The 264,708-nt window shown below is 40.7% G+C and overlaps 2 protein-coding genes, 1 long non-coding RNA gene, 1 other non-coding gene and 1 pseudogene across 7 annotated transcripts; 3 read left to right on the top strand and 2 right to left on the bottom strand.

Annotated features, from left to right (window-relative positions):
* Positions 1-23,717: 23,717 nt before the first annotated feature.
* STON2 (stonin 2) lies at positions 23,718-178,801 on the top strand. 4 transcript variants are annotated; one of them, XM_043556777.1, is made up of 9 exons: positions 23,744-23,891; positions 34,151-34,404; positions 59,631-59,903; positions 61,740-62,024; positions 84,125-84,322; positions 117,023-117,193; positions 162,475-164,313; positions 169,879-170,081; positions 171,641-178,801. In XM_043556777.1, exons 3-9 carry the CDS (start codon positions 59,816-59,818, stop codon positions 171,722-171,724), a joined length of 2,868 nt encoding a protein of 955 aa, XP_043412712.1. In that variant the 5' UTR covers positions 23,744-23,891; positions 34,151-34,404; positions 59,631-59,815; the 3' UTR covers positions 171,725-178,801. The 4 variants fall into 4 exon arrangements, with proteins under 4 accessions (XP_043412711.1, XP_043412713.1, XP_043412712.1 ...); XM_043556776.1 differs by lacking the exon at positions 34,151-34,404 and having other exon boundaries at positions 23,718-23,891; XM_043556779.1 differs by lacking the exon at positions 117,023-117,193.
* LOC122469410 lies at positions 136,043-138,430 on the bottom strand (annotated as a pseudogene).
* Positions 178,802-189,126: 10,325 nt separating the features above from the next.
* On the bottom strand, positions 189,127-200,150 carry LOC122469407. The gene is made up of 2 exons (XR_006293459.1): positions 198,912-200,150; positions 189,127-189,219 (listed from the first exon to the last, which is right to left on the bottom strand). It is a non-coding gene; the product is annotated as an uncharacterized LOC122469407 (long non-coding RNA).
* A 60-nt stretch (positions 200,151-200,210) lies between these two features.
* Positions 200,211-244,223, top strand: GTF2A1 (general transcription factor IIA subunit 1). Its single transcript, XM_043556775.1, has 9 exons — positions 200,211-200,732; positions 204,655-204,756; positions 215,303-215,507; positions 217,280-217,344; positions 221,236-221,311; positions 222,473-222,606; positions 225,487-225,807; positions 231,577-231,666; positions 239,970-244,223. Exons 1-9 carry the CDS (start codon positions 200,703-200,705, stop codon positions 240,075-240,077), a joined length of 1,131 nt encoding a protein of 376 aa, XP_043412710.1. The 5' UTR covers positions 200,211-200,702; the 3' UTR covers positions 240,078-244,223.
* LOC122469887 lies at positions 216,574-216,716 on the top strand. Its single transcript, XR_006293766.1, has one exon. It is a non-coding gene; the product is annotated as a small nucleolar RNA SNORA79 (small nucleolar RNA).
* Positions 244,224-264,708: the final 20,485 nt, after the last annotated feature.

Below are 264,708 nucleotides of genomic sequence, written 5' to 3'. Positions count from 1 at the left end.
TGCTGAGAGCACAAAGACTGCTTGGGATTCTCTCTCTCTCCCTCTCTCTCTGCCCCCCGACCCGCGCTGCCTCCCAAAATAAATTTAAAACCAATATTTTAATGGCTTCCAAGAGCTTCTCACAACCAAAGCTTCTTTCCCCAATTCCAATTTTTAAGAGCTTCTAATGTAATTGTAGATGCTCCCACCTGATTTGTCTACAAGTTTAGCACAAGACCTCCCACATCTACTTTCCTGAAACAGCTGAACTGGTGAAAACAATTAACAGAGCCAGTGTGGATGAGTGTGTTCCTGTGTAGCGTTCAGACCAGGCTTGGTTCAATTCCTTGCCTATCCCCCCGTTAATTTGGGTATGCCTGTTATGCATCCCCCCGTATTTTCCCTTTACAGCACTTCTTATCATTAATTATTCGCAGAGGTTGTCCATTCTAGGTCTCCCTGCTGGTAAATCCAAGGAAGACAGACACCATTTCCCTCGTATTCACCAATGTGTGCCCAGAGCTTGGCATGATGCCAGACACACAAATCAATTCAGTTAATGTTGGAATTCGTGGATGGACTTAAAAATAACATTGTAAAAGATGATGAAGATCCAGAGTCAGCTCTTGAGAACACTTGCTTAAATGCTGATGTACTTGAAAGGGTTTATTAGTGTGTGATTTACTCACTTGGAGTAAGATTCCCCTGTTCCCCCTGCTCTGTTCTCCCAATTGCCACCCAAGGAGGAGAAATCCCTACTAGAAAGCCGCCCTTAGGGGAGGGAAAGCAGTGGGTGCTTTCACGGGCTGTGGAGGCCCCACAGAGGGGTGGCTGTGCTCCAGACAGAGGGCTGGAGGACGCTGCACTGAAGGCAGCCCTTTGAAGTGATGGAGCCCTTTGCGAATTGAAAAGCAGAAAACAGTACAAAAGCCACAGCGCAGCCCGTGTCCTCTGCCTGGGACCGCTGCTCCGAGGGTGTACAGTAAGTTGTGTTGGGTTATAATGTAACAGCTCCAAGTCCCTTCCGCTGTGGTTTATTTGGTATTCTAAGGCTCTCACAGCTAATCATTTAAAATCGGATTCTTTTCCTTGGAAAATTAAGACTTCGTTGTTACCACAAGATCCACTAGAGGGCGCCCAAGGGCCACACCAGAGGAAAGGGGGCAGAAGTCTTTTCTGGGGAAAGTCTGAGGAGTCTATCCTCCTGGCTTCCCCCAATAAAATCAGAACTTTAATAATCGCACCAGACCAGCACTGTGAGTTGTGAAGTGTCCACAAAGCTTTCTTGCTTCTGCCACCTAAAATATTTTACTGTAGCAGGTTCAGTGGTGCTTCCCAAAAAGACATTTTCATATCTTCACCCTGGCACCTGTCAATATGGCCTTTTCTGGAAAAAGTTAAGAATCTCGAGATGAGATTATGGATTATCAGGGTGGGCCCTGAGTCCAGTGACAGGTGTCCTTCTGAGAGAAAGACAGGAAATTTGACGCAGATAGAAGAGGGGAAGACAGAGGAGTGAGTCCATGGGAACTCAAGGCAGAGATTGGAGTAATGCAAATACAAGCCAGCAAGCGCCTGGAGCCACCAGAAGCTAGAAGAAGCCACAGAAGAATTCTCCCCTAGAGCCTTGGCGGGAGCACAGCCCTGCTGACACCTTGATTTTGGACCCCTGGGCTCCAGAACAGTCAGACAATAGATTTCTGCTGTCTTAAGCCGCCATGTTTGTGGCAATTTGTTACAACAATCCAAAGAAACCATTACAATCACCCTATACCATGTATTCTCAGTGAGGATGACATGGCCCCCAAAGGGGAGACAATTTTTTTAAGTTTATTTATTTATTTTTGAAAGCACATGAGAGGTGGAGAGAGAGAATCCGAGGTGGGCTCTCCACTGACAGTTGGAGCCCAATGCAGAGCTCGAACTCGCAAACCATGAGGTCATGACCTGAGCAGAAATCTAGAGTCGAGAGCTTAACTGACTGAGCAACTCAAGTGCCCCCCATTTTTTTTTAATTGGGGGAGGGAGTATGTGAAAAAAATCTTAGATATTACAATGGGTTGTCACCTCCATAGGACCACAGTGCATACACAGAGTGTGTGTGTGGCATTAAGATTGTATTCATGGGGAGCTGGGAGGAAGACGACTAGGAGAAAAATAACCTAAAAAAAGTTCCATTGGGGAATGATAGTTTTTGAAAAGTTGAGAATCCTACCCTAACCCCTATGCCGCATATACATCAGTACTGCTTTTACTTACTAAGATGACGTCTAGAAAAATTAAGATATAACAAAACAAAAAGAAAGAAAATTTAAAAAAAAAACTAGAACCTATGAAGTTTCTCCCCCCTCAGAAAAAAGGATTTTATTGTATTTTTTTAAATGTTTATTTATTTATTTCGAGGAGAGAAGGGCACTGAGAGAGGGAGAGAGAGAGTCCCAAGAAGGCTCCACACTCAGCATGGAGCCCCATGTGGGGCTTGGTCCACGACTGTGAGATCATGACCTGAGCTGATATCAAGAGTCGGACACTTAACTGACTGAGTCACCCAGGCACCCCTATTTTATTTTTTTAAAGTAGGCTCCACACCCAATGTGGGGCTTGAACTCATGACTCTGAGATAAGAGGTGTGTGTTCTTAGAATCTCCTGCTAAGTAGAGTAATGTCTCCCGTCTTCTCCAATGGATGATATTTCTTTTGTATGTGCCAGGCAGCCATCCCATAAAAAGTGTTTTAGACTCTTCCCTCTTTTCTAGCTCCATAAGTACACATAATCTGCAGGTTAGGCACCCAACATAACACTGAAAAATCAAGCTCACTGTCCTTGAGAGAGACACACAGTCCAGAGAGGGGACAGACCAGGCCATACTTCCAACTCAGTGAGTAAGGGGGGTGATGGAGGTGTGGCCCCGCCGCTCCTGGTTGGCGGAGGGAGGTGGTAGTTAGGGGGCTTTCTGAAAGAAGAGCTGGCGTGTAGAGGACAGTTTGGAGTCAGCCAGGAAAGGGGGAGCTAGGGGCTGCAGGCGGAGGAGACACCCCTGTCTGAAAACAGATGCTTCCTCCGCCACCCTCTTCATTCCTGCTGTTACCGTGTTGGTTAAGACCTTCCAATCTACCATTTAGCATCTCCATGCCATCTCTGCTCCTCTCCCCTTCCATCTCCGCTGTATACCAGACTAATTCCTCAAACAATTTACAACACACATTTTATCTGCTCAAGAACCCTCCATGGCTCCCCATTACAGGCTAAAGCCCTCCCCGCACTTGCTGCCAGAATCCCAACAATTTGGCCCTTCTTACCTCACCTGTCTCCCATCTAACCAATCCTGTGTATTCACAGACACAGGCACGCTAGAGGTAAAAATATTTTCATATTGACACTGTTTCTTTGGCTCCAGCTCCCCCCTTGCTGTGAGAACCCTGGACCCATTGCAAATTCCTTCCATTTAGTCTTAAGAGTCTCCAGGCAGGTTCAGACATGGTCTTGGAATCTCCTGCTAACTAGAGTGATGACTCCTGTCTTCTCCAGTGGGTGCTACTTCTTTTGTATGATGTGGGCCCCTGCCCCCAGGTGCTCTGAGTTAGTCCCCGGGGAGAATGTGTCCCTCAGCCGCATCCATTCACTGGCTCCAAAGCAGCTTCACAGTGTGCTCCCACCGTGAAGAGAGATGTTCAAGAAGCAGTTCGGGCAGTTTTATAGTCACCCTTCAGACTCTCGCAGGAAGCTGGGACACAGAGACACAGACTAAGGTCCAGACCCTAGGCTGTACTTAGATTTGTCTTCTCCTCCATCTCTAGTCCGTTGTCCTTGGTACATATGTTTATTTTTCCGATGTTTATTTATTTTAGAAAGAGAGAGAGAGAGAGTGGGGAAGGGGCAGACAGAGAAGGAGACATAGAATCTGAAGCAGGCTCCAGGCTCCAAAATGTCAGCACAGACTCCGATGCAGGGCTCGAACTCACGAACCGGGAGATCATGACCTGAGCCAAAGTCGGATGCTTAACCGACTGAGCCACCAGACACCCCTCCCTGGTACATATCTTCATGCTTCAACGGCTCTCAGTGAGTTCTTTCCCATGAAGATCCTGACACAAGGCAGGATCCTCAGCAAACACAGCTTAGATTGTTAATCTATGGCCCCCCTGCCTCTGCACTTCTGGCTCTCAAGGCACGCAGGTTGAAGACTTCCTTTACCTCCACCCACAGGTATGTTTCCGTCCTCCAAATTCCTTGCATTTATCATCTGGGCCTCTCTTTGTCATTAGTGCTGTCTCCTTGCCCCTCTTGTGTCGTTTTCTTTTGTTTTTTAAATGAATTTTTTTTAGCGTTTATTCATTTTTGAGAGAGAGAGACAGACAGAGGACGAGCAGGGGAGGGGCAGAGAGAGAGAGGGAGACACAGAATCTGAAGCAGGCTCCAGGCTCGGAGCTGTCGGCACAGAGCCCGACCCCGACGCAGAGCTTGAACTCACAAGCCATGAGATCATGACCTGAGCTGAAGTCGGACGTCTAATCGACCAAGCCACCCAGGCGCTCCTGTTGTGTTTTGTTTTAAAAAACACTGAGGTAGCAGAGGACAGAGGCTGTCTGACAGCAACTGGACAAGTCGTCCTGTCTACCTGGCTTTGAATACAAGGACACAGGACACAAAGACCAGCTCCCAGGGGCCCAAACATTACGCCACTTCCTGAGACCTCCTTGTCCTCTGTCTTTCGTTCAGTCTTGTTCCTTCCACGCCCTCGAGAAGCTGAGAAGCAGATAGAAGCAGGCACTTGTGGGTGTAAAAGAATTTCAATCTAAAATAGAACCAGAAGAAACAAAATGGAAAAGGGTCCCACGTGTGCCCTCAGGAAGACAAAACTTGAGGACTAAGAGACAGATTTCCCAGAGGTGCCTGATTTACAGAAAAGTGATAGTGTTGGAATTTTCTTGGATGATAAGTTGATCAGGGGTTGTCTCCCATCAACCCTGGCAAGCTTTGCCAGACGTGTGAGCAGGAGCTGACCACGTCGGGTTGCTCCCACAAAGCATGCTGACTTGAGCCTTGTTTGTGTGACTGGACTAGTTTTGTCTGCTCAGGAAGCTTTCAAAGCTGGTTTCCATTTTTTTTTTTTTTTTTTTTTTTTGTTACTTGAACTGAGCTCTCCTTTCTTTCCATACCCTTTCCACAAACACGGCTAGCCCAAACCCTCAGCAGACTCGCCCACAGTTCACTTGTCCCAAATTGCAATTCCTCTGCTCTTCCTGAATAAACTCATCTTTCTAAGGTTGCCTCAGTTTACCTCTTTATGCACAAGAAGTGAGTCTCGCTACAGGTAACTCACAATGGGCGGGGAGAATGTCTGCCATTTAAGATGTTCTCATTTTCCCAGTAAGAATCTCCAGAGCCTCCCAGAGCCTCTCGGTGTTGTTTTAGCTTGCATTCCTGTTATTTTTTTTTTTAATGTTTATTCATTTTTGAAAGAGAGAGAGAGGGAGGGAGGGGAGGGGCAGAGAGAGGGGAGACACAGAATCTGAAGCAGGCTCCAGGCTCCAAGCTGTCAGCACAGAGCCCGATGCAAGGCTCGAACCTACGAACCTTGAGATCATGACCTGAGCTGAAGTCGGACGCTTAACCGACTGAGTCACCCAGGGGCCCCAGCTTGCATTTCTTTTATGAGTGAGACTGACCATCTCCATGTATCGGAGGTCACATGCAACTCTCTGTGAACCATTACTCATTTCATTTGCTTGCTTTTTCTAGTGGGATTGTTGATCCTCATTGATTTCTATGAGCTTTCTATATATTAAGCAAGTTAACCTCTTGCTGTAAAATGAATTCATTTAGAGAATAGGCTGGATGGTGGAGAGAGCGAAGGTGGGAGGCAGCTCAGCCTCCCCATACTGTCCTGAGCAGTTCTCGCCCTGAATGTGCATACCTCACTCAGGAAACATGCTCATGTCAATGAGACCCTCCTCCCTGGAAGGCAGCTGGCGGCCACCAGGTCTCCTGGAGCAGGTGTCATGGGCAAGGTAGGGGTCCTCCCCCTCCCTCCAGATGTACCCTCCCTGAGAGGAATTCTTCATCTGGTTGCATTTCATGGGTGTTTTTAGCATTTTGGTGACATTTACTTGCCCCTTGTGACCTGAGGGACTCCCCCCCCCCCCCCCGCCCGCCACCCTCTGGCCAACCCTCCAACCTGGCTCTGCTCCTGATGAACAAAAAGAATAGACACAGGTCAGAAGCAGGAAGCTGGTTCAGCTCCAGGAAGGCTGGGCAAGGGTTGGCAATCATTTGTGAGGAGAAAAACAAGTGTGATGGACTGAGAAAGGAAACAGCTGGGTGTGGTGAGGGAAATGCCCCCTTCCCCCCATATGTGCCACAGAAAGGGAATCCAAAACAAACAAGGAGGCTCACATATGTGTGAGCCCCGTATGTCTTCAGGGGATAAATGCTGTGTTAACCAGCCCTGAAGTGGAAAAGGACTCACAAGATATTTTTTTTTCAATTTGAGCTTTGTTGAGGTAAATTGCCATATAAAATTCTAAGATATTTAGGGGCTCCTGGGTGGCTCAGTGGGTCGAGCATCCGACTCTTGATTTTGGCTCAGGTCATGATCCCAGGGTCGTGGGATGGATCCCCACATTGAGGTCTGTGCTGAGTGTGGGACCTGCTTAAGATTTTCTCTCTCCCTCTACCCCTCCCCTGCTCATGCTTTCTCTCTCTCTCTCTCTCTCTCTCTCTCTAAAATAAATAAAATGGAAAAAAAAGTTAAAAATCTGAATGCAACAGCATTTATACTTTTTGGTGGATCTTCTTTAAACATTAGTGCTTGCAAAATTAGTAGGGTTCCACTTTTGCATCAACAAATGAAGGATTCTCTCAGTAGCTAGATTTAAGGACCCAGCAGAACAGCAAGTGGCTTTTGTCTCCATTTTCTATTCCTACAATGTAGGAGTAAGATTTTATCATCGCAGGGTTTTCCATCACACGTCCACACCACAGAGAAAACTGTGTGGAGCCGCAAATGGAGCTCCCCAGACTTCCATTTTCATCTCTTTGCCCAAGCACACAGGTAACTCCCAATGGCCAGATGTGGCTTGTCCCCATTGTTGACACAATGACTTTTCACACTTGCCACAGTAAACTCTGGGTAAAGAGTCCCTGCATGATTTGGTGAATATTCTGCAGTCAAAATTCCCCCCAAACACTCCTGCCTTCAATGACTCGCTTTCTAGGCATGGAAAATCGTAAGCCAATGAGGAGTTCCTTACACGTTCAGTTTGCTGGATCCTTCCCCTTTCTGTCATTAAGGTTGTCACCCATCTGGATGAAGCTTCACTAAGCTCTTCTCTAAATTTAGTCACCAGGTTGCCATCAACAGGTATTAAGTATGGATTCATGAACTGAGTACTGGTTCCACTGTTAATAGAACCCATGGCTTAGTCAAAAAGCCACTACTAGAGCATTTTGTTGACAATTATATAAAATCATGAGCAAAATCCAAAAATCCCATGGAGATCGCTGACATTCTTTTCAGAGGGCATGGAAGCACTATGAATACGGCAGCTTATCTACAGCTATTAGCAGTCAGCAGTGGTGACATCATTGTGTTGGTATTATTGTCATACCACCTTGAATTTGTCAATGTTCAATTTTTTTTTAATACTTAAGAATATGGTCTTCAACAATATCTCAGAGCTGCCACCTTAGCTTTGGTGGAAGGACCCAGATCTTTTTCTGGTCAATGGAGCCTGGCCAAAAGTGGAGACAGAATCTGAGGATCTGTGGGTGGAGGTCAGGATGTGGTCCTTCCTGCTGAGGTGTTAAGGTTAGTGGAGGTTGTGGTGGGTCAGAAGCATGGGTCCAGTAGGGAGGGAGAGGTCATAAGGGGTGGGTGGGACCCATAGGGTTAGCAGAGAAGCTGACCTCGATGGATCTCTTTTGAATGATGGAGGACCTAGTTCCCCAAGTCAGCCTGCTGCAATCATGGTTAATGAAAAAAGGGGGTGCAATGTGGCTCTGTCACCAGGAGCCTAAACTTCTAGTCTTCCAACTTCAATAGGTACCAGTCTGAAGCCATACCACTTTCTTCACAAGGGGTCTCTCATTTTCATCATCTAATAGGTCTGGCTGGTGCCCCAAACCCTTAGAGACTATCAAACTGTAGTCTAACATTTTTATTTTTTTTTATTTTTTAATGTTTTTATTCATTTTTGAGAGAGAGAGAGCACAAGCAGGGATGTGGCAGAGAGAGAAGGAGACACAGAATACGAAGCAGGCTCCAGACTCTGAGCTGTCAGCACAGAGACCGACATGGGGCTCAAACCCACGAACCATGAGATCATGCCCTGAGCCGAAGTCATACACTCAACCGACTGAGCCACCCAGGCACCCCTAACATTTTTTTTTTAAGTAGGCTTCATACCCAGTGCAGAACCCAACACAGGTCTTGAAGCCACAACCCTGAGATCAGGACCTGAGCTGGATGCTCAACCAACTGAGCCACTCCGGTGCCCCTAAAAGACAATTCTTATCAAATTAGTTGTCAGTTGTCATTTCGATCTCCAGGGAAAAATAGCTAGCTGTATACTTGACAACTGGAAATCTTCCATTCCTTTGCCGCTTATGAGAACTTGTTCAAATCTCCAAATGGAAGCAGAATTAGATTGAAATGTAATATATTATATTTTAGATTTATTCTGGAAATAATGAAAAATAAATTTATCATTAGGCTGTGGAGTAGGTCTCAGAATCCTACTACAAAAAGCTGACCCATCAGACAGCTCTAAAAGTCTAGCTAATTGAAATAGCCCAGCTGTTGAATATGAAGTATTACCCCTGTCACTCTGTAAAGATCAAAGCTCTAGGCCCACCTGTCAACTAGGAGAAGCAGGGTATTGATTGACAGCCTCACTAGGGGCTGTGCAGTTGTGGGGGGGTTGGGGGGGAGGTAAGGAAAGGATTTTCAGCGGGAGAAATCAATAGATTCCATTACAAATGCCATATTTATTTTGTGCTCTTAAACCATCTTTTCCCCAGGCAATCTACAATATTTTTTCAAGGGCCCAGAATGTCCAGAGCCATAAACTAAGACTTCAAGTCTTTCCCCTAAGGAGTTGACAGCTTAGCTGGAGTATAGGCACATTAACACACCCATTAGTGAACTTAAAAACTGATAAATGACCAAGTACAATCATACACACTTTAAAAATTAAAAAAGAAGACATATCTGAGGCAACTATTCACTGTGACCGTCCCTCTGATAGTCTGAGACAAAAAGAATCTATTTCAATGATTCCCAACTTCTCCCAGTATGAGGAATAATTTTTTTAAATTTCCATGACCTTTATGTAATAGTCATATTTTTGTATTTTCGGTTCATGAACTAGGAAGGCCCTCAAAGGCATTTCTAGCGGCTTGCAATAACTCTGACTTCCACCAGGAGGCATCAGCACACATGTTTTTAAACACCAGTCTACCGAATGGCTTACTGTTCAGATTCCATTGAGGATGCGACTTCTAATAATTCACTTGTTACCAGGTCTCTCTTCACCATTAATGTAAGAATGGACTTTGAATAACTGTCATCGAGAGATCTGTGGGATTAAAAAAAACATAGGCCCTGAAGTCTGAAGATGCGATTCTCGTTCCACCCCTGTGTTGGTGGCTCTGTGATCTACACAAGTTATCGACCTCAAGATGAAACACTGGGCATCATAGTAACCATGCCCTGCCTTCTTCATAGGGTTGTTATGAAGAGACAATGTCTTTAAATTGTTCTTTTAAATGTTTATTCATTTCCTGGAAAGGAGAGAAAAATAGAGCAGGGGAGGGGTAGAGACAGGGAGACACAGAATCCAAAGCAGGATCCAGGCACTGAGCTGTCAGCACAGAGCCTGATGCCGGGCTCGAACTCACGAGCTCAGAGATCATGACCTGAGCCAAAGTCGGATGCTTAACCAACTGAGCCACCCAGGCACCCCTGAAGAGACAATGTCTCTAACTTGAAATATTATTCAGCTTACTCTTCTGCAGAAACCTCACCTCTCAGTTAACAATAATGAATGTTAAGTGCCCCTTCATGGATAAGTAGATTGTGGCTGCTATATAATTGTTTGTTTCTTGTCCCCTGTAATTATCTCCCCAGTAATATAAAAGATCTAGATCTGCACTTTCCAATACAATAGCCATTTGCCCCATGTGACTGCTGAACACTTGAAATGTGACTAGTTTGAGGTAAGGTGTGTTGTCAAGTGTAAAATTCAGACTGATTTTCAAAGATTTAACGTGAAAAAGATGTAAAATATTTTATTAATAATTTTTATTTGATTATATGTTGAGATAATATTTTTGATGTATTAGCTTAAATAAAAGATATTATTAAAATGAGCATGGGTACTGAAAATTTTATTTTATTTATTTAATATAATTTATTGTCAAATTGGCTTCCCTACAATACCCAGTGCTCATCCCAACAAGTGCCCTCCTCCATGCCCATCACTCACTTTCCCCTCTCTCCCAACTCCCCACGTACTGAAAATTTTAAATGATATATGTAACTCACATTATATTTTCATTAGACAGTGCCGGTCTTGACTATGCAGGTTTTCAGTTTCTCTCCTGCTATGAGGTTCCATGTTTCAAACATAAACACTCTGAGATGGGAAGAGAAGTTCCAGGGAAGCTTGGTACTTAGGTATTCTGCTCCTGGGAAACTATCCTTCAGAAACACATGCGTAGGTGCCTGTACAATATGCAGATGTTTGTAGTATTGTGTATAGCTTGAAGAAAATACTGGAAACAACCTAAATGTTCAATGATTGAGGATTGGCAAATAAACAATGGTACATCCTTATGTCAGACATGTGCAACTATTAGAAAGACAAGACATTTTGAACCATAAGAACCACCTGAAATGTTGCACCTAAAACCAATACAATGTTATGTATCAATTATATCTCAACATAAAAAATTTAAAAATGAAGTAATCTCTATACCCAACAGGGGGCTCAAACTCATTACCCTGAGATCAAGAGTCGCATGGTCTTCCAACTGAGCCAGCCAGGCACCTCTAAAATTTTAAAAATTAAAAAAAAAAAAAAAAAAAGGTCCACCTTGGTGGCTCAGTCAGTTAAGCATCTGACTCTTGGTTTTCGGCTCAGGTCATGATGTCACAGCTCTTGATTCCGAGCCCTGCATCAGGCTCCATGCTGTCAGTGCAGAGCCTGCTTGGGATTCTCTTGCTCGCTCGCTCTCTGGCCTTCCCCTGCTCGTGCTCTCTCTCTCTCTCTCTCTTTCAAAATAAAAAAATAAACTTAAAAAAAATTTTTTTTAAAGAACCACCTGAGACACTTATTAAAACTACAAATCTGTGAGAACTTCTCAGGCCTCTCTCTGAGAAATTCTGGGTCAGCAAGTCTAGGGTGAGACTCTGTGTTTAAAAAGTGTCCCCAAGATATTCTGATTTCCAGACAAGTTGGAGACGCACTAAAATAATTTGTGTGTGTATTTGTGTATGTATGGAAAATATAACCCAAGATAGTGTTGGAAAAATATCACACGATGATTTCTGTTTATAAAACAATATTACGTGTGTGTGTAAATATACATATTTTATGCACAGCAAAAGGTCTGGATGGATATGAGCCCAATGGCTACCTGTGGTCGCCTTTGGGAAGCATAAAGGGGAGAGGAGAGTACTTTCCATTTTCATTTGTGTGCTCCAACTTTGGTTTGTTTATACATCATTTAAAGGGAGGAGGAGAACTTGTGATTTCATCAATTCCCAAGTGATGAGGAGGGAGGCAAGGGCGAGGCTGCCAGCTGTGCTCACAGACCGGCCAGCTGGGGTCCCGGGGCAGCAGAATCCTTCCCAGGAGCCGCAAACCCCCGCTCCGCCCGCCCCAGCCCTACGGCTCCCGCCTCGTGGGGGCTCTTCTCCCTCCGCTGCCCGGCCGCAAGGGGGAGTCCGAAGCCGACTAGAAGGAACGACTGGGGGAGGAGGGCTTCCCAGATCGCAGCTCCGCCAGAAGCAGAGCCAGGGTGGTGAGGTCACCAGCACAGCTGCGAACTATTTCAAGGAAACAGGTGGCGGCTCAGGGCTGGTTCTAGGATGGGAGTATTGCTGAGAGAGGCCTCTGGAAGGGCGACCTCAAAGCCCAACCATAGAGCCTCTGTTGCTGGGAAAGGGGAGCGCCGGGTGACCCGGGAGCCTCAGGACCCTGCAGCTATCCCCCACCCCAGGGAAGGGCTGTCTCAGCCCTGGTGGCACACGCAGTCACTAGGGAGTTTTGGCAGTCCTGTGCGGAGTTGTACCCCATCAAATTGGAATCTCTAGGACCGGGCCTTGGCATCAGCATTTCAAGAGCTCCCAGGCGATCCCAATGTGCAGCCGAGGTGAGAGACCAGTGGCCTTACCCTTGCAGTTAAAGTCCCTGGATATGCGGCATCCCCAGGAAGTCTGCTAGAGATGCAAAGTCTCGGACCCTATTCTGGACCTAGTGATTCAGAACTTTGCACTTCCCCAAGATCCCAGGAGATCTGTGCGCTCTTTAGGGTTTGGTGAGGCTAGGAGATCGAACACACAGGCTCTGGGGGGCTTGCAGAAAGGTGTGGAATGCTACCAAAGCCCTTGACTCCCGTGTGCCCCTTTTCTGAGCCTCATTCTCCTCACAGATACAATGACAATAAACACTCTTAGATCCTTGTAATGATTAAGCTTGACAATGCCTGTAAAGTGCCTGGTCCTCAGCACTGGGTAAATACGAGCTCCTAGTTAGGATCGTACAGTTTTTCATCCTGAAACAGAACCCGTTCAGTTGGCCAGCCGGGGGTGAGCATGTTCTGGCCATGCTTCTTGTCCAGTTCATCCTCCCTCCCACCCCAGCATCAGATGTCTTTTCTCTCTAGGGACTCAGACTCGGAGACCAGAAAGTCTGTGGCTCAATCCAGACGGTTGGTCTCTGATTCCAGAGTTGTTTTTCCTGTTGAAACCATGTGATTGCTCCATCATCAGAAAAAGAAAAACAATAAAAGGGAGTAGGTTCTTGTAATTGCCATGGAAGCTGCAAATGTGAAGCTTTTCTGGGCCATCCGGAGAGGGGAAGGGTTTGGGGAAGGTGTTTGCCAAATGTCCGCCTGCCTGGGCTTCTTGATTGCAGATTAACCCCAGACTGAGAGGCTGAGAAGCTGTGTGAAGGCCTCCCTGATGGTTTGGGGAATGACATGCTGATAAGGACAAGTCGTGGACAATATCAAACAATGCTGTGCTTTTGGGAGTAACACAGTTTCATCCAACGATGGTACTGATGTTTTGGGTTTGTTTTTTGGTTTTTTTTTTAAGAACTGTTTGTTCACTTAACAAACATTAATTAAGCACTTTCTGTTTGCCAGGCATTGCACTATCTCATTTTATCATTGAAATTACCCCCTCGAGGCTGGTATTACTCTAATTTCATAGGTAAGAAAATAGGCTCAGATGTTTTGCTTGAAGGCCAACCAGCCGCTGAATGACAGATCGTGGATTTAGACGAAAGCTCTCCTGGGTCCACAGCCCACTCAGGTTCACTTTAGGTGACGGTTGTGGCTCTGGGAGCTGGAGCTCCTTCCAGTTCAAGGTGGGATTGTTTGTTATTCTTAGCATGTTTCCCTCCGGGTGTTTAGAGGCACCGTCTCCTGCAGTCCTCTGCCAGTCCCTTCATCCGCTGAGAGGAAGGGGGTCCATTCCACTCTGAACCACAATTCTGTATTTGTCTGCAAAATACAAGAGTTTCTAAAGCATTCCCCTTAGTCTCTTTCACCTTTCCATTGAAGAAACACTTACCGAGAGCGTCAGGAAATACACAGATGACTGAAAAGAAGACGTGAGTCCTGTTTGAGAGACTGGAGCAGGAGGGAATGAGCTCTGGCCTGGGGGCAGTGGAGACTGAGCAGCAGTTTCATGGGGCCAGAGGAGACACTTCAAGGGGGACGGCACAGTAATGGCACAAAGACAGGGCGTGTTTCTCTGTGCTTTTTTTTTTTTTTCCTCAGTCGCCAAAATGCAGGCCTCTTGAAGTAAAAGCCAGTTGGGATTTTTAAGAACATACTTTATTTTGAATTTTAGATGGATTCAAAATTACAATGTCATTAGCATTGAATAACTTCTAACAGATGTGCCAGCCACGATCCTAAACACTTGATGTACCTTAACTCATTCACTCCTCACGAGGACTCATTTTACAGATGAAGAAATGGAGGCACAGTGAGAGGCTAAGCAACTTGCCAAGCATGACAACTTGTATCTGTGACACGAGTGAGCCAGGATTCCAACCCAAGCCTCCTGGCTCCCAGCTCTGTGCTCCTACCCACCTGCTGCTATCTTGTCTCTCAAATGCCAGATACCCTAACATCTCGGTGCAGTCCCTGTCAGTCTCCTTTTGAAAATGCCTTCTTGTAACTTATTCCTCGTGCAGAGCAGGGCCGTCATCCAGGAAATCTGTAGCTCTGCGACAAATATCTGTGTAGTAAAATAGGAATAATAGTTACTATTTATCAGGTACCCACTATGCGTCAGGAACAATGTTAAGTATCTCCTCATTTAATGCTTACCCAAATCCTCTGATGTAGGTATATTATCACCCCACTTTATAAATGTGGAATTGAGGCCCAGAAACCAAACTAGCATCCCACAGCTGGGAGAAGGCAGAGCTGAATGTCAATACCAGGTCATCTGAGATCAGAATACTCCCTCTCAAAAATACTCCCGTGGTGCCTCTTCATCTTGGTGGAGGTGGTGGGGGGTGGGGGGAGTGTCACTTAGCTTTCTTCCTTTTTAGTTTTCTTATATTTCAAGTGAAAGTATTAAAAATAACTAATATCTGTGTGCACTTATATAGGCCATAAAGGAGTCTCAGGGGCTCAATTTCATTTGACCCTCCAAGCAACCATATCAAGGTAGGTTCTTCCAGCCAGGTCTTCCCTTGAACCCCATAGAATTCCTAGAATGTGATCGCTTTCAGTGTGCACCACACTCCTACCTGCACACACTGCCCCCCAATGGGGAGGAGGGGATGGATGAGAAGAGCCCAAGGAATATCCATCGCCTGCTACATGGCTGAAGACTGACCAGGGAGGGCATGAGGTCACCACATTGGTCAGAGGCAAGACAGGACCCCACCCAGAAGGGTGTGCTGGCGTCGTGGAGCAATGGGCTGGAAATCTCCAGGAGGACATAGGTATGAGCACTCCTGGAAACCTGGCGGGAAGCCCATGGAGAGGCTGGGGTAACTGCCCTGGGTGCCAGCACAGAGTGAAGAACGCCTGCCCCCGCCCCAGCTGCCCTCGGGTAGAGCAGAGGCAGCACTGCAGTTGGAATATGGCCAGTCAAGACCAGCACGTGGGCCCACCTACACAGCTCAAGCCAACATGTGCAGCCCAGAGCCCTGAATTCATCTTGTGTATGATGTGAGAGTCACCCCAAATCGGCAGGCCAGCACCATTCTGGCAGCCCAGTCTTGTGCGATCCTGCAAATTAAGTGACACACAGGCCAGTGAGGCAGTCTGTGCTACAGGTCACCCTCCAGCCACATGCAACTAAAAAGATCCCATGGGTGTGAATCTAAGTAGCTCTTCAGGGTCTCTGGTCAAGTCCATGTGCAGAATAGAGGGTCCAGGAGTGCCCAAACCAAGAAGTGGTAATGAGGGGAAGAGGCACATCCAGGTCCCAGCCTCCGCTCAGAAAACCCCACCTAGATAGCACTGTTAGCCCCAGCCAGTCTGGGGGACAGAGAAGAAAATTGTGGGGATGGCCAGGGCCCTGGTTGCCTGCCTAAGGGTGTCACTGCCAGTAGTGGTACATGGCAATGTCCTCTTCACAGTTATGGCTGGCAGAGTCCCAGACTGTGCTAATTCCTCCAGCCTCTCTTGCAGCCAGGGATGGTCACGAGCTCATTTCCAGCCAATGGGATATAAAGAGAACTTCACCAGATGGGGGGGGAAGGGCTGTTTGAGAAAGGTTTTCCTCCCCGATAAAGGAAAATTTCTTTCCCAGCTCAGTCCACTTCCTTTTTTCCTTGTGCATGCTTTCCTAAAGATGAGAAACCTGGAGTTGTGGCAACCATGTTGCATTTACAAGACAGCCAGCCTAAGATAAAGCCAAAAAGCCAAGGATGGAGGAGCAGAAAGAGCCTAGGTCCTTTAGATGTCATGGAACACTCTACCTTGGGGCTGCCAGCATCCAGAATGTTTGTGTCCAATAATTACGTGTCTTTACAGCTTGAACCATTATAACTGGTTATTCTAATACTTGCAGCTGGGAAGCATTCCTAACTTAAATACAGACTATAAGCATCAAAGTTCACCTCGAGACTGGGCTAGATGCTGATGCCCAGCATGCCAAGATTGAAAGAATCTCTTTTGAAAAGGAGCTTCCAGTCCAGAAATGAGATAAATATACAGATATGACCCCAGGCTGCCTCTTAACACTTGAAAGAGTGCTTAGGCCCAATCAACTACCTACAAGAAGTTAATCTTATTTAGCCAAATATGATCACAGATGGAAGTTCATGGATGGTGGAAACCATTTCTTTATGGGGCTGCCTTTTCATTCACAGAGATTCAGTGACAAATGGGACTCCTAAGGTTCCTTCTTTCCCAGACCTCCCTTTTTAATCTGACCCTCCCCTCCATGTGTTCCTCAGTCCTTCCTGCTGCATATCCAGATGCCATCTCCCCCTCGGTAGTTGTTATTTATGGAGTGTATTTCTAGTTCCATCCTGGTGGGGCAGCAGAGGAGCGGAGCGTTCTTGTAGGTGGCACATTTTTAAAGTTCTTCTTAGGATTAAATTTGGTTAAAAAAAAATCTTCATAGTGGAGCAGCTAAAACTTAAGAGATTTTCCCCCTCAATATTGACTTTACTTCTGGCACAATGTCAATAGGTTGCTATGTTCTAAGTTTCCCTTCCCATCAGGTGGTAAATGGAATAATCAAAACTGGCAAAGAGGACAGAACACACTATTTCTCACACCAAAATGTCAAGATTACAAAGATACTTGCTGGTCATGGGTCCAGTGTTACAAGATGCAGGAAGGTATAAGAGAAGAGGCACCTTTGTAGGCCTGGAAGAGTCAGGGAGGGCTTCACAAAGGAATATATTTGTGCTAGGGCTTCAAGGGTGATTAGGACTCTATTAGGAAGCTTGGTTGTAAGTAATAAGCTCAACTCAGAGTAGTTTAGGAAAAAGGGACTTAACTGGGTCTCTTTCACAAAATAAAAGGAAAAGGTGAATGACCTTAAAGAAGGAGGGACAAGGAAATGGCTGGTCTGCTGCACAAATGGAGTGGAGACTCTGACTCATACTTTGCTTGCCTCTGTTTCTCTCTGCATCTTAAAACAGAGAAAGAGTGACTCCAACTTTTTTGCTCCTGGTAGGAAATTATCAGCTGGGACTTCACCTTCGTTCTATTGCTCACCTATAGGTCAATCGGTTGTAATAAGGGGTACAGAGTGGTTTGAGAACTTGTCGGTGCCTTGTAGAGACACATGGGTGAGGCAGTGGAGGAAGATCCCCCAGAAGAAAGAGGCAGGTGGTTTTGGAAGGAATCCTGTTATAGTTTGTGTGTGTGTGTGTGTGTGTGTGTGTGTGTGTGTGCAGGGCACTAAGCAGATAAGTAGAAATGAGCAGAGAAGGGAAATGGAAGATAAGGTGCATGTAGCAGGGGAACAGCATACCTGGCAGAGGGAACAGCACAGAGGCATGAGAATATATGGTACATTCTGAGAACTACAAAGAATTCAGCGTTGGTGGCATAGAGTTAAAGAGTAAGATGACAAAAGTTGAAGGTGGGGAGGTAGGCTAAGCCTGATCCAGGAGGACCTTGTATCCCATGGTAAGGAACTCAGATTTCTTCCCTTAGGTAATGAAGAGCTATTGAAGGATTTTGAATAGGAGGGAGAAAGTTAGATAATTCTGATAGGGATGGATCAGAGCAGTGTTTACAAGTGTGTGGTACCCAGGATGAGCACAGACTTTTTTTGGTGCTGAAGCTGGTTTTAAGAGGAATGCAAGAGGGATATTAAATTTCATTGACTCATGTGAACAGAGAGTTATTCTTTTTTATTTTTTTAAAAATTTTTAAAAGTTGATTTACTTTGAGAGAGAGGTAGAGAGAGTGAATGGGGGAGGGGAAGAAAGAGAGGGAGAGACAGAATCCCAAGCAGGCTCCACATGGTCAGCGTGGAGCCCGATGCAGGGCTCGAACCCACACACTGTGAAATCATGACCTGAGCCCAAACCAGAATCAGACACTTAACTGAATGAGACACTCAAACGCCCTGGGAGTTATTCTTTTTTCAATTCTCTTTCAGTCAATTTGATTGGACCAAGGAGAAATGTTTGGTGCTGATATGTCTTTAATACTCTTTAAGTCTTGATAATCTTTTTCTTTATGAAAGAAATTGCAGGGCCTCAAACTCAGAACTTTTGGCAGCCAACAGTATCCAGCTAAGATGAGATAATGTGGTTTTACTTTCATTGTATTATTTTTGTGGTTAACATTCTATTTATGGCAAGTGATACTAGTTTTTCACTGATGATAACGAGATACAAATTCCTTTTCAATGAAGTTGAGCAAGATGAGAGCCAATGTAAAGAAACAAGTACATGATGGTGCAGATGATACATGGATATGGAAAGGCTGGTGACAGTAGGGCACAAACGCCTGATATTTGGGATAACTGGAAAAGAAGAAAATAAGATTAAACACAAGAGACTACTAAGAAGGATATTGCAATAGTAGAGGTGAGATATTTTAAATTCCTTGAGATCAGAGAGCCATATATATATATATATATATATATATATATATATATATTCACTCAGGAATAAGCCTTGAGAGCAGTGAGAATAACTGTCCAGTTAGTACCCTTGCTAGCAATGCAAAACGTTGTCACAGATATTGAGCTGGATCTTGTTGCTAATTTATTCTTTCAAACACTGTTCTCTAAAACTTCTAACATACTACCTCAAATCCAATTTTGGAAAGTGAACAGTATAAATGAATTAAATTTTAAAAAATGTTTTAAAAACTCTTACTCATCCTTCAAGTTCCTTTAGCTTAAATGTCACCTCCACTGAGAAGCCTTCCCTGATTTCTCTGTGTACACCCACCTGCTGCTTGTCCTGTGCTTTCAGTGAACTTCCTACACATTTAGGCCAAACTTCACAGAACAATTTCTTTGTGTGCCTCTGCATAAGGCTCTAAACTTCCCAGAGACCCTGTCTTTGTTTTTATCCACAGCTCCTAGGACTGTTCTGGTACAAAAATAAGCAGGAGCTCAATAAACATTTGTGCAACAAATGAATCTTGCTGTGGGGACACCACATTAAGGAAAAACACTTAGAAAGTCATTACATTCTATCGATTTCAAATTCAGTGAAAGTTCAAAGAAGGGAAAGATCAACATAAAGTGAAAGAGGTATTGAAGGAGTTAAGGATGTTACAAGGCTTAAATTGGAAACAGGAAATCTAAATAAAGATTCTTCAACATCACTTCAGCATCTTAATAGCAAGATTTCCCACTTGAAAGAGTATGTGTATGTGCTGTTAATGGGGGATGTTGGAGGGAAGGAAGTAAGGAGCCAGGTCCCTATAATGGATTTATCTTGTCCCTTCTCCATGTCTGCCTTCTCAAGACCAACCCTTTGGAATTTGGCTGACCTTGTCTACAATCCTTCCTCTTCTCAGACTTCCACATAGTGCTTGTTCCATAAATATTTTTGGAATGGAAGTTTTGCCATAAAGACAAAACTAAATGCTGGATTATTGACTGAAGTTCATTAAAAGTTCATAGAAGGGAGAAGGGTGGGAGCAGTGAGATCCTATTGAAGGATTTCTAGTGGATACAGGCTTGAGTCAGGCTATGGAACATATAGACATTGACTCTCCCACTCTCCAGTATTATCCCAAACTGCCAGTTAAGATGGCTCCAGTCCTCTAACCAGCAAAAGCTACACTGCCAGCAGAGTAGCCTCTAGCCACATGTGGCAATTTAAATTTAAACACAATTAAAATTCAGTTCTTCAGTTGCACTAACCATATTAGTGGCTTCCATATTGAATAGCTCAGATAAAGATTTCCATTATCATAGAATATTCAATTGGACAATGCAGATCTAAGGAGTAAATCGCCTCTAAGTTACTGAAGGTGGGAGCATGAGGGAGAGACAAGCCAACTTTTTAACTATGTTTTACTGGCTTTTCTGTTCCTCTACACTTTTACACTGTTAGCTACTAAACACTTTATTATTTAACTAACATTTCCTTCATTGATGGTTTCTAAACTTTCTGAATGCCTGCTGTGTGTATTTTGTTTTGTTTTTAATAACTCAACGGTTTTTAGTATATTCACCAAGTTGTGTGCCCATAACCACCATTCAATTCCAGAACATTTTCATCAACCCAAAAGGAAACCCAATATCCACTAAGCAATCACTCTCCATTCCTCCTTCCCCTGACCCCTTGGCAACCACTAATCTACTTTCAGTCTATATATATTTGCCTACTCTGGATATTTCATCTAAATGGAATCATACAATATGTGGCTTTTTGTGTCTGGCTTCCTCCATTTAGCATTATGTTTCCCAGGTCCCCCCATGTTGTAGCATGTATCAGTATTCATTCCTTCTTATGGCTGAATAATAATATTCCACTGTATGGATGTACCACATTTTGTTTATCTATTCACCAGTTAATGGATATTTGGGTTGTTTACATTTTTCAGCTATTATCAATAATGTTTCTATGAATATTCATGAATTTTTTTTTCTGTATGGGTATATGTTTTAAATTCTCTTGAGTATGTACCTAGGAATAGAATTACTGGGTCTTATGGTAACTCTGTGTTTAACTCTTTGAGGAATTGCCAAACTATTTTCTAAACCAGCTGCATCATTTCATCCTGTGTACACTTAAGAGAGACCTTATTCTTCTTTTTACCTGACAGTGCCTCACATACAGAAACTACCTATTCCCTATTCGAGTGGATAGATGATCACTTTGACTCACATCAAACACCCATCCAGCCTGGAACTGGAGGATGCCCTGTTGAATAGCAGAGTGGTGTGGCCCCAGTCTCCTTAATGCCACCCTATTAGCCTGTAAGGGATTTTAGTCAATCAGTTCAAGTTTATTGAGTACTTACTACTGAGTTCTATGAACTAGGCCAGGTGTTGGTAATAATTAGTTGGAGGGATGGCCATGTAAATGGATCACTAGAATACTGTTGCTTTGTGCCGTACTGAGAATATAACATGGGCACAGGGATCACTATTGTTGCCTGGAAGAGTTAGCGAAAGCCTCACAGAGGAAAGGACATTTTAGTTGAGTTTTGAGTGATAAATAGGATTTGCCACAGAAGACATGCAACACAGGAGGCACAACTAAGCAAAGCATTTTTGGGGGGATGAAATGGGGATAGGAGCACCTGGGGGGGCTTGGTTAAGAGTCCAACTCATGGTTTGTGAGTTCAGGCCCCACACCCCGCTCTCTGCTGTCAACACAGAGCTCACTTGGGACCCTCTGTCTCCCTCTTTCTCTGCCCCTCTCCTGCTCTTTCTCTTTCAAAAATAAATATACATTAAAAAGGTTTAAAAAGAAATAAATTAGGCATAGACAGATACATAACTAGTTCCTGCCCACAAGACCATTCCAGAGGGACATGGTGGAATCCAGATTCTTCTTTCACTTCTCATCCCTCAGAAGGCTGAGTTTAGTGTGATCCAACCAGGGCTATGAATTTAAGAAATCATCTTGGGTCAACCTAGTTCTCCAGCTAAAATAACCTTTCTTCTTTGGAGAGATAGGGTGACCAATCCAAATGGAACTTCTGCTTTGGCAAAAGCCACCACAATGGAAAGTGAGCAACTGGAAAGATAGGCTGATGTCTTCATGTGTTTCTGAAGCTTGGAGATGGATGCTGGTATAGGAACCATTCTCACAGTCTATTTTGCTGTGGTGTTCCTACCAGGTAAGGCTCTACTCATGCCAGGCCATCTTTTCAATACAGAATCAACTACTTGCTTGTCCGTTGATATAAATTGGGAATAGTGAGCTAATTTCCTCCAAGGGTCTTGGGATCCTCAAAATAAGTGACTTTAAGCTTACGCGAAGGTAAAAATCAGGCTGCTCAGAGTAGGTCAAGCTGGTTTTCACTCAGGTGTTTATTTCTCTACCAACCCAAATTTCTCCCTCTAGGTTCTGTCAACATAGGAGAATACTACGAGGGGAGATACTTGTGGAAAATGGCTCCATACTTACTTCCAAGGTATGAATACACCTGGAGTCATAAGTGCTAGAATATAACCTATGCTGATTATTTCTACTCACTGTTACCTGAATGCTTAGAGAGGGCTCCTTTTATGAGTGGCAAAACAAAGTTCTGGTGGCACCCTGATTTATAGTGATTGTTTTTATTCTTTAGAAAGGCCCAGTGCAGTTGAGAAAAAATGTTCGGAGGGCTACAGAACTGTGGGAGAAGAAATCGAAGATGGAACAATTTTATTTATTTTATTTTATTTTATTTTAAATATGAAATTTATTGTCAAATTAGTTTCCATACAACACACAGTACTCATCCCAACAGGTGCCCTCCTCAATACGCATCACCCACCCTCCCCTCCCTCCCACACCGCATCAACCCTCAGTTTGTTCTCAGTTTTTAAGAGTCTCTTGTGTTTTAGCTTCCTCCCTCTCTGACCTCTTTTTTTTCTTCCCCTCCCCCATGGTCTTCTGTTAAGTTTCTCAGGATCCACATAAGAGTGAAAACATATGGTATCTGTCTTTCTCTGTATGACTTATTTCACCTAGCATAACACTCTCCAGCTCCGAAGATGGAACAATTTTAAATCCCAATGCTCTCTTTCCGTTCTAACTTGTGCCTTTGCACTGCAGTGTGGAATGACGGCTGGGGTGTCTTCCAGGTAAAAACCTCTCACACTCAGAACTTATATCACTTGTCCACACGTTTCACAGGACGTGTGGACATCCTTATGTCAGCTGTTTCCTGTATTTCTGTATTAATATATGTAAAGCACTTAGAAAAGTGCCCGGCAAATAATAAGAGCCATGAAAACGTTAGGGTCATCATTATTATTAGAATTACTATTACCATTATTATTCAGCCCCATCTCCTTAGTTAGGTATTAAGTTCCTTGTAAGTGAAGATCTATGTCACCATTTTTCTCGCTCTTACTAATTTGCTGACAAGACGAGGACCTCGCACAAGTTGCTTCCCTTTCGCGAACTCTAGTTGGACCACATAAAGATTATGCATGAAGCCCAACCTAAGACCACAAACACATTTTGGCGCCCACTGTTTACAAGCCACTGTCTTGCGTCCTATGGCCTTTTTATAGTAAAAACTGTAAGAGTAAACACGCGGTCAAAACCGCATGTAGGAGTCCAGCCTTGGCAGGGGGTGTAGGAGAGACTCCAAGGCGATACCCGCTCCCCGCCACCCCCCTGCTACTCGTGCCACTTTCCGCTCCGCCCGGTGCCTGGACAACCGACACCACTCGGCGCAGAGGGCAGGATCCCGGGTTCGGCGTCTGGATCGCGGCCGCGAGGTGCTGCGGGGACGCGAAGCAGTGGCGCCGGGGGCACCCCGAGCAGGTCCAGGCGGCGCCGGGTCCGTCCCCCCGCCCCGGCTCCCGGCTGCCCAATCAGGGCGCGGCTCGGGCGCGCGCCGCGGCCAATCAGGAGCTGCGGGAGAAGGGCCAGGAGCCGGCGGGCGCGGAGCGAGCCTAGAGAGTCGGGAGCCGGCGGCGGCGCTGCGGCCGCGAGGGAGGGCAGCGGGAGCAGTGGGGCTGGGCGAGGATCCCCGGGCCAGCCCAGCGGGCTCTGCCGTGGCGACGTTCCGGCCGACACTTGGGACCCTGCGGGCGGCGTCGCAGGTAACCGCGCCCGCGCCCCGCGGTGGAGGGCCAGCGTGCCCTGCCGGAGGGGCTCCGCAGGTGGAGCCGGCGAGGGGTGGGGGTGGGGGTGGGGGCGGGCCGGTCGCGAGGTCCTAGCGCCGCGGGGGTTGCCCCTCGCCCCGCGTGTCCCCACGCCTCCGCGCGTGCCTCGGCCGGAGCCCCGCGGAGGCGCGACATTTCCACTGGCTGCCGGCGTCCAGGGGTGGGAGGGGGTGAGGTGAGCCCCCCCTAAGGCGGAGAAGGGGCGGTGGGGGTGGGGGAAGACACTTGCGACCCCCGCTCGCGTACGCGGACACTGCAGACGGGTGTCCTCCCTGAGATGTGAGTCCCCGCGACGTCTTCGTTGGCCCAAGGCGACAACAGGTGTCCCTGGGGACGGTGCCTTTCCCACCCCTCCCCCCCACCGCTCGAAATCCCGGCCTTGGCGTTCCGCCCCACCTTCGGGGTGTCGGAGACAGGACCCCAGCCTGGTCACTCAGGCGCGCTGCCCGCTGGACAGCGCCCAGAGGCGGCCTGGACCCAGCAGACCCGGGCTTTGGATGGAGTTTCCTCTGTGTATTGCCAAGCAATTTGCTGGCCACCCGCCTCTCTCTGGGTGAGGAAGAGTTGAAGATGAGAGACAGAGATAGAGACAGAGACAGAGACACCGAGAGAATGTGCCTGTGTTGCCCTTACTGAAAGGAGCTCCCCGAGGGCTGTGGGTGAATCATTAACTGTCGTCTTGTGCAGCTACTGACCTCTGAAAGGGAGAGACACCCTTTCTCTCAGGCAGGTCCTTCATGCTCTTATGTGCCTCACTCTCTTAATCTGTAAAGTGGCCATAAATGGTTGCACCTGCTTGATAGCCTTGTTTTGAGGATTAAATAAACCAGTGCCCCAAAAACACTGAGCACAACACTAAGTACCCAGTAAATGCTGGCTCTTATTATTTGTTATACGGAGTGGATGGTTTTTTAAAGAGTAAGTCAGACGTGTTCTCACTGGCCCAGTGACCATTTGGAGCTCTGAACAGCTTTCTAAACTCGAAGGGGAAAAATGCTATTATTAATGTTACCGATGGTATCATTTAAATGTAATAATGTCCTTTGAGGGAATTAAAAAAAAACACAAAACTCCATTGAAATGGTGAGAGAGATAAATGGATTCCAACAAGTAACTGAGAAAAGCTTTGCAAACCCTGAAAAAGTTGTTATGAATGTTGTGTGAGAAGAATATCTTGGTGTTTGTTGAATGCTTATCTTTCACTAATATGGCTGATGGGGGAGGACTTGAAGGTTCTTATACTTTCCAAACTCCTCCCTGAAACAACTTTAAAGAGAGGGGGAAGATGAGAAAAACAAATAAAAAGCTCAACCACACAACAAAACGCCAGCAGCTCACAGAAACCTAAAATTGCAGTTCCTACTTTAGGCAGTTATTTTGGTGTCTGACTTGGGTGGTCTGGTTCAATTCTTTGCCACTGTGTCACTTTATTATCCTCGTTTTCTTTTCCTTGTTCATTTACTTAAAATATCTATATGTAGCCAACTTGCTTGGAATTCTGAACCCTCTGCTACTTAACCTCCTACCTTGTGGCAAACCCAAAAGGACCTTCCCACAGGTTCCCAAGGGCAACGTCAGTGGGAATCTACCTGTCTTAACACACCACACTACCTGGGAAAGGTACAGACAGAATGCCCCAGTTCTCCAAAGGCTCCAGTGCATTTACTTGCCAGGAGCCTTCGAATAAATCCATCCACGTAGAGAAAGTGATTATCTTCTCAGGGGGTAAGAAGCCCACTTCCAGATGCAAGTCTTTCAAGTGTCAAATTAATTCCACAACCTTTTAGTTGTGGATAAGGAGACTTTTACTCTCACCACCACAGTGGGAGGATATGAAAGCTTGCTGATAGAGGAGGGAGGGAGGTGAGTGGGGCACAGGAAAGATTGCTGCGATCAGAGCCATACCCACACTTGGTGAAAACTCTGTCTCTGTGGCTGATGGCTGGGAAACCTGGACAAGTCGCTTTGCTTTTCTGTGCCAGAGTCTCCCACTCTGTAAAATGAGGGCTTATTTATTTATTTATTTATTTATTTAGAGAGGAGTTGTTGTAAGGATAGTGCTAATAAATGGAAAGTCCCCAGCAAAGTTCCAAGGACATAGTTACTGGTCTGTAGCATTCAAAAGGGATCCTACAGGTGAGAGTCGATCGGTTATATCTGGGAATAAAAAAGACTTGATTGAGGAGATGACACCTGAGCTGAGTGAAGAATGATGAGCAGGTCTCTTATGCAGATAGGATTGAGGTGGGATTGGAAGGAAAGGTAGAGCAGAGGAGAGAGACATTCCAGGCAGATGGGATATGGGAGATCCAATGTGCTATAATGGTCAGCTTAGGCAAAATAACAAATAATTCCCAAATCTCAGTGGCTTACAACAACTGAGGTGTATTTGTCACGATTGCTGCATGTCCAGTGCAGGTTAGTTGTGGTTCTGCTCCTTATCTGGTTCCTTCTGAGATCCCCAGAGGCTTAAGAAACAGCCTCTTCCTGGGGCAATACTGATCTCATTTATGGGAAGGGGGAAAAAGAGAATGTGATAAAACAAAAATATGGCACTTAATACCTGCTCAGAGATAGCAGACATCACTTCAACTCTCATGCTATTGGCCAAGGTAAGTCACACAGGCAGACCCAATGTCAGTGGTAAGGGGGAGTCTAAGCCTCCTGCAGACAGTGAAGAATGGCTGAGTAGGAGGGAAAGTGCAGAAGGAAACAGGGCAAGGGAGGTGGCCCAGAGGCAGGTGATGAAGGGCCCTGGATCATGTCCTGGGACTTTATCCTATGGGCAGGGAGCAGCCATTGAGGGTTTTAAATTGGGGTTTGACATGGTCAGATTTTTCAGGCCAAACACATGTCTCTAGTGGCAATGTGGGGAGAAGACCAAAATAGGCGGGATTAAAAGGTAAAGATGGTGAGTGCCCCAACAAATTCAGCAGCCTCAAATCTCCTTCACTATCTTTCACATGACTCGAGATTCAACTGTTAGAAAATTATTCCCTGGGCACTTGAATGATTCTCCTTTGTCCTCTCTTAAAATGTATATGCTCCTTCATCCTAAAGTATTTTATGGTATCATCTAAAGCAGCAGTTTTCAAACTTTAGTGTGCCTCAGAATCACCTAGAGCCCTTGAGAAAACACAGATTTGTGGGTCACACCGCCAGAGTTTCTTAATAGATCTGGGGTGGCACCTGGGAGTTAGCATTTCTGACAAGTGCTCAGGTGATGCTGATGCTGCCAGTCCAAAAACCACTGAACTAAAGGGATGGGTGAGCTCACCCACTTCAGGGGAGCACGAGCCCCACTACTCTCTCTCTTTCTCTCTCTGCCCCTTGTGGGATTCTCTCTCTGCTCCTTGCTCACTTGAGCACCCCCCACCCCCAAATGTGGTTGAGGGAAAGGCCTGAATAGAAGGGCCTAATGGAAAAGGGAAGAAGTCTGGAAGGTCTCAGCATTCTCCATTTGGCAGATTTGCTGAAGGCTGGCAGTGGCATTGGGGTCTGTAAGAGTGACTGAGTCTCTAGGTTTATATTAAATTGCAGATATAATTCTCACAGTAAGGACATGAAAGGAGCTTGGATTCATAGAAGAAACATACAAGTGCTGCTACTTTATCCCGTCCTTTTGTAATTCTGCCCCACCCCCCACCATCCGGCATGTCCTTGAGCACACACCCTTTTGTCTGGCTCCAGCCCTCTCACTTAAGTTTGTCAGCTCAGCGTATTCCAGTCTCTGATCCATCACACTTCTTGTCCTCCCAGTTTTAATTTCTTTTGGAACTGGGGTTTGCCCACTGGGTGGATGTTTGGCTGAATTGTAAAATACACCGAGAAATTTCTTGCTTCACTTGAGGTCATCTTCATGAATACACATCTGTACCATATGATCATGCAAATTGTGATCAACCCTCCCAAGATAACTAACCCCCTGAGAACTCAAGATGTCCATAGTTTAGCTTATGCTAATGGGTGGAGCGAGTCCCATCAATTCCTTTCACTGTGACTCACCACTCCTGTAATGAGAGAACATTCCAAGAATGGACGTTAAGGAGAAAATATGTTGGCGTGTACAACATGACACAAGAAATAGAACATAGTGAGCGTTTGTTTTCTTTTTACTATTTTTTTCTCAATTCTAGATGTGGAAAAAGTTTTGACTCTACCGGGTCCAGATAATCAGTGATATGCCTGCCCACACTGTATGAATACATGAAATACTTTCAGAGTCAACATTTTGAGTGCTGGCCAGCAGGTTACAGTATTTGTTTCAAGGTGGTGTGAGTCTAAAATGATCCATTGAGACGTGGATACACTATCTTAGAAATATGCATAGGAAATTTGTATAAAACAAGAAATGTCATGGTAGGCCCAAGCTATAAAATGAAATGAGTAATATTTGAAAAGACCCTTTTTCCTAATTGAGATTTGACAATTCACACCTAAAAGGTGTGCTTTTTGAAACAAGAAAATTCCCTAGGGTTCTGCATACCTCCAGAGGTGGATGAGAAAATTTGGAACCATGACCTCTGGCCAGGAGGCCTGAGGCCATCTCTGTTGGTCTGATTCCCTCTCCAGGTAATTTTGGAAAATCAACTGTTTCACTTCCTCCTGCAGATGTGGCCTTCCCTTGGTCAGCTCTGTAGTGGAACCCTGTAGGTCCCTCGGTCTCAGGTCTCCAGGAAACTTGATCTAAAGTTGTGGGGCACCTGGATAGCTGTCAGTTAGGTGTCTGACTTCGACTCAGGTTATGATCTCATGGTTCCTGAGCCCTACATCAGGCTCGCTGCTGTCAGCGATCTCCGTTGGATCCTTTGTCACCCCCTCTCTCTGCCCCTCCCCTGCTCTCTCTCTCTCTCAAAAATAAATAAAACATTAAAAAAAATAAACTTGCAAAAGATGTAGCAGACAAAACCCTAGGCCTGAGTGAGAGCCAGTGAGGGAAGGGACTTAAACTAGCCAGGAGGGATCTAAAATGCTGAATATATTCACTAGAAAGTGTTACTCTTCCCCATTGGATAGCATTTATCCAGGAATTTGATATTTAAAAAAAAATACACATTAAACCACTACATAAATAGTATATTCTCTATATGTTTGTATTTAATAAATGTTAAATGTAATATATATATGTATATTTTCACATCTCTAGCAGTTTCAAGAGGTAGGTTTCTTGCGCTGTCATTTTTCTGAATCGTGATTACTGAGAAACAGTTGGCCAAAATTCTATAGACAGATGGTGGAAGGGCAGGATTGAAAACTTAAAGTCCTTTGAATTTTCTGTTCATTGTGTCCACTCCCATCATCCCAGCTGGCCTCAAACTAACCCAGACTTATGCTCTGAGGTAGCCTCACTAACAGGTAACAGCTAAGAGAAGCTTATTGTTCTTTGTGCAATGTGATCATGAGTGTGAAGCTACTTTGCAGATTGCTAATGGCCCAGTAAAATCTTTGGAAGGTGGTTTCACAGGAATGGCATTGGGTATCTTCTGGGTGCAAGGTTCTGAGGACGATGTGAGGAATTCAGAGAAGTGTAATGCGTATTCTTTGGACACAGCCTCTAATCTGGGAGTGAAAGGGCATAATATTTATACAGAATTAATAGTAGTCAAATAATAGTGGGGCCAGCCATATAATTAAAGGGGGCACTGCAAGCTGTGAATTCAGAGACAGAATCTTTCTGAGGTGTTGCTAGGCTGGGAAGGTTCACAGAGGAGCAGTTACGTTGGATTGGAAGTAGAAATGGAGTTTAGGTGGGTACATCAGGTTTTAGGGAATGGACCTCAGCGAACCATGGCTCTGACGGTCCACACAAGCTTGTTCCAGGTCTGTGGCTAGACTTCTAGAGCAAAGGAGTCAAGTAGAAGAGGACAGAGAAGTTTGAGGTAGACAGCTTCTTAAAGTCTTCCTTTCTTGACTGCCATCTGATTGTCTAATTCCAATATTCTGATGGCTTGTGTCACCTCCTGAAAAATGAAGCCATCTGGTGATTTGTTAGCAAATGAGTACTCTGGACTCTAATTTGTCCTCTTAACATGTTCACTTTATTAATAGGAGAGCACTTTGAAGCTAAGAATGTCAAACCTCTTTATAAATAAAATTTAATCCTATCATAAACTCTGTCAAACTGGCAGGCAGTTGGCTCACTCTGCTTGCAAGGTGACCAGGGAAGGTCAAGCAGCTTGTTTAAAGTCGTGCAGGTATCCCCTGGCACTTCTGTGCTCATTGGTCCCACCTCCCCTGGTGTCCAGCTTAAGATGCTTTACAGATATTCACTAAGCACTTGGGGACCCTTCCATCCAATTAGGACTTTCTCCATCACTCTTTTATCCCATAGAGGCCCTCAGCCTTAATCCCAATGACCCTCATTAATTTTAATTTGGAGGTGGGATGATTACACCCTTCTCTTTCAGGCTTAACAGGGGCTCTCGTTGAAAGAGGTACCGTTTTAGTGCTGTGGGTCTGTGCGCACACACCATCTGAATGAATTGGTATTCTCAGCACTTTTCATGCCAGATGCCAGCCAGTATAGCAGGTCTATCAGTGGCTTTCAATCTGCCTAAACTTTGAAGTGAGACACCAGACCCTTGCCAGCTTGATAGAATCACTGCATTGGTTGCCCTTTGAAGTTAGCTAATTGCTTAAAAAAAAAAAAAAAAAGTGAGATGCTTTAAATGAAAACAGATTTTATTCCTCTGTTTGCTTTAGAAACAATATATTTGTCTGTCTTTTTCGACTTAAGTTTTTAAAGAAGAAAGAATATGATACCATAGTGAAGTGGGTAAGGTTAGGGTGATCCATAGTCAGTGAGCTTACTCAGTTAAATGTTACTTAAATGTGTGAACTGTCACACATTAAAAAAAAAAAAAAACCAAGACATAGCTGTCACAAATACAGTTTTCCTATTGTATTTTCCCACCCTTGCCAAACATAAAGTATTAATTTTTCTCTGCGTCATTCCTTGTCCCTACATTTCCCTTCACTTAACCCTCTAAACACTTGAAGGGTGTAAACAACTTTTATTATTGAGATTATCAAAATTACCATCAGTAGCCATCATTCATGGAGTTTTACTGTGTCCCAGGTCTTCTGCTAGCATTTTACTCCACATTAGCTGAATTTCCGCCTCAACTCTGTGAGGCGGGGCATTAGTAGTATCTGCAAGGGTAAGTAATCTGTCGGAGGTTGTGGTGGAGATAGGGCTTTGACCCCACCTCTTAATCTCTCAGTTCTAGAAGCTGTGCCCTTAGTCACTATTCTATCTGGAAACAGAAGGAAAAGTCCTCTAAAGAGTTAAGGGGTGGGGGGCGGTCTGTGCACTCCGGGCACACCCACAGAGATCCTGCCAGAAGAACTGTCCTTGTTTTTGCTCCGTGGCTTCACTGTCAACAGGGCTGTTGAAGCACACTTGCTTCTCTTCTTTTATCTATTTTTTTCTCCTTAATATTTTTGGTATTAAAGTAACATCTAAAAGGGGGGTCTTTTGGGGGCATCTGTTTGAGTACATTCAGCACATCCCAGTCACTCACCAACAGCCTAATTGGCCCAGGTGGGCAGTATCCTCTGAAGCAGCCCCTCCAGCCGCACCGTCCATCACATTCAGAGGCCCTGGAGCTCTCATGCTCTGCTGTTGGTTGGTGTTCAGTTCCTGATCCCCGAGCAGGCCTTGGGGAGGCAGTTCCAAGGAGGCAGGGTCATGTGCTGTCATATCTCAGATTCAGCTAGATGACTTGGCTGGTCACAGCCCAGTGCTCATGGGACAAGGGGCTTTGGTCTCTTGTCATTTAGTTGCCACTTTCCTGTGAAGAGGACAGAGAAGGTGCAGTCAGTCCTGGCCAGGAACTTGGCAGAGGTGGGCCCCGGCCATAAGAAAGCAAGATAAGAGTATAGGTTCCTTTATGTACTTAGAGGGAAAAGTATGTTTCATGGATGGAGCATGGTGAAGTGGTTAAGAGCATGCACACCAGAGCTAGACTGTCCAGGTTTGAATCGTGTGGTGTTGGGCAAGCTGGTTAATCTCCCTGTATCTTAGTTTCCTTATCTACTGAAAGAGAATAGTGGTGTCTACTTCAGAGAGTTCCTATGAAGATTACATGAATTCTCTAGTGCTAATTAGCTGTAAAGCACTTTGAGACCACTGTCTGGGAGACAGGAAGTGTTACATAATAGCACGTAAAAAAAAAAAAAAGCGGTAGGTGGACATCGCTATACGTGGGTAGGCAGTGCTATGGTGGATGAAGCTCACCTAACTGCTTTGGGAAAGGTGCTCCTGCTGAGTTGTGTGCAAATGAATTCTTACTATGTGCACTAGGGGAGCTTGCTGTTTTAAAGAAGCATAGGAGAAATCTATTTGTCCGCTGCCTGAAATGAACATGAGAGAAACCATGTAGGAAGAAGAGGGGAGTCTAGGATGACTTGATGTTGTGACCAACGCCACTGCCAAGATAAACTGCCATCACGTTGGATGCAGAAGGCTTCTGGTAGAGCAGCTTTGGAGGGAGCGTTGCTATCCAGTCATGGATATGTGACCTTTGAGAGGCCTATTAAACGCTGTCATGAAGGCAGTCAGTGGGCATCAGGTGAGAGGTCAGGGCTGGACACATCGATGTAGGGGTCCTTGGCTGTAGATGAGAGTTAAATTCGTGAAGGGATTAAATTAGACCAAGAAGAGAAGGGGCTCTGGAGCTGAACCTGGGGGCATTCCAGCTCTAGTGGAAAAGTCAAGCCGGCTCTACTTTTCCAGTTTGCTTTCTTGGCTTGCTAGAGGGAAATGAAGTGTGGACCCATTTGATGCTGGCATTTGCTTTGGATAGTTTATCATTTGAGCTCTATAATGCTTGGACTTCTGAGTCAATAAACTAGGGTTAGATACCACTTGACCTCTTCCTACCTTTGTGCCCTTGGGCAAGCTACTTACCATCAGAGTCTCAGTTTCCTTATCTGGAGATGGGAACTGGTAGTAAAAACTCCCATCTCGGGGGTTTGAGGGGTTCAGTGAGTGCAGCTGTATCAGTGCTATGAAGCTGTTAATCGTTTGATCATTGTAAAATTCTCACTGTTCGTGCCAGAGTGGTTGGAAGTAAGGAGCGGTAACAGCTCACACATTTTTAAAGCTCTTTGAATTTCCCCTGAATTGCAAGCCGCATTTTAATTTAACCCATACTGCTACTATTTTTTTTTGTTCTTATTAAAAGTAAAAGAGGTCAAGAAGATACTACAATAAATTCCACACACATATGTCAGCCATTTATGCTTTCCCTGAAAGCATAACTGAAACACTGCATCCAGAAATCAAGTCTGGCCCGTGTATATGGCAGTTGGTACATGAATCCCAGATACACAAGCATTCAGAGGAAAGCGAAACACAGAAGAAAATGGATATCCTAGCAATGACAGTATTTCAACATCACATATGCTAACCTCATATGTGCTCTTTACCACTGTGAGGCAGGTGAGAAGGTTCTCACTTCTCTAGTAAACTAACTGATCCTCCCTTACGTTTTTTTTTTTAATTTTTAATGTTTTTTTATTTTTGAGAGGAAGAGACAGAGCACAAGCTGGGGAGGGGCAGAGAGAAAGGGAGACACAGAATCCGAAGCAGGCTCCAGGCTCTGAGCTGTCAGCACAGAGCCCAGCGGAGGGCTCAAGCCCACGAACCACAAGATCATGACCTGAGCCAAAGTCAGATGCTTAACCAACAGAGCCACCCAGGTTCCCCTCTCCCTTACTGTTTTAAATTCCAGTTTTACACTTGGTTGGAGAAAGTATTCGAGACACTTGATTTCTCTCAGCAAATAATATGATTCTGAATCTATTTTTTAAAAAGTCTCCCTCTCAAAGCTACATAAGAATCCAGAGGCAGGGGAAATCAAATTCTGAAGTCTTTTCTCTGGATTCTTTAATTAGCATGTCTGCTGTGTTTGCATTTGTGGTTTATATGCTTTGAACTTGTGGCTTTTCTGTTTTGCAAGAGTTACTGTCAGTGAGACATTCACCAAAAGAAATACAGCTATTAGTGGTGGCAGGACCAAATACATGTAACGGTGTGGTTGGTTTCTAAATCCCTGCTAGAATTTTTGAGAAAACCTCTCCAGATGGCGGTGGGTGGTGTGAGGGCTGAAAGAAAACATTCGAAATACCGAAGCAGAAAAAATAATAGGAAAGAGCTTCCAGTGATTAAATTTTTCTTTCTGGTCTTTCAGGTTGAGGAAGTGAAGAGAATAGGCATAAATGGTGGGAAATTTCCATCAACTTGGAAAACACAATAGAATAAATAATTCTTGGCCACGAGGTGAGAGCCCAGAGAGTCACAAGGTCAAAGGATCCTGTCCCATTTGTCTGTGGTGACAGCCCCCCTCCCCCCAAAAAGGAACGCCTCACCCTTGAACAATGCAAGTGTCCCTGGGAAGCTGAAAAGGTACATGCAAATGATGAAATAAATCACATCATTTCAGAAGTAAGTGGTGGTTATACTTTTCTATATTTCCCAAATTTTCTTTAGTGAGAGTGTGTTCCTTTTATAATAAAATATATATAAATAATACAAAAAATAGATGCAAAAGAGGGAAATTTACTGAGTGTGGAGATGGGTGAGTTGTCTCCATTTAAAGGTGCCGAGTTCCTTGCATTTTATAACAGGATTATTTTGCCCTAGAAGTCGTAACACTTCCTAACTTACCTGCTGTCTAAATTTACAATCTTCAAGAATGTACTGGGTGTCAGCCATACCTGTCACCCATCAAAACCCAAGACCCTGTTCTAGGAGAGCAGAGCCAGCGCTCAGGCAACAGATATTTATTTGACTCTCACACTGTGCCAAGCCCACCCAGTGTGGCTATATTCCTGGCCACTATCCCCAGCGGTTGGAGACCCCCTCTTGCCCCTGTCTCAGCAGACATGAACTAGGGATGTTTCTTGTTTACAGGGGGATGGCTGCATGAGGATAATGTCACAGTCAGCCTGGGGCCCTTGGAGCTGCTCCTCACGAGGCCCACTGTGGAGGCCTGAGTTTTTGCGTTCAGCTGCGTTGTTTTGGTTTCTGTGCCTGAGGTCTATTTTGTTGGGGGAAGGACAGGGATTCTTAGAAAAGGGAAGGAGATATCCTCTGCCTTACTGAAAACGGAAATAAGGAATTATCAGTTCAGGGTCAGTGGAAGCCACAGTGCCTGGCTTCCTTTTGCTGTGCTCTTCTGGAATGAGTTGGTTTTGTTTTGAACTTTCTGAAAGTGACATGAGCTAGATAAATTGTTCTAGGGTGGAGCTTTCAACAGGGAGTCCAGAGACCCCTAGGGGATTCATGGAGGGACTTTGGCAAAGGTGTCTGTGAAGCACCTGAAATTTTAAATATGTTGCATGTATGTGTATTTACTCGGAGATGAGGGTCTCTGGCTTAAATTGTACCTCAGATCCAGAGGGCCATACTAAAAAAAAAAAAAAAAAAAAAAAAAGGCTAAGACCCAGTTCTAGGGGGAGATGTTCAAGTTTGAGTTACACATCTTGGCCTTGACTCTAACTAGAGAACTCTTCCTAATGGATGATGTGTTTGTAGTTGAAGTATTAGTGTAAATAGGCACATCTCAGGTGCACCCACAGAAGCCTGTGCTGCAAGAAAGGTGAGGAAGATTTCACTACTTCAAGTGCTGGAAAGCTGGAAATCCAGAAATGCACAATCCCTGCAGTTCTAATGCTTCCTATCCTCCTCTTTCTGTTGTCCTTGAGCCCACACAGAGTTCCCTTAACTCTGTATTACCTGAAGAGTTAGCTTGTTGAAATGAACACTAATACCTCTTTTACCTGTTTTTCTCTGGGCTCTAAGCAAACCAGGTTGATTTTTCCTGCAATGGAAGGCTGGATTCGGTGCAGGCCTTCATGATGATGATGAGAGCAGACATGTACAGTGAGTGAACTGCCACGTGGCTGTTTATCCAGTGCCCCACTCATGAGTGTTGACCTTCCCACCCTTGCTTCTTGTTTCTCCTCACATTGCACATTTTCTCTAGGTGACCTCCAAACCCTTGGCTGCCAATACCTTTTAATCTGTATAATCAATACCTCTCTTCTTCTGACTTCTTGACCTGTTTAATAGTCCCTAAGACGTCTCTGTGGTTGTCCGACAGGTGCATCAAACTCACTGGGTTTAAAACTGAACTCATCATATCCCTCCCTACCACCCCTCAATCATTCTTCCCTATGAAGTCCTTCTGAAGGCCGGTGAATGGCCAGAAACCTATCCAGTCTTCCAAAGATCTTTTTCATCCGCCGACCACATCACTGCCTCCCTCAATCTAAATGAGCTTCAAATAGACTTTATCCCCATGTCTTGATGATCTTTCATTTTAAATGGCTCATAAAAAACATCCCTCCTGTTTATCCCTCATCTTGCAATGCCTGATCACTATAATTACTAGGTGATCTTCCCACCCTCCAGTCCATCTTCCTCATTGCTTCCAGAATGATTTTCCTAAAATATGATTGAATCGTATTATTTCTTCATTTAAAATTGTTTAATTGATCTCCATTGCCCTCCAAAACCCAACCTTGGCATGGCTAACAAGACCCTTCTGACTCCTCATCTTTCCAGCCTCTTCTCTTCTCTTCTCTTCTCTTCTCTTCTCTTCTCTTCTCTTCTCTTCTCTTCTCTCTTCTCTCTTCTCTCTTCTCTCTTCTCTCTTCTCTGAGCTGCTTGTAGTTCAGAAAGCACAACATGCTTTCATTCATCTCCTACACTTTGTATGAATGTATCACATTTTATTATAGCTGTTTTTAAGTGGGGGAACTTATAAAAAAACTGTCACACTTCAAGGTTCTAAGTCATGTACAGAACAGTCTAGCTCTGCATCACCCCCATTTGCCTCCTGCCCATTCCTAATACCACCCCTAAATCTCAGGTCATCCTTGAACTTGAACCTCTTTTCTTAGCCTCATCTTCACCTCACGCCATGCCTTACATGTATCTCCAGATCCTACCCCATCACTGATTCATACGTACTCCAGGGGTTGAGGTCAGTGATGAGTGATGTTCAAGAATGGGTTAGGTAGGCAGGAGGTCTGGGGATGATGTGAGAGACAGGGATGTCTATTGCACATACTTTTTGGTACCAAACTGGTTTTGCATGTTAACACAACTGTTTAAACATGGCTAAGTAAAATGATACCCTCTAATTAAGTTGCATTGTCCTGTTTTATTCTTATAGATGCTATGCTGCCAGCTTGGAATCTCCCTTTTCCCTGCTCCCAACTAATTTCTGTTCATCTTTCAAGCCCCTTCCCAGATATCACCTTCCCTCAGTTATTCTTTACTGACCCCAAGATTGGACTGGGTGCCACTCCTCTGTGTGCTAATGGCACTGTTGGGTTCACTGTATTGTGATTGTCTGTTTATTTGCCTGTCTCCTTCTCTCTCTCTTAGTCTTCTCTCTATCTCTAGAATTTCACTAGGACATGCCTAGCAATAGGAGATGCTGAAGAAATGCTTACTGAATGACTGTAGAATGGATGATGTCCTGTGACAGAATTCTAAGAACCTGCAGAAGATCAAGGAGCACAAATAACCCACAGTCCAAGGAGATTTATTAGATCATCTCTTCCACTTTCTGTGAATGTGAAATTGCACACCAGTACTGGTTCGTCTCTAGGTTTAACCTTCCTCTGTTGGCTGCCCCTTACACACCATCTGAAATCCTCTTAGCCCCACTTCCTTCTCAGTTGCCTTGGTGACCAGCTCTGCTGGACTGTACCATTCTACCATCCAACACCATGTTGGGCTTACTCCCACCACTTCTGGACTCAGATGAAGCACCACCCTGTAGGTATGGGATCTAGCTTCCTCATTTGCTGCTGAAGGAGCAAGACAATACACCCCAAAAGTATGGGGGATGTTGGGTCACCATGGAATGAACTTTGGCCCAGCGGGGAATAAGAGAGAGTCAGGTGATGGCAGACATTTTCCCTCTCAGAGTATCGCTCCATTTGATGGAAACTTTTGGGAGGCTGTAATCTCTACCAGCCTCTTTGGGGGTGTCCCATATGACCGAGTGAGAAGTTTTTTTTTTTTTAATTTTTTTTTCAACGTTTATTTATTTTTGGGACAGAGAGAGACAGAGCATGAATGGGGGAGGGGCGGAGAGAGAGGGAGACACAGAATCGGAAACAGGCTCCAGGCTCTGAGCCATCAGCCCAGAGCCTGACGCGGGGCTCGAACTCCCGGACCGCGAGATCGTGACCTGGCTGAAGTCGGACGCTTAACCGACTGCGCCACCCAGGCGCCCCGAGAAGTTGTGTTTATTGTGAAGCTATGATTGGTCCTGCCCCATTTGTTATTTGATTTTGCTGTTTCACTTCTTTTTCTAAACTCAAGCTTCCTGGGATTGCTAAAATGGCCTAGAAGTTTGGTCTTAGGCTCTCATTTCTAAGCAACACAGCCTAAGACACATTCACACTTACCACTCTTTCCCTAGAGAAACGGGGGCCAGTGAAGGTAGAAGAAGAGGGAGGAACACTACAGATCAGGTGGTCTCTAGGGTATGGATCTGACAGGGCATGACTGGGAGTCTGAGCCTTCAATCCTCCATCCCCTGTTCTCTCTTTTTCTGTAACACTGGCTGCCCTCATTTGGAGGAACTGGGAAGATGGGTCTATCAGTAGTAAAAGATCCATCATTTGTAACCTGTGGATCTGGTCCCTGTGTAGCCTGTGTAGGCTAGCCATCTGTTCCATGGTTTCCTATTTTTAAAAATATTTCTAATTAAAAAAAACCACATCAGACATCTGTCTTTGAATGTCAGCAATACAGCTGTGAAAATTGATCCCGTGAGGATGTGTGATACATTCTGGGTTTAAAGCTTACCTTCACCACTTCCAATGTGTGTAGCTTTGAGAAAGTTAGCTGATCCAAGCTTTAGTTTCCTCATCTGGAAATAGGCATTAACAATAACATTCCCCTAGAGTGGTTGTAGAGATCAGGTAAGACGATGCCTGTAAGACCCTTAGCACAGTGCCTTACAGAGTAAGCTGTCAGAAGGTAGTTGCTATAGTTGTTATTCTGTCTTCACAGTACAATTTGAGAATGAGAGAGGGTTAATCTCTGGATAGGAAACAAATGTAAGGTGATATATATAAATTTTTTTTAGCCCTTAAACGTTTTATTGGGTTTTCGGGAGGGGCTTTTTCGGTAAACCTCAGGCCAGTTTTATACTTGTTGAAACAGGTGGGAAGGCATGCTAAAACCCTTGCATGGAAGCAGCGGTTACCTGCTAGGTATTTTATTTTGTGCAACGTGTGAGAATCACATACGGTTTGAGACTAGTTAAATATGTTTCCCGTCTTTTAAGTATTTTCAAGGTTGCAAATAAGTTTATACTAATCCCAAATTAATACATTTGTGGAAACAAAAGCGGAAAGGTTTTGCAACTTTGCTGTGGTCATTCAAAGAATTTGTGGCAGGGAAGATCCCAGGAAATCTCTTGCTCCTTATCTGAGGTGAGTTTCAATTCATGCCAGGTAAAAAAGAAAAGTACTTCCTCCATAGAAGTTTGTAATGGGGATTAACAGAGTGTACACTGTTAAAAAAAAAAAAAGTAATTTTTTGCCTTCCTTTACAAAGTTGTATTAAGAGTCATTAAACTTTAAACTGTAATTATGGTATATTATTAACTCCTTACAATAGGCCTTCTAGTCCAGCTGCTTTACTCTGTTCCGCAAACACTTGCTGCTTTCCTTCTGTGTAGCTGGCCCTGAGCATTGGGAATACAGTGAGAAAGGGCACAGATCATCCTTCAAGGAGCTGTCACTGCAGTGAACCTTCTGAAGGGTCAGACAGTGACCGTCCAAGCGCCTGTAATGTCTCTCTACAACATTTGACACTAGAGAAACCCACCTTCTTGAGACTTTTCTTTCTCTCATGACCCCAGTGGCCTGTGGTTCTTCTCTTCTCTCACATTTGGCTCTGTCACTTTGGGCGCCCACTTTTTTCCTTCTCACCTCCCCATTTTCCTATATATAAAGACATGCTGCAGGACTCAGCCATCTTCTTTTGTCTTCTTCTTCCTCGGTTGGTAACCTGTTCCTTTCCTTGGCTTCATGTATCCTCTTTTTTGGGTTGTGTGTATGTGTGTCTCTTATCTAACTTTCTACCCCTTACTTCTCTAGGCCCCAGACCTCCATTTTCTATATCTACCCTTTTGTTTCACAATCCTCGAATCTCAGCATACCCCCAATTAAAATTCTCTGCCCACCTCCACTGCCAATTAATCCCACCCTCCTCCTTTCCTTAGAATACTTAGCAGGCCCTTCTCTGCCCTCTGTTCAGCTGTCATCCTCCTGATCACCCAGGTGGGATTGTATTTCCTATCACTGTGGTTTCTTTTGTTCTGTTGAACGAAGAATAATCACAGGGATCCCTATGGCTGTAGACATTTACTTCCATCTTCTTTCCCAGTCAGGGTTTTCTCCCAAACATTTATCATCTCCCTGCTGTTTCTTAAGCGTGGGTGAGTGGTGAATGAGTACGGGCTGCTGGATTGCACAGCTCTGGGAAGGCACTGGGGCAGCATTCCCCAGGCACCGTTCCCCTTAGGGAACACCGTTCCCCTTAGGGAAGGCATTGGGGCAGCATCCCCTTAGGCACCGTTCCCTTCACATCGTGTGTACATGAATGGTGCCTCCCAGAGTTGTGCAGCACAGTGTTGTGGGGGTGTTAGGGTGCCAGGGGATGGAGTGCTGGTGAGGGCTTCTGGGGGAAGGGATGCTGAAGACTACAGTGGCCGGGACAGAGTTAAGGGGGACTGGCAGTGCAGCCCAGGAGGAAAGTCCTATTTCTGTGAAAGAGGGAAATATGGGGAAATAGTTTTTCTCTTTGCCCTTTAGCTCTGTGAGAATAAAGCTCTGTGTTTTTCTAGACAAATCTGCACTGAGCTAACCTCATTTAGAGCCACCCACAAAGCTTGAGATCTGTGGCCGGGAGCTTGATTTTCCTCTAATTTTTGTCATTCTTGATACAGGGAGCATTGGCAGGAGTTTCTAAAATGAAGGTCCCACGTTGCTGCCACTGTACTGATAGATTGGGATAATCCCAGATACTCTTGTCACAACTGGACCCTTTTAGATATGGTTTCCATGTGGCCCAAAGGGGTTGGTGGCAGTGCTGGTTGTGCTACTGCCCTGTTTACCAAAGCAGCCCAGATGATTTGGACACACCAACAGTGGGAGGAGCTATGTGGCAGCGGTGGCCAAGGTGCAGGACCCTTGGAGCACCTGCCCAGGCCAGTTGCTGTCTTCAGCCACACGGGTTGTGCCACGCACCCTCCATGGACATTGTTCACGTAGAAGATCTGCAAATGGAGTCCCAGAGTTGTCCTGTGTAATGTCCCTGCGAGGCATTTCCAGGCCAACTAATAATACCTCCCATCCTGCTGGCCGGGCCATTTCCTGCATCATGCTGAAGCTCACACCACTACTTCCTTTTTTCCCCAAATTTCTAAGGTCTCTCCTTTCCTTCCACTTTCACTTCCTGAATGCCATGACCACAGGAATGAAATCAGCAAGTTGTTGCCTGGTCTCCTTGCCAGGCTAACTCCTACTCATCCTTAGAAATAGTAATATAGTAAACTACTCTTTATTCAGTGTGCTGAAAATCTTACATGCAGCATCTCTTTCTATCCCTATAGGACTCTCTGAAACTGTTAGGTAAAATTCAGGTTTGGAGAGTTTGAGATATTCCCATGATTACAGTTAACAGTGACGGGCTTGGCCTGCATGACTGCACACAGAGCTTGTGCTCTGAATCCGTGTGTAATTCAGCTTCCTAAGACCCAAGATAGGCCTCTTCTAGGAAGCCTGCCTGAGCTTCTCCACCCCTGTGACCTTTGGTCATCCTCCATAGTTACCCATGCTGTCATTCAAGTTCAGTGCCTCTTAGAGGTAGTAGAGACAGACCTATGTTCCTTCCTTTTTCTGAGGTTCCCAATACATTAAAGATTGAAAGAGTTCCAAGACAGGGTTAGAAAAATATTATGACCTTTCTTGTGTATTTGCATTTAACCAAATTAAAACCTTTAATGCATATTCTTACACAGAAAAACACAGAAACCCATACAGAAACACAGAAAATATAATTTTGCTACACGCAAGATAACTATAGGAGTTATAAATGATATTCGTTGAACTCTCTAGGCAGAGTGGTTTGGTAATGGGGCATGAACTGAAGGTTGTAGGAGGCACCTCTTTCAATCCTTTCGGTGTATTCCTGTGACTAAATGTGTGCTTCCATTTTTTTTAATGTTTATTTATTTTTGAGAGAGAGAGACAAGTGGAGGAGGGGCTGGGGGGGTGGTGTGGACAGACAGAAGATCCAAAGTAGGCTGTGCGCTGACAGCAGTGAGAATGATGTGGAGCTCGGTCTCATGAGCCATGAGATCGTGACCAGAGCCCAAGTTGGATGCCCAACCAACTGAGCCACCCAGGTGCCCCTGTATCCATTTTTAATAATATTAAAGTCCTTCATGAGTATGAGGCGGTTGGCTAATTATAGCCTTTCTGGATTCTGTCATCTATTTCTCTATCCCTAAAACTAGCACAGTCAGGGCTTGGCACATCATAGGCTCTCAGTGCTTGTTGGTTGGCAGAATGAATGAGTCAATGATTGTTAGAGAACAGTCTCAGAATGATTTTGGTTAGAATCCCAGCACTACCATTTACTAGTGTTCTGACATGAAGAAGTTACTTAATCTCTCTTCTCAGCTTTTGTCATCTCTAAAATGGTGATATCACTAATAGTACCTACCTTAGAATGTTGGTTGGAGGAACAAAGGGGATAATGTGCCTCATCTATGGGATGACAGAAGTGAGCTTGTACATGAAGGGTGCTTGGGTATAGACTGGGAGAGGTAGGAGATAGGTCTGTGGGCATTATTGTTGATAAAGGGAGAGCCACTCCAGATGCTGCCCTTCCCTGAGCCTGTGCCTCCCCAACCAGCCGTGCGGAAGAATGATTGGTGGCTCCAGGAGAGTTGCCAAAGCACCTGACTTTGTTTTCAGGGTGCTGTTTCCTCATTCTGCTGCTTGATTGATAACGATGTGCAGACCTTACTTTTGGAATAACGCTGCAATCTACTGACTACTCTCACCCACTTTGTTTCACTTAATAATTATTCAGAATTGTAAAATTGCCTGTGGTTTCAGGAAATTCCTGCCTTTGTTATAACATGCCTGGTACCTGCCCCTCTCCTGCTGGCAGAGTTAGCACTGAAGATATTTGGATTTACTGAGTTCTTTAGAAGCATTTTCAAGTTTTTTTTCTCCAAGACTGGGATTCAAAGCATTTCATGGAGAAAGCCCCACTTCAAACTCTTTTTCTATTTCCACATGGTCGGGTATAGAATGGCCTGGTTGGTTTAGGACCTCTGTCTCCCACATGCCCATGTATTGAAGAGCATAGTATGGCAGCACCCCCTAACTTGGGCTCCCTCCTCTTTTCTTTCCAGTTGGAGTCACTGGGCCCTGGGACTTGAGTCTTGTGGTGTACCTCCACACTGGCCATGCATATAAGAACTTTAGCCACCCTTCCTACAGTCTCTCTCTAGTAGACTTGATCCATTCTGTGTAGTGATAACTTTTCAATGTATATCTCCAGCACTGAGCTACAGACTCACATGTTCAAGTTCACAGTTGACATGTCTCTTGGATGTCTAATAAGCATCCCAAATGCATCATGTTTAAAAAGAAATATTTACTTTACCCCGAAATTCTGACTCTTTCCCTCAACTCAGTCAATGGCAGTGCCATCCACTCAGTCCTCGACCATAATCCAGGAGTTAACTGTTCCACCCTTCCTCTCCCTATGTATGGCATCCATCAGAAAGTTTTATAGATCCTACCTCCACCATCTATATCAGATATGCTTCATTCTGTCCATCTTCATTGCTCCCATCCTGATTCTGGCCACTATATATTTTTTTTCTTGATAAAAGAAATCACTTTAATTTTTCAATGACAGTGTACTAAGTGATGTTAGTTTTGTGATTGTCTTTATTACCCTATACATTTATAATCAGTAAGAGAGTTCTTAATGTTTTGACAAAAGGTTTTAAAGACCACAAAACAGTCAAATTTTTCTCTTTGATTATGAAAATTGCTTTGCATAGTTTCAGCTTACATGGTCATTTTTTATGAAAAATTTTATTTTAAATATTGTGTCGAAATACATATGAAATTTGCCATCTTAATGATGGTTCAGTGGGGTTACGTACATTCACATTGTTGGGCAACCATCCCTACCATCTGTTTCCATAACTGTTTTCATCTTTGAGAACTGAAATTCTGTACTTATTAAATACTAACTCCCCAGCCATTTCAGCCACTGGTTACCATCGTTCTACTTTCTGTTTCTGTGAATGTGACCACTTCAGGGACATTCTGTGGAATCAAATGGTATTTGTCCTTTTGTGACAGGCTTATTTCCCTTAGTGTGTGTCCTCAATGTTCATCCATGTTGTATGTAGCAGAATTTCCTTCCCCCCACTTTTTTTGATGTTTATTTATTTTTAAGAGAGAGTGTGAGCAGGGGAGGGGCAGAGAGAGGCGGGAGACAGAGGATCCAAAGTGGGCTCTGTGCTGACAGCAGTAAGCCTGATGTGAAGCTTGAACTCATGAACTGTGAGATCATGACCTGAGCCAAAGTTGGACACTCAACCGACTGAGCCACCCAGGCACCCCAGAATTTCCTTCCTTTTGAAGGCTAAATAATATTCTGTCCTGTGTAGATACCACATTTTGTTTATCCATTCTTCCATGGAAGGACACTTGAGTTGTTTCAGGCCGCCATCATCTTTCATCTCAGCTATGTGACAGCCTCTTAATTGTTCTCTCCACTTCCACTCTTAACCCTCCCAATCTGTTCTCCACTCAGCTTCTGAAAAGGCAAATTAAATTTTATCGTTCTTTAAATCCTTCGTTGACTTCTCATTGTACTTAGAATAAAATCTAAATATCTAAATTTGGCTGATAAGACCCATATTCCTAAAAAGGAAACACCTTTATAACCATATCTTAGGCTTCTGTCCTCCTGGCTCATTCTACTGTCAGTTTTTTCTTTTTTGTTTCTATCTCAGACTCTGCCTTTGGTTCCCTCCACCTTGAATGCTTTGTACTTCTTGCTGGTCATAGTTGTCTTCTTCTTACCCTTGAAGTAGTAATTAAATGTCAGCTTTTCAGAGAGATCTATCACCCTAATAATTAAGATCCCTTGTTATTCCTGGTCTTAACCTTGTATTGGTTTGCAGATATGGTACATGTTTACAGTTGATTTGTTTCATCCTTGTTTTCCCCTCTTGGATGTAAGCCCCTTGAAGGCAGGGTCTATATTTATCTTGGTCTATATTTATCTTGATTACTTTTGTATCCTGAACATCTAGCAGATGTTTGCTAACAATTTGGTGGATGAATTAGTAAATATCCTATTTTTTTAAAAAAAGTTTGAGAGGAGATTCCACAATCTGTTCTACTTCTCTTTTCCTTCCTTTTTCCTCACTCTCCCCTTGGCTGACTTTTAATACATTCCAAAATGTTGACATCCCTATTGTTAGGAAGAGGCAATGGTATGATATCATCATTACTGCACCAGTAAACTGGTTGAATGTTCATTAGCCTCGTGATGTTCAAAGGAAAGATAAAATTGTAATTTAACTTTTTGTTTTAAAAACAATCACCCTTCCAGCCTTGCCCCATGTCTCTGGGAAGGCAGGCTAATTTTGCAGTAGTCTAAGTAAGCAAGGCAGAAAAAGACAAACTTTTTGGAGAGAGATCCTATGTAATATGTTCCAAAATGCTACATGTATAATTTTGTGTTCTTTTGCTATTTTGTATTATTTTTTTAATTTGTTTCCTACTACTCCTAGTAGTTGATATCAGTTGAGGTCCAGTCCCTTATCCACACTGGGAGGTTATGTTAGAAAGTCTTTGTTCCTCAAGATTTTGAACTCTCAAATAAATTTTCCTCCCATTTCTAAACTATGATGCTAGCACAGGATGGTTGGGTTCTCTATCCAGAGTAATTTCAACAGGGTTGAAATTAAGGATTGGCCCACTGTGTGCTCACTTGGAACTCAGAGACTTCTCCAAACTTATGCTTGTTGTTGGCAGGATTCAGTTCCTTGTGGTTTTAGGATTGTAGTCCCCCTGTGGTCATCTCCATCTGAGCAATGGAGAACCTTCCTCTCCTGCTTTGAACTTCTCTGAACTACCTCTTTTGCTATCAGCCAGAGAAAACTCTCTGATTTTAGTCACCCTATCTTAATGGCAACTGGCTATTATCTGAAAATCTCTTTTACCATTCAATATGACATAATTATGGAAGTTGCACCAGGACATGAAGATCATAGGGATCATCTTAGAATTCTGATTGTCACAGTTAACCTAGAATTGCATTCATCTGCCTGTATCAGAAAAACTGATCATAATAGTTTAAACAAAAACATTTTTTTTCATCTAACAATAAATAGAGTTAAGTGATTATTGATACAGGATCAGTGGCTCAGTGACATCAGGGCCAATGACTGTGATTCGCTTGCCTTTTCATTTGTGGTTACAGTGTGATTATCACAATGCAGCCATCATGACCATATTCAAGACAGGAAAAAAGAGAAAAAGAAAGGATCAGGCCTGCATGAGCATTATCCGTGTCCTTCATTGAGACATGCAATACAAAGCAAGACAAAGCAAAGACAGAAACCACTTCTCAGAGCTTTAGATCTCACCATACCTTCATCTATGTCTCATTTGCCAGAACTTGGTCAGATGGCCACCCCTAGGTGCAAGGGAGGCTGGGAGCAGGAATAGAAATTTTTGTGATTGGCTTATTAACCAGTAACAGTCCATCCCCTGGTGCTGGTTGAGGAGAAGAAATGAATGTTGGGGATTCAGCCAACATACCTGTTATACCTATTTTCTGAAAAGCACAGTGTGGTGGAGGAGAGAGTATAGAAGTTAGAGTCAGAAGACTTGTGATCCTGACCCAACTCTGTCGTGGTTCTCTGCGTGACCTTAGCCCAGTCAAGCAACCTCCCTGAGCCAGTTCACATATCTATCAAATGAGAGAAATATTTGCTTTACTTATCTCAGGGTTATTGTAAAAATGAATTGAAATAATTAATGAAGTTATTTGCATCCTGGAAATACATACTAATTACAATTTTTGGTCAGTATTAAGAGTACATTTCATTGATGCAAAGAAATGTGTGTATATATATGTATGTGTCTATATATATACACGTATAAGTATTCATATTTAAAAATATTTTATAATCTCTAAAATGAGATGCATTTTATAATCCATGGGGCCTTAGTTTCAATGAAACATGATAATAATGATAATCATAATATTTATGATAATAAATTTTGATAATAATATGATAATAATATTTTGCTTAGCTTCTTGGAAAGTCTTAGGGTTACGCCTAGGAAATATGGCCACCATTGGGATCCATGGACTCCTATAGACACCTAGGCAACGGACATCAACGCCTTATGATGGAACATATAAAGTGATAGATTCATGGCTCTATAATGTAGATGGAAAGAAATTGTCCACACCAACGTCCTACTTTCATACAGGCAAAATAGTAGTATTCCTATTCCAAATACGAAACTAAAGTGAGCAAGATGAGTTTACCAAGATGGAGGAAACCAGATCCTTCTAAGAGTTGGAGGTACTAGAAAGTGTTCTGCAAACTTTAAGGGGTGACCTGTCACGGTTATTCATTACACTCTGTATGTAACACACTGTTCAAGCACCTGGGGATGTCCTTCAGGGTCACTGCCTCAGGAATGCACCAAAGATCAGAGATAACCTGTTTTTCAGGCCAAGTGTGACTTAGATCCTTGACTCTGAATGTGGAGTCATAGAGTTCTTTAATAACACAGCTATCAGAATTGTTTATTTTGAATAAAAATCACACAATAGAATATTTGTAATTATAACATTGGGATATACATATATGCATGCATGTAAATATATACGTATATGTGTTTGTGTACGTGTATGTGTATACACACACATATAATGTGACTTTCGAGAGGACAAAAACAGATACCTAGAGATAGGGAATTATGATGTATGTGATTGAAAGAAAAATAGTGGAGAATCATCGATACATACTGACATTAGTTGAAATATGACATATATTCCTTTTGGAGTTCTTATGTATGTTTGACTTGAGGCTGGGGTATTCATTTTATTCACCAATTTCCAGTGGAAGAGGAGTGATCACTCTTTTTTAAAAATTTTATTTATTTATTTTTATTTTTAAAAATGTATTTATTTTGAGAGAGCAAGTGAGGGAGGGGCAGAGAGAGAGAAAGAGAGACAGAGAGACAGAGAGAGAGAGAGAGAGAGAGAGAGAGGGAATCCCAAGCAGACTCCTTGCTGACAATGTGGAGCCTGATGCGGTGCTTGAACTCACAAACTGTGAGATCATGACCTGAGCCAAAACCAAGAGATGGACAACTAACCATCTTAGCCACCCAGATGCCCCATTTAAAAAAAATTTTTAAAGAATATTATATTTAAATGAAAGAACGAAAGAAAAAAATGGTGAAAAGATAAGAGCATATAACCAAAGCCCCTTACCTTTTCCCTTGGGGAACATCAAAGCACCTGTTAATTAAAGGGCGTGTGTGTGGGGCGCCTGGGTGGTGCAGTCGGTTAAGCGTCCGACTTCAGCCAGGTCACGATCTCGCGGTCCGGGAGTTCGAGCCCCGCGTCAGGCTCTGGGCTGATGGCTCAGAGCCTGGAGCCTGTTTCCCATTCTGTATCTCCCTCTCTGTCTGCCCCTCCCCCGTTCATGCTCTGTCTCTCTCTGTCCCAAAAATAAATAAACGTTGAAAAAAATAAATAAATAAAGGGCGTGTGTGTATGTGTGTGTTGTCCAGTGTTCAGATTCTGTTAAAATGAACTCTGTTCTCTCCTAAAGGAAAAGACTTTAGAAGAAGGAAGAAAAGCAGTGTTCCAAGTCCTGAATCTGATATAGGTCTTTGCCATAGGGTAATTGTGCCTTCTGGGCTTCTGTTTATTTTAAGAAGTTATGAAACAAGTGGCAGGGTTGCTTTAACTTTGTGATTAAATCGTTGTGGTTTCTTTAGCCCACTGTGACAGAGGTCTTGGAGTATAAAACCATGCTTGGTATTATTTTGTATTCTACATTGCAAATGCTGAGTTCATAGTAGACGTTCAGTACGTTGGTTGAATGTCTTGCTTTGGAAGAAAGCTTTACAGAAATACATATAATCTATGAAGACTTAGTTTTTTTTTCATCCTTTCTTTCTTCCCAGTTTTCTTTTTGACCTTTAGATGCTTGTCTTTGATCAGAAAAAAGCTGAGGCCTGCTTTGGGGTTTGGAATGGGCACTAGGATCTAGTTTGAGATGTTTCTGCATAAGCCCCAGACAGATGGCTGGATAGCATTGCCAGTAGCCTCAAAACCCAACAAGTGGGTGCAAAGATTTCCAAAGTAGCCATCTTGTTGAATATATATGGCAGAGAGATACAAGAGGGAGATGGTTAAATTCTCAGATTTAAATTACCTTTTTGGATCACTAACCGAATAAGAATTATGTTACAGTAGTATAAACCATGGCTCCTCTAACAAAATAAAAACATTTTCTCAGCTCTGAAGGGATGGAATTAATCCATATAGCTACATGAAACTCTCCTTTCCTTTTCATATGATATATGAAAGTTTTCTAAAACTTCTAATTAACATTTCCAAGACATCACTATAAAATCACCCTAATGTAGATTATCTGAACTGGACTTCTTTTTTCTTATTAAAAATGATTACAAGTCAGAAGGGAGTGTTTCAGGGGAGGACTTTCAATTTTGGCTATAACTGGTAACATACTAGTCCTTGTGCAGTGAACAACCGTGAAACTACTGGACAACTGTATGAGGCAACTGTTTTTAAGTATTGGTCAACAGAAAGCACAGTATTTCAATCGTGAGAGAAAGAAAGCTCGTGAGGTGAACCTGATGATCACCTTGGCTCTCTTCCAGGGGAAAGTTTTCTGACTGCAGCATCGTATGCTGGAGTCTGCACTGAGCACAGCAGTCCTGCTGAGCTAAGGAAACAGAGATCAGAGTCTGGGACAGCGAAGCAGCTGGAATCTGCTGGGCAGGGCATTAGAGAAGAGAGAATTGCATGGGGAATGGGGGAACAGAAGTGTGTCTGGGTGTACCCAGGGAATCCTTGGCCTGGCTGGAGTGCAAATATACAGACTGAAACTATACGAGATTTCTCAGAAGTGGTGGCTCCAGGGTTGAGAATGGGACAGAAATACTAGAGGTCAAGCAATATTGGGAGATAGTGGCAGTCCAGCCTAGCCACATTGAAAAGACCTCCTTAACACATTCTAAGCATCTAGGAAAGATAGAAAGTCTGTGTCTTAGGGGTAAGAAACATGCTTTCAACCAAGGTTGGTAATTTTTTAAATAGATTTAGGTAGTAATTATTCTAGATCTTATGAGCTATACAGCATCTGTTATAACTACTCAATTTTGCTATTAATAGGACAAAAGCAGCCATAGACAGTATGTAAATGAATGGGCATGGTTTTGTCTCAATATAATTTTATTCATAAAGAAAGGCAGAGGGCCAGACTTGGGTCATGGCTGTAGTTTGCCAGCTGCTGCTCTACAGTAAGACCTACTCTAAACCCACCCTAACAAAGCCAGAGCTGTCAAAATCTGCCTTGGAGATTGACTTTGAAAGTTGAGATCTGCAGTCAGAGGAGCTTAGGAGACATCTTCGGCTTTTCACAAATTCATCCAACAAAGTGGAAGGCCAAGCCCAGACAAGATGAATGTGAGCAAGCAGTTTGACTTCTGGCAAAAATCAACTCTGCAGAGTCGATTGTCTTCAAATTCAGAAATCTTCTGTGTATCATCAACAATTAGTAGGCATGCAAAAAAATAGGTAAATATTACTCCTAGTCAAAAACAAAACAAAACAAACAGTCAATAGAAACTAATCTCCAAATGGCCCAGATGTTGGGTTTGGCAGACAAAATCTGTAAAGGAGGTATTATAAATATGTTCAAAGAACTAAAGGAAAATATTGTTGTAATGAGAGAATATATAGGGCATCTTAGCAGAGAAATAGAAACTATAAAAGTATCTAATGAATCTATTCTAAAATAGAAAAGTTGAGTAACTGAGATGAAAAATTCACAGGATAAGCTTAACAGGAAATGAAGATGATAGAAGAACCGATAAACTTGAAAACAGATCAGTAGGAGAGGAGATAGAGAAAGGGGGCAGAAAAACGTATTAGAGGAAATAGTGACTGAATTTTTCCAAATATAACAAGAAAAATGACATACAGATTCAAAATAGTACACAAACTTTAAATAGGGTAAGTTCTAAGAAAACCACATCTACACATATCATAGATAATTGCTGACAACCAAAGAGAAAGGGAAAAAATTAACAACAACATAAGAATCAAAGTCAGCTCCTCATCAGAAACAATAGAGACCAGGGGCTCCTGGGTGACTTAGTTAAATGTCCAACTTCAGCTCAGGTCATGATCTCGCAGCTCCTGAGTTCGAGTCCAATGTCACGCTCTGTGCTGACAGCTCAGAGCCTGGAGCCTGCCTTGGATTCTGTGTTTCTCTCTTTCTCTGCCCCTCCTCTACTTGCACTCTGTCTCTCTGTCTCTCAAAAATAAATACACATTTAAAAAAAAAATTGAGAGCAAAAGATAAAATACTAAAGAAAAGTCAACCTCAAATTCTCAAATTCTCAAATTCTTCTGTCTACTGAAAAATATTCTTGAAAAAAAAAGATAAAGAATGGATTATTTTAGAGCCATGCTGTTCCATAGAAATATAGTCCAAACTTTTCCAGTTGCCTCCATTTAAAAAATGTTAAAAGAAACAGGTGAAATTAATTTTAACAATATGTTCTTTTGGACCTGGTATATCTAATATATTTTTAACATGTAGTCAATATAAACATTATTAAATAGGTATTTTACACATTTTTGTATGCTTTGAAATCTGATATATATTTTATACATAAAGAACAAAATTTATTATTTTATTTTATTTTTTTATTTTTAAAAATTTAAATCCAAGTTAACATATAGTGTAATAATGATTTCAGGAATATAATTTAGCGATTCATCACTTACATATAACACCCAGTGCTCATCCCACGAAGTGCCCTCCTTAATGCCCATCACCCATTTAGCCCATCCACCCACCCAACACCCCACCAGCAACCCTCAATTCTCTGTATTTAAGAGTCTCTTCTGGTTTGTCTTCCTCTCATTTTTGCTTCCCTTCACTTATGTTCATCTGTTTTGTTTCTTAAATTCTACATATAAGTGAAATCATATTTGTCTTCCTCTGACATTTCACTTAGCATTGTACACTCTAGTTCTATCCATGTTGTTGCAGATGGCAAGATTTCATTCTTTTTGATCACCGAGTAATATCCCATTGTATATATATATACCACATCTTCTTTATCCATTCATCAGTTAATGGACATCTGGGCTCTTTCCATACTTTGGCTATTGTTGATAGTGCTGTTGTAAACATTGGGGTGCATGTATCCCTTTGAATCAGCACTCCTGTATCCTTTGAATAAATACCTAGTAGTGAAATTGCTGGATTGTAGAGTAGTTCTATTTTTAATTTTTTGAGGAACCTCCATACTGTTTTCCAGAGTGGCTGCACTAGTTTCCATTCCCATCAGCAATGCAAAAGGGTTCCTCTTTCTCTGCATCCTCGCCAACATATGTTGTTGCCTGAGTTGTTAATTTTAGCCATTCTGACAGGTGTGAGGTGGTATCTCATTGTGGTTTTCATTTGTATTTCCCTGATGATGAGTGATTTTGAGCATTTTTTCATGTGTGGGTTGGCCATCTGGATGTCTTCTTTGGAGAAGTGTCTATTCATCTCTTTTACCCATTTCTTCACTGGATTATTTGGTTTTTTGGGTGTTGAGTTTGATAAGTTCTTTGGATACTAACCCTTTATCTGATAAGTCATTTGCAAATATCTTCTCCCATTCCATCGGTTGCCTTTTAGTTTTGCTGATTGTTTTCTTCATTGTGCAGAAGCTTTTTATCTTGATGAGGTCCCAACCGTTCATTTTTGCTTTTGTTTCCCTTGCCTCCAGAGACGTGTTGAGTTAAGAAGTTGCTGTGGCCAAGATCAAAGAGGTTTTTGCTTGCTTTCTCCTGGAGAATTTTGATGGCTTCCTGTCTTACATTTGGGTCTTTCATCCATTTTGAGTTTCTTTTTGCATATGGTGTAAGAAAGTGGTCCAGGTTCATTTTTCTGCATGTTGCTGTCCAGTTTTCCCAGCACCACTTGCTGAAGAGACTGTCTTCATTCCATTGGATATTCTTTCCTGCTTTGTCAAAAATTAGTTTGACCATACATTTGTGTGTCCATTTCTGGGTTCTCTGCTCTGTTCCATTGATCTGAGTGTCTGTTTTTTGTGCTAGCACCATATTGTCTTGATGATTACAGCTTTATAGTACAGCTTGAAGTCTGGAATTGTGATGCCTCCAGCTTTGGTTTTCTTTTTCAGGATTGTTTTGGCTATTCAGGGTCTTTTCTGGTTCCATACAAATTTTAAGATTGTTTGTTCTGGCTCTGTGAAGAATGCTGGTGTTATTTTGATAGGGATTGCATTGAATATGTAGATTGCTTTGGGTAGCATTGACATTTTAACAGTATTTGTTCTTCCAGTCCATGAACATGGAATGTTTTTCCATTTTTTTTGTGTGTGTCTTCTTCAGTTTCTTTCATAAGCTTTCTATAGTTTTCAGTGTATAGATTTTTCACCTCCTTGGTTAGGTTTATTCCTAGGTATTTTATGCTTTTGGTGCAATTGTAAATGGGATCAATTCCTTGATTTCTCTTTCTGCTGCTTCATTATTGTGTATGGAAATACAGCTGATTTCTGTACATTGATTTTATTTCCTGCAACTTTGCTGAATTCATGAATCAGTTCTAGCAATTTTTTGGTGGAGTCTTTTGGGTTTTCCACATAGAGTATCATGTCATCTGCGAAGAGTGAAAGTTTGACTTCCTCCTTGCCAATTTGGATGCCTTTCATTTCTTTGTGTTGTCTGATTGCTGAGGCTAGGACTTCCAATGCTATGTTGAATAATGATGCTGAAAGTGGACCTCCTTGTCAAAGAACAACTCAATTTAGACTGGCCACATGTCAGTACTTACTTTGTGTCAAGTGGCTACTGTATTGAAATTGGATAGCACAGTTTTATCTATCTATCTATCTATCTATCTACCTATCTATTTATTTATTTAATGTTTATTCTTTTGAGAGAGTGTGTGAGCAGGTGACGAGAAGATAGAGAACCCCAAGCAGGCTCTGCACTGCCAGTGCAGACCCTGATTTGGGGCCCAAACTCACAAACTATGAGATCATGACTTGATCTGAAATCAAGAATTGGATACTCAACTGACTGAGCCACCCAGGCACCCCCTAAATTGGATAGCACAGTTTTAGATCAAAGAGAAAAGGGGATGTATGTGTTGCCTTATATGTAGAATGTTCCTGAAGCTATCTTATGTAAAGAGGTTAAATTAACCTTACTAAAACATTTACCTGCTCAAAGCCCTAAAGAGTGACAAAATAAGTTAATTTGTTCATTCACTAATTTCACCATCTACTCAACATTTAATAAATGCAAGACCCTATTCTAAGAGTTGAAGACATCAACAACAAAATAGTCCCCTTTTCCAGGGAGCATACAGGCTAATTGGCATGAGACCCACATTAGCAAGTAATTTCATTATAATTTGGTAAATTAGTGTAAGTAAGATACCATCAGCACGTAGAAGATAGGGACAAGTGGAATTAGTGGAAGTCAGGGAAAGGTAGCATATATCAGAGTTCTTGATTATAAGCAACCGAAACCAACTCTGGCTAACATAAGGAGAGAAGGAGTCTGTGGCTATGAGGGCCATTGAGGAGTTTGTAAGCAGAGCCATGGCATGGACGTTTCAGGCTTTAAGAAGAGTACTCTGGCATAATACATTGGGTAATAGGTTGGAGGGGTGTGACCATGAAGGCAGGGAGACAGGTAAGACACTGGTGATTATCTGGATGAGAGACAATAAGGGGATGGATCAAGGCATTGGCAGTGGGAATGGAAAGGGTAGTTTCATGTGTTCAAACTCATTCTAAGATTGAGAACTGTCACTATTCCAGCTCCTCCTTTTCCAGTGCACTCAACACCACTCCTACCATCTCCTGTAAACAGAACATAACTCACTGTCAACTAGACATACCAGTCCGGTTCCCCCTTCCTAAAATGCCTTTGACCCTCTGCTGTCTTGCTAAGAGCCCTCCCCTCCAGTTTAAGGTGTAGCTCATGACCACCTACTGCTCAGTAGTCTCTTAATACCTTTATGCTCTGCTGTCATTGTTTTGAGGGATCACCTGTCATAATAGGTTAGAGAGCCTACTGTATTAGTGTTTTATGTTGCCGCCATACACCCCTGCCATCTGCTTTGAACTACTTGAGGCCAGTTCTTGTTTTTCCTTGTACGTTCAGGCCCTAAAATGGGCCCAACACAGAGAACTCAGTACATGTTTCTGATGATGCTGCCCCCTTACTTTGCCAGGCACACTGAGGTCCTGTTGTGACCAATAGCTTTCATCTCCAAGCTCCTTGTCAGTGTGGTCCAAGGAGCATTCATCTCCTGTAGGTACATTTCTTCGGTCACTCTCCACCCAAACCTTTGGCAGCTTAACATTTCCCACTGAACTCTTCTCCTCAGCTGTTAAGGCTACCAATTCTCTCTCCCCACATTTCCCCAGTAAACACCTCAGCTCTCAGACTGACCTCTTCACCCACCTAGAAACAAGCCCACAAAGGTCTGACTCTTAATCTTCACTTAATGGTGATCCTTTGCCCTGGGGATGCCCTCAAATATCCTTACTCCTCCCTTCCGGTGGCCCAGAACCAAGGATGTCCTTCAGATCCAAGAAATCTGCTCAATTCTTTATGGCTCCAGCCCTTAGAGATCTCTAAGTGGCTGAGCAGCATTTTTGGTGTGTCCTCCAGCAGGATTATTCCTGGATTTGTTGTGTTTGCTCTTCTGTGTCTCCAGCTAGATTGCAAGCTGCTTGTGGGTCACTCTTTCAAAGGGTGTTTAGTACATTTCCAAACACATAGGACTCATGAATGTGTATCAGAGGATTGGCACAAGATAGATCTATTTCTGTGACTCCCATCTTTTCAGCCAACTGTTCTCCACCCCCAGATTTTAGTGTGTAAGGCCGCCAAGAAAGAAGCTGTTCTCTGAAGTGGCAAGCCAGAGACTGCAATGAAATTTGCAGTGTCTCTTGGTCAGTCCTGCTGCTGATACTGAGTCACTACCATTTGTGGTGATTTTCAGCCTAACTTTATGATTCACATTCTAAAAATGGGGTGAGGTTTTTATAGAGAAACCAATTCTAGTGTGAACTTAGCCTCACAATTATTGGGTTCCTCTGTGGTTTCTAGCTGCTAGCACAGCACCCGCAAGGCCTAGCATCTCATGATTTATTAGATGTGGCTGTTTCGTGGCAGATAGCTAGAATCCATTTCACTGGGTTATGATAAAGGGTTCCCTGTAACAAATTTGTTCCACCAGGCTTTCTTGGGACTGCTTATTATCAACAACCAGCTTGTATCTAGATCTGAGATGGACAAGCTAAGGAAGGGTAGATAAATCCTTGGGACTCTTCTTTCATTCATACTTTCTGAGTAGTGGTCTTGATTCCTCAGCCCAAGTGTGCTTGTGTCTCTAAAGAGGAGGTTGAGTGCTTGACTCTGCTTAACATCTGGGGGAACTTCTCTAAAAATGATTGAAAAGAGAAATGACTAAAGCCAGAATGTGTAAGTGACAGAAAAGGGTGGTTTCATGAATTTGTATTCTAGTCCCAAGACTTCTACTAACGAGCTGTGTAACTTCTGGCAAGTAATTTAATAACAGCAGTGATTATAGCTGACATTTATAAGGTGTGTGGAATGGGGCCTGGCAGGCATATAGTAAGCCCTCTGTAAGGTCACCTGCTATTATCATTGTCATTGTTACAGAGTGTTTATTACTCCCAGTACTAAGCACTCAGTATGTATTATCTCTCTTAATCCTTAAAATTATGAAGTGAATTTTGTTATTCCTTCTGTACAGAGGTAAAATGAGTCTTAAAAGCTGCAGAGGATTCAAATCCCAGGCCCATGCTTTTATTCTCTGTTGCTACATTTGATTTCCTTGGACCTCAGTTTACTCATCTGTGAACTTGAGAGCTGGACTGTTGGTCTTTAAAACCTTTGAGCTCTACAATTTCTAGGTATTTTTTCCCATTACCCTCGCCCTTTTCCTTTTCCTCTTCCCTTGTCCCATCCCCCACCCACACTCATCTGTGAATTTCGCTGGATTCATCATCACGGGGTCAGGAGGATGTTTTCCCCATTGAGCTATGATGCTGCATGTGTCAGCACATGAATTTGTACTGTGGCTTTTTTGTTGCTGTTGGATCTGGTTTACATACTGCTGTTATTGGGAGAGGAGGAGTCTGACTCTTCAATTTTGCTGTCTTATCGTGGCCTGCAGCCATTACCACACTGAGTGATGCTGATGTCTGATGGCACTTGAGAAAGGCTTTATGGGAGAAGCCTGCTGGTGTCAGCTCTTAGGGTCTTTGGGCTTCTGCGTGGTTTTCTGGTGAGATCCGGGTTTGGAGCATTGCACTCTCTGGGCTGTTTGCACATGTCTGGTCTTGTGGTTGGTAAGAATCTTAGGAGAGGGACTTGGAAGAGAGATTTCCAGGCTTTCCATTTTCTGTACAGCTGGAATGCCCTGGCAGATTTCCACATGGGGAGTTCCACTGATCATTTCATTACGGTTCCATTGCCATTGATGTTTGTAAAGTGCTTTAGTTGGACGATAGTCTACATATATTCTAGTACTGCTTTTGTGGCTTTGACCCAAAGATCAGAGTGTTTTGGCACCAGAAGACCCAGGTTTAAGGGTGTCATTGATAGCTTGGTGCATTGAACACACCTGCTTAATATGGCCTCTAATTGATCATTCTGTGGATGGGATCTTATAGAGGAAAAAAAAAGAGTCCATTTGTCACTGTCCTGGGATGTATGAATTCTTCTACTTGGAATCCTGGAGGAAACATCTTAGGGCACCAAACAAAGGCCTGGAAACAACAAAAATGTTGGATAAGTCACTCCTCTCACCCCAAATTTCTTCATCTGTAAAGGAATATATAGTTAAATGTCTTACTCAACTAAAATGGCTATCAAATCAAATGAGGTATGATATGAAAATATGTTTCTGAAAATTATAAATGTCTGCAAGCAATTATTTTTAGGGAGTATTGTACAGCAAAACTGTTTTAGTTACCAAAAAAGGCAAAAACTATTACATATTTCTATTCAGATTAAGCCCAGCATAGATGATTTATAGCAGATAATAATCTACACTAAAATTTCCTCAACATGTTCTTTGTGTTATACACCAGTCAGAAGACTGTGAGTTAAATTGTCCTAGACTAAAATGAATATTGTGAATATTCCATTAATAAGAACTGGTAGTGTTCAGGGCAGATGGTAACTCTTTTGTGGAAACATTAATTTTGCATTAATTCAGATTTCATTAATTTATTATGAGAGCAAGAGCTAGGTTCAAGTTGTAAATGGACATTAATAGTACAAACAGAATTATAAGTCTATTAAGTTCTATATACATAGAACATAATTGCAATGTGAGTAAAGGCTAGACTTTTATGTACTATTTCATAGTAGATTGAAAATGGGCTAGATTGAAAATATGTTTCTTTAACTCACATGTTTCACTAAAGCAAATATTCCCTCCCCCTTTACTCCAAATGAAAAAGATGACTCCATTTCTGTTTTTCTTGATTGGTAAACCATGCTTGGAGGTACCATCTGGAGATGGCTGGGTTTCTGCCAAGAATTTAAATCAGGGCTGCAAAAAAGCTACCTGCCTAAGGCAAGAAACTGCATTGATTTAATAGGAAAAAACAGGCTTTTATTTTACTGTCCTGTAAAAGAAAGTGAAAGTACTTTGAAAAGTTTTAACTTTTGTTTTACCATAATGGCATTATATTACAAATAAAAGTATGTCTAAAATATGATAATTGGGGAAATTTGGGAATCTAATTGCTAAAATTTGCATGATTATTTGCAAATCTGATATGAAGTCACGTACAGAGATCTTGATGCTAAAGGCAGATACAGTAAAACCTTGGATCGCGAGTAACTTGTTCTGTGAGTGTTCCGCAAGATAAGCAAACATTTCTAATAAATTTTAACTCGATGAACAATCGATGTCTTGTAATACAAGTAGTATGTGACACCAAACGTCACATGATCACAACTGAGCCAACGGATCTTGAAATTTGTTTTGATAGACAAGTTCTTTGGATTACAAGCATGTTTCCAGAACAAATTCTGCTCACAAACCAAGGTTTTACTTGTACGAGAACTGGGGACAAGACAGGGCAGAGAGAAGGAATACAAGTTGGAAACTCTCCAGACCCCCCTGTGGGCAATGTTGAAAACCCTGGACCTGTGTGTATTGGATATAAGGTGACAGTTGTCATTTTAACTTTTGTTATTTTTTTACACAGATTTCTGCTTGGCAGATTAGCCAGACAAGAAGGGCCAATCTATCTACGTTCTGAGTGCCGCTGTCTACAAGACCCTCATAACAGAGCTGAGGCCCAAGTCCAGCGTGCCACCATACCCCACCCCAGACATTACTCTGGGGTCTGCCCGAGGCCATCCATGTGAAGATGACCAGTGCTTTCCTAGCATGACTTCCTTGGACCATGTGATTGCTACCCACCAGTCAGAGTGGGTCTCCTTCAATGAGGAGCCACTCTTTCCTGTTCCTTCTGAGGGTAAGGAACACTGTCATTTCTTAGGTGAAAAGATTAGCAAAGAACCATAACTGTTTACAATGACTTCTACTTGATCATTCTTTGGGTGGGATCTTAATATGTACAAAAGAGCCAGTGTGTCACCTTCCTGAGGTGCAGATTCTTCCACTTAGAAGCCTTCTTAGAAGCCTTAGGAACCTTAGAATCCCAAACAAAAGGGTCTGGAAACAGCAAAAGTATTGGCTGCTTTCTTCCAAGGAGCATAAACTTCGTATTTACAAACCACTCTACACTTGGTCTTTTAGGGTGTTCCTCCCACCAGCAATTTGGATTTCCTCAGTTTCTAAAGCGTAGTTGCGGAGAGTGACAGGCGTTAGAGCCAGACTGCTTGGGCCCAAATCCTGGCTCTGTCACAAATAAGTGATGTGCCCTTGGGTAGATTGTTTCTTCAACTTCTTTGAGCGGTAGTTTATCTGAGCAGTAGGGGCAATCACAGTCGCTTCCTCGGGGTGGCTGTGAGGGTTAAATGAATTAATATATGTAAAGGACTTAGACCAGTTCCTGGCACACGGAAAGAGCTCAGTTAATTGTCATCCATGATCATGATAAAGATGGCTAAATGACTTCCAGGGAACTGGTGCTCAGGGATGAAGGTCAAGGTAGGGGTCAGGAGATATTTGCAGAGCCTTGTCAGCTGGTTCTGTTCCACTGCAGCTGCTGCAGTCAACTGGTATCCGCCCGGCTTCACTTACAGCACCTGGAAAGTGTGAGTGTACAGGTGAGCTCTCCAGGATGGAGCCACGTGGCTCTTGAGTCCTTGAAATGTGGCGAGTCCAAATTGAAATGTGTTTGAAGTATAAAATACCCACATTGAATTTCAAAGACCTAGCGAAAGTAAATATTTCATTAATAACGTTTATATTAATGACCTGTTAGAATCATACATTTTCAACACACTGAGTTGAAATTTATATTAGTAAATGTAGTTAACCTCTTTCTTTTTACTTTTTTTAATGGGGCTACTAAAAAACTTTAAATTACATATGTGGTTCACCTTTTATTTCTCTTGGGCAGCACTAGTCTAAAGGGTTTGGTCACATGCAGATGGACTCGTTTGGCGAAGGATGAGAGAAAAAAGTTTTATATTCTTTGATTTTTAAAAAGTTTTCATGTAATAGAGCTTGACTACTTTTAGTACACATTTGATAAACTTTAACACTTGTATAGATTTGTGTAACCACCGCCACAATTAGGACATAGTTCTTTAAGAAAAAAATTTTTTTTTGAAGACTGTGAAGTGTTCCCGCACCAATAAAGTGCTAGAAAGCTAGGGGAGAAGCTTCTGGGCCTCATTCAGCTTATCATTGGTACGGAGTTTGCACCTGGTGGTCTGCAGACATGTGTAGTTTCAACTGCACAGAGGTTAAAGTTTGAATTTCAAGGTGTTCAGTCCAGACGGATGCTTTCTTGTTCAGTGTGAGTGTCTACCAGTCCTTGTTGCCTTTTGCTTTCCTCATTCGACTCAGTTATATTCCTGTTTGGCCTCTATAAACATTTTTGTTTGTGACTGCCAAGCACTGGAATAGGCACTGGGGTCAGAATAGTGAGTAAGACTGGAAGTCTCAGCCTGCCTGGATACTGACTGTGGACATGCAGAGGTTATCCTTTGTACCCATTATTAGGGAAACGCTCCTTGGGCATAGAGACAGATGGGCATGGCTGTTTCTTCACCCTCACCCACCAGAATGGTGAGTCTTGTGATCACCCCTTACCTATCCTTGGTTTTTCCTCCACGAGACAGTTTTGAAGAGTAGCCTCCCTCACATGATTGATGGCAGTGTCTGGTGTCTGTTTCAGGGGGCACTGAAGAGCACCTCCCAGGACTGTCTTCTTACTCAGACCGGTCTGAGAGCTCCTCCGGGGAGAACCATGTGGCACATGGAGGCTCCCAGGAACTTTCCCACTCAGAGCAGGATGACTCCTCTGAAAAGTTGGGCCTCATCTCTGAAGCGGCGTCCCCTCCTGGGAGCCCCGAGCAGCCCCCACCTGACCTGGCCTCGGCCTTCAGCAACTGGGTTCAGTTTGAAGATGACACACCCTGGGCCAGCACGTCACCACCTCATAAGGAAACAAGGGAGACAGGTGGGAGGCTGCGAAGGGTTCTGACTTACGTCTATGCTCACCTGGGAGAAGTGGGTGGGGGCTGCCAGGGTGCTGGTTTACCAGAGCCCTCTGGCACTGGCCATACAAAAGAGCTGGCAGAGATCTCATCTGACTTAATTCTACAACTAGTTTTTGTTAACAAAGCATATGGAAGGATTAATGTGTTCTGGGCCATTTCTTGCTTTTTATACTTGTCCCTGGCTGTTAACTTGTCTTTGGAAGAATGAATATTTACTTATCTCTCTATTAGGTATTGCAATTATATTTACCCAGCACCTAAATTATAAGCTCCTTACAAGCAGAAGTGAATGCCTTTCAGAGCATGGACCACCATCAATTTCTAATAGAGTCACTAGTTACATATGGATATTCTTGTGTCCCAGACCTGTTGAATCTAAATCTTCAGGGGTAGGGACTGCTGTTAATGATCATTCTCTTATTTTTGTGGCATTTAAACAGCGAGAAGCTGCACTGGGGAGCTTAGTGAAGCCAGAGGAGTTGTTAGTCCCCATCCTGGTGACCTGGCTGCTTATTTGATTGTGTACCAAAGCATACCAGCACTGATTGGATAACCTTTGTGACTATCTTAGTTTTCTGTTTGCTGCATAGCAAACTACCATAAACCTAGTGGTTTAAACAACATAAACTTTATTATCTTATGTTTCTGTAATTCAGAAGTCCAAATGGGCATCACTGGGTTAATTCAAGGTGTTGGCAAGGCTGCATTCCTTCCAGGAGGTTCTGGGGAAACCAGGAAATCTGTTTCCTTGCTCTTTCTAGCTTTTGGATGCTGCCCACATTCCTTGGCACATGGTACCTTCCTCTGTCTCCAAAGCCAGCGATGTTGCAGCTCTCTGTGCCTTTCTTCTGTAGTCACATCTCTAACTGATTGACTTCTGCCCATCTCTTCCGCTTTTAAGGACCCTATGACTACATTGGGCCCACCAGGATAATTCAGGATAATCTCCCCATCCCAGGGCCCTTAATTTAATCATATCTGCGAAGTCCCTTTTGCCATGTAAGGTGACATATTCACAGTTCTGGGGAAGGATGTGGATATCTTTGCGGGGGTGGGGGGCATTATGTTGCCTACCATAGAGCCCTACTAGAAAAAAGCATGGTTGATATTGTTTTGTTGGTGGCTTAAATGTTTTGCTAGTTTTAATTTTTAAAAATAATCCTTTTTGTTTTCAAACATGTTTTCAGCACCAATAAAACAATTTTAAGAAAATATAAGACATAATTTTATATAATAAATACTTCAATTTTTACATACCAATTCGCATGTTATATATACCTTTTCACATTTAAACATCAGATTTCTCAGTGAATCATTGGTGAGAGAGCCATGACACTCAGAGCAGCAAGGATGAAAAGACAGGTCCAGACAGGCTTCCCAGTCTTGCTGGTGGGAGGAAGTAACCTCTACTGAACACCTAATGCTGGCAAAACAGTGGGCTGATTAAGCATTTATGCATGTGGGGAAGAGTTACCCGACATTGGTGAGTGAATCAGTACAGAAATATGTTCCTTATTTTAATAAGATATATTTACCAAATACTTTCTTGGGCACCGTGCTCAGTGTCTTAACTACATCATCTTAATGCACCTCTTAACAGCAATCATATGAGGAAAGCATTAACATTATATTGGACATGAAGAGACTGAGACAGACAGTGGTTTAGGAATTTGCCCAAGGTTATATGCTGGCAAGTGGCAGGGGAGAGCTTCAAAGCCAGGCAGACTGGCCCCAGGATCTTGGAACAGTCCAGGGATGCGCCATGACTTAATTTGCTCCCATGTCCTGCTGTTCCTGGTATGGTTTTCTCTGCTCCCTCATTCTGGGAGGCTGGGGAGTTGAGGATAGGTGCAATGGTGTTTCTCTACTCACTTGCCCCAAAATGGCCCTGCTTTCAGGTCACTGCTGTATTCATGGCATTCAGATTTGCTCACATCTTGTTCATACCTTACCGTTAGCCTCAAAGATTTCTTGGTGGTTCAGAATTATGTAAATGATGGTTGTATAGATGGTCAGTTTGCTTCAACTCTTCACCACTTATTTTGCAAAACTAACTCTGGGGTTAGTCCTAATTACGTTGCCTCCATCTGACTGAGGATCTTAGCTTGCCATTGATAGTGCTTTTGACATATTTTTAAAACCTTATCCTTTAATGCAGCAGTTCTCAAAGTGTGGTTTATAGATCACTGGGATTGCCCAAAAGTCTCTCAAAGGGTCCTTGGGGTCAAATTATTTTCATAATAATTCTAAGATTGCCTTTTTCACTGCATTTGAATTTGTATGGTACAAAAGTAATGGCGAGTAAAGATTCTGGCCACCATGTACCCATACTAAAAAAAGAAGTCAATTTCAACATAATATCCTTGATAAAGTAGTAAAAATTATTAATTTTATTGAATTTTATTAAATCTTGATTCTTAAATACATCTTTTTAATATTCTCTGTGACAAAATGGCATAAAGCACTTCTGTGCCATACTCAAGTGTAACAGTTATCTTGAATAAAAATGGTTGTCTTGGAAAAAAAATTGGGTTAAAAATTTTTTTAAATGTCTATTTATTTTTGAGAGAAAGAGAAAGCATGGGGAAGGGGCAGAGAGAGAAAAGGGACAGGGAATCTGAAGCGGGCTCTGTGCTGACAGGAGACAGCCCAATGCAGGGCTAGAATTCACAAAATGAGATGTCATGATCTAAGCCAAAGTCGGACGCATAATTGACTGAGCCATCAAAGTGCCCCTAAAATTTGTTTAATAAAAAAATTCATTTAGAAAATCACAATTATTTTAAAGTTATTCAAATTTTCATTCAAAAATGAAAATAATGCAAAAAAAAAATCCTTGATGAACAAAGTATCAGTATTTTAGAAAATAAGATTCAACCTATACTTGCATGACTGTCTCACTGGTACCCTAATCCTGGCCCTAGTTCCAATAAAATTTTATTTACAAAAATAGGTGGCTAAGTCTGTGGGCCATAATTTTCTCATTTGATATTTTTAAAATACCGCATTTAAAATGTTACTTGATTCCTGAGATTTTTGTTACCCCCTAAATTTTGCACCCAAAGGGAGTTCCTCACTTGCCTTACCCTAGTCCCAGGTCTGCATTGTAATAAGGATATGGGATGTATGGATATTACTATAGAACAAATCAAGAAATGATAGTTTTCAAATGTGTTGAAAGCATTATGTTGCCTTGAAAATTGTTCAGACAACAATTCCATATGTTTCCACATATGAAGATTTAACTCAGCCTTATAGAGGTAGAGCTCTCTGCCTTAGGGGGAGCCTGTAGACTGGTTTCACAGCAGACTTGAGGCTCAATGTGTGGGCAACAAGCAGGAATAAACCATGTTTAGGGCCAGCCCTAAATATTACCTCAGGTAGTATTCTAGGGACCCAAGAACCATGTGTTAAGCATCAGAGTGGTAAAGAAAATGGTAATAAATCCAAGACTCCAATCCCAACTCTTCTGCCAATACCCAGCCTTGACACATCAATATCTCTATTACCCAAACCAACATCACCCATGTATGCTAATTCCCTCGTGGATTTCCTTACACAGATTGGATTTGACAACAAGGCAGAGTGGTTGGTAGAGCTAAGGTCACATGATAAGGAGAAAGGAGGCTTCCACCCTCTCAACACAGATAATGCAGATCTCTCCCAAGATAGACAGTTCCATTCTGACAGCTGTCGGGCAGCTCAGATTTTGATTTAAATTCAACAGATTTGAGAACTTGTGCAATGTCAATAATATCTCATACGTAACTGCAGGCATTACACCAAAATAACACAGATCTGTGCAGCAAGTATCCTCATAGTGATAGAGACAGTCTGAGGTTTCTTACAATCACTGCTGCCTGCTCTATTCTTTTGGTAATACTCAGTTTGGTAATACTCAGCTAAATAATGGCCTCCAAAGATATCAGGACCCACTCCCTGGAACCTGTAAATGTTATCTTATTTGAAGAAAGGGTCTTTGCAGATGGGATGAAGTTAAGGATTTTGGGGGGCACCTGGGTGTCTTAGTCAGTGAAGCATCTGAGTTGGGCTCAGATCATGATCTCATGCTTCATGAGTTTGAGCTCCGCATTGGTCTCTGTGCTGACAGTGTGGAGCCTGCTTGGGATTCTCTCTCTCTCCCTCTCTCTCTGCCCCTCCCCTATTCTCTCTCTCTCTCTCTCTGTCAAAATAAATAAATAAAGAAAAAGTTAAGGATTTTGATAGAGAGATAATCCTGGATTATCTAGGTGGGCCCTAAATGTAATCACATGTATCCCTTATAAAAGGGAGGCAGAGGGAGATTGTGCCCACACAAAGAAGACAATGCAAAGACAGAACAGAAGGGTATTTGAAGATGGCAACCTTGTAAAGTGGAATGTTGAGGCCACAGTCAAGGGATGCTGGCAGCCCCCGGAAGCCTGAGGCCTACGCAAGGAATGTGTTCTTCCCCAGAGCCTATGGACGGAGTGCTTGCCAGGCAGGTATCTTGATTTCTACCTAGTGATTCTGACTTCAAACTTCTCACTTCCAGAACTGGGAGGAAACAAAGTTCTCTTGTTTTAACCCACCAAGTTTGTTACAGCAGCCACAGTTAACTAATGGACCAAGTGTCCAAAATCCTAAAGCAGAGCCATTTGCATAAGGCTGAAAATGAGTCAGTCTGGGCTAGAGGAGCATCTGTAATAGTGCAGGCCATTTATTAAGTAGATGTGTTAGCCGGTATGTTTTACTTTCAAACTTGACAGCCTTTTATAGTTTATTCATTGAATCACCAAATATTTATTAAGCACCTCCTCTGTGTAGTTGTCATAGATGCAGACATTCATATACAAAGCTGAGTAACATAAGTGCTCAGAATTTAACAGAAGCCCGTTGAGTTTCTTCCTGGGTCCTCTAGTATGAAACCAGAGCCAGCCTATGCTTCCATGATTTCTCCATCTGCCTCCAGTTGACCATCTTTCAACCACTGCATGTCTTAAAAAAAAAAAAAAAAAAAAAAAAAAGCTTTCCACTTCATGGTAGCTAAAAATCTGAGACTTAGCTAAAAATCTGAGGCTTCTTTGAGAAAACAAAGGAAGAAGTGGATGTTGGGAGAATTGCTTGCCTAAAAGGTTCATTTTATAGCCAGGCCTGTCTATCATCTCTTCTTGGGAAGGATGAAAATTAGAACTTAAAGCATTTCCCCTTGTTATATATCCATTGATTGTGGGTCTTCTCCAGGGCTCTTGTTCAGTTTTGCCCTAGATCAATGGTGCCCACTTGGAGAAAGCTATGTGTTGGCTGGGTGGCCACCTTCTACAAAATAAGTGTCCATCTGGTTCTTTTCAGTTTAATCTGACAGTATAGAAATGGTTTGTCCATCAATTTCTCATTTATCCACTTTAAAAAATGCTTCTCTTAGTTTATTAGTTTCCAGCTAGCAGACGCTGGGCCTGTTTTCGGCCGTAGCTGTGTGTATCAAGTGAACTTTTTTTAGTATGGGCAGCATGTGCGTGAAATGGAGAGATGTTTGCTGTGCTGTACTGAATGTGCAGAAATTGGGAATCTGTTGGTGAACTATGGAATATGTCAGTGTGTCTCAATGCATGTAGGTGGTGAAGTGCAGCCACAAATAAGGAAAGTCTGAGTAAACTGTTTATGGCTTCAGCCATTTTCTCATTCATAAGAGTATCACATCAGTATCAGCAGAGCAACACTCATTCCTAGAATGTAGTTGCAGCTTTTCTGTTTTTTTCCCATTTTATTTCCACGTCCTGTTTGCTTCTGTTACATGCTTAGCACTTTCTGATTGGACAGCTCTGTGACAGGAGAAAGGGGAAAGTGTTTCCTCTACCCCTCAAAATTTCTTTGGGCTAGTCTAAATTGACATGAGACAGGGGCGCCTGGGTGGCTCAGTCAGTTGTGTCTGACTCTTGATTGTGGCCCAGGTTGTGATCTCAGGGACCTGTGATCGAGCTCTGCACCGGGGTCTGTGCTAAGTGTGGAGCCTGCTTGGGATTCTTTCTCTCTCTCCCACTGCCCCTCCCCTACCTCTCTATCCTAAAAAAAATTGACATAAGAAATTAATGGGAAAAAGTGTAACTTTGTGCTACATATACAAGAGGCTCATAGACTGGTAAAATGAGGTGTATATGCCATCCTGAGCTAAGGAATGGGATAGGGCCTGATGCTTCAAAGGGGAGGAGGGCGATTCACAGGATGGTAAGAAGAAGAGTAGATGTTTAATAATTAGGTGCCTGCCCTGCCATGCAGACAGGTCACTCAGATAAAACTTATCTCTGGTAATAACTCTTATTCTGGGAAAGATACTCCATTTATTTATTTTCTTTTTCTTTTTTTTAATGTTTATTTTTGAGAGAGAGAGCGTGTGCTTGTGTGTGAGATGGGAGAGGGGCAGAGGGAGAGAGAGAGGGAGACAGAGGATCTGAAGTGGGCCCTCGCTGACAGCAGAGAGCCTGACATGGGACTTGAACCCATGAACCACCCATGAACCATGAGATCATGACCTGAGCCAAAGTCAGACACTTAACCGACTGAGCCACTCAGGCACCCTCCATTTAGATTCTTCTAGGTGGTTAAGGGAGGAGCAGACGTTTCTCTTGAGCCTTCAGGGTCTCAATTGACTTTAGCTCAGAATAGTCCACATGCCAAAGTGACACATTTTGAGGAGACTTGTTCTGAACGCCCTCAGCCCCATCCCATGCAGCCTCTTTGTAAATATGTTTTCATGAGACAACCATGATGTAGACCTAAAAGAAATAGGATGAGAAAGGAGGATATGTGGAACTGATTAACACCGTTGCCAGTCTGGATTTCTGGAAGCAAACAGTGCAGCCTTACTTAGCCAGCTGTTTCCTGCCTTCACGTCCGGGCTGGCAAGGAATAGTTGGGAAAGACAGTGCACGTGTGCACACATGGAGGAGTTAGGTGGAGAGATGTTATCTGGGATACTCCTTTTCCATTCCCCCAGCTCCTGTTCCTCTACTGTCCATAGTTTTTCTGGCAAATGAAGAGCAGAAAACAAAAGACTTACCTTTTAAGTTATGCCACCTACGAACAAACCAAGGGAGCATTGCATTTCAGCCTGGAATGGGATTGTACTATTAGCCCAAATAAAAATGCCAGGAGGCTGTAGGCACCGTGGATTAAAAACAAAGAGACCATCATTAGTGGTAAATCTCTTATTTTTGTGGCATATAATTGTCAGAAGCTGCACTAGGGAACTTCAAAAAGCCAGGGAGCTGTTACTCCCCACCTTGGTGACCTACTTATTTTATTGTGCCCTGAAGCATACCAAGGTTGATTGGTAACGGAGGAGCGACAGCTGATGGGGAGGACAACTCCAGGAATGTTTTAAATCCATCAGGGGGACAACTTTGTTTTGGACTTCAACTGGTGCAGGATTTGAAATGATCAAGTGCCATCCTGGTTGGTCTGGGAAAAGGGAGACACACATGATCTCTCTCGTAAAAATATGAGTAAAATCACTTAATTCAGTGACAAAGCCTTTTTGTAACCAAACGTATAAGAAAGATTGCTGGCATCAATTCTTTGGACCTGAGGATCCTGGAGTGAGGGTCATATAAAATCAGGCCCCTTTGGTAAATGTCGTTTCCTCCATTAAAAGCCCTAAAATTTGGTGGAGGCCCAATATGGAATTTGTACCCCTTTATTTAACAAGACCACTTAGGCTCAGGCCATGTTGTTGATAAATATTCTCTTTAAATGATTTTTATTAGAAACTTAACTGCCAGATACTTAAACTTAAGACAAAGTAGCCACCAGAATACTGTTCACATCTTGAGTGTGAAAATGCTGTATGATCCATCTGGGTTACCTGGTAAAAAATGTCAAGAAGTTTAAATGAAAACTTGTTTGCTGAACCCTGAACCTTAATGCATAGATATCCTGCTAAACCTTTAAAACAGCAACAGAGCACAGCCGATCCAAAGTGTTAAATAAGAAATAAACAAAAGCAAAAAAAACACAACAAACTTCTGATGAATCTGTTCAAATCAAAATTGAATCTCTATATAGTTCTCTAAAGAAATATTTTTGAAAATGAACCTAACCCCAGGGGGTATTTTATTCACATCGAGTCCCTTAGCAGTAGTGTTTCTGAGTTTCCCTGGTGGTAAGAAGTTTTCCTACTTTAGTATTTTGTCTCCTCTGTTCTAAAATTCCACTCTGTACCAGGAAGAATGTAGCAGTCAGCTCATATAACACCTAAATTCTTTATAAACATCCTCTCAGAGCAAGGCTGATTTCATGTGCATTTTACAAGTGTATGTGTGTGCTTTGAATATGTTTGTAAATGCATGCAGATAAATTGAAAGAGCAAAGTTCATTCCCAAAATTAAAAGAAAAAAAATTATGGCACTATTTTCAGCGTGAAGCTTCCTGTTCAGTCATCATGTTATGTGCTGACCTTCCTCCACAGACATGGCAATTTTGCGGCAAGGCCAAGACTGAATTGGACCCATTATGCAGATGATGCAGGATATGCATAATTACAAACACAAAAATTTTTTCATTTCCAGAGCATTTGTTCCACAGCCCAAGAAAAACACTAATATTCCCTTGTGCTTCAAATGTCTTCCCCAAAAGCTTGGGCTAAGGCCTTCCCATTGTGTCTGGGGAAGCTAATTATCTGGGGCCAGAGAAAGAGCCACTTGTTTGGGGGGAAGACCAGAGATGATGTCAGCCACTTAAGAGGGAGGCAGGGGTGACAGCTGAGAGACTTAATCCTGAAGAAGACTAGCCCAGTGGTTAATTTCTATTATACTTTTTATTCTAGCTACTGAGGGTGAGTTGGTGGGTGGGGGTGGAATAAGATCCCAACCATTTGGTGACTGTGTAGCTGAGGCCCATTGCTTTTGGTATGCATATGTATTTCCCTCTTCAACAGAAGAGGTTTTATTTTCTTTTAATACCTTAAATGTTCTCTGCTTTTAAGAATAATTAATGACCTTTCCGGAATCCATCTCAGACAGTGATATACTGAGGAATGGATTCTAACAAAGCCCTTCTTCCTTGGGGCCTGATGCCCTCTGCCCCTGCCCACTGGGCACCACTCTGCTATAATCACTACCTCTTCTGCTGTTCCTGACAAGCTCATTACTGCTCTTGCTGTTCCCTTGGCCCCCAGAACTCTTCTATGTTTTCAACTCAGAGCTCTGCTCAAGCATCATTTCCTCCTGCTCCCACCCCCCCCAACTTTTTCCTGCATTAAATGTCTTTACAGCCCATGTTTTTACCTGAAATTAGGTTATAAGTTTGTTTATTGTCTCTTCCTCACTAGGGGAAAGAGACTATCTCATTTACTCTCAATAGTATAATATGGAGCATGGAATTTAGCAGGTACTCACTTAGTATTTGTTGGATTAATGAATGAAAGATGTATATGAAACATACTGCAGAATGACTGACTCCCATTTATGGAGTGAATGAGCTATTAGGTGGAAGTTGAGGCATGGCTTCCTCTGTGAAGTATGTGTATTTTTTAACAAACTAGGCAAAGAAAATAGGCCAACCTCTTCCCTATCATGTCACCAGCTGACTATCATCAGTTTTGATTTCCCATCATTATACACAGTGCACACACGCAGATTCATATACCTGGCACACAGATACACATGCAAATATACATATACACACATAGTGTATGTGTGTAACATATGCACTTACATATACATGCATATATAATATAGGCATAACATATGTACATATGATACATATATTTATACAAACACACACATATTTTTCCCCCTGGGAGCTACCTTAAAAAGTGCAATTAAACCTGTCCATTATATTTTTGTCATATTTGAAACTACTACCATCATGCCATGTGGGCAGGGGAGAGGATCTCTTGAAAATTACTTCCAGTTATGTAAAATGGGCCTTAAAATATTTTATTAAAGCTACAATATTCTCCTCATCCAAAGAATGTGCTAACTCACCCAGGGGGTCCTTGTGGCCTATCTCACCCTCAGCGTGGGACATAAAACACAATAAACTGCCCAAACATGCATTAATTAACTAGTTTATTCATGCAAAAAATATTTAGGTGCTGGGAATGCAATTATGAGAAAGTTGGCCATACCCCCTGCTCTCCCCACGCTGAGGTTACCTAATGGTTGGGCAGTCTGTTACTAGTAAAGCCTTCTGGGGTAAGCAAGGGCCCTCTGAACCAGTCCTGGGACCAGCTGTTTGTATTGCCAACAATGAACTAGCAGGGGAGCCACAAATGAAGAATGGAATTAGATCTATTTTGTATTCATGGATGGGCATGTTTATAGCATTGGAAAAATCACACAGCCCTAGTGAGTAGACACCAAAGTATAAAATAAAGGATATGATATCAAACTATACATAAGTATTTCAATTTTAATCTATTTAGGATCCCAAAGGATAAAAACAAAAATTTTGTCTTTGCTGTATTAATTGTTTTAACTGACAACTTACCAGTTTATTGTTTATTCAACCAATGGTGTTTTGAATTCCCACTCTGGCAGTCACTGTTCAGGGCACTGGGGATACAGTGGAATATTCCTGCCCCATGGAACATACTTTGTGCTGGAGAAGACGTACCAGAAACACAATAAAGGTGTAGATACAGTGTCAGTGTGTGAGACAGTGGTTAGCAGGAAGGAGAGACACATGAGGGAAAGAAAGAATAGAGTAGGGAGGATGTGAAATTTTACATAAGATCAGGGGTGACTCTGAGCAGCAACTTTTGGGTAAAGACATGTGGGAGGCAAGGAGTGAGCCTTGCAGAAATTGGGGAAGGAGCTGTCCAGGTGAAAGTAACCACACATGACAAGCCTCTGATGGGTGTCTGTCTGTGTTGGTGGTATGTGACTGGAGTGGAGGGACATGGGGAGAAGGGAAGGGGATGAGGCGGACAGGTCATGAGGAATCAGACCATGTATGTGCTTGGAGGACATGGGGAGGACCTTGACTTTTGCTGTGGGTAAGATGGGAAGCCATCAGAGGGTTTTGAGCAGAGGTGTGGTAAGGTCTGACTTCGATTTGAACAGGTAATTCTATTAAAGCTATGTGGCTGCTCTGTTGAGAAGACCAAGAAGAGGAAGACACTTGGGGAAGCGGGGTGACCAAGTGGGAGGCCCCTGTAACTATCCAGAAAGCGATGGCTGTTCCCTGAAAGAGACATGTGGGAAAACAACTTCCAAAGGCCAAAGGAGCCCTAAGGCCAGAGACAAAGGCTGATAGGTCCAGTTTGACAACAAATGGTTTATTAAAGGGACTTAGGGACAGAGGCAGGTCTTGGGCAGCTACAAGCTGAGTAGATCTCTGTGACCCCACCTCCTATAAGACCTTCTTTCATAGCCCTACAGGCTGGGGAGTCATGCTGGTGGGCCACCCCGGAGGGACCGTTGGGGAGCAGTTGTGTGTCACAGTCCTATCTCCTGAGCTGATTGAGGACTTCATGCCCCAAAGGTGCACTTAAGTGAGGTTAGATGAGAAAGAATGTTGGGAGAAGGGGGCTGCACTCAGGAAGGCTTCAGGTCATCACCCTCGAGTCTGGGTCACACAGCAGTGTGTTCGGCCAGTGGTAGCTTGGAGATGGTGGGAAGTGATTGGATTTCAGATGTATTTTGAAGGGAGGACTAGCAGAAGCTGTGGTGGACGAGTTGTGAGACGAATCAAGGGTGGCTCAAGATTTCATTCTGAGCACCTAGGAGGATGAAGGAGCCCATGTGGAGAGGGTAACAGGAACTTGGTTTCCAATAGGTAAGGTTAGAGACCTAAGTGGAGATTTCAAGTAGATTTGGACGTAAGTTTATATCTGGATGTAATAACTACCACTTGACTCTCTTTCAGCACTTCCTTTGTGCCAAGCACTTTTCCAAGCGCTTCATCAATATTAACCTAATCCCCCTGTGAAGTGGGTACAACTTTAAGCTCCATTTGCACAGATGAAAACCCAGCAGAACAGGTAGATTAAGTAACTTGCCTCCGGCTGCAGGGCTGGATACCGAACAAGACAGGCAGTCTGGATCCAGGGGCCTTGTACCTAATCTCGTAGGAAAGGAGGAGACAGTTTCTATCCTTTTTTCATCTTATTCCTTGCTGGATGGCTGTGGCTGTGAAGAGCCCTGCTGACAGCACTGTCTGGCCCAGGTATCAAAGGCCTGGCGCCTGGGAGAAAAATCAGCCCCAGGCTCCACACTTCAACATTTCAACTAATCTTGTGGCCTGAGGACACTCGCTTCAGAGCCCAAGCAAAGTGATTCATCCAAGATTTCTAAGTTGATAGATGAATAGTATTAGAGCAAATGAGAACAGTGTGTGAGGTGTAGGGATTTTGCCTCTCCCAGCTGTGTTATTCCTAGCTTCTCTTTCAGGGGAAGTACTGCAAGTTTTATCCAACAAATGTAAAACGCCAGTGTGAAAATACGAATAATTAAAATAGCTTTCTTTCACAGCATTAGAGTCTTTTGATATGTGGTTTTAATAAGCTTTATGATTGAATAAATATAAAGGAACATTTAAAATGTATATTAAATTATAAAGAACAGCAGTACAACCCCATCACCCAATTTAATAAATAGAATATTGTCATCACCCACAAGCCCTCAGGTTTTCCTACTGATCATATCTTCTTTCTTCCAGACATCCCATCCCTCCCTCCTATATCACCACCTTCCTGGGGTTTGTGATATTAACTACATTATTTTTCTTAACAGTTCTCCTGCCTACACGTGCATCAAGAATGATATAATTTAATTTCACTTCTTTTTGAACCTTGTGTAAATGGAATAATACTGTATGTATTATTTCATAGCTTGCTCCTTCAACACATTATTTGTGACATTTTCCCATACCATTACCTGCAGCAATAGTTCCTTTGGTTTTTATTGCTGTGTATTCCATTATGCTGATATACCACAATTCACTTATCCATTGTATTACAGTTTGTTATTTGCCTTGTTTCTAGTTTTTTGCACTTAAGAATGTCCTTCTATGAGCATCCTTTTTGTTTTTGTTTTTCTATGAGCATTCTTTTTTTTTTTTTCTAATTTTTATTTTTTCAGGGAGAGAGAGAGAGAGAGAGAGAGAGCGAGCAGGGGAAGGGCAGTGAGAGAGGGAGACACAGAATCCAAAGCCAATTCCAAACTCTGAGCTGAACTCACGAACCTTGAGGTCATGACCTGAGCCAAAGTTGAAAGCTCAACCAACTAAGCCACCCAGGCGCCCCTCTGTGAGCATTCTAAACATACAACCTGTGAACATGTGTAAGCGTTTCTCTTGAATTAAAAAGTCAGAGAATTGCTGTGCTGTAGGCTGAGTTTATCCTCAACTTTCTCACTTAGCACCAAGGCGTTTTCTAAGGTGGTTCCAGTTTACTCTTATCAGCCATATATAAGATACTGTGTCTGCACTTCCTTGTCTGCACTTGGGATTGTCATATTTCTCTATTTTAGTCAGGGAGATAGGGAAGGGGGAAGAGTAATGGACTCTCATGTGGTTTTAATTTGCATTTTCTAGATTATTAATGAGACTGAACTTTATTTTTTGCCACCTGAATTTTTTTTTTCTTTCATAAAAGTCCAGGTATATTCTTGTTGAGGTCTCTCCCCTTTTGTTGCTGATGTCTAGGACTTCCTTGCAGATATGATGCATGGCAGATCTCTCTTACACATGGATGTAGAATAAATTGGATGGTCTTTTCATCTCTTTATGGTGCCTTTTGTAAAAAGTTCTTAATTTTAATGATATGAAATTTGTTTTTCTTTTATGGTTGGTGTTTTCTGTGTCTTGGTAGAGGAAATCTTTCCTTACCCTGAAGTTGTGAGCATATTTGGGTATATTTCTTCTAAAATATTTCTTGTGGAACCTTTTATACTTTGATATTAAATCCACCTAGGATTGATTTTTCCATTTGGTGTGAAGTAGGAGTCTAATTTCAATATTTTCTATATAGTATTTTACCATTATTTCTATTATCATTTTATTCATTTTAAATGTATATTATTAACATTCTATTTTGTTCACATCTAAATAGTGTGATTCTGCTTATTAATACAAGGAAAAAATACGTAAGGTTTTTGATTGAGAATTAACATCTTTACACACTAACTTTTTTTTTTTTTTAATTTTTTTTTTCAACGTTTATTTATTTTTGGGACAGAGAGAGACAGAGCATGAATGGGGGAGGGGCAGAGAGAGAGGGAGACACAGAATTGGAAACAGGCTCCAGGCTCCGAGCCATCAGCCCAGAGCCCGACGCGGGGCTCGAACTCACGGGCCGCGAGATCGTGACCTGGCTGAAGTCGGACGCTTAACCGACTGCGCCACCCAGGCGCCCCACACACTAACTTTTTAAACCCTAGTATAATATCTCTTTCCAGTTATTTAGATCTTCTGTACAATCTGTTAATAAACCTTAAAAGTATCTTCTCTGAGACCTTGTGCATATTTTGTTAAATTTATTACTATATAGATATTTTTTGTTGCTATTATACATTTTTTTTAACATTTATTTTATTTTTGAAAGACAGAACACAAGCAGGGGAGGGGTAGAGAGAGAGGGAGACACAGAATCCAAAGCAGGCTCCAGGCTCCGAGCTGTCAGCACACAGCCTGATGCGGGTCTCAAACCCATGAACTGTGAGATCATGACCTGAGCTGAAGTTGGACTCTTAACCAACTGAGCCACTCAGGTGCCCCTGTTGCTATTATAAATGTTATCTTGTTTTAAGATTAATTTTCTATATATTCTTTGTTACTTTTCAGAAATGCAATCACTTGTATATATATTTAAAAACAAATACTGTGCTAAATTTATTAATTTGATAATTTATTAGGGTTTTTTTGCATTTTATGTACACAAAAATATCATCTGCAAAGAACGAGTTTTGTTGTTTTCACTCTCTTTTACTTCCTGCCTTACTGTGCAGGTTCTGACCACAAATAGGATGTTGAGCAGAAGTGGGAGTAATGGCTGCCTGTCATCTTGATGAGGATCTCCGAGGGAAAGTTCTCCCTTGCATGGTGTTTGCCGTAGGGGTTTGGGGTTAGCTCTATTAGGTTTAGGGAGCTTCTTCTGTTTCTAGTTTGCCAAAAATTACTACCATGAAAAGATACTAAAATTTATTCAGTGCTTTCTCTGTATGCATTATGATGATAATATGTTTTTTATTCCTTTAATGTATTATTATGGTGAATTATATTAACTGATCCAGTAATGTTAACCCACACATTATCAGCAGAGTGATATTACCTCCAATGGGGCTAAAAATAGTTCTTTGGGGGGGGGGGGAGAAATCTTATTCTTTTTATATGTACAGCATAGCTATATATACAGTACATGATAGACATACAACATATCTTCCGTGTTAAAATTTAAGAGGGAATTGATACATTGGACTTCATCAAAATTAAAACTTTTGCTTTATGAAAGTCCCTGTTAAGAGGATAAAGAGAGAAGCTATAGACTGTGACAAGATATTTGCAAACTACATATCCAACAAAGGACTGGTATCTAGAATATATAAAGAAAACTTAAAACTCAGTAGTGAAAAAACCAAGCAATCTAATTAGAAAATGAGCAACAGACATTAAACATATTTTTCACTTAGCTGGCAGATAAGTATCTGAAAAGGCATTCAGTATCGTTACCAATAGTGAAATGCAAATAAAATGAGTTATTGCTATACACATATCAGATGACTTAAAATAAAAATAGTGGTAATATTAAATGCTAGTGAGTATTCAGAGAAATTAATTGCATGTTTAGTTTAATAAGGAACTGTCAAACTGTTTTCCAAAGTCATAGTTACAGTTTACATTCTCACCAGCAATGCATGAGTGATCTACTGTATGACCCAGCAGTTGTACTCTGGGACATTTATCCTAGAGAAATGGAAACTTACGTTCATACAAAAACCTCTCCATGAATATTCAAAGCACTGTTATTCATAATAACTAAGAACCAGAAACAGCCCAGATGTTCTTTGACAGGTGTAAACTAACTGTGCTTAGTCCATTCCATGAAACACTACTCAGCAATCAAAAGGAATGAAGTATCAATACATTCAACACCTTGAATGAATCTCAGAGGCATTATGATGAATGATAAAAGCCCATCATAAAAGGTTACATACTGCATGATTCCATTTATATAGCATTCTTGAAATGACAAAATTATAGAAATGAAAAACAAATTAGTGGTTGCCTGGGGTTAGGAACAGGGCATGACAGGAAGAAATAGAAATGAATATAAAAGGCAACATTCCTTGTGGTGATGGCACTGTTCTGCATCCTGACTGTGGCTGTGTATACACAACCTATTATACACTGATAACATTACATAGAACTAAATACACACATAAGTACATGTAAAACTGGGCACATCTGAGTAAGATCAGTAGATTGTATTAATATCAAGTTCCTGGTCATGTTATTCTACTGGAGAGGAGGGGATTCAAGGGAGAGGATAATTGGGGAAGAAACCTGCTAGTGGGGCAGTAATGAAAAAAAGTTGAGAAATACCATGTTAAATAAACTAAACTCGTATTAACTGGATAAATCCAATTTAGTCATGATGTAATTCTCCTTTTCATTGATCTCTAGATTCTCTTTGATGATAATTTATTTGAGATTCTTATATCTATGTCCATGATTGAGGTTGACCTATAATTCTCATTTTGGAGAATAGAAGTATAAATGCAATGTACTTTGTCAGGTTTTGATGTCAGGAAGTTCTGACCTCATAAAATGACTTGATGGGTGGTCTCTTTTTTTTTCTGAAAAAATTTTTTTCCTTTAAAGTTTGATAGAACTGTTCAGTAAAACTACCTGGTCTTACATTTTCCTTATGGGAAGATTTTAAGAATTCCCTTTATTTGATGATTATTGGACAAGTCAGGTTTTTAACTCTCTTCTTGGATCAGTTTTGAAGTTATACTTTTTTAAAATTTCTGTAGTTCTTTTTTCAAATATGTTGGCATAAAGACATTCATTATTTCCCTCTCATTGCCTTCTAGATATATACAGCATGTATAATTATGTACCCTTTTTCATTCTTAAGGTTATTTGTGCTTTCTTTTTTCTTGATTTTTCTAACAATTTTCCAATTCTATTACATAATCTTCTTAAAGAATTTTTACCTATGTGCTTTTTAATTTCGATAACTTCTGCTTCTATGATTATTATTTCCTTTCTAGTATTCTCTGATTTATTTTGCAGCCCTTTCTGTAACTTGATAAGTTAGAAGCTTATTGTATTAAATTTCAGTTCTTCTTTTCTAATATAAGCAATGCACCTGTCCCTGATAATACTGCTTACCTCCATTCTTTCTCTTTTAAATTTTTTAATGGTTATTTAGTTTTGAAAGAGAGAGAGAGACAGAATGTGAGTGGGGGAGGGGCTGAGAGAGAGGGAGACACAGAATCAGAAGCAGGCTTCAGGCTCTGAGCTGTCAGCACAGAGCCAGACACGGGGCTCAAACTCACAAATGGTGAGATCATAACCTAAGCCAAAGTCAGACACTTAACCAAATGAGCCACCTAGGCACCCCTGCTTACCTGTATTCTTAAAGTTTTTACATATACTATTTTCATTTTTGTTTGGTTCTGGATATTTTCTAATATTCATTAATATTTCTTCTTTGACCAACAATTCATTTAAAAGTATGTTTCTTAGTTTCTAAATTTTTCAAATTGTCTTCTATCTAGTTTTGGTAAGTAGATGCTAGTTATATCTAGATAACTGGTTTGGATAACTAGAGACATCATTGTATTGTGATCAGTGTTCATGGTCTATTTGATACCAGTTTTTTGGTATTTGTTAAAACCTGCTTCATGTCCTAGCATCTGGTCACTTGCCATAAGAGTTTTAGGTGTGGATTATGAAGAATATGCATTCTTCACGTGTTGGTCTATGTATGACCATTAGATCAGCTTGTTCATTTTGTTGTTTATATCTTCTGTTTCCTTGGTAATTCTTCTCCCTCTTTGATCTATCGCTTACTGAGAGAGGTGTAATTAAAAATCTCCCATTATGATGATGGACATTTCTTGCTTTCTGCACTTCTGTCAGTTTTTGTATTAATAATTTTGAGGCAAAGTTATTAAATATATACCAACTTAGAATTATTATTATCATATATTTCTGATGAATTAAAACATATAATAATTTTGTTGTAACCCTTTCTAATAATGCTTTTACTTTAAAGTCTATTTATAGGCAACAATATATCAGGGTTTTTTTTCATTAATATTTTGTCTTATATGGATTTTTTTATCCCTTTACTTTTATTATTGTTGAATCTTCGTATTTTTTTTAAGTTTATTTATTGTTGAGAGAGAGTGAGCATGAGTGGGGGAGGGGCTGAAAGAGAGGAGACAGAGAATCCTAAGTATGCTCCACACTGTCAGCAGAGTCTTATGTGGGGCCTGAACTCATGAACTGCGAGATCATGACTAAGCCGAAATCAAGAGTCGGACACGTAACTGGCTGAGCCACCCAGGTGCTCCAAATCTTTGTATTTTAGATGTGTCTTTTGTGAACAGCATGTTGGATTTCATTTGATTTTTCAGTTTGATAGTCTTTTTCTTTTAACTGGAAATTTTAGTCCATTTATGTTTATTATCAAGTACTGATATAGTTTATTTCTATAATCATATGTTTATTTTTCTTGTCTTTCCTTTTACATTAATTGTAGTTTCTAGTTTTTGTTTGTTTAAATTGTCTTTATTTTTGCCTTGCTCTCTGAACATCTCCTCACTGAATAAACAGTCCTATTTGGTCATTTTCTGTCAGCTTATTGAAGCATTGGCTTCTCTTGTTGAGAAGATGGTAGTCAGTCTAATCATCATTCCTTTGAAAGTAGTCTTATTTAAGATCTTGTCTTTGTTGTTGGTCTTGTGTAGTTTCGATGTCTATTTGCACAGTTATTTTTGGTTACCCTGCTTGAGATACCATGAGATTTCTAATCTGATGAAAAAATCTTTCATAAATTCTGGAAATTCTCAGCCAGTGTTTTTTTTGTTTTTGTTTTTGTTTTTGTTTTTGTTTTTTTTTTAATATTGTCTCTCATTCTCTCCCTCTTCTCCTTAGGAATTCCGGTTAGATAGTTACCTATGAGCTTTTACCACTCTGTCCAACATGGGACTCAAACTCACAACCTGAAGATCAAGAGTTGCACATTCTACCAACTAAGCCAGGCGCCCCTCCCATGTGTTTTAATCTCTCATGTTTTCATCTCTGTCTCTCTATGCTATCTAGATTAATTTTGTATTTACAGTAGTAGTTTTCTTCTCCAGAAGCTCATTTATTTCTTTTTCAATTCTGTGTCTTCTTTTCTAATATTTTCATTTTCTTTCGTATTTTCTTGTTTCCTTAAACATATTAAACATACTTATATTTCCTGCTAAATAATTCTAGTGTCTGAATTCTTTGCAGGTCTGATTCTGGCTTCCCCCCATCCCTGGCCCCCTTGCTGGCTCTGGTTTGTGTTTATGGTAACTTGATTTCTTATGTATTTCATGGTTTATTTATTTTTATTTTTTATTTTATTACCATGTGTAACTAAGGAACATTCTGTCTGGGAAGGGTGGCTTTGAGGTATCTTCCTCCAGAAAGGATGAGTATTTGCTTTTCCCAGGTGCCCGAGGCCACTACCAACCTGGAAATACTTCAGCTATGTTCTCAGACTGGAAGGTTTTCAGACCACACAAGTAGTTTCAGCCGTAAGCCCCTATGTGGGACAGCTTATAGTTATAAATTCTTAGGAGATTTCTTTTCTCTACCCTGCACCCAGGCTTAAGGCAGACAATTTTCCTTGCTGTCCTTAGTTTGGGGGTGGGGCTTATTGCTAATTTACCCTTTAATTGAGCCCTTTAGGAATTCAAGCTTCAGGCATCACATCTTTTGTCAGATTTCCCATCTTGGGTTAGCCCTAGGTTGTTTTCCTTCTTTGCCTTCTTCACAAGACCTTTAAAAAACTCAAACTCAGAAGTCTCCTTGGTTTGTTCAAAAGCCTCGGGGTCTGAAAATCAGGATGAGTGCTCTGTTTACCATTCTGGATTCCAGCTTGAACTTGGCCTCTGATAATTCTTTCTTGCTCACCCTCTAATATATTTTAAATAATGTTATTACGTTTTATTTAATTTTTTTCCACAGTAAGGTGTCTAATCCATTATATTGTAGGAAATGGCAGTCCTATAATAAGCCTTTAAAGTTCAGTTTTGCTTTGGGCTGTTTGATTGTTTATTTTGTTCTTCTTTATCAGTTTGATTTTTTTCTATGTTTGTGTAGGAGTTTTATAGGTACAAGTTTAGTTTTAACAGTCTGTACTTAGCATAGACTGTTATGAGTGCTTCTCATAGACTGTTATGCGTGTTTCTGGTGCTTCTGTTGATAAAACCAACAAATATTGAGTACCTATTCACACCAGACAGTATTCTAGGAATGGGGATGCAGAAGTGAGTAAAATGGACCAAAATCCCTGCCGCCCCAACCCTGTCCCCAAGAAGCTTGGATTCTAGTGGGGAAGACCCTGCATTATGTAGTACATTAGATGGTGATAATACTAAGGAGAAATAAAGGAGAGAAGGGACTTTGCATTTTTGGAGAGAATAGCTCAGGAATACCTTACTGGGAGGGTAATATTCTTAAAGAATAGGGGGTGTGAGCCATGAGCACTCCAGACAGAGAAAAGACCTTCATGTCTTATAAATGTCTAAGAGAATATGGAATGAAAATTCTCCGTGGTTTCATATTTGTTCTATGTCACATATATTGCTATTTATTATTTTTTCCCTCCTAAATCTCAATTTTCTCTTTACCCAAATTTCTCTGAACCCAACTCTCAGTAATTTTGATTCTCTAGCTAGGAGAACTGACTGTTTTTAAAATTTTTATTGTAGTTTATTAATTTTGAGAGAAAGAGCACATGCATGTGCACAGGGCAAGGGCAGAGGGAGAGAGAGAGAAAGAGGGAGAGAGAATCCCAACAGGCTTCGAGCTGCCAGCGCAGAACTCCACGCATGGGCTGAACCCACAAACCATGAGGTCATGGCCTGAGCAGAGAGCAAGAGTTAGACGCTCAACCAACTGAGCCACCCAGACACCCGTAGGAGAACTGACCCTTCTTGAACAAGCTCTTTAACCTCTTTTGAGGTGGTTTCCCCTTGTGTCAGATGAGACCAGTGCCTGTCTCTCAGGATTGATAGTGAAGTGAAGTAACATTTGTATAAGTGTCTGACATTTCATGAGTACTCAAGAAATGCTAGTTGTTTTTCTTTTATTTTTCCTTCCCTGTCCACACTGCTTTCAGCACTTGTTTTTAGTACTTATCAATTAATTTGCAGTAAGATTCTCATGCAATTCCATGGAGAAACCGTGTGGTAGGCAATTAACTGAAGACAAATAAACGTTAGAAAACTTCATTTTAAAAAAAGAAACTTTCCAAAGTGGTTTTGAAAGGCTGAGTTTGCTGCTCAGCGTTCAGGAGATAAAGTCAAGCCCTGTGCATTCCTCCCTTGAAGTTTGTTCATTGTATTGCAGATCAGCAGCCCCAGGAAATCTCAATTTGTATATGAAACTGTCTGCAGAGTCTCCAGTTACAGTGAGACTCCAGAGGCATATCACCTTCCTATGCGAGTACATATATATTCACCTATCTTCTCTTAGCCATTAACCTAACCTAGCTGTAATTTTGCAGTATATTTTGGGAAGTTGGCATACCACTAAAAATGGATTCATGAAGTTTTCGTTTGAATGAAACAAATCTAAGTTTAGAAATACAAGTAGAGCTGAAAATCACTACTTTTCTTTAGTGAGATTTTCTTTGATTTGAGAGTCATGAGAGCCCTTATTTGTGGTACTGGTTTTGATACAGACTTACAATGTGGGGGCTCAGTCAGTTATTTTGCCCTGTCATAAGTGATATTTCCATCATTTCCTTCCCTTGTATGGCTGTTGAGATTTCGTAGGACCTGAGCACCATCAAGGTAAGACAAGCACTAAAGATCAACGAGCACAACCAATTTATATTGTCTGCTTTTGGTTCTTGGTCTGTCCCCAGCCATACCATTGACCATGCCCTGCTGGACGTGCCCTTCCTTCGACTCCTTGAGGAGATGCCCTCTGACCTCTGAGAGCAGCTGGACCACACATTCTGAAGACACCAGTAGTCCTAGTTTTGATCCCTCATACACCGACCTGCAGCTTATCAATGCGGAGGAACAGATGAGTAGCAGGGCTTCTCAGGCTGACTCGACTGGTAAGATGGAGCCCAAAGGGCTTTGAAGATCACTTTTGGTGACCTGTTGCCACTCCTAAAATCTGTGCAGCTTTGTTTGCAGAATGAGTTCAGATGTAGTAGTCCTACAGTCAAAAAGCTAGGATAGAGTGGTTCAAAATTGCATTGGGAAAAAACACGTACACAGATTGGCTGATTAGTTGGCAGGATGTTAATATTGGGAAACCATTTGACAATATATCTTAATGTGTTATTTTCTACTATTCGGTACAAGTACTGTTCCTTGTCAATTTATTTTCTCCTTGGATGACTGAACTATACATAGTATGCACAAGGCTGAATCTTTCACCCAGCCACCCATGCATCTTTCGTTTTCAGCAAGAGGGAGGTAGATTTGAGCAGAGAAAAAGCAAATGTTATGTCAAGTGGAATGAGTCAGGACTCAGCCACTGTGTCCAGACCACAAATCATTTTGCAGTTATATTTTTTCTTTTGTGCTTGAATTGAGCTATATACATCAGTCTGTAACATCCTGTGCTCTCATTTATTACATTTCTAAGAGGTGTAGGAAGGATGCTGCCTGGCTTAGCAGGTGAAATAAGGGCCTATTAATAAGCACTGTATCTGGGTTAGGTTTAGAATGGCATTGGATAGATGTAGTGCATTCTTGGTGTTTTGTTTATTTGGCCCAAGGGATTATTTTCCTTTGAAAGTAATAAAGTTACTAATAATTTCTCTGTGGATAAATTTGCCAGGTGTATCCAATAATTTTGTTTTTCTCAAAAACATTGTTTAGGAATTTGTCTCTGGATCATTTTTCAAATTTGGCTAACATTCGTCCTTATGCTATATGTTATTGGAGGATTCTACACATGGAGAGAGAGATTTCTTGCGGACTAAAGGGTTCAGACAGGATTTGGTTTGGTATTTGATAGTATTGCAAAGAATCCTAGTTTATCATAGTCTGTCTTCACGAGCCCCAGTTCTTTATAGCATTTTGTTTTTACACCCTCTCCGTTCTGTTTAATCTCTATGGCTGAGGATCACGGTCAGTGGCTGAACTGTGACAAGCCCATCTCCACTGTGGGGAAAGTTTCACGTTGGGAAGGCACCATCAGAAGCCAAGGCAATTAGGAAAAGAGGCTGTACTCACCCCTTCCTTCGCCTCCTCGCCCTCAACCACCAGCCTTCCCATAGAGGACACATAGAACAAACACATTGGTCAGGAGTACTCAGACTCTGGGGTTAGACTGCTCAGATCCTCATTCTTCCATGTACCAGCTGTGTGACTTTGGGCAAGATCCTTAATGTCTTTTTGATTCAGTTCCCTCACCTGGAAAATGGAGATAATAGTAGTACTTACCTTACCAAGTTGTTAATAGCTCCAAGTGAGACAGTTTATATACAGCAACTTATATGATGCTGGCCACAGAATAAGTGATCAGCAAGGATCTGGTTGTTTTCCCCTCTCTCGCCCCAGGGTTCTTACTGTTTCAGAGAGGTGGAAGAGGGCCCATCACAGTGGGAAAGTCAGGACCTCTAGGCTCAGGTTGGTTTTTTTCAGTGGCCTCTCTGCTTAGATGAAAATTGCTTTAATTCCTACAGGTTCTAGTGATGAAAATCAGAGTTCTAGTCGGAACTGGACATTATTAATCTGTCTCCAAAGCGTATAATTGTTTTCAGTATCTCCCTTTTCTGAAGCCATGCTAACAGTATTACAGTTCCCACTGAGAAAACCTCTTCTCTCATTGTTTCGATCTGTGTCCTGGCAGGTGGCAGATGGTATCCTCAAAAAGGTTTTATTTGAAGAGGGTTTAATGAAACGACTCTTACAGAGGCAGCAAGAGCTAGAATCATGGGAAGAGGGGCTGGCCAACAGGTGCTGTGGCTGTATGAAGGACAGAGCCACTTCCAGAGATTTGGTGAAGTGGGGAGTAGGGGGGAATAAATGCCCAGATCTTGTGCTCATGCTTCCCACTGGCAGATCCCAGCTGGAAGTCAAAGGGCACAGGGCCCTGGTGAGGCAACCCACAGAGATCAGCCACCAGGGCATAGAGCTGTGGAGAAGGGTGGGAGAATGGATTTGGGGTGATGGTGCGGGTGAAGCATGTGGAGAATAGCCAACACACTTTCATCTCCACCAGGAATTCAGTGGCCTGGAGTCCAGGGTCACTCTGGAGAAGCAAAGGCAAAACTAGGGCTGTGGAATGATGAGCGATGCTCCTACATCTCTCCTTCAGCACGAGATAGTTTCTGTAGTTACAGGAGGCTAGAGGTGTGGCCTTTTGGCAACCATCCTTTTTTACAGAAGCAATCATAATCATAGCCAGCACACAGCATGTGCTGTGTGCCAGTACATGATGTGTATCATCTCTGGCCTTTACAACAGTCCTGCGAGGGAGGAATCTTTCTCCCCATTTCCTGGTTGACCCTGAGTCTGGGAGGTTAAGATGCTTGTCTGAGACAGTACTACTAAGAAATGGATGTGCCTGGATTTCAACCAAAGTTCCAAAGCCTTTCCCCATGGTTCTCAAACCTAGTGGTGCCCCAGAGTCATCATGTTTATCATTTTGCTAAGTTACCCTCCAGACCTTCTATACAGATAGGGTAGAGGATGCGTATGAATATATAACATATTTTACCGTGGGTTTATGTTTAACGTAAATAGAATCAAAAGGTTTTTAAATAAGGTGTATAGTAGGTGGAGTCTGAGGAAACAGTTCATGTTCCCTTAACAGATATGAGTGCTGATAGATAACTGCTATGTGCCCACAGTATAGTGTTATGTAAACACGTTTCCGGACACTCCACTTTGAAAAGAAATCTCCTCATTCTTTAGTAATCAGCCAAGGGTCCAGGTTGGCCCAGAGGAATGCCTCCATCTGTGTAGGGTAGAGCCACCTCCCTTCCCTCTTCACCCACCTATTCTTCTAGGCCCAAAAGTGGCAAGCAGTGTCCCTTTGGGCCCTGGAAAAATGAAAGGCAGGGTGGTGAGCGGCCTAGGCTGTGTGGACCGCCTCTGGATACAGCCCCAGATATAAGACCTCCATGAGCCTCTTTCTGAACATCCTGACTTGTGTAGTCATGTTAGAGTTCTGGCTTTGAAAAGCCTTTAACTCTTCCTGGATAAGTAAATACAAGGTTTAGGAGAGTGACCAAATATTTCTAACCCTGTGACATTTATCTTTCTACTTCAGTCATAGAGAAGTTATAAATGCTTTCATTTGAGCTATTGAGAGCTTCCAAGAGATCTGTGCTGATTATTATTCTGTACTGACTACCTGCCCACCGCCTGGCACCAGGGCTGTGTCAGTGGCCAACTCTTGGAAGGCTCTACTTGGAGGCTGGATCGTTCGGTCAGGATAAACGAAATCATCGTGAGGCCATGGAGCAGATCCTCATCTGTCCATATTTCTGGGCACAGCCCTCTCCCCGGAGCTGTCGTTCCTCATCTGGGAAGTGGGGCAGAGGATCCGTGTCCAGGCTGGGCAACAGGGTTTGTGTGAAGGTGCTTCGTACGGTGCAAAGTGTAGTAGGAATTCACAAAATAAAATCCTGATTCCATAGCTCTGTGCCTCATTTCCCTCTGATATGGGAAATAAGGATAATTTCTGCCTACTCCTTTACTGCCCTAAAGAGGACGGTAAACTGTGTACGTGGTGGGATGAGACCTGAGGAGGGTTTTGCAGTCCTCCGAAGTGAGCCATGGGTGCATGCAGACAGGTGCTGTGGGAAGTTCAGTGTGGTTAGTTTCTGTACCGAGGCCTTGAGGGTCCTTGGGAGGAACTGCCTTGGGGAGACTTGAGGTATTTATCTGCCTCCCCTGCCCCATGCCTTTTAGCACTGCAGAGGGGGGTAGAGGGTGAAGAATTGCAGCCTCCATCAGGAGACCCCTCAGCCTAGCTGGCCCGGGCTTTCCCTGGCAGCATGCTGTGTGAGTGTGAAACTCTGTGATTCATCTTATGTGTGCAGGGGGTTATGGGGGCCCGGGTCCAGCCTGTGTCCCTTGGCCCCACTGCTCCATGCTGGGCTGCAGCAAGCCTCAGACTCCTCCCTGTCTTCTGTGGCAGGACTTCTTTCTGCAGGGATCCGGCAGCCCTGCAGGGCAATCCTGATTCCCAGCACAATTGTGGAGGGAGAGACTCTGTGATCAGCCTACACTTTCTTCTCATTTTCTCACCAAGGGGGTATTTAGGAGGGGGAAGGCAAACAAATCCCCTCACCTTGGTTACATCACAGGGTATGCTGATATTTGTTCGGGGATGCAGCTCTCCAGAGCAAATGATGGGAGAGCTGAGAACAGGCAAGAGCTTTATTAACACTTGTTTCCTCTCTCACCCCCTACTTCCCGAGGGGGCCCCCTTTCCCTAGATAACAGGCACGCCCTGTCATCTTCACCAGTCAGCAGAGCTCTGTAATGCCACTAATTTTACATGGGATGATAAACAGGAAGAGTGTCGAGGGAATAAAAATAAGCCTTCTGCCTTGGAAGTCCATTGCAACCAGGAAAGAGAAAACACAGAAATGTTTGCAGTAGCACAAGCTATTGTTTAGGTGGTGGGCTTCCATTCTGATTTTCTTTTACCTATCAGGTAAGTGCAGAGTTTAAGTATAGGATTAGAATGCTCAGGCATATGTGCCAACTGAGGAATGTCAAGACTGGATAGAGCACACATCGGGTGTTTAATGATGGTCAGTTGAGTGGGTCCTTGAATGAACGGAGATTGCAGGTGGGGAGGGTCATCTGCCTCCCAGACATCCATGTCCCATTTGGGTTTAGGAGTCCAGCATTTCCCTCAAGTGTGGTCCATGCAGCAGTTCAAGAAAAGCCAAGATGCCGGGGGCCAGTATGTTAGATCATGCTGTGCCCTCTTTGTTGGAGAGTCCTAGCAAGTATTAGGTTATGAAAGACTTTGAGAAGTTCTGAGTGTATGTATGTGTGTATGTAGGTGTACTTTATATATATATTTTTGTATACATACATACACACATATATTTATGTACATATAAAAATACATTTAGCCTTCCATCAGCCCATACTGACTACCTGGTCAGTAAAACCCGTACATAACATAAATTGGCAAATTTGACTTGGAAGTTCATGCCATTGCTAAAGTGTTGGGAAACCAGAGAAACCAGAAAAAAATATTTTGATGAATTTCCCTGGATCTACAAAGTTAGCCCTGCTGTGTCTCATGCTCTGCTACACCTCTTGGCCATTTTTTTTTTTTTTGTTTCAATTCTAGATTCAACAGACCCAGGACTACATTTTGCCAGACTTTGTGTTAAACCCTCATGGGTTTTAAAACAAATGTAGACCATATGTTCTTGATTCATTGCATTTAACTGATCGCAGTGGAATTCTGCCAGAGCAGTAGAATATCTCCAGGGATTCTTGACTCTTTGTCTCAGAAATAAGTGTTTATGCTGGGTAGAAAGCTATGGACTTAAGATCTCAATTTTTGTGACAAGAACTTTTTAGATGCTCAGAATGTTTCTCTGGTTGTTGTTAGTTAAGGATGGTGGGAGAGAATCATCAGGGGTGCGTGACTCCTTGCAAGATGTGACATGTTTCTCTGTTGTCGGTTTTGTCCTACTCCTGCTGCAGCTGGTAGAGCAGTAGACTGGAATTGGGGGTCCAGATTCCCGGGAAACGGTAATTATCATCATGCATGGTGGGGTAACAGGGGGATTCTTATTGTTCTCAAGACACGTTCATATTTCATGATTTTTTTTTTGCCTTGAATATATTTTCCTCGAAGACAAAAATGAATTAATTTGTTTTTTAAATTATTTTGCCTAGCTACAAATTTCATCAATATTCATATTCTTCCTGAACAATAGTCTCTTCCTCAAAATTAAAGAACAGTAGAACAGTTTTTAAGAAACAAATTACATCATTTTTCTCTTTCATTAATGTATCTAAATTTGGCCACATTTCTGTTTTTAGGGTGCCCCAGGATCCTTGATACTCTTGTCCCTATTAAGTTGTGCATTTTGGATTTCAGTCAGTGCTTAAAACAAACAAACAAACAAACAAACAAACAAACAAACAGGCAAAAACACCTCTAATGACTGGTTTCTTTGAAAGTTTCTCCAGAGAGGTTCCAAAGTTTTCTCAGAAACACAAATGTTTATTGAGTAAAACTGGTATTTGCCAGTTGTTATGACTACAGAAATAGGTAAGTTATATGTAATAATCTGCAAACAGATTCTTTGCCATTAAAAGGATTTTCATACATAATTTTAAAAATAGTTTCTATTTATGGAATATGGATTATGTGCCAGGAATGTGCTACACACACACACACACACACACACACACACACTCTCTAATTTTCACAATCTTAAAAATAGATATTGATCCCTCATTTTATGGATGCAGAAACAATTGCTAAAGAGATTAAATGGTTTGGCTGAACTAATACAACTCAAAAAGGTAGTGCTGGAATTCAACCCAAGTCTGTCTTGTGGGCTCACCTGCCTGGTGCCATGAGAGGCCAGTGTTTATGAACGCAGTGGGTTGTGGGAAGTGGTTATAGAGACCCTTTTGCACAGCTGTTGCTGCCTCCTATGCGTTCCCCAGGAGGTAAGTGCAAATGTGCCTTATGAGCTCATCTTATTGGACAGCAATGACTTGTTTGGGGGTCCCACTCAACTGAGGCCCTCTTGGAAGCAGGAACCACGCCACGTTCTTCATTTTACATTTTCAGCATGCTGCCTGGCACATTGAAATTATACGGCGGATCTTTGTGGAAGAAATCAACTATTCTCATGTGGGTCTGTGAGACCCTTCTCCCCAGACCTGTTCTCCATTTACCTATGCCTAAATGTGTTCGCCAATTGAACTGTAGCTTCATGATGGGAAGGAATTAAGAGGACACGTAGGAGCAGTTCGTGTGGAAGAACGCCTCTTTCCCCTGTCTTCAAAAAATGTTGGGCAGCTCTCTGGCGGTCTCCATTCATTTTGTTTTTCCTGTTCTGTTTTGGGGGATTGCTGTAACCTTTTAAATGTTTTTTAAAAATTAATGTACATGGTTGTGTGTGGGTATGGTGGGGGGTACTCTCTAAGTTGGATGTCTCAGAATCTCACCTGTCTTATACTTTGTGCAGTCTCTTCCCTATTTAGTCACCACAGTGCAAAGATGGCGAGTTGGGGAAGGCTTTTCTGTGCTAGTGAAATAGGTTATTGTGGCTATTAAACCAAATGTGTGGAGCAAAATCTGAGAAAGAGTGGCAGAGTTTAAGATGCTGTGTTCCAAACAGAGAATCTAAACTAGATATTGTGGGACCACTTAACTTAAAAACTGTGGCCTCCTGAGGCACCTGGGTGGCTCAGTCAGTTGGGGGTCCACCTTGGGCTCAGATCATGATCTTGTGGTCTGTGAGTTTCCAGCCCTGCGTTGGGCTCTATACTGACAGCTCAGAGCTTGGAGCCTGCTTCAGATTCTGTGTCTCCCTCTCTCTCTGTTCCTCCACTGCTTGCACTCTGTGTCTCTCTGTCTTTCAAAAATAAATAGACATTTAAAAAAATTAAAAAAACAAACGTGGTCTCCAATCAAATTCTACAAGTCATTTGTAGAATTGCTAATGCGTCAATCCTAAAGAGGAAGTGACAGCTGAAATGCCTTTTATTGATTATCTTCTGTGGTGTTCTTTTCAGTCTTATGATTTTCCTTTTATAGATGAGGACACCAATGCCCAGAGCCACACATTAGTTAAGTGACAAAATTGAGATTGACACCGAGGCTTGTCAACACTCTGCAGCTGTATCCCTCTTGTGGCTAAGCTCACTGGAAGGACCACTTCTCTGTACCCAGTCCCAGAAGGCAGAGTTTAAGATGTTCTGTTCTTTCAGTTCTAAATAGGTGATCAATACTGGGTATTTGTGACCACTTAGAATCCAGAGGGGCCATGAATTTGGAGGATAGGTATTTATTGTCTCTCACCTATAGGGAAGTTAGTACAATGAGCATTTCCCTCAATTATGGATGCAGGCAACAAACCCCAGTGGTACTAGAAGTACCTCCCACTTAATTGTCAACAGAAATCACAGGTGTTTCCATATCACATTATCATTGTGACAGATATCTCAAAGGATCACTCATCTCATTGCTCCTTGGGAATCATGGTAGTTATTGGTTATATTACTGGTAGTGCTAACATACTACAGTAATCTGGGTGGCGTATATGGTGGTCTGGTCTAGGGGACTGGATTAGATTAGAGGAAACTGAACAGATTCAAAAGACATTTAGTATTTAGAATGGATAGAACCCCAATCATACTGTTTCTCTCATTATGCTTCAAAATGTTCCATTTCTTTTTTTTAATGTTTATTTATATTTATTTATTAATTTATTTTGAGAGAGAGGACAGAGAAAGAGGGAGACACAGAATCTGAAGCAGGCTCCACCCTTTGAGCTGTCAGCACAGAGCCTGACATGGGGCTCGAACCCACGAACCATGAGATCATGACCTGAGTCATGATTAATCAGACAATTAACCAACTGAGCCACCCAGGTGCCCCAAAATGTTCCATTTCTATTCCTCTACTTACTCCTGCTTTTTACCCTGAGTAACTCCTTTTTTTCCCCCCATATGACAAAGTCTTACTGATTGTTTAAGACAAAATTCAAAAGAAGTTTTCTCATGCAGAATCCTTACTTTGTGCCGTGTATGTTCCTAAAGATGGGGCATTCCTGAGTGAGCTACCCTGAGAAAGTTCTCTCCCCAGCTTTACTCTAGGTCATAGTACCTGTTCCAGCTCTTCTATTTTTGGCAGAAGAGGTCTTCGAGTGGTTCATTCATTTCCCGACGATACTCAGGTCCTTGAGGGCACCAACACCGATATTTTCCTACTTGGATTGTTCCAACAGTCTGGTCTCCAGTACAGTGTCTGGAACTAATGAGGTGTCCAGTGGATGTTTTTAGTCACATCTCTTGTTGCCAGATTGCATCAATGTTATATCCTTGCCTCCCACCTCAGAAAAAAAGAAAAATTTGCTTCCAGGTACCTTGGTCGCAAGTATACTCATCTAGAAAGAGAATTTGGAAAAATAGAAATGAGTTTATCTGGTCATAATTTTTAATTATTTTATGGAATATTTTAAGTGTATGTCATCAGATTCACCCATTTAAGATGTTATATTCCACTTTAAGTAGCTCCCCGGGTGAGTGGTATAATATCACTGGTGTAAATGAGATTAGGGCTTGCTCACTGAGGCTCTTGTGCAAAGCACTCAGTACCCAGCAAAGTCAGGCTCCAAAAAGAATCATGAGCTGTGCTTTTTTCAGGTAATAAAATGTTAACTCAAACTCAACAAAATATCAGTGGATGTAAAAAGCTCAAACCACAGTGCTAGTATGCCATGCCCTCTCAAGTGTTGTCATTAGCCCAGAAGCTTCTGGAAATAGACGGCTTCGTATTTTGGCTGGGATCATAATGATTGGTTTGGATCCTTTAACTATCATAGACCTTTAAAGTTAGAGGAAATTTAAGAGATCACTTAGTAGAATTTCTTCATTTTATGGGGGGGAAAAGCCAAGGACTAAGTATTAGCAGCAGAGTCAGGCCTTATAATTCCTTGTCCCTTACCCACCCTTTGAATCATTTAAAACCCTAAGAGATTTTTGGCCAGGCACAACTGGCTATTCTTCATTTCAGTCCTCTCTAAACGTTTTATCTTCTTTTTTCCCCCCTGAAATAGGCAATGGATCCTCTTTCTTGAGGGTTCAGTTCACTCATGAACAAGTTAAAAGCCCCTCAGATCCAAAGAATCGTGTTGGGTTTTTTTGTTTTTTTTCTTAATAATTTTGGCACCTTGATGAGACATGGCCATGGAAAGTCTCTTGACCCCCAAGCTAATGTATTTTAGATCACACATTTCTTTTCCTGATGCTGAAGTCTAGGTGGGACAAGGTCTGGGTCTTTGTAATTCTCTTTGGGGGCTCTTTTGCAGTGAGTGGCAGGCCATCTTATTGAAGATGTGCTAAAGTGCTTTTTTCCTAACAGATCTGTTCTCACCTTACCTCACTTTACCACAGTGGCATCTCTTCCTTCCATTTGCAAAGTCCTCAGAGCTTAGAAAGGCTCTTTATTAATGTTTTATTAACATAGGCTTTCTTCAGAAATGGGAGTTAACTTTTCATGCTTCTTTCAAGGGAGAGAATGAATTCTCAGTTTAAGTGAGGAAATAGATTATGGATCAAATGAGGAAATGGATTATGCTATTTCCTCTAAAAGGGCAGCTGTCTTTGGCAGGAGTCACATCTGCCATGAGCCTCAAGAACAAATTCATGTCACCATCTTACAGTTCATCTAGAAACAGAGAGAAGTGCTAGACACAGGGTTATAAATGTCAACAAGATGTTAGTCCTTCAAAGTGGAAGCACTAAGGGTGTTCGTCAGCTCTTTTACTGTGAAATGGACAACTTATGTGGAGTGCGAATTGTATTTGTTTACTAGGGCGGCCATAGGCTGAATGGCTTAAACCACAGAAATTCATTTCCTCATAATTCTGAAGGCCATAAGTCTGAGATCAAGACATTAGTAGAGTTGGTTTCTTCTGAAGTCTCTGCCCTATGTCTTCAAATGGTATTGTCTCTAGGTGTGTCTGTGTCCTGATCTCTTCTTCTTACAAGGATGGTCATACTGGATTAGGGCCCACCCTTGAGACCTCACTTTAATTTAACAATCTCTTTAAAGACCCTATCTCCAAATACACCACATGCTGAGGTACTAGGGGGTTAACATTTCAACGTATGAATTTGGGGGACACACAGTTCAGCCCATAACATGATGCAAACACAACTTAAAAGTCTTCTCCCTTCCCTGCCCAAGATATGCAGATTGACACTATACACTCATCATCTATAGTCTTTCTGGAACCATCATTAGCAGTGTGACTTGCTATAGAAACTGGAATCTGCATCTGATGCTCCACTTAGAGACTACTTCCCACAGCTATACTAAGGGGAAAGGAATTGCTTATGCTTAATAAATCCCTCGCTCAGCCTTTTCACCTGCTTATCTACAGAATGGCTTGGTGGGTCCTGCTAGACTTGTTGGCTTACATGCTAGTTCAAAAGTAAATATGTTCGTTCATAAAAGAAGAAATGCAAGAAGTGATATAAAGAGCTGATTAATCCCTATTCGGTTGTACAGATTAAACAAGAATATCTGTTAGCTTGGTAAAGTGTAAATGATTGAAAGCATTCTTGTGTTGGGAGTGGAGAATTGTGACTTTGTATGCCTGGAGTGTGGAAAGACCTTTCTAACCCTTAGTATTAATTTAAATGTCACACTCTGTAACTGTTATTTTGTCCCTAGAAAATAACTAGACATGTACCTGAGTATGCCATGCAGCACTGTTTATATTAATAAAAGCAAACAAAACCCAAATATCCAACCAAGTAATCAAGTAAAATGGAATGCTATGCAGTCAGGGAAAGTGATCCAATTATATTGTTAATTGAAAAAGAGAGGTTAAAGGGGTGCCTGGGTGGTGCGACTCTTGGTTTTGGCTCAGGTCGTGATCTCATGGTTTGTGAGTTCAAGCCCTACATTGGACTCTGTGCTGACAACTTGGAGCCTGCTTGGGATTCTCTGTCTCCCTTTCTCTCTGCCCCTCCCCACTTCTCTCTCTCAAAATAAATAAACATTAAAAAAAAAAAAACGTTAGAGGATAGAATGTATAATCATTTTGCTATATTGGCCTATATATACTTTTGCTGTATTCGTCTGTGTGTGCGTGTGCGTGTGCGTGTGCGTGTGCGTGTGTGTGTGTGTGTGTGTGTATATATATATATATATATATATATATATATATATATATGTATATAGAAAAAAGTTTGGCAAGATATCCCAAACTGATAATATTGATTATCTCAGGGACTTTCCTTACTATATTTCTGCAAATCTGAATTATGTATAATATTCCTAGATCACTCTAAAAATCAGAAAAAATAAAAAATGAATTTAGAAAATTAAATATGTTACAGAAGCTATTTTGAAAATTTTTATATGATAGATGTGTCTGTTTGGGGCAGGCTTATTTGTTGGGGGAGAGTATTGAGTGCTGGCCTCTTTGCTTTAGAGGGGGGTGGCTAGTATTTCAGATACTGCAGTCATGTACTTGTGTTTAAGTTTTCACTGATGTAATGCTAGTTGTTTATTCTTGGCAGGAGGTAGCTACAGTGTAATGGAAAGCTGTCGTTCTCTGAGTTTGATAGACCAAACACCATCTCCGCTACTCTCCTGCTCTGTGATATTCAGCAAATTATTTTCTTTTTAAATTTTTTTTATTGTTTATTATTTTTGAGAGAGAGAGACACAGACAGACAGACACTGAGAGCAAGCAGGGAAGGGGCAGAGAGAGAGGGAGACATAGAATTGGAAGCAGGCTCCAGGTTCTGAGCACTCAGGACAGAGCCCGATGCGGGGCTTGAACTCACAGACCGCGAGATTATGATCTGAGCTATAGGCGGCCACCCAACCAACTGAGCCACCCAGGTGCCCCATCAGCAAATTATTTAATCACACTGACTTTTAGTGTCTCAGCTGCGGAATGGAAATAATAATGGTAATACTGACCTTGCAAGCTTGTTCTGAGGGTTAAATGAGACCAGGTCCATAAAGTTCCTGGAATATGGTAAGGAGTTGCCATTATGATGATGGCAATATAATGTAGTTTTTAGAATTCCTCCTATTTAAGAGCCAGCATCCAGTCGGTGGTAAGAAAATTTCTTAAAGTTGTGGAAAAACAGCTAAATCAAGCCCCAAATATGTTCTATTTTATGTCTGGCTAGTTTTTATAAACCACCTTTACAGAAAGGCAGTTTCTTTTATTCTCTCAGATCTCATTGGCTGAAGGGTAGGCTCACTCAACATGCCTGTGAAACTATTCGTGTCTGTCTGTTTTCTGCAGAAGTGAGATCTGGAGGAAAAGCTTTCCTGAGAAGAGGTGGGAGGGAGGACGGGGGGGGGGGGGGGGGTTGGGTTTCAGGAGCAGCTGCCAGGTTTACTTGCATGCCCCGCCTGCTCACCCTCCCCCCCTCTGCCCCACCACCCCCGACTTCAGGATTGGCTTGTTTTGTACAAATTGGTTGCCTCAAGCAACACGTTATTAGTTTGAGCCAGAATGTATCCCGGGAGACTTACTGTTTTCCCTTTGCCAAGTAATTGTCCTTTTCCTGCAGAGAATGCTGGGATTGTGGGGGCATTTTCCACTTTGGCATATTTCAGTCCAGTTCCCCCCTTTTCACTGAGTGTTTGCTATTTGCAAGGCACTTTGCCATTTCACTGCGTTTAGAAATCAACCAGTTGTGAGCTGTTAATATTTATTTTCAAACTCCTGAATATTTTCCCCCTCCTTCCTTAAACATCCCAGTACTGGTGTCTAAGGAAAGAAGATGCTATTCCTGGTGAAAATATTCACCATCCCTTTCTCTGATGTAGCACCCCCCCCCCCCCCCCGCCCCGCATATACACTCCTGCAGAATGATATTCTATTCCTGCCCCATTGACATCAGGCTTGGCTGGTGAAATGCAGGTGGACGTGATACTTCAGGCACAGAGTTCCGTGTGCTTCCAACACCACCCCTTTTCCCTTTGTCAGAGCCCCCACATGTCACCCTCAGGCAGACCCTGGCTTGGACCCTGTTTTGGTGTTCCTCTGGCTTCACTGGTCCTCACTTCCCATCTTCCAGAGCACAGTCCCTGTACCCAGGACTCCAGGACCCTCTTCCTACACAGCCACGGGCCTGCTCCCTGGCTTCGTCGTGGACTTGTGCACCCAGGCACAGCCCACACTGCTGGTGTGTGCAGTCCCAGGCAGACGGGCTGAGAATGGAGCTTGAGTGTGGGGCCAGGGGGAGCCTCCCCAGTGCAGGCTGGGGTGGGCTGGGCTGGAGGAGAAGGAAGGGGGCAAGCCTCAGGCAGGGCCACTTCCTCCTACACAGTGATGTTTCTGTGTGGAGCCCCAAGGGGTCCAACAAGCTGCCATTCCATCTTGGCCTTCTGGTTTGTTATGAACACATACTCATCGAGGAGGATAGGATACACTTCATTTAACAGGTTTTAGCTTGGTCTGTACTTTTAAATACTGAGACCTATGTTAGCCAGCATCTAAATCCTTAGGGCAGTGCCCACCAATGCTTGGGGGTGAGTCTGATGGTCTAGACAGGGGCCGCTCTTCCGGCCTGGGCCTTGGAATGATGTGCGACAGAGCCATGGCGGATTCTTGACAGATGTGAGATGTAAATCGTGTAATAAGCCTTTGAGATTCTGGGCTTATCTGTTAACTGTGGCATCGTTTAGATTAAGGTCACTAATTCCAAAATGAAGAGGTAACATTCGTTGAAGTTGTCCTACTTTACCCACTTCAAATATGACATTGGCACAACTTTTTGTTATGTGCATGGTAGCACTACCCAGGAGAGTCTGAAACAAATCCCAGGAGTTGACTGGAGTTCTTGAGTGGGCGCGTACAGGCCCCATACTGCTGTGATCCCTCTGTTGCTGCTGGTGAATTGTTAGCATTCAGTGACATTTCAGGTCCTTTCTCCAGTTAGTGATGGTTTCAATTATCGATACATCTGTCTTTTGTCACTTCCCTTGTGACCTTCCAGAAATCAAATTCAGGTTCAGATTTTGGGGGGAAACTCATAAAATGAGAAAATACAAATGAAGCCCCTAATATGAAGAATAGTGGGTAGTAGGAGTGCCTGGGCAGCTCAGTCGATTAAGCATCTGCCTCTTGGTTTCAGCGCAGGTCATGATCTCGCAGTTTCATGGGTTCAAGCTCCATGTCAGGCTCTGTGCTGACAATAGGGCCTGCTTGGAATGCTCTCTCTTCCTCTCTCTTCCCCCCTCCCCCGAACTGGCGCTGTCTCTGTCTCTCTCAAAATAAACAAACACTTGAAAAAAATTTTTTAACAACAACAAAAAAAAGAATAGTGGATAGTATTTTTATTTTTTTTTTAATGTATCCATTATCTATGAGTTTACATTTGAATATATCTACCCATGTGTCTCCCGTCTTGTACCAAAAAGAATGGTCCCCATGAATGGTCTTCAGATTCTATCTTCTCATATCATATCAAGTATGAGGCACTTACTAGAGCTAAGGGTGAGGTCTTTCTGGCTTGGAACAAAGTCACCTGGACCTCACTGGAAGTAAAACCATAAACTAGGCCTCAGGAAATCAAATAGAGATATTCATAATAGCAGTTATGGTAATTATATTGTAGGTGAAAGGTATGCTTATTTTCAAAAAGCTTTCACATACATAATTTTATTTATTCTTTATTATAGCCTGTGAGATAAGCAGAAAAATCTTCCCTTTTCACAGAGGAGGAAACTAAGACCTATTAAGTTTCAATGGTTTGCTCTCTGTTCTGCTACCAATATTAATGTTGGTATTAGGAATATTAATACACTGATTAATTTATTAATATGTACTATATAACACATTATACTAATGATACACTTTACATTATACTTTATAGGTTTAATAGACTGTATATTATATTGCTAAGTATTAATTATTATTATTTATATAATGTCCTTGTCTAGGAGACTAACCACTCTAACAAGTCCAAGATTTCAGTGTTTCTATATGGTTCCAAGTTTATTTCTCATTCATACCACTGTGAATGCAGGGTGGGGACAGGGTTCCATGCTCCAGAGTTCAGGGACCCAAGCTACGATGTGTCCTCAGAGTCTCCTCCAGTCAGGTAGTGGGTGGGAGGGGAAGGAGAACATCGTATTGGCAGAACTCAGGGCCTGGCCACGCCTTACAGCCAGAGAGGCTGGAAAATGTGGCCTAAGTATGTGGCCAGAAAGCAGAGAACACCAATATTTACGAACATGAGAAGTCTATGCCACAAAAGTTATAGAAATTCATACGATTACAGGGCCCCTGTTTAAGCTCTACACCATTATATTTTTCCCCAGCTTTACTGAAGGGTAATAGACATAGACTATATTATGAATATTTATAATGTACAGCGTGATGTGCTTTGACACACATATACATCTGTGAAGTCATCACCATAATGAGGATAATGAGCATATCTGAGGAACACCCAATAGTTCCTCGTGTCCATTTGTAACCCTCCCTTTCTCACTGTCCCCCCACCTCCCACCCCAGGTACCCACTCTCTGCTTATGCAGATTTGTTTGCACTTTCTTTTTTTTTTTTTTTTTAATTTTTTTTTTTCAACATTTATTTATTTTTGGGACAGAGAGAGACAGAGCATGAATGGGGGAGGGGCAGAGAGAGAGGGAAACACAGAATCGGAAACAGGCTCCAGGCTCTGAGCCATCAGCCCAGAGCCCGACGCGGGGCTTGAACTCACGGACCGCGAGATCGTGACCTGGCTGAAGTCGGACGCTTAACCGACTGCGCCACCCAGGCGCCCCTGTTTGCACTTTCAAGAATTTATAGAAATGGAATTACACAGTAGCCTCTCTAATTTGGGTTCTTTCACTCAGCATAATTATTTGGAGACTCATCCATGTTGCATGTATCAGTAATTCATTGTTTTCTATTGATGAGTAGTGTTCCATTGTATTGGTGTGTTACAATCTGTTTTATTTAAAACAAACAAATGCAACTTTTCAGTGTCAAAGGACCTGTAAGTCATTCCTTTTTGACTTGTCAGAAAGAACAGCCCCAGTGTCTCACACATAACCCCACTCACAAGACAAGGAGGAGTACATTGAACAGGTGCTGTGCTTTTCTTGTTTTTGAACTTCAGGTCAGGTAGATTATTAATCAAGATCTGACAACCTAATGTAGACCTAGCGTTGTGCCCTGTGGCCTTGGGAATACAAGAGAAATAAGACCACTAATCCCAGAATTTGATAGTCTGAGATCTGAACTGTCATTTGCTTGTCCCCTGGTCCTGGAGTCACAGCCTGTTTCATCCCAGGGTGGCATGGTGCTGCCCATGTCCCTCCTGTGTTTACAAACCTTCCGTGATTTCCCCTTCCCAAACTTTGACCTCCTTACCTCAACATCCACGAGTCACACTCAGGTGTAACCTTCCATAGCCTGTTTCTCACCTATAACATGAGGCTGACAATGTGTATCAGGAAGTATTTACTAAGAAATATATTGAAATAAATAAAAATTAAGTGAAATATTACAAAGTACCTATCCCCATGCCTAGTGGATAGTACATGTTCAAAAATTACATGTTTCCTTACCTTCTGCTATTTCTTGCCCACTCCCTCTTCCCTCAATTCTGGCCTTGTCTTACCTTTCCAGTATGGTTTTTAACCATTTCCCTCTATCAAATGTGCTCTCCATCCAAATCAAACTTTTTTGTTCTCCACACATACACCTTTTGCTTTCCTCCCTTTGGACTTTGCTTTGCAGTGTTCCTTTGCCACGAGTACAAATGGTGTTTCTCTATTAAGGTCCAGCCCAAGTGCCTACTCCTCTGGGAAGCCACCTTGGATTCCTTGTCATGCGCCCCAGAGATGCACCAACACCCCAAGGTAGGAGTCACTTCTCAGTAGCTCCACTGTGTCCCTACCAACTTCTTGTTTATCATATTCTTCCCAGACTGAACACTTGGTGTTCTGTGCCTCTAGGCTCTTTCCCTTGCTGTTCCCTCTGTCTGCAAGGCTGTTCTTCAATAATTTCACATATCTTGCTCTCTTATTCCATTCAGGTCTCTGCTCGTTTACCACCTCCTTGGATCACCCCATCTAACACAGAGTCACCTGCACCCAATTTACTGTCTCCTTACCTGCTTGTGTTTCTCCATTGCACTTAACCCCATCTGAGGATATTTGCCTGTTTCTGATTGTCGTGCCCACATAAACCCTGTGTGTGCAGAGACTTTGTGATGTTGCTGATGTATCACCAGTGCCTGGCACATAGTGGATGCTTGATAATTATTTGCTGACCAAGTGAATATTCGCAACCCGATTATATTGTAGTCTCTATCAGATGTGCCCTGGGGGTAAGAGCAATGTCAATGTCTGATTCCTTATTAGATCACCTCAAACACATTGCCTAGAATAGTATCAGTAAACATTTCACCGAGAGACAAGTCAACAGTGAGGAGAAAACTCCCCAAGGTCCACATGACTCAGTTGCAGCTTTGTCCAAAGTTTATTGAGTACCTACCATTTGCCAGGCACCATCAGCTACTTTGACGTATGCTGTCTCAGTTGAAGCTCACAGAAGTTCTCACATCCTCACACTAATATTCTAGTTAGAATCTTGGGAAGGTTCCATGACCTCTTCTACCTCCTTTCCTGTCACTGATGGAACCCTACCACCTCTTGGCCTGAAATCTTGCTCAGCCGTGCTGTTGCTGATCATGTATTGGAGGTCAGAACCCTCTGCCCTGCTCCTTTGGCTTCCGTTCATTTATTCACTCACTAATGCATACACTCACTCTACCCCAAGCCGTCTTGTAGCTGTTGAACCCTAGCTGCTGGTGAGGAAATATTCCGGCCTTCTCTGCCTGTATAGTGTGTTCCTCATAATTCCTTGTCCTGAATGAGTCTGGCTTCCCCTGCTCTCTCAGTGGCCTTAATTTCTCAAACCTTAGGAGGACTAGTGTAATGCCCACTCCCCTAAATTACTTTCGGTGCCACTGTTGACCTGCCATCATTCCACACTTTTAGGTGAACCTCCAGTGCCCCACTTCTACCACTGTCTGCCCAGTTCATGCACATCACACTGCTGATGTTGGCCCTTGACTTATGTCCTCTTAAGTCTATCTTTCCTTTAATGATATTTCCAGTACTCTGAGGTCGTGGTGTAGTGAAATGAGCATTTGGAGGGCTTGCTCTCCAGCTTAGCAGCGATAAGACTTTGGCAAATCACCTCACCTCTCCAAGTCTCCATGTCTTCATCGGGAACACAGCGATAGTGATACCCACTCTACCTGACTACCTCACAGGATTTGTTGAGAAATAAGGTGAAGTAGGCAATGTCAAGTTACCTTATAAACCAGGAACATTATATAGATGTCAGCTATTACTGGAACTTGTCCTCTCAGCTGTTCTATGACATGCCAAGCTTCGGATCTCATTTTCAGCTGGAACTTCTTGGGTGATTTCCTGGTTTCACTTGCTTTCCAACCCTGGCTGGACCCCAAGGGCAGTTTTTTTCTTCAATACTCTATGAGTAGCCTTAGAATTCTCAGTCAGAGAACCCTGACCTGCCACCATACCCTTGGACAGTTGTCAGTCCTGGGTGACTCCTACCAGATATTCACAGTCTCTATGCTGCTAAGCTCTGCTAAAAACCAAAGTTTTGATTTGATCCTTTTGCCTCATCAAGAACCTAGCTCCTTCAAGCACCACCCCATTGCATATTGTGTATTTGTCTCTCTCCCACATCACTAAATTCTCTCTCCCCTAAATATGCTTCATTAATTCTTACTCTTAACAAAACAGTTTTTTCAATGTTGCCTTTTCTCATGTTGGCATTAAAAAAAATTTTTTTTTAACGTTTATTTATTTTTGAGACAGAGAGAGGCAGAGCATGAACAGGGGAGGGGCAGAGAGAGAGGGAGACACAGAATCTGAAACAGGCTCCAGGCTCTGAGCTGTCAGCACAGAGCCCGACGCGGGGCTCGAACTCACGGACCGTGAGATCATGACCTGAGCTGAAGTCAGACGCTCAACCGACCAAGCCACCCAGGCGCCCCTCATGTTGACATTTTTTTGAAAGACCTTCCTCAATTAGGTTTCAAGTTGTAGTGTAAATTTTGGCAGGACTGACTCCATAGTAAATCCAAGAATATTATTTATGAAGCTTGTGGAATGCACAGCTGTGGTTTGAAATCCTGGTCTCCCTCTAATTTAGATCTTTTTCCCCTCCCTCCATTCTGTCCTGTATCTCCCTTGTAGATGCAGGATTTTTCATGTAGCCACAGGACTGACAGTCCAGCTGTGTCCATGGAACCAAAAGAAAGAACAGCTGTTGAGAGGTGAAACAGTGGCTTTTCTTCAACCAGCACCTTCTTCTGTTTCATCTGTCTTTCCAGACCGTCCCTGAACATCTTGTTAGATGGAAACAGCAGGAATGTTAGGGTGGGGAAGACATACTTGGTCAGTTTTGAGAGCATCATGACTAGGGTTTGTACTAAGATCTTTTGTTCCCTACTTTCTTCTTTTCTTTCTCTCAGTTCTTTATTCCTATTTCCTTTCCTTTCCATTACCACAGAGAGCTGGTTCTTGGAGAGTATCTCTTGTCAGTCTTCATACAGGGAAAGGGTCACATTTTTAGTGCTGACTCTTGTAGTTAAAATTGGCAGCCAGTCTTTTGGGAAGGAAGGAATTCTTTCTTACCAGTTTTATTGAAAAAAGTAGCTGACTTACATCACTGTATAAGTTTAAGGTGTACCATGGAATGATTTGATATACATATGTTGTGAAATACCTACTACAATAAGTTCAGCAAATATCCATCTTCTCGTATAAAAGAAGAAAATTAAAAAATTTTCTCTTTGTGATGAGAATTCTTAGGATCTACTCTCTTAGTAACTTTTCTGTATATCCTACAGTGGTGTTAACTATGCTCATCATGTTATACATTACATCCCTAGTACTTATTTTAATTTTTTTTTTTTATTTTAGAGATAGAGTGTGTGTGTGCACGTGAGTGGAAGAGAGGGGCAGAGGGAGAGAAAGAGCGAACGTTAAGCAGGCTCCATGCTCATCACAGAGGCAGATGCAGGGCTAGATCCCACGATCCTGGGATCATGACCTAAGCTGAAATCAAGACTCGGACGTTTAACCAACTGAGCCATGCAGGCGCCCCAGTACTTATTAATTTTATAAGTGAGATGGCTTGAAGGGGCAGTACATCTTTATTCAGGAAAGCAGCCTGGCTCCCCGTGGTGGCACACCAGTTGCTGTCAGGTGTTTCCAAACCTCCTGGCATGTTTATTCTTCATCGCTCTTCCCCTGCTCTATCTCTGCCTTCCACTTGCCAGGGCTTCCTTGCACCAGCCTCACTTGTGGAAGTAACAACAGCCCACGTGCTTCAGATCCCTAAAGGAAGATCCCTTTTCTTCCAGATGCCCAGGAAAGGCATTTTGGAGACATTGGCAAAGAACTGGAAGCAGAAAGGGAGACAGATATGAAGAGCTTGCTTAAGGGCTAGAATTCTAGTTGTGGGCCCTCAGAAAAATAAAAGGTGGTTGTTTTCACTATTTTAAAGGTTCTAGAAACTTGGTCATGATTCTTACCTTAATTCATGGCTGGATGATGAACTCAGCACGTTATCAAACTCCTTTGTTTTGAAAGCTGTATAATGGGTGGTGAGACTTGAATGGTGTCCTAATATTTAAGTAAATGAAGAGAAGGAAAAAAACAGGGAGGAAAAATGAGCCATCTTTCAACAAATATATTATTTCACTTTTCTTTTATAGGTACTTGTTAGATTCAGCACTTCCAACAGAGAGGACATGGGCATTGGTTTGGCCAGTTACTAATGCTCTGGAGGCACCACGGTGACTTATGTAAGGCTGGTTTAATGGAGTCTTACCTGGCCTCTTATTATCAGGATTATCTTTAGCCTCATGGCCATGCTTGAACCTTGACATCCATTCTGACTGGAGCTTGCTTGAGAGTAATGTGCACTGCAGGTGCCGTGTAGCATCTTTCCCACTGCAGAGACTGGCTTTAGAACAGAAACTTTGACAAGCTCAGATTGCCGTCCGCTTCCAAGACGAAGGCAGAGAGGCAGTTTCAGAACAGGTGTGCAAACCAAGACCTTTTCTTTAGATAGGAATCGGGATATCACCTGGGATCCCAAACTGATCCTCTGCTCTTTGAATGACATACTTTCTGACAAAGATGAAAAAATCTATCTATAGGATCCGTCCAAACCTAGAAAATAAAAGCGTGTTGATACTAAGTAGTGCAATGCAGTGGAATTGGAAGAGCTGAGTATCACCAGGGACCTGAATCCCAAGTGCAGCTGAAGTTCTCACTCTGGTAGTCATTGCCTGAACACCTCTTGTTTTGAAGGAAGCACTTCCTAGAGAGGCAACCCGTGCTGTGTTCATATACTGTTGCAGTGGATGAGGTATCACTTTACCATCTACCCACTAGTCCTTTGGAGGCTAGCTGCCTAATTTGAACACTGGCTTCCCTACTTACTAGCAGTTTGACTTTGTATAATGCACTTAACTTTTCTGAGCTTCAGTGTCTTTGTTTTTATTTATTTTATTTTATTTTATTTTATTTTGAGGAGGGGAGGGGCAGAGAGTGAGAGAGAATCTTAAGCAGGCTCCACAGCCAGCACAGAGCCTGACCTGGCTCATCTCATCACCCTGGGATCATGACCTGAGCCAAAATCAAGAATCAGACCGCTTAACCGACTGAGCCACCCAGGGGCCCCAAGCGTCAGTGTCTTCATATGCAAAATTAGACCCATCTAGTAACAGTTTTAGAGAGTTCTTATGAAGGTGAATAAAACACTATAATACACAAAGAAAAACACTTGATATAGTAGATGTATTTAATAGATGTCATATCGTCCAATAAAATCATAATAATTTTTAGAGTCACTAATAATAATTAGAGTTATCATGATCACCATGTCTTAGACCCATAAAGGAAAAATCTATCTGTTTTCATGTGATAACTTCTTCCCTTTGTGAAAACAGCTAGACATGCTCAGTCCCAGAAATAGCCAACTTGTCGGCTTAGTTCTTCGAAGACGACAAAGAAGTTCAAGGCCCTTGGAGATATTAATAGTAAAATATTCTAATATCTGAATCATGACAGCTTCTTCCCGGGAAATTTCTCTCCCTGAAAGAGGGATTTAAAGAAGATTAAAAAATAACTTTAAGAAGAAAATGATTGGGTTTTCTTTGCTGGATTCAAAGATAGTATTTGCTTATGGTACTTATTTATTCATTCAGTTGGTCAGTCCATCAGTCTGCCATTTGTATGCTAGAATCGTGGACATTTTAGAGTGTGAATGTGGCTTTTTTTCAGAATCATGCCTAACTTGCAAAGAAAGCTGGATATTCTCATTTGCTGGTACATGGCATCAGGCAGCTAAGCCTGTAGCTTCAAGACCAAGGAGGTCCTGGCCTAAAAAGTGCCATCTGTATTAGTGGCACAGTGAAAGCCATGACCTCCACCAACTTTCCCTCCCTCCCCAGTGGTGACATTGAGGGACTTCCTAAGGAGTTTCATTTTAGGGCTGGGAGAAATCCAGTCACCTCTCAGGTCTTATAACCTCATATACATGTTTATGACCCATTTTATTGCTGACTCTGGTTTCAAAGGCGGATCTGCTATGTTGTTTGAAAATAAAAATCAGTCCCTTTCAGATAGCCACAGAATTTGTTCCTGGGAAGATGACAGGCCAAATCTTCATTAAGCTGTTGAGGAATGAAGGAGGGAGGGGCTCCCTTTTTCTCTTCCCACAGTGGCTGGCAGCAGTTAGGCTAGGCAGTGTGGGCTCCTGGGAGCCTTTTGTTTGGTTTCTATGGCTCTAACCTCAATTAGCTGCTGAGCATGCAGAGGAGGGAGGATGCAGCTTTTCCACTTACTTTGGTAGTTAACAGTGGGGTTCTCTTTTTCTCCTCTGTCCAAGGCTGGAGGTATGTGTAGAGGCCAGCCTTGTGGAATCATTTGATTCTCCAAAGTTCAGTGCTTCTACTGGTGAGCAATGGCTTTGGGTATGGAAGAAAAAAAAGGCTGGGGACTAACAGTTTTGCTTGATCCTGGTTCTGTCAGCACATATGGCCATAGTGTTGAACTGTGGTCATGCAGGAAGTCTTTGCTAGACTCACCAAGGCACGAGATCCAATCCTGGCTCTGCCCCTTCTGGCCAGTTTCCCAACCACTGAAACAGGGTCAGGACGACCTGGTAGTGCCTCTGAATGGAATAAATAAAAGAGTAGATGTGAAGAACTTAGCACAGTGTCTCACTTAATATGCCTGCCCCCACATTTCCGAGACGTGTGGGGCCAATTCTCCTTGTTGCTTCCAGCAAGTATCCCAAGCATCTGTGGCAGCCACAGTGGACAATAAAATTCTAAAGTCACTGAGAAGGCCTTTATTGGCTTTAGGCTGCAGGTGTTGTACGCATGCTAGTGCACATGCACGCATGTGTACATGCATGCTCACATCTGTCTCCTGGGCACTGGTGCCTCATAGGTGGATCCCTTAGACCCACTCGCATGTTTTGCCCTATGCTCTCAGTGGTGCCATTTCAGGGCAAACCAATAGGAAATGATTAAACAGATCCTAAAAGTGAGCGGGATTCTTAGTCACAGTCTCTTCTGCCTCCTCCCTTGCCCTAACATAACCACTGGGGCAGCTTGTCATGGCTCGTTTTCTGGAAAGGTAGAAGTCAGTCACAGAGTTCCATCTGCAAGGCCAGCTAATCCTGGGGCATGGTGGGCTTTTGAGTAGGTGCTAACAGATGGTGTGAAAGGAGAGAATTTCTGCTGTGGGGGAGCTAATCCGGGAAAATAAAACTAGCACATCTGAAATAATTAGCTACCAATTAAGTGTGAAATCATGTGTTACTGACCCCATGTTAGCGTGCAGTGTGGGTGGGGGTAAATTGGAGGGCAGCACTATCTCCCTAGGTGCCTGGAGCATTGCCTTGCTGAAGGATTGAGCAGTGTTGTAAATATATACACATATATATTTGTGAAATAAATAAATAACAAAACAGCTGCCTGTGACCGCTTTTCCCACATCTTTAAAAAAAAAATTAGGGGGCGCCTGGGTGGCGCAGTCGGTTAAGCATCCGACTTCAGCCAGGTCACGATCTCGCGGTCCGGGAGTTCGAGCCCCGCGTCAGGCTCTGGACTGATGGCTCAGAGCCTGGAGCCTGTTTCCGATTCTGTATCTCCCTCTCTCTCTGCCCCTCCCCCGTTCGTGCTCTGTCTCTCTCTGTCCCAAAAGTAAATAAACGTTAAAAAAAAAAAAAATTTTTTTTTTAAAAATTAGATCTGAGTTTCAATTTTAATCATTTTATTGTAAAACATTATTATAACATGAAAAGACATTTTAAGGAAAAAAGCCATCTCCGATTCCATGTCCCATCCAATCACTTTATCGAAGACTGTAGCTCATTCTTCATTTTTCCAGTGTCCAGCCCAGTGCCTGGCACACAAAGGGGGCCCAGTGAGTGCTTGTGAATGGCCCCCATCACAATTTTCTGTTTACAGATATCCAGACAATGGTTTTGCAAAGGGTACCAAGCCAGTACCATCTGCGTGCCAGGTCCCCTACCACACCGTTGCATTGACTTCTTACTGTTGAGGGGTGGTCTGCTGGGGCTCAGCGTGATTAGGTGACTACCGGAGTGTTTGGGAGCATCACCTTTAGACCATAGAGACTTCCTGAGATATACTAAGGATAGAAAGGTGGATGCCTAGGCTAGAGTGCTGTCCCCACCACGCCTGCCTGGACAGCACTGTTGCCCCTTTCCGCCTGCCAGATTCCACAGAGAGCATGCTCATTCCCAAAGTGTCAGTGCCAGCAAGTTCCATGACTTCTGCCTACTTGCTTTTCAGGTAAAGCAGGCTTGCCTGCTGGTACTTGCATAGCTTTGAAGAGTCAGTCATAGGCCCAGTTGATACAAGATGAATTAAAATGGAACAGGTTCTCTTGTCTGGGATTCCCCCCTCTCCTTTCCTCTTTCTCACTAGACAGTTACAGGCACAGGTGGGCTGATTGGTCTATACCTTTGGTCTTGGTTCACTGGATGTATTCGTTTCCTAGTGCTGCCATAACAACTTACCACAAACTGGGTGACCTAAAACAAGAGAAATTTTTTCTCTCACAGTTCTGTGGGCTAGAAATCCCAAACAGCATGTCAGTGGGGACATGTTCCCTCAGATAGCTGTAGGGAAAAGTCAGTCCTTCCTGCCTCTTGTAGTTTCTGGTAGTTACTGGCAATCCTTGCCATTTCTTGGTTTATGCAGCATAACTAATTTCTGACTCCATCTTCATCCCGTCTTTTTTCCTGTGTACCTTGATACCTCTGGTGCCTCTTATAAGGACACCGGTCATCAGATTTAGAGCCCCCCGCTAATGCTGTAAAATCTCATATTAACTTGGCTACATTCTCAAAGACTATTTTCAGATAAAGTCACATTCTCAAATCTGAAGCTTAGGACTTTAGCCTCCATTTCTGTGGGACACAGTTAAACCCAGCACACTGAGTGAGGCCTTAATGCACCTCAGGTCAAATATGATGACAATGCTGGTATATTTTCCTTTTGGTGAAAGTTGATGTCTTCTCATGTCTTCTCATGTAGTTGAGTTCGTCGTGCTGCCCTCTCATGTCCTGACCCCATGGGTTACTAATAGGACTTATTTTCAAAAGAGCCAACTAGAATAATTCCCCTGGGAGCAAAGAATTCCCTCTTCCATTCCTGCATAAATTCATGAATGGGACTTTTTGTTCACATCTGTATCCCCAATGTCTTGAAATATTAAAGTACCATCAGCTTGGGACAGAGTAAAAAGAATCAACACTTTTTCCACCCAGCATTTATTGAGCTACTGTTATTTGCCAGGCACTGTGCTAGTTACAGGGGAGACAATGGTCAACTAGTAGTAACTATAATTTATTGAGCATCTACTATTTTTCAGCCACTGGAACAGGCTCTTTGCATACTTTACCATAAATCCTCACAGGAGTCATAAGATAGGCATTATTATGCCTATTTTATAGATGAGAAAAGAGAATAAGGATGCCAAATGAAGGTAAGAATGCCAAAAACCTTGAGCAAAGTCCTAAAGCTCACAATTGTGGGGTGCCTGGGTGGCTCAGTCGGTTAAGTGTCCAACTCTTGCTTTTGGCTCAGGTCATGATCTCACGGCTTATGGGCTCAAGCCCCACGTCGGGCTCTGTGCTGACAGCTCAGAGCCTGGAGCCTGCAGCAGATTCTGTGTCTCTGACTCTCTCTACCTCTCTCTCTCTGCTCACACTCTTTCTCTCTCTCAAAAATAAATAAACATTTTTAAAAATTTTAAAAAAAGCTCACAATTGAAGGAATCACATTTGAATCTGAATGATGTACCATGGACCAGTCCTTCTCTACCTTTTGATTGAAGGTTTCCTCATAAGTCGAGTAGTTTTTTTTTTAATTAAACTTTAAAATAATCTTTTCATTATTAATGAGATATGTAGATAGGAAGGAACTGATATATTGTTTAAAATATATCAGACAGGGGCGCCTGGGTGGCTCAGTCGGTTAAGCATCCGACTTCAGCTCAGGTCACGATCTCACGGTCCATGAGTTCGAGCCCCGCGTCGGGCTCTGGGCTGATGGCTCAGAGCCTGGAGCCTGTTTCCGATTCTGTGTCTCCCTCTCTCTCTGCCCCTCCCCCGTTCATGCTCTGTCTCCCTCTGTCTCAAAAATAAACATTAAAAAAAAATTTTAAATATATCAGACAAAAATGGTTTTCTTTTTTTGTCTTTCATTTCATGCTTTAATTTCAGTCAAATATCAACTTTTAATAATAATAGCATCCCATTTAATAAATGAAGAAGTAATGGGAGAAAAAATCACCATTTTCCAGTCCCCATGAAGTAATGCCCTCGACGCTGATTCTCAATGCTGCCAAGTGCACACAACCAGAGGTAATCAAATATGAGTTGCTTCCCGATGGAAGTACACAAGAACACCTATCAAGTAACTATTCTGTCCAAAAACCAAACATGAATTGGGTCAAGCCTCTAGATTTAACTGTGAATTCACAGGAAATACAGGGGCAGACGAACATGTTAAATCACACCATTGTCAAGATGTGGTCGTGGGATAGTCTATATGACGAACCAGCTTCTTTAACAAATAAACCGCAAGGAAAAAAAAATAAAGATGGATGAAGAAGCTTTGGATTAGAAAAGACAACATGTATCTACCAGTTGCCTAATTGATTTGACTAAAGTACAAAAAAAAAAAATCTTTCAAAGATTTGTAGAAATTTAAACACTAACCGGATATTGGATTACAGTAATATAGTAATTATAGTTTAGTTTTGATGTAATATTTTGGTTATGTTTACACACAGAATCCTTATCTTTTAGAGATACCTGCAAAAATGTATATGGATAAAATGATATGATACTGAAAATTTGCTTCCAAATAATCCAGAATGGGGAGGGAAATGGGTGAAACAAGATGTGAATGAGTTGGTAATTGTTGAAGCTGGTGATGTATACATGGAGGTTTGTTACACCTTTGTCTCCACTTTTATATATGCTTGAAATTTTTTATGACAAAAAGATTTTTTTTAAGTTTATTTATTTTGAGAGAGAGACAAAGCATGTGTGTAAGCTGGGGAGGGGCAGAGAAAGAGGGAGAGAGAGAATCCCAAGCAAGCTCAGTGCTGTCAGCACAAAGCCCGAAGTGGGCCTCAAACCCAGGAACCATGAGATCATGACCTGAGCCAAAATCAAGAGTCAGACACTTAACCAACTGAGCCACCCAGGTGCCCCTATAACAAAAAGTTTAAAGGCTGAAAGCAAAAAGGTTTATAATTATGCTAAAAGGAAGTAGTTCGGAAAATCTGATAAAGCAAGAATGGAGGAAAACGTCTGTGTCCACATGAAATTAAGCTGGTCTGTTTTCTACTGGATCTATGCTCACCTGCCAGTTAATATCGTGATGGACCTCCCTTGGGAACAGCAGCTGAGTAGGCCATGTGGTGGGAGATGATGAACAGAAACAACTTGGTTCTTCTTTTAAAGCGATTATCGTGCTCCACCGCCAACACATTTAGAGAGCCGGAAGCCGTGATGGTCACTATCTGATATTTGTGTGGTGCTGTGCCATTTACAAAATGTTTTACATACTTCTTTCAGTTAATCTTCAATCACAGCCTTATGAGGTAGATGATTCTCACTTTAGAGACCAGGAAACTGGAACTCTGACCTCTGACTTCATCAGAACATAACTAAACTGGGACCCAAGCCCTGTCTTGGATGCAATCGAGCACTGTTGTTCCTTCCCAACCTTTTTTTTTTTTAATGTTTATTTATTTTTGAGAGAGAGACAGACTGTGAGTGGGGGAGGGGCAGAGAGAGAGAGAGGGAGAACCAGAATCCCAAGCAGGCTCCAGGCTCCCAGCTGTCAGCACAGAGCCACAAACTGTGAGATCATGACCTGAGCTGAAGTCAGACACTTAATCACTGAGCCCCCCAGGTGCCCCCTTCCCAACTGCTGACTGCAGAGCAGCTGAAGCAAGCATTTTGTGTCTTTTAAGTGTGTGCATATGTCAGAGCAGTGCTGCACCATCCATTCCTGGCGTAGACTTCTTTCTTTGTGGATGGTCATGGCTGAATGTAATTGGGAATAAGAAATAATGCATTGGACGTGAAGATTGTGCTAAATTAAGAGGGCAGGATGGGGGACAAATACCCCCCCCCCCAAACGAATAAGCTCCTATCACATTCTCAATACTGTGCTGTTGACCAGAGTCTAATATGGGTGTGAGAGTCACAGCTGGAGGAGGGAAGGAGTCAAGGCTTTCTTTGCTTGAGAAGGTAGATGGAGAGGAAAAAAAGAAAAGAATGAGAAAGAGATGGACAGGAGGATCAGGTCAAAGCATGGGCACCCCAAACTAAAGTTAAGGCCCAGGGTGATGCCTCAAACTGTAGAAGTGCTGCCACCACCACGCGTAGGGGAAAAGTACCCAGTGGACTAATTTTGAAGGCCTATGGCTTCTATAGGAAAATATATTGAGAGAATAAGATGGTATTCACATTATTCCTAGTCTTTCTAGGAGAACTGAGTCAGTCACACCATTCCTGAAATGACCTTTAAAATTCTAAGGAGGCAGGGAAAGCTACTTCTAATTAAATGTTTGATGCTTGTTCTAATGTATGTATTAATGTTGTGTCAGATTTGTGATACGGTATATTTTGTATATACATATAGAATTATGTTGGAGTCCCTTAATCACGTGGGTTTGAAATGTATGCACAATTAAAAATTGTTTCATGCTGAGATAGTGTAACAAGGTCTTAGAGAAGACCCACATATTTTCTGGATATGATTTCATTGATCAATAAAGAGGAGGGGTTGTAGCAGCCAATCTCTCAAATGCTCTGAGCCATGGAACCTCATTTCACTGTTTTGAATGATTATGAGATTTTTTGTAGCTGTGTTTCTACAAGACTTTATTATGTCTAGAATTTATAGTAAGCCAAGGTGAGGTTTGGGAACAGAACCCTTAATTATAACATTATTAAGGGAAAAATGGGATCCGCTTTACAGTGCCACTGTGAGGAGTATATTGTGTCAAAGATCAAGGTTGCTGACATCATGTTTACTTAATTGATACAACTTCAAGCATTTATTGTGCACTTGTGTGCTGGGTATGCAGTGGGAGATGGCTCTTTCAATGTGTAAAATAGGTCTAATAGTAATACCTACTTCACAGGGTTGTTGAGAGCAAGGCTTAAATTAATACATAGAAGGCATTAAGAAAAATGCCTGGCACAGAGTAGCTGCTCAATAAATGGTGGCTGGGATGTCATTGTCATCATTGTTACTGATCCTCACGACAACCTGTGATATGAGGTAGGGTTTAGGTTCTTTCCATCTTATACATGAGTGTCAAGTGTGGAGGTTACACAGAACCGGAAGGCGAGGCTGGGCATTGTGACTTCTAGTCTTGAGGTATACTGTGACCCAGGTAGGGGACCCTTTTATAAAGCAGTAATCCCATATTATAGATGTTCCTTTTGCTTTTCTCTGATTTATCAGCAGCAATTCTGTAGGCTGATATGAAAAATCTCAACTCTATCATTAACATTTTTTTAAGTGCCAAATAACGCATTGTGGGTATGCTTTAATCCCAATTGTGATATCTTAAAAAGGGTGTTCATATGTGCTTCATATGCATAAAAATTTCTAAAGCAGATTCCTAAGAAATTTCTAAGAATGCTTACCTCTGGGGAGTCGGACTGGTGGTTACAAAGAATAGGTAGATCCTCACTTTTTCCTTTATACCCTTGTATGCTGTTTGAACTTTTTTGTCGTGAATTTTTTTATAAATTAAAAAAAAAAAGATTTCCTGGTCTACTTGGGCTGCTGTAACAAGATACCACAGACTGGGTAGCTTGTAAACAACAGAAATTCATTTCTCACAGTTCTGGAGGCTGGAAATCTGAGATTGGGGTGGGAACGTGGTCAGGCAGGGGTCCTCTTGTAGGTGGAAGATTCCTTGTGTCCTCACATGGTGGAAGGGGCTAGGCAAGTGTGTGGAAACCCCTTTGGAATCCCTTTCATGAGGGCTCCACCCTTATTATGTAATCACCTCCCAGAGGCCCCACCTCCTGACACCACTTTGGGCATTAGGATGCCACATGTTAATTTTGGAAGGAAGCTAACATTCAGATTGTAGCAGAGGGGGAGAAAAGTACAACAGTGACCCATCTCTAGAACAGTGTTTCCCCAACCCAAAATATCCTCTTTTCCCACTCACAAAGGCTTCAGGAAAGGACGTGTGGCACACTAAGTCTCGAGCTTGGACGTGTACCATATATGGTAGTATACTAAAGATTGTGAAAAGCTACCATACAGAAAACTATACAGTACATTGTTTTTAACCTTTGTTACACCTGTTAATATCCTGCAGAATTGTATTTCATGGCACATCAGTTTTGGAACTGATGTAAAAATTTAAGAAAAGGTAACTTAAGCTTAGGTGGACTGCAAAAGGAGAAAAGGTGACTATTTCTTCAGGAATTGTGGGGGACATACCTGGTGGAATACCAGGAAATGTGGGTGACATAACTGTGGGTGACATACCTGGTGGATGAGTCTGGGTCTCAGATTCAAGCAAACCTGGGTCCAGATCCTGGGTCTTCCATTCCCTAGCTGGCTGAGCCCTAGCCAGGCTACCTAACCTCAGAGTCTCAGGGTGCTCACATGTGAAAGAGGAAGAATACTTCCCTCAGAAATGCATTTTCAGGATTAGGTAAGAGAAGTACCTCGTCCACAGTCGGTACTAATAAGGTTAGTTCCGTCCTCCTCACCCTTGGCTCTATCTCCCCATCTCCTTCTACTGATAAAAGGACAAATTACTGAAGGGTCCCTCCATTTATGAAAGGCTTCATTTCAGGATTTATCAGAAGTCAGGCTATCAGGTAACAAGGTCTTGCATTTTCAGTGGGAATCCATTTCTAAAATCTTGATTTCTGGATACCTATTTATTTCAAGCCTGTGTCTCTTATACAAGGCAAGGTTCACAGACTTTAGGAGACTGTTGAGAATCCTGTTTCTCTAAAATTTAGTGCCTAAAAGATAGAGAAATTCACTGTCTTAATCACACCCAGGTTTGCCTGCTCCAGGCATTTCCAGGCCCCTGCACCAAGGTTGCCCCCTTACTCTCATTTCCTGTTCTAGTGTTAATGCTCAAACACAGCGGAAACAAATTTCAGGATTAAATTTAAAAGTACGTGCACTAAAGCACTGCCTTTTCAAAGTAACCTTTGCATGAAGCTCTTGGAATCTAATTACCCAAGTGTTATTGGCCTCCCCCAAAATACCCATGTTGGTGCAGATTGGGTTTAAAGTTCAGGAAGTATTAACAAAAGGAATCAGAATCAAGATCTCAGGCATGGCCTCTGAAGAATCTCCCTGTCTGTGCTTGGCCTCTCCCTCCTCCTGGGTGTGCCCGCCTGGGAAGGCCAGTGAGTAACCTGCACATTTTTTTTTTTTTCATCTTGGCCCTTCCCACCCAGACGAGAGGACGGAGTGGCAGACAGGCAGGCAGACGGCGGTGAGTCCTGTTCAAGCATGCACGGAGCATACCTCTACCTGCACCCAAGTCCTGGACCCCTCACCACCCTTACCCCACCCCAGGAGGAGCCAGAGCCCCTGCGGGGGTCCGGAGGGGGCCTCTGCTCCCAATGGTAAGGGCTGCCAGCAGCGGGACCACTTAGTTCATTTGCTTTGGTGTTGGCTTTTCTTTTCAGTTATGTTTAGATGGGAGAGTTTCTGATGGAATTAAAGGTGTTTTGTTTGTTTGCTCTCAGTGGTCCCAAGACAAAGAAATGTCTTCCCCCAGCAGGGTTTATTAGAACTTGTAACCTGTTAGTCTGGCCTTGAAACAAAACTTAACATACTAATTATTTCTGGTTAGTACAGTTTACCCTTTTGGCCCTCCTAAAAAAAAAGAAAAGAAAAGAAAAGAAAAGAAAAGAAAAGAAAAGAAAAGAGAAAAGAAACAGAAAAGAAAGAAAGAAAGAAAGAAAGAAAGAAAGAAAGAAAGAAAGAAACCCAAAGAATATCATTTACCAGATAGCTTTTGAAGGAAGGAAAGTGCTAAGGATTGTGGCCATTTTAATACATGGGCACCTCTGACTAAATTGAAAAGTAGCTTGTTACTATAGCTTTAGAACAGACCAAGATGACATTTTGTCTTAAAATGAGCAAACAGAAAACCCTTTTTAAAAGATTTCAGTGTTGAATGACGGATGCTGGCAGAGGGGTGTGAATAAGAGTTACAAGATAAGTTGGTCTAATTAAATATATATGAACATGAAAGTATTGAAGTAAATCTGTGCTGCTGTGGGAAGAAGAAAGTCAGATGTTCAATGTGGGATTCATGTGGTATTTAAGGGAGAAAACTGAGATCTTTGTGTAGTGTGTTGAGACTTCTTTGAGGGGAGGGTTGGAAGGCAAACGGAGGAGGCTGGGAAGCAGGTTTTTTTTTTTTTTTTTTTTTTTGCATGGGGCTGGTGCCAACGACTTCTCCCTCAATTGCTGTGGGTGAGAGTAATTCAGAGTAATCAAGTGCTGCATTGTTAGCAGGCTTCTGAGTTTCAAATATTTATTCTAAACACAAGCCATTGATTGCACTGGCATGGGAAAGAATAAAACTGCTGCCTCTGGTTCCTGGCCTAGCCCAAACTTTACTACCTGGGGAGATTTCAGGAAAAAGGTTGTAGGAAAGATAAAGCTAGAAGTGTAATGTGAATTTGAAACTACACCACTATAGTATATTTGAGATGGCCCCATTCCTTCAGCCTTGAGGAATTGTATTGTGGTTACATCTGAGCTAAGGGGGTTTTGTAAGAGAATGGCTTAGAAACTGCAGTAGAAACTGCCCAAAGCTGAGGCACTCCCATGACACATGTGGAAGTTTGGCCTGTGCCCGAGTGTCCCTGCAAATGTAGTACAGGTTCATTCTTGGCACCACTGTGCAGGCAACTTAAGGATTCTCTATAAGGAGCAAACTGTACATCACATAGGTAGGTTTTCAGAGCAGCGGTAAACAGTAGCCCTAAAAAGTACTGTACCAAGAAGGGTATGAAGTTGTGTGTGCATGTGTGTGTGTAAGTGGGGAGGGGCACAGGCAGGGTGAAAATCCCCTTCTTAGATTGCATACCCTACTTCTGAGTTTCAGGACGATACATTTTATCTTTTGTTGAAAAGAAATGAGTAATTCGTCATCATTATCATTATCAAGGTTCCTGTGGTGATCATACGAATAGTTTGTTTTCTTATAGCTTTGGTTTCCTCTTGGCTAATTAATCAAAAGCATAGTCTGACTGCAGCCCAATCAGCCAGCTCATTAAGAGACCATCCAAGAATGTCACTTACTTTGTTTTGTTTTTTTTCCCTAGCGAGGGTGGGCACGATTATGGTAATTTTACCTGGGATGCGAAGTTTATATTTTCGACTCTATTGAGTTGTGATTGAGAAAAAGACGGATGCCACTCCAAGCCACCCGCAGGGTTGACCGCGCTTGGTAGCACTTCTAGCCTTCACGAGTGTTTGCGGTTTGTTTCCTACGTGTTCAGGTCTAAAACATCACCAGTCCTACCATACCTGCCTCACTCCCCGATCAAGTGCTCGGGAGTGGAAGACAATTTGTAGGGGTGCAGCAACATTTCCTCCTATTGATGGCCTGTCCACACATTTTCAAAACTTTATGTAGTTTTTTTCTCAAACTAAATTAAATGCAATACCTTCTTGAATTTGGCTTTTCTGAGGCATCTTTCTGGTGAGTTTAGCATTTCTTTTCATTTCATTGTGTTTTTCATCCAGTCCTGTTGCTTAGTCTTTTGAGCAGTGATAGCAAGCAGATTGAAGACTGGCCACATGCTTGGGGACCAAATATGCGCTTTAGACAACCTTCGTGTGAGCAGCACATGCTTTCTCCTTCCATTCTTTGTATCCACATCCCTTCCAAAGAGCCTCCACGCACTACGACCCAGCCCTGGCCACTTCTCTGCCATCCTGTGTTTCCTGGTTGCTGGAATTCTTTTCCCTACCACCCCCTGCTGTCCGAAACCTCACAAGGAGGTGTTTAGAGACTTCCAAAGGTCGTGGTGGTTTTTCTAAAAAAACAGGAAGCAACACCTTTATTGTAGGGATGCTGTAATAAGTGGCTGCTACATACCCCCAGGCTGCATACATCTTAGGGCCTGGGTCAGGGGCATGGTTGTTGATCCAGTCACCGCCCTTTTAGTGCGCTTCCTAAGTGATCAAACACCGGCGAGTGAAGTAGGAGTGGAGTGAAGCAGCTGGCGGCTAGAATATAATTAGCCTCCGTCTGGAATCTTCAGTGAGTGCCAGTTTCCTACTCCTCAGGGCTCTTTTCTGGTCTAGTGTGTTATCTTTTTCCTGTAATATTTCTTAGGCATTGGTGCTCTTCGGTTAATGCTGTGGGGTCCTTTGCAGGATGTAGCCCTATGATCATTTGGTCACATTTCATCTGTAGACACATCCTAAGCCAAGAAGAGACATCATGGAAAGACTCACCCTGAACAAGTCCTCATAAGGATGGCATGTCATCCACATCATCTTTAAAAACCTCAGATGGGGCGCCTGGGTGGCGCAGTCGGTTAAGCGTCCGGCTTCAGCCAGGTCACGATCTCGCGGTCGGCGAGTTCGAGCCCCGCGTCAGGCTCTGGGCTGATGGCTCAGAGCCTGGAGCCTGTTTCCGATTCTGTGTCTCCCTCTCTCTCTGCCCCTCCCCCATTCATGCTCTGTCTCTCTCTGTCCCAAAAATAAATAAACGTTGAAAAAAAAAATTAAAAAAAAAAAAAAAAAAAAAAAAAAAAAACCCTCAGAGGATAATATGAAAGTGCTGAAAGGAATGAGACCAAGGTCTTGAGGAGTAAGTAAGGTGTGTGAATGCAGGCAGGAGTAGAAATGAGGAGTATCAGATGAAACTTCACTCTAACAATTGTATAACTTTTTTTGAGGTTAGGGTGAAAACCTCAGCCTGCACTGAGAAATCATATTTGACTTAAGGCAACCTTTTTCTCCCTTTGGTTGTATAATAGACTTTGAAGCTAATCTCTTGTGATATGACTTTGTAGCTCCTCTTGTCAAGAGGTAGGGTCTAATTACCCAGCCCCTGAATGTGGGCTTGGCCTTGTAACTTACTCTGACCAATAGAATGTGCAGAAGTAGAAGGGTGAATGTGTACCAGTCCCCAGCATAGGGCTTAAGCGGCCTCTCACACTTCTACTTGCTCACCTAGAATCTAGCCCGGTCACCATATGGACACTCCTGGACCCACTTGCTGTGGCCCAGAGACCCTTGTATCCCCAGCTGATGGTGGTCTTGAGCAGATATGTGAGGAGGAAATCCTGGACCAGCCAGCTGACCTGACATGTGAGTAGGCCCAGGAGAGGTCACACAAATGGGTCCGAAGACTCAGGAGCAATAAGTAGTGCATACTGTTTTCAGCTACTGAACACTGGAATGGTTTGTTACGCTAATAATAACGAATGAATTCGTGTGGTCACCTGGAGATAGTGCTCCTGTGTTCACTCCTTGGTCTGCTAACATCACCACAAATGCTTGGTGCAACTCAGCATGAGAAATTCAATCAATGGAGGAACTCTGTTAGATGGGGGACATTTCCAATTCTTGTGATCATCAACATTACTTTGAGAACTTTTTAACAACACATATACCTATGTCAGATTATTCAGCTAAATATCTATAGATGAGGACTAGGAATCTGTAATTTAGAAAGCTCTGGTGATTGGCTAGAATTGAAAACCAATAAGCCAATGGTCTTGTTAGTCCCTTACATTACGGAAAGATGCAGTGATTCCAGTTCCTCTGTACTTAGGCAAACAACACTCCAGCTGTTCAGAGTTCCTTACTGATTTGATATATGTACAACCTTGGATCACGAGTAACTTGTTTTGTGAGTGTTCCGCAAGACGAGCAACATTTCTAATACATTTTAATTTGATAAACGAGCAATGTCTGGCAATACGAGTAGTGCGTGATGCTGAATGTCACATGATCACAACTGAGGCAATTCTCAAAATTCGCTTTGATAGACAAGTGCTTTGGATTACAAGCATGTTTCTGGAATGAGTTTTGCTTGCAAATCAAGGTTTTACTGTATCTCGAGCCACATAAGAAAAGTTTATAGTCACCTTTGAGCAATCACATTGACCTGATCCTGGATGAGAAAAGTTCACAGGTGCAGATTGATGGCTGCAATTATACACTTTACTATTGTATCCCGTGAGATTTAGAACATTGTATAGATTTCCTGAATAAGTCTTTGGCATTGGGGATGTAATAGGGCCCTTACTTGTTACTTATTAAGAAAACAAGGCAAACAATGTATTAGCCCTTAAACTACAGGTGAATTTTTGCTGTGGTGGGTGTATCAGTTGTTGCTACAATAATGTTACATTACAAACAACTACAAAATCTCAGTAGCACACAACAATATGCTTTTTTTAAAAAGTTCATTTATTTATTTTTGAGAGAGAGAGAGAGAGAATAGGCATGAGTTCATGGGGGGGGGGGGGGAGGAGCAGAGAGACAGGGAAAAAGAGTCCCAAGCAGGCTAAGTACTATCAGCACAGAACCCTACCTGGGGCTCAATCCCAGCAACCATGAGATCATGACCTGAACCAAAACCAAGAGTAGGACCCTTAACCGAATGAGATACCTGGGTGCCCCACAACAATATATTTTTATTAACCCCTATGTCTGCAGGTTAGGGTGGGAAGAATCAACTGATCTTGACTTAGCTTCATCGGGGGTGGCTTTATTTTACATGTCCCTCAATTTTTCTCTCGGATCAACTGTTTGGGCACGTTCTTCTCACAGTGATAGCAGACATAGAAGAGAAGAAGCCACAATGAGCTATAGCTCATTTCAAGCTTCTGGGTTATGCCATTGACTGTTAACATCCTGGTGGACAAAGCAGGTCATATGGCCAAATCTACTGTCAAAAGCTAGGGAAATACAAATTTGCAGAGAGAAACTGCAAAGTCACGTGGCAGAGGGCATGGGTACAGAGAGAAGTAAAGAATTAGGGTCATTAAAGTAAACTCCCATGATGGGGGAAGGACATGTGAGGGATTTATATTTTTTCCTTCTTTGAAAAGCTGGTGAAGTCAAAACTGGGTTCCAGAAAGTGTAGAAGTAAGTGTCTTTGCTGCTATGATCTGCAATGGAGTGTTAAAGGGAAAAAAATTCCTATAATTACTTCAAACTTGATAGATAAGAAAGATGGCACTAGAATGCCTCCATTTCTATTCTCACCCCATTCCCCGAAGTGTAAAGGGATCATGAGTTCGGTTATTCACTGGCCACTTCCAGGAAGGGCATGATTTGGGGTGAAGTCATTGTGTTAGGTCACATCACATCCCTTTGCTACCATCTCTTCTTTCCAAGGCAAAAAGAAAAGAGTTTCCATCTAGTCAGATCATTTGGAACCTTTTCCCAAATACTAGCCCAATGTTGCAGTGGTTAAAAGAGATTTTCGTGAGTATACTTTTGATTGCCTGTCTCTTTCTGGATTGCTTAATGAAAGATCTATAGTCCTGTGCCTCTGATTGAGATAGGAAACCCATGTTCCGAAATATGATTGAGCTTCTCAGATATTCTCCACAACAGAAACTATGTTTTACGGTGTTACTAAGAATAACAATGGAGTACAGTTGATGTTGAACAACGTGGGTTTGAACTGCACAAGTCCATATATACATGGATTTTTTACAGTAATGTAAATGTATTTTTCTCTTCTTTATGATTTTCTTAATAACATTTGCTTTCCTCTAGCTTACAGTGTTAAGAATACAGCATATAAAACATATACAAAATATGTTAATTGATGGTTAATCTTATCAGTAACGCTTCTGGTCAACCGTAGGCTATTAGTGATTAGGTTTTGGGGAGTCAAAAGTTACATGTGGATTTTTCAACTGTGTGGGTTGTCCGTTTCCCCAACTCCCGGGTTGTTCAGGGGTCAACTGTACTTTATTTCAGGCCACAGGTTTATAGGCATTGCTATTGACCATTCTGTGCTTTTGGATCTGCATAGTGTATTAAATTTACTTCCGAGGAAACTGAGATACAAAAGATTATGTAACTTCCATGAAGCCACATCTACTGGCCATCTGAGATTAGAAACCTGTCCTCTTGGTTTTTCAGCTTTTTCTTGGCAGTCTTATCGATGCTGCCTTGTTTCACAAAAAGCGGATGAGGCTACGATTACCTAATGGGTTTCTCTTCCTAAGAAGCCCCTCCCTCCTAGTATTTATGCTCCATGGGAAATAAAGAATTCTAGCAGGAAGGTATTCAATAATATAAGATTTCTGTATTATAATGTTAAGGAAAATAAGCTGGATTATAGGTCATTTCTAAATTCTATTTCCTAAGGTTTCTTTGTTACTGTTTTGATCACAGAAATAAATTGGGGTGGGGACTGTTTAGATAGAAGTCCTCCCAGGGTCCCTGTGACTGTACTTATTTCATGTATTTTCTGAGCCCTCACCTGCCATTTCTGTTGCCTAGTGACTGTTCAGCAATTGCTTGCAGTGGTTCTCTAACAAACAATGCTCTTTCTATTTTATGTGGAAAGCTGATTTGATTAAACAACTCACTTAAACTAATGCTTCGTAGGAGCCATGATATGATTGGAACAGGCATTTCTAGGGGTAGTCTTGTCAAATTAGCACATGCAAACAATCAAGTAATTGCAATGGCTCTGAATATATGGAGTCTGCTACCATTACTGTATAAGCTGGTTCTCTTGGATAGGTTGTTTCCATTCTGGTGATGGTTTTGCTGGAAACCTCTTGTGTCTCCCATATAATGCTAATGCTGCATAATATATTGTTATTTGAGCAATAATTTAATATCCTACACCTCCTCTTACTCAGTCTCAAGGGCCATAGCTGCATTGTTTACCACCAAAAATCTAGGATCCAACATAAGAGAATCTAATTAGGTACTAAGTGAATGCATGAGTGAGTGGATGCTGAGAGTATGATATCTAGTGCCTAGGACAAATTTAGGATTCTTCCCAGGTGATTCTGCCCCCAAGAAGGGGTAGTGAAGGGTTAATGTTCTCTTTGGGAGCTGGAGGGATTTGGATATGGATCTCAGCAGAGCTGCCTGAATCACATTCTTTCTGCTACTATAGCAACAGGTTGAGAATTCTGCAGGCTTTGTCTCCTGCCTACATTGGAAATGCCTGTATGCAGGCGACCTCATTGTCTGAGGACAACTCTGTGTGTGTGTGTGTGTGTGTGTGTGTGTGTGTGTGTGTGTGTGTGTTTTCTATGATGTTTCAATGAAGCAGCTTCTTTGCAGACACAAAGAAGCCAACACTAAGCAGGGGCTAAGAATCATGGAAAGGCTGAGAGAGATCTTGTTTTGATTGGAGGGACATTTCCAATCTTTTGTCCCCTGAAGAGATGTGAAGTGGAGAAGGATTTGAGGTTTAGAGGTAGTCTATAGTATCTTTCCCTGCCTTCTTAATGAGACCTGTCTTCTGAGAGATGCCTCCTGGAAGCTTTTGGAAACCTTTCTCTCTCTCTCTCTTTTGGGAACCTTTCTCTTACTGTCTTTGCTTAACAAATAGGTGGTAGTGAAGCTCTTGGATGATTGCCCGTGTTGTGTTCACTTCTAAGTTTGGAGATGCCAGAGTCGACCAGAATGTGGGTCTTTCCCTCTGTATTTACCAGTCCTTCTAATCAGCTCTGTAAGAAGGAAGGACAAGTTAACTGAGACTGAGAAATGGAGGTGTTAGTCTTTACTTGCTATAGCAGTGTTGCAAAGAGAGGAACAAAAATGGGGAAGCTGCTGAGGAAAGTCACTTAGGTGGTATTAACTTCCCAGGAGGTGTCTGTCACTGGCATTTAAAAAATGCCCTGCCTGTTTACTCGGGCTGCTTCTCAGGTGGGTTAAGATTAGAGTTTAGGGCTAATTGTAGTTCTTGTTGGACTAATGGGTGAAGTCAGCAGACCTTAAATACCACTTTGTATTGATTAATCACATCACCACAGTAGTGTTTTCACTTTGCACACAGATGGAGAAGTCTGCCTGGTTCACTCTTTGTTGCTGGTTTACGAAAACATTTTGGTCAGAAATATCTGAACGTCTCCAGCCATTCTTTAGAAGCAGCACTGAGTTCTTAAAAGTTCCATTTTAAAAAACTTTTATGGCGCCTGGGTGGCTCATTTGGGTTGGGAGTCCGACTTTGGCTCAGGTCATGATCTCACGGTTTGTGGGTTCGAGCTCACATCGGGCTCTGTGTGGAAAGCTCAGAACCTGGAGCCTGCTTCCGATTCTGTGTCTCATTCTCTCTCTGCCCCTCCCCCACTTGTGCTCTCTCATTGTCTCTCATAAATAAATGTAAAAAAAAAAAATTTAAAAACTTTTATCCCTGACCCACTACATACCATTTGAATATGGGATAAGCCCTTGGTCTGTATGTCTCAGAGTTCCCTCAGCACTGCTTTTTAAGTCTGGTGTGGCCACTGAAACTCCCAGTTCTTGTGGTGTGGTCCCGTGGGCTCTGGGCTGGGAACCAGCAGCCCCTGGGGGGTCTAGTCCTAGCCTGAGTGGCCTTGGGCAGCTTAAGTGGGATTTTAATTCCACTGCATATAGAATGAGAGATGTGGATGACATTGCTAGCATTTCATTCACGTCTCTCATACACACACACAAAAACTGGAACTCCGGTTGTTGGAAAAGTAGAAAATGCCTTTGCTTTCTTGAAGGGCTTGTAAATTGCAGCTCCTTTAACTCCTCATACTTTAGGTCTATACTTCAGTGTCAAAGATTCCTCAGGGAAGACTTCCCTGACCCCCCAGGCTAGAGCAGGGCTCCAGGCATATGCTCCCTGCTAAGCGTGTTCCTTTATTTCATCATACTTAGTATAGTTTGTAATTATCTTTTGTTTTAAGTTTATTTATTTTGAGAGAGACAGAGACAGAGTGAGTTGGGGAGGGGCAAAGAGGGAGGGAGACAGAGAATCCCAAACAGGCTCTACACTGTCAGTGTGGAGCCCGATGCGAGGCTTAAACTCACAAAACTGTGAAATCGTGATCTGAGCCAAAATCAAGATTCGGACACTTAGCTGACTGAGCCATCCAGGCACCCCATTTTTTTTAAAGTCAATTTTCTCTCTCATAATGAGGCTAAGGTCTTTGGGAGGCAAACACCCAATCTGTTTTGTTCACCATTGATTCTGCGTAGGAGTCACTCAGTAAACATTTGTTTTAGACTGACAGTGCTGCATTTGGCTGTCTGGAGGGTACAAAGATGATCACATCACAGTCTGTGCCCTTCAGGTTCTTCAGATTTACTTGTCCTGTTTCTCTTCCCTACCATCTCAACCCATACCCAGAATATGCTGTAAGAAATTAACAAAAAACCCAGGGCTCTTGTCATTGATCTGATCATTAGATAGATTTTCATTTTCCTTGATGGGACTGGTTAGTCTTTTGTGACAAAATCCATGAACTGAAGCAAGGTCCTGGAAGGAGGTTGTTAGAAGACAGTATAGAGAATAAAAGCAGTGGATGAAAAAGAAAAAAGAAAAGAGAGAGAGGGAGGGAGGGAGGGAGAGAGGAGGAGGAGGAGACCGCAAGAAGAGCTTTGAAATCATGTGGTTCTATCTTTTTAATTAATTTGCCTGTAAGTGTCCTTATGTGACTGACAGGTTTTACAAGCAAGGACATGTTTCTTAAACAGAATTCTTACCTGAAGTGTTGAGTAATGGAAACACAAAGAGTTTGCAATCAAAAGGTGATTATAAGCACACAAAGAGTTGACGGGACTCCAGAAATCTCTTTGCTTTAAAAACCAGGAAGATACCAATTTTCCAGAGGATTGGCAGGTTCCTGTAAACCAGTACAGTTAGGATCAATACAGGCCTTCGCATTATGAAACCAGAGCTAGCATTGCACATTTGAACAGCAAGCCTAGACCAGATGCTGCCAGGAAGGAAAAGCGAGAATTCATCAACCAGGTACAGGAGGAAGAGGGGGGAGTTGATTAAATTAGAAAATACAACTAACTCCTTTTGGTCTCACTGAGTTTGCAGTTTGGAGGAGAGTGACTTAGGGAAGTTATACTGATTAAGCTTCTGTAGAAAGCATGAAATCTCTAGCTTCAAAAAGCCAAATAACTTCAATTTATCTTGAGAACAGGTATAGATAGAGAGTATGGATAGCTGAGAGAGTTCAGCTTTCCCGGCAGAGGACAGCCTTTGCCTGCACACTTGTTCCTGCTTCCCTTTCTCACCCAAACCCACAGGCCAAGAGGGTGTCAGTCGCCAGCCTTTAGGCTTGGTCCACCGGGGGGTTAAACCCCAGCCAGACTACAGGCCTCCCAAAGCCATTCCAGGAAGAGAAGAATGACTAAACAGTCACATAATCTCTCTTCTTTATGGGGAGGAAGGAATTTTAGCCAAGAATGCAAGGTGTGCCTATGGGCTTTGTGCCTACACTGCACACATCCTACACACACACACACACACACACACACACACACATGCGCGCGCACATGCACACGTATGTCCACTCTGCTTGGTCACTTACTTGGGCAGAGATAGTACGGTATGCCATGTTGGCCAAAGACCAGGACGTAACTGTGTTGAGTTGACAAACAGCCAGGCCATCAGGCTCACGTGTCTCACGAGGCATTATTAACTGGCCCCTCCTTCATTTACAAAACTATGCTCAACAAAGATAATATGTGGAATGTGTTGCCTTTCTATTTGATATCCCCTTGCGAGGTAGTTTCAGAGGAGGTCAGCTCCAGGCGTCTCTTGGTTTCCTAGGAATTTGCCCTTTTCTAGCACTTCACACAATTCTTTAAATCCCTTGGGGCACCTGGGTGGCTCGGTCGGTTAAGCGTCCGATTTCAGCTCAGGTCATGATCTCAGGGTTCTTGAGTTCAAGCCCCATGTTGGACCCTGTGCTGCAGCTAGCTCAGAGCCTGGAGCCTGCTTCAGATTCTGTGTCTTCCTCTCTCTCTGCCCCTCCCCCACTTACACTCTGTCTCTCTCTCTAAAAAATAAATAAACATTAAAAATTAAAAAAAAAATCCCTTTGTTTCCAGTGGCAAAGCTTCTCTTAAATCTCAGCTCTGCCAGCTCCTACCTGTACAGCTTGGGCATGTTATTTAACATCTCTGCGCCTCATTTTCTTTGTCTTTATATGGAGTTAATAATAATGTCCCTCTCATAGGAGCCTTGTGGGAAGGAAATAAGATCATCTAAGAAAATTTTTTTGCACAGTGTCTGGCATATAGTGTATGTTGGAAACTTGTTGCCATTTTTAATATGACGAGATTTCAGCCTTTTTTCTTCTTTCCTCCTCCTGAGTTAGAAACACCCCTTGACATTTGGTAGTTCTCAATATCAGGGTTTATTCCAGTGTGGGCAGAAGAGAGGGGAGCAGTGGCTGGGCAGGAATGGGGGTGATGGAGACCTGTGCCCATGTTCTTCTACTCCCTCCTATTCCATTGCTCTTTCTGGTATATCATACTGTTTCTTTACCTGTTGATGGCTGGATGCAAAACTGAGTGCAGTGCAAAAAGGAATGTGCATTCAGCTCTGTCTTCTAGGAAGTGGTAATCTAAGTTCCTGACCCACTTTTACCTATTCTGCAAGTCTACAACATGTCTTGCTGTAAACACTCAAATTCTAGCTCAAACTGACCACACCAACTAATGTCTAACATAGCAAGCGCCCTAGGGTTACCACTGGTACCAGTTGATTTGATCAAGGAAGACAGGAGTAGTCATGGAACAATTTGGCACCTAGAGGAAAACACTGTTTAAAAGTCAAAGACCAAGTCAAGTGTCAAACTTTCTGAGCTATCCAATCTCTCAGGAATGAGAGGAAGGAATATGAATCACTGGACCTGGAAAGAAGGCACAGGAGAAAGGAAACAGGAGGTCCCCGGTTCAGCCCCTCTGTGAAAGAGTGGCCATTACATTATAGCTGAGTAGCAGAGCTGGGACCCTAAGCTTCTGTAGCCCTAGCCTCCTGACCCACAAAGTACAGGTGGTAAACATTAGGTAATGTATATAAAGCACATGCCTATAAGTCCTGGAATAAATACTCAACAAATGTTAGCCATGATCAGCTCATGCAGAACACCTCTGTATTCAGCAATTTGGCTGCCACTTTTGCTTCCCAGTTCAACATGACTTAACCTCCACCACTTGTTCCTGATGCTGCCTACAGCTTACATGTTGACCACAGTTAGTGGGGAGGAGGCATCGCATCTGTCTGCAGCCCTGGTTAGTCTTGACAGTTCATAAGTTGGAATTAAATGAGCCATTTTGAGGATTCACAGATAGTGTTCTGTCATTCACACAAGGGGCAGGCAGCTCTCTGATAATGACTGCAGGATGGCAGTATGTGTGTCTATGTGTGTCTGTGTGTGTGTGTGTGTGTGTATGTATATGTTTTATTTTATTTTTGAGAGCGCACACCAACAGGGGAGGGTTGGGGAGGGGGCGGAGACAGAGGATCCAAAGTGGGCTCTGTGCTGACAGCAGACAGTCCGATGCAGGGCTCAAACTCACATGCTGTGAGATCATGACCTGAGCCAAAGTCAGATGCTTAACGGACAGGTTAAGATGCCACCCAGGTACCCCAGCACTGTATATATATTTAACTTGAATTCATATTTTATCATTTCTTTCATTTTTATGATCAAAGCCATATTTTATTCTTCATTCTGGTGAAAGTGGGGTGGTTTCCATTGGTGTCTTTCACAATAAAAAAGTAGAAGAATGGGTATAAATTATACAGTTTTAAACACGAGACAAATTCAGTGTTATTTAATTCACCCTACTCACTTTACAGATGTGGAAGTTGAGGCCCAAGGGTATTAAATGAATTCCCTGAGTGGCAGAAGAACAGGTCTTCCAGCCCTAATTCAGGGTCCCCTGTGTTTGGTCTTTTGGTTTATTGCTCTTCCAAAGTGACCATCGCCATAAAACAATTGGAGAGCCATTGTTTTTGAAGCGTGAAGGTGGTCATCTGTGTGGAGAAGTCTCAAACAAGATAATGACACCTTTGACCCAGTCTCTTCCTGTCTTTGGCACATTATCCCTGACTCGCTACAGGACATACACATCTATTATGTGAAAGAGACAGTGATGACAGAATGAACAGTTCCTGTTTTTCCCCTCTGAAAAAGAACTCCTCCACTAACTCTGTGCTGTTAGGTATACAGTCATGATCACAACAGAAACAGACCCCCTGTACTCCACACATGGTCCAGGGGATTGATTGAAGGAATATTTCATCATCTAGTGAATATCCATCCTCTGTGGAATCTCATCCTCTAGCTCTGTAATTCAAAGAAAATGTCAGACCTGTGGAGCACAAGACCTGGATATTCATGAATAGATTTTCTCAAGGATAATTGGTTAAGTGGCTTTTAATTCTTTTAATAAAGCAAAATTGTAAGATATATGTAGATAAACAAGGATGTATAGAGAAAGTGTCTGGAGAAAATATACATTAAAGATATAATAGCAATTGTTCAAAACCAAGATTCAGCAAATTGTAGAATTATCCAGACTAGACTAAGTTTTTCTCTCAATCTATAGATTATCTTCTTAGTAGTTCAGATGCAACATTTTGCATTTGCTTCTTTGTTTCAAGCCAATAATAACTTATTCATCAAGCAACTACTATGTGTCAGACACTATAATGATGCTTTTATGAGATCACATTTAATGTGCATAGTACTGTGAAATAGGTGTGATTTTCCTCATCTTATTGACAAGGACACTAAGACTCAGGGGTCAAGGTAACCAGATTTTGTGGGGTATTTGATGAACTATTTTTGTTCCCAGAGAAGTAGAGCAGAGTAAGGTTTTAGGCAAACACCAAGGAAAGATTGTTAGTTCAGTTGCTGAAACAAATGAAGCTTGACCATCAGAAGACCAGCCTATTCTTTCTGGCTAGTACCACCGTAGAAAACAGCCCTTCTGAATTTTGAAGATGCAGCTTATTAAAGCAGCCATCCTGACCCTGATCCTCCTGCAGTGCCTTAGTGTATATGTCTATGGGTTAAAGATGTCCTCTGAGTGAATCCGGTTTCCCTTGAGAACTTCTCCTTCCTCCATCAGTTCTTTCATTTTCCCCTGCACCAAAAGCTACCGTCTCTGCATGGGCCTCATCATGGGCATTGCTAGGGATGGGTCAGAATTAGAACGTGAGCATCTAGGCCTCCTCTGACACCAAGAGGCACACCTGTGAATAAATGCTCCAGCTTTAGTACTTGGACTCTGTCATTGTATTTTGTTCTTAGGGTCCTTTTAGAAATAATTTCTGGGTCTGTGCTGGATTGCATAAATCCAGAGACAGTGCAAGTTGTGTCACTCACTAATGGTGACGGCTAAAATTTGTAAACTGTTTTGTGGCAAGTCGTTTCAGAACCTGTTTACACTCAACAGACAAAAGCCTTCTCCTTCCTTAGTCACAATAATAAAAGCTAAAAGCTAAAGATATAATAGCTTCATATACATTATCTCATTTACCAACTACACCCATCAGACTATTAGTCCCTTCTGACATATAAGGATATTGGGACTCAAGTAGGCTGTCTTGTGTTCAAGATCATATACCAGCAAGTGTCAGAATAGAAATTTCTTGGGGACCCTGGGTGGCTTAGTCAGTTAGGCGTCTGACTTGGGCTCAGGTCATGATCTTGTGGTTCACAGGTTCAAGCCCCACATCGGGCTCTGTGCTAACGGCTCAGAACCTGAAGCCTACTTCGGATTCTGTGTCTCCCTCCCTCTCTCTCTCTCTCCCCTCCTCCTCTGCTCGTGCTGTCTCTCACTCAAAAATAAAAATAAAACACTAAAAAATTAAAAAAAATAATAATAATACAGATTTCTCTAACTCCAAAACCTACACTATGTTGTGTTACCATTTTTTTTAATTCATTAATTTTTTTTTTTTTTTTTTTTTTTTTTTTTTAGAGTACAAGCAGGGGAGAGGGACAAAGGGAGGGAGGGAGGGAGGGAAAGAGAGAGAGGGAGAGAGAGAGAGAGAGAGAGAGAGAGAGAGAATCTCAAACAGACTCCATGCTCAGCATAGTGCCCAATGCGAGGCTCTGTTCCACAACTCGGGGATCATGACCTGGGCCAAAATCAAGAGTCTGATATACAAGGAACTGAGCGACCAGGCATCCCAATGTGTTTGTCCCCATTTTTTAAAAAAGGAAATATATTTATAGAAATTTACTCACTAGCTTTGACTCTGGGTTTTGACTGTTTTTGAGAATCCAGTCCAGTCAATGTCCAGGAATAGAGATTTGCCACCATTAAGGTCATGCTGAAAAAAACACCATAGTTTCTAAAAACACATTACATCTCAAAAAGATGTAATCCAGAAACGCCTAATGTTACAACTGCATCAGTGCAATATGTGTATGACTTGCCAGCTTAGACTCATTTGGAGATATAATTTCTTTGTTTTTAAAAAAATCTCTCTTGTTCATGTTGACCTGTGGTCTGATTTTGCGAAACATAAAGGGTCTGGGTGCATGATTATTGAGCTGGTTCCCCAAACACCCTTCCAGTTATAACAGTGCTTCTGCAGATTGCCACCCTCTTCCCCCATGCTTCCTACTTAGGATAATTTGATTTTTAAATTTTTTTTTTCAACGTTTATTTATTTTTGGGACAGAGAGAGACAGAGCATGAACGGGGGAGGGGCAGAGAGAGAGGGAGACACAGAATCAGAAACAGGCTCCAGGCTCCGAGCCATCAGCCCAGAGCCTGACGCGGGGCTCGAACTCACGGACCGTGAGATCGTGACCTGGCTGAAGTCGGACGCTTAACCGACTGCGCCACCCAGGCGCCCCAATAATTTGATTTTTAGAAGTGCTCATTTAAATAGTATTCTACAAAGTATTGTTTGCTCTTCTACTATATTATCAATGCTCATTATTATAGCTATCAGTGAAGAAAAGATAGTAATTAGACTTAGGCACAGCTGCAGAACAATCTTTGCCTGATACTTTGTTGAGGGTAGTTAATGCCCTCTCAGTTATACCTTTTTATTGTCTGGGTTTTTTTTTTTTGAGAATGTCCAGATTTAGCTAGATTTCCCCTTATTCATTTCTCTAGGAGCCAATGAGTTGAAACTGCCATTGTTTTTCCTGATTTAAGTGTCACAGCAGAACCATCTCTGGGATGTCAGAAAGCTCATAGTTTTTGAAAATAGTACTGCACTGGGGCACCTTGGTGGCTCAGTTGGTTGGGCATCCAACTCTTGATATTGATATCAGCTGGGGTTATGATCTCATGGTTCATGGGATCAAGCCCGTGTCAGGCTCTGTGCTGACAGCACAGAGGTTCTCTCTGTCCCTCTCTCTGCTCCTCCCCCACCTGTTCTCTCTCTCTCCCTCTCAATGTAAATAAGTAAACATAAAAAGAAAAGAAAAATCACATTGCGGTCATGAAAGAATTGAGGACTGAGTTTCAAGAAGATGAAATTTCTTATTTGCACAGTGTAACTGATCAAGCTATACTTTTGTGGTTAGTGCCACATGAATAGGTAATGTCAATATAGGGAGAATGAAAGAAGGAATCAGTAGAATTCTTTGATTGTAAGCAACAGTAAATAGACTCTGGCTAACTAGAAATTGTTAAGTTTTTTAAAGTATTTTTTTTAAGTTTATTTATTTATTTTGAGAGAGAGGGAGAGAGAGACTCCGAAGCAGGCTCTGTGTTGTCAGTACAGAGCCCAACGCAGGGCTCAGTCTCACAAACTGTGAGATTGTGATGTGAGCTGAAATCAAGAGTTGGATGCTTAACCCACCAAGCCACCCAAGTGTCCCAGAAATTTTTTTTAAAGGAGAGTTTATTGGAAGGACATGGAGGGGTGAGGGGAAAGGTGTGCTCACAGAATTGAAGGAAAAACTGAGAAATCAAGCTGAAAAGCCATACTCAGAAAGAGCAGGGGTAGAACAGAATTTGGGTCTCTAGTGAGGACTTGCAGGTGGCTTCTTCCAGTGCTGTCATCTTGATGAATGAATAACAGCCATTTTCAGTTTCATTTTTATTTTCATAAAGAGTAAAATTCCAGAGGGGCGCCTGGGTGGCGCAGTCGGTTAAGCGTCCGACTTCAGCCAGGTCACGATCTCGCGGTCCGGGAGTTCGAGCCCCGCGTCGGGCTCTGGGCTGATGATGGCTCAGAGCCTGGAGCCTGTTTCCGATTCTGTGTCTCCCTCTCTCTCTGCCCCTCCCCTGTTCATGCTCTGTCTCTCTCTGTCCCAAAAATAAATAAACGTTGAAAAAAATTTAAAAAAAAAAAAAAGAGTAAAATTCCAGAGAAAGAACTTTGCAGTGGCTTAGCTTAGCACATGTGGCTTCAGGGAGACTGGGGACCTTGCCAGGCAGCCCCACCAGTCAGTCTCTAATAAAGCAGCCCCTAAAAAGCACATTTTATTTTATTTTTATTTTATTTTTTTTTAATGTTTATTTATTTTTGAGACAGAGAGAGACAGAGCATGAACGGGGGAGGGTCAGAGAGAGAGGGAGACACAGAATTGGAAACAGGCTCCAGGCTCTGAGCTGTCAGCACAGAGCCCGACGCGGGGCTCGAACTCACGGACCGTGAGATCATGGCCTGAGCCGAAGTCAGACGCTTAACCGACTGAGCCACCCAGGCGCCCCTAAAAAGCACATTTTAAACAAGACTCAGAAAGTACTAACTGTAAAAGAAAAAATTGATCAACTAGACTACATTAAAGTTACAACTGTTTATCAGTAGGTGAGAGAGTTAAAAGCAAGCTACATCACGAGAGAAGATACTTGCAATACATACATACCTGACTGAGAACTCCTATCCAGAATGTATAAGGAACTTCTACACATCAACTTCTATAAAGCAGCAGACCACCCAATGGAAAAAAAGCCTTGAAAAGGTACTTGCAGAAGAGGATATCCAAATGACCAGTACATGCACAACTTCATTAGGCATCAGTGAAAGCCCAATTAAAGCCACAGTACCTACCATCACACACCTACCATTATAGCTAAAATGAAAAACTAGACAATATCAAGTGTTGACAAGGATTTAGAGCAAAAAGAACTCTCAGTCACTGCAGATGGGAGTGTAAGTGGGTATGATCACTTTGCATACCCAATGTCATATCAATTCCATACCTGGTTAGGTACCCAAGAAAATCCCACGCATGTATGTGCCAAAAAGCATGTATAAAAATATTCACAGAAGCATTGGCTACAGTTAATTAAGTTTGGAATCTATCAACTGTCCATCAGCCAGAATGGATAAATCATGTCACACCCACACACTTCAATATAGAAAATGCAATACGATATAGAAAATACAATATAGAAATGCAAAGTAACACACCGTATGCAACAAAGTGAATGAATTTCATGGATATACAGAGGACATACTATATGATGTCATTTATATAAAATTCAACAGTAAGTAAATGAATATATGGTGTGAAGAGGCAGGAGAGTGGACACCCTGGGAGGGTGCAGTTAGTGTCTAGAATGGGGCGCTAAGGGGCCTTCTGGGGTGCAGACCATGTTCTGTCTCTTGATCTGGGTGTGAGTTATCTAGGTGTCTTTACTTTGTAAAAACCCATTGAATTGTATTTATTTTTTATTTTTTTGAAGATATCTGCATTGATGCTTTATTTGAAACAGTTCTTCTGAGTTAGAGGGTTCTTGCATCAGATGAGTGAAGATTCAAAGCAGGGAGAAAAGAAAGGTGCTTGTCATTTTGAAAGTCACAGATAGTTTATCTTTCTATAATTAGATTAGGAGACAAAAAATGATCCCACTATTAGTGGGAAGAAGCTTCTAGGGTCTGGCATTTGATGAGGTAGATATTCAGTTGCTGGGCATTCCCGTTGTTTTTCCATGGCAGAACATAGAGCCATATTCCCAGGCATGGGAATATGCATGCCTGAAGCCAGGTTACTCTTATGTTCCATAAGTGTGTTGACTGCGGGGCTGTTGTTGACACAGTAGTTGGCTGTGCCCCAGACAAAGGGGGGTGCTGCTCTGTTCCCATAGATCTTAATCCCAGTCTTCACCACTGGGAAGGCACTGCCATGTGCTCTCAGCCAGAGTTTCCTATCCTCTACGGTTCCTGGTTTGGTTGATAACATTCTTCTCAATACAACTTTTATCATCACAGCTTGAGATGTGATGACCGATTTTGGCCCAAGGAACCTGGTGAAGGGACAAGTAGCCAATTGGTTTGTGACGTCAGTATGATTCTTTCTGCACTTGGTAAGATGATAGAGAAACCTACAGGCCCTGATCTGGTGGTTTTATCATAGGGGCATTGTAATAGCTTTTCAGCATCCAGGGAATCCACGTACGTTTCTTCCATGTGGGAAATGAAGGCGCTGAATCCAAGTGCCCAGTTCAGACAAGCTCTCCCCACGTTCAGAATGCATTGAACTTTAAATGTGTGATTTATGTTGTCTTTTTTCTACGGGTGTTTTATATTTGAATAAAAATGTTAGGAAAAGAGAAGAGAATAATGAAAGCCCTCCCATTGACACATGCCCTGGAATAACAATGCCTGGGTTTGAATCCTGACTGTCTCTCTCTGACTGTTTGACCTTGAGCAAGCTGCTGCTTTGTGCCTCAGCATTGTTATTTGTAAAAGGGAGGCAATTGCAGTACCTACCTCATTGGACTGTTAGAAGGATTAAATGAGATAATCCAGGTAAAATGCTTACAACAGTGCCAGGTACACAGAAAGCAAAAGTTAACTGTTAGGTACATATATTGTGGAGTCATTTCTCCATGCAGGATGCACCAGGGGAATGCAAAGAAGTATAAACCCTTGGCCTCGAGGAGCTTATAACAATAGTAATTAGAAAGACAAGGTATGTAAAAGAACAAATAATTGACACTACAAGAGGGTATTAGGAAATTACAGATAAGAAAAATTGAAGAATTCAATGGAAGGAGAAATTACAATATGTTAGAGTATTCCAGGCAAAACTCAGAGAGTTGTGAGAAGTCAGAAGAGTGGCTGCCCTTGGAGTGGGTGTGATAAGAAAGTGGTACGGGGGGACTTGTTTCTTCAGTTGGAACTGCTTACATGAATATAAAAATTTTTGATATGTACGCCTTTCGGTATGTGTGCTGTCCTATAGGATTTTGAACCTGGTTGACATTTGACCTTAGGCAAGGTACTTAACCCCTGTGAATTTCATTTTCTTCACCTCCAAAACTATACCTAACACCTTCCATAGGGTTGTCAGGAGGATTATTGAACGCAGTGTGTGTAGGATGCCTAGTCCAGAATGGGACAAATATTTCATGTATCTGATGTGCTAACTGGGATAGAAGGTGACTGACTGGGACAGACTTTCCCTGTGTTAAGATTTGGAGCCTTTGTTTGGGGCTTATTGCTTCGTTGAGGGAATGACCTCATGTCATTATTGGTGTTGTGAGTGGAACCTGTCGCAGTGTGTCAGTGTGAAGGCGTGGTGACTCAGCTGCTGGGACAAAGGGCACTTCTGCTTATCAGAATCACTGCTGGACAGTTGTCCCACACCACCACTGTCCATTTCCTTTTCCTGCTTAGTCAGAGCCACACCTGCGAGCGAGAGTCAGTGTCTGATCCAGGTGTGTATCAGTAAACATTTGCTGAGTGTCTACTGGGTGTCAGGTGTTGTGGTACAGTCTGATGGAGTTTGTAGGGATGAATAAAAACAGGGTAAAAAACAACATAAAATGAAAGATAGGCCTTGCCTTCAAATAGCTTATAGTCTAGTAATAAGATACAAGTTCTTTTTCTGAAAGTCGTTTTTCCCTCTTCTCTCCCCTCTTTGTCCTGTTACCCTCCACTCACCCAGTACATGTTCTCATTTGCACACCCCCCTCCCCATCACATGCAAACCCTTCCCTGAAATTCACCCCATGTAAGCAGGCTAAAAGCCATTGAACATGGCCTCTATCCAACAAAAGCAGTCAACTCGTAGCACGTATCTTTTCCTTGGCTCCCCCCAAATTATAGAGAGCCACGCCTTAGGTTAATTATGATAACAAGAATAACCACTTATTAGGTGTCTGGCACACGCAAAGAATTATGCCAGGCACTTGCCTACATTATCTGTAACTCTCACGGCATCTTGCAGGGCATCATTATTCCATTTTATAGGTGAGGGACCTGAGGCTTGAAGAACTTAAATAATTTGCCTAACATCATCTACAGCCTACTTGTGGCTGCCACAGAGCAAGCCTGTTGTCTCCCACGTGCCATGCTCATTGTCAAGCTGTTTGCAGTGTTTGCTCTGATGATTAAATAATGTAAACACCCTTCTGAGTCAGTTCATCAGTCAACTGTGCACATATAAACCTATGTGGTTAGGAGAGGTTGGTGCCATGGTCACTCTTGCTGTAATTATTGTACCTTGACTGGATATGTCAATAAAGAGCCACTCAGCCTTGCAAACAACTTCTGAGCTCTTGTTTTGTAAATGCCTTAATATTCAGCAGCGCTAGCCTGCTGTGCCATCAGAAGGGATACTGAGCCTATTTCATGATCTATATTAAAATCTTGGATGCAGGTGCCACAGGAAGAGCCTTTATGTATTGAGAAAATTCTGCCATTTTGGTCTTCCCTTACTAGGCTGTCTCTCTCAGATTGATTTCTTACACTAGCCTCTGTTCTAGAAATCTGTACACCGATAGGGGTATCTCATGCAGATTAAAGTGAGCATTGCTGTGATCTGGGCACAGAGGAGACAGTGATAAAGTACATGTTCTGAGTGGTTTTGTACAAAAAGGAACAATGCAGAGTGACTGCTATTCCCACTAGTCCAAGTGTTTTTGGGTCTTGGCTTCTAACCCTGTATAAGCCACTCAAACTAAGATAGCCAACTCTACTTAATCCCAAGTCTCATGGTGTATATTGGGCACAAGTCATGTTCAAACGAGGAGGGAGATCAAAGCCAGCAAATCACTATGGGTTTGGGGTCTAATCTTAAGCTTTTCAAGCCTAGAAAGTCAATCATGTTCTTGTTTTGAGAGGTAAGGCTTTCTGGAGATTGACACACAATTTACAATAGGAGATGTATGTTGGCAGTATGAGTAACACCAGTTATTTGTTCAAAAACTAAAAGCTACTATAAATTGAGTTTCTTCTGCATGTGCTTAGATCCTTAGGTATTCACAACCACCCCGCAAGTTTCTGAATAGTTACTCACATTTCACAAATATCAGTACTGAGCCAGCATCCCAACCAGGTGGGCTTAGTTCCAAATCTTATACTCTTTCCACTCTTCCTCAGTACCTGAAAGCATTCTATCTGCTGTTATATTATCAGCTGAAATGCCCGCCCTTTTGCCAGTTTGGCTTCAGCCAACTCAGGCAGAATTATCAGTCATTTTTCATTTTGGGATCACACAGCACTTTGCATAAACCTATGAGAACACTTTGTATTGTATCATAATTGCAATGACAGTGTCTTACACATTGTTTTTTTTTATTTTTTTTTATTTTATTTTTTTTCTGAAATTTATTGACAAATTGGTTTCCATACAACACCCAGTGCTCATCCCAAAAGGTGCCCTCCTCAATACCCATCACCCACCCTCTCCTCCCTCCCACCCCCCATCAACCCTCAGTTTGTTCTCAGTTTTTAACAGTCTCTTATGCTTTGGCTCTCTCCCATTCTAACCTCTTTTTTTTTTTTTTTTTTTCCTTCCCCTCCCCCATGGGTTCCTGTTAAGTTTCTCAGGATCCACATAAGAGTGAACACATATGGTATCTGTCTTTCTCTGTATGGCTTATTTCACTTAGCATCACACTCTCCAGTTCCATCCACGTTGCTACAAAAGGCCATATTTCATTTTTTCTCATTGCCATGTAATATTCCATTGTGTATATAAACCACAATTTCTTTAGCCATTCATCAGTTGATGGACATTTAGGCTCTTTCCATCATTTGGCTATTGTTGAGAGTGCTGCTATGAACATTGGTGTACAAGTGGCCCTATGCATCAGTGCTCCTGTATCCCTTGGATAAATTCCTAGCAGTGCTATTGCTGGGTCATAGGGTAGGTCTATTTTTAATTTTCTGAGGAACCTCCACACTGCTTTCCAGAGCGGCTGCACCAATTTGCATTCCCACCAACAGTGCAAGAGGGTTCCCGTTTCTCCACATCCTCTCCAGCATCTATAGTCTCCTGATTTGTTCATTTTGGCCACTCTGACTGGCGTGAGGTGATACCTGAGTGTGGTTTTGATTTGTATTTCCCTGATAAGGAGCGACGCTGAACATCTTTTCATGTGCCTGTTGGCCATCCGGATGTCTTCTTTAGAGAAGTGTCTATTCATGTTTTCTGCCCATTTCTTCACTGGGTTATTTGTTTTTCGGGTGTGGAGTTTGGTGAGCTCTTTATAGATTTTGGATACTAGCCCTTTGTCCGATATGTCATTTGCGAATATCTTTTCCCATTCCGTTGGTTGCCTTTTAGTTTTGTTGGTTGTTTCCTTTGCTGTGCAGAAGCTTTTTATCTTCATAAGGTCCCAGTAATTCACTTTTGCTTTTAATTCCCTTGCCTTTGGGGATGTGTCGAGTAAGAGATTGCTACGGCTGAGGTCAGAGAGGTCTTTTCCTGCTTTCTCCTCTAAGGTTTTGATGGTTTCCTGTCTCACATTTAGGTCCTTTATCCATTTTGAGTTTATTTTTGTGAATGGTGTGAGAAAGTGGTCTAGTTTCAACCTTCTGCATGTTGCTGTCCAGTTCTCCCAGCACCATTTGTTAAAAAGGCTGTCTTTTTTCCATTGGATGTTCTTTCCTGCTTTGTCAAAGATGAGTTGGCCATACGTTTGTGGGTCTAGTTCTGGGGTTTCTATTCTATTCCATTGGTCTATGTGTCTGTTTTGGTGCCAATACCATGCTGTCTTGATGATGACAGCTTTGTAGTAGAGGCTAAAGTCTGGGATTGTGATGCCTCCTGCACACATTGTTTTTTTTTAAATGTAGGACCTGTTGCAGTGCCTGGCAGTGTTGTGTAGTGGAAGGACTGAGTTTAAATCTTGTGTCTAATTTTGCTAACATTATATCCTTAGCATGTGACACACCACCTATTAGCAAACCGTATATGCTCAGTAAATCTTGAATGAACTAATGAATGAGTAAATACAATCTTGGGTATTAGTTTTCCTCTGTGAATCTTTTTCATTATTAAAACTGATGGATAATAGTATCTACTTTGAAGGGTTGGTGTGAGATTAGATGAATCAATGAACCAGGGTAAGTGATGGTGTGCTAGTGACTTTTGAGATTCAGGTAGTGGTTTTAAGATTTATCATGTTGCTGCATGTCTAAATATTTAGGTTTATCATAACTGTAGTCCTCTATTATATGAATATGATGCAATTTGCTTATCCATTCTCTTATTGATGGATATTTGGGGTGTTTCCAGTTCTTTAATGAATAAAGTTGCTGAACATTCTTGAACAAATCTATCTGTGGACATATTTTTCACTTCTCTTGTATACAAACATGGGAGTGGAATTGCTGGATCATACGTTAGATGAATGTGTAAATTTATTAGAGGCTGCTAAACCATTTTTCCAAGTGATTTTACAACTTTATACTCTAACCAACAACATAAGAGAGTTCTAGTTGTTCTTCATCCTGTAACACTTGATATTATCATGCTTTCCAGTTTTAGCCATTCTAGTGGATGTGTGGTATCTCATTGTAGTTTAATTTACACATCCTTGATGTCTAAAAACCTTATCATGTGCTCCGTGGCCATTCATATAGCTTCTTTTATGAAGGGCCTGGGTTTTGGGGGGGTTATTTCTCTTTTTATTATTGATTTGTGAGGATTCTTTAGGGATTCTGAATATGTCTCTTTTCAGTAGCTTGCCTTTTTACTTTTTAAGTGATATCTTGATAAATAAATTGATTTAAGAAAATCAACAATAGCCAAAGTATGGAAAGAGTCCAATGTCCATCAATGGATGAATGGATAAAGAAGATGCAGTATATATATACAATGGAGTATTATTCAGCAATCAAAAAGAATGAAATCTTGCCATTTGCAACTACATGGATAGAACTAGAGGATATTACGCTAAGCGAAATTAGTCAGAGAAAGACAAATAGCATATGACTTCACTCACATGAGTACTTTAAGACACAGAACAGATGAACACAAGGGAAGGGAAGCAAAAATAAGATAAAAACAGGGAGGGGGGCAAAACATAAGAAACTCTTAAATATGGAGAACAACAGAGGGTTACTAGAGGGGTTGTGGGAGGGGGGATGGGCTAAATGGGTAAGGGGCATTAAGGAATCTACTCCTGAAATCATTGCTGCACTATATGCTAACTAACTTGGGTATAAATTAAAAACACAAAATTTTAAAAAATGAAAAAGAAAAATAGATAAATTGACAAAATCAGTTTATTATTTTTTTTTCTTTCATGGTAGTGCTTTCTTTGTCCTCAGAAGTCATTGCTTACCACAGGTCATGAGGTGGGTTTTCTATGTTTTCTTGTAGAAGTGTTATACTTTTGGCTCTCATATAGATCTGTGATCTTTCTCAGTTTAATTTTAGTATATATAGAGAGAGGAAGAGATTAAGGTCAATTTTTTTTTTCCATATGTATGTCTAGTTGCTCTAGAACATTTTATTGAAAAGAACTTTCCCGTTGAATTCTTTGGCACTTTTGTCAAAACCCAAATGACTGTATATGTTTGGGTCTACTTCTAGACTCTCTATTCTGTTCCGTTAACCTATTTGTCTTTCCTATCATGCTGTCTTAATTACTGAGTGTTTACAGTAAATCTTAAAATTTAGTAATGTAAGCCCTCCAGAATTTTCTTCTTCAAGATTATCTTGGCTATTGACAGGCTTTAATAAAAATTGACAGGGGTGCCTGGGTGACTCAGTAGGTTAAGCCTGCGACTTTGGCTCAGGTCGTGATCTCACAGTTTGTGAGTTTGAACCCCACGTCCGGCTATGTGCTAACAGCTCAGAACCTGGAACCTACTTCGGATTCTGTATCTCCTTCTTTCTCTGCCCCTCCCACCATGCATGCACACGTGCGCTCTCTCTCTCTCTCTCTCTCTCTCAAAAATAAATAAACATTAAAAAAAATTTTTTTTTAAATAAAATAAAATAAAATAAAAATTGACAGCTTATCCATTTCTACCAAAGGGAAAAAAAAAAGTCTGGGGATTTTGATTGGAATTGCATTGACTCTATAATTCAATTTCACAAATTTTTCTATCTTATACTTTGACTTTTCAAATCCATTAACATGAAATCTCTCCATTATTTACGCCTTCTTTAATGTCACTCAGCAGTGTTCCATGGTTTTCAAGTATAGAGAGCTTCTGTATCTTTTATTACATTTACTTCTGTGTATTTGATATTTTTATCATATTGTAAATCATAATTTTTAAAATTTCATTTTCCAGGGATGGCTGGGTGGCTCAGTAAGTTAAATGTCTTACTCTTGATCTCAGCTCAGATCTTGATTTCAGGGTCATGAGTTCAAGCCCCACGTTGGGCTCTGCAATGGGTGTGAACCCTACTTAAAAAATATACATAATAATATAAGATAAAATTTTCCATTCATTTGTTACTAGTATTTAGACATACAATTTGTTTTTAGGTAATGATTTTGTATCCTGAGACCTTGCTGTATTCACTCATTACTTCTATGATTTTGTTGATATTTTTGGTGATCATGCCACCTATGAAGAGTTTTAACTCTTTATTTTGCTTTTCATTTCCTTTCCTTACCTTGTTGCCATGCATATGCACTCCACTACAGTATTGACTAGAAGCAGTGAAATTGGGAGAAAACATTCAATATTTCATCATTATAATATTAGCTGAGTTTTTTCTTATATATACACCCTTTAGCAGATTGAGAAATTTGTCCTCCATTTCTAGTATGCTGAAAGTTTTTATCATAAATGGGTATTAAATCTTATTCATTTATTGAGATGGTCTCACAAAATATTCTTACACAACACATTATTGTATGCGTGTGTAAATAACATCTGTAATATTCCAAGGAGGATCAGAGGACTTGCCTAAGAGGACAGAAGTCCAGGCACATATTGTAAGGTGACCACCAGGTCCTAGTACAGTTTTGTGTCCCATGATTCCCACCTGAGTCCTACAGTTAACTATGTTATTTTCAGTTTCCCCTTCATCAACCTCTATAATAGTACAGATGTCTCTTATTTTGATGGTAAAAGTGGGACTTTGGATGCTTTTTATTATTTTTTTCTCTTGCCTGTATCTTCTAAATTTTCTTCAGTGAACATGAACTGCTTGTGTTAGAAGGAAGTTTTTAACCTTTGGTCTAATTAATGAGATTACAGATTAGTAGACTTTAGACCCATTCCTATCAATTCTTTCTGAAATTATACCCAAGTCACCTTTTAATTTAATGGTAGATGACTAAACTCTTCTTTGTTGATCTTTCTATTACTTAATTTCTGAAGATGTTCATTTTTTTCTGCTTTCCCAACTTAGGGTTCCTAGATGAAGTTCCCAGCACAATTAAGTTCAAAAGACTGTAATGTAGTAGCCAGAGTGGGAAAATAAACACAAAGAGATCATGCCTGTGTGTGCTCTGGCAGAAGTGTAGATCAGGGACTTTAGCCCTGCTTGAGAATTTAATGACTTCCAGCAGGTTGGTCTGATTCCAGAGTGATTTTGCTCAAAGGTAATTCTTTCTAAACTTTTTTTGTAATGTTTGTTTATTTTTGAGAGAGAGAGAGAGAGTGAGCATAAGCAGCAGAGGGGCAGAGAGAGAGGAAGACAGAGAATCTGAAGCAGGCTCTGCCCTGTCAGTGCAAAGTCTAATGTGGGGCTTGAACCCTCGAACCATGAGATCATGACCTGAGCCAAAGTCAGACGCTCAACTGACTGAGCCACCCAGGTGCCCTTCTAACCTTGGTTTTAAGTTCTGGCATTTATGTCTATCCAAAACAGTTGGGGATTTGGAATCCTGGCGCTGGAGAAGCCTCTGTCAGACCAGACTGAGAATGATAGCTCTAAGATATGGAATAGGGACTAGATAATAACAGACAGGCTGTTATTTCCAGCTGCTGTGCTTTGTTTTCATGGAACTGGAAGTCATTATCTGGAGAGCCACAAGTCCTTGAAAGTTCATTCCACTTCCGGGAAGTAAGAGTCACTTGCCTGCCAGCAGTTCGAACAGGCTTTTATCACTGGAGATGCAGAGCACCCCCCCCCCTTGCCCCCCACAAAGTCATTCTAAGTCACTGCCTGGTCAAAATAATCACTATTTTTTTTTTTCTTTCTAGTCACAGGTTCCTGATACAGGAATGTTTTCTGCTTTGTCTCAATACCTAATGTGCCTACCAGTGAATATTTGTTATTTCCATTGCTTTATGTTGATTATTAAAATTAAAATGTTCATACTAAGCAAAAACAAGACAAACAAAACAAACCTCAAAATGAAGAAATAAGTGCCCTCTTTCTCTTCTTTCATCAGTAATAATGAAAGTAATTTAAAATGTGTAGCATGCCATGGGGTACCTGGGTGGCTCAGTCAGTTAAGCATCCGACTCCTGATTTTGGCTCAGGTCATGATCTCACAGGTCATGAGTTTGAGCCCTGCATTAGGCTCTGCACTGACAGTGCTCAGCCTGCTTGGGATTCTCTCTCTCTCTCTCTCTCTCTCTCTCTCTCTCTCTCCCCCCCCCCCCCCTTTCTCTCTCTCTCAAAATCAGTAAGTAAATAGATAAATAAATAAATACGCTTTTAAAAAAATGTGTAGCTTGCCATATTTTACAAGTGACATGCACATGTCTCATTTGGTTCTCACAACCCTATTGTGATAGATAGATCAGCTTATTTTTATTATCCTTTTTAAAAGTGAGGAAACTAAGACTTAGAAATTAAGTAACTTGCTCAAGATTAGCTAGTTCTACAGACGTTGAGCTGCAATCCTAGTGCTGCTATACACGAGAGTGGTCAAGCTGAAGGTCGTGAGCTCTGACCTCCTGGGTTCAGATTCTAGCTGTACCACTTACTAGTCTGTGACTTTTGTCAAGTCATCTAACCTCTGTGCTTCAGTGTCCCCATCAATAAAAACGGGAGAAGGTAGGATCTATGTTATATAGTGTTCCAGGATCAAGTTAAAAGTTTCCCATACAGGTCTAGCAGGGCATCTGGCATATGGTACACGATTGAGGAGCGTCACCCAAGCCACTGCTGTTGTCTTGAACATAGGGGCGGTGGTGGGTTATTCTTCCTCTCTCCTTCCAGCTCCCTCTCTTGCCGTAAAACCTCAAGTCTGCTCCTCAAGTCACCAGAGAACTCTAGACACACTCCAGAAGTCACCAAGGGCCATGTGGGGTTAGACAATCCAATCCCAAATGAAATACTTTAAAGAAAAACTAACACCATAAAGATCTCTTTCCATGGCTCAATTTTGCCCTGATTTCTGAAGACAGTTTGTGCTTATCTTCTCTTATTCTTAACCAGAAATCTTAAGGCATTAGATAGAATACTTCATCCTCTCTAAATATTTTTGGGACCATTTATTCTTTATTTGCCAACAACCTTTATCAAATGCTGACTCGTGTATTTGCCCCAGTCTGCTCTTGAAGATAGGGCAGAAATTCCTTTGCTCTGTAGTGCATGCTGTTGAAAGGTCTTTGAGGAAGCAAACCTCTGGTTTATGTTGTGCAACCTGCCCTATAAAGTCACCAAGGTTCATGCTTTGAAGTGGGTGGATGATTCTGCCTTTATGTCCTCCACTTGACTTCTCTCATTTATGCGAAGACAGGGCAACAGGTAGCCACACATACCAATCTGCTGTGTGTCCAGCTGCAGAGGATACTCGATCTGACACTTAGGAAATGCCCTCAGTGTGGGAAACAAAGGTTACTATTTTTAAAGACTGGAAGGCAGCATGTTTGTCAACATTTCAGCATGTCACAGCCAGGCAAGCTTTAGATTTGAAAATAGAAGCCCTGATCCCATGACCTCATCTCTGTCTACTGAAGTCCCTGACTCTAAATGTCAGTGGGAGTCATATTTACTTCATGAAGCAAATTATCAGCATCGATCACCCTTTATCCAGCATCTCAGTTTCTCATGACCCTTCACGTTCCCTGCATGTCCCCACCAAGGCAGCCAGACACTACATGTATATCCTGGAATTAATACAAACTGCCCTCCAAACCCATTTAGCATCCATCATGCTCGTCCTAACAGCGTGGTCAGATACTGCCAACAGCTCCTGGCACGTACTGTCTTCCACACTGCCTGTTTTCAGTGTTGTCCCATGAAAACTCTGATGTGCGAATATTAACAACAACAACAAAAGTAGGTTCTAAAACCGTATATGCAGAATACTCCTGACTTTTAGATAGGTGTGTGTTCATGAATGTGTACTTGCACAGTGAGACAACTTGAAGGAAACACTAGAATGTGATGTCACTTACCTCCGGTGGCAGCAAGATTCAGGTGCTTTTGATGGTATGGGTTTCTGCACCATCCAAATTTTCTAAAATGTAACTTGTTCCTTAAAATTATCCAAAAAAAGTTAATCTTTATATTACAGAAACAAATTGTTAGTTATATTAGAACTTGGTGACTGGAACAATTCAAAAAACCAGTGTGCTTTAACATGAATTCACATATGAGTGCCTTGGATTTACTGGGCCTTAAATCCGGAGTTGTCCCTGGCTAAGGCAAAGAACACTCAACCCTGGTCCTGTGGACAGGTGGGGAACAAGTTGATTAGGCGGCATCCGTCACTTCAGAATGTAGAAAGGTATGAGTGTGTTTTTGGTCTTCCACTTTCCCTGCTCTCAGGTTACTTGATGCCATTTATATCCTCAGAAATACTGATGGTCTCTGGGACAGTTTTGAAAAGGCTATGACCTCTTTTTTTTTTTAATGTTTATTTTTGAGAGAGAGAGAGAGAGAGAATGCATGGGGGAGGGGCAGAGAGAGAGGAGGACAGAGGATCCAAAGTGGGCTCTATACTGAGAGCAGAGAGCCCCATGTGGGCTTCATACTCACGAACTGTGAGATCATGACCTGAGCTTGTGAGATCATGAGCTGAGCCAAAGTCACACGCTTAACTGGCTGAGCCACCCAGGCACCCCTAGGCTGTGACCTCTTTGATCTGATATGTAATCAAGCCTCTCAACATACAGGGTTTTTTTCCTGTTATTTGTTTAATTTAATTAATTAATTTGTTTGAGATAGCATGAGCCGGGCAGGGCAGAGGGAGAGAGAGAATCTTAAGCAGGCTCCACAGCCAGTGCAGAGTCCCATGTAGGGCTCAATCCCACCACCCTGAGATCATGACCTGAAACCAAATCAAGAGCTGGATGCTTAACTGACTGACCCACCCAGGCACCCCTCAACACACAGGTTTTGGTATAATATATCTGTAAATAACTTTTTATGCCAAGATTGCTTTTTGCATTTCTCTTTCTCTGTCTAAATGCAATAACTCTCCACCTAGGACCTACTCAAATGGCATGAGAAATTGTAGGACTTATTTGGAACCTAAAACTACCTCATTATCTGAATAATAATCATAGACCTTACCAAATAGCAATTGAGCACTTTTGAATGTTTAGAAACATGTTCACGTGTGTTACTTCATATTTGCTTCCAAACTAGAACAGGGATTATGATTATCCCATGTTACAGATGGGGAGGGAAATGGCACAAAGAGCCTTGCCCAAGACCATAGCAGGTTTGTGGCAGAGCCAGGACTAGCAATAAAGCCTTCTCTTCCATGGCTTTTTCCAAGCTCGCACAATACCAAATGTCTTTTTCCAAGATGTTCCCCAAGGGAACCTAGACTCTAAGGAGTAATCATTATAATAATAATACCAAATATTTATGTAATGTTTGCTGTGTAAACTTTACCTGTATTAACTCAGTCCTTACCACACTTGAGAGGTAAATATTATTATTATCTCCATTTTACAGTGGAGGGAACTAAAGCCTACTACATTTAAGTAACTTGCCCAAGGTCACCATGTTAATAGGTAGAGTAGCCAGGATATGAACCAGGCTAGAGCCACAGTCCACAGACCACTTGACAATGCAGTCAGAGCCTAACTTCTTCCCACCTGTTTATGTCTAGGGTGACCCAGACCAAAGATGACAGCTCTTCAAATAAGAGTCTTAAAATTCCTCCCCTCTAAACTTAGAGTTTGAAGTGTGTCTTATATTATTTCAACAGTAAGAATACTATTCTATTTCCTTGTGAAAAGAATAAGGGAGAATGGAGAGGAGCAACAAAATAGTTTTGCTCAAAAACCAGACAAGTTTGGGGGCACCTGGGTGGCCCAGTTTGTTAAGCATCTGACCCTTGATTTTGGCTGAGGTCATGATCTCGCAGTTCGTGAGATTGAGCCCCGTGTGGGGCTCTGCACTGACAGTGTGGAGCCTGTTTGGGATTCTCTCTCACTCTTTCTCTCTCTCTGCCCCCCACCCCCCCACACACTCATGCTCTCTCTTTCTCAAAATAAATAAGTAAACATTAAAAGAAAAAACAGACAAGTTTGGAAGTTTCTAGAAATTTATATTTGCCATGTTTCCTACAAAGATCTGGTCATCTGTCTCCTACCTGGCTACTAAAATAATTTCGATTGCAAGCAACAGAAGCCAACTTTACTAACTTTAAGTAAAATGAATTCATTCTAAGGATATGATAGTTTACAGAATTAGAAGAAAAGCTGAAAACTCAAACTCCAGGAAGTTGGTGTATCAGCTTTTACTGTGCTACATAAAAACCACATTGAAAATTAGCCCCCCGCCCCCCGACACACACACATACCCAGCTCCCCAACAATCATTTGTTTAGCTCAAGATTCTGCACATCCACAGTCCGGGCAAGCTTGAGCAATTCCTAGTCTGTGCCAGGCTAAGCTGTTCACCATAGGAGCTCACTCATGGGTCTGCAGTCACTGCCTGGTTGGCTAGGGTGCCTTGCATCTCCTCCACATGGTCATTTATCCCCCTGCAGACTCACTACATCATGGTCTTGGGGTTCCAAGTACAGCAAAAGAGGGCAAGCACCGTCACACAAGCACTTTTCAAGTTTCCATTTGTGGTGTATTTGATCCTGACTAAAATGAGTCCCATGTTCCAGCTCAGAGTCCACATGGAAAGGGACTGCCCAAGAGCGTGGAGAGAGGAAAGAAGAATCTGAGGCCATTTTTGCCATCTCTCAGAGATGGTCAGAAATCTTGGCAACTGTAAGCATCAAGCCGGCAAGAACTAATATGCAGGCTCTTTAGGGTGCCTCTATCTGAATAACTCAGCTCCCACTACTTTCCTGCGCTTGCTTCAGTCTATTCAAGATTTCCAACAAGTATCTGACTTTGCTTGGGTCATATGCACCATGGATGGGGCACACTGAGTGAAGATCCATGAAGACTTGAATGGGGCGGGGGGGGGGGGGGCGGAGTCTGATTGTGAAGTGGTTACCCAAAATAGGGGGGGTGGCGGTTGCAGGATAGGTAATACAGTATTTCTTCCATCGGTATTGTTGACTCCATTGATTTTGTCCTTCTGCTCTGAACCATGTAGGTTGAATTTTCCTCGGGGCTTTATTGAGAGCAAAGGTAACAGTCGCAACCTGTTACTCGAACAACAATTAAAACATTTACTTTGAAGACACTTGCTGAGCTGGTGATGTCCTTGGCACGGACCAGGATCTCACAGACATCTTCCTGCCATTGCTATTTATTCCCTGGGCACCAAGAGTGTAAACAAGAAAGGGAAATGAGGAGACTGGTGTTCTGATATTGAGGTCACACAGTCTTTGGCCCTGGCATCGACTCCAACAGTTATTTATTTAGGTCAGTTTCATAATTTCTGCAGAATTGGAAGACTGTTTTTAAAACTTTCTAGAAAGCAGGGAGGAGTGGTGATGAAGTCATATTTAGCATGATTCTAGGGAAGAGGGAAAACCTGAGATAGGTTGTTAGCATGACTACAGGAGCACTGGGGTATTTAAGATTGAATTATTGCCCAAATAATAGAGTTTAAGGGAATAAAAAATCTTAATTTGGCAAAATACTTCTCTCTTTGGACTGATAACCAAGACCATTTTTTTTCTGGTTACAACAGCCCACTGTTATAAAGGACAGGGAAGAGGTGATATCTTTGTGTGTATGTGAAGTCATGCTAAGTATTTGAAACATGCCTAGTGCACTATAACAATTTTCTCCAAATGTTTGGTCATGTTTCTCCAAAGACTTAATCATGAGCCTCTAATATTTGTGTGTGTGTGTGTGTGTGTGTGTATTGTGTGTGTATATATATTATAAATTTATTTATATATTACAAACATACTAGGTATTTTAGTAAATGTTTTATAACATATAAACAAAAATTAGAAATGTTTAAAGGATGGGTTAAAAAGTGAACAAAAATAGAGGTTCTGATGTTTTCTTCTCACACCCCAGTGGATCATTCTGGATACCTCCTTGAGTGCATTTCTCTCCACTTTGAGGATTACTTGTCCAGAATACAAAAGCATCTTAGACCTGCCCTACAATTAAAAAGGCACTTCTTTGTACCAGAGGAATAATAGAAAGTTGGATGTTCTGTCTTGACCAAAGTGTACTCAAGACTTAACACTTCCCTCATGTGATAGGCTAGTGCTGCTGTTTTGTAGTCACAATGACTTTGTGAATGCAGACCCTCAGATCCCTTATCATTCCCAAGCCTTTGGGGATTTATCTATGCAATGACTGTGGAAAGATTTGGACTCAAGGAATCATAACCTGAGATATTCTTCTCTCTCCATCCCCCTTTCCATTTCTTCCAGTTTTCTTCCTCCTTTCCTTCTTCAGTCTCCCCTTCAGTCTCCATCAGATTGATAATACAACTTCAAAGGCATTCTCTCTCCTCTTTGCCTTCCCTCTTCCTTTTGCTTCCTTGAGAATTCTAATAATATTTACATATTTTTATTGTGATAGCTAACATTTATTGAGCTGAAGCCCAGTTAAATGCAGTGTCCGTTAATGATCTCATTTCCCTTCACAATCCTGTTAAGTGGGTACTGTTGTTATTTGCTTTGAGAATTGAGAAATCCTGCAGTTTAGAGAGGGTTAAGTAACATGTCCAAGATCTCATAGTTTTCTAATGGCAGAGCCTGGACGAACTGACTCCAGAGCCCAAGCTTTACCCTTTTCTGTCTGCAGTGACACAAAACAGGCAGTAGAGACCAGCGTGAAGCCAGGAATTCAATCCATCATTAGTACAAACCACTTTAAAAATTTTTTTAATTTTTTTAATGTTTACTTATTTTTAAGAGAGAGAGAGAGTGAGCGCGTGAGTGGAGGAGGGGCAGAGACAGACAGACAGACAGACAGACAGAATCTAAAGCAGGCTCCAGGCTCTGCGCTGTCAGCACAGAGCCCTACATGGGGTTCAAACCCACAAATGGTGAGATCATGACCTGAGCCGAAGTCGGATGCTTAACCAACTGAGCCACCCAGGCGCCCCTGGTACAAACCACTTTTAAACCAGCCTTTCCCTTGTGAGCCTTGTGTCCACCTAGGAGATGCTGGTGTATATATGCCAGATGGTGGGAGTGCTGTAACAAGTCAGGAAAAGTACCAAGTGTGCAAATCATCTGGAAATAACACTTCACTGTTTGCCTGCGGATTATCTACCTCATGAGGGCTTCTGAAAAATTTGAAACGTTCAGAAATACAAATAGAGCTCCACCAGCTAGAATAAATTTATTGTCATGCTAGAAATTAGTTGCTCTCCTGTTTTTCTAAACAATTACCTTAACTTGATATGTTTACAGTTTGTAAGTTTCATCTGCCCTCAGTCTACATAAGAATGTCTCCTTCGATCTTGATAACTAAACAGGAGCTGGATAAGTACTGAAATGAAATGAAATTACCAACTCCAAATTCAATTGAGAAGAAGTGGCTTACTGCACACAGGAGCTGTTGGTTATTTGTTACTGTCATTGCTGAAAGTCCACATGAAAAACAATGAGCTTTGGGCAATATGGGTGAAAAGGGAGTGATTTACAGAGATTTTTTCAGCTATTGTCAATTGCCCTTAACCTTTCTGTTGGGTGATCTTAGACTGGCTAACGGTACCCCTACCACCAACAGACCTTTAGAACTTCTCCTGGAAGCTGTATTATAGCCTAGCAGAGTTAACACATGGAGCTAGGAGCCCGCTCTGCTCCTCATCCCCAGCACACATGTACCCAAGCAAGCATCTGTAATACTGTGTGAGAGCCCCCAGCTCTGTTCCTTTGCCCTTATCACAACCCCCGTGTTGAACTCACCGGGTCAACCTTGGAGAAGTAACAGTCCCTGTCACTAAGACTCACGTGGGTGGTTGCTGGGGTCTTACCTCACATGGTAGCCGGATGCATAGTGAGTAAGGATATGGGGGCACACATGAGTGACACATCCACAGTGGCAGAGGGACAGGCGGTCCTAATGACTCAGCTATCCTGGTCACAGTAAGGGCATGGGCACTGTAGGCTTGCCACTCTTTCAGGACACTGTCCCAGTGGCCCTGCAGGTAGTCCTTGTCCTGGTCCCCACCTCTGACACTTCCTGGGTATGCAAACCATGCTGCACTTAGAGTCAGGATGGAGACCCTCTTTTTTCCTTGCCGTTCCCTTATGTTCTCCCTTAGAGTAACTTCTGGATGCTTCTCCTCTTTTAAGCTCCTAAACCAAAAGAACCTTTTCTACTTCTCATCACACCAGAGATGAGTTGTTGTTGTTTTTAATTTCTATTTGAACATAGTTGACGCATGAGGTTACATTCGTTTCAGATGCACAACATAGCGATTCAATTTCTCTTATACCTTACTATGCTCACCACAGTGTAACTACTATCTGTCACCATACAATGCTACTATAGTACCATTAACTATATCCCCTATGCTGTGTTCTTTGTTCTCGCGACTTACTCATTCCATTACTGGAGGCTTGCATCTCCCAGTCCCCATCATTCATTTTGCCCCTCCCCCCCGCACTCCTTTCCCTCTAGCAACTATCGGTTTGTCCTCTGTATTTATAGGTCTATTTTTGTTTGTTCATTTGTTTTTTAGATTGCACATATGAGTGAAATCATATGGTATTTGTCTTTCTCAGTTTACTTATTTCACTTATCATAATACCTTCTGGGTCCATCCATGTTGTTGCAACTGGCACAGCCTCATCATTTTTATGGCTGCATAGTGTGTGTGTGTGTGTGTGTGTGTGAGAGAGAGAGAGAGAGATTCCTTATCTGTTCATCTATCTGTAGACACTTAGGTTGCTTCTAGATCTCAGCTATTGTAAATAATACTGTAATAAACATAGGGGTGCATCTGTCTCATCAAATTAGTGTTTTCATTTTCTTTGGTTAATACTAGTAGTGGAATTAATGGGTCATATGGTAGTTCTATTTTTAATTTTTGGAGGAACCTCCTTACTGTTTCCACGGTGGCTGTACCAATTTACATTCCCACCAGCAGTCTGTGAGGGTTACTTTTCCTCCACATCCTCACCAATGCTTGTTATTTCTGGCCTTTTTTATTTTAGCCATTCTGAATGGTATAAGGGAATAACTCATTGTGGTTTTGATTTGCATTTCGCTGATGATTAGTGATGTGGAGCATCTTTTCATATGTCTGTTGGCCATTTGTATGTCTTTTTTGGAAAATGTCTATTTATGAGACCATAGAAGAGTTTTATGGTCCATTAAGCAGAGCTTCATTGTCCGTTCAAAAAGGCTTAGACTCTAGAAAGTCCTTTGTTCACCCCTCTTTGGTGTGCTCAAATAGTTGAGGAAGGAAATACAGGAGCTTTTTGCTATGGCAATGACAAATAAAACACAGGTTGGGTTCTCAACAGGCCTTATTACTAAGTTAAGTCTTTGATATACCTCAGTGTGTAAAATATTAAGAGATTAATTTATAAAACGGAATGTTGATTTTTCAATTTGTTATAGATATTGGCATCTATCCCTGTTCCCTGCCTATGACCTCTGCTGGGGAACTGGAGTGACTCTCTCAGACAACAGCAAGGTGTTTTGGTAGGATCTCTGCCCTGACGAGAGTTGAAGAATAGAGTCTTCGTCTAAGACAACATGAGAAGCTGATATTAAGCCAGGGAACCAGCAAGCCAGTTGAGTGGAGATTTAGTTGTTAGAGGAAAGGAGCCAAAAGCAGGGATCCAAAGGTTGAGTACCGGTGAAGTGGGGGGTGATAACGTAGGAACAAAAGTTTAGAACCAGAGAGAACAGATTCACCAGGAACACACAGGTTCCTGGGACAGTCATCAAACTTAAAGTCTGATGCTTGCTTTTCTGAGCAAGAGATGATATATGTTGCTTTTCTGAGCAAAACAGAGATGAGGAGTGATGGGTGAGCTCATCTTGATAAGCAGGGGTGGGGGGAGTTGGCAGAGCAATTGAGTACTGCTTCATAGGTCCTCTTAGCAAATAGAAACCAGAATGTAGTATCAAATGCTCCTGCTAGGAAGTCTGTCAACTAGTGGTGAAGTACTAGTTTGATGAATTGGCTTCTTCACTTTGGGGATATCCCTGACCAGGTAACTTTACCAGCGCCAAATCATCCCGTCTCCTGGATAATGCTAAGGACAGATGAAGAGACTCAAAAACCCTCTGGCTCTCTTTATCAGTGTATTGTGATGACTAAGCAGGTCTCAGCTTGCTTTATCCAAGTTGGAAGCTCCGTTGATAAGGTTCAGATGACTAACTCTTTTCTCACCCTTACACATTCACACATCAGGGGCTGACATCACCTGACCTTATGCCCAGAGGCTTCTTTGTGTAAATGGATGTAAATCCTTGTTTAGTTAACTTCTTTTCCCCTACTGAACAGTGCTCCCAAAAAGCTGTGTGTCAGGGTAACTGTTGCCCATCTCAAAGGCAGTGGGAAAAATTAACCAGATTTTAGCTTAGAGAACAAGCATTAAGAAAATAACAGAGGTAGTGAACATTGAAAGTAGGACTTTGTAAATGTTACCTTGGGTACTTTACTTAAACTTCCTGAGCCCCTCAGTCTTCCCAGCAAAATGAAGGTCAAGTTTTATTATTTCTAAAATCTCTTCAAACCTGAAAATTCTGTGGTCCTCTTTTCACTTTCTAGATCATTCCACAAATATGTAACGGCCTGCTGTGCATCTGAGGCTGCTTATACAGTTTTAAGTATATGCTCTTGTGTAATAGTGACTGCTGTCTCATCTGGAGAAAACGGCAATAATCTAAGAATATTTGTTCTGGCCTCTGCAAATAAATTTAATGAACAGCGCTCAGTTTTTGCATTTGTCATTGCATGAACAAATTAGGTTAACAAATGGAGAAAGAAGAGGGCGGAGTATCTGCTGTATTCAAAATATAGAAACTTAGCCTTCCCCCATAGTTCTTACTTTTTCTTCGGTTTGGTAACTTTGACTACCATTGTAATCATTTAACTGAGTCTTTGGGGCACTTAAAATAGATTGTGGTCTAGCATTGAAAGAATCCACCGTGTCTTTTTTGTTGGCATCAGTAAAGACATTAGGAAGCTCGTAGGTACTAGCTAGCTCTCCCAGTGGGCCGATGAGAACCTGATTTTTATACATGGCTTTGGTTTGGCAGCAGCCCAACTCATAATAAAAGTAATTTGGAGGTAGCAGGTGGAAGAGATAGTAATTAAAATTATGCTGGATTTTTGGCTTTGGTTTTATTTTAATAAGTCAATAAAATGAAATTCTGGATGATAGTTAATTTTGTTCTGAGCATAATTAGTTTTTGCCTGTTTCTTACTGAAGAAATTTGCTGGCTTTTTTTTTTCTTTCTCTCCCCTCATTGTTCTCAGTACCAACTACATTAGTCATAAGTGTCATGGGAAAGATCTAACTGCTGCTTTATCAACGTGGATTACAGCTAAACTGTTCTCTTTCTCTAAGGTTAATTAGCAGGAGTGCTAAGGATGTGTTTTGACTTTTTACTATTTATCTTGTAAGCAAACAGCATTTTCTTAAAGAATACAGATTTAATATTTTTTAAATCGCCTCTTACCCCACAGGAGACACTGGTTATCACATCAAAATATTTTGAAATATTATATTCCAGTGCTTTTTTAATATATGTATACTTTATATGATGAAAATGTATCCTTCTAGTAGGAGTAGTGATAGCAGCTAACATCTACTGAACACTTACCATTTATTACTTGCCAGGCACAATTCTAAAATCTATATTAAATTTTCCCAACAACCCTGACAGGTAGGATTTAATATATTTTTTTAATGTTGTATTTATTTATTTTGAGAGAGAAAGAGAGCATAAGCAGGGGAGAGGCAGAGAGAGGATGGGAGAGAGATAATCTGAAGCAGGCTCCATGCTGTCAGCATAGAGCCCGACACGGGGCTCGATCCCACGAACCTTGAGACCATGACCTGAGCTGAAATCAAGAGTCAGACACTTAAACAACTGAGCCACCCAGGAGCCCCGGGATTTCATATTTTCTTAATGTCATAGATGGGAAGACTGAGGTGCAGAGAAATTTAAAAACTTGCCCAAAGTCACATGGCTAATGTGCTACAGGTACGGAATTGAAACCAAGGCAGTTTGACTCCAGATTGTAGGCTCTTGTTACTGTTCATGCAAAATGTATGTCATAATCAGCTTCTGTGTGAATAAACATGTGTCAATAACATTTGCTTAATAGCTGCATGGGATTCCATTTTAGGAGCATAATACTCGATATAAACAATCCTCCATCGCTAGGCATTTATGTTGTTTTCCAATTTTTCTGATACAAACATTGCTGTGATAAACCTACACTAAATGTATCTCTGCATGCCTGTATTGTTCTTTCCTTACAATACAGTTGTATGAGTAGAATTTTGGGGTCACATTTTTTGAGACTTTTGTACAAATTTTCAAATTGCCCCCAGAAAGATTTTTTTTAACTTTCATCAGAGTGTAAGTTTCCTTGTGTCACCAATAATGATTATTATTCTTTCCAAATTTTTGTCTCTATGACACAGAGAGAATTGTATTTATTGTTTTATAAAAAGGTTGAACTTCTTTTTTTTCCAAATAGTTATTACACATTTATATTTCTTCATTAGTGAATTATTCCTTTTTAAAGACATTTTAAAAATATTATTTACCTTTGAGAGAGAGAGAGAGAGACAGAGTGCAAGCAGGGGAGGAACAGAGAGAGAGAGGGAGACACAGAATCCAAAGCAGACTCCAGCCTCTGAGCTGTCAGCACAGAGCCCGACATGAGGCTCGAACCCATGAACCACGAGATCATGACCTGAGCCGAAGTCAGATGTCCAAACAACTGAGCCACCCAGGCGCCCCTCCTTTTTTTTTTTTCAAAGTATCTTTATTTTAAGAGAGAGACAGTGTGAATGGGGGAAGGGCAGAGAGAGGGAGAGAGAGAATCCCAAGCAGACTCCACACTGTCATCACAGAGCCCGATGTGGGGCTCAAACCATGAACCATGAGACTATGACCTGAACCAAAACCAAGAGTTGGATGCTCAACCAACTGAGACACCCAGGTACCCCATGAATTGTCTGTTCTTATCCTATTTTATTTTACTTTATTTTTGTAAGGGTGTGTCGTTTTTATTAAGAAAACACCATACTATTATATGAAGGATGTCAAGTTTTTATCATATATGATATATATGTTTCCCCAGAAATTTTACCTACAGATAAGTTACTTTTTATATGTGAAAGTCTCAAATAATGTAATAAAGAGGTTTTAATTAAAAGAGACTCAGAAAATATATGACCTAATCTTTGCAAAAACCATTGAAAATCTCAGTGATAAATGACAGAAACTTAAGAGCTTACAAATAGAGAAGTCAGTGTTAATAAGGGATAGTTTTTCAAAGTAGTGTTTGTCAGTCCTTGGGTTTGCCCCAAGAAATGCTTTATTTTCATGTGAGCTAGAGACACTTTTGCTTTTCATCTGTAAAAGTATCTTTATTAAGACTTTTTTATAAATTTATTAATTTTGAGAGAGAGCACACAGGGGAGGGGCAGAGAGAGAGGGAGAGAGAGAGAGGGAGAGAGAGAGAATCCCAAGCAGGCTCTGCACTGTCAGCACAGGGCCCAATGTGGGGCTTGAACCCTGAGATCATGACCTGAGCCAAAACCAAGAGTAGGATGCTTAGCCGACTGAGCCACCCAGGTGCCCCTAAGACATTTTTTATTTAATAAGTGATTTTTTAGGGAAAAAAATCTCCAGAAATTTGACTTATGTCCCAGTGCTGTGCCAAATGATGGATTTTTTTAAAGCAGTTTGTAATCATGGGAGATGAAACTGTCAAAGGAGAGAATATTTTGTAACAAAGTCTTTTAATACTTTTCAATGGCCATCAAAGAGAATATAGAATCTCTAGAAATTAATTTAATTAAAAACTTTCCCTCCAGATTTAAAGAAGATTCATTTCAATTGTATCCTAAGTCTAATGCTTCAAAACTGTCTAGGACTTTGTGTGATTTTAAATAGCTTCATTTAAAAAGAAATTTATTGTAAGAAAATTGTGTCAAGTGGAGACAAAGCCTCTTTTTTTTTCCACCCCCCTTCTTTTTTGGCTTCATAGAGGAAAATGAGAAATGCTATTTTGGGGACAGGATTCCCAGCAGAAGGGAATCCTTTGGCAGAAAGAATAAACAGCTTTGGCAGAAAAGCACCCTCCAGAGGAAAAAGACGTGGGCTTGTTTGAATGAGGGAGTGGTCATGAACCCCAAAGCAAAAAGGATATCCTTCCACAGGGACTGGGTCAGTATCAGGCTGTTCGGGTGGGAGCACTAAGGTTACAAAAGCTCCTTAGAGTGGCTTCATAAGAAACTGATGTTTTGAGATGCAACCCCAGTTGTCTAGGGAGGATCAGTTACTGTTCCAAGGAAGTGATTGTATTTTACTCCGGGCCACACTGTTCCCTTTAGCCTTTATTATGATAACAATAGTAGTTGTTGCAGTAATAGTAGTAATAAGGATAATGATAATGATAAATAAAATAATACATAAATCCTACAAACCTGGGTTTTCTTGACCCCTTTCCCTTCATTTTTTCAGAAAATAAAGCACACATCTACAAAAGTGTATTAATGATTAATTTGAAGGGAAGTCTCATTTTTAATTTTAAAATGCTTTGAGGGACACCTGGGTGGCTCTGTCAGTTAAGCACCTGACTTCGGCTCAGGTCATGATCTCACCCAGGTTCATGGGTTTGAGCCCCACCTCGGGTTTTGCACTGACAGTGCAGAGCCTGCTTGGGATTCTCTCTCCCCTCTCTCTCTGCCCCTCCCCCACGCTCTCTCAAAATAAATTAAAAAAAAAAAAAGATGAATGACAAGCAGCCATCCCACCACATGTAATTCTACTTCCATTTATGTGCAGCATTACTAATTTGGTTTGGTCGGATACGATATTCGTGACAGTTAAGGGAAGTGGTCAGAAAACTCAACTACTTGACTCAACCACTGAGCATCCATTTCTCTTTTGTGCCACATTACTGGAAATAGAAACAGTGGGTAAAGTGGTGGCAGAGGTCCCCCCTCGACATTTCTCCAGGAACAGAGTAAATAGAACTGCTCCAGTGCAAACTCTTTTCTCACTTAGTCACTCAACAAACTTTTACTGAATATCTACTGGATGCCAGACACAGATTTGTTTTCCATGCCACTCCTTCATCAGAATCCACTCCTTGCTAAACTTTCCCCTCCCTTCCCACAGTCCCCGCAGACACACAGGGTCTTGATGCTGACTGAAAGGTTTGGATCTTTCCCTTATGGAAACTCGAGTCCTGCCTCCCCTTCCTTGAAGGCCCTGCCAGGGTGGAGTTTTATTTGTAATAATACTTTTTTATCTGCATAAAATAAATAAACTCCAAGATGGAAAACTATTTTAGAGAAAATAGAAGAAATTATAAGTATTTCCTCATGTTATTGCATACTTGTAAACATTTTAATGGCTGGGTATTCTATTGTGTACCTCGGTTTCTTAACATTCACCCAAAACTTCGTTCACAATTTAGATTTATTTCCTTAGGGAAGAATTACAAAGTTATTATTTATGCACATTTGTAAGGCCTTAATACAAATGGCCAAACCACTTTCAGAGAGTTTGTAGCAACTTAGAGTCCCATTAAAGGTCTATTTACTGTTCATATCATAGTACCCTTACCTTCATTGAAGAGTAAAAACTTTAAGAATCTTCACTGATTGTTTTTAATCTGCATTTTTTTCTTATTTCCAGTGAGATTGGACATTTTCACATGCTCATTAGACATTTTTTAGTTTCTCTCTCCTGAGCTTTCTGTATGTGTCCTTTGTATTTCTATTGGAGTTTTTATAGCCTTCTTATTTACTTGTATGACCTTATTCAGGATGTTAACACTTTGTTTTTAATATTTATTGATCACATTTGGACAAATTCCCCCAATTACATTATTTGTAATCATATTATCACTTAGAGCAGATAACGTGTCTTGTCTAATGAGATCAGCTTTATATCATTTTATGTAGGAGGTGGTTTTCAATGTCTAAGAATTAAGAATGCATACTTTATAGCACAGTAAAAAAAAAAAAATCTATCCTAGAAACTTCTATTAAATAAAGGGAGAATGTATAAGAGTTAAACTGCAAGGGACCTTGGGCCTATCAGTGCTTCTGTATTGATAGACCTACTTGTATTCTTACTGCATTTGATGTGTGGCCCCTTTGGTGTGCTTATTACAAAATTATGAGATTCTGTGCCCAGACTAGCACTTGAGACAGGTAGTGAGCTGCTTTTGAATTTATCAGATTCCAGATAAAATTCTACTCATCCTTCATTCCCATACCTCAGTTTCCTGTACTTGTAGAGGCCCTGAATAGCAGCCCTCATAAGCTCTCCTTTTCCTTGCAGACAGTTCTTCCTCACTCCAGGAAGATGAAGAGGTAGAGATGGAGGCCGTCAGCTGGCCGGCCAGTAGTCCAGCCACGAATGGACACCCTGCAACTCCAGTGACTTCTGCTCGTTTCCCCAGCTGGGTCACTTTTGATGACAATGAAGTCAGCTGCCCTTTGTCGCCAGTCACCTCTCCCCTGAAGCCAAACCCACCACCTACTGCATCTGTGATCCCAGATGTACCTTATCACTCAGATGGGTCATTTAAGAAGAGGGAGCGTCCCAAGAGCACATTGATGAACTTTTCCAAAGTTCAGAAGCTGGACATTTCCTCCTTAAACCATCCGCCTTCCATAACCGAGGCTCCACCTTGGAGGGCAACCAATCCTTTCCTGAATGAGACTCTGCAGGATGTACAGCCTTCCCCCATCAACCCTTTCATTGCTTTTTTTGAGGAGCAGGAGAGACGCTCCCAAAACAATTCCATTTCCAGTGCCACAGGCAAAAGCCAAAGAGATTCTCTCATTGTCATCTACCAAGATGCCATCAGTTTTGATGACTCAAGCAAAAACCAGTCACACTCTGATGCCGTTGAAAAACTCAAACAACTCCAGATTGATGATCCTGATCACTTAAGCAGTGCGACACTACCAGATGATGACCCGAAAGCCTGGATTGAACTAGATGACCACCCACCTGGTTCAGGGCTGTCCCAGCCCAGGGATGGATGGCCAATGATGCTAAGGATCCCTGAGAAGAAAAACATCATGTCATCTAGGCACTGGGGACCCATCTACATCAAACTGACAGACAGTGGTTACTTGCAGCTGTATTATGAGCAGGGCCTAGAAAAGCCATTCCGTGAGTTCAAGCTGGAGATCTGCCATGAAATTTCAGAACCCCGGCTCCAAAACTATGACGAGAATGGCAGGATCCACAGCTTGCGAATAGACCGTGTCACCTACAAGGAGAAGAAGAAATACCAGCCCAAACCTGCTGTGGCCCACACAGCAGAGAGGGAACAAGTGATCAAGCTGGGCACCACCAATTACGATGACTTCCTCAGTTTCATCCGAGCCGTTCAGGACCGGCTCATGAATCTGCCAGTGTTGTCAATGGACTTAAGCACAGTGGGCTTGAACTACCTTGAAGAGGAGATTACTGTGGATGTCAGGGATGAGTTCTCTGGCATTGTGAGCAAGGGAGACAACCAGATTCTCCAGCACCATGTCTTGACACGGATCCACATTCTGAGTTTCCTCTCTGGGCTTGCAGAGTGCCGCTTGGGCCTCAATGATGTCCTTGTCAAAGGGAACGAAATAGTTTCCCGGCAGGACATCATGCCGACCACCACCACAAAGTGGATCAAGCTCCATCAGTGCCATTTTCATGGGTGCGTGGATGAGGATGTATTCAACAACTCACGGGTTATTCTGTTCAACCCTTTGGACGCCTGCCGGTTTGAGCTAATGCGGTTCAGGACAATATTTGCAGAAAAGACCTTGCCTTTCACACTCAGGACAGCAGCAAGCATCAATGGAGCAGAGGTGGAGGTGCAGAGCTGGCTGAGGATGTCAACCGGCTTCTCCTCTAACCGAGACCCTCTCACCCAGGTTCCCTGTGAGAATGTGATGGTTCGTTACCCCGTGCCCAGTGAGTGGGTGAAAAACTTCCGCAGGGAAAGTGTCCTGGGGGAAAAGTCTCTAAAAGCTAAAGTGAACCGGGGGGCAAGTTTTGGTTCAACTAGTGTATCTGGCTCTGAGCCTGTCATGAGAGTAACTCTGGGAACTGCCAAGTACGAGCATGCCTTCAACTCCATTGTGTGGAGGATAAACCGACTGCCTGACAAAAACTCGGGTAGGTACAGGCTTCTCTTCTGTGAAAACTGCCACATGGTTACAGAAGAGCAGGGGTCCAAGTTCCACACTCTGTTCCCCTATGAAGTGCTGGTTTTTGTTGGGTGACAAATGGTAATGGAGGAATGGGACCAGAAAATCAAAAATACTTGTGCGGAGTAAGGAACAAACGTGAATAACTCAGTTCACAACATGTTCTCACCCCTTTGTTATCACGCTTCTTCCAGAGAACTCTGCATTATTAGCGGGTTGAGCCGCTAAGCACGTTTCCAGGGCAGCTTATGAGTTTGTATTCTTTTCTGACTCATATAAGTATTATATGTGGTGCTGGAAGCTGTTTCCAGATCGTAGCAGGCTTCTGGGTTCTGAAGAGGTATCTTTCTCAGATTTAAGATTCGAGTCACCATGTGCAAGACCTGTCAGTCATAACATCTCCAACTTGGAGTTGGGATTTGAGGATGCAGGAAGGGGAGAAATGGCCTCTGATGAGACTGAAGATCCAGCCAGGACCAGAAGGTCCAATAGGGCTGAAATTCTGTCAGACAAAAAAACCAAATCAATAAAGGAAGGTATGTTTGAATTACACAAAGAAAGCAAGCTAACCAGCCCTAGCTGGCTTGCTCACGGCTATCAGGGGTGCTTTTGTGCTTGAGTGAGCACAGAAGGCAATGACTTTCCTCAGGGGTCCAGTGAATTTAACGAAATGACAAAACTAGGGAGTGATCCAACTAGTTCTAATAGCCCTATTTCTTAGAGGAAGTCCGAGTGACTCCAATGACAGGCAGTAAGCTCATGATCCTGTGATCCTTTGAAGCACTTCTCTTCTTGTTTATAATAAATTGTGCCCATCTGTTAACAAATAGATATCCAAGCCGAGCAAAAGGAGTAAAGTTTAGAAAAACTTGACGGAAATGTCCTTCTCTTATGCAGATATTCTTCCATTCTACTATTAAATCCTAGTGGTGTGTTTATAGAGTCTTCATTTCCTGGTCTGAGGGTGGAGTGGTCCTGTCATCATACCCAAAATGTATCGTGATGTGATGGCAAGAGGCAGTATGATCTGGTCACCTCCCCAAGCAGTCCAGGGGGGTGGAACACACCGGGGCATTCTGTGTCAGACACTGGGTGTAGCGGTGCAAAATGAAAAGACAATTGGATCTCTGTGTTTGAGGCTGGGTTGGCCATCCCCCGCCCCCCTGCCATTTCTAAACTGACAGGATTTTTAAAAACAAAGTCTTCCTCTCTGCGCTTGCATATTCGTTTCTCCCCGGTCAGCACTGTATTCTCCTAGTGATAGCACGGTGATCTCCACCTCAGCCATGGGGCCCGCCCTGAACTGACGGAGGAGAGGAGAAGCCCTGAACTGTCCTTTGGCACAGAAGCCCCTGAGAAGAGAACTGAGGCGGTAGGAAGCAAATTACTGTTTAACCTGCTGGAGACTTGACATCAGAAAAGACAAGGCCTCAGGTTTCTGTTTATCGGAATGCTTAGCTCTTCAGTTTGTTACCTATGGATTCAGATAACTTCATTATGGGATTACCGAGTTTTCAAGCTGGAAGGGGCCTTGGGAATAACTTGAGTCCAACCTCTTCATTCTACAGATGAGAAAATTAAGGACCGAGAGTGACATGACTTATCTGAATCACAAAGCCACATCCAGGGGTCTTTTCTCAATACCACAGCTGCCTCTTAGTAGAGGACACCAAATAGACACAGATGTGAAGTAACTTCCTCTAAGGGAAGAGAGATTTTCCGTTTTCTCAATGTGTACACCTCTATCTCATTTGCTTCAAAGTTCTTTCTCTCAAATATTTAAAAGTACTGTATGAGGAGTTTTGGTTATAAGCAGCAAAAACAAAACGAAACAAAAGATTGTTCAGGAGGATAGCTCAGAGCGCTGAAGGACAGGCTGGAAGGGTTGAAAGAGCAGGCATAGAAAGGATGGCTCTTGAAAGCAGAGCTGTGAGATGCCTCCTCAGTCCGCAGCTATTGGCATAAATCATCACAAGCCGTTTTCTGTCAAGAGTCAAGGGGAAGACAGCGCATTTTGACTGACATGACCTCCAAAATGACACGCAGTGCTGGGGAAGATTATCTCCCAAAGCAGAGGGAGGGGGAAAAGATTGTTACCAGAAGAAAGGGGGGAATGGATGCAGGACACGGGTAAATATAGGTCTTCAGCAAACACGTTCTTTAATGCTTTCCCAGCAGGTGAGTGTTCAGTAGGCTCAAGGCCAAGTTAATGAAGCTTATATATTACAAATGTATTTCCTGATTACTGGAACCTTTGTGAAAGATTTTTGAAATCCAGGACAGCATAAGGATATTTGGGAATGTTTCTCAGTTAAGCTACCCCCTCATCCCTGCTTTTGTTATTCATGGTTATGCATTTTTAGTAGCAACGCCCCACCCCCACCCCGGCAAAGGTACTACTCCTGACCAATGGTATATTTCTGGATCTGTTCAGGAAATTGATAACACCCTTTTCTGGCAACTCAAGACACACGGAATCTGAATTAAGTCAGACAGCAGGTTCTTAGCGTTGCTGGTGTTCCCTGGGACCAGCTCCTCCTGTCCCCATCCAGTGTGCCCTCCATGAAACCACCGAATTGATGATCTATTAGTAATCATCCCTTTCCTGAGCTCCTCTATCTTGGTCTTCAGAGAGCCTTGGGAAAGTGCCTTTTACAGGTTATTTTCCATAATTCTCACACCTCTGTTTACAGTAAAGGAGGCCTGAACCTCTGCATGCTTACTGCTACCGGCAGTGACCCTGTATCCCTAACTTGCAGCAGGCAGGACAGTCAGACCACAGGCAGCATGGGTCTGTAGGTCTGTACCCCTGGCTTTGCTGGCATCTGAGGCTGTAGTCACAGAGGGCTTGTCCCAGTCCCAGTCACCAAAAGACTAACAAGCTGCCACTGTAGTCCAACGTGGCCTGAAGTGGTGGGCCTAGCCCAGTTGTGTGCATGTACAGTCATCCCCTCCCCACGCCCCCTGGCCCCCCACCCGCACTCTTCGGGGACCCTTTTCACCCTGACCCCAAAAGCTTTTCTTAATCCTGGAAGGCACCAGAACAAGTCCTACTGCTTTCCCAGATCATCTGCCAGGAAACAAAGCATTCTGTCCTGCACAGGTAGCTTTCTTTGCTGGAACTCCAGTTCTCTAATATTAGACCAAGAGAAAAGCAATTTCAATATAATTCACCTTTTATGGAAAGTAGAAATCTAAATTTTAAATTAAATTTTCTTGGTTTCATCAAGGAAGATGACAAAATGTGTGGGTTCACATAGTTCATTACCATAAATCAAACTGTACTAGCTTTCAGAATTGCATATCCCTATCTGTCCCTCAGCCCTATACATCGTGGGCGTCCATTAGTGGATGCCTGGAATCCAGAGGGAATACTGCTTTCATAGGGTTTGCTGTGAATACACTTTGGAAGGTGAGAGGAGGCATCTGCTTTGTGGAAAGTAATGATTTCTCAGTATTCTGACAACGTTTAAATAAGGGTAACTGGGTAAAACTGTTGTTCAAGTTGCCATTGAATTAAAGTAAACTCCTCTGTGTACTTCAGAGTGATCTAAATCTCTAGCAATATGTTGAGAGGAGTTTAGGACATAATTTGGAATCTGTCAGATCTGAGTTTTATTCCCAATGCTGCAATTTAGTGGCTGTAAGACCTCAGGCCATTTACTTAAACCTCTCAGAGAAATCTTATTTTCCTCATTTACAGAAGAGGATTATGAATACCTAGCTCATTAAGATAGAAATTAGATAATGCTTTTAAGTGTTTAGCACAGTCTCTGGCCTGTAAGAAATGCTCAGTAACTGAAAGCTGTGTAATCACAATTGTAATTTAAAATAAATCACCTGGGTTCATTTTTAGATAATATAATTTTTACTAACATATGTATCAAATTTAAATTTCTTTCCTAGAAACCAGTGCAAGTTTCTCAATTTCCCAAAGTATTACTCTTTAGAAATAACCACTGAAATATGTTATTTGTGAAATAGAGCAAAACAAATACTTCACTGAGTGATGTTTTCCTTGGAGAGCGGGTGTGTGTGTCCTCACTCTCCGAGATTAAAAAGTCCCGTCCAGACCAATAAAGAAAATTGAAATTGTTTATTTGGGGAAGCTCAGATAACTTAGGACTCTTGCTGTTACATAACAAAGTCAGAGCCGTGTCACGTTGTTTATCCACGGTGAGTTGTATGGGGGTTCTTACAGCTCACTTCTCTACTCATGTCACCCTGCAAAACCTGGTCTTGAAATGGGAGACCATGAGGGTGGCTGTGACTCAGACAAAGTGGCTAAAGCACTTTGGAGACTGACTGCTTGGGTTCAGTTCTCATTCTGCCACTTTGCAGTTCTGACTGGGCAGCTCGCTTTACCTCCCCGAAGCCTTGGTTGCCTCATCTGTAGACTGGAATGGCTGTGACCTCAAGGGATTGTTATGAAGATGCAGGGAGAGGGTGTGCACACAGCAGCTGGGACAGTAAAGGATGCTCAACAAACACTGATGCTTCAAAGGTTATAGTCACAGAACTAAGCTCTCCTTTCACTCAGATAGCTAATCGGTCCTCAAGTTTTTCAGCCACGTACAGTAGAACGAACCATAGATTTGTAGAATTAAAGAACAGGAAAGGACTGTGCCTTGCATTGACCTACCTCCATTTCCCCACTTCCCAAATCAGGACTTGAAGCTGGAGAGAACAATGATGTGGGTGCAAGATTTCTGACACTTAGCAGGAGAGCTAGAAGTCATACTCGGTGTCCTGTTGGCCTGTGTTCTACCCAGCATACCATGTGCTTCCTTAACGCAAAGCTGTTGTTTATAAGGGCTTCATCATTTACGTGTGCCATTTACCCACAGAGACATTCCAAAAGCATCTTTGTAAAAATATGAGATGATTAAGATGATTAAGAAAATTCATCTTCTGGGTGCCTAGGTGGTTCAGTTAGTTAAGTCTACAACTTTGGCTCAGGTCATGATCTCGCGGTTTGTGGGTTCGAGCTTCGCGTTGGGCTCTGTGCTGAGCGTTGGGCTCTGTGGAGCCTGCTTTGGATTCTATGTCTACCTCTCTCTCTTCCCCTGCCTTGCTTGCACTCTGTCTCTCTGTCTCTCTCCCTGTCTCTCAAAAATAAACATTAAATTTTTTTTAATTAAAAAAAGAAAATCCATCTTTCAAAGGGAATTAATTACTTTGCTCCACATGGCTGTCATTGATGCTCTATTAGGTGCTAAGTGCTGATCCCTTTTATTCCTTCCTGCCAATTTACAGCCTCTATTACTTACTATTTGTGTTGTGTTCCCATTATCACCCTGACCTGAGTGGGTTTTTCAGGCCGTGGGTTTTATTGCTAGGATACAAGGCTACTGTAATCAGAAGGGTCTGAGGCACAGGCAGTGTGATTTCTGTTGTAAGTCCTCCGCTCAGCATTGGACCCTCGGAAAGACTGCCTGGTGCTGAGCCTCCTTTCCTATTGAGTGGCTCTTTTGGCCTCTTCTTCCATGTCCTCCCCAAAGAACCTAATGTCTAAATTCTTTTCCTTTCATAGCTTCTGGTCACCCACACTGTTTCTTCTGCCACCTTGAACTTGGCTCTGACCGGGAAGTGCCTTCCAGATTTGCCAGTCACGTGAATGTTGAGTTCAGCATGCCCACAACTTCTGCCTCTAAAGCTGCCGTAAGATCCATCTCTGTGGAAGACAAGACTGATGTCAGGAAGTGGGTCAATTATTCTGCACACTACAGCTACAAGGTAGCCTCGGGAGGCGTCTGGCTAATGTTTCCAGGTCCATTTGTTCACCCCCTTCCCCTCCCCTGTCTTGTTCCCTGTAGCAGTGCCTGCCTTGAATGCAGGATGTTCTCTTACTGCCTTAGAGAGAGGTACACCATGCATAGCTGTGGATGAGTCTGCTCTGATTTGAATGAATAGTCTCACTGGTGGGCAAGAGAAGGGTTGGGAAAAAATAATGAGGTGAATGAAAGAGGAGAGTGTAATGTTTTTCAGTCATCATGAACAACAACAAAAGAGTCATGGGGTAAAGGAATTAGTATTACTCATTCATAATATATGTTGCAGAAGTTGTGAACTTGAAAGTGGAGGGGAGTTCAGGAAAGCGCTAACCCAAAGCATGTATTTCATTCAGCTTCAGAGTTGGTGAAGTAGATCTGAGTAAAGTCAGGACACCTATGACCTGGTCACTGGGCTATACCAGGACAAAATTCAAAAGCCAAGCAAGCTTCTGTAATAGTAACAGGATCAGGGCTGTGGAAGGAGGAAACTAAGTTGGAGTGTTCTGATATAAATAGTGATTCTATCTTCAGGCATTGGAAATTCAACAGCAGATTAAATGCCAAAGATAGAAAATGGGGGTTATTGAAGAATTATTTTGCAAACGGTTTAATAATTTTTTTATTCATAATAATATCCTTGGTTTTTCAAGGTTATTTATTGTTCTTCAATGTTTACTTAGTTGTGTGATCTAAAACCTTATTAAACTACCAAAAAGAACACATACTCCATCTTGTGGCCAGAGAAAATATAGCACTTTCATCAAGCATGACCCTCATCTGTTTTTTCTTTAATTGTTCCCTACATCATAAATATCCAAAGTGGTAAAGAGAAGAGCAGTTTTAATTATGAAACTCTCTAGCTTGATAGATTTCCTTTCTGACTTGTCAAAGGCTTCAGCATGTGTCACTTTCAAGGCAAGATGAATTTATTAATCCCTTCATAGTTGTAGCTGCCTTATTTTGCAGGAGACACAGGAAGAACTATAAACACTAGAATACTTAACTTTGGAAGGAGATAAAGTAATGGAGAGTATAAACAGCCAGATGGAAAGGAATTCAGTCATTTTGATAAACCTTTGTGCTTGCCTGCTGTATACCTACATTATTGGAGTACAATAGTCAACAAGGGCGTACCCCTGTCCTATGGAGCCTGTGGTTGGGGGGGAGCCGGGCAGGTGTACCAGGTACAGTGGAAATATGCCCAGGAAGAACACCTCACTCTACCTAATGACTTGGGAACATGACTCAAGGTGACCTTTGAACAACTATGCAAGACAAAGAATAAGAATTTTCCAGGTGGACTGTGAGGAAGGGGGATTCCAGAGCAAGCAAAGAGCATGTGCAAAGAGATAATCCTAATATACTCAGGGCCAGTATCTTCAGTGTGGCTAAAGCCCAAAACATTAACAAAATTACAGGGAATCTCAACGAGCATGGTGAGGTATTCTCTTTGAGATTATTTATTACTGGGATGTTTTTCTCCTCTTTCTGATATTACTCTCCAACTTCTATTCTTGGCAGGTGGAAATTGAGCAAAAAAAGAGTTTGAAGCCAGACTTTGAAGGAGATGAAATGGAAAATCCCAAGGAGTGTGGGGTCCAGTGACAAAGCCCTACTGCAGGGGGCATGACCCAAGTTCTCATGAATAGCTGAAGTTCAAGTCAGTACCTACCATGACTACTCCATGTTGGGAACAGTATTTTGGACCTTCCTTTTGTAGTTACCTGTATTTTAACAGGGAACCTTGAGGTGGTTGCTTTGGAGAGACCCTGATATGCCTGATGATGCACCTAGTTCACCTGACTTTTGAGGCTTATTGTCTAATTAAGCCTCCTTTTCTTCACTCTGCTTATCTCACAGCTTTTGGGTGTGGTTTGTTGTCACTGTTGGAGTCAGGAAGAGAACCTTCCACATGAGTGTTGGCCCCATTTCCTTCTGATGTTCATCTGTCACTTACATGATTTTCTAGAAAACACAGTCTTGAGAAAGTTCATTCAGAATCCACCTCTGTCACTCCCTCTAGAAAAAGGTTCAGAAGAGGTGAGGTACAAAACAAATTTCCTCTTTGGGTCTACTAGGCTCTTTGTACATGTCTCCATTCTTTAAATGTTAACACTATGCAACAGAAGTTTTCAAGACGTTTCCCTCCCAGTTCTGGATGGTTTTGATTAAAACACTTTTTCCATCTCTCTGTTCCCAGGGTTCACCACCCTGAGTCACAATAAACAATGGAAAAAAGGCACAATAGGATACTTTTTTATTCTGTGATTAGCCCCACATTCTGCAAAGGGTGGCTATTGAAGGGAAAGCAAAACTGAGCTGATTTTTCTTCATTCTGGGGAAAAGGGCCATTAATTGTAACATAATATTCAATTCAGGAGACAACTTCAATCTCAGAGAATTCCCAAATTCACACTGAAAAATACAGGCCATTTCTGTTTCTGAAACAAATGGATGGAGATATATATATGTATATATACACATATATATGCACACACCTATATATATATACATATATATGTGTGTATATGTATGTATGTATGTATACCTCAGGTATTTGTCAGGGCATTTGGGAGCTCTTTTTATACCTCAAGCCTATAGACAGTTGCATGTCTCTTTAATTCAGACTTTACAGGAAATATAAGTGGAAAAGATAATTTTAAAATCTGTTTTAAAACTAAGCTTTTAGTTTTAAAAATTTAAAAGCTGTTTTAAAACTAAGCTTTTAGTATATGAGCTCTCCCCCCAAATTCAGAGTTTGATAATTACAATATTGTAACAGATCTAAAAGGCGGAAGACTCTAGAGTAGAAATGGGGGAAAGACCTATTTTTCTAATGTTGGGAGCATTAAATCTGATTCCAAGAGTCTGGGACACTCGATCTTCTTTCCCTTCATATGTTCCTGCTTATATTCTGTACTTCTACTTCTTATTTCTATCTTGGTGCCTCCTTACCATACAAGGAACTATATTGGCCATCCCAAAGGGAATACCTGCTCAGCAGCTTAAAGGCCGGTTCTATCTGCCTTCTTCTCCTGTGAAGAATAAAGTAAGGGGACAGAAAGCATACCTGTAAGATTTGTCAGATGACACAGAGAAATAAATGATATATCCAGTCTAACTGGCAGATTTGGGATTAATTTATCCAGTGAATTTTCACTGAATTGTAACTATGTACTGACACTAGAACATAGACATCATTACCATTTTTTTTGAAATACCTGAACATAAGACTGAAACTAAAAGGATAAAATTCAGTAGGCATTAATGAGACACTATATTCTGAGTTGCTTAAACACTATATTCTGAGTTGCTTAAATACAACCTTCTAAATACAGAGTGGTGTTACCTACGTGTGTGTTGACAGAAAGGTTGTTGAAAAATCATGGTTTCACAATGGTTCCTGTAGAAATGTTTTCTTAGGGAAACAGGACTTCAGTTTTGAATTAGGAATGTATGGTGACTATCACAAAGTTAATGCATTCAACCTGTGGTAACAGAAGCCCAGGGAGCCCTGCATGCTGCACTGGTCAGTCCACATTTGGATGGAGGGTTGGATTCAATTGTGGATGCTATGTTTTGAGAGAGACATTAATCAGTTGTGTCCAGAGGCAGGTGACCAGGGTTGTGAAGGGTCTAATTATATAAGGGACAGGGGAATAGAATAGGAGAGAATAAAATAATATAGCTGCCCTGAAATTTCCGTTGAGTTTTAAAAAGGGAGAAGAATAAGACTTACCTGTGTAACTTCAAAGGGCAAAAATAGGAACAAAGAGGAACTTTCTAGATAACAGATGTTTGCTTCAACATAAGAAAGAATTTTCTAATAAGAGGTTCTAAATGTGGTGGTTCTAAAGGGGAAAAGACTTGTGTAGTAATATTTCCTATTGCTGCAAATGCCCAAACAAAGGTTAAAATAACCATCCATCCCAGATGCTGTGAAAGGGGCACTGGATTTGGGCTAGATGGCTCCCAAGATCCCTTTTGCATATAGGCTAATCTCAGTAGTAACTCTCTAACTCTAGTTGTTTTCTCCTTGATAAGTGGTTTTGTAAACTTTGTGAAATACATTGGGATTTCCTGAAGGTCTCTGTCAAGTGAGGCAGAGCCCTTCCCCTGTTGTATGAAAGGCACATGAGATTCCTCACAGAAACATCAAGATGCGCTAAAGAACTGGCAAGGTGAAGGTCATTCTGACACCTTCCTTACCCAACGTTAGCACCTGCGCACCCTGTCAAGATCTCTGCCTCACCTGCCAGCATCACATATGTGCTGCCTGTTGGACGATTTCTCCCCATCTTAGTTAATTCTCATTGCCTTTGTGCTTTTACGTGGATTTTTTTTTTTCTTTCAACCAAGGGTTAGGAAAATCCTTTCCATGCTATCTGCATTCAGCAAGCAAATTATTATTAATAATAATTTTTTTTTAAAAAACCTACCACCTTGATTTCATCAAATTTGCTTTCCCACTACTGTTTTCGGGAAACTGATTATGGGTAGCATTTGGGACTTTGGGGGATATAATACTATCTATTTTTAGGCCTAGTGTTATGTGAATAGCCTACATAGAAAACACAGGCAAATTATCTTTTTGTTGTGCAGATTCTTTTACTACCCTGGACCTGGATTGTGTGTATGTGTGTGGTCACAAGTAGTCCTTGTCTATGTTATCAATAATGTGAAGATATTAAAAGTAAATTCACTTTACCAATACATAGTATTACTATTAGAACATAAATTAGATGTCACATGATATTAAGAGCTATGCTTTCTTTTGAGTCTCATGGCTTGCTTTGTGACTGTATAGTAAAAGAGGATAAGAAATGTACTTGTCGTGATATGTCAAACAAGAGAAGCTAAGGTATTTTGTGGTGGGCCATTAAACCCCCTTTGCCACTCTTGTAAACATAATACTAGTTATTTTTTCTCAAAATTTTACATTTCACTTAAATATCATCTGGACATTTTTTTTTTTTTTTCATTTGGTTCTTTCCCCGCTCTCAGCATTCCTGCATTATTGGCAGGACTCATAACCCTTGAGAACATTTTTTTTAATGCAATATATTTCTTATTTGAAATGGGAGCAATTTCTATTCAAATCCAGTGGGTGAGAGCAAGAGTTTATTTCCTTAGAAATTAAAGTCCCCAAGAAATATGATCCATGATGGCAAGGAATATATCTTATTCTTTATGTTCAGTACCTAGGAGAAAGCTTGGGAAAGCTTAAATCCTTGCTGATAGGACAAACATATATTAGTGAAATAAAAGGAAATTATTAGGGGGTGCCTGGCTGGCTCAGTTGGTAGAGCATGCACCTTCTTTTTTTTAGATTTATCTTATTGATTTTGAGAGAGACAGTGTGCAAGCAGGGGAGGAGTAGAGACGGAGGTAGAGAAAGAATACCAAGCAGGTTCTGCTCTGCCAGCACAGTGCCCAACAGAGGGCTCGATCTCACGAACCGTGAGATCATGACCAGAGCTGAAATCGAGAGTTGAACGCTTAACCAACTGAGCCACTCAGGCACCTGGAGCCTGCAACTCTTGATCTCAGGAACATGAGTTCAAGCCCCATGTTAGGTGTAGAGATTACTTTTAAAAGAAAGAAAAAAAGAAATTATTAGGTATTTAATAAATGTTTGTTAAACGCACACTCACCTGAAACTCTAAGAAACTTAGACCTTACTTATCATCAAATACTTCTATTAAAATAAGCAAGCAAGCTTTATTTCCTGAAAGACTTAATTTTTTTTTATTCCTGCTTCCACTGTCAACTAATGACTGTCAGCACATAGCCTTCACGTGCAGCTGAATTTAAACTACAGTTTTTCTCACTCATATTGAAAAACATTTTTGTGCCCAAAATACAGTAGCACAGATGCTATCCATGAGTCAAGATTATTGATTCAGTTTTGTTCCTTCAAGTCAGACATGTCTTGCCCATTTGAATAGTCAGCAGGAGGAGAAAGCTTGGCCAGTCTTGGTGTGCTATGTCTTTGGTTTCCCCACCATTAACTACTGACTGGTGTTACTGTGTTTTGTCACCATAGGCAGATGGAGGACTGAGATGGTAAGGATGAAACTCGTGAAATTAAATCATGATTTCAGAGCTGCTTTCAATCTCTTTATGAGGTTAGTTGTGGGAAAGCACAGAATGATCTGAAATTGTTTAAAAGCCTTGGGAATATTAAATTAATTTCAGTAGGAAGCATTGCCACCTAGCCTACTTTTAGAATTCTCCCACTTGGGACTGGTAACTTTAATGGTTCTCCAGATGATGATCGTTAAGTGAATTCTAGCATATCTAGAGTTTTAGGTCATGTTAAGAATGCCATTTAACAGAAAATTCAAATAAAACTAACCAAAAATGTCCACACACACACAAAAAATCACCTAGTAAACAAATCATCTTTAACAACTTATACCAAGTCCCATTCAAACCATGACTGCTCTTCATATAAAAATAGTCATCTCATTCTCCCCAAGTTTTCAAGATGTTTTCTAAACATTGCCAATGTCTGACAATTTCCTACAAGTCACCATTTCTCCATCATTTCTTAATTGTGCTTTTTGTAAAGGAAACTTGCATTGCATATTGTGACTTATATTTATGTATTTAAGGAATTAAAAAGTAAACAAGATGTAGAAAATAAAGGTATCAGTAATATTTTCCCACATATTAACTCAAAGAAGAAATACGGAGTTTCACATTTCTTCTAGTGTGCCTTAGCAAATCTGACTGAGAGTCTCATCTTTTTTTGTTTGTTTGTTTTAAGAATTGGGGGAAAAAATATATCTCTGAACTTGCAATTCCAAGCCTGTACAGATAGAAACTATCCATAGGAAGGTGTTTGGTAGTGTCTACAGAGAGGCAAATAATAGTGGGTAATGAAAAGCCACAAAAGAGCAGACTTAAAAATGAGAATTTCAACATGAAAAGGTAAAGTGGACAGAGGTGACAAACAGCACTAGCCACCAAACTTGAACTAGAGGCTATCCCTTAAAAGTAAGGGACAAATAAAAGGTTATGCAGCAAGGATAAACAGAATGATTTCAGTTCAACAAATGTTTATCAAGTGTCTACTCTGGTCAAAGTGCTGTGCTATCAGCCAGCTTCCCTAAAGGGAGGTAACGTCAAAGCCAAGGACACTGAGAATTGTTGATGTGAAGTCATCAGAGGGAGTGTACTTTATCAAGGGAAAATTGGGGTTTCTATGACTCTGAAGGACATAGTCATGGAGACAATCACCATGTGAAGTAACCTGCTCTTTTCCCAATAAGGACTCAGTAACCTCACCTAAAAAAGTGAGGAAGCTGGACTAATTGTCCCCTTAGGTCCCTGCCCACTTCAGTTTCATGGATTATTTTATAAAATATCCTTTGGTGCCACTGTCAGTGATACTTCATGTCATGGGTGCTCTTCATATAGTCTTAAGAACCAAGAAATTTAAAATTTGAAGATTGGGAAAATCAGCTGGCCCATCGTTTTTCTTTTCCTGTCTTCATCCCTTACCATCTGCCCAGACAACAAACACAGTCCTCTATTATGTAATTGTGTAGTTGGAGTATCAAAAGGATGGTGAACATCAGTTAGAACACTGCCCTGTAAGTTCCACTGGCATCACCCAGCACAACAGTGGTGTGAATGTGGAGAGGAACAGACCAAACAGGTCTCCGAAATGGATGTTAGGATTTGAGTATCACTTGAAGCAGAAGTAGATCTAACCCTCCAAGGTACTGAGGGGCCACGTTACAATGATCTGTGATTTATAGATATGTCCTTTTACACAACAGACTGCAGAAATTGAGGGAGGGGGGAAAAGTGCTCCATAAATATGCTGGGACTATTTGTAAAACAGTTAAGGCAAAACGAGATGAGAGAAAGGGTCAGGCCTCTTTATATTCTCACTGTCTCTTAATAACATGAAAATGTAGTTTAAATTTTTTTAAACATGCACAAGCTACAAAATACCATCTTTTTAATGTGTTAGTATGACTTTAGTTTCTTATACTTAGAATTGGGTCAAATGGATGGCTCGATTCTAACTGGACAGAGCAAGACGTTCTAGCATCCCCTTCCTATTTAGCTCCATGCTGTGCCTCGGATCAAACTCTCAGTGCCAGTCATGGACACTATCTAGCCACCATCATCATGCCTCCATGTGCTTCAGGATCAGCAACTCCATGTAGTGTCCAATGTGAGCAGTTCTGGGAAAGCAGATGTGCAGTCAGAACCTGACAGCAACCTATTGGACCAAAGGGTTTAAGGGTTTAGAAGTATGGGGGTGAAAGAAAGGAAGATTATGAACACCTCTGACCCTAAGCCAGCATTCATTTAAACCTTTGTGTCCACCTGCCAACAGAGCCTGGAGAAAACTCTACCATATTCAAGAAATTAAACAGAATCAGTGTTTTAGCTAGGGAGTGTGATAAAAGAGCACTCCTTCTCACCCTCCATTTTTGTAATGTCTGTAAGTGAATTTCAGTCTGTTAGGATGATGGACCCTAGATCCAATGAGTGATTCAGCTGATCCAAGGCTTGTATTTTTCCTTCATTCATCATCCATCCTCATTTGATATAACTTCTTGTACTATTGTGATTAATTTTATGTAAAACCAGTTTACTTTAAAAAAAAAAAAAAGAATATGTGCCTATGTAATAAAGTCTACACACTGGCTAACTTTATAGAGATGAGGTTTTATTTTTAATTGTTCTGCTGATTCTCATTTGTAATACCCTTTTTTTGAGCTATGAAAATGAGCTATTAATAAATTTTTTTTATTGTTTTTAGGAGTAGAATTTAGTGACTCATCACTTACATATAACACCCAGTGCTCATCATAACAAGTGCCTCCTTAACAGCCATCACCCATCTAGCCCATCCCCCACCCATCTCCCTCTATCAACCCTCAGTTCATTCTCTACTGTAAAGTCTTGTGTGGTTTCTCTCTCTCTGTCTCTCTCTCTCTCTCTCTCTCTCTCTCTCTCTGTCTCTCTCTCTCTTTCTCTCTCTCTTTTTCCCCCTTCCCATACATTCATCTGTTTTGTTTCTTAAAATCCTATTAATACAAACTTTTTAACAAAATCTGTCACCATGGAAGATTTAATGAGGTAAGACATAATGAAAAGTGTTTATTATAAAGAAGGCCTATCACCCAGTTAATGTGGTGTGATCATAAGATGACAAATTAACAAGTGACACATTAAAAACTGTTTATCCTAGTTAAGTTTATCATATATATAATTTAGTCAATTCAAGATATATTTATTGCATTCCAATTTTGTGCCCAATTGTGCGAGAAAACAAATTAAAATGATATAACCCTTAAGGTTTTCTTGGTGATAAGTGCAAATGCATATAGTAAGTGAGAAATAGAAAAGAATACATAAAAAATAGCATTTCTGCAATATGTTCCTGACATATTCCTGTCAGCGCTCAACAAATAACTATTCAATCGATTGATGAATCCAAATGACTAATGTCAACATAAATTCAGATTGGGGAAAAAAATCAATATGGACTAGAATACTTGGAAAGTTTTCAGAGGAAAGATCACTTCTAAGTGAGACCTTGAGGTGGGGGTAAAATTTGACTCAGTTGCAAGAGGAAGTGAGTTTAGAACTGGAAAGAGTCAGGTGTACAAGTGGCATGTTGGATTGGCAGGAGGTGAGCCTGACCTGAGCAAAGGGTTCCTGCCCATCCGAAGGTTGATAGTGAAGCCAAGCTGAGATCTAGTCTAAGGTTGACTCAGTCTAGTAAATGCTACAAAGGCATTTTAGAATCTTACTAATAAAGCATTATTCTAGAAAGGCTAATCTGTCTACAATGTGCCAGATATTTTGGACTAGAGGAAAGCTTAAGGGCAAAGAAAGCAAAGTTTTTTTTTGGAGTAAACAAGGCAAGAAAGAAACAGCTTTGTGTTTAGTTCAAACAGACCACAGACATCTTACTGCAAAATACAATGATCTATTAAGAGGAGAACTTAGACCAGGTCCATGGCCCCCTGCCAGTGAAAGAACTCTGTGCTGAACAGAACACAGAATTGTATAGCCTGGTCAGTCTGAAATTAACTGATACTAGTAATTGATAGCAGATGCACAGAAGGGTTAATGGCCAAATAACAGCATAAAATTTTCGTAGGTTGGGGAATCTGAAGAATAATATACTCCTTCCCCCTATCCCTGTCTGCCAAGAATCCTCTTGAACCAAGTTTTGAGACCTGTCTAGGTTCCACATTGGCACAAGGTTTCAGTCTGCTAAGGTCCCCCTGTCCTTTAATATTCACATGGAATAACTGTGCAAGTAGCTGTTTGAAGCCAAGCATGTCCTTAATGTTTCTCAGCATGTGGGGGAGGAGGAGTTGAGAATGAGAGGAAGTGAAGATGAGAATTTAAATATCCTCAGTGTCATTTGTCAGCACTTTTCCAAGCTCCTCCCACCTCCTCTCCATCATGATCCTCTATTTCCTCTTTAGTCCTCTATGCTGGGCAACTTTCTGTATTCCTGAAACATAACATGAGCTAGCATTTATGTAGGGCTTATATTCTGATGCGACCATGTGTGCTAAGTCTTTTAGATGCATCCTTATCTAATGAAGGCAGCTCCCCTCTCCATTCTGCATGGTACTAATAATTCAAGGCTGATGGTACAACTGACATTTATTGAAGGTTGGCAGTTAATAGTGAGTGCAGCACAAAACAGGGAAGAATTTAAAACTGAATGCCAGACATCCCTGCACCTAAAGTTCATGGCTCACACCCCACAGAGGGAATTGTTAAACATCTATCTCCCTCGTCTCTAGTCTGAGTACATGGAACCAACACCTCAAGTCCCCAAACTACTGTCTCCCTGACTGCCAAGGGAAAACTGAAAACTTCTTAAAATCTCATGTTAAGTGGAGATTAAGTTCTAAAGTCAACACTCTTGAAAATCAAAGTAGCCATAGAATAGACAAAAGCGTAAGTCTTCTTTAATGAAAGTTGCTCCATGACCCTCAATTAATTTTTCAGTTTCTTCATTGAGAATTACTGACAGAGTCATCAACGCCCCAAATCCCAGCTACCTGAACAATGTGTTCCAGTTCATGGTCAATGTGGGGAAGCCATTAAAATGAGTCACAATTATTTCCTGAGTTTTACCAACATGAATTGACCATTTCAGGCTTGACAGCATCTTTTATCTGCCTCACAGACCCACTGAGTGGAGTGGCAGACCGAATAACTTGAATAGACGTATAATGAGTCTCCATTATAGTTCACTTTCTTATGCAAAACAATTTTTAGTTCCACTCCATTGCACCCTGTAATGGACCCATTGAAGTATCTTTCCAAACCAGAGAGAAGTCTATCTTAGATCTCCAAAAAGAATTTACATAAACACATTTTTTTTTCTTCAGAGGTCTCAAAAATGACAGATAATATTTTCACAAGAAATTAGAGCCAAAACTACCTGTCCTTTCCTCCCCCATACAGTCTAGGCAGCAGAAATAGATAAAATCTATTTTACACCTGTTGAGAGCAAACCCCAGGAGTTACATTTTTTAACCCAGAGACCACATGTAGGCATTCCACTCAACGGTCTTAGCTAAGGTCTCAGCTCACAGCTGGAATCAACGAAGACACACAGGTGCATGAAAATTTAGAGGATTCTAGCCCTCAGACTTTGAGTCTTCCAGCTGAGGCACCCAATGTCACAGAGAAGAGACAAGCCATTGGTGCTGTACTGTGTCCAAATTCTGGATCCTCATAATCCCTAAACTTAATAAATAATGGTTTCAGGCCAATAAGTTCTGGGCAACTTGTTACATAGCCATAGTCACCAGAACACTAACGTTAATTGAGTGTTTAAGAAGTGCCACACACTGTGTAGGATGCCTTGTATTTTATATCACTTAGCTATTTCTGTGTAGCAAGCCATTGGAAACCTCAGGGGCTTAACACAATAGTTCTTGATTTTTATAGCTCAGAGATGTGTGGTCTATTGAGGATTGGCTGACCAAGGCTAGGCTCACTTATGTGTTTTAAGTGTTACCTGGGAGCTCTGCCCAGCCTGGGCTTGGCTGGGGCATCTTAGCAAGGACAGATCCACTGTAGGTATCTCTTATCTTCCTCTTGGAATTTACAGGTTTGACTGGGTATGTCATTTTCATGGAGAGGAAGGAGCACAAAAACACATAGGCTTATTAGGGCCTAAGGTCAGAAATGGCACACCAACACTTCTACCAAATTCTATTGGCCAATGGACTCACATGATCAGGCCCAGATTAAAGGGGTGAGAAAACAGACTCCATCTACTTAGTATACTGCAAAGTCACAGGCATGGGTGTGCACAGAGGGAGGGGTGAAGAATTGGAGCCATTCAATCTGCTGCATATTTAATCTCCATAATTATCAAGTAAGTACTATTGTCATCCCCATCCCACTCATTTCATAAACTGAAGCACAGAGACTTTAAATAATGTGAGTTAACAGAATTCCTGGAGCTTCCAGTGAGACTACTGCTCCTGTGGCTGTCTCATCACTGCAAAATGTCCATGAGACCAAACTCTCAGAAGGTGTCTTTGCCTTTGGGTGCTAGACCACAACTGGCTGCGCTGGGTCACCCATGCTTCCTGTCATAAACCAATTCTTGACCTTCCTCTAATTGGAACTGAGGATCACTATGCCAATATGTGTTTCCATGAGATTCAGGAACCACTAGAAGTCCAAATCCTTTTCATTCTATCACCCCAATTCATCCATAAATATGACTCCTTCTCACACTCCTCCCTAACTCCCTGGACACTTTCTGTGCCTCTAAGACTCAAGGCCTGTCATCAATACTCTTGATCTGTGATATCCTCTCTGGACAGTGCCTTCACTCACATCTCCCTTCATTCCATCCTGTTATCCCCTAAGAGCACACTGCTCCCACTGCTGTGCATGTGGGACATGCTTTTTTCTCTTATACCATGTACCTCTGGGCTTGAAGATGAGAAAGCAGTATCCTACTTGCCTCCTATTATAGTTTCATCAATCATTCTCCTTCCTCTTCAAAACTTAGATCCTATGAAATTCATGCTATCAGACACTATAACCCCAAATACTGTCATCTCATTGACCTTCAAGTCACACAAACAAAGCTTAATTTAGCTTATTTTGCGAGACTAACTTGACCTGGGTTATTTCTTAATTATGCATCTGGAAATCATAAGCAAAACTTGAACTGGTTCCCAAGGTTAATATGAAGTCACTACTGACCAATTCCCTATCATTTAAGAAAATTCTAATATAACCAATCACTGTGAAGTATAAATAATCACTTCCTTTCCACTCTATAAGCTACCCCTTACAGGAGGGGCATTGTCGTCCAACAATAGCTTCATTCCATGCTTTGGTTTGCATGCTCCCAGTTTGCAAACTGTATTTTGGTGTGTGCTCAATAAAGCTTTGCAAATTACTACTTTGCTGATGTATTGGTTTTCTGTTATTTATGAACTATTTATGAACTATTTGTCAATAGTCGCTCACTGAGGTCCAAGGCACCTTTAGGAAGATGTTCCAGAAGTTGCCCACATCACATCTTATATCCATTGGATCAAATGTAAGCACGGGGTGACACCCGCAAAGGAAGCTCAAAAATGTAATCTCTTGCTGAAAAAGACCAGCTAAAACTCAGGGAATTCTATTACTAAAGGAAAGGGGAAAATGGTATTTGGGGATAGTGATCTTTGTCAATTAGTTGAGCCTATTATGATAGGGAAAGATAGGATTCAGTAGGCAGAAAGGGAGAGGCTAAGTCTTGAAGGTCCCTGGGTGGGGAAAAACACAAATTTTAAAACATTTCTTCTGGGAACATCTGACCTCGAGCAAACTCCCTCAGGCACAAAGTTCCTCTTGAGAATGTGACAGACCCCACCTACTCCTCCTCAGGTTTCCCTCAGGAATTTGACAAGACTTGGCTAAAAATAACAGACCCACAAAGCACCTATGGCCATAGACCACCCCTTATACAATGGAAACAAGCCAATCAAAAAGGAATGACTAGGCATTTAGAGTTATCAAGCCAATAATGGTAGAACCTGAGAAGGAGCAAGGGGGAAGGGAAGGGAGGGTTGACCAAAACCCTATAAAGCAAAGTCCCTTGCGTATAGTCATGAGCATTCACTTTGGAACGCCCCCTCTCTGCAATGAGAGTTTTCATACTGTTCTTACTTTCTTAATCTTATACTCTTACGAACTTTTGCCTACTGCTCATTTTATTTTGTGTCCACCTCTTTATTCTTCCAAGTGGCAAGAGAACAAATCCTGGGTATCGAGGTAAAAAAACAAACAAACAAACAAACAAACAAAACCTGCAACACTATTATTTACCTATTCTATGTCTTCCACAAGTAGCTGACTGAGACCAGAGAAAAGCACCATAGCCATAATGATTCTTATCCTAAATCTCAAAAAAGCAATTGCTTTTCCATAACAATCTTGCACACTTTTTAAATACATCTGATGTTCTACCTGCAAAAAAATGACAATTTCATATTTTCTCCTCTCTTCTCAAACCTTCAACAATTCCTTCCCAATTTTACAACTGCACTCTCAGCTGATAACCGTTGTATTTTATTGAAAAATTTTAAACCATCATGGGAAGTTCTTTTCTTTCTGACCACCAAATCTATCAACCCACCTACACATTTCCACTATCAATTCTAACTTTCTTTGTTCTCATCCTGTTTGTTGCACAGTTTGTAGAAGCTCTCTGTTCCCAGCAGAGATGAACAGCTCCCTTTTGCTCTGAAGCCTATCCTCACTGGCGTTTCTCAAAAAGTGATGACTGAAATCATATGCGATTTCTCTTGTGTCATTATGTTTTTTTTTTTTTTTCTGTTGACTATTCCCAGCAGCTTGGAAATAGTTTCTAATAAATCCCACCTTCAAAAAATGATTTGGAGAAAGGACTCTGGTAAGTTGGTGGAGTTGAAGCAAAGCACCAGGAATCTGTCTCCCCACCTAGACATCAATTGCATTGGCAGAATCTGTGGGATATGACCATGTTGGAACTCTGGAGTCTAAGAGTTCCAGGCAAAGGCTTGGACGGTAAATTGCAGCTAGATTCAGTCAATGTCAGCTCTTCCCACAATAGCAGCTCCCCATTTCCCACCTCCCAGCCCTGTGGCAGGCAGCCCTGTACACCCTCCAGAAGCTGCTTGCATGCACTTGCAGGAGCCAGAGTAGACATAAAGGACCCTGTTCCCCAAACATGGGGAATCTGTGCTCTGGCTGCTGATTGCTATTTCTGACCATAGAGATACAAAGAAGATATATTTGTTCTCACCATTTTCTCACTTCTTTTCTTCTCAGTTGCCTTTAATTTATCTTCCATCTCCATTACTACATGATAATGACTTTTGTCAATGTCCTGCAACTTGACAAATCTAAGATCTTTTCTATCTTATATGCTTCTCGTCAGCATTTGACAGTTTTAACTATTCTCTTCTTGCAGCAATCTCTTCCCTTGGTGTCCACCCCCACCCCCACCCTCACTAATGTTCTCCTGGTTTATATGCTACATCATTGCCAACTCCTTTCCAGTCTTGTTTTTTGGCTCTTGGTTTTTTTTTCTCCTTGGTCCATTCTCTAAACATCAGAATACCTCTATTCTCTTCCCTTATACTCCTCACAGGATCTCATACATTACCATGGCTGTAAGTACCTATATATGTTAGATGATTCCCGTTTATTTCTAGGTCAAATTGCTGGGTTCTAAGCTTGTATTCACCAGTTTATTTGACTCTCCACTTGACTGCTCAACAGACACCTAAACCTAACCATAACAGAACTTTTCTCATCTAAACGTGTCTTTCCCTCAATTTCCCCCAACCTACGTAAAGGGCACCAACATCTTCCCAGTTACCTAACAGAAACCTGTGAAAATCTTTGCTCATTTTTCTAAGACCCCATGTTCTATCCAAAGCAAGCCTTACAGAATCCCTTTTCAAAACATATGATGGGAGCTCCTGGGCAGCTCAATAGGTTAAAGATCTGACTCTTGATTTTGGCTCAGCTAAGGATGTCACAATTCATGAGTTCAAGCCCTGCATCAAGCCCCACATCAGGCTCAGCACAGAGCCTGCCTGGGATTCTGTCTTCCTCTCTCTGTGCCCCTCCCCCACTCTCATGCATCTGCTCTCTCACTCTCTCTCAAAAATAAACATTAAAAAAAAATCACTTGAAGAAACCTAGTTTAAAAATATGATGAATCTTTTTTTTTTTAAACTTTATTATTTTGAGAGAGAGACAGAGCACCCAAGTGGGGGAGGGGCAGAGAGAGAGAATCCCAAACAGGCTCCACTCTGTCAGCACAGAGCCCAATGCAGGGCTTGATCTCAGGAACCCTGAAAATATGACCTGACATGAAGTCAAGAGTTGGAGGCTTAACCAACTGAGCCACCCAGGTGCCCCTATGATGAACCTTTCTTACCTCCACTCTACTCACCTGGATTTCTACAAATGCCTAATGTATAACATTTTACTTATTTATCTTGTCTATTGTCTGTTTCATCAGTCTCATGAACTTCATAATGGAAGGGGATTTGGTTTGTTTTCTCTTACACTAGTGCCCTCATAGCCTAGAATAGGGCCTGATTCTCAGTGAATATTTTTGAGTGATTGGAAGAAAAGTCTAGTGGGACTCAGACATGCAAAACTGAATCATAATACATTCTTTTAAATGGGAGTGTGTACAAAATTTAGAAAGGGGAATATTTGGAGATCTTGGGAATTAGACACAACTTTAGTCTTTCTTTTTGGATAAAGAAAAATAAGCCAAGAACAAAGAACATTGTGAAAACATTTGTCTTACTTTTCCTTTTAGAATGTATGTTGAAGCAAGAAATTGTATCAAATATGATCACTTCCCAAATAATTTACAAAAATAAATATAGAGAAACAATGATGGGGGAAATAATGGAAGGAATTAAAGCTTCCAGGAGCTGGATTTTTCCAGAAAGGAAAAAAGGTAAGTGGAGAAAGACATTGTAAGTGTGCAATGTGAAGAAAGATATAGAAACAAATTTTTAAAAATTCTTTTTCCTGGAGGAATGAGAAAGGAGTTGGTCTCAAGTTTACAGGACAGCTATGTGGGACCTTTATAGAGTCAGAGAGCTAGTGGGGACAACCCGTCCATGGATGGCTTGTGACTATCGACTAGTATTTAACTTGTAGAAATCCTAAGATCAGTCAACTTCATTTCTAAGACCTATCCTACAAAGATAATAGCAAAAGTATATAAAGGTACCTTCACAAGGACATTGTTGCAGCAAAATTTAAAATAGCACAAAAGGAAATAGTCTATTCCTTTATGCACCTACAGAGGTGACTTAAAGTCACCTGAGACAGCATAACATTTACTGGTCTAGAAAGAGGTCTGTGATATACTGGGTATATGAAAAAGCAAATCGTATATAAAATTAAAGGCATGATTTCTTTTTTGTAAAAAACAAAGTGTAGTCATGTTTATCTACATTTATATATCCAGAGATGCTTTATGGAAATAGGAAAAACATGTGATTGAGAGATATGATTGGAAAGACAGAAACACATGGATTTCATCTTTTATATTTTTATTTGATGGATTTGGGTAATCTAATTTTTCTTGTTTTGTTGTGTTTTTTTTCCTTCCAAATATTTTTTTAATGTCATGATTGCTTAAGGATAAAATTAAGAGGGCTAAATATGGAGACTAAGAACATACTGAGATTTTGAAAATGGTCTGTATTTGATAATCATTATCCATTTTTAAAAAGTCAGACAGATTTTGATTTGATTTTTTAAGTCAATAATGGAAGGATGAAAATACATGAAGGGCATTGAAAAAGGCTATGTTTGGTATTCTGTAACTACTGTATTAAAGAAGAAGAAAAGGGGTACCTTGGTGGCTCAGTTGGTTAGGCGTCTGATTCTTGATTTTGGCTCAGGTCATCATTTCATGATTGTGAGATCAAGCCCCACATTGGGCTCATGCTGGACGTGGGGCCTGCTTAGGATTCTCTCTCTCTCTTTCTCTCTCTCTCTCTGCACCTCCCCTGCTCATGCATGCACATGTGTGCTCACTCTCTCAATAATAATAATGATAATAATAAGTAAAAAGGGACAAATGGAGACAATGAGGAGGCAAGAGGGAGGGAGGGAGGAAAGTAAACGAAGGGAAAGGGGGAGACAGAAAGAAGGGATTTGAAATTGTGTTGTTCACCAAAATCAGAGAAAAGTTAAGAAGCAATTATATAATGAGTTCTATCGTTTGAAAATAAGACCATGGGGTACTTGGGTGGCTCTGTCAGTTAAGCGTCCAACTTCAGCTTAGGTCAAGATCTTGCGGTTCATGAGTTTGAGCTGTGCATCGGTCTCTGTCCTGACAGCTCAGAGCCTGGAACCTGTCTTCAGATTCTGTGTCTCCCTCGCTCTCTGCTCCTCCCCCACTTACGCTCTGTCTCTCTCTCTCAAAAACAAATAAACATTTTAAAAAATAATAAAGAAAAGAATACCATAGTTATTTATTACTAAGGAGGCTACAAAATCTATGAAGAAATGGAACACCACTGTAAGGGACTGTGGTTTCCTGGTTCTACGTTCTATCTGGGCTCAGGTGTATTTTGTCATCCTGTGTCCAAATAGCAGTATTGATTGTCTTTTATCACACACTACAGTATATCTGAGGGCTGAAAACTCTATCATTTCAATTTAACATTTATTGAGGAATGGTAATGCATTCTACACTTGACAAATGAGCAACTGTATCTCTTGGCTAGAGATTTATATAAGGCTTCTAGTTTTAAACAGTCTGAGTCATTTCAGGAAGTAGATGATTTTCAGCTGATGTAGAAACAGAAATCAGTTATTCAAATGATTTAACCTCAATGAAACCGGTGAAAAATTTACTACTTTAGAGTGTAGTATGTGTTTCATCTCAAACTTGGAATTGCTTCCTTCTTTGATTCTAATTTTATAGACGGGGAAAAAAAAAAAAACCTTACATGTGCAGCAGATATATACAGCTTTGCTTTATTGGTGAACTCAGTTCAGAAATATGTTCTAATTTCTATTTGTTCCGCTCCACTGTTCAACATGATCTAGACAAAGACAAAATGGAACCCATTTAATTTTCTGTACCATCAATATTATTATTGTTGCTACGGTCTTCAATATTTACTAAGGACCTACTTTATGCCAGTTATTGTGCTAAGGGGCTGCACGTGGATCATTTCTTAATCCTCACATAATTATCTAAAGTAGGTAATATTACTAACCTGCCACTCTACAGATGAGGTCACTTGCCCATGGTCAGAGCAAGAACAAGCATGTTGGTCTACCTGACACCCGAGGTCACATGCTTGGATACTTGCTAGACCAGTATAGCTGTCGATATATACTACCTCTTCTAATTTATTGTGCCATGACATTAGCACATGCTTAATTTACTTTTTTTATCTACTTAGAGTTATGCCGCTGGCTTATTAGATAAAATAGAAAGAATTCCCCTTCCTAATGTTTTACCTCTAAAAATGGTCATCCTTTATTTTCTTGTCTTATGAAAGCATTTAAAATGTAACGATAAAGCTAGACATAAATGTTTTGATTATAGACAATCTTGCTAGAAAATGGCTGTTCTTGACAAATTCAAGAATTGAATTGAGTCATTCAACTGAAATGAGTAACTGAGTGGGTGCTATTTAAAATGGAAAATGGATGATTTTCAAGTGATGTAAAAACAGAGGAATTGGTTATTTAAATTATTTAATAAATGCTTCTTGATGACACTTTTATGAAGGCAATTATATTTAATCAGGGCAAAGTCTTGGTTTCAGGGCTCAATGTTGCATAGAGTTTCTTGTCTCCCAAATGAAGTTTAACACATTATATAATTAACATATACTTGACAAACTTAAGGAGCGACATGATTCGATTCAAAACCGTTGCATTCTCCTGGATTGACAGCTTCTTATTTCTAAGACAGGTGGAAAGAGCCCTGAACTTGTACCTCTAAAATTTCACAAGTAAACAGCAATATGACCTTGGACAAGTCACTGTTGAAGGTAAGTCTCAGTTTCCTAATCATAATAAAGGCATAATATTACTTATCTCATTGGACTGTTACAAGCTTTAAATGAGGTACTGTGTGATTAAAACTTTTACAATAAATCCATTATTGTTGTTGTTGTTGTTGTTTCTTAGCTTGGCAGGAACACAAAGTGGCAAATGCCTCATCTTTTTTTTTTTTTAATCTCCATTTTTCCTGCTTAAGCATCTATTATTTTTTGCCCACTGGCTATCTCATTACTTTGAAGAAACAACCGATAACATTAACCCAGAGCTTTGTTTTCAACAAGTTATTTGAACTAAACCCCTTATTTTTCTCACAGAAACCCATTAAAAGGAAGACCAGCCCTCAGTAGTTAAGCCAATTCCTTACTTCAACTCTGGTCTGGAATCTATGATAATCTTTCTGCCACCTCCCCTTTTACAATCTCTACCACCTCTGCTACCAGAGGAAGGTAGATTCTGGAGAAGAACTGAAATGGGTCCATCTAGTTCCAGTTACAGTAATAATTCTCTAAGATATAGTTTACAGATAAACTGCAGATTTATCTTCTATAATGTATTATTTTAAGCTTATTTATTTATTTTGAGAAAGAGAGAGAGAGAAAGTAAGACAGAGAGAGAGTGTGTACATACAGGTGGGGTAGGGACAGAAAGAGCAGGAGAGAGAATCCCAAGCAGGGTCCATGTTGTCAGCAGAGAGCCAGAACCCAACTGGAAGCTCGAACTCACAAGACTGAGTCCTGTGATGTATTTTATTATAAAGTTATCTATGTAGGGGTACCTGGCTGGCTCAGTCGATAGAGCATCTGACTCTTGATCTCAGGGTCATGAGTTCAAGCCCCACGCTGGGCATGGAGCCTACCTAAAAAAAAAATAACAACAACAACAATAATAATAATAAAGAGGAGTGCCTGGGTGGCTCAGTTGTTTAAGTGTTCAACTCTTGGTTTTGGCTCAGGTCATGATTTCACAGTAATGGGATCAAGCCCCCTGTTGGCTCCTGGTGTGGAGCCTGCTCAAGATTCTCTCTTGCCCTCTGTCCCTCCCCTGCTAGTATGTGTGCATGCTCTCTCCCTCTGTCTCTCAGAAAGAAAGAAAGAAAGGGAAAAAAGGAAAGAAGCTTATCTATGTAGAATTACCTGTCATATCAGGAGGCTCTATCTGGATGAAGGTATATGAAGAAGATAAAGTTGGCATGTAAATCAAAGATAATTTCTCCACTAGAAGAATACTTACATAAAAACATCAGAGCACATTTTCAACATTTTTAATTGTCCTAAGGCACAGCTGTTCAACTTGTGAATCAAGATAAGGCATATGTAGGGCACCTGGTTGGCTCAGTTGTTAAGCATCTGACTTTGGCTCAGGTCATGATCTCATGGTTCATGAGTTCGAGTCCCACATCAAGTTGGGCATGAGGCGAGCCTCACTTTCTTTCTCTTTCTCTCTACTTCTCTCTCTCTCTCCCTCTGCCCCTTCTCGGATTCTCTTTGCACCTCGCTCACTTGTGCCCCCCCCTCAAAAAAAAAAAAAAAAAAGGCATATGTGGCTGAGGTCCAAAAAACAGAGAAAGAGAAAAACCTATGTAATTAAAGTGTTTAATATTAATTACATGTGTAACAATACCAGGCCTTCTTGGGAATATCAACTGTCTTTCGACAGAAAGACAAGTTGTCTGGATAAAGAATCATCACTGATTGTAAAATAAAGCTTCATTGGCTTATTTTTAATATTTTACATGAACAATTTCATTTAATTCAGTAACTCTTTAATTTCATCAAATATCCAATAAGTGTTCAAATTTCCAATTGTGTCATAATTGTCATTTCTTTTACAGTTTATTTGCATTGGGATCCAAATAAGTTCCATACATTGTGATTAATTGATAAGTCCCTTCTAAAAAATTTATTCATTCATTCATTCATGTATTTAGAGAGAGACACAGAGAGAGCACAAGCAGGGTAGGGGCAGAGACAGAGGGGGACAGAGGATCCAAAGCAGGCTCTGTGCAGACAGCAGAAAGCCTGATGAGGGGGCTCAACCTCACAAACCATGAGATCAAGACCTGAGCTGAAGTCAGACACTTAACTGACTGAGCCACCCAGGCGTCCCTCGTAAGTGTCTTTTAATCTGTAGGTTCCTCTCTCCCTGAATTTATTTATTGAAGAAATTGGACCATTTGTACAATAGCTTCCCAGGGCCTGGCTTTTGCTGATTGCATTCCTGATATATAGTTTGATATGTCCTTGAACCCTCTGTATTTTTTGTGAATTGCTAGTTGGGTCTACAAACTTAGATTCTGGGTTTATATTTTTGGGTGGTGGTCATGAAGGTAAGACTACCTTATAGGTGGTGGCATGTTTTTTATCAGGAAGGCATATACCTCTGGTTGTTTCCCTTTTTGTAATGTTGGCAGATGTCAGTGCTTAACGCCTCCATCTCTCAATTCATTAGAGGTTGCCCAATGGTGGTATTTTATCATTCTTTATTCGGTTATTGGCTGGAACACTTCTCTTTTTTTATGTTTATTTATTTATTTTGAGAGAGAGAGAGAACAAGCCGGGGAGGGGCAAAAAGGGAAAGGAGAGAGAGAATTCCAAGCAAGCTCCCCATTGACGCTGACCCAGTGGAGTTCAAAGGGGGGGCTCGATCTCACAAACCATGAGATCATGACCTGAGATGAAATCAAGAGTCGGATGCTTAGCTGACTGAGCCACCCAGGTGCCCCTAGATGGAATACTTCTTTAATGAGAAACTTCTTTTCATCTACTATATTAGTTTCCTAAGGCTGTTGTAAGAAATAAGCATGAACTTGGTGGCTCAACACCAACAGAAATTTATTCTCTTGCAGTTGTGGAGGCCAGAAGTCTAAAATAAATGTATTTCCAGGACCACATTCCCCCAAGAGGCTCTAGGGGAGAATCTGTTCTTTGCTTCTTCCAACTTCTGGGGGCTACACATTACCTGTGGGTGCATTGTTACAATTTCTACCACTGTGGTTACATTTCCCTTTCCTCTTCTTTTTACTCACTTCTATGTATCTCTTTTAAAAAATTTTTTAAACATTTATTTATTTTTGAGAGAGGGAGAGAGAGAGGCAGAGCATGAGTAGGGGAGGGGCAGAGAAAGAGGGAGACACAGAATCTGGAGCAGGCTCCAGGCCAGAAGTGGGACTGGAACTCACGAACCATGAGATCATGACCTGAGCCGAAGTCAGATGCTCAACTGACTAATCCACCCAGGCACCCCTATGTATCTCCTATAAGAACACTCACCATAGGATTTAGGGCCTATCAGGGTAATCCAGGATAATCTCATCACAAAATCCTTGACATAATTACACCTGTAGAGACCCCTTTTCAAGTAAGATAACATTCATAGGTTTTGAGGATTAGGACATGGTCATTTTCTTTTGGGGGCCACCATTCAACCCACTGCATCTACTATTTGGTACTTGGTGGTACAGTTCATGTAGGGAAGGTTAGATAAATGCTTATTTTTCTCCATTTATCAATCTTCAAAATAATGAATTAATCCCTAGCATCCTCCAATAGTGACCAATTAGAATTTTCATATTTTGTTTTGTAGCGATATTATAAATTAATGGAAAGTGTCTCATCTTTGTCCAGTGGGAGCCTCTTCATGTTGGCTCCTAAATTCTTTTGACATGAAACTAGGAGTCTTTGATATCTTCTCTCATGGGCTGAATTGTGTCCTCCAAAAAAGAGATGTTGAAATCCTAACCCCAGTACTTCAGAAAGTGGCCTTATTTGGAAACAGGGTCTTTACAGAGGGCAAGTTAGAATGTGGTCATTAGAATAAGCCCTAAACCAATATGACTGACATCTTTACAAAAAGGGGGACTTTGGACACAGAGACAGACAGGCGCAAAGGGAAAACAATGTGAAGACACAGGGAGAATGCCATGTACAGATGGAGGCAGAGATTGGAGTGATGTGACCTTAACCAAAGACAGGAAGGACTGCTGGCCACCACCAGCAACTGAGAAGAGGCAAGGAAGGAGTCTACTCAGAGTGTCAGGGAGAGCATGGTCCTGCTGACACCTTGATTTCAGACTTCTAGCTCCCAGGACTGTAAGAGCATGAATTTCCGTTATCTTAAGCCACCCAGTTTGTGGCACTTTGTCACCGCTGCCCCAGCAAACTAATACATCTTCCTTGCTATCTGTATGAAAAGATATTCTAGATTCAGTTTGTATTAGGTCGGGCAATAATTGGCAATTTCATTTGGTTCAAACTGATATTTTTCCTGCTCTAGTTCTGGAGTCAGCAATATCTGCAAGGAGCCTTGATTCCTTTCAGTGGAAAATGGTATTTCAAGATCATAATCTGGGAGCTAGAGATGCTCACAGTTACTAGATTGGTCGCTGTGTTTAGGCTCTTTCAGAGCTCTGTGTCTTTCATAGGCTAAAATATATTGGGTCTGGGTTTTTTATTATTTAAAAAAAAAAAGACATTTCTTGTTCCTGATGTGGATCAGAATAAGACATTTATCCAAGGAGTGCTGCTCTTGAAAGGCCATAATCTATGTACTAGGTATACTCACTGCCACTGGGTTAGTTATTTCTAGGCTTCTTCAGAGGCAGGGGAAAAAATAAGACAAAATGCATCATGATACTTAAAAAAATTTTTTTTCAATGTTTATTCTTGAGAGAGAGAGAGAGAGAGAGAGCGCACAAGCGGGGAAGGGGCAGAGAGAGAGAGAGAGGGAGACACAGAATCTGAAGCAGGCTCCAGGCTCCGAGCTGTCAGCACAGAGCCTGATGCAGGGCTCAAATCCACGAACCATGAGATCATGACCTGAGCTGAAGTCGGAGGCTTAACCTAACGAGCCACCCAGGTGCCCCTGCACCATGATACTTCTAATTCAGATTCAGGACTACAGAATTTTTACTCTTCCCGCTTCTATCTTATATCTGTATTTCCTTTCCCCCATGTTGGGAATCTCAGTTTTTAAGAATAATTGAGATAATGTAATTAGAACATCACATAATTACTCATTTTATTTATCCCACATGCCATTAAAAAAACAGGATATACAAACATTATCATCAACAATACAGAGAAGAGCAAATATTTTTTTTCACATTTGTTTTTAGAAAATATCTCACTAAAGATGCAGACTCAAATTACTGTGTTTTAAAGTCACTTGAAAAGGTTCCTTCCTCTCTGTGTGTTATGAAATACTGGTAGCTTTATTTGCTTTATTGTCTGTCAGTTTTGAGACTAATTAAAATTAATTTTATTTTATAAATAATTTTATTTTATAATTAAATGAATGTTTCCAGAGTAAAATATAAAAATATATTTTCTAGTTTCTTTTCCTGTCATCATATTATTTTCTCCTTGTCTTCATAGGTAACCTTCCTTAAAAAAAAATTATGGCTTATCTTTCCTTTTTTTTTTTTAACATAAACAAGTATGTATGTATGTACACACGTTTTTATAGTTCCTCTTTTCTTAAATGGTAACATACAAAGAACACTTATCCCTACTTGTTTTTTTCACATAACACACTATACTGAAAATTAGTCTAGGGTGCCTGGGTGACTCAGTCAGTTGAGCGTCTGACTTCGGCTCAGGTCAGGATCTCACAGTTTGTGAGTTCGAGCCCCGCGTCGGGCTCTGTGCTGACAGCTCAGAGCCTGGAGCCTGTTTCAGGTTCTGTGTCTCCCTCTCTCTGCCCCTTCCCCACTCATGCTCTGTCTCTCTCTGTCTCTCAAAAATGAATAAATGTTAAAAAAATTAGGAAAAAAAAGAAAATTAGTCTACAGTGGTAAATAGAGATATTTCTCATTCCTTGTTATAGCTGCATAGTATTTCACTGTGTGCAAATACCGTGGTTTATTCAACCTTATAAAGACATATAAGGGTGTTTCCTTTCTTTGGGTGTTATAAGCAGTCCCATAATGAATAGTCTTGGGCGTACACTTTTCATATTTTTGCTACTATATCTGTGAGATAGAGTCCTAGAATTGGCGTTGCTGGGTCAATGGATAAATTCATCTGTAATTTGCTAGATATAACTGTACATGTGTGTAACCAAGCAACCTGATTAATTCCAATGATAAATCAACATTTTGCTTAAGGAATCTTATCTCATGACAGCATATATTATATTTATATACAAAAGTTACGCTATATACTAGCCACTTAAGGTATCAAAATTTAGCCAAAGGTAAATTAAGTAACGAAATTAAAGTAACAAAAAAAATTAAGGTAACAAATTTATTTTGTGAATAAATTCATCATCAACCACTGGCATAATTATTAAAATCTCATACTAGTGTTCTACAAAGTGAGTTAAAAAGACCTTCCCCCTACGTTGATGTAGCTGTTAATACACTTACCATTAATAATAAATACATCCACCCAATACTTATCAAAACACTTTCTAGTACCCTTGATCTTCCTAACAATCATAGGTGGTGGTTACTATTTCATCTTATCAGCACAGAGAGGTTTAGTTACTGCAGAAGGTCTCACAGTAAAGTAATCGCATTGTCAAACTTGATTGCACAGACTCTGCATTAAGTTATTTTTGCTAAGCCGCCACTAACTGACTTATATTTCCATATACAAAAAAGAATTGCAAGTTAGTTGCTGTTTTAAGATATGGAGTAGCAATTTTAAACTGCAAGTTACAAGGGAGGGAGAGAACATTAAAAAAAAAGATTTAAAAAATCTCCACCTCGTGTATAAAACTAATTTGTGTGAACAGTAATTTCTTTTTATATACTACATCAAACATCACTGCATATGGAAACCAACAGGTTTTTTGTTGTTGTTGTTGTTGTCTTGCAAAAGCCTAAAAAATAGGTGAACTCTGAATATTATTTTTTTGGTAGGACTGAAATACATCAGGGCTTCTAAGATCTTGAATAAATGCTGTAACTATGCACTAACTTTACAATAGGGGCTTTCATTAGGATTGGTAAGCTTGAGCAACAAGATCTTTCCTCTTCACTTCTATATTCTCCACAAGTGCCCAAAATTATTGAGCATTTAAGGGCTGTGTGATGCCTAAATATGCCAGAATTAGCTTTACTGATCTATTATTTTAAGAACATGGAGACTGCAGGTAAGTTATATAATGAGATTTTAATGCAATCTAAATTTCCAGGCGCAATCTTTTTAGATTTTTTTCTTTCTTGGCATTGTTGTTAAAATAGTCATGTGGACAGTAAAACATTTTAATGTTTGGACATACAAGGTTTGGTGTCATTTTGTTTAATATTAAAATTCATGCACTACATTTTTCCTTTGCTTTTGTTGTTTGGCAGTTATCCAGTGGTTTAGGCAGAATATTAACATTAAAAGAAGTAACTTTTTCTCATCCAGTAAATTTTGAAAAAAAAAAAAGATTCATCACAAAGAAAGAGAGCACTATTATGTATCTGTTTAAGTATATAGTTGTTACAAAGTATGAGTTTGCAAACTGATAATCCAGTATAAATACTTCATATATGGTACAAGAAGTACTAAAATTAGAAAAGATATTTAAGCTCTGCTCCTCCCCAAAAAGTTCATATAAAAACAATTTTAAAATAATGCTAAATCTAGTCTTACGTGAGAAGAGATTTCTGTTCACAGATTTCCAGTTTTGTGAATTAACTGGCTGTGGCCTTCAAATTATTCACACCGACTATTTTGGTGCAAGATCAGGTAATATCTCTTCCTGAAATTAAGCTGGCTGGCACACATATATAGTGATTGGAGGCATGTTACAACTAAATGAGCATTTGGAAAACAGTAAACTGGAACGGAATACATGGTGGTTACTTAGGTGCCACGCACACTGGAGGGAGAGGGAAGAGTTCTAGGTAAATATTAGCCAAGTGCTTTTAAAATGTGTGAAAGAGGGGCGCCTGGGTGGCGCAGTCGGTTAAGCGTCCGACTTCAGCCAGGTCACGATCTCGCGGTCCGTGAGTTTGAGCCCCGCGTCGGGCTCTGGGCTGATGGCTCAGAGCCTGGAGCCTGTTTCCAATTCTGTGTCTGCCTCTCTCTCTGCCCCTCCCCCGTTCATGCTCTGTCTCTCTCTGTCCCAAAAATAAATAAACGTTAAAATGTGTGAAAGAGGCCATCTCAGAGCCTCTAGGAAGTATGAAGGTCTTAAGGAGTGCAAGGCTGGGTTTTCTGCCTTTTTAATCCAAAAACTATATTTTGTTACTTCATAGATGAGACTCAATCAGAAATAACTGTCACTAATACCCCTGGGAATAAGTCCATGGAGAGTAAATCTAGATTCTAACCCACGTTCTGTATACAGTGGTCTTAATCTTAACTGATGGCAAAACATCTTATCATTTAGTTAATAATACCAAATGGTTAGGGAAGAAAATGAGGTGGAAGGAGAGGGATTCCATATGCAAATTACTCGGTAGTATGTACACATAATGAGGTAAAAAGGAGTCCTCTTAAAATAATAAGCGGTGAAATTTACCAGGGTCTGTACTGTTTAGAATAACTTGTCGGGCTAATGGTCACCTGAATATTAAATGAATTACAAATATTGATGGAACCCCATTTTTATGTATCAAGAGCACTGTTTTTCCTATGACTTTTTTAAGTTTCCTCAACAAACAGGCAGCTGTGCACGGAACTGAAATGCACCTGAGTGTTAAGGCAAGAATTTAGGGTCAGGAGGTTTTAAAAGAAATCTCAAAATTATTTGATATTCTCTCTGCCCATCACAAACATACCGACAACTTCCCATTTTCTGAGTATTAATGGCTCTGCTTTCTCTAAGTTCTTCCTTCAGGTCCTGGCAGGTCGCATATTTTCCTCTCTGGTAAGGTGCCTTTGATATTCTCCAAATCTGCATTCAGAGGCATATAGCTGTGACATTTCGTTTTGCTTTATGAGGATAAACTCCTTCACTTGTCCAGACTACATTCCGCGTGTCTCTCAAAATTCCTACGGACAAGAGAATTAGGTACTGTGAGTTCTGCCTTCCAAACAGAGCATTCTCTGTTCTGCGTGAAATGTTGCCATAAAGGCGTGATTTGCCTGAGCAGAGCAGGGCAAACGCCTATTTAATTACACTCCAAGACATGGACTTTTTCTGCCGGCTCTCTCACAGCGAGAGGCCACGAGAATTGGTGGGTCAAGGGCAAGTATTTTAGGTGTTAGTCACTGCCCGCAGTCCACGTGGAATCACAGAATTTGGGCAGTATTAAAAAAAAAACAAAACAAAACAACGGAGGGGGGAACGTTATGGTGCTGTCATAATCCGATGGCTCATGTTTCATTGTTGTGTGTTTCTGGCATTTCCACCACCGCAACAAATCACTTAAAGTACACGGTCTACTAGGTGGACGAACCTTGAGGGAAATGAAACCCAGAGACTTTTAGCTGTACTGGGGGAGACAACTCAGCCGGTTTCAGAGGTTACTAGTTCTGAAATGTGTTAACAGTGGGCCCAAGCCAGCTTTCCTCCCCTTTAGGAACAGGCACACAATTTCGCAGGCCAAAGGCCCACCCTCCGCAAGTCGACCGAAAGCCTCGGAGCTCTAAGTACAAGACTAGCTCACTCCCTTGAGATGACTCCGCATTTAAAACTCTGCCCGGAGTCCGAGCGCCTCCGGGACCGGAAGCGGGGTCACGTGACTAGTCCTCCGCCGCAGCCATTGCTAGCGAGGCAGCTTGCCAGCGCCCCTTCCATACTTCTTAGCTCCTCCAGCTCAGGGAGATGCAGAAACACCCGACAAGAGGGGTCCCAGGTAGCTTTGAACTCGAGTGTCACCAGAACTCACGTCGTTTCCAGCAATACTTTAAAAGCCCCTTATCCCAAAAGAGCTGTCAGACACTTCCGCCTGTGGGGGCCACCACGTGATCACGCGAGACTTGGGAAACCTGCGGGGCGACTTCACTACTCCAGGCCACAAGGCTCCGCCCGCCCAGCGCTCTCCACGGCGCGTGACGACGCGGCCCAAAGTGGCCTCCGCCCCGGCGCGCCTGCGCACGCGGCTCTCGCGGTGTCTCGCGCTCAGCCCCGCCCACCTCTGCCCCCGCCCTTTCCGCCCCTCCCTCCCCCTCCGCCCTGTCTCTCGGCGGCAGCGGCGGCGGCGGCGGCTCGCGCAGCTCGTTGGCTCACTATATAAAGGGGAGAAGCGGGCAGACCGGACGGCTGGAGCTGCAGCCGGTGGCGGCAGCGGCGGCGCGGGGAGCGGCGACCGGTGGTGGTTTCCCTCCTTGGCGCGGGGTGGGGAGCGGGCAACGCCCCCCGGACCCCACGAGGGTCGTGGCTTTTTTCTTAAGGGCGATTCTCGAGGTTTTTTAGCTCCGGGAGGACTGCCCCCCTCCTCCTCCTTCTCCTCTCACCGCTCCCCTCTACTCTTTCAGGATCCGATTTTGTTTGAAATTTTTACCCCCAGTCTTGCGGTGGCTTGGGCCACCCTCCGGGTGTTTTGGTTTTCTTTTTTTCTTTTTTGGTTTTGTTTTTATCTTGTTTTCTCGGGCTTGCCCCCCTCTTGTTTGTGTTGTGTGTGGAAATGGCGAACTCGGCAAATACAAACACCGTGGTAAGGACGTGGTTTGGTGGCCGGCGGGGGCTTCGTTCAGGCGGCAGCAACGGCCGGACCGGGCGGGGGCGGGGACGGCGGCGACTCCCGGCCTCTACTCTCCTCAGCCGCCCGCGCGGCCGCCGCCGCCGCCACTTCCCGCCTCGGGCGGAGCGGGCCGGGGCGGCGGGCGCGGGGGGGCGCCTCGGGCTCGCGGCGGCGGCGGCGGCGGCAGCGGCGGGGAGGGCGGGGGCGCCGGCGGGGCCTGGGGCCGCCGCGGGGCGGTCCGGGCCTCGAAGGCCGTTGGGCCGGGGCGAGCGCGCGGCCCTGGCCCCAGACCCCGGCCGCCGGGAGGGAGGGTGGGTGGGAAACCGCCGCTTCCCCCCGAGACGGGTCCGGCCACACTGGCTCGAGAAGGGCCTCCCGGAGCAGCCTCAGAACAGAAACTGCGTCTGGGGAATTGGGCGAGTCCCCAATACCCACCGTGGTCCACTTCAATGCGGTGGAAGGTGAACGGCTACTTTGGGGGTTACTTGGGGTGTTTCTGGCGGTTGTGCTTAGGGAGCCTTCACTGGGGCCGTTTTATATTTCTTTAAAAAAAAAAAAAAGGACGAAGGTTGAAAAGCACTTATCTCGGTTCCTTCCGAATCGGTAAAATGGCGAAGGGGAAGCAAAACCCCCATCGTATCTTCCACTAGCAAAAGCACCAAAGCAAACAAAAAAAGCCTACAGTGGTCAAAGTGCCCCCGCTTTCGCCTTGAAATTTGCCTACTTCTCCCATTGACCCTTTTTGGTTACTTGCGATCACGTAGGTTTGCAAAAAGCAGTCACATAAATAACCTTTTCAGTCACGAACGCAATATGATCACTAGTCCACCCCTCTTATTTTTATTCTGACAATAAAACACGTTTTTGCCCGGTCCCAAATGCCGCAGACAAGCCCGCGGCCGCCCGACTCCGTACCGTTGGCGACTCGGGTCGATCCATCATGGCTGCGGCCGCTTACCCTGCTTTTCAGTCCCTGAGCCTTGTGGTCCTCCTCCCTTTGGCTGCCCTGTTTATATAGAGCCATTGCCGCTCTCTAATATAGACTCTGCCAGGATGGGAAGGTGCTTTTCAGGCCTACGTCACCGCCTCTCCATTTAAACACTAGATCCGGCTTTAAATAGTGAGAGCTGCTGAGAGCGGGGCTGGGAGGTGCGTGCTCCCGAGGCGAGAGGCAGGAACGTGCAGAGCTCAGTTTATTTCTAGGTCCTTTCCTTACCCTGTTATTTCGCACCCAACAGGGCCGCTCTCAGAGCCCCAAGTTTTTTATTGTTTTGATGCAGTAGCTAGGATTTCTGTTTTGTTAGGGGAAAATAGAATTGGTGTCCATTCTTTTCATTTTATTTTTATTTTTGCTTTTAAATATTGTAGCTCAGATGTCAAATCGTTTTTGTATTGGAAAATAAGTGCGTTATTGACGGGGATTAAAAAAATGCTTCCTACATTAACTGTTGGCTTCAGGGGACTTTGGTAGTGTTTTGATCATTAAGTATTCAGAAAATATGTTAGAAACAAAGCTTCTGATGTCTCATGTTTTTCTATTAAGTGTTGGAGACAAAAAGCTTTTCAGAAGAAATAGTTAAGTGCCTAAAAGCTGCAACATAGGACCTTATGCCCACGGTACATTTACCTATAAGGGAATTGTAAATAGTAAGAGTGAAGAAGTTTAGTGCAAACTGGATTGAAAAAAATTAAAATTCTAAGTAGATAGTGTTTTCTGTTTCATTGCATATCGATGTCCCATACAGAAGTTAATCCAGTTTATTTCCCAGTATTACCCCAGGGGACTAACACTTTTGAAAGGAACCTTCTAATTAATCATTGGGTACTGCCACTGTCTTGGCTCTTTCATTTACCAGTTTTTAAGTTTGGAATATGTGTTAAGAAAACCAGGACAAACCTAAATTACTTGGTATTTTGTAGAAGGCAAAAATTTTGGCTCAAGTAAGGTTTAGCATTTTAAATAATGACTTGGAAATTGCTTGTTTCAAATAGTGTGTTTGTACCTCCATGCTTTTAAAAACATCAGTATTTTGAGGGCTTATCAACTTATGAACAATAATGCTAAATTATTCTCTGTGTTTATACTTCATGAAGAATACACATTTCCTTTCAGCTACAGTGCTTTTAAGAATCCTTTAAATGGTCAGGTTGTGGGTGATTTTGCACATAAGCAAAATCCTAAAACAGAATGGTTTCATTAAATGGGGAGTACCTGAAGAAAACAAATTTTGTACTTGTAAATGCCTGGATCTCCAAGCTGGAGATTTTTAGGAGTGATTGACTTCGGAAAACACCAAAGTATCCAGTTGGCTGAAAAAATAATTTTCATCATCAATTTAAGATTCCGGGTACCGATTTAAAGTTTCACCACCTCTTTATAATGCTTTAAGCATCATTGCTGGCTTAAAATAAAACGACTTTTTAAATGTTATTTTTGTAATTCAGTGGTTAAGTCACCATGGATAAGGTGATACCCATAGTCAGTTACACTTTCCTTATATATAGAATCGATGTTAAACATAAGGAGGCTGTGTAGAGTTTTACATTTTGCATGTGAAAATTTAAAGTTCACAGAGGCAAATTTGGCAAAATAAAAGGTTAGTGAGTGGAATAGCAAAAGTGAGAACCCAGATATGTGAATTGTTTTTCTGGTTGTAATGAAGAGGAACGAATAATTTTTAATAGTTGAGGTAAATTGTACAGAGGAACTCATTATTTATATTTTGGGCATTGCAAGGACACATTTTCTTAGAGGGTTCTCCTGTGATAACCATGTTGTTGATAGAGATGCTAATGAAACATTTAAATTTGTTTGAGCTTTGGTTATGAAAGCAAACCCTTGGTTTTATTGGGTAACCAGTAATTTTTACTATAAGCAGGATATAAAACACAAATGACAAACATTAAAAGAAAAAGTCTGATAATCTTAACTGTGTGTGATAATGGGTAGGATTTATAATGAGGCACCAGTAGTTGCATGTCCCACTGACATGCAAACTTTTTGCCTAACATGTTAAAAATAGGATGTGGGTTGGGCAAATTACTGTCTATCACCTTTTGATTTTTAGAAAATACTTTATGCTTTTGAAAGTGCTTTCACATCTGTTTTCATTTTATTCTTCTGGCAACTTTCTAGAAGTCATCTTTCCCTCCAATCCCTCCCAAGAAATAGCAACAATAATAGTAATAATAATTTAAAAAACAAACATTGAGGCTGTCCATGATTCCATTTCATAATATCATTTGGGCAGTGGTTGAAGGGAAGAAATCTTGGGAAAGAGATCAGTGTGCCTTGTTTCTCTGGGACTTCTGAGACCTGTTAGTGTGGGTATATGAACAGTATAATGGTGTAGCTTAAAGGCACAGACTGGTTAATAACAACAACAACAACAAAAAATTAGGTGATACTTAAATTTGAATGTTTTTTAGGTTGCAGATGTCACAAATAACTGTAGGATGAAGGTTCTCTAGTTTAAAGCTTAATGAGGAGGTTCTGAGATAGAAGAGGAGTCAGACAAAGGAAAGAATAATGGGAACCAGACATAGCAACCCATAAAGCTGTTATTGGATCACATTAGGTGCTTTGAGTATAACAACATAGGAAATTATAACTGGAAATTGTGTGGACCTTGTATGTGTAAGGATCTTCCCTATACAAATTACATTAAGTAGTCTACGCCTTTAAAAAAAATATGCAGTCATAAAATAATTCATTTTAACTGAAGCAAATGAGGTTTGTTAAGATGGTGATATCTTTAAAGTTGTATCTTCTAGAATAAGTTTTAGATATTTGGAGAAATGATTAGATTTAATTTGTTTTGAATTTGTGAAAACGTGTCATACATTTAATATGTAAAAAATGATCTTTTTCAAGTCTTTTATTTTTCCTTTAAAGCCTAAATTGTACAGATCTGTGATTGAAGATGTTATTAACGATGTGAGAGACATCTTTTTGGATGATGGAGTTGATGAGCAAGTTCTGATGGAACTGAAAACTGTGAGTTTGCCTCCCTCTTTTTGTTGTTATTTTTAGTATTCATACTTTTTCCTTCCTCCCTTAAAATACTCTCTTCAATCCACGACTGATCCCTAATTTTTCCATGGGATGAACGTTCAACTTTGCTGCAGGAGGCAGTATAAAGTTAGGTGAAGGGTGCTAGTTTTAAATCCCAGCTCTGCAGTCCATCCTCCCTCTGACTTTAGGCACATTGCTTATATTTCAGTTTCTTTGTATGTGATGTGGAAATTAGTAGGACTTACCTTTTTTTTTTTTTTAAAGTTTATTTATTTTGAGTGAGAGAGGGAGAGAATCCCAAGCAGGTTCTGTGCTTTCAGTGCAGAGCCCAGCGTGGAGCTCGATCTCACAACTGTGAGATATAACCTGAGCCAAAATTGGGAGTCCGAGGCTTAAGCAACTGAGCTACCCAAGCACCCCCTTGTAGGTTTGTTTTAGTCCATTAATGGATGGTTATGGTCTAATTATTTGACATAGTTTTTTTTTTCTTCCTTGTTTCTATGGTTTTAATGTACATATATTCTAAAATGTATTTATGTTGTAGAAATTAAGTAAGTGCTGGGTGAAAGAATTTCATGTTCTTAAGTATTTTTTTTTTTTTTACATGGGCCAAATATTGGGTTTATAATCTATTTTACTTTGGAACTGGTTTTCTGTCTCTTGGATTTTTTTGGATTTAAGCGGAAGCAGTTCGATATTCTTATTTAGCATTTATGTTTTCTTGGTATTGTAATGACTCATGAAATAAATCATGCAATCTTTTTGCCATATTGCTCAGAACAGTGGTTCTCAAAATAAGGTCTGTGGAGTCCTGAGGTTTCCTCACAGATTCTTTCAGGGGGTCCATGAGGTTGGCCAAATGCCTAAGTCTGGAAATCATAGTTTGTCATATTTCCAGTAAAAGTTGTGTTCTGACAAGTGGCCAGTTAAAGTAGCTACTCAAATGCACAAGTGCTTTTCCTTGAGGTAACTGTTCCATATGCACAGTGCTTTATGTATGCATCCCATTTTGATGCAGTGAATATTAAAACAATGTTTACTTAAGGGTCCAGAGGAGATCACTGTTACTATTAAGAAGTGCCATTATTTCATACTCTTTAATGAAATGTATTAACATTTGGAATATCTGCATAATTCAGTGAATTTGTATTTTCCAAATGACCAATCCATGATGTTGCAAAATCCTTTCAAAGTGAAAGATAAATTAATGGATTTTGTGTATGGTTTCAGATTCCACATTATAGCTAACTTTTAAGAAACCATAATTTAAAATACTTTTTCTTTTTCCAACTGCTTAGCTGTGGGAAGACAGATTTTCTTCTACTTCAACCAAAACAACAAAGTAGATGTAGAAGCAGATAGGAGAATCCAGCTATTTTTTCTTTAAGCTACTTGTCAACTAAATTTGATCTGGAAAATATGGTTATTTTTTTTAAAGATATGTTATTTATGTTAACATGTAATGGATACATTGCTGTTTTTAAATGCATTCGTAAACATAAAAAAACAAGTTAGTTATAATTTCATAAAAGCTTTTTGAGGTCCTCAGTAATTTTTGAAAGGAATAAAAGATCCTGAGACCAAAAAGGTTTAGAACTGCTGGCTTAGAAATTGGATATTGAGTTCCTTGAGGACAGTAATCACAATGCTAAGAACACTTGTTTTGGCATTATTTATCCATTCAGTGGAAGTGTGGAGGCTGCAGCTTAGCAACTTATTTTATTATTTTTTAATTTTTTTTAATGTTTATTTTTGAGAGAAAGAGAGACAGAGCACAAGTTAGGGAGGGGCAGGGAGAGGGGGAGACCCAGAATCCAAAGCAGGCTTCAGGCTCCGAGCTGCCAGCACAGAGCCTGACAGGGGGCTCGGATCCAGAAACTGTGAGATCATGACATGAGCCAAAGTTGGTTGCTTAACAGACTGAGCCACCCAGGTGCCCCTAGCAACTTATTTTAAATAAAGCAAACCTCATATTTATTATGGTGATAAAATGTATCTTAGGGTGTTAGGCATCTGTGGGCAACTTCTGTAGAGTTTTTAACAAGAATCTGCCTGTGGGAGGAAGGAAAAATACATAGATTTAAGTGAAATGAGCAAATTTTTATTTATCTTGAGAGAAATGTAATGGTTACTAAAAGTAAAGAGTAGGTATCCAGAATTGCTAGTGAAAGGACACCAACTCTTGAGGCATGAGTTGGAAGAATAGCAATATAAACTACTGAAACAGCATAAAGTATCTCAGGGTATGAATAAGAAGAGAGTAAGATTAGTTTGATTCCTTTGTGTTCTGTGGAGCAAATACTTTGCTGTTTACATTACATTGGTATAATGGTTGACCTTAAAGTACTTTGAACTTATGTAGAAGATACAACATTTTTAAATGTAGGAAATCAGCCCCAAAGACTTACCTTAAGTCATACTGGCAGTTAATCCAGGTTGTTGGTTATCTACTCTTGCTTTTCACAAAGTGTGGGGAATTGGTTTTTCTGAATGGTTCCAATAGAATCAAGGCATTCTCTCAAAGAGAGTGAGTTGTCTTTGAGATTAAATAGCTCTACCTGTATTTTTATTATATTTGGCTATTTAAATATATATTAGTGTAATCTATACAATGGAGTACGTAATATATTGAATAATATATATATATTATGCACCTTTCGTTTAGTGGCTAGTTTTTAATAACAAAAATTGTGAATTACTCATCTTTGAATCCCTAGCCTCTAACACAGTGCCTTCCATATGTGGTTGGTATTCAGTAAATATTTAATTAAATTGGTTAATAACAAACATGACTCCATAATCTAACTGAACAAAGTACTGTAATATTTTTACTGTTTTTCCAAATAGGGCATACTCTTCTTTTCTAGATTGTCACTGGATTTAAAAATAAACTGTTAGACTAAACTGAGTTTATGTTATTTTAATTCTCTGTACTAAATTTCTTCAGAATCTCATTAGAATTTCCAGAATGTGCCCTGTCTGTGGTGATGAAAACATTCCATATCTGTGTTCTCCAGTATAGTAGCCACTAGCAGCATATGGCTGTTAAGCACTGGAAATGTAGTTAGTGGAACTGAGGAACTGAGTTTTTAATTATAATTCCAATTTAAATCACCATGTGTATGTGGCTAGGGGATATTGTATTAGATTCTACAGGTTTAGACATTCTTGCTAATAAAGACTAACAATTGATTTTGTGTTTTATGTTTTACAAAGAACTTTGTCATTAGTTCTAGCCCCTCCTCTCCTCTTTTGGGCTATTTCACAAACTTTGATCAGAAATTTCCCTACTGCTGTGAAGGATACATGGTGAATTAGATTATGAATTAAGATGAGTAGTGACTGTGCATGTAATTTAAAGTTTAACTAGATAATGCTGGAAGGGAAGTGATGGGGAAAAAAAATCAACCCGGGCACCAGGGTGGCTCAGTTGGTTAAGTATCCAACTCTTGGTTTCAGCTCAGGTCATGATCTCACAGTTCATGACTTTAAGCCCTGCATTGGGCTCCACACTGACAGTGCAGAGCCAGCTTGGGATTCTCTCTCTTTCTCTCTCTGTCTCTGTCCCTCCCCTGCTTGTGCATGCGCTCTCTCTCTCTCTCTTTCTCTCTCTCTCTCTCTGTCTCTCAAAATAAACTTAAAAAAAAATTCAACCCAATTTTCTAGGTTCTCTCTTGAAACACTATAGGCCTACTTTAATGTATAAACTATGGGGAATAAAAAAACACCACAGTCTTGATTTTTGATCTATCTATACATACATATTTTAAATATATGTATTTAAAAAATGTTTTTAATGTTTGTTTATATGAGAGAGAGAGAGAGAGAGAGAGAGAGAAACACACTGAGCACAAGCCGGGGAGGGGTAGAGGGAGAGGGAGACAGAATCTGAAGCAGGCTCCAGGCTCTAAGCTGTCAGCACAGAGACTAGTGCTGGGCTCAAACTCAGGAGCCATGAGATCATGACCTGAACTGAAGTTGGATGTTTAACCAACTGAGCTACCCAGGCACCCCTTAAATATATTTTTTTTACTGTTTATTTTTGAGAACTAGAGACACAGACAGAGCGCGAGTGGGGTTGGGGCAGAGGGAGAGGGAGACGGAGACACAGAATCTGAAGCAGGTTCCAGGCTCTGAGCTATCAGCACAGAGCCCGATGCGAGACTCAAACCCATGAACCGCGAGACTGAGCCAAACTTGGACCCTTAAACAACTTAGCCACCCAGGCACCCCATTTTTTAATCTCTATTTGAATGTAAGTTGTGATTTGGATTGGTGAGTGATTATGGATGGGAATGACAGTCTAGAAATCCTCTTTAAAGTGAATGATAAAATCATCTTTCTTTCTACACTGTCAGAGCTCCCCATATCTCAACAGCAAATACTATGGGAGATATAAAACATGGCCTCTCCTAAAGTTAACAACTCAGGAAACAACAGATGTTGGCAAGGATGTGGAGAAAGAGGAACACTTTTGTACTGCTGGTGGGAATGCAACCTGACACAGTCACTCTGGAAAACAGTACAGAGGTTACTCAAAAAATTAAAAATAGAACTACCCTACAACTCAGCAGTACACTACTAGGTATTTATCCAAAGGTTACAAAAATGCTGATTTGAAGGGACACATGCACCCCAGTGTTTATAGCAACATTATCAACAATAGCCAAATTACAGAAGGAGTCCAAATGTCCCTCGACTGACGAATGGAAAAAGATGTGGTTTGTGCACATGTGTGTGTATGTATGTATATGTACACAACACACACACACATATATATATAATATTCCACACACAATGGAATATTACTCAGCAATCAAAAAGAATGAGATCTTGCTGTTTCAACAACATGGATGGAACTAGAATGTATTATGTTAATAAGTGAAGTAAGTCAGGGAAAGGTAGATATCATATGATTTCACTTATGTGGAATTTAAGAAAACAGATGAACATAATTGGATAAAAAGAGAGGGAGGCAGATCATAAGAGATTCTTAAATATAGAGAAGAAAGGAAGGGTTGCTGGAGGGGTGTTGGGTGGGGGATGGGCTAACTGCATAATGGGCATTAAGGAGGGCACTTGTTGGGATGAGCACTGGGTGTTACATGTAAGTGATGTATCACTAAATTCTACTCCTGAAACCATCATTACACTATATGTTAACTAACTTGGATCTAAATAAAAAAAACAAAAACAAAAACCATGGCCTCTTTTCTCAATAAAACCACGAGAAAAAATTTTCTTTTTTGGAGACAAATCTGAAACTCACTTTGTCTCTAGATCATGTTTCTCAACCTTGACACTTCTGCCATTTAATTCTTTGTTGTAGAGGGCTGTCCTGTTCATTGTAGAATGTTAGCAGCATACCTGGCCTCTACCCATTAGATGCCAGTAGCACCCTTCATTTCTGACACCAAAAATGTGTCCATGTGTTGCCAAATGCCCCTGGGGGCAAAGCCACCCCTGATGGAGAACCATTCTAAATATATTCTAGTTATGTATAGATACTTGGGTCATAACTTGAACAATAATCCATTATTCCACTTCATTTGTCCTTGTGGAAAACTCTGTTCCCCAACCCCAGTTCAAGAGAGCCCATACGTAAATGAATTTGTCTTATGTTTTATTCAGGAGCTAGATATTTTGTGAAAGTAGAATCCTTCAGAATTTCTAGCCTAGCAGACTGCCAGGAAGCGGTAGATTAATAAAAATTTATAGATCAAAAAATAGACTTGGATAGAATATGCTTTGATGGGGTCATTTATCATGGGCTAGAGACTTGAACCTAGGCCTTTGTCTCCAGATGACATTCAATACTTACCAGTAAAAAGAAGGTACCAGAGTTGTGACTAGGCCTGCTCTGATAACAGGAATATAGTGTAGAGTTTAGAAACTTGGACCAGAGCTGGGATCAGAGTGAGGCAAGCAGGTTGCCTAGTGTGCCTGCTCACTCTCAGAGTCCAGCCCTGACTGGAAACAGTGGAGTCAGACTGCCTGGATTGTTCTTCATTTTTGCCTGCTTTTAGTTGGTGGTCTTGGATAAATTATATATCTTGTCTTGGGTTCTTTTGCTGTAAAAAGGAGCTAGTAACAATGTCAGTGTTTTAGGATTTTGTAAAAATGAGTCTGTACCTATAAAGTACTCACAAAGTGCACAGTAAGAATACAGTATTAGTCTAGTTAACATGATACACAGGTGTATATCTGAGTCATTTGGGGAACTGAAAAAGAATTTTCTCCGTTTCTAATTTCAGAGACCTGGCAAAGATGGCTGAAGTAGGATTGCCAGAAATAATAGCTACTGTGTTGGAGGGAAAATAGTATTATGAAAAGGAAGAAAAATAGTTCTTCCTATTTCCTTAGCAAAATAAATAAATAAATAAATAAATAAGTATGTAAGTAAGTAAGTAATTCAGTATTCTTGGTTGTTGTTAGTATTAATGTTATCTCTGTTGATGAAAGTAGGTATTGTTTAGTTTAAATAGCTGATAATTTAAAAAATAGAATATTTTGATAAATACAATTAAAATATATAAAAAATGAAATTGGAGAGAAAACATTCAGCCACTTTGAACTTTATATTATGTGATGTTAAATTTTAATGTTAAGTATTTAGGGTACTGTATTTGTATTTTTTACATTACCTAGTATTTGGTGCTTAGTAAATGGGGATTCTTGGTGGACTACTCCCATCACCCCTTTCTTCTGTCTTCCCCACAACCCCCAGCAGTTGGAAATGTATGGGGCCATGTTTGCTTGTCTTAGTGACTAGTGGACACCCTTGGCATTTAGTAGGCTACAGCCAGGAATGCTATATTTTCTGTATACTTCCTATGGCACTACCCTGTATGATAAAGCATTGTCCTGGCCAGAATGTCAGTAGTATCCTTACAGAGAAATATTATGCTGGAAAACAAGTTTGTTTTCCCTTCTCTTTGAAATTAATACTAAATGTCTGATAAGCTCTTAGTCATTTTGTTAGCTTCTGAATAAGACACATAGTCTCTGCCTTGAAGGAATTCATACTTTAGTAGAGATGATAAACTTAGTGTGAAAAGTACGGAAGAAATATTTCTAGGGTATGGAGGCAGTCAGTGATTTCATTGAGGCTGTGTGACTTTGACATTTGCATTGTTTGGAGAATTGTGAGGAAAGACTGTCAGAGGGAGTAGTTTACTAAGATTTAGACATAAGATATGTATGCTGTATTCTGGGAACTGCAAGTCGTTGGACACTGTTAGGAAAATAGAATACAAGTTATAGTAGCAGCTAGGAGAGGTGACATATTCTGTACTAAGGAGCTTGATTTTTTCTTAAAGTGAGAAAGATTCTCTGGAATGCTAGTTAAAATGCAGATTTTTGGACTTCTGCTCCAGCGAGTGACTTGATAGAGAGGTAGTCTGACATTTGCTTTTTAATTCAGTTATATTTACAAAAAAAAAAAAAAATTAAATCGTAACAACCCACTAAAGGGCTGCAGTATGCAGTTTGAAACGCATTAGTTTAGACTTTAATAGGATGCATTAAAGTGACCTGGACAGACTATTAAAACAGACTTTTGGCTCTATCCCAAGAGTTGCTGATTCAGTGGGTCTGGGGTGGGGCCTGAGAATTGGTATGTCTAACAGTTTCTCAGGTGATGCTGATGCTGTTTGTCCTGGGACCACATTTTGAGGACCACGGATTATTGTAATAGAGGATAGATTGGAAGAACAGGTTTTCACTAGAATGTAGTCTCTGTGAGGAGAAGGATATTTATCAGGTTTGTTCACTGTTCTCAATGCCTCTACTAGTGTCTAGTAGATAGGAGATCTCAGCAATTATTTGCAGAATTTATGACTTGATGTGGGGAGCTCAGAGGACTTAGTCATTACAGTTTACAGTAATGGGAGGAGAGGACTTGAAGCAGGCCCATAACAGTAAACAATCCTCTGGAAAGGATAGTGACGATAGTGATGAGGTGTTGGGTGGATTCTGACCCATAGGCCGTTGACTTCAGAGGACTCACCTAGTACCTGGGTACTAGGTGAGTAGTACCCAGCACTTAGCACATGATACACAATTACTAATATTTGCCATTACCATGGAAGTTTCATTGAAGTAATGTGATGGATCAGATTGCAGTGGGTAGATCAATTGGAGGTGATAAAACTGAAGCTTTCAATTTAATAAAAACATGGATTAAAACACAACTGTTTCTTAAAGCATTAATTTTTTTTCAATATATGAAATTTATTGTCAAATTGGTTTCCATACAACACCCAGTGCTCATCCCAAAAGGTGTCCTCCTCCATACCCATCACCCACCCTCCCCTCCCTCCCACCCCCCATCAACCCTCAGTTTGTTCTCAGTTTTTAACAGTCTCCTAAAAGCATTAATTAATAGTACTTTTTTTACCGTGATTTTTGGCTCACCAGAGACCAGGTTTTGTTTTGTTTTAGACTCCTTTTTTTTTCTTTTTTTTTTTAATGTTTATATTTGAGAGGGAGGGGAGGGGCAGAGAAAAAGGGAGACACAGAATCTGAAGCAGGCTCCAGGCTCTGAGCTGTCAGCACAGAACCTGACATGGGGCTCGAACTTACGGACTGTGAGATCATGACCTATGCTGAAGTCGAATGCTTAACCAACTGAGCCACCCAGGTGCTCCAGTTTTGTTTTAGAACAGACAAAAGTGTAGAAGGTTTGGGTGAGTGCAGACTGTTTGGAAGCCTTACTATATGTTAGTTGGAATGTGTTTTATTCAACGTGTAGGTGTCCATTTTGCTCTGCGTGCTATGCTAGATGCCCCCTTCATGGAGATGAACCAAATGCAACTTGGGCTCCCAGAAAGTCATTCTTTGTTACCCTAGAAAGAACTCTAGCTGTTTTCAATCTGAGATTTTTCAGAGACTTGGATTTCTTAGCTGAAAGTGACTTTAGAAGTAATTGAACTTGTTCTCTTTTTAGATGAGGAAAATGCCCAAGAAAGATACGTAATTTGTCCACAAAGCTAAATAGTGGCCAGACTAGGACTAACTGGGTTTCTGACTTCTGGTGTCATGTTCTGTTACACAATTAATAACCACCACCACCATAATAATGAAAATAACATTTATTAGTGCTGACTTTATGCTAGACTCTGGTAACTACATGAATATGTTATTTAGTCCTCACAGCAAACCAGGAGATAGATATGGTCACTATCTCTGTAAGAATAGTCTTCAGGCAAGTCTAAATACTAAGCCTGTTAGGGGAATGGTTGGTTTGGGAAATTGACTGTTAATTTACTTTTTCAGCAAGCCATTAGAGCTATGCTGGAATTGTAATTAGCATGTAGCTACAAATATAGAATTTCTAGAAGTTGGAAGTGTCGGGAGATATAAAAATCTTTGTGAGTATTGGTAAAGGGAGCTTCTTGAAGGATCTGATAGAAGCCTCAGGTGAGTTAGGCAATATTCCAAGAGCATATCCTAGGGGAGAAAACAAAGTATGTGTAGGTGCTTGTGTACAAAATGACTGAATTAAATTTCATTTGTATATTTAAAGAACAGTTTGTTCCTTTCTTGGGCAGTTTCTTATAAGGGTTGAGGCTGTCTAGATTGAACACAGTCTGGTAGAGAGGAAATGTGTTAGGAAGAAGGATGAAATAGTCATAAATACTTTTTTTTCTGTGTTCCTTTTGCCCATGTCTTGATCTCCCCACCCACCCCCCCCCCATCATAAAAGCTGTCCTATGGTGTGATGAGAAAAGAGAAGGGGAAAAGCAGAAAAGGGTTGTCATTTCTTGTCATGATGGAAGACAGAGGGGAATTTCAAAAGGTGTAGAGGGTTGAGAGTGCCTCTAAAAGCCTTAGGCATTGCTGCTGCTTTATCCTTGTGTAGGATTGGACAGATGGAAAGTTACCCTTTTCTAACTTGAGGATTGCCTGTATAATGTTTCTCGTTGTTCAGATCAAGAGATGATGAATTTATGTTTTACATCTATAATTTAAAAGATATTTCATTAAAGAAAGATTTCCATAAAAATAGTAATTGATTTGGTGTTACAAAAGGATAATCTTTGATTATTAAAAACTTGCTTCTGTGAAACTGAGTAGAATTACTAAGGAATTACTGTAGAAAGTTTGAAGATATAAAAAGAAAATTCTCCAGTACTCTAAGATAGCAAAAAATGAAATTTGATACTTTCTTTAATGTTTTTTTGTTTATTTTGAGAGAGCATATGGGCATGGGAGGGACAGAGAGAGCGAATCCTAAGCAGGCTCTGTTCTGAGAGCGTAGACCAATCCGTGAGATCGTCTTGAGCCAAAATCAAGAGTCGGATGCTCAACTGACTGAGCCACCCAGACCCCCCTGAAATTTGATACTTTAAAAATTAGTTTTGGTTATTGCATACACTTGGATAAGAATTAGGGGTTGGTTTATTTTGTGGTTGTATCAGTTTTGAAAATGGAAGAATTTTATGAACAGACTAATAAAATATGTTTTGTCCATGTCTGGATTTATCTTCCTTGATGTTCACTTAGAACGTTCTTTTCTTTACCTTAGTTGTGGGAGAATAAACTAATGCAGTCTAGGGCAGTCGATGGATTTCATTCAGAAGAGCAACAGCTTTTACTGCAAGTTCAACAACAACATCAACCTCAGCAACAGCAGCATCACCACCACCACCACCATCAGCAAACTCAACCACAGCAGACGGTACCTCAGCAAGCGCAGACCCAGCAGGTCCTTATTCCTGCATCACAGCAAGGTGAGGCTGGGTATATTTTTCTACTTACAACTTGGAATTGAAATTTGTCATTTTCAAAGAAGAGAAATATTCTAGGTTTTTCCTTTCTATTGGCCAAGGGATTGGTATATATATATTTGCCAACAGATTTTATATAAAAAGTGGATTTTATTTTTGTAGTAATGATAAACAACTGGTTAACTGATTGAGAGCCTAAGATGATATTCAGGTAAGTGTATTAATACTTTTGAGAAGTCTACATAATGCTGGATTTCCTACAATAAGTCAAATCTATAAAGGTTTATTTAAGGGTTTCATTATTTTATATGGGAAAATCATCTACTTTCGTAATGAAATTGATTTGTTCCTCCAAAGACCTATTTAAGTTTAGTTTTTATAAATATATCTGAAACATTGGAGAATTTTTGTAATGATGGCAATGGGAAATTTCAATTTCCTAGTAATTGAGTAAGTGTAAATTGACTGAATTAGATTTCTTTTAAGCGAAGAGTGTATATATAACATATCTTAATTTACATTACTTGGTTTTAAGGTAAGAAGAACCAAGTATTTATAGATTGTGTCCATAGTGCTTTGTACTGTGCAAGTAATTTCATAGATTTTTGTGTCACTGAAGCTTTACAAAAGCTTTGGGAAGTAGCTCTTCGAACATTTCAATGCTCAGGAAAATTTGGGCCCTGAAAAGGCTAAGAAGCTTGGCCTGTTGCTATAACAAGTATTTTCTGTCATGACAAACATGTGTTCAGTTATGAAACTTCTGAGCATTTGAGTTTTGTAAATCTTGTTATTGGAAAGGAGAATGAAGGTAAATGAAAAATTTTATTTCAAAGTAACAGTTTAGTTACCCATATGCCTCATTTGAGAGTATCTGAGAATATACTTAAGACTTAAAATTGATAGTGATATATGCTAAATGATGTACAGTAGAAATGTCTATTTGGGTTATTTTACTGTTATGCCAAATATGGCTTTTAATATTTGATTTTATTCTGTATCTGCATCAAATAATTTTATCCTTTTAATCTTTTTTTGTTTTTTGTTTGTTTTTATTCCTTTTAATCTGTTTTGATGACTGTTCCTCCTATTGCCTTCAGGTCTGGCACTAGGATTTTAGGTCATCATAAATTAAAATTTGATTTTCTTCACTCAGAGAATATTAGGATAATGGGATTATCATTTATTCTCTGAAATTTGCGGAATCAAACACTTAATTCCTTTTATACTTCTGTAATATTGCCATTATTTCTGATTTATATTTTTAAAAACATTGTTGGAAGTAACTTAAGATTCTGGCAACTGTCAAATGGGACAAAAGGGCTCTGTAGGTTTAAAAAAAACCAGAGTTTTTTTTTTTAGCTCATTCTTAAGGGTTAATAATTCATTCCAACAGTAACATCATTATATCGATAAAATAGTTCATGCTGAGTTACCAAGACAGGATTAAATTGTGTTTGATGATTTCCAGTTTAAGAATGCACAGGGCTGTATACGTATAAATATTAGTGTCTCACTACTTCATGTTCCCAAATTCTCTTGTGTCCTTATGTATTGTTACTTAATTCTTTTTTTTCATTGATGTTTTCTAGTATAAGATGGGTATGTCACAGCTGTTATTTATAGATATAACATTCTGAGATATCAAATGGGTGAATGCATTTGAATGCAGAAAATGTGAAAAAAATTTTCAGCATTGTATAGCATTCTTAGGATTATGAAACAACCTCATGGTTCTTTGTTTGCATGTGTCTTTTTTTTTTTTTTCTTTTTACTAGCTGCTGCACCACAAGTTATAGTTCCTGATTCTAAGCTGATACAACATATGAATGCATCAAACATGGTGAGACTCAAAATGTAGCACTTTGGTTGGCTCTACTTTAACTCAAAATTGTGATTATTCCTGGGTATGTTATGTATTAACAGTCTGAAGTTTACTCAAAACTTGAGCAAAATGGTTGTTTTATTTAGTTTCCTAAATATTGGATTTAGCAGCAAATCTAAAGTTTAGCTTGATACTTAGACATTGAGGTTCCTAAAATTATACAGTTTTCTGTTGAAAATACCAAAAGAATGGTGCTTTGTGAGAGCTGTTTTATTCCATGCTATTTTTGAAAATAGGTTTTGAGACCTACCAGACATACTGTGCCAATTATAGTTCTGTTTCAGAAGATCCATTAATTGCAAGAGGTCAGGAATGCTGAGAATTATAAGCTCTAAAAATGAAAATGAACTATTTGCATAGTTCAAGATAACTGGTTTTTAAGATCAAACTTTTAAAAAGTTTTGCTCTGATTTAACCATAGCATAGCCTTTTAAGATTTATTACGACGTGTATGTTACTACTTTAAAGTGCATTTTAACCAGTTGCGTTATGTATTAGTCTTTTGATATTTCTAAGGGATATTCACTGAATATAAGTCCTTAAATTTTCACATTTCATTTAGGGCATACAGTATTTCCCATCAAATATAGTACCATATAACTAAAATTCAAAAAACCTTTTCAGATCCTTAGAGAATCCTTACCTATGAACTTAAAACTTTTTTTTAATAAAACATTAAAATGAAGTCTTATTAGAATAGTTACTCCAGCACTTTCTTATAAATGACTTTTCTTCTGTTTACAATATATAGACTATTAGTGGTGTCTCAGTTCTAACATTTCATTTTTAAATTCAGCCAGATCTTTTATTTAATGATTAAAGAATCATTAAATGATTATCATTTAATCATAAGAGTCATTTAAATGATTAAAGAACCATTTAAAAAAAAAATCTTAGCCTAACGCCAGCAATGAGATTTTTTTTCAGATAGCTTTTTTTTAAATGAAAAAGGAGTATTTTAATTTTTTTTTTTTTAATGTTTATTTTTGAGAGAGAGGGAGACACAGAATCTGAAGCAGGCTCCAGACTCTGAGCTGTTAGCACAGAGCCCGAGGCAGGGCTTGAACTCACGAACTGTGAGATCATGACCTGAGCTGAAGTCGGACGCTTAACCGACTGAGCCACCCAGGTGCCCCTGAAAAAGGAGTATTTAAAAAAAAATCACTTCTGTTTGGTGAGTGATGAGTAGTGAACCTCAAACTCATTTGTGATTGATAAGCCAGATAGGAAACAGGGCTCACCTACTAGACAAATGATTCCTTTTAAAATATGCCAGCCTTATAAATTTATAACTTGACAGAATTGCAAATTTCTGCACTATAGTGGAAATTACAGTTTTTAAATTCACAAAAAAAATCAAGCATATCTATTTGTACTTCCAGTTAAAGTTGCTGGAATTAATTTTTTCTGCATGAAAATCACAAAATTCCAGTCTGTTATGGAATCACAAGAATTTTTATCATTCAAAAATTCCATTTCAGGTCTAATACCCCCAATTATTTTTTTTTAACCTCCACCCTTAAAAATAAAAGTCTAACTGTAGGATATATATTGCAGTTGGTACTATTGAGACTGTTTCCTAGGGAATAACTTGTGTCATTTTAAAACCAAGTTTTGTAGAATCACTGGGAGTAGGCCCATCTTGCTTAGACTTTCTAAGAATTTTAAGTGTTTGCGAGAGAATTTTGAATTAAAATTGTGTTTAAAGAGACTGGGGCAAAATCAGTAGCCCATCTCTTACCTGTTTTTTACATCCCCTTGATTCCAAAAAGCATGTATTTAAACAGATCATGGGTCAGAAACGTCAGTCAATAAAATGCATTAGCATATATGTGTATTTTAGTATTTTACTTGATGTTGTCAGTCAGTGTTTGCCTCATATATTTTATATGTTCTGAAACATAATCACTGTGGGCTCCTTACCAATAAAAGGTTTTTAGGTTTTGTTTGTTTGCATTATTATTCCTGATTAAAAGATAGCCATTAAAAACAGTTTTGGGGTACCTGGGTGGCTCAGTTGGTTACGCATCTGACTCTTCGTTTGGCTCAGGTCCTGATCTCACTGTTTTGTGAGTTCGAGCCCCATGTCAGGCTCCATGATGACAGTGCAGAGTCTGCTTGGGATTCTCTGTCTCCCTCTCTCTCTGCTCCTTGCCCACTTATGCTGTCTCTGTCTCTCCCAGAATAAATAAACTTAAAAAAATTTTTTTTCTAAAAGTACTAATTTTTTTTTAAAAAGGATTTTATTTTTAAGCAATCTCCACACCCAGCATGAGGCTTGAACTCTTGGGTCACATGCTGTACTGACTGAGCCAGCCGGGCACCCCAGTTTTGATTTTTTTAATAGTTATGCATGCTTTGGAAATGAACACATTGAAAAGTTAAGTAATTCAGTAAGAATGGAGGATAGTGGTAAAAATTAGGTAATATATTAGGTATTTCAGAGAAATTACAAAACAAGACCAGGGTACCAGGGTGACTCAGTTGGGTATGTGTTCGACTCTTGGTTTTGGCTCAGGTCATGATCTCCTAGTTAGTCAGCTCAAGCCTCCATCTGTCAGCTCTGTGCTGACAGTGTGGAGCCTTCTTCGTATCTTCCCTCTCTCTGCCCTCCCTGCTTGTAGTTTCTCTCTCTCTCTCTCTCAAGATAAATAAACTTCAAAAATATTAAAAACAAAACAAAACAGGATCTTCTATCAAACCAGTGTTGCAGGTTCCCTTTATGAAATAATTGCTCTAATGCATTATTCTAATGCTATTTCATATAATACGAGAATAAATTTTCAGTAGATATCAATAAAGGATGGTTTGTGTATGGTATGTCACTCCAGAAATATTTATTGGTAGCAACTTGAACATGCAGAGGTGTGTAGGTGGTCATTGTGTCATGTATGATGTGTAGAAACTAGAGTTGTCACTTTGCCAGTACAGGGAGATCTATTAATCTTATAAAATATGAATTATAAGCCCTTAATATGTTTTTTTAATGTTTAGTTTGAGAGAGAGAAACTGAGTGGGGGAAGGACAGAGAGAGAGGGAGACAGAGAATGCGAAGCAGGCTCCATGCTGTCAACACAGAGCCCGACATGGGGCCTTAACCCACAAACTGTGAGATCGTGACCAGAACCGAAGTCAGATGCCTAAGCGACTGGCCACCCAGGTGCCTCTAGGCCCTTCGTATTTCTAAATAATATTTCTCAGTAGTAAATGGCTGTTAACTTATTCCTCAGACTTAGATTACCTTTCTTTTGCCTATACAGACAAGATTTATTAAAATAAATGAAATGCAGAACCTGCATTTCATGAAGACAACCTGGTGGGGCTATAGCTGTATTCTGGGGACATAGTGGGAATTTGAGGCTTTAGGTGTAGAAATTACTTAGCCCTATAAATGACAAGAAGAAACACATTTTCTTTTTCTTTCTTTTCTTTTTTAATGTTTATTTTTGAGAGAGAGAGAGAGAGAGTGCGCTGTGTGAGCAGGGGAAGGGCAGAGAGTGGGAGACAGAGGATCCAAAGTGGGCTCTTGTGCTGGCAGTGAAGAGGGGCTCGAACCCACAAACCATGAGATCATGACCTGAGCCAAAGTCAGACACTTAACTGACTGAGCCACCCAGGTGCTTCATATTACTCTACTTAGTTGAAGTACTTAAGCAAAGCATTTAGGCTAGGTAGTCTTTATTGTATCATTTTATAAAATGGGATTTAGTCTCATTAGAACTTTTAGTATTAGTATACACTAAACAATAAACTTCCAAATACTATTAAAATGTTCCAGAGTTAAACTGAGGTAATCTTGTGCCCATATGTGGTTTTGATTTTTTTCCTTTGCTTCCCCCCCCCCACCAGAGCGCTGCTGCTACAGCTGCTACCTTGGCACTCCCTGCAGGCGTGACTCCAGTTCAACAGATATTAACAAATTCAGGTAATTAGGAATAATAGCACCATTATTTATATGTATAACTCAGAAAATTGTACCATCTAGTCTTTGTTTTGGCCTCATTGAAAAAATCAGTGTTTCTTTTGTGATTTAGCTTATTAGGTTATTAAAATAAGATCAAGTACTACTGCACATTAAATGATAATTATTGCTGAGGATGCAGTAGGGAAGATGAAAATTGCACTTGAGCTTTTGATCTGTGAATAAGAATCCTATTTATTGAATGAAGTATAATCATATAGAAATACATAGATTTTTACACCTTTACATAGATTAATACGTACATAGATTTAATACTTACATAGATTAAACACCTTTAACTTGCCAAATAAATTAAACTTGACTCCTTTGAACAAATTTGTGATATCAAACTAAGTACTCTGTTTTATATAGCATGTCTGCATAAACTGACAAAATTTACTTGGGATTTTTGGCATATTAACGTTGGAAGAATTTATGTGGCTTTTAAGTATTCTTTCTGTAATCGTAATTATATAATTTCTTATTATTTTGCCAATAAAATTCTAGATTTGTAAAGAACTTTCTACATATTTTTAACGTGTAATTGTTGCTTTTTAATTATTTGAAGATTCTGCATCATCTAAAACAACAAAGAGAGGGATTCACTTCTGTGTGTATAAGCCATGCATACAGTTAGGATTATGTGGCAATGATAATTGGTTCAGCAAGCTTTGATTGTTTTTAAGCATTTTGAAACTAAGTACCCTGGTGCTTTGGCTCAAGATAATAACAAACTGTTACACTTTCATGTCTTTAAGCTTTAAAAACAAAGAGCCCCTGAAAACATCTGATCTTGCTTACTGCTCTTTCATGACTCCTAACATGTTAGTAAAGATAATTTAAATTTCTAATCAATTCTCATAATCTGTTGTTAAAACTTTATTGGAAAAGAGTTTTATGAGGATAAGTAAGGAAAAGAAAACATTTTAAAACATTTATAAAACATGGAGAAAAGTGAAGAAGGTAAGTTTGCTGTGTATGGGTGACAACGCTTAATAAAATCGTTAGACTTCTTATTTGAGAATTAATAGGGCATTTTGGTGGTTTGACATTTACCATGAATTCATTTATTTTGAGATGGTTACTGCTAAAATGGTGACTTGTAATATATATGTTTTGCTTTAGGCCAGCTTCTTCAAGTAGTCAGAGCAGCCAATGGTGCCCAGTATATCTTCCAGCCTCAGCAGTCAGTGGTTCTACAACAACAAGTTATACCACAAATGCAGCCTGGTGGAGTACAAGCCCCTGTTATACAACAGGTAATAGAGTCATAAGTTATGATTACCATGGGGTTCTTTTTTCTTCTTCTGTTTGAATTCTCTGGGTGGTTCCCTTTCTCTTTCTCATGGCTTTGTCTATATGAATGCTTAGACTATTCTCTAATACTATACATCCTGTCATTCTAAATTACTCCTGTATACGTCACAGCTTAACTTACATTCAGTATGTTTAAGACTAAGTTGTCATTATCCTTGCTTATCTTTCATCATCCCTCCGAACATGTTTTTCAGTCAGTGGCACCACTCTCCAGCTTCCTAAGCCTCCCAAGTTATCTGGTATTCATTCAACAAATATTTACTGTGTGGCTGTGTATCAGGGTCTTTGCAAGGGACTAGAGATTTAAGAGTGAACAGGGCAGGCATGAATCTAGTTTCATGAAGCTTATACATTTTCTGGAAGTGGGTGTGGGATGTGGGATTCTCCCCCCTCCTTTACCTTTAATATGCAACATATGACAAATTCCTACCAATTCTTAATAGCTCCTTTTTTTCAGACTGCAGTTTTAACATGTTTGCAGTTCCTTAATATGTTTGAAACTAGTTTTCTTTTCTCAGACTCTCCTATCATTTCCTTAGTTCATGCTTTCTTAATTTCTCTCTTAAAATACAATTATCGTCTCAGTACTATATATATATATATATACACACGCGCTATATACTATGTGTAAAATGTGAGCGGGGCACCTTGGTGGCTCAGTTGGTTAAGCGGCTGCCTTCGGATCAGGTCATGATCTCGTGGTCTGTGAGTTTGAGCCCTGCATCAGGCCGTGTGCTAGCAGCTCAGAGCCTGGAGCCTGGTTTGGATTCTGTGTCCCACCCCTCCCCCAGTAGTGCTCTGTCTCTCTCTTTCTCAAAAATAAATAAATGTTAAAAAAAAATTTTTTTTAAAAATGTGAAGGTGTGTGTATATACATATGTATATATATATATAATTACACACACTATATACATATATATATATACACACTTTAATACTATATGTTATCCTCCCAATTGATTTCCCTGACTCTAGTCTTGTGCCCTCCTAACCTGTTACTCTGTATTTGTAGTTATTTTTCTAAAATCCTTAAAATAATGATTTCCCCTTGCCTATTGGAAAAAGTCTAAACTCCTCAGCATGGTTCACAGGATCTTTGGGTTTTTTTGGATCTTGTTTTTTTGTTCTCTTCAGGTTTATTTCTTGCCATGCTTCTAGTTATCTGGTTCAGCTGCTGTTTAGATCAAAGTTAAATATTTGTATCTACTTGTGTGCCAGGTGTTAAACTCTTATACTATGAAGACAAAGAGGAAAGAGAAATGGTTATTTTCTTGAGGAACTTAGGTACTTTAAAAAAGAGACACATAAATACATAATGTTTGTATAATAGTATGAAGATAGAGGTAAGATCAGAGAAGCATTAATCCATCTGATATACAGCTTTCCAGATTTTCTCCTGCTATTACTTTTGGGTTTCACTTGATATTACTCTTCTACTTAGAATGTCCTTTGGCCTTCGTTCCAGCAACTCCCTCCACTCCCGCTGCCCCCCAGGCAAACCAGCCAACTGACCAAATGGAAAAACCTGGCTAATCTTCCAAGCACAAATGAACTCAAGTATTAACCTATTAGGAAGGCTTCTCTGACCATACCTTGTCCCTCAAGCTGAATTTAATACTCTGTCCCGTGTTTTCATAACATCATATCATACTTCTGTTACACCTTCTGTCTTTTTTTTTCTTTAAAGTTTGTTTATTAGAGCGTGCAAGCAGGGGAGGGGCAGAGAGAGAGGGAGAGAGAATCCCAAGCAGGCTGTGCACTGTCAGCATGAAGCCCAGAGCTTGAACTCCGAAACCAAGAGTTGGACACTCACCCAACTTGAGCCACCCAGATGTCCTTAAGCCTTCTATCTTCTTGAGTTGTTTTATTGCTTTGCCTATGCACCATTAATCTGCAAACTTCTTAAGAGAAATATTGTTTTATTTTGCATTCCTTGAAACTAAAGGCAAGTAATTGCCATTCATTGTTTTTATTTATCACTAGGAAGTCTCTGCTTTTTATTTATTAGGAAGTATAATTATAAATATGTTTATTATAAAAGATATAATTAATATTTGTTGATATGTTCTTTTTGAGTTGTGGTTTACCTTAGAATTCCAGATGCTGAAAGGAACTTGAGAAATTGTCTGATCTGGTGTGGTTGCATGGTTAGAATCAGCTGGGCAGCTTTAAATGATTACATTTCTGCTCACACCAGTTAAATCAGAATAATAGGACTGGGGCCCAAGTACCAGTATTTTTTAAGTTACCAGGTGGTTGTAATTTGCAGCCAGGGTTGAGAACCATCGATCCTAGTATAACAGTGAAGTGACAAAAGCCAAGGGAGGTTAAGTGACATGCCTCTGCTACATCTCTATCTGGGATCTTAGACAAAACTAGGACCTAAGACTTCACATTTCCAGTGCGGTGTTCTCCACAGGGAGGCAGTGTAACATAATAATTAGAGCAAAGTCAGAAAGTCTAGCTTAAGATTTTGCCTTTTAGTGAGTGGCAGGTTGGTGAGTTACTATACCTATCCATACATCAAATAAATAAACTTATATGTAACTCTTAGTACAGAATCTGCCATGTACATATACATAGCAAGTGCTCAGTAAATGAAACCGTTATTTTCAGGAAATCTTTTTTCCTTCAGAAATTTGAATGGTAAAATGGAAGCGGATCAGTATACTAAACATTCCTTTTATGCCTTGGTAGTTTTAACGGTGTGAGATACGGTCATTTTTGGTGACTCTTCAGCTTTTAGGTCTGTCTATGTACCACATGAAACTGAGCTGCTTGGTCCTCTGACTAGTTTCTAATATGGGTTTCTTTTGCCTTAGGTACTGGCCCCTCTTCCTGGAGGGATTTCACCACAGACGGGTGTCATCATTCAGCCACAGCAAATCTTATTTACAGGAAATAAGACTCAAGTTATACCTACAACAGTGGCTGCACCAACACCAGCACAGGCACAGATAACTGCAGCTGGCCAACAGCAACCACAGGCCCAGCCTGCTCAGCCACAAGCTCCATTGGTGTTACAGGTTGATGGAACTGGGGATACGTCATCTGAAGAAGATGAAGATGAAGAAGAAGACTATGATGATGATGAGGAGGAAGACAAAGAGAAAGATGGAGCTGAGGATGGGCAGGTAGAAGAAGTAAGTTTGTAGTAAAAGACTTGAAACGAGAAACTATTAGTTTCTTTTACCCGGTGCCGAACTGATGAATTATATTCTATTTTTTCAGAGGCCGTTAGGGTATTATACAATACAGATTTTAATATAAAGTTAGATTTTTAACCTAGTAAGGGTTTTAAATTTTTCTGGTTGTATTTATCTTCATGAAGTATTGTTTCATATAGCTGACAATAAAAAAATGTGTATCAAATTGAGTTGTATTTATAAAGGGGGTGGAGACAGTGCACGTAATGCTAGTTTTCTGGCTTATGCATTCACGATATGGTTTAAACATACGACATTGGTAGAACAGATAAATATGGTTAATCTTTTGCTTCAGTAATTAGGAAGGTATGGCAACATTTGGGAAGAGAGGAAACTTGAGAAAAAAGGTGAATGTGACTTCTTTTTGGTCTGTATTCCATATCAGTTCCTTACATCACTTTATCTACTCTTAGTGTCCATCATGAGTTAAGCAAAGTATTCTTTCTTAGTCTTTCTTAGTTATGTATTTCTAGAAGTGTATATCTTTGTTTATATATCTTTGTTTTCCTTAGTGTTCTTGCTTAGTTACTTGTGTTCAAGGTGACATTTGTCTTAACAGTTTTCGTTGTTACTGCTTTCTGCAACCTAAGATGTAAATTTGTTTATCCTAGTACAAATTTCTTTAAATTATCTAATGTTTTTTTAAAAAATATTTAAGATAAAAACATCCTTACATCCACCTCTAGTTAAACATAATCCTATACTTTGTTCAAGTCCCCTGAGTGCCTCGCCCCAATCCCCATTCTCTTCCCTCTTCCTTCTGTCATCAGAGTAACCATGCTCATGAATTTTGTGTTTACCATCTGTATTTATATTCCTGAAGAGCATATTGTTTGATTGTGAATGCCTGTGTATAACATAAATGGAGTAATTTTTGTATTCTTCTGCAGGTTGACTTTTTTTTCCCTCAAGGTGGTATTTCTGAGGTTCATCTAAGTTACTGCATATACCTAGAATTATTTTCACTGTTGAATATACCATAGCTTATTTATCCATATCTGATGTGATGGCTTGTGTCTACTTGTTTACTGTTATAAAATATTTTGGAGTGTGTCTTCTGAGGACACACGCATGACTTTTCTTTTAAGTGTTATACCTAACCATTGAATTACTAGATTCTAAGGCATGCACATCTTCAACTTTACAATAAAATGCCAGATTGTACTAATGTCTTCACTGATACTTGATATTGTTAGGCTTCTTAATTTTTGGCAGTCTGATAGGTAGAAAGTGGTGTTTCTTTTTGGTTTTAATTTGCATTTCCTTGATTAATCATGATATTTATCATCTTTGATTCTTTCATGTTTTCTCAATTGACAATTAAATATTAAAAAGGACAGCTTTTCTTACCTCATTGGCTAAACCTTCCAGAACAATATTGATTAAGAATAACAGGCACCCTTATCTTGTTTTTGTTTTTTTTTTTTTAAGTTTGTTTATTTATTTTGAGAGAGTACATGCGTGCAAGCAGGGGAGGAGAAGAGAAAGACGGGGAGAGAGAATGCCGAGCTCCACTGAGTGTGGAGCCACGTAGGGTTCAATCTCAGGACCCTGGGATCATGACCTGAGGTGAAATAAAGAGCCACATCAAGAGACGCTCAGCCACTGAGCCACCCAGATGCCCCTTTCTTTTTTTTAATTTTTTTTTTTTTCAACGTTTATTTATTTTTGGGACAGAGAGAGACAGAGCATGAACGGGGGAGGGGCAGAGAGAGAGGGAGACACAGAATCGGAAGCAGGCTCCAGGCTCCGAGCCATCAGCCCAGAGAGAGCCTGACGCGGGGCTCGAACTCACGGACCGCGAGATCGTGACCTGGCTGAAGTCGGACGCTTAACCGACTGCGCCACCCAGGCGCCCCACTTATCTTATTCTTAATCTTAAAGGGAACCCTTTCTATGATTCACTATTTAATATAATGTTTACTATAGATTTTTTATGGATATCTTTTCTCTGGTTAAGGAGGTTCTCTTTTATTCAAATTAACTAAGAGCTTTGCTTTATTTTTTATATCATAAATAAATATTGAATTTTATTAAACACTTTTTCTGCAACTATTAGATCATCATACAATTTCTTATCCTTAATCTGTTATTTATAACTAATTGCACTAATTGGTTTTCTACATGTAAACCAATTTTGTATTCCTGGGATAGCATGACTTGAGTATTGCCCTTTTTGTGAATTGCTGAATTACTTACACTTAGTTCAGGATTTTTGCATGTATATTCATGAAAAATACTGTCTGATTTTCTGTTCTCATGCTCTTTTTTACTAGGTTTTCAGGTTTATGATAGTCTTATAAAATGAATTCTGGCAAATATTCCATCTTCCTTGGACTTTTTTTTTCTAAGATTATACTTAATTGTTCTGTGAATATTTGTTAAAGTATGCTGTTAAAAATATCTGATGCTAGTAATGTCTTTACTCTGTTCAAGTATCTTTCTTTTTGAGACTGAATAAGTCAACATTTTCTAGTATTACATATTTAAATGTTTAATTAGCATAAAGTTAATGATAATCTTTTTGGTGTCAGAATCATATGTAGTCATTTCCTTTTTTTTAATATTCTCATTTCTGATATTATTTGTGTCTTCTTGCCCTTCTTGTACAGTTTTGCCAGAGGCATATTGATTTCATTGATGTTTTTTAAGAATCAACTTTTAGCTTTATTCTCGTTAGTGTATTTTTTTCTATTTCATTAATTTTTGTTGTGACTAAACTGTTTTATTTGTAGAGAATATGATCTGTGTGACGGGACTTGCTTTATGTGGTCACTATTTGCATATTTTTCTGTATATTTGAAAAGACTGTTTTCTGCAGTTGTTTTGTTTTCTGTATGTACCATTAGAATTAGATTGTTAATCGTTTTCTTTGGATAGTCTACTTACATATCTAAGGTAAGATATGTCTACCTTACTGAAATTTTTTGTGTGCTGACACCATCATTGATTACTGAGTGAGATATGTTCAGATCTCCTACTATGATGGTGGATTTGTTTTGTTTTCATTATGCTTTTTATAATTTGAACCTAAAAATGGATGTACATAAGCTTAAATATGTGTTTTCCAGTGAATTGAACCATTTATGATTATATAGTTTCCTGTTTTATCTACAATTTTTTTCCCCATACAGTCTGTTTTGTGTGACATTAATAGAGCCATGTCAACTTTGTTCAGTTAGAATTTGCCTGCCTGGTATGGCTCTATTCATTCTTTTACTTCGACATTTTTTTGGATCCCTAAGTTTTAAGCGTGTCTTTTTTATGTGAAATACTGCTATGTATGCTGTCATGTTACAAAATTTTTATATGGGCCAAGACTATTCAGTAGGAAAGAATGGTCTTATTCAACAAATGTAGCAACCAAATATCCATCCGCATGCAAAACAGTGAAGTTGGACCCCTACCTCACACCATATACAAAATTAGCTCTTAATGGGTCAAAGACCTAAATGTAAGAGCTAAAACTATAAAACTCTTAGAGGAAAACAGGACAGAAGCCTCACAACACTGGTTTTGTTAATAGTTTCTTAGATGGGACACCAAAAGCACAGGGAATAAAAATAATAATAATAATAATAACATGGACTTAATAGATTAAAAACTTATGTGTGTCTAAGGACTATGTCCAAAAAGTGAAAAGACCGTCTACAAAATAGGGGAAAATATTTGCAAATCACATACCTGATTAGAGCTTAATATCCAGAATAGAGAACTTTTAAAATTCTACAACAAACAATTCTATTCCAAAATGAGCAAAGGACTTAAATAGACATTTCTCCAAGGAGGATATACAGATACCCGACAAGCCTGTGAAAAAATGTTCACTATTACTGTTTATTACAGAAATGCAAATCTCAAAACCACAAAGAGATACCACTTGATGTTTACCCGGATGGCTGTAATCACAAAAGAAAAAAGGGAGACAGATGTGGGACACGCCTGGGTGGCTCAGATGGTTAAGTGTCCGACTCTTAATTTGGCTGAGGTCATGATCTGACAGTTGTGAGATCGAGCCCCGTCTCAGGCTCCACACTGAGCCTGTTTGGGATTCTCTGCCTCTCTCTCTCTCTCTCTCTCTCTTTCTCTCTCTGTCTCTGTCTCTGTCTCCCCCTCTCCCCCCGCCCCCCCTGCTCCCATGCACTCTTAAAAAAAAAAAAAAAAACAAAAAAAACGCTAATAAGAGAGAGACCAGATACTGTTGGGGATGTGGAGAAATTGGAATTCTTGTGCATCGCTGATGGAGATGCAAAATGGTGTAGCTGCTGTGGAATAGCAGCTTGGGGTTTGGGGGTTCCTCAAATGTTAAGCGTGAAAATATCATATGACCCAGCAATTCTTCTAAGTATATGTATAGGAAAATTGAAAATAGGTATTCAAACAGACGCTTGTGTGTGAATGTTCAAAACTGTTTACAAAATCCAAAAAAATGTAAATAACCCAAATGTCTATCAGTTGGTGGAGGGACAAATTAAAATGTGGTTTATCCATACAACGAAGTATTATTTAGCCAGAAAAAGGAACAAAGTACTGGCTTATGCTACAGCATGGATGAACCTCACACATTATAAGTTAAAGAAACCACACCACAGGTTATATGTGTATATTGTATGTTTCCATTTATATGAAATATCTACAGGTAAATATATAGTGACAGAAAGCAGTAAGTCGGGGGCTGGGAAGAGGTGGGAATGGGGAGTGACTGCTTAATGGTAAAGGTGATGAAATTATTCTGGAATTAAATAGTGGTGATAATTGCACACATTGTGAATGTACTAAGTATGATTGGTTGTACACTTTAAAATGGTTAAAGTGGTGAATTTTATGTGAATTTTACCTCAATAAATTGCTTTCACATTTACATTGGTGATATCTATTTTAAATGAAAGAATACATATACATACACATGTATGTGAGATACAGGCCTAGTTATAGACATAGACTTAATACCACCTTATTTTCCTTTCCACTTTTATTTTGTCCTGTCTTCTCTTTCTCTGTTAATTAAAAATCTGGGTTATATCTTTTATCCTCTCAAATAACTGAGGTCAAATTTAATATCTTTGGTCATTTTATACACTAGTTAGATCTTGGTCTTTAATTCTTTTGGGGACTGAGATCCTTTCCCACCCTTCCACAGGTCCCCTTTTCATTTGAATGCCTTAGGTAATTATACTGCAAGCCTCTACCATTACCATCAGAATGGTAGACCTGCTAATATTATAAACAGTCTTAGTCCTCAGTGTTGTATACACAAGCCAGACTCCTAGCCTGTTTTAGAGCCCCTTTTTCCTCCAACTTCACCATTTTTTTCCCCTTTTACTCTGCTACTTCTGGTGGTACATAATGCCATTATCTCATTAAACCTTTGTATTTTCTTAGGTCCCCTTCTAGGCATTTAAACAGTTATTGAAGAGAATAATCGTGTGCTATTCTGAAAGAATGAAGGAAATAAAATCTCTTTTCAGACTTTAAAGTTATGTAGCTTAACTACTTTAATTTTTGGTTTCTTGCTGGCATTTCAGTAACCTTGGCAAAGTCTTAACCATAGCTGATTAACAATATGTTTGTGGTGTATATGTGTGTGTGTGTATGCTTCTATCTGACCCTTCATTCTCGAAGAACATCAAAGTCATTGTGTATTAGAAGGGGCTTTTTCTAGTAACACGTGAAGTATAAATAAATCCTGTTCTTTCTTATTTGTAGGAGCCCCTCAACAGTGAAGATGATGTGAGTGATGAGGAAGGACAGGAACTCTTTGATACAGAAAATGTTGTTGTATGCCAATATGATAAGGTAAGGATTTTATCAGATTACTGACATTTTTTTTGTTATGATTTCTTCCCTAAATATCTGTTCTACCTTGTTCAAACATTTGGGCAGCTAATTGATGCCTCTTATATTCAGTATAAACAGTGAATGAAAACATTGTTATAGTTGATTATTTTAATAAAATGAGAAATTATTTATGTAGCTGTACATTTGAAAAATGTTACAGTAAAATCATGAGGAGAGGTAGGCGTTTTCCAATTTACTCTGTCTTCCACTTAAGTAAACAGAGCCACTCTGAGGTTGTCCTTTAACATTAATAATCTAGTGGAATAACCCCATTTTCCCTTTACTTCAACTACTTTAAAACTAAAAGGCTTTAATTGAATTCTGTCACTTTTTTTTTATTACTAAGGACAGAACTAGGGCAATAAGCAGGACTGATAACAAATAGATGTGTTTTTACCAAAAATCATTTAAAAAATTACTCAGCTTTGCTTTATTTTGGTAGCATTAGGTATTTTTAAACTAGGTGTGTGAGAATTGGTTATTGAATCTTTGTTTTCCTAGTTCTCCGGAAGGATGCTACCATCCAAGTATCTTTGTTGTAGTTATAGGCATTATTGTTGAGATTTTGTTACTTGCTGAAACATTTAATTTGGAATAAAATTGTTTGCTGATTATAATCATTAAATTTATAATAAATCTACAAAGTATATTGCACTTATAATTTAATTTCAGCAGTGGTCTTTACAAAATGATGAAAACCCTAACCGAACCAATTGGGTTTTTGTTTGTAAGCACCACTCATTCATGAAACAAATACTTACTAAGTATCTACATGTGCCAGGCACTGGAGCTGCAATCATGATTATGCAAAATTTGTACTCTGCATGAATTTCCTTAACAAATGATGAAGAGCTTAAATTTGTGTTGCTTCTATAGAAATGAATTTCTTAGTAGCCATGCTTATTGCAAAGAGAACTGTAGGGAAATGTCAAAACAATGAATCTTAACATTTTGTAATGAAAAGGTAAAGTCAAACCAGTTAACTTATCAGAGAGATTACGGAATAAAATCCGTGAGGCCATTGATACCGAATTACCAGAGCATCCACTCTTGTACTGTGTGACTTTTGGATAAGCTTCTTAAAACCTTATGTTATAATAAATGTAATTTCTTGTTACATTTATGTAGAGGAAGAGTATTAAGGTTAAAATAGATACCAATAAACCTTTGTTGTCAGAAAATGTGAAAAGGAACCTCATACAACTAAATTATCCAGAACACAATTTCTTTTTTTTTTTTTTTTTTAATGTGTATTTATTTTTGAGAAAGAGCTTTCAAGCATGCAAGCAGGGGAAGGGCAGAGAGAGAGGGAGATAGACAATCCCAAGCAGGTTCTGTGCTGTTGGCACAGAGCCTGACGTGGGGATCGAACTCATGAAACATGCATGAGATTATGACCTGAGCTGAAATCAAGAGTCAGACGCTTAACTGATGGAGCCACCCAAGCACCCCCAGAACACAATTTCACGATGACAAGAGGTCAGATTTATTGGGCTAGGGAGGCCTTTACCCTAGCTAGATTGAAGAATATACTTCTCAGTATTTTCATATTATAAGAATGGTTGTATTCTCCTTTGTTATAAATTTTGCATATATTTAAAATGTTCAAATTGGTTTGATTTGCTCCTAAAAACATTTTAATGTTTTAAACAGAAACTCAAAATAGCTTTAAATAGTATATTGAATGATAAACAATTGTAAAGTTTACAGAGATCTAATTTGTAGAATCAAATGAGTTCTGGAGGGCTGGGCTTGATGTTTTAGTCAATGATAAAGAACGCTGGTGTTCTATGAATTTGTTAAAATAGGGTTGGATATAGTTTGAGCAACTTGTATTTTAGGATTTTATATTTGAAGCCTAAACTTTAGAATTTCAATAATGAGTCAGTTTTAGACTACATTATCTTATTTATAGAAAGAATAATGAAGTCAATGTTGCCAATCAAAACCATAGTTAAACCTAATAATGAGGCAGAATTCTCTCTTATTATGAATAAAGACTGATGGCATTAGGTGTTGAGGCTTCAGCTTTATTGGTAATTTTACTTAATATGCTTGAAGTGTTGAGTATATGGACTATTATTTGACCCTGAAACTTTTCTACATTTGCTTTTTGCATGTTGTCTTACAGCAGAATGCCATCCATTTCTTTACTTGTCTGGGGAATTTCTTTTTCTGGGCTACTTATCACTTTCTTGTTTATATAATCCCATTGTCGTTCAGGTTGCAGTCACTTGCTTCATGCTGGAAATAAATTTGTATACCCATTTTTGGATAGCTACTACTTTCTCTGTAGGAGTGGTAAAGAAAAGAGGAAACAGAGGCCTTTTCATTCAACAAACATAGTGTCTATGATGTACCAGGAAACTGTGCTAGGAGGTTGACATACTCTAGTGAACAAAATAAAACAGTTCCTGCCATTAGGAAGTTTAGTCAAGGGAAACAGATGCTAAAACTTAATAATAAATTATTATGGTATGTTAGAAGCTGATAATTGGTATGGATAATTGGTAGGAAAGGGACAGGTTACAGTTTTTAAAAGGTTAGTCTTATTAGATCTTTTGAAAAATAACATTTGAACAAGACTTGAAGAGAGCTGGGGTGCCTGGGTGGCTCAGTTGGTTGTGTCTCTTGATTTTGGCTCAGGTCATGATTTTCAAGGTAATGGGCTCGAGCCCCACTGAGTGGAGAGCCAGCTTGAGATATTCTCTCTCTCTCTCTCTCTCTCTCTCCCCCTCCCTCCCTCCCTCCCTCCCTCCCTCCCTCTGCCCATCCCCTGCTCACACTCCCTTTTGCAAAATAAATAAACTTAAAAAACAACCCAAAAAAAAACCTCTTGAAGAGAGTTAGCCTTGTCATTATCTGGTAACAGAGCCTGCCTGTTGTGTGTGAGGGGTGGCACAGGGGCCAGACCAGAATTGTTGGACTGGGGATGCAGGGGAGGGGATATAGTAGTAGATTAAATCAGAGGTAAGTGGGGGCAGGTGGTGTGGAACTTCGCAAGGATGTGGGTTCTTGTGTGTGAATTGGGAAGTTACTGGAAGGTTTCAAATAGATGTAGTTATCACTTACATTTTAATTCTAAAAGGATTACTTTGCTTTCTTTATTGAGAGTAGATTGTGTAGAGGAAGCAGAGGTGAAACAAGGAGACTAACAGGATGTTGTAATCCAAGTGAGAGACAATGGTGAGTCAGGCTTGGGGGGATAGTGTTGGAAATGGTGAGAAGCAGCTGAATCTTGGATATGTCTTGAAGGCAGAATCAGCAAGATTTTCTCTTCCTGGCTATGTGGTAGAAAAGAAAAAGAGGAATCAAGAATGATTCCAACATTTTTTGATGAGGACCCAGAAAGAAGAATGGAGATGCCATCAGCTCAGAAGGGAAAGGCTGAAGATGGAGCAGGTTTGAGAGAAGAGAGTGATTGGTTTGGGATTTAAGTTTGGTATGTCTTTTGGAATTCAAATCATCCATCTTAAGATGTGAGGTTTAACATCTTATCTACATAGTGTATTTTTCAACCAGAGCTATAAGACCACTTAATGCAAGAGTTTCTGCCCAGTCTACAGTTTTAATTTTATGTTGCTCTATTTTCTTGTACTAAGTAAGAAAAATTTGGTAAATATTAAATGTGTATATAGTTTAACTCAGTGATCTAGGGGAAAAGTATGACAGTTTTCAAATACATGAAGGGTGTATATATATATATATATATATATATAAAATATATATATATATAAAATATATATAAATATATATATAAAATATATATAAATATATATATGTGTGTGTGTGTGTGTGTGTATTTTGTTTGTTTTTTGTTTTTTTAATTAAGTCCCTGAAGGTAGAGTTAGGATCAGTAAGTGGAAGTTTTGAGAAAGCAGATTTCAGTAAGCGGTAAAATATGAAAGACTTGTAGAAAGCAGCCCAGAATGGAATAACTTAATTTGCAATTCTTTGACACTACCCCCCCCCCCACCCCCTTCCAATCCTACTTAAGCAGACAGTGAACAGCAGTTTGCCAAGAATATGCTATGGAAATGTTTACATTGGGAAGTTAGACTGTGGAATTTTAGGAATGAGTTCTCAGAACGTATCTGTACAAGTGAACATTTCTGGATAATTATATGAAATGACCTGGTTTAGTAAAAAGTGGGTTGGACCAGAACTTGAGAATCATCTTTGTCACTTATTAGCAATATACCCCTGGTCAACTCATTGAACGTCTCCAGGCATGATTTCCTCTTTTGAATATGAAAGCCTAACCTATTCAATTTTGAAGTCCCTTTAAACCAGAGAAGAGGGAGAACGGTTGGTCTTTCTTTGAAGATGTGGAGCTTGAACCGAAAATTGAATGATATATGGGACTTGGAAAAGGAAGAAAGGTCATTTCAGTTGATTAAATTTTGTGACTTCTTTTTCCCCTTAAATCCATGAATTGCAAACAACTAAAAACTATAAATGAAAGTAAAGATGGGAGTGCCCAAGGTCTGGTCCAGTTTGAACACTGCCATTCCCCCTTTGGCTTAATTGCAGATATACATAGTTTTTGAAATCTAAGTAATCAGATATATTTGTTAAATACTGCCAAGTATAAGGTTCCACGTTAGGTCTTGAGAAAACGATGTTTTACTTTGGTAGGAGAAAATAATTTATATATATATATATATATATGCACACTTAGAAATGATACTAGAAATGTGTTTAGGAATACCACTGAAAATTAACAATTAGACTACTTTTTGAGGCACCTGGGTGGCTCATTTGGTTATGCATCTGACTCTTGATTTCAGCTCAGGTCATGATCTCATGGTTCATGAGATTGAGCCCCGCATAGGGCTCTGCGCTAACATTGCAGAGCCTGCCTGGGATACTCTTGTCTCTCACTCCCCCAACCCCCACCACGTGCACGCGTGGTGCTCTCTCTTTCTCTGTCTCTCTCTCTCAAAATAAATAAATAAAAAAAAAAAGTACCTTTAGCTGATGTGATTAGGGAAAGCTTTGAGAATAGTTATTTTTGAGGTGGATCTTGAAATAGGAATTGAATTTGTAAAAATGGGAGCAAGGGATGAGACTTCTTTTGATTGAAATAAAGTCTTTGAGAAATGTGGAGGTAGGAAGTAAGCTTGGAAGGTGAGTTGTTACCAGGTCATTTAGAAGTAGAAATAGTCAAGCAGAGGTGATTGGTTTTTTTTTTTAGGGTTTTTTTTTTTTTAATGTTTGTTTATTTTTGAGAGAGAGAGATAGAGTGGGAGTAGAGGAGGGACAAAGAGAGGGAGACACAGAATCCAAAGTAGGCTCCTGGCCCTGAGCTGTCAGCACAGAGCCCGATGTGGGGCTTGAACTCACGAACCACGAGATCATGACTTGAGCCAAAGTCAGACGCTTAACTGTCTGAGCCACCCAGGCGCCCCTCGAACTCTTGTAAAACATAGAAGAGGGAACATTCTACTAAAATCATTTTATAAGTTCAATATTACCCTGACACCAAAACCAGACAAGGACACCACAAGAAAAGAAAAGGCCAATATTCCTCATGAACACAGATGCCAAAATCCTCAATAAAATAGCAGCCAGCTGAATTCAACAATTGAGATGATCATATACCATGACCAGGACCAAGTGGTCTTTATTTTAGGGGATCCAAGGATGATTCAACATACACAAATCAATCAATGTGATAAAAAAATTTTTAAACTTCTTTAATTAAAAAAATTTTTAAACTCTTAAGATCATTTCAGTAGATGCAGAAAAAACATTTGGCTGAATTCAGGATGCATTTATGATAAAAACTCAACAAAGTGAATATTAGAGGGGCCGTATGTACCTCAACATAATAAAAGGCACTCATGACAAACATGCAGGTAACATACTCAAAGATGAAAAGCTGAAAGATTTTCCTCTAAGATCAGGAACAAGATGGGTGTTTAATTCTTGCCATTTTTATTCAACATAATAGTAGAGGCTCTAGCCAGAGCATTTAGGCAAGAAAAAGGAAATAAATAGCATACAAATTGGAAAGGAAGAAGTAAAACTGTCACTATTTACAAATGACATAGTATTATATATAGAAAACCCTAAAGACTCCACCAAAAAAACTAGTAATTCAGTGAAGTTGCCAGGTATAAAATCAATATACAAAATATGTTGCATTTCTGTATGCTAATAAACTATCAGGGAAGTCAAGAAAACAATCCCATTTATAATTACATCAAAAAGAATAAAATACTTTGGAATGAATATAACCAAGGAGATGAAAGACCTGTGCACTGAAAACTGAGACATTGGTGAAAGAAATTGACGAAGACACAAATAAATGAAAAAATATTTTGTGCTTATTGATTGGAAGAGTTAATATTAAAGTGTCCATACTACCTAAAGTGATCTACTGATTTAGTTCAGTCCCTACCAGATTTCCAAGGGATTTTCATAGAAATGGAACAAAAAATTCTAAAATTCAAAAGACCCTGAAAAACCAAAGGTAACTTAAGAAAGAAAGAGGCATCATGCTTTTTGATTTTATTCTATATTACAATACTGTAAAAAAACAGTATGGTATTGTCATACAACCAGACGTTCAGATCAGTGGAACAGAAGAGAGCCCAGAAATAAATCTACATATACGCAGTCAATTGATTTACAACAAAGGAGCTAAGAATATACAGTAGGGAAAGGACAGTCTCTTATATGAATGGTGCTGGGAAAACTGGGCAGGCACATGCAAAGGAATGAAACTGGACTGCTATCTTACAACATAAGATGGATTAAAGACTTGAATGTGAGATCTGAAACCATAAAACTAGAAGAAAACATGGAAGTAAGTTCCTTGACATGGGTCTTGGTGATGATTTTTTAGATTTGGCACCAAAAGCAAAGGCAACAAGAGCAAAAATAAACGGGAATACATTAAACTAAAAAGCTCCTGCACAGCAAAGGAAACCATCAACAAAATAAAAAGGCAACATACAGAATAGGAGAAAATACTTGCAAATTATATATCTGATAAAGAGTTAATACCCAAAATGTATGGAAGCTCACTCAGGTCATGATCTCCCAGTTTGTGAGTTTGAGCCCTGCGTTGGACGCTCGCTCTCTCTCTCTGTCTCCCTCTCCCCCCCCACCCTCCCTCCTCACTTCTGTCTCTCTCAAAATAAATAAACTTAACAAAATAAAAAGTAAATAAAACATGGGCAGAAGAACTGAATAGATGTTTTTCCAAAGAAGACGTAAAATGGCCAACAGGTACATGAAAAGGTACTCAACATCACTATCTGTCAGAAATACACATCAAAACCATAATGAGATACCACCTCATACCTGTTAGAATGACTATTATCAAATGACAAGAAAAACAAGTGTTGGTGAGGTTGTGGGAAAAAGGGAATCCTTGTACACTTTTGGTAGGAGTGTAAATTGGTATAGCCACTGTGGACAACTGTGGAGGTTCCTTGAAAAATCAAAAATGGAACCACGTATGATCCAGCAGTTCTGCTTCCTGGGTAGTTATTCGAAGGAAATGAAAGCACTAACTCTGAAAGGTTTATGTCCTCCCATGTTCATTGCAGCATAATTTACAGTAGTCGAGACAAGGAAGCAACCTAAGTGTCCATCAGTGGATGGGTGGATAAAGAAAACATGGTATATGTTTATATACACATGATGTATTTGTATATTATTGTATGCAGCCATAAAAAAGAAAGGAGGCTTGTTTATGACAACTTGGATGGACCTTGAGAGCATTATGCTAGGTGAAGTAAGTCAGAGAAAGGCACATACTGTATTATTTCACTTATTTGTGGATTCTACAACAACCAAGCAAAAATAAACCAAAAAACAACTGAACTCATAGAAACAAAATGGTCATTGCCAGAGGCCAGGGGTTGGAGACTGGGGCAAATGTGAAGGGGGTCAAAAGTACAAACTTGCAGTTATAAAATAAGTAAGTCCTACAGGTGTGAAATACAGCATGTTGATTATAGGTAATGCCATATTATATATTTGAAAGTTTTCAAAGAGTAGATCTTAAAAGTTCTCATCACAAGAAAACAAATTTGCAACTATATATAGTGATGAGTGTTAATTAGACTTATGATCATTTTATAATACCGAATCATGTTGTGCAGCAGAAACTAATGTTACCTGTTATCTGTCAATTAAAAATAATTTGTAAATGCAATAATGTACAAGACAAAAGTTTTTTTGATGTGAATGGGTTTTTGTTTCCTATCTTTTGTATCTCTTATTTTCTTTTTTTGTTTCTTTAGATACACAGAAGTAAAAACAAATGGAAATTTCATCTCAAGGATGGCATTATGAATCTTAATGGAAGAGATTATATATTTTCCAAAGCCATTGGAGATGCAGAATGGTGAAGAGTTGGTTTTTATTTTATAAATAAACAAAAGAAACTTAAAAAAAAATTTTAAGTGGACAGTTTGAAACTTGGGACATACACCAACCAAAACTTAACTTCTGCATGTCAGAAAAGTGCAGTAGAATCAAAGCTACTGGAACAAAGAGACCTTGACAACATAGACACTACTTCTAACTGGCAAGCCATGGAACTGTAGCACCTGGGGTTGTTGGGGTGGGGGAGGCTGGGGTTTTGGAAAACCATAATTGTCGATTTTAAATACAGGTACCTGCCACCAGTAATTAGCATGTAAAGCTTTGTCTATATTCCTTCCTCCAACTTGGGTTCAATCAGAAGATATTTGTTGGAACGAACTGAAGAAAATTCCCTTTTGATAGATTGACCTGAAACTGCTTATTGTATGTGGTTATATTTGGTAAAAATTGCGTGTGAGCTTTTTACAAAAGGGTAAGAATTATGGTGTTGAATTTTAAGTCACTTGTATAAGGAAACAATTTAGAACTCTCATAATAGGTCTTAAATATTTTTACTAGCTATTCTCCCTCAGTAATATATACCTCTTCCTTCCCTGCTTTATGAAACATCTGTTTAAGAGTTAAAGGAAGTAATCAGTGATCACAGTTTGGAGACAGAATTTGACCCAGGAATGGATATTTATTTTAATTAGGTTCTCATTAAATGTAATTTAAAGGCTTGGGTCTCATTGAGTTGAGCAGAATTAAAATGATGACTTCTGTTTCCTTCCAGAAAAATCATATTTGTTTTTTTTGTTGTTGTTTTTTAGTCCCATACCTTAAAAAGAAACCCCAGAGTGGCTCCTCAGGAATACAGTTTTAGTTCACAGAGGTACCATCTAGCTGAAATTACATACACATGAATAGATTTTTTTTCCTGTTGGACTGAAGAATATGCTTATATATGTGTTTAATTTTTAAGCTAAATATTCAGATAATACTCTGTATTGATTGAAGCATTCATTGGGCAGGTGGTGAGGACCTGGATTTTTCTTAAACGATTTAGTAACTATTAAAGTTTCCTGTATTTACTAGTAAAGAATTTAAAAACTCTTCTAATTGGGGAAAAAAAAATACTTAATTGCAACTTTGTAATTTGAGGGGAAATTTTGGGGGTTAGAGGGGGATGGGCCACTAAGTACATATTTACCTCTCTTTGATTTGGTGGCCCTTCCAGGCCATTGATAATGTATACATGGGCTCCAGTTTGCACATCGAGAAGAAAGCATAGAAATTTGACTTGTATATTAAGAATAATAGAAATTTAATATGTATATTAAGAATACACAGCTTTGTATTCTGTAAGGGGCTCTAAAGAACAATGTGGCAGTGCTGTGTTCCGTGTGAACTAGTTGCCTGGGAGAACTGTAGGATCACTTGTCTTCACCTATATTTTCTTATAACTAATTCTTTTCATGGTCTATCTTGGCAAAATTCACATGTGGTAAAGTTACTCATATATTGATTTTTTTTTAAGTCTTCCATTTTTGTCTTCCTTTTTATTTGCCTTTATATGTGTTTCTAGAAGTAACATAGAAACGCTTTACATTCAAAGAGAAACTGTGAGCTATTATATGTTTGTTTTTTTAACACAGATCTTTAAACTTCTCAAAAAGGCAAATCAATTTGTGTGTGTGCGTGTGCGTGCGTGTGCGTACTTACTTCCCACCCCACCCCACATACCATCTTGGACCCTTTAACTTATGTTCTGAACTTTGGTGTAAATGATGGTTTCTAGCATGCTAGTAGTTAGGTTTTATTTAGATGCCATTAACTGGTAATACGGTTTTAATTTTTACTCTATTTAGTTTTTTGGAGGCGAGGTTTATTTACCCCACTACTCTCAAAGCACACACAGGTTTTTTTCTTTTTGTTAGTGAGACTGGGAGAAGAGAAGGGAGGGGGTGAAATCACAGAAGTCCTGTTGTTCATTTGTCCTTCAGTATAGTTGTTAGTAGGTTTATATTTACCCAATGAAGAAGTCAATGACCTGAACTACCTATAAAAGTTAGCAGGGCTGCAATGTTGATTGAAACCCTTTGGCTATCTCGTAGTTCTGCTACTGAACCTTGGATTACTATATGATATTCAGCTCATGTCTATGTAGACAAACATTTGTATTCATAGTAGAATTGTGTACTGGCCTGTTTTTATAACGTTTTCAAACATGAACAACCACTGCTTTCAGAATGACTCACTAGGGCTATTTTGAAGCAGGAAATAACCATTTGTATTTGCACCTGTATATTGCATATTAATTATGGCATACTTGGCAAATGCTTTTCTTTTACCTGTGAAAATTCTGAAAGCTGGTCCAAACAACACTGCATACCAAATTGTGCTCTTATATATTACTGCATCGTGTTCCTTTTTAATCAAATAGAATGTTTTAGTTTTATTATAGTGGCTTGCTATAAGAATGCCACTTGCTTCTCTTTTACTGTACTTGAATTCTTAATCATGCTTTTAATGTATTTAACAAATCATTTCATTAGGTTCCATAAAATGTCATTCCTTTGAAAAGGCAAGGATTCCCACTTTCAGATTTTGAAAATGAAAATAACATGTTACTTTAAAGAGGGAAAGTAGTTCAGACTTGGTATTATGAAAATAAGTAAAGGTTTCAGAAGAAGATTTCTTTAGATTTGCACAGATGGTGATGGCACCTTTTATTCCAAAAAAAAAAAAAAAAAAGATTAATGTTAACAGTGCTAAGGAAAATTTACACAAAATTTTAGGTAAAGTGGGGAAATGTGTGCCTTTCAGTATATGTACCCTTTTTTTGGTGGTCATTTGTATAATCAGACCATTTGAATTGCCTGAGAGCACATTTAATTTCTGTAGAGAGCCACATTTGGCTAAACCAACTCTAATGTGCAATTAGTTTCTAGAGTAAAATGTCTGTTATATGAGGGGGATCTTTATATTGGGCTTTTATATTTTTTTTAAATGTTCACATTTAACATTTCTTTCTGTTAATTAAATGCCATCATATCACATTTATATTGTTGCCTCTTAAAATCAAAGCCACCTTGATGTTATTCTTAGTAATACATCAGGATCTGAGCGATGTGTATAGTGATTAAAATGTGTTCTTGAAGAGCGTATTCTAATAGATTTTCGTTTTAGACAGCAAGAACATAAAAATATAATAGCTTTTGTATAAAGATTTTCTTTTGCTATATGAAAATCAAGGATTTGGTTTTCTTTTTTCTGGCTTTTATGGAGGAATAAAAAGGGTTGACTCCCTCTAAGAGTAATTTTTGGTTATCTTATAGCAATAATGTCACCATTCTTTTCAAAAGGTAAATATGCCTTGTACAGGAATGTAGACATAATTTCCTCTTGGGAGTTCCCTTTACAACTTTGCATTTTCTTCCACTTGAGAAAATTCCTATATTTTCAGATTATTTCATCTTGAACTTTTTTGAGCTTTTGTGCAATGGAATATTTTATTGATCCATCTTTGAACATTTTCATTTTATCTCATGTCTGTTTCCCATCTATCTGTCAGCTATTTCAGATTTTGAATTCATTGGTTAAAACATAGTTGCTTTAAATAGTTCCTCATGAGTTTATGTTAAATAGTTTTGCATTTTAATCTGTTATGCTATGGAAATTATTCTCAAGTTTATAATTCCCTTTTTAAGCCTGCCTTAGTCTATCTTTTGTCATTTTTATGATTTAAGGAAGAACTTTAAACACCGAGCTTACTATTTTTGTTTATTTTGAGGAACAAGAGAACAAGAACAAGTTCTTCCCTTAAGGGAAGAACTACGTGGAATTAGTAACTACTATTTTAGTCAAGGTTCCTTAAATCAGTCCAGTATGTGTCAGGGCTACAATTTTGGGGGAGGGGCTAATCCTTTTGCTGTTCTGAGCTACTATTGTCAACTGCTGTTGTACATACTGTTATGTGTAAGGGCGTAAATATATTTATTATGTTTGTAAAATTCATTCTGTACAATTGCAGATCAAGGTTGCTCTTCTGTGATATACAGGATATTATGTTTTAAAGACCATCTTGGAATACAATTAGAGAACTTAGTATTTTGATGTACTAAGACCTATTTTAAGTTTAATATTTTACCTTTGCAAAAACTTTAATTAAAGATGTTATTTAAAAAAGAGTAATGTTGCTTGCTTTGTTTACTAGTGTATAATATTATGTAGCTAACTGAATAAAACTATACAGTTTAGAAAGGAAAATACATTGTTAAGTTCCATTTATCAAAAAAAAAGGTTATTAAGTTCTATACCTTTAGGGTGGGATGACAATCTGAATTATTAAACTGTATTACAAGTTCAGAATAGCTTTAAAAAGAATAGTTGTATTTTCCAGGCACCAACAAAATGTAACTAAAATTGATAAAATTGACATATTAAGTAATTCTCCAAAGAATAGATTACTTACGATAGAATTATATGAGGACATGTTTTTAAATTATTCTGTTTAGCTAAATCCTTTCTTTAGTTCAGAGTTTGTAAGTAAATGCATAACAGGAGAATTGAATTATTGAGGTTTGTATTACTTATTATATATATTTTGTGTTATTTTAGAAGGTATTAAATAGGCATTTAATTTTACAGTTAATCCAAATGAATCATTAAGAAGCTTGGGGTAGTTTTTGTTTTTGTATTTTTTAAATTCTGCTGCTACTTTAGGAAACCAAGTTTTAACAAAACAATCCTAATAAAGACATTTATTGCTAGCAAATCTTGTATTTTTGCAGTTTAAGCTACTATGTTGATCTTAACCATTTTGGCCTCAGTTTCTCCATCTGTAAAATGATGACAATCTGGATTTGAAGACTGAGGTATAATGCATGTAAAGCTCTCAGAATTGTGCTTGGTAACAGCAAGCACTCAGATGTCACAAATTACTAATTTTGTAATTATATACATTTAAAATGATTGGTGGAGCTGAAAAACGTTTTTTTAATGGTGGCAAATAGCAAAAGAGAACATTATCTGATTAAGCTGAGGCAGTGAAAGATTTGGTTACAACCAAACAAATTAAGCCTGGGAGGTTGAATCAGTAAAGCAAGGGCTGTAGCAGAAAGTGCCTGCGGGAAGAAAAGTGAAGGATAGGTATAGGGGATGATGGTAATGAAACATGGTATGAAGGCTTTAAGCTTTTTTTTTCTCCCCACAAATAAACATAGTCTGAATTACATGTCTAAAATTGGTTGAATTTTCTCAAAGCTAAAACTAGTAGAATTATAACATTTGTAAAAATTATCAATGGATTCTTCCCAATTCATTTATGGAGAAAAACCTTGATATTGAGATATCGTTATGAAAGATTTTGAAGTTCTTCATTTTTTTTTTTTAATATATGAAATTTATTGTCAAATTGGTTTCCATACAACACCCAGTGCTCATCCCAAAAGGTGCCCTCCTCAATACCCATCACCCACCCTCTCCTCCCTCCCACCCCCCATCAACCCTCAGTTTGTTCTCAGTTTTTAACAGTCTCTTATGCTTTGGTTCTCTCCCACTCTAACCTTTTTTTTTTTTTTTCCCTTCCCCTCCCCCATGGGTTCCTGTTAAGTTTCTCAGGATCCACATAAGAGTGAAACCATATGGTATCTGTCTTTCTCTGTATGGCTTATTTCACTTAGCATCACACTCTCCAGTTCCATCCACGTTGCTACAAAAGGCCATATTTCATTTTTTCTCATTGCCATGTAATATTCCATTGTGTATATAAACCACAATTTCTTTATCCATTCATCAGTTGATGGACATTTAGGCTCTTTCCATAATTTGGCTATTGTTGAGAGTGCTGCTATGAACATTGGGGTACAAGTGCCCCTATGCATCAGTGCATCAGTACTCCTGTATCCCTTGGATAAATTCCTAACAGTGCTATTGCTGGGTCATAGGGTAGGTCTATTTTTAATTTTCTGAGGAACCTCCACACTGCTTTCCAGAGCGGCTGCACCAATTTGCATTCCCACCAACAGTGCAAGAGGGTTCCCGTTTCTCCACATCCTCTCCAGCATCTATAGTCTCCTGATTTGTTCATTTTGGCCACTCTGACTGGCGTGAGGTGATATCTGAGTGTGGTTTTGATTTGTATTTCCCTGATGAGGAGTGATGTTGAGTATCTTTTCATGTGCCTGTTGGCCATCCAGATGTCTTCTTTAGAGAAGTGTCTATTCATGTTTTCTGCCCATTTCTTCACTGGGTTATTTGTTTTTCGGGAGTGGAGTTTGGTGAGCTCTTTATAGATTTTGGATACTAGCCCTTTGTCCGATATGTCATTTGCAAATATCTTTTCCCATTCCGTTGGTTGCCTTTTAGTTTTGTTGGTTGTTTCCTTTGCTGTGCAGAAGCTTTTTATCTTCATAAGGTCCCAGTAATTCACTTTTGCTTTTAATTCCCTTGCCTTTGGGGATGTGTCGAGTAAGAGATTGCTACGGCTGAGGTCAGAGAGGTCTTCCTGCTTTCTCCTCTAAGGTTTTGATGGTTTCCTGTCTCACATTCAGGTCCTTTATCCATTTTGAGTTTATTTTTGTGAATGGTGTGAGAAAGTGGTCTAGTTTCAACCTTCTGCATGTTGCTGTCCAGTTCTCCCAGCACCATTTGTTAAAGAGACTGTCTTTTTTCCATTGGATGTTCTTTCCTGCTTTGTCAAAGATGAGTTGGCCATACGTTTGTGGGTCTAGTTCTGGGGTTTCTATTCTATTCCATTGGTCTATGTGTCTGTTTTTGTGCCATTGAATTTCTTCATTTTGTTACCTGATTCTGACCTGAATCTTCTAGTGATTGTTGGCAGTCCTACTTCTGGAGGTAAGTGGCCTCTGTGTCAACCCTCCTACTCCTCAGCCAAGGAAGAGGCAAATAGAAGTAGTTGCTTGCTTTTGTTTGTTTTGAAATACAATTTTCTTAGTCTGAGAGGGTATTGAGCACAAGCATATATTAACTCTCTCATTCAATTCACTCTGTAGTGACCTCCCATGGGCCGGGAACTGTGATCAGTTCTGGAGGACCAAGAGATAAGACAGTTGCTGTCTTTGAAAAGCAGTGATGTTGAGGAGTGCCTGGGTGGCGCAGTTGGTTAAGCATCTGACCAATGATAATCTCATGGTTTGTGATTTTGAGCCCTGCTTTGGGCTCTGTGCTGACAGTGCAGAGCCTGCTTGGGATTCTCTCTCCCTTTTTGCCCGTCCCCTGCTCGCTCGCTCACTCTATCTCAAAAATAAACATAAAAAAAAAAAATGTTGAATTGTGTGGGTTCTAATTCTAGTATAGATTGGATTAAGAGCAGTGTGAACTTGGATGTGTTACCAAACCTGACTACCTCTGGGTTGTTGTGAAGGTGGTGAGATAATGCATATGTTGCATTTAGCACACTCTTTGGCGCATGGTAACTGCTCAGTAAATGTCTATATACCCATATATTTTAGTAAAGAATAATGGCCCCAGAGGAGTTCTTAGATTAGCTAGGTTAATTGAGTTTTCCTAATCTTCCTATCTTAATAGAAACAGGTTAACAGCCTGTGACGATGCCTCTGCAATTGTATTGAGGGATCCAGAAGAATTAATATTTGAATTATATTGGGCACTGAGTTTATCAATAAGAAATAGAGAATTCTAGAAGCATAAGCATAACTGTAGTTGTAGCCTTCACATTGGAAACAAATTTTGTGTTCTTGAATCAAGAATGTTCTGAATCTTTACTTACCTTCAAACGTCACCTTTCCAAAGGTGGTGGAATTGAAATGATACCAGTTACCTCCTAAGCACTTCTCGAATAGCCCACTTCCTCAAACACAAGGTTGTAGAAACAATTCATTCCTATTTCTATTTCCCTATTCAAACCTGGTGCATCAGTAACTACTGGGATTGGAAGCTTAGTGTCATCTGCATCTATATCTTCTTCCCTAGTCTTCTCCAATATTAATAAATGGCTCTACTGCCTACCAGGTGCTCAAAACAAAACCCAAGAGTCATCCCTGAAACCTCCACCCCCCCTCACTTTATCACATCCAAATCTATCAGCAAGTTTTGCAGGGTCTACTGTCAATATGTACATGGACAACTTCTATTTTTGCTGATTACCTAGTCTAAGTCACCCCTAAGCCAGAATGTCATCAACCAGTATGACAAAGCTTTGTTGTACTTGACCTTACATATGAAGGGAGAAAAAGTGGGTCAGGCTCCCTCAACCGGATTGCAAATGTATCCATCAGAGACCCCCACCACGGCCTATCTCTCTGTGAGAGGATGGGGGCCCCTGTCTGTTATTCTTTTGCTTGCCTTGACTTTGGCAGATTTGTCTCACTAAAGCCCATTGACTCATATCCATGTGGAATTCATTTAAAGTCCTGATGCACAAATGGCAACCACATAGGGACCCATCTGGCAACACAAGCATGCAAAATTCAATTCCTAAGCAAGGAATTTGCACCTGATTTTGCCCTTTGCCTGCAACACTCTCCCTTTAGATCTTTTAGAAGATTTTTTTTTTAATTTTTAAAAATTTTCTTTATTTTTGAGTGGCAGAGAGCATGAGTCATGGAGGGGCAGAGAGAGAGGGAGACAGAATCCAAAGCAGGCTCCAGGCTCTGAGCTGTCAGCACAGAGCCCGATGCAGGGTCCAAACTCACCAACCGTGGGGTCATGACCTGAGCTGAAGTCAGACGCTCAACCAACTGAGCCACCCAGGCGCCCCTCCCTTTAGATCTTTATAGTCTGAGAATCAAGAACATTGAGACCATTGAGACCTCCTAATGATTTGTCTTTTCTTGTTCCAGGTTTGTTCTAACTTTCTTTTATTAATACAGACAATTGATATTTTCCATATATAATGGACTCATACAAATTTATAAGATACTCCACAAGGGAAAATGGACACATAGAACAAAGAAGTCAGTTCTTCAAAGAAGAAAGGCAAATGTCAATTAATTGGCCTTTTTCATAATTGAAGGAATACAAAATAAGACAATAAGAAACTATTTTTTTTATATCTGTCAAATGACTAGAAGAAAGAATGACCTGTCATGGTCAGGGTGTGGGTAAATGAGCTTTAAGAGATTGCTTGTGGAAGTGTAAATTGATACAAACTTTCTGGTGGACAGAGGAAACAAAAAACACAAATGCTTAGAGTCAGGAAAGGGGGATGATGTAGTAAGGTACAGAAGTTTATCCAAAGAGGCTTGATTGTAGTGAGCATGGGAGAAGACAGATATTTGGGGGAGGAAATAAAAAGATTCATATTTGATATATTTTTAAGTGTGTGGTGCCTGTTAAGGCATCCAGGTTGAGGTATCAAGATGTCAAGTTGGACATAAGCAGATGAGCTCAGGAATGTCTGAGCTAAATAATATCTTTGGAAATTATTATCATATGGAGAACATTTAAAGCCGTAGAAATGATTCACCTAAGCAAGAGCACAAAGAGAGATAACAGAGAAAGGAAGAGGGTCCAAGATCAATCCTAAAGGCACTCACAAGGCAGAGATTGGGAAGAAGAGTAGTTAACAACTGGCTACATAATTTGCAGAACCTAATTAATGCAAAATGAAAATGTGGGGCCCTTTGTTCGAAACTTACTAAAAATTTCAAGACGGTGACAGCAGAGCATTAAACCAAGAGTGAGGCCCTGTGTGGCTGCACATGTCACACGCCCTTGAAGCTGTATCTGAGAATCAGTGGGGTGAATGAGGAAGCAAGGCCGGTAAAGTAGGAAGAAAGGGGAGAAGCTGTCAGTAAGGACAGTGTTTTGGTGAGGATTAGGCCATCCTACTGCTCTGGCTATGGTCATGGTTTCAAGGGTGGGAGTGTGACCTAAGAAGTCATTCTGTGAACTTTGGGACTCTTGCTTGAAATACTCAAAATTTCTCTTGGCAGATTGGAATGAGGAAGCACGTAGCTCCAGTTGAACTAGCAGCTATTCTATGACCTTGAGGAGAATCAAGCTTTATAGACACAGGACACAGAGAGGCAGAGCAGAAGATGGAAAGAAACAATATCCTTAATGACACAACTCAGTAGGTAATTTATTCCATTTCTAGTTATCATAGATAATAATTTTATATTTTCTGTTTACCATTCTTTTTCTTTATTTCTTCTCCCTCTGCCCCTTGCTTTCCATTAGCTGTATACAATTTTCTGCATTTTCCCTTGCTGATTTGCTGGCTTGGTTTAGGCTTAGGTTATGAGACTGTGTCTTTACTCTCATGCTTCCTTAGAATTGCTGGGGCCTATATGCATATCTGTGGATACATCGTGGAAAATACTATGGAGTGAAATAACACAGACTTTGGAACCAGATTGATCTGAAGTCTAGTGCCAGCCATACCTACATACTCTGAGCCTTGATTCCCTCATCTGAAAAATGGACATAATAATGGTTATCTTTCATCTTTGTTGGGAGGTACAGTATGTGTAAAGTGTAGGGCACATGTTAGACTCTGAAAATATTTTATTATGTTGGTAAAAAGGGCTTTAGGGTTATTCTGGTTTGAGTTTCATATTCTACACTTGAGTCTTTAAAATGCCAAAATGTGATGCAAAGTGGCCGATGTTGTGCAACTAATAAAAGGTATAGCCAGAAGGTCTACCTAGGTAGGTTCCCTTTCCATTTCTCGAGGCAGGCAACCTATAGTGATGTTACATGACCATGATTTGTTGAACTTGATTGATCATATACAATAGTGCTTATTTATTCTTATTTGCAATACAAGAATAGGACTTCTCTTCCTATACCCAGCCTACTTTATGTATTTATACCAAATGCATGTGTTCCTTGGCATTGAGTCTGTGTCCCATTTGACAACCTGTCAGCCCGTCCTGTTGGTTTTAAGAACAGATACAAAATGATTTATAAAAATACCTCATAAATAAATTTATATATATATATATCCCATTTAACTCAAAGTCAAGTAATTACCCTCCTAGACTTTCTATCTTCTCCAAGGCTTATTGGTGAGAAGCTGCTGAAAGCTTTGTTGTCTTTTCAAAATAAAAGTCAACTTTATTCTGAAAGGCAAGCTTTGGGGGCCAGAGAGGGATACCTGGGGACCATCAGAATGTCTGTGTTTACTTAGCCTTGTACCTCCTTGTGTGAAATACGCATAACTGTAATCAGAGAAACAGCCACAGCTGGCTGCTTTGTTGTTTTAAATCTCAGGGAACTCCATTTAATGGAGTAATTTCTATTCCTTCATAGTCACCTGTTTACAAGAGTTCTAAAAATATGAAAAGACTCAACATCTGAAAACTTTACATATCCCATAGGATGAGGGAAACTTAGGAGTCATTGGGGTTTGTTTTGTTTTGTTTTGTTTTGTTTTGTTTTGTTTTGTTTTAGGGATAGCTGCTTGGAGGCCATGAAGCTGATCACAATTTAGGGGATTATGAGCAGCCTCCAGAGAAGAATATTCTATAGGGTTCCATAGGGGTGAATATTGAGTCACTGGACTATACATTCCATTAGGGCTTTGACTGTCTTTCAAGTTCATAACTATATTTCCAGGACTGGACTCTGTGCGAGGCATGTAGAAGTACACATGTGTTGAATGAATGAGTGATGAGTGAATAAAAGTGATGCATTGGTTAATTGGAAGGAAGTCAGAGACCTATGTCCTTCATTTTGAAAAGAGCCCGCTGACTTTCCTGCACAGCCATGGGGACTTCCACATTGTGGATAGCACAGGGGAGGGTGGCAGTTCAGGGCAGGGCAAGCGGTCCAGGAAAACCAAGAATTCCAGCCAGCTTAGTTTTGACAGATGATGAGAATAAAAGCTCCCTATGGCTGTTTAATTTCAACAGGATGAATGAGAGATCTTTGTGGTTTAGTCTTCACAGAACACTCTGCCTGTTTTGTTTCATGCCAAGCAGGATGGAGGGCAGGGCTGTGCCTCTGTTTCTGGAAGTAGGAAGTGGTTCCTTACCAGCCTCTGTATCTAGAAACAGGGGCCAAAATCTCCAGGTACCCAGTCTGATGCTTGCACTCAAGACTTTGACTTTTTTTCAGTTCTTTTAATGTGTTAAAGGATAGAAACATAAAATTTACCATTTTAATAGTTTTAACTGTGCAGCTTATGGTATTAAACACATTTATAAAGAGCTACCCTCACCACCATGCGTCTTTAGAACTCTTTTCGTCTTATAAAACTGAAACTCTGTGCCCATTAAACAGTAACCTCCATTCTTCCTTTTCCTCAGCCCCTGATAACCACCCTTCTACTTTCTGTGACTTTAAGTATAGCACCTCAGTGAACTCATGCATTTTTTATCTCTTTTTGACTGGTTTATGTCACTTAGCACAATGTCCTCAGGTTTAACCATGCTGTCACATGTGTCAGAATTTCTTGCCTTTTTAAGGCTGAATAATATCTTATTGTGTGTATTTACCACAGTTTGCTTATCTAAATTTATCCGTTGATGGACCGTTAGGTTGCTTCTGTTTTTGGTATTGTGAATACTACTGCTATGAACATGGGTATACAAATGTCTCTTTGAGACCCTGCTTCCAGTTTTGCAGGGGTAGGGAGGGAGTGACGTTGATGTATCATATGGTAATTCTATGTTTAATTTTTTGAGGAACTGCCATACTGTTTTCCGCAGCAATGGTACCATTTTACATTCCCACCAACAGTGTACAAGGGTTCCAATTTCTCCACATCCTTGAGGACACTTGTTTGATTTTTGTTTGCTTGTTTTTCTCTTTGTTGCCATCCTCGTGAGGTGGTATCTCACTGTGGTTTTGGTTTGCATTTCTTTAATGATTAGTGATATTGAGCATCTTTTCATGTGTTTATGGACCATCTGTATGCCTTCTTTGGAGAAATGTCTGTTTAAGTCTTTTGCCCATTTCTGAGTCAAATTGTTTTTGTTGTTGAGTTTTAGAAGTTTTCTTTTTTTTTTTTAAGAGAGAACCACTTACTATTTATTGCTTAATTTTTCCCAACTTCCAAGTTTCTCATCTTTATTTTTTTTTCAATATATGAAATTTATTGTCAAATTGGTTTCCATACAACACCCAGTGCTCATCCCAAAAGGTGCCCTCCTCAATACCCATCCCCCACCCCCACCTCCCTCCCACCCCCCAATCAACCCTCAGTTTGTTCTCAGTTTTTAAGAGTCTCTCATGCTTTGGCTCTCTCCCACTCTAACCTCTTTTTTTTTTTCTTTTTCCTTCCCCTCCCCCATGGGTTCCTGTTAAGTTTCTCAGGATCCACATAAGAGTGAAACCATATGGTATCTTTCTCTGTATGGCTTATTTCACTTAGCATCACACTCTCCAGTTCCATCCACGTTGCTACAAAGGGCCATATTTCGTTCTTTCTCATTGCCATGTAGTACTCCATTGTGTATATAAACCACAATTTCTTTATCCATTCATCAGTTGATGGACATTTAGGCTCTTTCCATCATTTGGCTATTGTTGAGAGTGCTGCTATAAACATTGGGGTACAAGTGCCCCTATGCATCAGTACTCCTGTATCTCTTGGGTAAATTCCTAACAGTGCTATTGCTGGGTCATAGGGTAGGTCTATTTTTAATTTTCTGAGGAACCTCCACACTGTTTTCCAGAGTGGCTGCACCAGTTTGCATTCCCACCAACAGTGCAAGAGGGTTCCCGTTTCTCCACATCCTCTCCAGCATCTATAGTCTTCTGATTTGTTCATTTTGGCCACTCTGACTGGCGTGAGGTGATATCTGAGTGTGGTTTTGATTTGTATTTCCCTGATGAGGAGTGATGTTGAGTATCTTTTCATGTGCCTGTTGGCCATCCAGATGCCTTCTTTTTTTTTTTTTCAACGTTTATTTATTTTTGGGACAGAGAGAGACAGAGCATGAACGGGGGAGGGGCAGAGAGAGAGGGAGACACAGAATCGGAAACAGGCTCCAGGCTCTGAGCTATCAGAGCCCATCTGAGCCCAGAGCCCGATGTGGGGCTCGAACTCACGGACCGCGAGATCGTGACCTGGCTGAGTCGGACGCTTAACCGACTGCACCACCCAGGCGCCCCCAGATGCCTTCTTTAGAGAAGTGTCTCTTCATGTTTTCTGCCCATTTCTTCACTGGGTTATTTGTTTTTTGGGTGTGGAGTTTGGTGAGCTCTTTATAGATTTTGTATACTAGCCCTTTGTCCGATATGTCATTTGCAAATATCTTTTCCCATTCCGTTGGTTGCCTTTTAGTTTTGTTGGTTGTTTCCTTTGCTGTGCAGAAGCTTTTTATCTTCATAAGGCCCCAGTAATTCACTTTTGCTTTTAATTCCCTTGTCTTTGGGGATGTGTCGAGTAAGAGATTGCTACGGCTGAGGTCAGAGAGGTCTTTTCCTGCTTTCTCCTCTAGGGTTTTGATGGTTTCCTGTCTCACATTCAGGTCCTTTATCCATTTTGAATTAATTTTTGTGAATGGTGTAAGAAAGTGGTCTAGTTTCAACCTTCTGCATGTTGCTGTCCAGTTCTCCCAGCACCATTTGTTAAAGAGACTGTCTTTTTTCCATTGGATGTTCTTTCCTGCTTTGTCAAAGATGAGTTGGCCATACGTTTGTGGGTCTAGTTCTGGGGTTTCTATTCTATTCCATTGGTCTATGTGTCTGTTTTGGTGCCAATACCATGCTGTCTTGATGATGACAGCTTTGTAGTAGAGGCTAAAGTCTGGGATTGTGATGCCTCCTGCTTTGGTCTTCTTCTTCAAAATTCCTTTGGCTATTCGGGGCTTTTTGTGGTTCCATATGAATTTTAGGATTGCTTGTTCTAGTTTTGAGAAGAATGCTGGTGCAATTTTGATCGGGATTGCATTGAATGTGTAGATAGCTTTGGGTAGTATTGACATTTTGACAATATTTATTCTTCCAATCCATGAGCAGGGAATGTCTTTCCATTTCTTTAAATCTTCTTCAATTACCTTCATAAGCTTTCTATAGTTTTAAGCATACAGATATTTACATCTTTGGTTAGATTTATTCCTAGGTATTTTATGCTCCTTGGTGCAATTGTGAATGGGATCAGTTTCTTTGTCTTTCTGTTGCTTCATTGTTAATGTATAAGAATGCAACTGATTTCTGTACATTGATTTTGTATCCTGCAACTTTGATTCATGGATCAGTCCTAGCAGACCTTTAGTGGAGTCTATCGGATTTTCCATGTATAATATCATGTCATCTGCAAAAAGCGAAAGCTTGACTTCATCTTTGCCAATTTTGATGCCTTTGATTTCCCTTTGTTGTCTGATTGCTGATGCTAGAACTTCCAACACTATGTTAAACAATAGTGGTGAGAGTGGGCATCACTGTCGTGTTCCTGATCTCAGGGAAAAAGCTCTCAGTTTTTCCCCGTTGAGGATGATGTTAGCTGTGGGCTTTTCATAAATGACTTTTATGATGTTTAAGTATGTTCCTTCTATCCCGACTTCCTCGAGCGTTTTTATTAAGAAAGGGTGCTGGATTTTGTCAAAGGCCTTTTCTGCATCGATTGACAGGATCATATGGTTCTTCTCTTTTCTTTTATTAATGTGATGTATCACGTTGATTGATTTGCGAATGTTGAACCAGCCCTGCATCCCAAGAATGAATCCCACTTATCATGGTGAATAATTCTTTTTATATGCTGTTGAATTCGATTTGCTAGTATCTTATTGAGAATTTTTGCATCCATATTCATCAGGGATATTGGCCTATAGTTCTCTTTTTTTACTGGGTCTCTGTCTGGTTTAGGAATCAAAGTAATACTGGCTTCATAGAATGAGTCTGGAAGTTTTCCTTCCCTTTCTATTTCTTGGAATAGCTTGAGAAGGATAGGTATTATCTCTGCTTTAAACGTCTGGTAGAACTCCCCTGGGAAGCCATCTGGTCCTGGACTCTTATTTGTTGGGAGATTTTTGATAACCGATTCAATTTCTTCACTGGTTATGGGTCTGTTCAAGCTTTCTATTTCCTCCTGATTGAGTTTTGGAAGCATGTGGGTGTTTAGGAATTTGTCCATTTCTTCCAGGTTGTCCAATTTGTTGGCATATAATTTTTCATAGTATTCCCTGATAATTGTTTGTATCTCTGAGGGATTGGTTGTAATAATTCCATTTTCATTCATGATTTTATCTATTTGGGTCATCTCCCTTTTCTTTTTGAGAAGCCTGGCTAGAGGTTTGTCAATTTTGTTTATTTTTTCAAAAAACCAACTCTTGGTTTCGTTGATCTGCTCTACAGTCTTTTTAGATTCTATATTGTTTATTTCTGTTCTGATCTTTATTATTTCTCTTCTTCTGCTGGGTTTAGGCTGCCTTTGCTGTTCTGCTTCTATTTCCTTTAGGTGTGCTGTTAGATTTTGTATTTGGGATTTTTCTTGTTTCTTGAGATAGGCCTGGATTGCAATGTATTTTCCTCTCACAACTGCCTTCGCTGCGTCCCAAAGCGTTTGGATTGTTGTATTTTCATTTTCGCTTGTTTCCATATATTTTTTAATTTCTTCTCTAATTGCCTGGTTGACCCACTCATTCTTTAGTAGGGTGTTCTTTAACCTCCATGCTTTTGGAGGTTTTCCAGACTTTTTCCTGTGGTTGATTTCAAGCTTCATAGCATTGTGGTCTGAAAGTATGCATGGTATAATTTCAATTCTTGTATACTTATGAAGGGCTGTTTTGTGACCCAGTATATGATCTATCTTGGAGAATGTTCCATGTGCACTCGAGAAGAAAGTGTATTCTGTTGCTTTGGGATGCAGAGTTCTAAATATATCTGTCAAGTCCATCTGATCCAATGTGTCATTCAGGACCCTTGTTTCTTTATTGACCGTGTGTCTAGATGATCTATCCATTTCTGTAAGTGGAGTGTTAAAGTCCCCTGCAATTAACACATTCTTATCAATAAGGTTGCTTATGTTTATGAGTAATTGTTTTATATATTTGGGGGCTCCCGTATTCGGCGCATAGACATTTATAATTGTTAGCTCTTCCTGATGGATAGACCCTGTAATTATTATATAATGCCCTTCTTCATCTCTTGTTACAGCCTTTAATTGAAAGTCTAGTTTGTCTGATAGAAGTATGGCTACTCCAGCTTTCTTTTGGCTTCCAGTCGCATGATAAATAGTTCTCCAACCCCTCACTCTCAATCTAAAGGTGTCCTCAGGTCTAAAATGAGTCTTTTGTAGACAGCAAATAGTTGGGTCTTGTTTTTTTATCCATTCTGATACCCTATGTCTTTTGGTTGGTGCATTTAATCCATTTACATTCAGTGTTATTATAGAAAGATATGGGTTTAGAGTCATTGTGATGTCTGTATGTTTTATGCTTGTAGTGATGTCTCTGGTACTTTGTCTCACAGGATCCCCCTTAGGATCTCTTGTAGGGCTGGTTTAGTGGTGACAAATTCCTTCAGTTTGTGTTTATTTGGGAAGACCATTATCTCTCCTTCTATTCTAAATGACAGACTTGCTGGATAAAGGATTCTCGGCTGCATATTTTTTCTGTTCAGCACATTGTAGATCTCGTGCCAATCCTTTCTGGCCTGCCAAGTTTCAAAAGAGAGATCAGTCACAAGTCTTCTAGGTCTCCCTTTATATGTTAGGGCACGTTTACCCCTTGCTGCTTTCAGAATTTTCTCTTTATCCTTGTATTTTGCCAGTTTCACTATGATATGTTGTGCAGAAGATCGATTCAAGTTACGTCTGAAGGGAGTTCTCTGTGCCTCTTGGATTTCAATGCCTTTTTCCTTCCGCAGTTCAGGGAAGTTCTCAGCTATTATTTCTTCGAGTACCCCTTCAGCACCTTTCCCTCTTTCTTCCTCCTCTGGGATACCAATTATGCATATATTATTTCTTTTTAGTGTATCACTTAGTTCTCTAATTTTCCCCTCATACTCCTGGATTTTTTTATCTCTCTTTTTCTCAGCTTCCTCTTTTTCCATAACTTTAGCTTCTAGTTCACCTATTCTCTCCTCTGCCATTTCAATCCAAACCGTCGTCGTTTCCATTTTGTTTTGCATTTCATTTAAAGCGTTTTTCAGCTCCTCCTGACTGTTCCTCAGTCCCTTGATCTCTGTAGCAAGAGATTCTCTGCTGTCCTCTATACTGTTTTCAAGCCCAGCGATTCATTTTATGACTATTATTCTAAATTCACTTTCTGTTATATTGTTTAAATCATTTTTGATCAGTTCGTTAGCTGTTGTTATTTCCTGGAGATTCTTCTGAGGGGAATTCTTCCGTTTGGTCATTTTGGATAGCCCCTGGAGTGGTGAGGACCTGCAGGGCACTTCCCCTGTGCTGTGGTGTATAACTGGAGTTGGTGGGCGGGGCCGCAGTCGGACCTGATGTCTGCCCCCAGCCTACGACTGGGGCCACAGTGAGACTGGTGTGTGCCTTCTTTTCCCCTCTCCTAGGGGCGGGATTCACTGCGGGGTGGCGTGGCCCGTCTGGGCTACTTGCACACTGCCAGGCTTGTGGTGCTGGGGATCTGGCGTATTAGCTGGGGTGGATAGGCAAGGTGCAGGGGGGCAGGAGGGGCAGGCTTAGTTCGCTTCTCCTTAGGTGATCCACTTCAGGAGGGGCCCTGTGGCAGCGGGAGGGAGTCAGACCCGCTGCCGGAAGGTTGGCTCCACAGAAGCACAGAGTTGGGTGTTTGCACGGAGTGAGCAAGTTCCCTGGCAGGAACTGGTTCCATTTGGAATTTTGGCTGGGGGATGGGCGAGGGAGATGGCGCTGGCGAGCGCCTTTGTTCCCCACCAAACTGAGCTCTGTCGTCCGGGGGCTCAGCAACTCTCCCTCCTTTTGTCCTCCAGCCTTCCCGCTTTCCGAGCAGAGCTGTTAACTTATGACCTCCCAGACGCTAAGTCGCGCTTGCTGTCGGAACACACCCCGTCCGGCCCCTCCACTTTTGCAAGCCAGACTCGGGGGCTCTGCTTGGCCGGCAGGCTGCCCCTCCGTCCCTGCTCCCTCCTGCCAGTCTGTGCAGCATGCACTGCCTTTCTGCCCTTCCTACCCTCTTCTGTGGGCCTCTCGTCTGCGCTTGGCTCTGGAGACTCCGTTCTGCTAGTCTTCTGGTGGTTTTTTGGGTTAGTTAGGCAGGTGTAGGTGGAATCTAAGTGATCAGCAAGACGCGCGGTGAGCCCAGCATTCTCCTACGCCGCCATCTTCCCTTGGTCCCCGAGTTTTAGAAGTTTTCTAAGTGTTCTGGATATAATTCCTTATCAGAGACATGATTTGCAAATATTTTCTCCCACTTCAGTGGTTTGCCATTTTATTTTGTTGATACCATCTTTTGATGTATAAAATTTTCTAGTTTTCATGAAGTCGTACTTGCCTATTTGTTTTAATTTTCTTGTCTGTGCCTTTGGTATCATATCCAAGAAATCATTGCCAAATCCAGTGTCATGAAGCTCTTACCCTAGGGTATCTTCTATTTTTTATAGTTTTATGTCTTGCTGTTAGGTACGTGATTCACTTTGAGTTAGTTTTTGCATATGGTATTAGGCAAGGGCCCAATTCCATTATTTTGCCTATAGACATCAAGTTTTCTTAGCAACATTTGTTGAAAAGACTATCTTTTTACCATTGAATAGTCTTAGAACCCTTCTCAAAAATAATTTGACCATGTATGTAAGGGTTTATTTTGGGGATCTCTATTCCATGGTATGTATTTTGTCTGTATACCTGTGCTACACTGTTTTAATTACTGTTGCTTTGTAGTAAGTTTTAAAATCAGAGGACTTTGAATATTGGGGTCATGAAATGAAATTATAGGAGCAGTCAGAGGTCCTACATATGTTCAAGTCAGGTGGTTTGAGAGTGACTCTCTGGGGCAAGGGCAGCCTTCTAAAACAATTTTTGCTAGAGCAGGTCTGTGGTTTTTCCTCCCCTTGCTTATTCCTGCCTGAGATGGCTTTCCCAGCCTTCTTGTTTATTCTGCAGACTGCTGTAGCCTTCAAGCCAATTCCCTTTTCCACTTAAGTCAACCAGAGTTTATTTCTCTTATTTGAAACCAAGAACCTTGATGGTATAGCTCAGTTCACCTGGGAATGAGCAACCGTAAGCATTTACTTGGCATGAAAAGCTTTACTAATCACGCAAAGGAGTATCTGTTGCATGGCTCAGTAGCAAGTTTCATGCTCAGTTACATTTTTATACAGTATTCAAACACTTCCACATTTATCTTTTGGCAAGAGGGGGAAAAAGGTTTGATTTAGCAAAAATGTGGAAATAATGAGGCATGTCCTAAGAATCACTTTCCTCCCCTTGCAGAGAGGCTTCTACCTTTATATTAACCTTTTTTCCCATTAAGCATTCAATATCCTAATCTTCATGAGATACACAAAATAGCAATGTATAGACACTATTATTATGAATATTAGTTATTGTTTGTTATGATTATGGTTGGCTAATTATCCTTGAGAACAAAAGAGTTACATTTTTGTCCTTTACTTGTTGTATTATTCATGTGTTGAATACCTACTCTGTGTGCAATGAGAGCTAGATCCCAAATGCAACCCAACACAGTCTTGGTGGAATGACTAGTTGGGAGGGATGGAAGCGTCAGGTCAGCATGCTTCATCCCTCACATAGCTGCTCATCGGAGGCCAAGCTGGGGCTTGTCTGGAGGAGGCCACTGGAGGCCCATTTGTAGGGGATGAAGGAGCGTATTGAGGATCCATAGTCATCGATGTCTCCCTAAACCTATTTGAGCCCAAGTCTGCTTGCATTGACTGGGTCCTTTCTCCAAAACGTTCTCTCTTTTCTTGGTGTGAGCACATATCAAGATCCCAGGCCCTATCCTGACATGTCATTCAGTTTATATATTCTACATTATAAGGAGTATGTATATATGTACTTAATGTTATTTTCGTGTTCTTAAAATCCTCTTTTTGACATGTTTCATATATTCTGGAGCTTTCCCATAGAATTCCACTTCTCATCATCAAAGGACCTTGTATGGGGAGTTCTTGTTCTCAAAGAGGGCATTAAAGATGGAAGGACAAGGTCACTAAAAGATTTTTAATTTTTTTATTTTTTTAAATTTATTTTGAGAGAGAGAGAGAGAGCACATAAGTGGAGAAGGGCAGAGATAAGAGATAGAATCCCAAGTAGGTTCTATGCCATCAGTGCAGAGCCCAATGTGGTGCTCAAACTCACTAACAGATCATGACCTGAATAGAGATCAAGAGTTGAACACTCAAATGACTGTGCCACCCTGGAACCCTGAAAGAGACTTAAGAGTGAACATTTCTTAGGACACCTGGGTGACTCAGTTGGTTAAGCGTCCAACTACGGCTCAAGTTATGATCTCACAGTTTGTGAGTTTGAGCCCCGTGTCAGGCTCTGTGCTGACAGCTCAGAGCCTGAAGCCTGCTTCAGAGTCTATGTCTCCCTCTCTCTTCCATTCATCCACTTGAGCTCTCTCTCACTCAAAAATAAATAAACATTAAAACAGATTTAAAAATAGAATGAATATTTGAGTGCCAAGTGCTTTCCTTACTTTCTTAATTCCCATAATAGTCCTCAAGGTGATTATTTTTATCTTCCTTCTACAGATGGTTGATTGAGCTTTATGGAGGTTAAGTAATTTCCCTCAGATCACATGACAAAATGATAGTGAGGCTGGGACCCATTGCTCAAGTGAGGTCAAGATCATAGGTAAGACTAGGGGTGTCTAGGTGGCTCAGTCAGTTCAGCATCCAGTTTTGGCTTAGGTCATGATTTTGCCATTTGTGAGTTCGAGCACCACATCAGGCTCTCTGCTGACAGCTTGGAGCCTGGAGCCTGCTTTGGATTCTGTGTCTCCCTCTCTTTCTGCCCCTCCCCTGCTCACATTCTGTCTCTCTTTCTCTCTCAAAAATAAACATTAAAAAAAAAATTAAGATCCTAGTTAGGACTAGTTGGTCTCTCTGTCACTGAGTTTTCAGGAATAAATGGTGTCCACTTTAGCTAAACCTGCTGGCAAGAGGCTGTGGCTCTTGTGGCAGTCTGGTCTGCTATTTATGTTCAGAGGATGCACTTGTGTTCTGGGAGCACTCCTCCAGTCCTTACTGTCCGTACTTACCGCTCTGAAAAGGCAGGGAAACAAACACAACGGACCAGGGCCATGATGGCAAAGTCAGTCTGGAGGGTGGTTCTGTGCTGAGCTGGCATCAGCAAAGTGGAGAGTTACTGCTTTCTTCCCTCTACTGATGGTGTCAGGTTAAATGAGTTAAAGGAAAAGAGTGCCTTTTCAGAAAAAAAAAAAATCAATATTTTTGTTTGCTGGAGGGAAAGTTGTCTATATTCAGCTCACACCACTTCTCTTCTGCAGGTTTATTCCCAAGAGCTTCCTAATGCAACTGAAGTGGCTTCTGAGGAAGGATCAGGTTTTTGGTATAAGTTTGAATTGACCTAAATACCATAGTTAGTATTGTATTTTTTTTTAATGTTAATTTATTTACTTTTGAGAGAGAGAGAGAGATAGAGAGTGAGAAGGGAAGGGACAGAGAGACGGAGACAGAGAATCCCTAGCAGGCTCTGCACTGTCAGCACAGAGCCTGATGTGGGGCTCAAACTCATGAACTGTGAGATCATGACCTGAGTCAAAATCAAGAGTAGGTTGCCTAACCAACTGAACCACCCAGGGGCCCTGTGTTGAGTTTTAATAATAATATACTTGTTAGCTTCCTTTGTATTACATACTTTTAAAAAATTTTTTTTTCAACGTTTATTTATTTTTGGGACAGAGAGACAGAGCATGAACGGGGGAGGGGCAGAGAGAGAGAGGGAGACACAGAATCGGAAACAGGCTCCAGGCTCTGAGCCATCAGCCCAGAGCCTGACGCGGGGCTCGAACTCACGGACCGCGAGATCGTGACCTGGCTGAAGTCGGACGCTTAACCGACTGCGCCACCCAGGCGCCCCGTATTACATACTTTTTAAAAAAACATTTTTACATTTTCTACATTTGACATAAATAAGACAATCACAAAAATTCTAATATTATATGATTACACCAATATGAGGTATCTAAAGATGTCAGATACATAGAAACAGAAATTAGAAAGGTGGTTGCTACAGGCTAGAGGGAGGGGGAAATGGGGAGTTGTTTAATGAGCAGAATTTCATTTTTGCAAGATGAAAAATTTCTGGCAATTGGTTGCACAACAGTGTGAATATACTTGGCACTACTAAGCTGTATATACTTAAAAATGGTTAAGATGGTAAATTTTTAATGTGTTTTTACCACAGTAAAAAAAAAATAAGCATAGGTATCTTTTAATAAACATTGTCTTCAGTATAGAAATTAATTGGACAACCCTCGATTATACGATCAGACCCCAATACTTGGGGCACAGCCATACTCACCTGTTTGTTTTTTTAATTTTAATTTTAATTTTTTTTACTAATTTTATTTTTTTAATTTAAATCCAAAGTAGTTAGCATACAGTGCAACAATGATTTCAGGAGTACATTCCTTAATGCCCCTTACCCATTTAGCCTATACCCCCTCCACAACCCCTCCAGTAACCCTCTGTTTGTTCTCCATATTTGAGAACCTCTTATGTTTTTTCCCCCTCCCTGTTTTTATATTATTTTTGCTTCCCTTCCCTTGTGTTCATCTGTTCTGTGTCTTCAAGTCCTCATATGAATGAAGTCATATGATTTTTGTCTTTCTCTTACTGACTAATTTCACTTAGCATGATACTCTCTAGTTCCATCCACAGAGTTGCAAATGGATTGCAAAAAGATTTCATTCTTTTTGATTGCTGAGTAATACTCCATTGTATATAAATACCACATCTTCTTTATCCTTTCATCCACTGATGGACATTTGGGCTGTTTCCATACTTTGGCTATTGTTGATAGTGCTGCTATAAACATGGGGGTGCATGTGTCCCTTTGAAAGAGCATACCTGTATCCCGTGGATAAATACCTAGTAGTGCAATTGCTGGGTTGTAAGGGTATTTCTATTTTTAATTTTTTGAGGAACCTCCATACTGTTTTCCAGAGTGGCTGCGCCAGCTTGCATTCCCAGCAGCAATGCAAAAAAGACCCTCTTTCTCCGCATCCTCACCAACATCTGTTATTGCTTAACTTGTTAATGTTAGCCATTCTGACAGGTGTGAGGTGGTATCTCACTGTGGTTTTGATTTGTATTTCCCTGTTGATGAGTGATGTTGAGCATTTTTTCATGTGTCAGTTGGCCATCTGGATGTCTTCCTTGGAGAAGTGTATATTCATGTCTTTTGCCCATTTCTTAGCTGGATTCTTTGTTTTTGGGCTGTTGAGTTTGAGAAGTTCTTTATAGATTTTGGATACTAACCCTTTATCTGATATGTTGTTTGCAAATATTTTCTCCCATTCCGTCAGTTGCCTTTTAGTTTTGCTGATTGTTTCCTTCACTGTGCAGAAGCTTTTTATTTTCATGAGGTCCCAGTAGTTCATTTTTATTTTTGTTTCCCTTGCCTCTGGAGACGTGTTGACTAAGAAGTTGCTGCAGCCAAGATCAAAGAGGTTTTTGCCAGTTTTCTCCTCAAGGATTTTGATGGCTTCCTGTCTTACATTGACGTTTTTCATCCATTTTGAGTTTCTTTCTGTGTCTGGTGTAAGAAAGTGGTCCAGGTTCATTATTCTGCATGTCACTGTCCGGTTTTCCTAGCACCACTTGCTGAAGAGACTGCCTTTATTCCATTGGATA

The sequence above is a fragment of the Prionailurus bengalensis genome, chromosome B3, assembly GCF_016509475.1.
Source record: "Prionailurus bengalensis isolate Pbe53 chromosome B3, Fcat_Pben_1.1_paternal_pri, whole genome shotgun sequence".
Classification (NCBI taxonomy): Eukaryota; Metazoa; Chordata; class Mammalia; order Carnivora; family Felidae; genus Prionailurus; species Prionailurus bengalensis.
The sequence above is the reverse complement of the archived record's forward strand: the minus strand, read 5'-3'. Positions and strand labels throughout refer to the sequence as shown.

Bases quoted from the DNA above. Each gene is read 5' to 3' on its own strand.
- STON2 (XM_043556776.1), top strand. From the start codon at position 59,816: ATGACTTCCTTGGACCATGTGATTGCTACCCACCAGTCAGAGTGGGTC. The intron at 59,904-61,739 runs GTAAGGAACACT...TGTCTGTTTCAG, and splicing joins CTTTCCTGTTCCTTCTGAGG to GGGGCACTGAAGAGCACCTC. The intron at 84,323-117,022 runs GTAAGATGGAGC...CTTCCCACCCAG, and splicing joins TTCTCAGGCTGACTCGACTG to ACGAGAGGACGGAGTGGCAG.
- GTF2A1 (XM_043556775.1), top strand. From the start codon at position 200,703: ATGGCGAACTCGGCAAATACAAACACCGTG. The intron at 215,508-217,279 runs GTGAGGCTGGGT...TCTTTTTACTAG, and splicing joins TATTCCTGCATCACAGCAAG to CTGCTGCACCACAAGTTATA. The intron at 225,808-231,576 runs GTAAGTTTGTAG...TCTTATTTGTAG, and splicing joins AGGATGGGCAGGTAGAAGAA to GAGCCCCTCAACAGTGAAGA.